The 288,358-nt window shown below is 35.3% G+C and overlaps 12 protein-coding genes and 2 long non-coding RNA genes across 15 annotated transcripts; 9 read left to right on the top strand and 5 right to left on the bottom strand.

The window, feature by feature from the left end:
- Positions 1 to 31,922: 31,922 nt before the first annotated feature.
- On the top strand, positions 31,923 to 46,658 carry LOC136823031 (uncharacterized). Its single transcript, XR_010848989.1, has 4 exons — positions 31,923 to 32,101; positions 38,767 to 38,828; positions 45,013 to 45,071; positions 45,271 to 46,658. It is a non-coding gene; the product is annotated as an uncharacterized lncRNA (long non-coding RNA).
- A 1,627-nt stretch (positions 46,659 to 48,285) lies between these two features.
- On the bottom strand, positions 48,286 to 49,121 carry LOC136822998 (uncharacterized). Its single transcript, XM_067079307.1, has 2 exons — positions 49,057 to 49,121; positions 48,286 to 48,756 (listed from the first exon to the last, which is right to left on the bottom strand). The coding sequence occupies exons 1-2, from the start codon at positions 49,079 to 49,081 to the stop codon at positions 48,434 to 48,436; spliced, it is 348 nt and encodes a 115-aa protein (XP_066935408.1). The 5' UTR covers positions 49,082 to 49,121; the 3' UTR covers positions 48,286 to 48,433.
- A 2,302-nt stretch (positions 49,122 to 51,423) lies between these two features.
- On the top strand, positions 51,424 to 55,451 carry LOC136823040 (uncharacterized). Its single transcript, XM_067079337.1, has 2 exons — positions 51,424 to 51,576; positions 53,601 to 55,451. The coding sequence occupies exon 2, from the start codon at positions 53,606 to 53,608 to the stop codon at positions 55,364 to 55,366; it is 1,761 nt and encodes a 586-aa protein (XP_066935438.1). The 5' UTR covers positions 51,424 to 51,576; positions 53,601 to 53,605; the 3' UTR covers positions 55,367 to 55,451.
- A 19,305-nt stretch (positions 55,452 to 74,756) lies between these two features.
- LOC136823019 (uncharacterized) lies at positions 74,757 to 82,825 on the bottom strand. Its single transcript, XM_067079320.1, has 4 exons — positions 82,653 to 82,825; positions 79,045 to 79,388; positions 76,586 to 76,793; positions 74,757 to 75,756 (listed from the first exon to the last, which is right to left on the bottom strand). The coding sequence occupies exons 2-4, from the start codon at positions 79,351 to 79,353 to the stop codon at positions 74,810 to 74,812; spliced, it is 1,464 nt and encodes a 487-aa protein (XP_066935421.1). The 5' UTR covers positions 79,354 to 79,388; positions 82,653 to 82,825; the 3' UTR covers positions 74,757 to 74,809.
- Positions 82,826 to 88,112: 5,287 nt separating this feature from the next.
- On the bottom strand, positions 88,113 to 99,187 carry LOC136823013 (uncharacterized). Its single transcript, XM_067079318.1, has 7 exons — positions 99,124 to 99,187; positions 93,774 to 93,875; positions 92,698 to 92,813; positions 91,135 to 91,166; positions 90,209 to 90,254; positions 89,070 to 89,193; positions 88,113 to 88,306 (listed from the first exon to the last, which is right to left on the bottom strand). The coding sequence occupies exons 1-7, from the start codon at positions 99,170 to 99,172 to the stop codon at positions 88,113 to 88,115; spliced, it is 663 nt and encodes a 220-aa protein (XP_066935419.1). The 5' UTR covers positions 99,173 to 99,187.
- A 3,848-nt stretch (positions 99,188 to 103,035) lies between these two features.
- Positions 103,036 to 273,416, bottom strand: LOC136823022 (leukotriene A-4 hydrolase-like). 2 transcript variants are annotated; one of them, XM_067079322.1, is made up of 20 exons: positions 273,231 to 273,416; positions 272,855 to 272,976; positions 269,406 to 269,544; positions 268,559 to 268,627; positions 266,676 to 266,771; positions 265,817 to 265,869; positions 264,298 to 264,397; positions 114,015 to 114,155; positions 113,410 to 113,433; positions 111,741 to 111,811; positions 110,376 to 110,491; positions 108,889 to 108,914; positions 107,576 to 107,726; positions 106,845 to 106,951; positions 106,576 to 106,655; positions 106,289 to 106,343; positions 106,038 to 106,136; positions 104,902 to 104,993; positions 104,424 to 104,531; positions 103,036 to 103,911 (listed from the first exon to the last, which is right to left on the bottom strand). In XM_067079322.1, exons 1-20 carry the CDS (start codon positions 273,384 to 273,386, stop codon positions 103,779 to 103,781), a joined length of 1,938 nt encoding a protein of 645 aa, XP_066935423.1. In that variant the 5' UTR covers positions 273,387 to 273,416; the 3' UTR covers positions 103,036 to 103,778. The 2 variants fall into 2 exon arrangements, with proteins under 2 accessions (XP_066935423.1, XP_066935424.1); XM_067079323.1 differs by lacking the exon at positions 108,889 to 108,914 and adding an exon at positions 108,800 to 108,825.
- On the top strand, positions 121,481 to 127,428 carry LOC136823024 (potassium channel subfamily K member 16-like). Its single transcript, XM_067079325.1, has 4 exons — positions 121,481 to 121,594; positions 123,113 to 123,203; positions 124,957 to 125,442; positions 126,509 to 127,428. Exons 1-4 carry the CDS (start codon positions 121,583 to 121,585, stop codon positions 127,153 to 127,155), a joined length of 1,236 nt encoding a protein of 411 aa, XP_066935426.1. The 5' UTR covers positions 121,481 to 121,582; the 3' UTR covers positions 127,156 to 127,428.
- LOC136823050 (potassium channel subfamily K member 2-like) lies at positions 130,854 to 136,861 on the top strand. Its single transcript, XM_067079345.1, has 5 exons — positions 130,854 to 131,308; positions 133,523 to 133,638; positions 134,158 to 134,260; positions 135,693 to 135,820; positions 136,427 to 136,861. Exons 1-5 carry the CDS (start codon positions 131,143 to 131,145, stop codon positions 136,859 to 136,861), a joined length of 948 nt encoding a protein of 315 aa, XP_066935446.1. The 5' UTR covers positions 130,854 to 131,142.
- Positions 171,180 to 173,301, bottom strand: LOC136823026 (uncharacterized). Its single transcript, XM_067079326.1, has 2 exons — positions 172,014 to 173,301; positions 171,180 to 171,475 (listed from the first exon to the last, which is right to left on the bottom strand). The coding sequence occupies exon 1, from the start codon at positions 173,271 to 173,273 to the stop codon at positions 172,110 to 172,112; it is 1,164 nt and encodes a 387-aa protein (XP_066935427.1). The 5' UTR covers positions 173,274 to 173,301; the 3' UTR covers positions 171,180 to 171,475; positions 172,014 to 172,109.
- LOC136823023 (open rectifier potassium channel protein 1-like) lies at positions 190,277 to 192,715 on the top strand. The gene is made up of 2 exons (XM_067079324.1): positions 190,277 to 190,831; positions 191,469 to 192,715. Exons 1-2 carry the CDS (start codon positions 190,348 to 190,350, stop codon positions 192,320 to 192,322), a joined length of 1,338 nt encoding a protein of 445 aa, XP_066935425.1. The 5' UTR covers positions 190,277 to 190,347; the 3' UTR covers positions 192,323 to 192,715.
- On the top strand, positions 203,717 to 208,016 carry LOC136823028 (potassium channel subfamily K member 3-like). Its single transcript, XM_067079328.1, has 4 exons — positions 203,717 to 204,142; positions 204,322 to 204,476; positions 204,823 to 204,958; positions 206,990 to 208,016. Exons 1-4 carry the CDS (start codon positions 203,785 to 203,787, stop codon positions 207,376 to 207,378), a joined length of 1,038 nt encoding a protein of 345 aa, XP_066935429.1. The 5' UTR covers positions 203,717 to 203,784; the 3' UTR covers positions 207,379 to 208,016.
- LOC136823029 (potassium channel subfamily K member 15-like) lies at positions 222,952 to 225,472 on the top strand. Its single transcript, XM_067079329.1, has 2 exons — positions 222,952 to 223,574; positions 224,709 to 225,472. The coding sequence occupies exons 1-2, from the start codon at positions 223,178 to 223,180 to the stop codon at positions 225,338 to 225,340; spliced, it is 1,029 nt and encodes a 342-aa protein (XP_066935430.1). The 5' UTR covers positions 222,952 to 223,177; the 3' UTR covers positions 225,341 to 225,472.
- On the top strand, positions 241,764 to 250,882 carry LOC136823035 (uncharacterized). The gene is made up of 4 exons (XM_067079331.1): positions 241,764 to 242,198; positions 247,399 to 247,455; positions 247,636 to 248,044; positions 249,330 to 250,882. The coding sequence occupies exons 1-4, from the start codon at positions 242,124 to 242,126 to the stop codon at positions 250,880 to 250,882; spliced, it is 2,094 nt and encodes a 697-aa protein (XP_066935432.1). The 5' UTR covers positions 241,764 to 242,123.
- Positions 273,417 to 274,808: 1,392 nt separating the features above from the next.
- LOC136823016 (uncharacterized) lies at positions 274,809 to 275,641 on the top strand. Its single transcript, XR_010848984.1, has 3 exons — positions 274,809 to 274,871; positions 275,201 to 275,315; positions 275,546 to 275,641. It is a non-coding gene; the product is annotated as an uncharacterized lncRNA (long non-coding RNA).
- The last annotated feature ends 12,717 nt before the right edge of the window (positions 275,642 to 288,358 follow it).

Genomic DNA, 288,358 nt, shown 5'->3' with positions numbered 1-288,358 from the left:
TTTTATTTCTCATTATTTCTCATAGCTCTTCGAGCCCGATCTATTGGGCCCTACTTTTGAGTGATTGTCTACTGTAAAAAAAAACTTGTGAATATCGATTCTGATAATAACTTAATATATAGGTTCTTTATAGCAGGCTTAGCGAGCTGAGGTTCTCAAAGGTGCATTTTTCCTGAGCTTTAATGCTTTATATCAAAGCTTTAAATTTCTTTTCAGCTGGTCGACGAGGGTCAGTGGGGTTGAGACACATCCTAAAATTTGTCTGTGGATGCGAAACCGAACCAATCTTAGGATTCAGCCTTAATGGTAATAAACGATCAATTTTGTTGAACCTGAGTCGAAAGACTCGTTTACTCCAACGTGCAGTATGTGCAACAATCAAATGATTCTGCCACGGCCCACACCTTTGATAAAGATGCCGAAGGATGAAGTATTATTCAAATTGTATGATTATGCATTTTGCAACGAATATTTTGGGATTAAGTAGATTTTTCTTGGTCGTTTCTTTCTTTTTCATTTAGATTATTTCGAATATGTTTATATTTTTGTAGACATACTATCTACCTTAAAAGGATATCAATTTTCGCAGAATAATTCGCACTTAAAATTCCTTAAAGGAACTGAATATCGTGGGAACTAATTTTTGCCTTTTCGTAGTTTTTCGGCAAAACCGCGAAAATTAGAACCAGCGAAATACAATTTTTGCCGATTTTTCCAAAATATTTATCCATTTAATGATTTAATGGGCCTATTTGTTTCACTTACTATAAATGACGTAAATGCTATCTGCTAAAAGTGCTATCAAAGCCCATGATAACTTTGAAAATGCTAGCAAATATTGCAAGTTTTGTTGTCTGCCATCTTGAAAATCCCTGGTTGTTCTTTGAATTTTAAAAAGTAACTTTGGATAGATTGTTTATTCTCAGCTGTGTGGCCACTATCCCGCCATTATAAAAGCATGGAGGTAATAAAAATATAGATGGAGATACCACTCCTACTATTCTATTGTATTGTATCGTTGATAGCAAACTGTTGCTTTGTTGCTTTGGGAAAAAGCCATTAATTTTGCTTTGGCTCATGGGAATACTTGAGTCGGAGAGAATTTAAATAAAATCACGCTACATTTTAATTTGTTCATTGTGTGATGACCGTTTTGTTTATAAAACATAAGAAAACCTTGCAAGAATAAGCACAGAACATCGAATTTAAAATGTTCGCTGCTCAGGGAATCCTCGGCAATTTTTGTCAATTTTTACATATTTACTAATCAGTCTAGGATTATACTAAATTAAGGGACGTCCCTAAATTAAGGGTGTCCCTTAATTAAAAGACATTAATTAAAATCATGTCCCTAAATTTAAGGACAGTCTCTAAATAAAGGGACATAAATTTTCAAACCTCAATCTTTTGGCAACCATCCATCAGCGGCGCTCATTTTTAACAATGTAGATGCTTCTTCACTAGCCCTACAAGCTTGCAAAATATGAAATCCCAACAAAGTCGGGAGCTTAGGCTAGAGTTATTTTTGTCGCAGCTACTTTTTCCCGCGCTTTTCAAAAAAAAATTGGGTCACGAGAGAAGAAAAAAGTCGTCGGAACTTGGCCATAGACGTGTAAAATGAAGACCAACTTTTTATATTAAGTTTCGTGTTTTAATCATTTTTCTGATTTTATCGTTCAAATTTACAACATAATTTTGTTTTAAAAAAGCAAATAATAAAGTTTTGAGTAATATTTTGGTCTTTTTTTGGAATATTTTATTATTTTAATGGGTCTTTGCTTTACACGCTTTATAGTTCAAACGCGTTTAATTTAGAAAGATAAACGCGTTTCACACGCGCTTCGATAAACAAAAGAAATGTCCTAATTTGCTGATTCAGCGTTCGTCCGACGTAATTTTTGAATTTTATCTCAGCCAAGATGGTCGTAATAACACACTTTCGATGGAGCGTAAAGTTCAGGAACCGCTGACGCACCAATCTAAAGATATTTACACTTTAATTTTTTTGTCCCTTAATTTAGGGACAGTGTCCTTTAGTTTAGGGACTGTCCCTTAATTTAAGTACTGTCCCTTAATTTAGTATAATCCTAGACTGCTAATGCCAATCTTTCAACTATATTCTATCAAAATTTTGAGGCAGCTGCTATTTTAGATCTAAAGATATTTATAGCAAAGAACCTTCTACAAACAACAAAGAATTCGCAACATTTGAATAAGTTTACCTCTCGAAAGTTTCCCGATAAAATAAAAACTTTTTTTAAAATTATAAAGAAATTATTACTAAAAGAATCGCATTTTACCTAAAAATACGAGGTTTCGTTGGACAGAATAACTTTAATTAGTTCTTATAATCTATATCTTGACTGATTTTTGCTATCAAGGTTGGTAATCAAAGGAGGCCGATTTGAAAGAAATTTCTAAAGAGTTTTATGACTTCTCTGGCTATTACAGAAAAGTGGTTACTCCATCTATTTTTTATTACCTCTATGATAAAAGTAACTGCTATTTTGATTCAGATATAGACCTGGGCGTGGAGCAAGCTACAGTTTCAGCTCTTCACTTCTTTAATTTAATTGGTTCAAAATCGGCAATCAGGCTAATAAAATATCATCCAGTCTGATTTTTAGATGCAATTTTTACTGTGAAGAAATTGCGATTTTGCTTTGTTTGCAGAAGGTTGAAGTTTCACTATATTTGCTGATAGGGAGTTTACAAGAAGTGCAACAGACTTGGACAAAACAAATTGAAATGAAAGCACTTACAGTAAATGTAGCAAAAATAGTGATGAAACAAATAGGTCAAATATTGAGTAATTTCCTGCGAAATCTGATTTTTCTATTTTTCATGACTGCAAAAAGCAGTTCGAGGGAAAATTAGTTCCTTTAAGGAATTTAAAAACCGATTTTTAACTATATGACCAGAGACACAAAATAGATTATTTGTTCTTTCGGTCTTTCATTCTGAACCTTTCTCGGGAACCCATATTACAATTAGTTATTTCTATTTTGTTTTTGGCCATACCGTTTGTTCATACGATACACAATTTTTTTATAAGCAGCTTCAGGCTCCAACTTAAGCTGGCTTAGTATTTCTGATATTATACCATAAAATGTCCATAACTCATGTCACATTAAATGACAATAAAGATACAATTATTTTTCCTTGTCTAATCAATTCGCTTTTGCAGTTTGTTATCTATTGATAGACCAGGTCAATTGAAGGGGGGTCAGGGTCCCCCAAGTGGGGCGAAATTTTCCAGCTGGTTATAGGTTACTAAAGACCTATATTTTTAGGATTGGAATGGTAAACAGGCTTTTCTGGCAATAAGCGACCAGAGACCAGTGTTTTGAAGGGATCTTGCTTGCATCTAAAATCACCTAATATTTTCAAAACATGATTGAGAAGTAAATATTTGTCAAAATTACATGAAATTTTCAAGATGTCTTCCCAATAGGTGCAAAATTATCAAGAAAAAAAGTTTTCAAAATATTTATTCAGGGGGGGTATAGAAGAAAACAGAGGGTAAAATGTACGAAACCCCCAAAAACGCTATTTTCTAATATGCTACTCTTTGTTTTGTGGGGCTCTTTAAAATGAAAAAGACAGGGGTAAAATTCAGAAAATTGCCAATTTTCCGTGTATGTTGATTTTCAGGGGGTTATTTTGAATATTTCGGTTGGAAGAAAAGTAATAAAAAACTATTCTGCTTCAAGTGAAAAACAAAAATAACTTTAATTATAACATCACATATTGTCATTGAAAGTTTAATAAAACTGTTGTCATTCACATTCAAGTGGATTCATCATCAGAACTGTCTAAATTATCATCAGCTTCTGAGTCACTATCAGATTCTTCCAAGTCAGATATCTCGTCTTCTCCACCTTCAGTTTCGTCAACTATATATATTGCGTCACACAAGATCTCTTCGACAGAAACATATTCTCTACCCAAACTGTTCAACCGTCAGGAGACCAACCGTTGTCAGCAATGTCAGCCAGCCAGCTTGTTAAAGACCACTTCCATAATTTGGAAACATAATTTGCTCTTTTTGTGTGAAATATCAAAACTGACTGACAAGGGGAAAGAAGTGCCATATCAATAATCTTCCCAATTTTGGTGTACTTCTTGAAGGATCATAGAAAGACATTAATATATTCTTTTGATTTATATTTCTAGATCATTAACATTCAATAGAAATTTTACTAAAACATATACATTGTTGGTATCAATTAATTGGAGGATCTTTATTCACTTATTTTCAAAGAGTTTGGCCCGGTCGACATTGATCGATGTTTCGCGTGGATAGCCATACAGTGCACAAACGGAATGCTCCAAGGTTGTGATCATAGCATCATCGACATCACATCCTGTTACCAACACCTTGAAAGCTTCAACAAAATTTCGATTCTTCTTCATTTTTTCCTGCAGGTTGATTTCCCTTTCTTAAGAAATGAAGATACATAGTCGTTTTTAGTAAAACCAATGAGGGAAGAACATCTTTACCAAGCTTATTCAACCAAAATCCCTTACCAAAAGCGTACATCTATTGTTTAAATGACATCATTTCTATTGTTCTTTGCGTACAAGGGGGGGAGGGGGTATCAAACTTTTGGAAAATCTTTGCGTACGTACGGTCCCTTACCATAATCAAGGTAAATTTGGAAGGATTAAAAGACATGCGCCGAGGATGAAGATATCAGTATCTGAAGAAGGTGATCGGAGAACAGCAATGGATTTGGAATTTTCTTTGAGGGCATGGTTACAATGAAGAATGTCCTTTGTGTCACCCTCTTCTTGATTGGACGATAGCTCTTCTCAAATAGTTACTCCTGATTCACTAAGACAGTCAGGGATGTCTTCTTGGGAAAAAAAGAGCTTTGAACATCGCAGGGTTGATAAAAATCGTTCAATGTTGCCTCTTAAAACTTCCGACATCGATGCTACGATATTGGTCTTGTTTTCTCCATTTTTCATGAAATCCGAGAAGTTATGATAGTCTGGCAGAATTAAGAATTGACCTGGAAAAAAATTCCGCGTAAGGTTTCTTGGTACCGTTAAAAGAGCAATTTTATGTAGATTAACATACTCAAAGCCTCACGATGAGGCCCTTGGAGAATTTCTTTTATAGAGCAAAGCCTAAAGGGTACTTTTTCTCCAAAATCACCGTCACATTGAAATGTTACAAGTATTTTTGTTCATAATTTACAAACGTTGAAGCCTAAAACATCCAATAATATTCATTTTAGTCAGTAACTTAAGTACTAGATTGATACTAGATTAGAAATGGGTAGTAGAAATCGGGTTTTCGGGTTTGAAAAATCGGGTAATCGGGGAAATTTCAGGCAAATTTTTGAATCATTTTTCCAAAAACACTACGAATTACATTAGCGATCGTATAATGCTGTACAAAGTTACATATCTATCTAAGTCACAAATAAATTATATCATAAGGTGTTAAAATATCGGGTACAAGTGCTTTTAAGATCGGGAAAATCGGGGAAACCTCTAAAAACTTAAAACTTGCACAATCGCGAAATTTGAGGAGGAATATTCTTAAAATAAGTCAAAACATTGCAAAAATTTATAGATATTAAGAGGTTTTACGATTTATAGTCTTTTCAAAAATTGGGTCATTATCCATTTGAAATCGGGAAACCAGAAGCTAACAGTTCATTAATAGATCAGTTAATTAAATGATTTAACAACTATGTCAAACTTTCAAATATATCAAAAATATTTCTCTGGTTGGTATCAAGCTCATTTTCGTGGTCACTTTCTGGAGGTGGTTCGGGAGAATTACAACATCCATGACAATGCCCACATGCAGGGACAAAATGAAGCCCGTTTCGGCGGCACGAACATATTCTTGTACTGCACTGCTTTTGCGATGTTGTTTTGCAGTTGCATCTTACCACTTTCAAGAGCCATTCAGGTGCAGCTTCCAAATCTGTTTTGATTGGTTCCAATGTAGAACCTTCGGGTTTTTTCCAGCCCCATTGTAATGGATTTAAGCATTGAAGACTTAAGTGCTTCCACTGTGCGACCTGAAGAAAATGATTACAAGAGTTAAAATTTATCATGCTTGAACGTAAGCCAAGTTAAAAGTATTGCGAAACATGGACTTAAAAAAAAATACTTCAATGTAAGTAGTAATCACCTGAAGATGTACTCTAAATGCGTGGAAAATGGTTGCTCTTTCCGTCGGCGGTAAATTTTCAGGGTGTATCATGTTCGCAGTTGACACCATTTCGACGTACTTCCTGTGGCGTAGACCAGCTAAAGAATCTGAAGGTTTACTACCAAAGCTAGAAAAGATATATAAAATCTCAATAATTTCAAGCGCTGTAACATGTATCAACAGTAGCACATGAGATTGAATTACAGTAAACCAGAGTGTTCAAATAGCTGAAATCTATATACCTTCTCAGTATAATTTCAATACCAGCTTCCTCGATTGTCTCCTTATCAACGTCAAGATTTCCAAAACATTTTGCAAGCTTACGAATATTTTCAGCTTTGAGGGTAGATAATATCTTTGTTTTACCTAAGAATTTTGGGTGTTCAAAGGATAATTTTAATCAAAATGACGAACCCGTTTGAAACAGTCAGGTCAGTATAAGGATAGGAAAATACTCTGCAATATAAAAAAAAACACTGAGCAGTTTGCCTCTTCGAATGTCTGCGATTAAAATATTTACTTCAATGTTATCTGCCTGCAAATAAATGTACCAGTATCACATAAGATTGTAAAGAAAATGGTGTACCTTTTTTATTTATTGCAGAAGTTGTATCACATCCACTCCATGCATGGGCAAATAGCAAGAGATCACGATTATCAACGGTTGACGATATTTGACTGATTCCCCAATACAGATGCTTTGATTTAAGCTGCTTTTTCTTCTGATCGCCAAACCTATCGGTACTGAAATAAATCTCTGCCATCTTGTTGTTCCAATGGTACATAATTAGAATGAGAACATCTGTGTCATCTGTTGATACCACGACTTCATTACCCTCCTTGGCATAGCGAATGGCCATCTCCACGATGAGAACATCTGCGTCGCCCTTACTTTGACAAGTTTGGAAACCTCTTTTTGGAACGTAGATAATAAAATTTTGATGAGCTGGACTTTATTGGATGGATTCGAAAGAAGCAATTCTCTGTTACCAGTGACCTTTGCCTCCTTTGAAATTGTAATGGTTGCTGACGTTTTTCCAGAACGACGATCGTGCTCTTGTGTTTTGATTGACATATCATCTTCGTAACCATCGAATACAATGACCACTGACGAATAGCTTCGGTACGTCTTTTTCACGTAATTGATATATTCATCGATCACAGCTTCATAGGTTGTTGTTGGCCAAATGACTTTGTGTAGTAGGGCACCACCATCGATAACACAGACATCGTGAGACTTAACGGGACATGTATTTTCCTTCTTGTTGAAGTAATTCCGTAAGGTTGACTTCGATGGTTTGCGCATCATTCCCTATTTGAAAAGTGATGTGGGCTCTGGTGTCAGCTCATATTGAAAATTATCTCTCACATCTTTCTCGAAATTGGCCAAAGCAGTAAGACGGCTGAACAGAATCGTCGGGTCGATGACAACTTTAGTGTCCCGAATTTGGATCGCTGGTAGCATGTCTTCGAATGTCTTCGCTTTCTCTTTCCTTTTGATTGACACATCCTCTAAATTAAGATCATCCAACTTCTTTTGAATGGCTCTACCGATTTCTTCAGCATTGTCGCAGTTGATGTGTTCACGAGTAGTGAGGCCGGTAGATAGACTCTTTAGTTGTGGCTCGTTTCTGTGTTTCTATGATGTTCGCTCGTCTTACGACATGCACCAGTCAGCTTGGCAATTGCGTTGTGTATGTCAGCGGAGCGGTGGATGCTGCCAAGCTATAGTTGACGGGTCGATTCAGCAATTCCCCGTCCATGTGTAAGCCCACCACTACTTTTGATCGACCTCATCATGACTTGCTCTATAATGAGGTCCGACCATAAACCAGCCCAAAATTTGTCACTCCGTCTGATTATATGGAAGCCTTTTGTGAATTGGTCGTGGACCCATGGGTGACTTTCATTCAAGTTAAGCATATTTTGGAGATGAAGCCTGGCACTTTTAGCATAATGAATATGGGTGGTGGCAGCGAACAGGTTGATCATTCGTGATATTGAATAGAGGTAAAAGTTGAAATCTCCTGTTCGCTCTGACCGGATAAAATCCTTGACGACCTGTATATACTCTAGATATTGTAGCCAAAGCTTGGCAGTGCGGGAACAGCTATTCAGATCATTTTTGTACTCCTCCAGGCGTGGCAGAAGCTTTGATAGCGCCGGATATATATTCATGTCGATGAAAAAGTTTGAATCATCCTTGCTACCATCTACGATTAGGTCAAGATCAGTTTTCAGCTCTTCAATTTCGATTCCTTCATTTCCAGAGCCATTCAAAGGGGACATCAGCTTGCAGACAAGAACGGACTCGACGATGAAGTTTGCTCTCAACGCTCTAGAAATTACTTTTCCACTGATGATGTGCGGAACAATATTCTTGGCATAAATTTGTTCCATTGATTCCTCTAAGCCACTCTTTTTCATTAGCGATCCAATGCTCCCAATGAAACTCATTAACATATGAAAACCACCCAACAAACAAACCATATCCAATGATTTCGCTTTAATTATCTCAAATGCTTTGATCCACAATGGTTGGTCAAAGGTAATGATAGGTGTGGTGATGCCTAGGGTTCGAGCTTGTGATTCGACGAACTTAAGAGTTGAATAGGCGCACGACATGTCGTTAGGGTTGAGGTCAATGATTGGAAGCAGAGTGACAGATTGTTGTTATATGAGGGTCGAAATGATGATTGAGACTACCCAAGGGCGGTTGAGGGGGTCAATGATTCAGACGACAGGTATTTGTAACATTGATTGACGTATGTTCAAACTGAAAATGAAATATGATAAACTAATAATGACCTAACCTAAGCATGCTGAAAATCCAAGATGGCCGCCAAATCATGCTATGAAAACAAAATGGCCACAACTGACAGGCAAAAAGCAAAAGGTAGAAAGAAAAGCAAAACAAGAAAGCAAAACCTACCAGCCTGCCAGCATGAAAGCATTGTGAATATTTGTCTGAATTTCAAAGTCTGAACTTGACTATTGAGTGTTGACCATATTGAAAAGATTTAAGTTAGATTTGAGCTCCTTACTCTTTGTGAGCTTGATTGTGTATGGCATGAAAACATGCAGGCCCTAGCCTAGCCTCATGTGGACTGGACACCAAAAAGTGCTGACTCATCAAAATGGTAGAAATGTAAACAATGTATAAAATACAGACCTAAATTGAAAATAAACATTACCAAAATGACCTACATTGAGTATAAAATGTAAACATTACCAAAATGACCTGCATTGAACAAATATGATAAATTTAATGAAAATGAAATAACCTGAATAAATTTTTTGTGTTTATTATATAATATGAAAATTGACTGATTTTTTACACAGATGATTGACCAGGATAGGAACCAGAGGAAACACTACTCATGTAACCAGACCAGCTTGAACGCAGCATTGGATGGAAGTGACGGGTGTGCCAGATTTTGTCGTAGATGAGACTTTCGGGAAGGACGTTGACCATATTAAGCTCCATGATAGGCTTTAGCTTCACTGATGATAATCCAGTTTCTTCCGGTGGCTGATATGGCAAGATTTGTATCCCATTTGCTGAATCTGCCGCCTCTGCTGCACTGATTTGGTTTCTCGGTATGGGTTTAAGTCTGGTCGAAATGGTTGCTGGTGTAACGGAAAGAACTACTCCCATTCCATGGAGAGTACCCTTTCCATCGAGTGTACAATAGTCGTGATCGGCGTTGTCACTTGACCATTGACCAAACCTGCCAATGAGATTTTGCTTGAGAAAGTCAGTGATGCTCTCGTTCTTTACCACGTTGCGTTTAAACCTGGACACTTCGTCATAGCTCACGGAAAATCCAAGACGACTTATTTCGGTCAAAAGCTATCTCGAGCCAAACACTTTTTCTGCATCTACACCCAAACCAAACATGATTGGTGAGATGCAGGATCGCGGTCTCGCTGCACTCACAATAGCTTGTCCGATGCTTGCCTGCTTTAACTCGTTTTTAGTTAGCATCTCCATTAACAGTCTAAGGTAACTAGGGACCCATGACTTTCCAAACTTCACGTCCTTGATCATTTCATGTCGTATAAAAAAAGAGTTGACTTCATTTCACCCAAGATCAATTTCGCGGCTTGTTTTATTATTCGCTTCGCTTCCTCATCACTGTCACGCATCCTGTTGTTCGAAGGATGATTTATTGCGAGACAGGGATGTATTAGGAATAAAGATTTCTTTTGGATTATCATTTCAATGATTCTTTTAGTCAACGCCTCGTTAAAATCAACCTTCAAGATCGACACACACCTAACTACCCAACAAATGAAATAAAATATTCTACTTACAATTGAAAAGTTAAAATTAAAAACCCACTTGAGAAGCTGTTTAGGACCATTTGTGAGAGAATTTACACTAGAATGTTTTCAATGACACTAATTTTAAGGACCATTTTTTATCTAAATTAGCTTATCAAGAATGTATATCCTAATTTACAGGAAAAATAAGAGTAGAATATAAAAAGTCGAAAATGAAAATTCATACCTCTTCAGTTTCAAAAATTACTGCATCACGAGTTCTGGCTGCTGAGGCTTCGTATTTTTTACGCTCACGTGGCATGTCGAATGTTTTGAATTAAAGTGCAACACTGCAATGTTTTGATCTTCGAAGAATAGCAATGCAATGTCTTCGCGTTCGATATAAAAGCTTCATCAAAGTATTAGTATTTGAGCAAATATTCTCAGAATAATGAAATCCAAAATAAGAAGCATGAAATGTTGTGAATATATACTACCGTAATTTATAAATCTAAGTAAAAAGTTTCCCCGATTTTCTATAGTTTCCATGTCAGATAACCCGATTTTTAACCTGTTGATCTTTACATGGTTAGTTTAAGAACTTTGATAAGTAAAACGGTGCAATTCACAGCGGGAGAGTTAAAATGTGGTAAATTTTCAAAACATTTTCTACCATTTCCTGAAATTATCCCCGATTTCCCGATTTTTCAAACCCGAAAACCCGATTTCTAATACCCAACTCTAATCTAGTATCAATCTAGTACTTCAGTTTGCTGACTTCAATGAATATTATTGGATATTTTAGGCTTCAACGTTTGTAAATTATGAACGAAAACACTTGTAAAAATTCAATGTGACGGTAATTTTGGAGAAAAAGTACCCTTCAGGCTTTGCTCCCCAAGGGCCTCATCGTGAGGCTTTGAGTATGTTAATCTATATAAAATTGCGCTTCTAACGGTACCAAGAAACCTTACGCGGAATCATTTTCCAAGTTCGCCTCTTTTATATCACATTTCTGCCAGACTATGATGAGGGAATCTCGAATCCGCCGATGCAATGATCACTTTTTGACCTCTTCCTCTCCCAGTTCTTTCAGCGCATTTTATGGAATTCTGTCGGTAGGTATCAGCAACAATGTCAACGCGATTATAAATAACCCTTTCGAAGATCGTTAATGAATTTCCAAATAAATTGTTGATAGGTGTCTGGGTGCTTGGTCATCGTTCGGATGGTTGCAATGAGATCAATGACGAGGGTTTTCTTGACCTTGATGGATTTTAAGGGGGTATCTGTATTCGGATATTTTTTTGGTTGCATCGGTGATGAGAAGCTTCATCAGTTTACTTTTAGGAGTTTTCCTTTTTGTACCACTTTCATGAGCAACGCTGAGAGGGATTGAAGAGAGTGGGAATGCTAAAGCTGCAGGTGCATCAATCGCTCTTTCGTTTTTAATGGAAAAAGCCAGTAAGCTAACAGTAAATAATAAGTAAATCTGAGCTGAGGCTGGAGTTGTTCTTATATTAGACTTCTAATGTATTAAACAAAATTGAACTACTGTTCTCAATGTCTAATCCTCAGTCTCCGGCTTTTATAAAACTATTCTAACAAATAAAAACGCGTGTGCAGTCTCAGGTGTTTATGTATTTATTTTTGAATAATCACTATTTTAAGCAACTTTTCGCTGCCCTGAGTATCAAAGGTCTCAAAACATGAGACAACAACCCATATCATATTTTTGCAATTACTTGCTTTTCAAGTTTCCTTTGGGCGCATTTTCCAGCAGCAGCTAATCGCTAGTTTATTTATACATGGTAAACTCCTTATAATGACATATAATTTTAATTATGAAATTTTTAGTTTTTACCATCGGGAAAACACTGACACTTTCATTGGAAATCCTAAGGATTGCTAAACAAAATTTATTGTTTAACCATGTAGGAATTTTCTTTGAATTCCTTTGCTAAAGGCTTGTTGAACCATTTTCAAGACTTTATTAAACCCGGGTATTGAGTGTGTTAAACTAAACATTAAGGAGTAATGAGTGGAGCTTTTCCATGAATAATTACATTACATTTCCTCAATCTGTCGTTGGTTTGCTTCTGCTCTAAGTGACTCTCCATTTGCTAACTTTCGAACTCAAAACAAGTAGCTTTTCAGTGGGGAATTTATCTATATCAACAACAATGATGTTATCAGCATCTAGTCGTTCAATTGAAAATTCATGAAATGTGTCAGAGACAGCAAGAACGACTTGATTGTTTTTGATTTGTGCTTCTTCTCTTCAAAGTACTTAATGATGTACTACTCATCTTTCCCCAGCTTTAAATCGAGTAAATAGCGATAACTGAGCGGTTCACCATTTGAACACAGATTAGGCATTGTCCTTATTTGAGGATTCTCGTTATAAGCTTTTTTGAATTTTATTTCTTTCACTAAAGATGCTTAGTAGATCTATTTTGAACTTTTCTAAGTACAATTCAAAGTCTTTGACGTCTGTTGCTTGAATGTTATTTGTTTTTGAAGGAATTGATGGTGATACTTTTGATTGCATTGGTTTGTTTTATTTAGGATTTGCTGGCGTTGATTCAATTTTTACTGACATTGCGATGATTTCCTGAACAATGGCAAATTTCGATAATGCTTTGACTGGAATGACTGGCTCAGCACTTTCTTCGTTAAATAAGCTCTATATTCATCGTCCTCCTCTATCCAGTGCGGCGATTTCTTTAGATGAATGGTCGTGAATGCGATCAACTGGCATGTCGCAAATTGGGCAAATATGCTGTATTACTCTCCGAGTTGTTGTTTGAAATTGGTATTTCCAGACTTTTCACATGTTGTTCTCCTTTTTATACCGGCAACGTAAAAGGGGTGATGTGTGCAGATATGTAATTTCTACGCAGATAAATAATTATTTTCTGCGCAGTTATGTAATTAGTGAACAGTTTTATGATTAAATGTTTGTGAGTTTCAGTCATAATATGTGAAAAAAATTGTGGGTTTTGTGGTGGTTTTATGTAAAATTTATTTCAGGAGATACGTTATATACCACTGATAATTAATGATTGGGATTGGATTTTTAAATGAAACTTAGCATAGTAGGGCTCTGGTACATACATACCACATACCATGTCCATTTAGCATCCATTTAACGTCTGTTTTCAAATTCACACCCTTTGGGATTGGATAAAATGTTCAACGTCCATATAGCATGTATTTTCAAATAAAGTTTCACACAGGAGATTTAGATATACATGTACTTTTTTTGGAATGTGAAAACACTATGAAAAAGTGAATCGTAAAGAATTGATTGTAACTTCTTGTAACCAGCAGATAAACAGATTTATTTACTTTATTCACATTTAGTACTCCTCCTCTTTCGTATAGAAGCAATCCATTTTCGTCAACTGACAAATCCTTTCGCAATCTCCAATACTTTACATATGCTGTTTTCTGTTCTCTTGTCCGGTCGCAAGGTGGTTTGTTAAAAGTTCCATCGTTCAATACTAATTGCTTCATTACATCTCGTACTCTTTTATACGCATGGGTCAAATAAATCTCACTAAGCAGCAGTTAATCAAAATGACAATTACTTTTAGCATCATTACTCCGTTGTTTACGACTTACTTCACTCAATCAAAAGTAAACATGAACTAACTGTGTTCCTAAGAAAGTGAAGCACGCAAAAAAGTAAACGAACGGCGTATAAACACGTTTTTCATTGGATGTGAAAAAGAAATCTTTCAATCCTCAATATTTACGCTTCAAAATGAATATAATGAATACCAATACAAATTACGTTTGTTCAAAACTGAATCAAAAAATGCCAAAATGAATAAATTCTTCTTCTGACTTACCAAGGGAAATTTTTTATCTTTACTTGTAAAAATATTACTTTCACCAAATTATGATACCAAAATTGGTTCGTTTATCATTGTCAAAACTGTTAAAAATTAAAAGGAATGATACAATTTATAACAAGTTTTTTTTGTTCAGTGGTGAAGAGCTAATTTCCGAAAGGGACATTTTTCGTTGACGTCAACACGTGCAAATGAGGCTATTCATGGTTTTTCCAAATTTGAAAAAGAATGAAAAGGTATTTCATTTTGGTTTTTGGGTCATCGGAATCACGGAACGTGATCTTTCACGTGATCTTATTTTCATATTGCACAAATAGTCTGCTCTGAAGAAAATTGGTGGATCGTACAGAATTCTCATCCTAGTTAAGGTAATGTTCTCTTAAATAAGAGACTGAAAATCTTCTAAATAAGGTAATCCCCTAACTTGGGCATTCTCTTATTTAGGGTATAATCCCTGACTGACAATGGGGTTCTCCGGGGGAAAAATGTAGAATGTAAGAGGGGCTGCAGTGTTACTGAATTTGTCAAACTTAGAAGTAAACGAAAACTTGAAGCAAATCGCAATATAGAAAGAGGCTTAGCTATCGAAAAGATTTCCTGATATTATTGGGACTGGGCTGACTTGGCAGGCTCAGGATTTATGTTTTGAAGGTGAGTCAGTCGTGCAACGTGAACAGAACATATTATTGATGGTCGCCCTTATAGATATCGTCATTTATTTTTGAACTCAAAATTGAGATGGATGCTTAATAGAGGGTGACGCTTAAATATGGCGTATATCAATAATATATTCTGTTTACGTCATAAAACATCCTCAAATCGACTCGATGGAGCAAAACGAACAGAACATATTATTGATGTTCTACTAGAGGCTGTCACTTATGTTGAAACTCAAAATTTAGATGCAGTGCTTACAATAAGGGATATCCCTGCAACTGCGGTATACTACAATTGCGGTAGTTTTCATTTATGGTTAGCCTACTAAGGCTTATAACGGGTACATAAGGGGTCACCAACAAATCAATTTTAGGTTAGAAAAACGTCAATTGACATTAGTGGGTGGGTGGGTTAAGATTGTTGACGTTTTCTTCCAAATTTGGATTTACTCAGAAACATTAATTTTTCATTCCTTGCCAAACGTTTCTTCCGGCTGCCATGTTTCTTTTTTATCGCTCTGTCTATTTTGAAAGCCAAAACAAACGGGTCAATGTTGATTGATGTGACGTTTTTCTAACCTAAAATCGATTTGTGAGTGACCCCTAAAGCACTGGTCGACAAAAATAACCAAATATCGACTGTAAAAAATCATACGAGAAGAAGACGTTTTTTGTCTTTTCAAAAATAACTTGATCTAAAGAAATATGTGGCCTGTACAAAAATTGTACAGTTTCTCCTTAAATTTCGAATTCTGTTCCTTGAATAGGCCGTTTATAAACAATTGCTTGGTTCCCATCATCTCGGTCGGTCGGTTGGTAAAAAAAATGTGTTCAAAAGATATGAAGAGGGAATTAAAAAATGTGCGTCGGGCGTTTATGAAACAGTTACCGTCCGCCATCTTGTTTTTGAATAAGGTGATCCCGTTCGGATCAAAAATTACAAACCGAGAGCTAAAAATAAAATTAAAAAGCAGAAAAAATCAGGAAACAGCTAGGTTTCAGATAATACTCAGATCATTTCCAATCGCCAAACTCTCGCAGGCCGCTCGCTGTAATCATCTGACAGCTAAGTTGAAAAGCTGCCACTCAAGAAGTAAATTAGCTTTCCGACCATCCGACTCCTGATTCTGCTCAAAAATAAGGGTCGGTCGAGCGACAGGAACCAAACAATATTTTAACGAACGGCCTAATCTGCAATTGCAGTATATGAAAAATGTAAAAGTACTGCAATTAGTCTATAAACCATATAAATAAAAATCAACGCATGTGTTTTGATTTTGTTCTGAACAAAAAATGAAAGAATGCAAGTTGACTCTTTCTCTATGTGGCAGTCAAACAACAATTGAACCAATCAAAATTGAATTTCAATCCACTGGGTGGCTCCTTTACAAGGGGTAACTTTTAGCCTTACAAAAAGGGGTGAAGATTTTTACATTACTTTTTACAAAGTTACGGGATCCAGTTGTGAGTAAAATAAAATTTTAATGTTTACCTTTTTTATGTCAAATGTAGTTGTGAAAATGTTAGGTTTCTGGTTTCCGTAGCTTCTTCTTGTTTCAGGTTTCAATTAATTTCCAAATTCAACCACGATATTTTATAGGGACTAAACCACACAGAACTTCGCATGAATATATCATAGTAGAGAGATTTTTAACAACATTTGGTCCTTTCAATAGATCAAAAGTAAATTTCTCTCAAACAAATTTTAGAAGAAATGAAAAAGAATGGCAACAATCGATGAAAAGTCCACTGAAAATGCTGAAAAATATGGATCCTGTACAGGTGTTTGCCCCTCAGAATGTACGTGAAATTTACTTTTGCTCTAATCTTTTTTTTCTGTACTTTTTTAAACTTTTTTTGGTGTTTTTACAAGGTCTTCTATTATAAAATTTCTTCCCAGTAACTTAAATCTCAAAGTTCTAGGTTTTTGGTATTTTTTTCTCAAATTTAACTTTTATACTTTATCTTAGGGGGACCGCAGTATATCAGTCTGGAAAATCGCATTATCTGGAGAACAAAAAGTCATCCATTGATGAAATTTTGTGTGAAAGCATTTATTTGAATCCTTTTTAATATGTAAAATTTATGTTGACTTATTTTCAAGGGAACCCCACTTTGCTCCACAAAGTGCCAGTGATAAGGACCTCAAAATGCCACCTTTTGCAGATGATTTTTCAAAAAATCCAAACTATGTAGACCAGTTTGATTAAAAGCCACACTTTTCTATTGCTGGATGTACATGTAAGGAGAAAAAGTGTAGAGCCGCTAGCCTTATTAAAGATTGCCCTGTATGTCATGACATCTTAAAATCTGTTTGTTCAAAATCTGGATGTATTCAAAATGGAAAGAAACCAGTTATGATCTCACTGCTTTTTCTGCATCCACCAAGGCTAAAGTTAAGTTATCAAGACATTAAGACTTCTTTTCTGACATTGATGATGATGATAGTGAGAGCTACTCAACTACTGATGATGAAGCTGATGCTAGGTCTACTGCTGATGAAGAGCTGGAGGAAGAAGACGAAATTGCCACAATGAAATCAACTTGGAAAAGACTAAGCCCTCCAAATACAGAGGCTAGTCTCACTGGAAAGTGGTTTGGTGTCTGCTAAAAAGGCAAAAAAATCTGAAACACTCTACATCTCAAAGTTTGTCTCTCGCTTTCTTTATGATAAGGATGGCGATGTAACTAATGTTGTGATGAGATCACTCAAACCGAAATTTGGTTATGGCACTGTTTTGGAAGACACACCTTCCCATCTACCACCTGACGAGTCAACCTTTGAATTGACTGGTGTAATATATGGGCCTCTAGAAGACAATCCTTTAAGATGAGCATCTAAATTTAATGTTCCTGCATATGAAAAAACAGATCTTCGATATTGTGAAAAACAAAGACAGAGGTTAAATGTAAACTTCCAATCATTTCCTTTTTAATATATTTTTCCATTAAAAATGGTTCCTACAATTTTCTAGATAATTTTATTGTAAATTGTGTTTCATAGTAGTTTATTTATAGTTTATTCTAGATTTGCATTGAAATCCTTGTTCCTAAATATTCAATATGTTGAAGAATGAAATGAAACTCTGTTTTCAACTCTGTTTTCAATTAAGGGGACCGCAAAATGCCAGTCTTGTGATGTAAAAGTTTCTGCCATCATAGATTTGTCTATGGTATTGGGAACAGCTAATTTATACTTAAAATGTTTCTACTATGTTGGGGCTTATTGAAACTTTGCACACTTATATTCAGATCACAGGATTCAAGGCCCAAAACCAAAAAAAAGTGAAATTTTTTATGTGAATTCTTTTTACTGAACTGGTCTTATTTTTTTTTCACCCATTTCTAAACACATTTTTTCAATTGAAATTGAGGCCTTATACTTTCATACACATGGAAACCACAAAAAAGTTTGGTTGAAATGATTCTCAAAGCCTGTAGCTGCCATTTTCCAAACACTGACATTCTGAGGGGCAGTGGCATTCTGAGGGGCAAACACCTGTACTGCCAATAAATGCTTCAAGAATGAAACAATAAAGGATAATGACATGTTACAATGCAGGAAATGCTAGAGATTCGTTCATTATGCTTGTTCGGAGCTTCCGGCATACAAAATTCAGCTTTGTCTGCAATACAAAAGCCGACGCTTCGAATGTAAAAAATGTGTTACAGTCATGCCAATACTTCTGGAAAAAATCAAAACAAGTAATCAAAGAGTCAGAAGTAACCAAATAACGCAAACAATAACGAAAACAGAGTGTCAAGATGGAGGTCAGCAAATATTTGAATCTGTTTTCAACACTAGATTGCATAATCTAGAGAAGAAAATGGAGGCACTTATGGCTATAAACAAAGCAAACGTCGTTAAAGTACCAAAACGGGCAACATATGCAGATATCACGAAGGAAGAGGTGAAGAAACAAGAGGTTATCATTAAGAAATTTATCAAAAATGAAAGAGAAGAAGATCGCTGGAAGAACTTAACTAGATGTAACATCATTGTCCATCATTTAGGTGAAAATAAAGATGAGATTAAAGAGGAACAGCGGGCTGGTGACAAAGATTGCGTGGAGGAAGTTGTAGGGAATCGTATGGGATTAAAGATAAACGTTGTCACCGCAGAACGAATTGGTGCTCGAAAGGATGATATGTTGAAGACGAAAAGATGGCAGCCATTGAAAGTAATGTTGAGCAATGAAGAAGACAAGAAAAGAATTATAGCCCCAGTCCATAAACTAAACGAACAAAATTTCAGTGTAACAGGCGACTTCTCCAAGAAAGAACGTGAAACCATTAAAGAATGACATGAAAAAGCTAAAGAGAAAACGAAGAATAAGAAGGATGAATGCTGTGTATGGAAAGTGAGAGGTAGCCCTCGGGCTAAGCTCTACTTTAAGAAAATATGTAAAAAGACCGTTACTTTTTAAAACTGTAATTTTAAATTAGATTGTTCCATAGAGGTCAATAGATCTGCGAAATATAGTTCTATAATAATAATAACAATAATAATAGTAATAGAAGCAAAAAGAATAAAAAGATGCAAAGTTGCACAGAAAAATACTAGTTCTTATCCGCTAAGTGAAGAGTATTTACTGGCTAGCCTGTAAAGTATGCTTCATTGGAGTGTTTTAAAGAAGCGAATCCCGTCTAGTACAAATCGTTACAAACAAAGACGCGATGCTCTTGAAAGGCCCACTTCGCTTGCAGCGCTGGGCCAAAAATAGCAAAGCTGACTTCGAGCAAATTTCCAATCGAATGTTTTGATTAGAAAACGTTCCATTTATTAAAAACATAAAACATTCGAAAGAGTATCAGTAAAAATCTTTGTTTGACGAATGTTTTTTTATGTATTTTCATTTTTTTAAACCCTTTTTCTCATTTTTTCGCACTTGCTTTTACTACATCAGCATCATCAGACCTTTTAATCAAACAAAACCTTTAAGGAATGCTACTGTAAATGAAAAAGAATACTGAAGACTTAAAAACTAATGACAATTTATTGTTAACAGTGCCAAAAAGTGTTAAAGTCGTGCAAAAAGATGCTAAAAGATATACTAAGCTCTACTAACAAAATCAATGAAAAAAAAGGTGTGGAAACCTTTATAGCCTTTAAGTACAGTTTTTTTGTTATTATTAAACATGATTCATTTTTTCAGACCTTGACCGAATCCCTTCATCATTCACGATCATATGATACGGCAGAATGTACTGAAATGCCTTGACAGCAAGCAGGTCTTACGGCAATCTTACCTGCCATCTTTGTTTGCTGGGATTTTTAACGAGGCTACGACAAAATATGGTGTCTAGTGAGTAGTAACATTTTATCCGCCTTTTATTTTTTTACCGGTTTACTCGTTTCTTACCGTTGGAAAGGTTTTTTTACACAGATTCTAAAAAACATCACAACATATATCTGAAAATGGAATGGGACTGAGTTATGGGCCACAGAAGGAATTTATAGACCAGAATCGACCTAGTCCATTGTAAGATAAATATTGTGTTGTTTTTCAGAATCAGTATGAAAAAATCCTTTCCAACAGTATATAATATCACATGTTTTGAAACCAAAAAATATTTTTTCTTGCCTTGGAGTCGTTCTGGTCTGTAAAATACACAAACAGGTGTTCCGGAAGTGGATCTGAGGCTGAAAATGTTTCTTGCCCCTAAGGTACCACTGTACCAAATTTCATGCTTTTTACTCAAAAACGTACAATTGATGCACACTTTCCCTGGACTACATATATTGTGTCGAATGCATATAACACCCCTGCCTCACGAATCCACCAACCAAATTACTATGAAATCCTCTCCAATAGAAAGGGGATTATAATATCCTTGTACCAAAAACGACAAACAGTAAGTAATAAAGTAGAAAAGAACAAAATTTAGATTTACCGATCAATCTGAAAATCGACCGACCCCTTAGGACCTGTGACAAAAATTTGTTGAGAGGAATACATTTAGAAGAATTTTTTTGAGAGGGCCAAGTTATTTTCGTTTCTATTCAGGAGATATCTTTTTTTAAAGTAGAATGGAATATGGAGGCTTGATGTATACGTTTTAAACACATAGTATTACTACCTATTATATATCATTTTCTTTCCCAGCTTTCCAACAAACACACTATATGAAAAGATGGCTGAAGCTGTATCTTATACAATGCCATATTAACAGAGACAATACAGAGTCATTTTTCCACAAGGGGCTCAGGACCCACTATGAAAAATTAAGGGCAAGCATCACCAATGTCAGTAAAGTTTTAGAAAAGCGACGTATTTATGGGAAAAAACGGAAAAATTCATCAGAAGATAACACTTCTACAAAGCGTGCGAGAGTTTTAAGTTGGGGCGTGCCATACCCCCCACCCCGCGTAGAAGAGGAGAATGATGAGTCACAAAGTACTCTTAAAGGCTTCATGGTAAAGGAAGGAAGGAAAATGATTCAGCAACGAGATAGTTTGAAATGTAAACATGCAATGGAGAAGACTTTCTTGGATAGACGAGCCTTAATAGTGAACGAGTTAGACGTGAAGTTGGTCTCGGCTATAATCAAAGAGTATCCTCTACTTGCAAACAAGGATGAGTTAAGAAATTAAAATTTGATTTTGAATATCTGCCATCTGTAGAAGCGTCCGCTTGTCTGTATTTCTTTTTTGAAGGAAATCAACCTGAACCAATACAAGCTTGTCAAACTTTGCACTATAAATGGGATCCTTTCACAATGTTGGGTGCAATGGAATGTCTTCAGCTCTATTGGAAAAATTGCAAAAAGCGTAGTTTTGGACCAAAAATGCACCTTTGACAACTTTTTTCCCCTAATCTCATGGTTTTTTTATGAATTATTTGTCTCAGCCCTAATTTTACATCAAATTCATGGACCTAGACCCCTTCAAGGTTTTCTAATGAACCAAAATATCCCATTTCATTTCAAATCGAGATTAAAAATTAATGGATAAAGGTCACATCTCGGGTAACTTAATGCATGTCCCAGAATTGCATTAATTTTTCCGCCCCAGTTCCAGTCCCTAAACCATAACAAACTATACATTTTTAAAAGCGTATTTGGATGTAGAATACCGTATTCGGTGTAACTTAAATTCTTTCTCAGTATAATTAGAGATATCTTAAGAAAACCTGATTATGACGTCATGATTGATGACGTCATAAATACAAAAAGTTTAATATCTCGAGAAATATAAATCAAAACTTTATGAAATTTGGACCAGTGGTAGAGTACATTGAGATGTTTCAAAAAATTTTGAAAAAATTTCCCAAAATTAATGACATCAGCAGAAATTGCAAGAATTCGACTTTTGCGATAAAATGCTGACATCAGCAAATTTTCAAATTTTTTAAAAAAGATTCTCCTCCTCTTGATGAGTTGGTCCAAATTTTATAAAGTTTTGAATATTAGTTCTCGAGATATTTAACTTTTTAAAATTATGACGTCATAAATGATGACGTCATAATCAAGTTTTCTTAAAAAAACTCAAATTCTGCTGAGAAAGAATTTAAGTTACACCAAATACGGTATTCTACATCCAAATACGCTTCCAAAAATGTATACTTTGTTATGGTTTAGGGACTGGAACTGGGGCGGAAAAATTAATGCATTTTTGGGACATGCATTAAGTTACCCGAGATAGGTTTCTCTTTTGTTCCTGAGAGACTAGGAGGTTGTCTTTGAGAAACAAAAGAGTTGTTGGGATCTCTAAGAAATGGGAGCTAAAGTTGGTACTTTTTTCAGACATATCAGGTTTTTCGGGCCTCTAGGGGTCAGTGGGGCCGGAATTTTTTGTTGCAATCACCTCAAATGGATAGTCCAAAGACTGAACTATCAGATCTTCTTCTCTTAGAATTAAATCAAAGTCATAATAGAGAGAGCAGTAAAAGGAAGAAAAACTAAGATAATGACCTTTTGCTTTGTACTTATATGAGGCGAAGGAAATTTTTACTTATTATTTAAATATTCTTTTAGATAACACATTCAAATTCCACAAAACCAATTTTTTTTAAATAGAGATTTCGAACAGGCGAAGGATAGCCAGGGCCTTGAAGTTCTGGTCTGTAAAGTATCTAAACGGATTAGGTAGTCAGTATTAAGTATTAGGTATTAGGCGTTTTAGACCTGCCCCTTAAGTATCTATGTTCTTCATTTTGTATTGGTTGTATTCAATATTTTTTCGTTTTTAGATTCTTTCCGAGTTTTGCCGACTTGTTGATGGCAGGTCCATAACCAACCGCTTACAGAACACGCCAAAGGATACGCCACTTAGCATTGTAACGAAGGCTGACAAGACGCAGTTGGATGGTGTTTGCGCAGTTGTGGCAAGCTGTCGGATCGATGATTCAAAATTGTGTAAGTACTTTTTGCTTGTTCGCACCGGAAATATTAAATCATCATCATCATCCTTCGACCGTTAGGTCGGAAATTCCGAGTATCTCTCTCTCCACAGCTCACGGTCTGACATAACTGTTTTCAGTTCTTCTAACTCGAGCCCTGTTTCCCGCCTCAAATTGTCGAGAAAAGTTCGCTTCCTTGAGTGTCTAGGACCAGTAGGGCACCACAATAAGATATCTGAAATGATTTCAGATTTTGCTCTGAAACAATGCCCGGAGAAAGTTAGCCTCCTGGAAAAAAGAACAGAAGAGATTCTAGGGAGACCTTGGTAGATTTGGGCGAGGTTGAGATGATCTCTCCAATCAAGATTTTGAACCCTTTTTAGGAGATTGGTATAACACCCATCAAGACTTTTCTCCATAGATTTTGTCATGGTCCAGGTTTCAGAACCATAAAGAAGAATGGGCTCCACAAGACACTTGAAAATTTTCAGCTGGGGTTATTGTCAAGATCACATTGCCAGATTTTGTTGAGCTTATTACAAGCTTTCCACGCAAGTGCTTTCCTGGTTTTAAAGTCGCTATCAGAACTGTTGATAAGAGAGCCTAAGTAGTTGAAATCGATTACTTTTTTAATGTCAACACCTTTCAAAGAAAATAAAGGGAGAAAGTTTTTAGAGGAGCAAAGATATACTGTTTTTTTCTCGTTACAGTAAAGACCGACCTGACTTGCTGCAGTTTCTAAAGAATGGAGTAAAATTTCGAGATTTTGAATACTTTCTAAAACAAGTGCGAGGTCATCAGCAAAATCCAGATCAGTCACAAACAAGCCAGGGTCACGTGTGCCCTGGGGCGTTTTAATTTGAATTCCCTTTTTGTTAAAAGTATCAACAGAAATTCTTAAAACATAATCCAAAACAACTATAAAAAGAAAAGGAGCAAGAGTGTCTCCTTGAAGAACTCCTGCTTGAATATTAAAAATATCTGTATCCCCATCAGGTGATACAACCTTTGCTTTGGAAGAAGTATACATTGCTTGAATAGCATTTATAATTTTCTTAGGGATACCATAGAGACCTAGAATTTGAAACATTTTTTTCTCGACTGATCGAGTCGAAGGCCTTTTTGAAATCAACAAAACATATAAAAGCATCTTTATTGAGTTTCCTCATTTCTTCCAGAATTCGTCTGATAGATAAAATTTGAGAGAGTGTGCTCCTGCCCTTCCGGAAACCGTTTTGGTTTCTCCTAAGGAGGGGTCAAGAATAGGAACAATACGGTTAAATAAAAGTTTGTTATAAAGTTTTGCGGCAATTGGCATCAAGGTGATACCTCTGTAGTTTGAGGCTAAGGTCAGATCACCTTTTTTGGGAACTGGAATGATACCCCCAGTTAACCATGCAGAAGGTGGCACAAAATCGTTAAATGTATGGTTACAAAACTCTAGTAGGAGGTCAAGAAAAATAGGGTCTTTCCATAAAACTGTGGGTATATTGTCTAGACCGGAAGATTTATTGATAGAAAATGATTTAAAGCTATTTTAAGTTCATCTTTAGTAAAAGACTCTGTTGAAATGTGTAAGAGATCAAAAACTTGGTTCAGAGGAAGTTGGTCAGGTCCGAGAAGTGGGGGATTTCCAAGCATTGACTTGAAATGAGCAAGCCAATTCTCTTTTCTTTTCTCTGGAGATCCTCCTTTGAGCTGTATCGATGGATGATCCTTGCGCCCTGACAGTTCATTGATTGTCTTCCAAGCAGCTGAGTGTTGATTGGAAAAATGAAGATGTGAAATAGAGTCAATTTTACCTTGAATAAAAGATGCTTCAGCTGTTATATTATAATATTAAATAGTGAACTCACTGCAAATATTAAGAAAAGTCCAACTACACTTATTTTAAAGACACAGATTATTATTTATTTGAAATTTGAGATGAAATTGTTTTTTATTAGATGCCACGAATTGCTTCAAGATCCTTCTCACCCCGTATTTGTCGAGGGAAAATCCTATCGAATATTTTTCTGCTGGTGACGGTGCTCCAAGAAAAATTTGGACCTCTGCCAACTACGACCCTGCTAATTTTGCCTCGCTTCTTGGGGAGGACTCGGCCTTCGATGTTATGGTGGAGCAAGAGATTGTGGCGAGCTCCTCAAACTTTTTTTAATCGTTTTGTTATCTATATCCTTCAAGGGTGTTCAATAAAGAAACTAATTTATATGTTCATATAATTTACTTTCCGGTACTAAAATATTTAAGATAGCTGTAATATATATTTACTTTTAAATATAAAAAAAGAAAATTTATTTAGGTATAAAACTATTATGTCATATACACCATTTTTTATTACTATATGTTCTATTATGTAAATGATATACATTCCGCTGCTAAAATATTTAAGATCACTATAATAAATACTTTTGAATATAAAAAAGAAAATTTTGTTAGGTATAAAACTATAGATTGTGTAACTTATGGCATTTTGGACATGTTATCTTACTATACTAAATTTCATATTTTGAATGGTAAAAAAGGGCAAGATTTTTTACAGTGCTTTTCAATTTTTACTAAAACTACTAAAGAATCCATTTGAGACAGACTTCGAAGACAATAGATCTTATCGCCTTTATTGATTTTTCTAAAAAAGCGATGTATTGTGGGATCGTTATGGGAGTATTACAATAGAAACCTCGAATGAATTCTATTATAATAATCCCGTAACAATCCCACAATTCATCGCTTTTTTAGAAAAATCAATAAATGCAATAAGGTCTATTAACCATACCATTTTTATGATCCTAAGGGCTTTTAAACCGACGTTTGCGATGATGGGAACGGTCTACTTTATTGCATGACAATTTTGCGGCATGAATCTTTTGGAACCGCGAAATACACTTTTTCTCCTGGGCCGCGAAATTAAAATGCTGCCAAATTCGCATTTTTCCTTGAACCGCGAAATTAAAATGCCGTGGAATGTAATTTTCGGCAAAAAAGAAAAACCGTGAAATTTTCATGCCGCGAAATTTTCATGCAATAAAGTAGTTTTCTACGATTTTCATTTTATTCTTTACCTTTTTCTACATTTTTGGTGTCAAAATGTTGTTATTACCTTATGGGAACTAATTTTCGTAAATATAGAGTCGAAAGGTCATTTCAAAGAGCAATCTTTCAAGCTACTATTTTAAAAATCGAGCTGGTTTGATGATAGCTTTTCAGACTTCTTGTCCACGGTTTTTCATATTTAACTGCTCAAAATAAAATTCCTGCCCTCGTAAATAATAAAACTGAATTCACGGCTGTGGGGGGGTTATCTATATCCTTCAAGGGTGTTCAATAAAGAAACTAATTTATATGTTCATATAATTTACTTTCCGGCACTAAAATATTTAAGATAGCTGTAATATATATTTACTTTTAAATATAAAAAAAGAAAATTTATTTAGGTATAAAACTATTATGTAATATACACCATTTACTTTTGAATATAAAAAAGAAAATTTTGTTAGGTATAAAACTATTATTACTATATGTTTCCAATTATGTAAATGATTATTTACATTTAATTTATCAAAATTTATCTACCGGTATTATTTCTAGTTCATAATTCTTAATTTCAAATAGAAAGCATTTGATAAAAAAATATATTTTCAAATTGGTTACGTACATTACCTGAAGTATGAGAGAAGGAAATTTTCATTTTGTTAGATGTAATAAGACCATTAGCGTCTGATTTTAAAACAGACCTTTTAAAAGAGACCTTTAGGGGCTGCGATAACGGACTTTTTGAAGGGTCTTATTTCAAATGGGACCATTGGGTCTGGAATAGAAGCAGACCTTAATTGGTCTTAAATATCAAAGGAGACCTTTAGGAGCTGCGATAACAGACTTTTTGAAGGGTCTTAATTCAAATGAGACCATTGGGTCAGGAATGGAAGCAGACCTTAACTGGTCTTAAATATCAAATGAGACCTTTAGGTGTTGTGAATACGGAGGTCTCGTTTCAAACAAGACCAACAGGTGTCTAAAACCAGACCCTTAAAAGTCTTCTTCGGAACACAAACGAGGTCTTGATGGGCACCACTTAAGGGTCTTATTTGAATCAAGACCCTAGAGTCTGATTTGCAACGAAACCCTTTAGGGGCTGCGATAACTGATCGCTAATTGAGACACCGTAAAGGTCTCAGGAAAAAGCTTTAAAACTGAGAGTGTTTGTTCAAAAGATGATCAAAAAATGCAAAAATGAATAAATTCTTCTTCTGACTTACCAAGGGAAATTTTTTATCTTTACTTGTAAAAATATTACTTTCACCTAATTGTGATACCAAAATCGGTTCGTTTATTATTGCCTAAACTGTTAAAAATTGATAGGAATGATACAATTTATAACAGGTTTTTTATTTGTTCAGTGGTGAAGAGCTAATTTCCGAAAGGGATATTTTTCTCAACTTCAGTTGAGTTAGAATCTGACAATGTCTGTGTGTCTGTCTGTGTGTCTGTGTGTATGTCCCAAAACTTTGAGGCAGCCTGGAGACTTAAGAAATTGTTCGATTTGGCTGAAATTTGGCGCACTTGTTCCTTGGCAACTTCGTCCCAATGACGATTTGCTTTTTATATAGGATGTAGCAACTCGCCCTAGCAAACAACATTAGTATTCCCTTTGATCTGTTGTTATTCGCCGACACGGGAAATTATGACAGAGTCGGCATTTTTTTCGTGCGGGCGTCTATATGTAAATCTATGTGAATTGCAAACTATTGCCTGCTAGAAACAAAACAATTTTCGAAGTCGAATTTTCAGTCAGATTTTTGCCATTTTTATAATGTTATCTTGTTATCTTTGTATAGCCTGGATATCCAGGCTGTAAACTATTTCACAGTCTAGTTTTTGATATCTTATGTTCTGGTTTACAGCCTAGTCTCTCTAGAGCGATTTGCATTTTCCATATGAGAATGCAGTCCGCTTACTTGCGCTCACGTCGCTAAAGCCGTAAGGACCAATCTACATGGCGCGGAGCAATTTTGAAGCAAAATAGGATAGACCTCCACTTGCTTGTGAAGATAAAGCTTTCTGTTACATGAAAACATGAAAAAGAAGACAACAGAGGCAAGTTCATTTTCCAAGAAAACATAGTCATGATAATGCATGCAACCTTGTTCATTCATTCAATCTTTAGATGTTTTAAATGGCTTTAGATCTTGTAAGGCTGCTTTTTATTAATTTATGTTTTGCTGCTCAGGGTTGGCTAGGAAAGTTTTGGAAACATGGGTTTGCACTTTCATTCTCTAGGGAGACCAAGCTCTATAACTTTGTATGTTGAGGTAAATTGTTTTTTCTAAAATTTTGAGCTTGGATATCCAGGCTAATCTTTGTACTGAAGACTGGGTAGGTCTTTTTCTTTATAATGTTTAATGTGGAAAAGCTTCATAAGTAAGTAGAAGTAATTTTACGAGATATATAAAATATATAAGTAGGCAGAAAGGTTTGAAGGAGACTAGCCTACCACTTTTACCACTGCCACTATACAAGTTTATTGTGTAACCCCTGCCCAGTATTTTCATTACAATTTTCAACTGAATTTTTGATTGTTGTGTTGGTGTGGGACTGTACTTTTGTAAGGACACAATCTAACATGTTCGGAAAGCAAGAAAAAGTTTGATGTGGGGGGGGGGGTATATATTATTATATTTCAATGATAAATCTCAATTAACATTTTACCTGAAATATTTACATTTTAAAAACTTTATACGATATGATGTAATTACAAAATACTAGCTTAAGTTGTCCTTTACTATGAAAATCAAAAAAATTTAAGCTTAATGTACTGGTATTATTAATGGTCGAATGGAAAAACGGAAGGGAAACAACAAAGATAGTTCCTACAAACTTGTGTCCTCAAGGTAACCTAAAAAGGGGATGCCAACTTTTCTGGGGCCTTTCTAGGGGTACAGTAAAGGGATAATCAGATGGTTTGTAATATTTGACATGTGGCCAAATTTGGTATCCTTCTACTACTGTCCTGAGAAAAATTTCAATATATTTTGCCTAATTATTTTCCGAAGTCGAGATATTTAAGTCACAAGTTTTTGGATTTTAGGATGAAAAAAATATAATTTGAAAGTAAGAACCGAGTAATCACCTATTTTCAAAAATTTTGATTTCTCGATTTTGGAAAATTTTTACACAAAAATAATTTCAGGTTTTACTTTGCACATTTTGTGGAAATAATTTTCAACGGTTGTCACCCACTTTTTTATATTCCTTTTGATATTCCTAGAGGCTTTTGATGATTTTTAATATAAAGATTGCATTCCGTGGAACTAATTTTCGCAATACTCCTTTGTGCTTAATTGTAAAGGGGGTAACTTTGCAATTTTTCGCGAAAATCACCCCAAAATCACTTAATATTGACATCCCCTTTTATGGATTTTCTCCCAAAGTACCAGTGGTGCGTGGAATAAGCAGAGTATTCCACCCACTGCTACAATTAAGGACAAAAGAGTAGACACCCAAAAATGCAAAAATTAGTTCCCTCGAAAATTAGTTCTGCAAAAATCAGTTCCTGCAAAAAAAATTGCTATTAAACTTGTTCTTGATCAGAGTAATTTATTCATCCATAATATATAGGCTCTTTTAGTTTATATTGTGTTATAATTTCCTGGAATTTTGAGAAGTGGAGATTTTAGAGAGATTTTTCTGAATGCAAACGGTGAAAATCTTTAGATATTTCAAAGATCAGAAAAGAGCTTGTTGACATATGCATGACTTACAAAGTTCTCTCCTACTGCAGAATAATTTGACTCAAAAATATTCCAAAATAACCTGCCTGATCTTTTCCAAAAGGCCCTTTATAGTGTACTAAAAAGAATATATATACCCAATTACCAACATCATATCATTTTGTAATATAATGTAGGATGAAAAGTGAGAAAAGATTAAACCTTGTATATATATAACAATATTTTGAAAATCGTTTCTTTCTGTCACTAGAATTAGCAACACAGTTAAGTGTCAAGACACAAAATTTGTAAGCTTCTTTTGTAAATTACACTTACACGTTGATGCGTCTTTTGAATCAAAATAGATTTTCAATAAACAGACTGTACCTTTATGATAGGCGTTTAGGCTAACGCTATGCTCTATTGAATAGGGAAATTCCTTCAGCATACAGTTGTCATAAGTTGTCCTCAGTCAAAACAGGATAAATTGTTTCATCTTAAGGCAACAGTTGTAATTAGTTATTCAATGGACCATCCTGGTCACCAAACGTCTATCATAAAGGTTGATGAGTCTAGTCTAAACACAGATTTGATCTGCAGGATCACGCTTCAACTTGTCTAGATAATTTTCAGATAAAATGAAACAAACAATTGCCAAACAAACTCTAGTACTTTTTATTGATTTTAAAAGAAGTACACGTAGATTTGGTCAAGCAACATAGTTGCAAGAAAAAAAAAAGAATGGATTACTCAACTGTATTATCGGATATCAAACTATCAGTTTTTGGCAATAAAAATCTTCCGTATAACAAGTCAAAACAATTTGAATTGAGATAAAAGTGAAACATTTAAAGACGTATATAAAAAATCATGAATCAGCTCATAAAATCTTTACGAGTAACATCTCTTGTTCATTTTTCTTCTCCGATTAAATCGAAACTTCTGTGAGCGAAAGCAGCCACCGAGGGCAAATGATGGAAAAGCCGTTCCGGAGACCCCCCTCAGCTGGAAATGGCCTAGGCGTTCCGGGAAAATTCCAAAAAGTTTGCTCCTGGAAATGCATAGCCGTTCCCTGGAAAAATTTTGAAACTTCTGTAACAATCCTCCAGCTGGAAATTCACACGCGTTCCAGGCTGATTTTATGGAACTTTTTCACAACTGCTGGTAGATTTTGGAATTTTGGAGCTGTTCCTTTAACCAACTAGCTGGAAATCTGGAGCCATTCCTGGGACGATTTCGAGCTTCTTTTTCTTTTTTTTTGAGCCGTTCCTTGAGTCAGCCAGCTGGAAATCTGAAGCCATTCCTGGGACGATTTGTAGCTTCTTTTTCTTTTTTTCTGAGCCGTTCCTTGAGTTAGCCAGCTGGAAATTTGGAGGCGTTCCGGGTAGATTTTTTTCAGAGCTTTTTAAAACCAGCTCGGATCAAGATGTTTCCTGGAAAAACACCCTACTGTAGGGGAACGGCTCATTTTGATGTTTTGATTCAGCAGATTTATTAAAAATTGACCCGTTCCACTCCAGTAGGGTACTTTCCAGGAATGATTTGTATGTTCCGAGCTGTCTTTAATTCACCAGCCACAGCTGGCCACAGAAAAGAAAAACGATTTGTATATTCGAAGAAATACTTGTCAAGGACGGGGGTAGTATAAAAAGTAAACTTGTCTGATGGAAACTTTTGAATTAATAAAATATTGCTCTGGTAACCTTGAAAGTTCCAGGAAACAAATATGATTAAAATAGAATCTTCTTTTTGAAATTATGAAAAATAAAATAATAAATTAATAGCGCAAATTAAACTAACAACTAACCCCCGTCTTGATACAATAATGATTACGTCATTTACTCGAACACTTTCCCGCAGATTATTATAATGTTTGCGAGTACAGTTATGAGCTAGTTTGAAAAATAAACACGTTGATGGAGAGCAAGTATTGGTTTTTTGAAGCATGAAACTAAAAATGAGCGTGGCAGCTACAAACTAGGTGAAGCTCCACAGTCCAGCAACCTTTAACTCTCAGAGAAAATCTGATCTTTTTATGCTTACATGTAGCATTCAGAATGGATTGCCAATGCAATGTAAAGAGTGAGAACAGGTACGTTTTTGCACACTTTTTTTTCTACCTCTAATGCAAGAAAAAACTGTTATTTTATAGTTTTATCCTTTAGACCTACCAACCTCCTCTGGCAGTTTTTTTTATTATTGTTGCAGTAATCTTTGAAAGTCAAGAACTTTTTTAACTGCAATTATGTATGAGACCAGAAGATTTTATGAACTAAACATGAACCTCTGTCAGCAGAGGTGCTAAAAACTTGGAGCATGTGGCGGCAGGTCTATCTTTTTTCTGGACCTGGTTAGCTCGGTTGAGCTGTGCCAATGATTATAAGATGGTTATCTTTCAATTAGCAAAATGATTTCCTTTCTGATTTGATTTGATACACATGTTATGGATATATCACGTGGCTCCCTAGATTTTGTAGAGGAGGAGATATCTCCTATAAACAACTTGACTTAAATTATTATGCTTTAACAACTAAAAAAAAGACATGGGCACAAGCTTTTTGCTCATAGCTATATAGGTAAATACTTTTGAAACAGAAGCAGCCATGTGTACTACAGGTGACAAGGGAGAGATTCCCTGAAAATTTAGCTTTGCTTCAAAATTTTACTAGCCATAGGAATATTCTCGCTAAACATAAGATGTTTATATATACGCTTCCAAAGTAGTGTTCACCCAAATAGTCTTTCAGGGGATATGTGTTTATTCTCAACTTCAGTTGAGCGAGAATCTAATCTGACATTGTCTGCAATTTCTGTCTCATTTTAATGATTTAACTCTTTAAATAATACACAAAGAAATAGGAAAATAACATCAGAAATTGGTTGAAGTAAATTAAAATGTTTGACTTCATTTTTTGTTTCAATTTATCATCAACACTTTTCTTTAATTCATGGACAGATACCTACACTTCCACTTGCATTTTCATTTGTCAGATATTTTTATGATCAGGCAGACATAGATAAGAAAATTGAGATACAAAAACTAATATTTTGTAGTATGAGTGCATAGTGCTTTGTGACTTGGTTTATTGTACACTCAATGATCATTATATTTCATATCTAAAAAAATTGGGTTGGGAGACAAGATACATTGGTGACGACGCGCCCCTCGAACTAGCTTATTGTTTCCTTTTATTTTTTCAAATTTTCTTAACAATTTATATATTTTTAAATTATTAGTCAGGAATATTTTTCCCATTTTTATAAGAAATTAGGGATTCCAGAGTTGTTTGCGACTTGCCTGTATCTTGTGATTTTTTCAAAAACAAAATTGTCTCTCGGGATTGATATGGAGCGACGCGCTCCTTCTTCCAAGGCGTTTGCGAACTACAATACTTTCCCTTTGAGATGATTTATGCTAAATGGCATTAATAAGCAAAATGATCATAACAAAACCATGACAAAGCATCACAGTGTTCATAACCAATACAGTTAGTCAGCATAATGAAACATTATTTTGTTAGATCTGGTCAGCTTAGTGGAGTCAGTCTTGGTTTACCTGTGATTTGAAAAATCTTTTTCATATCCTAAAATATTTGGGCTGGGAGACAAGATATGTGGTGACGACGCGCCCCTCGAACTAGCTTATTTTTTCCTTTTATTTTTTCAAATTTTCTTAACAATTTATATATTTTTAAATTATTAGTCAGGAATATTTTTCCCATTTTTTATTTTATAAGAAATTAGGGATTCCAGAGTTGTTTGCGACTTGCCTGTATCTTGTGATTTTTTCAAAAACAAAATTGTCTCTCGGGATTGATATGGAGCGACGCGCTCCTTCTTCCAAGGCGTTTGCGAACTACAATACTTTCCCTTTGAGATGATTCATGCTAAATGGCATTAATAAGCAAAACGATCATAACAAAACCATGACAAAGCATCACAGTGTGTTCATAACCAATACAGTTAGTCAACATTTAATGAAACATTATTTTGTTAGATCTGGTCAGCTTAGTGGAGTCAGTCTTGGTTTACCTGTGATTTGAAAAATCTTATTTCATATCCTAAAAATTTGGGTTGGGAGACAAGATATGTGGTGACGACGCGCCCCTCGAACTAGCTTATTTTTTCCTTTTATTTTTTTCAAATTTTCTTAACAATTTATATATTTTTAAATTATTAGTCAGGAATTTTTTCCCCATTTTTATAAGAAATTAGGGATTCCAGAGTTGTTTGCGACTTGCCTGTATCTTGTGATTTTTTCAAAAACAAAATTGTCTCTCGGGATTGATATGAAGCGACGCGCTCCTTCTTCCAAGGCGTTTGCGAACTACAATACTTTCCCTTTGAGATGATTTATGCTAAATGACATAAGTAAGCAAAAAAGATTGTAACCAAATCAATACCAAGCGACAGTGTATATCAAAGACATGAAGTTAGATAACTTTAGATGAGAAATAATTTGAGAATGTTTGTCTTTGTTTTTCTCTTTATCTGTCTGTCTGTCTGTAACTTCAAACAAAGATGTTTCGATTTTTTGGGTGAATAACTGAGGTAGTTTTTGTTTTAGCCAAGAGGTTTATAGTTTCTCAGGCTTTGTCATTTCAAAATTCCAGGTGTGTGATCAATTTCACTCCTAAAAAGTAATTTAGGCCTGTGATGAGGAGTGCTATGAATAACTTTAGTAGTAAAATCTAAATTTATGGCCTGTGTTTGATCGCACTCCTCAAGAATATTAGGTGTGTGTGGAGGTGTACGGGTTTCCCGCTACAGTGGCTCTTATGATGGCCGGTTTGTCATTTTTGACAAGTTGTTATGATTGATATCAGTGTTTCAAACGAGTTCTTTTGTTCAAGAGGGAAAAAAAGATAGAGACTGATTTAAAAAAAAAAAATTCTGCTTTACCTCTCCACCTTGTGTTTCCTTTTTCAGTAAAAGAAAATTCAATAGTGTACAGTTTCCAATGTATAAACAAGTATTTTGAGTTCTAAACATGAGATGGCTTCAATTTTACAACACAGGAAGTCAGGACAGATCAAAACAAAGACCCTTGCTACAAACCAAAAAAAGAAAGCTTTATTGTTAAAAACAAACTAAATGAAAAGGTCTTTCTTTTTAAAAGGATTATCATGATTTTTTCCTCTCCTGAAAACAAGAAACCATAACAGCAAGAGAAAGTTCTTTGAAAGATTAGAGCTTGAATTTTTTGCGAAGCGAATGTACATGAGCGAAGCAGTTTTGCTATCGTGTATATGTACCTTTAAATCTCACCTACGCTGGGGAGCGCAAATGAAAAATTACTATATATATCCAATCTTTCAAACGCAGAAATGATTGAGAAAGCCGTCCGCCCTTCCTTAGATCAAACCTAGAATCGCGGCGGAGAGACCTGGAATTACGGATGGTTAAATTCGTTTTTTTCAAAAAGTGTCGCCTCGTGTGTTTAGATATACCAATTCTTAAAAGCTACGGAGATAATACACGCGGTCACCGGTACTAGATAAGCCTTGTTTTTATCTCCTTAAGGTTTAAATTAGGAAATCTAAAGAAGAGATCGGAAAATCAGCGCGGGCTGGAAGCGTTCAAGAAGCGTTCAAATGGCGCTCATTTTTCAAGAAGTCATTGCATTGACTCGAACAAAGACTTTTGAAGGGCTTTCGAACTTTTCCAAATTCGAATGTTGACAAAAACAACAAACAAACATTTTATTGTTGTTTTGAAAACAGATGGTGCTTGATGAAAATAAACGAAGAAAGCAGCTGAACTTGCGGAATGAGAAGAAAGAAGATGGAACTTTTATTGTTTCATCGACAGGCAAGGCTCAACAGAGTTTTTGCTTCATTGCAAGAAGAGGATCTAAGCTGAAGAATTGAACTGTATACATATGGTGGGAAAGCCATTCCTTTTGGCTTTTGGTTTAGATTGAATTGAACCTTGGTAGTATGTTGAAGTGCTGGACTTTTTGTATATTTTAAATTGACGGGGACAAAAATATTTTCGCTTTTGGATATGGCTAACCTGGAAGAATTTATTCCTCCCCTTATTCAGTGGAAGGAGAAATGTTTGTTTGTATTTGTTTATGAAATTTTGGCTTGACCGACCCTCGATAATGTGGGATCTTTGGTTGTTGTTTGTTGTTTATGAATACTGGGAATACGCATGTACATGTGGTCAGAGAAATAGAACATTGACATGTGATTGTATTTTAAAAGATTTTATTGTTGGTAATGGTAATTAATGGTAATGACTTGTAAAATGTCGAAATACAACGACAAAACATGACATTATGTTTATGGATGCATTTTAACTGTTTTAAATTCCTGTGCTACAGCCGAGAAAAAAGTCACAGATTTTTTATGTGAAGAGTTTGCTCCTGTTTGTCAACAACTCGAGTAAGAGGGTAAAAGACTGTCAAGTACTTGCCTCCACAGCAAACTTAAGCTAAGAGTTTCCCAACTTTGAAAAAAATCACAGCCAGTAAAATTTAGAGGTTTTACTTAGTAGAATCGTTGAAGAATACTTTCTATATCTCAGTTTTTTTTATCTGGTTTTTCTTTATTTTTATCTCAGGATTTTACAGAGCTAATAGTTTAGATATAATTTTAGAACTTTGTTAAATTTTTCAGAATTTACGATGCAATGTAATGATACAATATTCCTAATTAATATGGTTATCTGGTTATTGAACTTTGAAACTACATAAGTCAACTTTATTTCTATTAAATTCTAGTCTTGAAATCCTCTGTATTTCACATCTCTGTCTCAATAAACCGAGTGATGTTTAAAGTTTGTTTAACTTTTTTTGAATCTCTGGCTGGGCTCTTTGCAAGGAAGACCTTTTGAAAAGGCTAGAGAGGTATTTTTCCTCCCGGGACGTAATTTTTGCCAAGTTTTCCAGCGGGTCTATGACACAGGGGTGTTTATGTTAAAAAAAAAAAGTTTTCGAATGTTATTTTTATTCGAACGTTCGAAATTTAAAATCAGAAAGATCCGAAAGTTCGATTTTGAACGCAAGGAGTTAGAAACCGGAAGTAAAACGAGTCTAAAACAAAAACTAAGAAATAAAACTACTCAAGGCTCAGGGAGGACAAATGATTATTGAGCTTTTCACAACGATTCATGAAAGAAATCATATAATTTTCCTCAAATCCGTAGAAGAAAACGTCGTAAGTTTGTACACCTGAAGTGTTTGAGGCTCGGTCTTCCTGAACCTGAGCAGTTGTCGGGGTTTCGCGGGGTTTACATTTACGAATTGATTATGAATCTATTTTAACTTGCAATTTCTATTGTGTGACCCTATAAATATTTTGCTTGCAACTTGCGAATCGAGTGACTTGCCTGGATCGCTTCGCAATTCTTATACATATACACTAGTTTTTGAAAAACCCTAGAAAAATCATAGAATATTCTTGATAAACCAGTATCCCTAGTATGGTAAAGCAATAATGTGACATACTTGATGCTTTATTGTATACTCCAAAGTTGAAAATCCTTGTTGTAACTTGAAAAAAAATTCAACTTCTTGTGACCAAAACATCTTCAAAATCAAAACAAACAAGAAATCTAATTTTGAATCGTTAATTCAAACAACTGCGACCCAAGTTTTTCTTAATACATACCATAGATACAACAGAACAAATTTATCTTTGAAAAGCTTTAAACACTAAATAAAATCCTCCAAAAGCTAAAGCAAACTTGGAAACACAAAAATCCTTCCTCTCGCTAAGGCCTTCCTTCATCTTGGTTTGAAAATATCTAAATCAAAATTTCTAATTCTTAACATGTAGAATACTCTTGAAAAAGCAAAAATACTCCTTCATTGGATTTTAGTGAAAGGCAACATTTCTTGGTAAAGAGGATCTGTTAAGCAGCCTCTAAGAAACTTTTTCGTTAAAGGATGAGCAGAAGCCTAGAGACTTTCAACAGGGGGGATTCCCACAAATATCTGTTCTCATGATAATACTTAAATAAAAGTATTTCTCAACCAGTACTATTGAATTATTTTCCCTTGATAATGATAGTGTCAAACCTTTTTAACAATAACCTTGTCATTCAAGGCTTCAGGGGACTGAACAAAAAAATTTAATAAAGTTTTTATGGGTGTTTTTGAGGAGATGTAAATCTGAACCTTTTCAGTCTTGAACCAAAAAATTATAATTCAAACCTTCAGACAGACAGGAAATCTACTGCTATTATTCAAATTCAAGTTATTGTTGTTTTTATTTTGATTTTTTTGTTTACTCATGAGGTCCTGGAAACCCTCTCAATCTACACGTTCTATAGTTTTAACAAATTACCACATAAGATAACTGCTTTTACAGCATTCTTTGAAATGCCAAATTTAAGATGGACTGAAATTAATAATTGAGTTTTAAAAAGAAATCATTTGCTAATAGAAAACTATTCAAATAATTGATAACCAAATATGAGGCACTATTCCTATTACTGTTATCTGACTTGTCAGATTGTCATACTTTGAAATTGAATTTCCTCTATTTAGCTTATTTAATTTCTTACTCAGACAACATTTCAGAGGATGAAGAAAGTGAAAAATATGACTTATTTTAACTGCTTCTGCATACTAGTTTGTTTTGAATTTGTCTTGCCTACTTTTAATTGTGATTTGTTACATTCTAGTAAATTTATGTTCCTTTGAATAAACTACTATAGCATTTTTAAACTACGTTTCGTTGATACAATTTTTTCAAATTGAAGAAAAAGTTTAAATCAAATATTTGTATTAATTTTTTTTCACTCTAGTGATCAAGTGATTTATTTTCATGGATAATCAACATTCAAAAGACGTCCAACTTGGAGAAATGGTAAAATTATTGTTTCTTGGGTTTTAATGGAATATTACTGCTGGGGTACCCAAAGGGGGTGGCAAATGTTTCATTTCAGGTAGATTCTGAAAAGGAGAAAGAAGGAGAGCATGGCAAAAAAGTTCTGACAAAGCTCATACGTACCATTTGCAGCAAATTTATTACTTAGCAGTTGAAAAATCGTGCATTATTGGTTAACTTACAATGGGCTGAATCACTTTCTAAAAAGTATGCATATTTTTGGCAAAATTTAAGAATAATGGGCTAAGTGTCTCAGGGACAAAAGATGTTTCCATTTTCTGGTTTGGAAGGTATTTTTTTGGTTTACAGACATTGAAGAGGAACCTTTAGACCGGATGATGGAGAAAAAAAAATAACATAAAATGTTTGTTTTTAAACTTGAATTAATGGTTGAGAAAATAAAAAATGTGTTTGGAGATACCAGAAAATCAACAAAAGTTTTGTAGTTGGAAACTTGTGTTAAGGGTGCCATTAAGGAAAGCATACAATATTGGAGGTCTTGTTATTTCCTTTCTGTTGCATCAGCGAAAGTAAACCTCTTCAAAATCTCAACATTTTAGTGGATGGGAAAAACTTCAAGAACCATGAAATTTGATACGGCCTTGAAAGGTGAACATTAAAGTATCCTCCAGACCCGGGGGAGGGGGGGGCAGCCAAGCAAAATGACTGACAGGTATGTGCGGGCACAAGGCATCTGAAATGCACAAATGAAATACACCCCTTCGGAAATTCCACAAAAAAATCGCGATAAAATGGATCCGTTGAAATTGGGAGGTAAACATAAATGGTAGCGCAAGTAGCGGCGGTAAAAACAAGAACTCATTTGCTTATATCTGGCTTGTTTGTATGTTCCTAAAAATACACCTCATTTCAGTGAATTTGAAAAAAACAAACAAGACAAAGCCTTCAAGATGCTAGCAGAAGCTATAAGAAAGAGAAAAACAACAACTTTGGTGGTTCTTCAGTTGATTTGGGGGCTCTTTTGGCATCAATATTTTGGGTGGTTTGTAAAGCTTTTTGCCAGAAAACCGCAATATCGCGCTTTGTTTACCTCCCAAAAAGTGTTGCGTAGCAACAACGACAGGAGATGGTATTTCTGATGAGGTGTAAAGGGATTCAATCCCCTTTTCTTTACCTAATTCTTTTCAAATACTCCCAGTAAACATTTAAAAAGTAGTTTCTCAATGTTTTGTGAGTTTTTCCAAAAAATGCTTTTCAGAATAAGGTCTTTCCCAATTTTCATTGGGATTTAATTTGGCAGATAACACTGGGTACCTTAAGGGGATTAATTTTCGCGGGGATTATATTTCGCGAATTTCGCGAGTTTTTCCGAAATTCGCGAAATATAATCCCCGCGAAAATTTTAAAAACCTTTGGATTCGCGAAATTCGCAAAATATAATCCTCGCGAAAATTAAGTTTTTTTAAGACCTAATTTCCCTTTGTTTTCAGAAAAATTATACCTATTAAGAGCCATTTTTTTTAAAAATCTTCAGAATAAAGAAAGTCTGATACCTCACCCTCTTAGATTTTGATGAAATTTTGACCAAATGATCTATCACACAAGAAAATAAGACTCTGAAAATTTCACCTTGATATCTCAAGTAGTTTCGAAGACACAGCGTCTCAAAGATAGGCTACTAAGCGAAAATTGACCCCTAAAAATCATGAACTCTGGTGGGGAGCAGATTTTGAAAGCCAATGAATTTTTATTCAAGTACATTAGAAAGCTGATTTACAGTGGATTTCAAGAACTTTTTGTAGGGAATCAGAAAAAATCAAATTGAGTCTCCAAAATTTTCCCCGAAAATCTCTAGCACCTCCTGTAGAGGGCTTCAAACTTTGCGTAATCTGGGTTTGGAAGCACTTTTAGCTGGCTGCTGATGGTCCTTGGGACTTTTTTGAAGTAAACTTTTGACCTGGAGTGGTTTACTGGTGGGTTTTGGCCACAAAAATAACATTTTCAGGATTTCCATCTTTGCGTAACCGTCAAAAATGGCCGAAAAAATTGCTATTTTGGCAGACCTGGAGCAAAATTCAAGATGGCGTATCTTTTTAAGGCAACACCAAATTTTTTTGAAATTTTTAGCAAGGCTTCCTTAGTAGGTCTAGTTTATAGCCTCAAAAAAATCTCAATGGGCTTTTGAAGTCTCTTAAAGATATGATCGATTGAAAATTTGCTTAACTTCGTTGTTTTCTCCCTCTTAAAATGCTAAATCAGGCCCACTTAAGGGCTCTAACAGGATAATTTTTGTCAAAATATTGGTTGATCTTCTCTAGCCAACTAATCATTGGCATTAGGGGAACAACTGAAAAAGATTTCAGGTCATTTCCTTCAACAGATGACATTTTATGACAAGTTTCTTTATTTTTAAGTACAGAATATGTAAAAAAATGAGACTGCCATCTGGCGCTTCCTACCATTCCAGGGCCTATATTTCCAGAAAAAAACTCAACCTTTCACAGTTTGGTGAATATTAATCTTAAATATAAGCAGGTTACTTCAACTTAATGGGTTTAACAGTACTCAATTCATATTCAAAAACTTTTTAGACTCATTCAGAAATCCTACTTTGACAATAATTTGCGCTTTACCGCAAAATTTCTAAGTCCAAGTGTCGTGATTAGCTTTTAGACTGTCCAATATCTCTATAATAGTGTACACTAACAGTCTTACTTGTTGATTCTTAAATAACTAAGCAACATTACTAGGGTGATAATTTATGAGATACTGCAAACAATGCTGTTTAAATCTTCTGGACAAGAAATATTGGACAGTCTAAAGCTAATCACAACACTTGGACTTAGAAATTTTGCGGTACAGCGCAAATTATTGTCAAAGTAGGATTTCTGAATGAGTCTAAAAAGTTTTTGAATAGGAATTAAGTACTGTTAAACCCATTTAGTTAAAGTAGCCTGCTTATATTTAAGATTATTATTCACCAAACTGTGAAAGGTTGAGGCGTTTCCTGGAAATATGGGCTCTGGAATGGTAGGAAAGGCCAGATGCCAGTCTCATTTTTTTACATATTCTGTACTTAAAAATAAAGAAACTGTCATAAAATGTCATCTGTTGAAGGAAATGACCTGAAATCTTTTTCAGTTGTTCCCCTAATGCCAATGATTAGTTGGCTAGAGAAGATCAACCAATATTTTGACAAAAATTATCCTGTTAGAGCCCTTAAGTGGGCCTGATTTAGCATTTTAAGAGGGAGAAAACAACGAAGTTAAGCAAATTTTCAATCGATCATATCTTTAAGAGACTTCAAAAGCCCATTGAGATTTTTTTGAGGCTATAAACTAGACCTACTAAGGAAGCCTTGCTAAAAATTTCAAAAAAATTTGGTGTTGCCTTAAAAAGATACGCCATCTTGAATTTTGCTCCAGGTCTGCCAAAATAGCAATTTTTCGGCCATTTTTGACGGTTACGCAAAGATGGAAATCCTGAAAATGTTATTTTTGTGGCCAAAACCCACCAGTAAACCACTCCAGGTCAAAAGTTTACTTCAAAAAAGTCCCAAGGACCATCAGCAGCCAGCTAAAAGTGCTTCCAAACCCAGATTACGCAAAGTTTGAAGCCCTCTACAGGAGGTGCTATAGATTTTCGGGGAAAATTTTGGAGACTCAATTTGATTTTTTCTGATTCCCTACAAAAAGTTCTTGAAATCCACTGTAAATCAGCTTTCTAATGTACTTGAATAAAAATTCATTGGCTTTCAAAATCTGCTCCCCACCAGAGTTCATGATTTTTAGGGGTCAATTTTCGCTTAGTAGCCTATCTTTGAGACGCTGTATCTTCAAAACTACTTGAGATATCAAGGTGAAATTTTCAGGGTCTTATTTTCTTGTGTGATAGATCATTTGGTCTAAATTTCAGCAAAATCCAAGAGGGTGAGGTATCACACCCTGAAGACTCTTAAAAAAAATGGCTCTTAAAGACATATCAATCGGTACGACAGAGAGTTTTCTCATCAACAATGCTTGTTATATCTTTAGACAAAAGCAAGTTTTTTATTGGTCTACTGTTCGATTTTTTAGTTTTGAACTTTCGAAAAAGCCCACTTCTCGCGAAACTCGCGAAATTTAATCCTCGCGAAAATTTAGAATTCCCGTCTTCGCGAAAATAAGTCCCGCGAAAATTAAATTATTTCGCGAAAAAATTGTCTCGCGAAAATAAGTTACCGCGAAAATTAATCCCCTTAAGGTAACACCCAAATCCGGGAAATGCACAAAATTCTATCCTTGCAAAATTTTATCCCCATAAAATATATTGGCGAATGAGCCAGTGTGAACCCCTCTTTATATAGGGAGTACAGCCTGTCCCAAAAATAAGCAAAGGGTGGGGGTAGGAAAAAATACTTAATAAAGGGTGGGGTAGATTTTCAAAGAGGTGTATAGATTCTTAGAAAACTTTATAACAAAGTGCAACAGCCCTTGTAATCTTTATACCTTATCAGCCCTTTTTACGCCGACCCCCTTTACGCTGGCCAAAGCTGAATGTTTTTCAATTTTATCCCGGCTGTTAATTCAGACCCCTTACGTCGACCCTTATTACGTCAGCGGCGAAAAGATAACACCAATAAGAGCCAGTGTAAAAAGGGCCAGTAAGGTAAACATCTTTGACTTTTTATAAGTAAACCTTTCAAAAATTGATGAAATTATTTGAACTAGGGGATAACATGGACTGTTATGGGCAAGACATATCTTGGCAAAGGTTCTGAAAAAGGGCAGTTTTCTTGGGGGTAGCTACATTTTGCAAAAAGGGAGGATAGGTATAAAGGGCCATAGTGGGAATCCCTCCATTCTTTTTTTTTAAGGGGGAGGTTGAAGGTTCGAAGGTTTTTAGAGATTTTGAAACGGGTAGCATTTAGGATGTCGACAAATTTTAGGTGTGGGTGACCCTATAAAGGCAGATAAGTTTATTTGTATGGAGTGAAATTTCAATCTGTCATTAGTTATCACCATTTAGATAACAAGTATCCAAGAAATCAGAGTTTAAGGGTATCCCAACGTAAGAATTTGCCTGCAATAGATGGGGGGAATTTACTTCAATTCATATTATGTATAAAGATAATTTCTCCTTCAAAACATATTTCAACTTTTTTTGAATTAGGTGGGTTGATATTTTTTTAAATTCAGGTGGGGTCGGCTAAGAAGGTCGTGGTTGAGTATTGCTCAATTTTCACGTGGGTGTAAAGCTATCGAGGTGGAGGACATTTTTATAGTGGGGGCTGAAGACCCACTATGCACAGTGTACCCAGACTCGAAAAATCCTCAAGCTGAAAGTTGCTGAGAAGCCTTGTCTTGAGTTTTTTCTGAAAGTTTAACTCAAAACCATAAAAAATGGCCATTTAACATAGAGTTTTGAAGTGATTTTAAGGTCCTGGGGCTCCTCTTAAGACACCATTCTGAGCAAAAATTATTTTTTTGAGCAATTTTCAGCCATATTCTTAAAATGGCCAGATTTTTACACCAGAAAAAGTTTTTTTAAATTCCGCAAAAATTTCTTCTTGCAAAAATTTCTTCCCTTAAGGTAGTCAAAAAGTGGCTCAAGATTTGATTCTTCTGCAAAATTTAGTCAAAATACAGCCATTTTCACAGTGGTTATTGTCGTAAAAATCTGAATAAAAAGCTAAAATAGAAGTTTTGCTCAAGGTGGCCGCAGGTGTTTGACTACCCTAGATGCCTGCTAAGATTGAAGAATGATTCCTCTGAAAATAGATTATAACACATTTCCACAAGAAGTTGACTGTTTTCTTCTTCATTTTTCATTTTCATTTTTCATTTTCCAAATTTTTTGCTTGATAATATTCCACTCACAAATATCTTTTCAACGTTTCGAATTCTATCAAAAGTTGCAGCGATTTTTGTCTCGGCTGCAAATTATTTTGAGATACATTTTGGGTGTTGGAGGGGTCTGAACAACCCCCTATTTTTATTTTATTCCCGCTTTGAATCAAATTCCGACGAGGGGTCGTTTTAAAGCATAGCACGTATAATTATTGAGATATGAGGTTTTTTCCAATTTTTCATGTTTTGGGCACACTGTGTCATGTGAGGGAGTGGTAGAAACTGCCCTGGACACTGCTCTGGACACTTATGTCTGAGCAAAATTATTACATTCTTACAATCCCTAATCTGATATTTATTTATTTTTACCCTAGTAATCAAGCATTGATGGACATTTAATCGAAATTCAAAGATCTCACAATTGATGAAGTTGGTATGATTTTATATTCGATTTATTTTACATAGTACCTCCCCCCCCCCTTTCTGCTGGAGAATTTTTTTTTTCAGAAAAATTTTGGGGTATTCCGAAAAGGTACGAAGTAATTTTCCTATGGGGAAATGGGATTTTAGAATAAGAATGCAGAAAATAATGTGAGTCATTAATTTCACGGTTTTTCCTTTTTTCATTACAGCTATAACCGAAGCTCAAAGAAACTTTTATTATCACTACGTGATACCATCGAACAAACTGATACCAGAGGAACTGAATTGCTCGATTTTCGTAAGATCACTTGGAAAGAAAGCAAAAAAACACAACCTGTGTTTTCGAGACGGCAATCTCAATCCAACAGAGACTTTTTCAATGACTTTAATTTATCTTTAATTTATTGTCTAGCTTGCGATCACCGTATTTCTTCGAATAAACTGGGCGTATATTGTTTTTTTTTCAGTGTCCAAAATTTTCATTAAAACCACAAAACTCGTCAAGTCGGAAGGGGGCGTTTATTCGAAGCAACATGGTAATTGGATTTTGGTTGAATTTTTTATCAAGAAATTTAGTTCGCCTCAGCCCACTTTTCACTTTTGCTAAAAAGAAGTAGGCTACATTTTAAACCGGGGATATCACAGGTTATATTTCAGAAGCAGCCAACGAGCCCATTTCCCTGAAATATCTGTTTCCCTTTTCCAGGAGAGCTTTTTTTGAAAATTGGGGAAACAGATCCGATTTTCTAGGAGAGACCTTTTCCTTAAAACTATCTGTTTCCCCGCTCCAGCTGATGACGTCATCAGAGAGAAACAGATCAATATTTCTAGGAGATGACATAATAAATTGGGAAACAGATATATGTTTACAAAAAATCCAAAAAGTTGCATTGGAAACAGATTGAACTTTATGGGGGAAACAGATATCAATAACAGAAAGAAAGGGAAACAGATGAAAATTTCCAGAAGAGGGGAACAGATATCCTATTTGGGAAAGCAGATCAAAATTTTAATTCTGAAAATTGTGGAAACAGATCAAATTTTTCTAGGAAAGATACTTTGAGATTAAAAATTTAGGTTTTGCGGAGAAACACAGATCTTCATTTCTAGGAATAAGATTTTTGAAATATTCGGCCAACAGATCAAATTTTCCAGGAAGGCTATGTCTGGGAAACAGATATTTAAAAAAAGATCCTCGTTGGATGCTTTCGATATTTCTAAAATCTAACCTGTTGTACACCCAGTTTAAAATGTAGCCTACTTCTTTTTGTCAAAAGTGGACAGGTCTTGATCTTTGATATTTTTATCGAAATATCTAATGGATAAAATATAATTCGACTTTTTGCTCATGTATGTACCCTTTTTATTGATTTTACTCCGCATTTCTAAATTTTAAGCGACAATTTGAGATGAATTTTAAACCTTGTCAAAATGAAAGTGAAAGTGACTAAATGCAACCCTGGCTTTATGAGATTTTTGGAAACTTTCGATACATTTAAATTTTTAAATTTGAGCTTCAGTATGTTAAAGAGTGTATTTAGACTAGTTCTGGTTCTGGTAACTTAACATTTTAATAATAATAAGGGACAAAATTGAATTCGGTGTAAAAAATTTGATTTCAATTTTGGTTGAGGTATGAAAATTTTTTTCTTTGGTGATTAAAAAAGCGCGGAAAAGTCACTTTCCGGTCCCTATTAAACGAAATTTCTGTACCTATTTATAAATAAAAAAAATTTTTTGACTTTGTGAAATTAAATCAACATGACGAAAAAATAGTATAAATATTCGGTATCAGAATTGAGAAAAAAATCATGGCAAAATTTTCGGTATTTCGGAAATCAGAAACGACGTATACCCTCCCCCCCCCAAGATCGAGGGATAAATCACTTCCAAAAAAGTGTTCAAAATCGAAAAACATTTGGGATTTTGGGATGTTTAGGGTTTTTAGGGATTTTCAAAGATGATAATAAAATTCGTCTTTTAACCTTTACAATTATACCTTAGGCGAGACCAATTTAATTTGTTATTCCCGACCGACCCTATTTTTGATAAAATCAAAATAATAACAATATTGAATTTCCACTACAATATATTTTACACACTAGTTATTTGTAAGTATCAAATTTGAATAAAGCTGAAAATTAATTCAAGAAATTGAAGAATTTATAAAATCAAGCATTCCATACACTAAGATTTTATTATGGTCTTAATCGAAGATAAAAAAAAAGTGAATTTTTGATCCAGATATTTTTTGTAAAACATTTTCGGTACTTTACCAACCCTGATAAATGAAAAATTTACTCTTATTTTACCAACCGACCGACCCATATTTTTCTAATGATCTGCCCGTAGAACAACAAATTAAATTGGTCTCGCTTTATCGGGGAAAAGTAACGATAATTATTTGAGGGGGTGACGAAATTTTTCCCCGACTAAATAAAACTCCAACCTTTTTTTTGCGATATAAGGTATCATCTTTCCACAATCTCCCTCGAAATATATTAAGATTTTAGTGTACTTTAACGTTTTTCAGAATTTGAAGTTCGGGCGAGAATTGCTATTTTAGCACTTCCACTTTCTTCCATTGAATATTTCGATTTTAGAGGGGTTTGGTGGCTTCTAGGCTATTATATTCCAAGCCTCATTCGAACAAATTTGAGCTTTTAAATCCTGAGATCCTAAGTCCTGTAAGTCGTAAGTCTCATGTTAAATCGTTAAAACTCTACTTTCCAGCTGTAGTTTAAGGTGCTTAAAATCAATTGTGGTGTTCAAAATTACACCGGGAACTCCCCCTTTGTCTCAAATATTTAGTGGACGATTGCAGCATCTTTTAAAGTCGATTTTTTTAGAAACCCACCCTGGGCGTTTAAGAGGGTGGATGTTTTAATTTCAAGAAAAAATATCACGAAAAAAAAAAAAGAAAAAAAAAATCTCGCACACCTATTTTGGGAGTAGTTTACCCCACATGAGTGGGAAAATAATCGAAACCGTGTAGTCAGGTGTAGTATAGTATACATAAATTAAGCAAAAAATATGCGATGATAAATAAGTTTACAAAAGTGATAAACTACGGATTACTTTACATCTTTAACATGAAAATGAACAACATCTACGATTGTAAATTAGCCTCCGTGTCTTAAAATTCAATTTAATAAGGTGAATCAAACATTAAATTTTCTGAGGGTCAACAAAAACTTTCAAATTGTAAAATACTGAATGGTACACCCTCCTCCGCTGATGCATCGATTTTGAGTTGATAAAACAATGGCAAAACTCTCAATGATTAAGAAGAAAACGATGCCGATTGGCAAAAAAAGAAATCGTTGAGCAAAATTACGATAAAGTAAAAGTAAAGCATCATTAAATATCAGATCAGTGTCTTTTGGTCAATGTCAACTTTATCAAATCGTCAGTTTCCATGTCAAGGATCAACTTGTCGTTCCGATTGACCTTGATTCTTTCCTCCTTCCTTCTATCGTGTGCCCATACATGCACTTCTTTAGGGTTTAAAGATGACCTCACACGGATTCTCGTAGTTATTGTCGTGTTCGGAGCGATTCGTTTTTTCTTTACCAGATATTTCTTTTCGGAATCCAAGAGAGACGGGCTTTTCAGTGTGACATCCACGTCTTCCTCGGTTTCATTTCGAATTTGCAGCTGCGCTACAACAGGGTGGACTTCAACAGTGGCCGTTTCTAAAAAAAAATCAATTATTATTAAAATCGATTAAACAAATGAAATACCCTTATCGATAAAATATTTATTTGAAAAAGGGTCAAACAAAAGGCAAGGGACGTGAAAAGAACGATTATTTTCCTCATTTATTCCTACCTAGTTTTTATTCCCCTAATTTTCCTAATCTAATGTCATTTAGATTCTTGTCGAACTCGCCGCCCGAATGCCCATCCAGGGTCTGAATCTGATGAAAATCAGATTAATGGGAAAAAGCAGAAGAAGCATCGTGTAGAAAGAATTGTAATAATTTGGTAACTTACCTGGTAAACTTTGATCAGAGCCCATTCTGTGTTTCTGTTTTCTAATTATTTAAAGTTGTCAGTTCTCCTCTTCTCGTGCGTACTTTTGATCCTCTTGACTTCAGACCGTGGAGTGACTATATGCTAATGTCTCACACAAATTTATACCAAAACACATTTCGAATGAAGTAATAGACGATAATAGTCCAATAAAGTAACCGGCATTCAAGACACAATAGGTGTCGGGGACGGTTACTTCAAAGAGGAGAAAGAAAAACGGAAAAAAAAGAAGAACCGATGAAAAAATCTACTACGCACGATAATTTTTGCACAGTCACGAAATCGCACCATACACAGACAGTAGACTATGCTATAGTCTAAGACGAATCACTATCTAAGAAAAAAGCCCAAAGCCGAAGAAGAAAATTCGCAAACGGTTTTTTTTGCCAAAAGCGTCTACACAGACAGGTGCATGTCACTAGTCCGACACTTTCTAGTCCGGCAGTAAAATAGTCCGAATCTATAAAATAATGTGGAGAATACCTTAAAGGAAGAAATTTTGGCGGGAATTTAATTTGGCGGATGGCCAAAAAAGTTTTTTCAGAGGGAATTTAATTTGGCGGATGGACGAAAAAACTAAATTTGGCGGTAATTTAATTTGGCGGTCCCTTAAAAATTTAGCCTTAAGATGGCGTCAAAACAGCGAAAAAATAGCAAAAACACCTTAAAAGAGATCATATTTTAAAAATGTTTGATTTGGCGGGAATTTAATTTGGCGGATGGCGGAAAAAAGAAATTTTTGCGGGAACTTAATTTGGCGGATTTCAGTCAAATTAATTTTGACAGCATTTTTACATAATTAGAAATAAAGGACCAATCAAATTTGCGCAAAGATAATTTATAGCAAAAAGGAAGCACCGCCTTTAAGGGTGCCTTTTTGCATGTTCAAAATTATACTATAATTGTTGTAAAAACCAAAAACTTTAATTCAAGCCCTCCCCCCCCAAAAAAAAAAAAGAAGGGTCGTAAAAACAGCTAAATCCAATTTCTTGACTCTTGAAAGCCTAATCCTAATAGGCTTCCCAAAATCTAAGAAAAATTGGCTTTAGGGGCCCAACCTTAAAGTCGGAACTTTGGATTTTTATAGTGTCGGACGGGGCGCAATCACAGATATCTGTAAAGCCTGAAGGGCCTAGATAGGCACTCGTATTACATTATTGATTGAATTCGTTTTCTAGCATTTCTTTGCACTGAAACCCTTCCTATTGATAAAAATGTATCAAGGCAATATAATCAGAAATTTCGCGAGGGATAAATTTCAGCGATCTGGCGATTCGGCGTGTTTTAGCGAGATTTATTTTAGCGAAAATAGGGAAAACTCGCTAAAACGCTAAAATTAGTCTCGCTAAAATTTCTACGATTAAAGTAGGATCTAGCATTTTAATTGTTTTCGGAGCGCGAGAACAAAAAAAGTAGGCGGCAAACGCTATTTCACATCTCTCAAACCGGTGAAATTGCATATTTTAGTCACGTGACTTTGTTGGTAGGAAATCCTTCCAAACCTAAAGGCTTCACTTTTCGATAGGCCGCAAATCCCAGCCTCTTTGTTAAAAATTCTAGCTATGATGGTGCTGGTCACACTCTGTTCAATATGATCAAATATCTTTTATTAGGTTTTCGTCTTTACAAAAATGATATAGTTAGTAGATTTGATTTTATTTAAGAAAAAAAAGAAGAAAAGTTGTAACATTTTATTTTTACTTGTATATATTTTTAGTAGATATACCGAGATTTTTGGTGATTAAAGAGACATAAATAAAATTTTAAAAAATCGGCAAATCTAGCCCTTACAGATCTGTGGTTATCTGAACGCAATACATAAATAAAGAAGGCAAACAACGAGACAAAATACTTTGATATCCTTGGATATCGGTGGTTGAAATACTTTATTCGAATTGAATGAAAGCCACAACTATTCGAATGAAGTGTCTGGCTTTTGAGACAATGGGGTCGTTCGGGGGACTTCAAAGGGAGGAAGAAAAAAATAGAGAAGAACACCATCAACTACGACACGACAACAATTAACTCCAGTCACGAAGTCACACCCTTTTTTGAGACGGGGGCAAAATAAAAACAACATTTTTTATTGAATATAAAACGCTGAACAATGAATAATATTTGAAATTCTAAGAATTACTAAATTAAAATGAATTGAAATTCATACTTTGTATTTTGATTCTTTTGCGATTTACAGTATATTTTCTATCTTTTCTTTGACATCAGTTTGAATTGTAATATTAACCCCCGGCTTTAATTTGATTATCACGCATGCGTATTAGTGTCAAAAAAGAGCAATGCGTAGGAGGGCGCAGCAAAAAGGTTTTCCAGGAAAGTACAAGAAGTTGTGATGTGATCGTCTTGTCTATAAACTCAGCACGTGTGGATAAAGTTTCAGAAAGCACATCATATTACTTATCCGGATGAATATCGAAGAAATGACAAGATTCAAGCCTTATTGTGTTTACAATTAGCTGATATGTGGTATGAAACCTTTTTTATTTTGTCAGATCTGTCAACATTTCTCTTCTCTGTTGACACTACTGTGAGAGAACCTTAATTTTTGGTTTGCTCAAATTTTGTTACCAGTTACTTATACCAACTGCTTACTGTCTGGAACTGTGGAAAATAATTCAGTTCTCAGATTAAGATTCTTGGCGCCTTTCATTCCCCTTATGTTTAGAAAATTGAAAATTTTTATAATTTGAAAAAATTTGTTGTTGGAAAGTTGTTTTTCATGCAAACAATGAATTCTCAAATTTGTTTGCCAATATAAACAAGACGTTGATTCTAAGGGAAATTTTTGCATTGAATGAAATTTGACCATGTTAAATCGCAATTTAATTCAGATTTAATTGCAATTTAATTCAGATTTAATTGCAATTTAATTCAGATTTAATTGCAATTTAATCCAGATTTAAGCCTAATCTTTTTCGAACAACTAGGGCCCATGCCCAGGGTATCATTTTTAAAAAATCAGCATAAGAAATAGAAATTCAAAAATTGAAAATTTTCCAATATCTGCTGGCGAGCGCATTGTGCTCCTTTGGTGCAGTTTGATGCTAAAATATATAAATTATATATAACATGATTTGATATATAAATTTATTAATAATTTATGTTGGTTTTTAAAGGATTTTCCCTCAAAAATGGCTTCAGATCTTTCCAATATGAGATAAAAGAGATAAAAGCAAGCTAAGCCATGCATACATCATGAATCGAAGTAACGAAAGTGCCAAATGAATTTCAAATTTTGAAATTTGAAAAGAAGTAAAAATTTTCAAATTTCAAAATTTGAAAAATGAAAAATACAAAAAAATTTTGATTTTCAAATTTTGAAATTAAAAAAAATTGTTTATACCCCAATCGACGTAATAAAAGTGCCAAAAGAGGTTTTTAAATTTTAAGTATGAATAAATTGGGCTATTCCATTTTTAAACTGTACAGGGGTATTGACGAAATTTTCAAGGGGGGCCTAAGCCTTGATTTTCCAAGGGGTTTTTGTTCCTTTTTCAGCTTTTCCAAGGGGGTTATTCAAGGTTTATAGGGGGTTCTCCCCTCATAAACTGACATCAGTTGTTTTCCAGCCGTTTTTCACAAAATTTAGTTTTCCAGAGGGTTTGTATCCCAATTTCCAGGGGATAATTTGCTATTCAATATTTCCAGGGGGGCTAGTGAAAAAAGTTCGTCAATACCCCTGTATAATTTTTTTTAGAATAGCCCATTAGAAGGTTAGCAATCTGTGTTGACGTCAACAGGAGGTACACTAAAAGTGCAATAATTACCTAAAGCCCTGCAATTCGAGTGATTCTATCTTTGAGAGAATTGATTGGTTGATTAATGTCACGTGACCCGTCAATAGACTTTTTGTTCCTAGTATACAGAAGTGTGATTTGCACACACTGTAACATCATAATTTGACCTTAAGAACGTTTAGGTAATCAACTTTACCATATAAGGCAAAGAAACCACGTTATGGGGGTTTAGAACGATGTTTACTTTCGACTAATATAGCCTAATATCTGAGACAATAGGCAAAAAACAGGTGGATATTTTGTCCCTTCAATTTCACGAATATGTTTTTTCAAAGATAATTCTATTAGTTTGCTTCTTAAATTTCAGATAAATGAAAAAAGTGTGACAAATATAATTTTTAAAATTTAAACCTTTAATTGGCACTTTTATTACAACGAGCTTTGTCCAATTTTAAGCAATACTAAAAATTTTCCATTTTTCATTTTTCAAATTTTGAAATTTGAAAATTTTTACTTCATTTTAAATTTCAAAATTTGAAAATCATTTGGCACTTTCGTTACTTCGATTCACACACGGTATTGAAAGTGGCAAGTATTTTTCTAAATTTTGAAAATTAGAAAAATGAGAAATTTCATGAATTTGAAAATTTGAAAAATGAAAAATCTCCTAAATTTTCAATTTTGTCAAATTTGACAACAAGTCCTTGTATCAAAAGTGCCAAAGCAATTATTGATGATTTTTCTTATTTCTAGGTAACATGGATTCAGAACAAAGCTTGGAAAACTGGTTCAACCAATCTGTCCAAGTCCAGAAAGGGAAGTACTGTTTCGTACAATCATTATTAGAGAGTTATGAAATTTTTTGTCAAATTACCACTAGCACAGATGTTTTTCTTGACAAATTGAATGTGTTTTTATCAAAAAATGGTATTCGGGTATCACATGAGAAAAAAAGATTCAGGCGTCTTAAAAAAGGAAAGGAAATGGTTATACATGGTATATGCCTTTCTAATAATATCTCTGCTTCAGTAATCTCTTCTGCTCCTAGTTTTTCACCTCCAGTCAATTTGACTTCAAACATTTCAATGTCTCAATTGAGCATCCATAAACATTCATCCAAACCAATCCCAGAAATACCACATTCTGTTGAACGCTATTGTACCAAAGCTGATTCTGCTAATGTTCCTGATGTTTGTGGTGAGGGGTCAAGGGAAGATGTCTTGAAAAAAATCAAATTTATTGATGTTGGGGGTAGCTGTGAGTCGGACATTATGACTAAGAGTAGTGCTTCATTTAAAAGTGCCCCAAGTAACACCATGTCTTTGCTTACTTCTGTCTCTACAGAAAGTGTTACTTCACCAGATTCACCAAATCCAGAAATACCACATTTTGAGGTCTGCTGTGGGAAAACTGATTCTTGTCTGGAAGATATTTATGAGAAGACAATGGAAGATGACCAGATAACAACTCAACTTGGTTTTAGATTTTGCAGTGACTCTGAAATCATAACCAAGAACAGTGCGTCACCAAAAAATGTCCCAGATGATTTTGGTGCTATGGCCTTTGATTCTGCCTCTAGTGACTTCGATCCTTTGCCTCAAAGTTCTTTCAAAGTTGCCCTGTCCAACTGTTCTTCACCTGAACTTAAGGAAAGCTTTCCTGCATACCAAAGCTTTGATGATTATGAGGATGATTCAATTGAAACAGTCTGTTCTCCACCCCTCAGCCTGGAAAGCAGCCACTCTTCCAGTGTTATTGATGAATCTGATTCTGTAGTGGACAATATCTTAAAACTTAATCCAAACACATTGGATGCGTATTTCCATAAAACAAATGAAATAGTGACTCCAGCCTTTGACAAACCTGTTTTTCAAGAGAGAAATTTCCATTTTAGACAACCAATAAAGGAGAAATATTTTTGCAATTTGATATTTTCAAGACACTACAGCAACGTGAAAAACCTCACTCCTGCTAATATGCCCGTTCAATTTCAAAGCTTTGAGGATTTTTTGGATTCCCAATTACCAGATTATGATAATGTACCTCAGAAGCTTCAAGAGCTTGTCCAATCAGCTAAGGCAAATAAAGATCCTGCTGAGTTAAAAATGAAAGCATTTTTATGTGGTTCATTTCCTCCTATCCTAACTGGGAACACAGCGCACAAAACAATCATTGACCTGGCTCCTAATATTCAATTCCCTCAGTTTTCTGTGCTTAGCTATGCCAATAATCTGAGATTTGCTTGTAATGTTTGTAAAGTTTTTGCCCCTTATGCTCAATTGCTCAATTGCATGGTCGTAGCTGTATGGTTGGTACTGGTGAGTTTGTTGGCTTTAGGCAAGTATACGAGCATGCATTGTCAGCCCATCATAACTATGTTATTGATTATCTCATGGAAAAAAATGATCTGGATGACTTCCTACCCAAAAAGAGTGAAAAAGTTGTTACTGATTTTTTTCCAGTTGAGAGAAAAGGTTCACGAGTTGCTTGTCATTATCTGTGGCAGCATGACATTGTAAACTGTTTTAGAGATGATCGTAGAATTAGAACAAAACAAGCAGAAACATTGTTTAAAGAGAGAAAACCTTGGAAGAGATGTCTTAAAGAGAAAGGGCATAAAAACACGGCGATCTCGCGCTTTACAAGATTAGCTTAATTAATGGAAGTTTAATTACACTGATAATTTTTAATTTCTCAATCATGAAGTCTCTTTTCAATATTTTGATGGATAAATTAAATATTTTGATTAAATCTCAGCATTTTCGTTTTACAAATAGATTTGCCTACAATATCAACCTAAAATCGAAGAAATTGATGGAAAACTCGACCTTTAAATGAGGATTTCCTGTGATGTATACACTCGGGGGGTTTGATGTATACTCTCGGGGGGCTTTTTTTTAATCTTCAAAATCACAATCAATTTTCAGTTTTTTTAGAATCAAATTTCACTATAACGAAGTTCAACCTTCTTTCTTTCAAAATCTTTTTTTTTCTTATTAAACTTTCTTCTGAATAAGGTCTAAATTTCGAGTTTTCTTCTTATAGGGTCAAATTTAAAAAGATAGAAACAAGTTTTATAAAAAATTGTTTCGTGATTTATTCACTCTTATTTTGTGTCTTTCTGTTATTTGATCAATCAGGTTACCATGGAAGCGCAATTAAAAATAAGTGTTACTTAATAAATAGGGAACATGTTCTACAATTAAATGTAATTAGAAAGGAATACTGACTCATTTGAAAAAATTTCTAAAATTTACAGAACGTTTTCACAGCTATTAGAAAAGAGAAAATAATATGTAATAAGAGCACTTTGAACTTCCGAAGCGAGATCGCAGTGAAATTGTGTTAATTTCAAATTTTGGCAGCAACTGCATTCTAGAGAGGCTCGGAATTATTGGGAAAATGATTCTTCAAGATCAGTATTTGTTCCGGGAGAAACAAAAATTTTGATTGGTGGAAAGTGTGTTGAATTGAATGGAGGTATCAAAAGTTTAGATCCAGTGTGCACAGGCCTAGCTGTTAGTAATGGTGACCATCCTTACACATGTAAAAATTGCTATTCGCAACGAGGTGACTTGAAAGGTCTGATGAAAAAACGTAAAAAAAGTAAGTTGACCACACTTGAAAATAGAGTCGGAAAGTCGGGCTTCAATAAACGCTTTGCCACAAAAACAGAGGAAGCAGAGAGAGTAAAGCAGATGGAAGTTCGGCTCAAAATATTGAATAAAGAAATGAAATTTAACAGAGTACAAAATGAAAAGAAAACATGGGAACAGATGATTCTGAGGTCATGTTCGGATGGAAATGTGAAAAAACTTATCGTAGATCTAGCTTCTCTTATGCAACCGGAAAACAAAAGGGACAGTATTCAAATGGAAATATTACAGAATATAGTGGGAAAACTTAAATCAGGTGTCAATCACAAATATACAAACCTGATTAAAGATGTTGCTGTCCTGTACAAGAATAAACTAGGCGTTACTAGCTACAGTGATCTCAAAGACTTATTTTGCTTACCCAGCAAAACTTGTGTTCAGCAGCATTCCAAAGAGAACAAATTGCATGTTGGCTTAAATGAAGATGTTTTTGATAAAGCTGTTGATTTGTATTGTGGTGGGCCTGTTATTGAAGCGTCTGATGAGGCTAGGACTTTGCGTTTCTTATCTCCTGTGGTTGGAAAAGGTAACCAAATTGAACTGATTGGAAAATGTTGGGATCCTGATATTAGCAAATGGGAGGACTCTCGTGATTTTTTGAAGAATGTAATATCAGACAAAACATCAGTAGATGAATTCTCTGCGTTGAAAGATCATATCAAAGAAATGAAATCTTCTAATTCTTTTGCCAAGGACACTGCCATTCACAATTTTGTGGCAGCTTCGGGTGTCATGTCAAAGCCATTAGTCTTTTTGTTCTGGCCAACTCCAAATTCAGACTACTGTGCCCCTAACCTTCTGAAAATTTGGGATGTAGTACGAAAATTTTGTTTTCTTGACGGTGAGGTTTTGAGAGAGAATCCAGTGAATCTGTTGGGACACTCAACAGATTCCGCTGGGTTTCAGTTAGCAGCTGCTGTTGCACTGATGACGCCTCAGTCCAGAATCATAAATGCTGGTGTGAAGTATTTGACACTTGGTTGTGGGGAAAGCAAATTTGCAGCACCTTATTTTGGACCTCTTCCTTCCATTGCCTACTTAGACTACGATCATAATCTTCGTTTATTTCTCAAATGCCTGAAATACACAACACTTGACTTAAACATTTTTCCATCAAAGACAGACTCTTACATTGTCACCATTAATCATTTGAAAGAGTTGAAGCAGATAGCCGATGATAGTGGTGTTTCCTGTGACTTTAGCAATAGTGATCTTTTGTTTGCTCGTTATTTAGACCAGAATAGTGATGCTGCCCTGAAGGTGTTCACATTGTCTGTCGCTGAATTACTCGAAGATCATGTACCCGAATCCGCAGGTACTGTATTGTACATCAGAGGTGTTGTTGCACTTTTTGACCCTTTTATAAATCCAGACTCAAACCCAATCGTGATGCAGGAAAAGATTTCTGAGGGGATAACAGTTTTTCGAATTTGGCGAAAGATTTTAGAATTGAAGAAGAAGAGGTTAAATGCCACAAGTGGTGCAGCAAAAAATCCATCTAAAAGAGGAAGGTTTCTTACATATGGGTGCTATAAGACAGCTGAAATCTTGTTTACTGCTGCTACCTGTCACATGCTAGCAATTTTTGCCCATTTCCGTGATCTAGGTCCCTCTGCCCTTTCTCCTTTCAAATGTGGTACCAAAACCACAGAGCGGATTATTAGTGAACTTCAGGGGAAAACAAATCATCTTCAGTCTCTTGATGCACAGCCCACGTTGTCTGATATTTCTAGTAGATTATCAAAAGTTCAGGCAAACCAATTATCTGAGGAGAATATCATGGCCAGAGGTGGTAAAAAGCATGCTTCCACAAACAGAAGGAGATTGTCACACAAATGGAAAAAAGTTCAAAGCTCATCAGACTACAAATTTCCTGATACCTATGAAGAATTCAGAAATGGTCAACGAAAAGCTTATAGAGCTGGGGTGCTAAAAGGGATCGAATTGTTCAAAAAACATTGCCCTGAAGGTGCAAAATTTGTGAAAGACAATGGAGATTTTGATTTTCTTAGAAGTTTCAATCATGATGTGCCCTATGAGAGCCAATTTGATGGGACCTTAAATGACGGTTATGCCTTAGACAAATTGAGGAATTTAAATCCAAGTGAACTACTAACTTCAAAGGCTGAAAAAAAGGAGAAGAAAATTATTGATTTTTTGAACCCTGAGGATAAAGAGGAACAAAAAAGAGCTGATCAGGAGTATACACCTGAAGGGGACGACAGTGAATCTACTGTAGAAAACAAGAATGTAGAGGGAGTGTCTTCAAAGAATTGTGAATCAAGTTCTGTTGTAGATGATGAATTGATAGAGGAAAAATTGAAACCGGTTTCTGTTGGAATCGAGGAGGTCTCGGCAAAGAAATGTGAACCAACTTCTGATGAAGATGATGAATTGTCAAGAGAGAAAGTAAAGGTAGTTTCTAGTGGAATTGAAGAAACCTCGTCAATGAAAGGTGCTACTAGTAAAAGTGAAGTTAAAGCTGAGCAGAGAACTCCAGATAAAGAACTTGAACTTTCAGACGGAGAGCTTGAGATCGCAGAAGAAGAACGTTTGGATGAAAGGTGGTACATAACAAGATTGATCAAAGGAAAGCTGAATAGAGTTCACCTGAAACAAGCATTAAAAATTCTTATTCCAAGGGAATATGTTTCCAGAGAGCGGTCACGCAGACATATAGCTTCCAAATTTTTGCCAGACAGCAAAGAAATAGATGAAAATCATAATGTCCTGCTTTTTCGTTTTGTTATTGCCAAAATAGCTAATGAAGTTGTTGTCTGCAAGGTTTCCTCTTTGAATAGTCAAGGTAAATCTATAATGAGTGCATCCAGTGATGATAAACATGCAACCTGCCGTCTAATCCCATTAGAGAAGGTTCCACAGAAGGACCATGTTTATCGTATGTCTGATAAAATTGTTGTAAGTGATTGGTTGAAAATCTCAAACATCCTTGGTGAAATCAGTATGGAAGAAAGTGAAAACGGTCACATGGTTGTTATGGAAAAGTCCAGAGCTTTTATCTGGCATGCAAGGGCTACTTTTATGCTTGATGAAGATCGAAAAATTGCTCAAAAGATTTCCAAAGGATTGCTTCCCTCAGAATTTAAGGAGGTTGATGACATATTAGATAAGAAACTTGATCCAAACACACATCTATACGTCTATCTCGTTAAATTCAAAGGTCAAGTAGGAAAAGAAGTTTGGTTAGACTCGTCGTGTTTTGATAAACCATTTCAGTACGGCAAGAGAAGTGGACTGAAGGTTTCAGATTCTTTATTTGCTGACGAAGGACTCAAAGATTCAAAAAAGGTGAATGATATATCGAATTATTTTCAAAAGAATTCTAATCAGCTGAGGAAAGCCAACACTTCATCAAAGAATGAATCTGAACACAAAGGCACTGCACATTCAACCACTCAAAAAGAACAGTCTGGTAAATCCAAAACACCACAAAGGAAACGAAAATCCGACAACAAACCAACGAAAAAACTTCCCATCAAAAGCAGAAAAATTGAATCCACAAAAAAGACTACATGTAAAAGATCTGCAGAGACTTCCTCTAATTCTAAGGGTAAAAAACTGAAAATTTTAAAATCAAGTGTTGATTTCCTGCAACGATTTTCTTGTGAACCAAAATCGACCGCCAGTTGGTGTTCTTCTAGTAACAAGGAGAAATCTTCAAAGGAGGAATTGATTGCCTTATCCGATGATGATATTGAGAATGTAGTTGTCCCAGGTTGTGATAAAATACGAACTGATGTTTTTGATTGGAATGTAGGTGATGACAGAAGGATCTGTAATGGTAGTTGGATGTCTGATAACATTATGAATAGAGCCAGAATAATGCTAAAAAGGCAGTTCCCCAATTTGAAAGGTCTTCAAGAGACACTTTATAGCATCAAAGGCCCTGCAAATGCGTCTAGATTCCTTTCATTCAAGGAAGATCGGATCCAGATGCATCATGACGGTGAGCAGCACTGGGCCCTTTCAGTCTCAAAAGGGAGTAAGGTTATGATGCTTGATAGTTCGAAAGAGGAACCAACAGAAAACCTCAAAAATCAACTTCTGGAGTGTTATAGAAAATATTTAAAAGATGGAGAACTGGATGTTGAATATCAAAGTGTATGTCGTCAAACAGGGTGTAATGATTGTGGGCTTTTCGTGATTGCATTCGCCACTGATCTTGCTTTTGATAACGATCCAGTTGACATTTGGTATGATCAAACTCGATTCCGTCTTCATCTGAAAGAATGCTTTTCATCAGGGAAACTATCACCTTTTCCTCGTCTGTCAAATAATACTACTATCAAAAGAATGAGTCTGCATATTGTAAAAATTCAAGATTCCAATGTTGAAATTGATTGATCTTACCAAAAGTTCACATCTGTATATCTGATCTTTATTTCTGCTTCGTTCTGAAATTTTACATTCTTTTCATTTCGGAATTTCGGTTTTTACTACCATTATTTGTTTAGAAACTCAAGATTGTACCAGAGCCAATTTTCTGCTTGTCTTGATTTTGAAATTTGCTGTTTTTCTTTACGAGTCATGGAACCTGCAATATTGGCAATTGAATGTATTACTGTTGTATACAGATACTGGTTCGTTGTTACATTGAAGTATCAGTTCTGTATTTTAGCACACTTATTACAGATACTTTTGTAATTCAACCAATATTATCATGGCCTTGAATGTATTTATGCTGATTGTTCCAGATTTACTTCAAAGTTTATGCATTATGGATCAAGCTCCTGAGATGTTGTTTCCTGAATACGTTCTTTGTCATGAAATATTGGTTCTTTGTTACATTGGAGTATCGGTTCTTCATGTAAATGTGTTTTAACCGATGCTTTTGTAATTTAACCAATATCATCTTGGCCTTGAATGTATTGCTGCTGATTGTTCCAGAATGACTTCAAAGTTTATGCATTATGGATCAAGCTGCTGAGATGTTGTTTCCTGAATACGTTCTGTGTCATGAAATATTGGTTCTTTGTTACATTGGAGTATCTGTTCAGTATGTTAAAGTATATTAACCGATGCTTTTGTGACCAATCGTCTCTTGAAAGTGCTGTTCCTGATGGTTCAAGATTGACATTTAGTTCCTGAATTGTTGTGATGAAACATATGTTCCGGCACGTTTATCTAGACGTGGCATTTGTTTTTTGATGCATAAACCTTTGGTCTTGGTCTATCGGTAGTTTTGCTTGGCTTCAGTTTCCAGTTTTTTCAGTTATTTTCTTTGGTTGTTATCAGTGTATCAGATCGTTTCCTGTATATAGATTTCAGTTTTCAAGATTGTGTAGTTCTCTTATTGGCAGCTTCTTGATATTGGTTTTTAAAATTTGCTAGATTGAAAAAGGCTCCACGGTTTTTTCTCTCCTAATTAGCCATAGCATTTGATTTAAAGAGAAGAGCAGACCCGTTTCTTTGGGTTAGAGAAGAGAGTTTTTTATCCGAAGAGCCTGGATCACCACCAAAAAGGTAGTGATCCCTATTTAGTAAATGGTACACAATCTTGCAAAAGGGACCATCAGTAGGACAGAATGTTACCTTTAAAGCTTCTCACTGTCACATTATTAGCAGTTTGTTCTCTTGCTGAATTGTTATTGGAAAGCCGTTGGTATTTTGTTTAAAATTATTCCTGTATAGTTTCTTTTGCTTCAAGACAGATATGAAATCTTTTTGGATTGGAGAACCGTTGGTATTTTGTCTTTTGCTTCATGCCAGATATGAAATCTTTTTGGATTGGAGAACCGTTGATATTTTGTTTAAATTTATTCTTGTATAGTTTCCTTTGCTTCAAGCCAGATATGAAATCTTTTTTGGATTGGAGAACCGTTGATATTTTGTTTAAAATTATTCCTGTATAGTTTCCCTTGCTTCAAGCCAGATATGAAATCTTCTTTGGATTGGAGAACCGTTGGTATTTTGTCTTTTGCTTCAAGCCAGATATGAAATGTCTTTTTGAATTGGAGAACCGTTGTTTGTATTTTGTTTATACTCTTCGATATCTGAACATTTCTCACTTTATTATTCCATTTTTGTAACTCACGTCTACTGCTACAATGCTTTTCAAAGGTAACATTCTGTCGGTGTGATGGACCGGGTGCGACCCAGCGTATTGGGTCAAACCCAAGGCGCGAGTGTGGGGCGCCTTATCCATAATTATAGCTCTTTAACGAGAATGAAAGTCCGTTGTAAATATCAATGCATCAGGCATACAATTTTTGCTCGTGAAAAAAAAAACATTTTAATTTCACATCTAATGGATGAAGGTTTATTAGGACGAATATGACAAGGCTCAGAGTCAGTGGTCCATCTTTTCATTCACATAGTGTACTTGTTTCGTTTCCTTTCTTGTAGGTGAGAATTTATCTTGCATGGCTTATGTTGGACCGAGAATTTATCTTGCATGGCTCATGTTGGACCATTCCAGGTAAGAGTTTCCTATCGTCTGAAATAAATTCCAAAGTAGATCTTCAGTGAAAATATATGGTTTCCCCGATATTATCGAAAATATTTTTTACCTGGACTATTATAAGGGACTTAAGTAAACGTTTCAGTAAATGCCACAGTTCCTTATGGCTATCTCTTTGCATTAATTTAATTTTAGGGGGTGTAATTTAACATTTTCTTTAATTCATCTTTAGGATGCTGTGACATGCCTTTAAATAGACTATCCCAAAATATCCTTTTGGCGATCTTAGCTCACACCTTTTCTTAAAACGCCTATTATGGAAATAGACGATATCGGATTTAGATAAATGAAATGCATTCTGCTCTGGTTTCTAGGGACTCTCAAAGGAATTATAATAGATTATTTTTTTATTTTATTTTTCAATTTATTGTACTCTTATTAGATCAATATAATTCTATCATTATTTTTAAAAAATACATGGAAAAGATATACCTTAATTAGTCTATCTTGTCACCTTGGTTTGGGAGGTGACGAATATATCTGAGCCAAAACCGAAAATAGACCCTTAGAGAGGTAAAATTTACTTTTTTTGGGAACCCTTGGAAAGACTTTTCCCTAAATTTTGGTCGATTTTCACCAAGTTTGTTCGAAATTTCTAGGAATTTTGACCCTTTCTGAGGGAAAATCTCGATTTTCGTGATTTTGGAACCTTTTCTTCAGAGACTAACTTATAAATCTACATTCCATTCGAGAGACTTTTTAGGTGTGAAAAAAGATATCTTTATGGCTCGCACATACCCGTCTCCTGTTTTGACCAAGTGCACCGGGTGGGCTTCTTTGCTATGCTATCAAAATGTTCGAATAGTGCCTTCAAAATTCCCAATAGCCAGAACATTCGGATTTGGAGAATTTAAATAGACTTCTAAAGTAGTGTTTTCTCCGCAGAAGGGCCATTTGCGAACTTTCTACTTGATTTTCGACCTTGGAATAAGTATACTTCTGTGATAGATTCTCATGGCGTTATACTCTTCAACTATCGTCACTTGAAGGACTACCAAATGCCTGAGCCAAGAGTGCTATATTTTCACCTCTTTTCAGTTGGAAATACAGTGTCGTTCCCATTATATACTGTAATCATTCTAGGCAATTTTGGGACAGTTATTTTTGCATTTTTATTTCCAGCTGGAAATAGAGAGCCGTTCCGATAAAATATCTATATTGCTCTGACATTTTTCCTATTTTATTTCCAGCTGGAAATAGAGAGCCGTTCCCATAAAATATCTATATTGCTCTGACATTTTTCCTATTTTATTTCCAGCTGGAAATAGAGAGCCGTTCCCATAAAATATCTATATTGCTCTGACACTTTTCCTTTTTTATCTCCAGCTGGAAATAGAGAGCCGTTCCCATGAAATATCTATATTGCTCTGACGTTTGCTACATTTATTTTCCTTTTTTATCTCCAGCTGGAAATAAAGAGCCGTTCCTATAAATTTGTATATCTCCTCCTGGCAAATGTGAACGGCTATTTTAAGGAAAAGGTCGACACTTTTTTTTTGAGAGCTGTTCCCGTGCAATTTGTTCAACTTTCCTGGCATATTTTTCTTTTCCAGCTGGAAATTTGGAGCCGTTCCGGACAACCTGATTATGTTCATTTTATAGAAATTTTCTCCTGGCTGGCAAAAAGGAACGGCTTTTTCGTGTTTTGCCTCGGTGGCTGCTTCTGTATAAACTCTTAAGTTATTTGAATTCATTTTTAACCCTTATATTTAGCAATAATTGTATAAAGAGAATTATTAAACCTGTACCCTCGAGTTATATACAACTATAAAAGATTGCGTAAAGACAGAACTCTTAAACAAAAGAACTGAACTGGTTTCTAAATGTCGTCATCAAAATAAATTTTTATCAGCAAAATATAAGTCTATAAGGATTGATCTCCACGCATATATAACGTCTTTAGAGAATTATCATTTGTATTTATGATCCTAGGGATTCATTCCAATTATACATTTTTGCTCCGGCCTAGGAGCCTTTAATTCTCTCTTCCGACAATGGTTAAGACATTTTTTGTCTGTTTATCTAATCCGATGATCTATTCCGATTTAACAAAAATGGATCACTGATTCCGATAATACTGTGATTTGATTGGCCGAAAAGTATTTAGAAAAAGATGGCTATCGAAAGTGGACTAGCTGACTGTGTAGCAAATACTGGCAAATCTCAGTGAAAAATTGATCATTTTCATCCCTATTCATGATGTTTTGGACATGATTTATGAGAAGTTTGATTGTGCGTTGTACGTTGTACTGTATACTGAATTCAAATACGTGTGTTTCTCATGATTTTATGCTGTAAAAATGATCTATTTTGGACTTTTGGTCATTTTTCATGATGATATTGGTTGTCCCTTTTGGATTTTCAAACTTGACAATGAAACTTTCAAACACAGCCATTGATACACAGTATTTCTTGTGGTGTTATGTATGACTGAAAATGATCCTGTTTTGGACTTTGTTATTGTCGTATTCATCATCGGCTGGCGACCGTTCCTTTTGATTTTTCAAACCCGACACAGATTTTTTACAAACATATCACTATGAGAATTCAATAAAGGATACTGAAACACAGTTCCTGTGTAAATTTTAACAAGATTGGAGAAATTTTCACAGTCAGACAGTGTTATGGCTAAAAATTATCATTTTTGGACTTTGTTGTAATTTCATCGCGGCTGGCGACCGTTCCTTTTGATTTTTCAAACCCGACACAGATTTTTTACAGACATATCACTATGAGAATTCAGTAAAGGATACTAAAACACAATTCCTGTGTAAATTTGAACAAGATTGGAGAAATTTTCTCAGTATTATGGCTGAAAATGATCGTTTTTGGACTTTGTCGTAATTTCGTCGCGGCTGGATGGCGACCGTTCCTTTTGATTTTTCAAACCCGACACAGATTTTTTACAAACATATCACTATGAGAATTCAGTAAAGGATACTAAAACACAATTCCTGTGTAAATTTGAACAAGATTGGAGAAATTTTCACAGTATTATGGCTGAAAATGATCATTTTTGGACTTTGTCGTAATTTTGTCGCGGCTGGCGACCGTTCCTTTTGATTTTTCAAACCCGACAGAGATTTTTTACAAACATATCACTAGGAGAATTCAGTAAAGGATACTAAAACACAATTCCTGTGTAAATTTGAACAAGATCGGAGAAATTTTCACAGTGTTATAACTGAAAATGATATTTTTTGGACTTTGTCGTAATTTCTTTGGCTGGGGCGACCGTTCCTTTTGAACGTTTTTCAAACCCGAAACAGGTTTTTTCCAAATATAACACTATTTATTACATACACACTATTGTACCATTTTATTTGGTTTATCCTACTCTTCTCCAAGTATTATCCCAGCAGAAAAAATAATGCTTAGCTAAAAACCCATGGCTTTAATAGGATAAACTTTCGCGGGGATTAAATTTCGCTGATTTCGTGGATTTGGGTGTCATCCGCGAAATTAAGTCTCAATGGAAATTTGGAAAGGCCTCATCCGCGAAATATTTCTAAACAAAACTCAAAATTTGTCAAACAAATACTTTTTGAATGTTTACTAGCATCAAAGAAGTGCTAATAATGTGTATTTCAACAACCAAAATGCACGAATTGACAGTTAAGTCACAAAATCGTGAAAATATTGCCACCCAATAATGCCACCCGCGAAATTAAGTCCCCGCAAAATTTTTAAATTTCGCGAGTAGGCCCAATTGCGAAATTAAATCCTCGCGAAAGTTTATCCCATTAACGAAATTTTATCCGGACAATCAAATCAACGGCGCATCATGGCTTCGCTATTGGCAAGTTTAGGAAAAAATAAATTTATAAGAACTTGGAAATATTGACTTCTAAATGCTTATCTCCTTTAGCTCCAATTTTGAACTTTTTAGTTGAGGATGAGTGGGCGGGGGATGGGCTTGGTTATTTAAGCAAGAAAGTGCATGTGTACTGTAATCACTTAGAAGAGCTAAACTTCCAGCTGGTTTATTTATTCGTTAAGATTATTTCTCATACTCGCTTAGCCTGGGAATCCATGCTATGATTTCTTCTTTGATAAATTGATGGCGAAATGTATAGCATGGTACGGGCTGAGAGTTTGAATTTCTCAGATCCTAATAACGGTTGAAAACATAGCCAATCAAATTTTGTTATTCTTTTACTGGTCACACTTTCTTAGAGAAAGCGCAACTTTCGAAATTTGGTTTTTATTTTAGTAAGTGAGGACAGCGCTAAATTCGAATTTCCCACTGTAAAAAATGTGAGTCCAATATTGGACTCACAGCTCGAACCCGTCTTGTGTACATAAAATTATAAAAAAACACACGACGGGTCTCCTGTCTAATACTCGCTCTGCAATAGATTTATTGCTTTGCTTTCTGATCTGTTCTGATTAGTAGTTTGTGGGCAACGTTCGAACACAACTAACTCAACAAGCTCATCTTTCACATCTTTTAATCTCTAAAGCCGAAGCTTCCAGCGCAGCTGGTTTATTTTACAATCAATCCAAATTTTTCAATATAAAATCATAGCATTTGTCATTTTTCATTTGATAGCTGACCATTTGATAAAGATGAAACTTGAAGTACTATAATTCAAATTTTGTTTTTTCTTGTACACTGTAAAGACAGTTATAAAATTTTAACGCTTCGAAATTTGAAATTAGACATCTGTCCAGCCCCGAGATAAAAGACGCTGTGTCATCATAATCTAGTCTCTATAAAAATGGTGTGAATATTTTACAAAGGGTTTAAATATATATTTCAAATAAGTTCTGTATTGTAAAGTTTGATGTTCTTTTTAAATTTTAACACTTTGGTCTTAGAATTTTACACCAAGAAGATTTAATATATAAATATTACTTTTAAAGCTAGATGACTTTCCTGCATGTAACCCCTTCTCACAGACCCACCGGGACCCCTTTCCACTGGTAAAATGAGCCAAAATATCGTCTCCGGTGAAAAATCATACTCTAGTTTTTAGTCCCCGCTGAAAAACCCATCCCTCCTGATTATTCTGGCTCGAAAATATTGGAATTCAATCCCTAGCCATAAAAAAACATAGGAAAATCAATCCCCTTCAAGTTTTTGTCCGTTATTTTTACCCCCATTGGTTGAAAAAAACATATCAGGTCTGTGAGAAGGGGGTGTTCTAATAGATCCCTTTTGCATATGACTGTCTACCCTGTTCTCCTCCTTAAATCTCAGACGTTATGGTTTACAGCTATGCCTGAACATTTTCCCCGTTTAGTAGCGTAAACAAGATGGGCGCAAAATTTGTGGAGGATTAAGCAGATTTTATGACACAGTCATTATCTATTCATAATATGAATACATATAATATAATAATTACAGTGTCATAAAAATCTGCTCTCCTACACAGATTTTGCGCCCCTCCTGTCTACGCTAGTGCTCGTTCAATTTTCAAGTTTGGGCAAATTAGAGCCCCGTGTCCGTTTTTTGTGTAGGACAATTAGAAAATAACGACATTACAGTACATTACAATGCCAATGGAAAGAGGATCCTAAATACACCCTTCCCACAGACCCGGTGGGATTTTATCAGTCAGTGGGGATAAAAATAACGAAAAAAAACTCGATGAGGATTGATATTCCCATGTTATTTATGGCTGGGGATTTGAATTCCAATGTTTTCAGCCAAATAATTCAGTGGGGATGGAAAAAGTATTTTGCTGTGAGAATTTCTTATCTAAGTATTTTCAGTGGGGACAAAAATTAAAGTTTAATTTTCCACTTGGGATGATTTTTTTGACTAATTTTTCCAGTGGGTCTGTGAGAAAGGAGTGTCTAAATTATAAAGGAAAAAATTTTGTTCCAAAAATACCACAACCTTTTGTTCCGAAAAAGTCAGACAGACCCGTCACCGCGCAAACCCAATGGACATAACAGATCATCCATAACAGTATTCAGCCGAGTCTGAATAGAAAAGCGGTGCGCCAACCTTGGGCAGATTCTCTTAAGGATCCTTTCATACTGAGTACGCACCCAGAGCCACTTTCACCACTTCTTAATTTTACTTATTGATCCACTGACCTTTATATATCTCTGGCCCAAGCTTTATCCAAGCTTTTTTTGAATTGGTACATTGGTAATGAAGTTATTGCAGTGTTAAAGATTAACGTCTAACGGCGCTACATCATCAAAAGTTTTCGAGGGAAAGTAGATCCAGCGCTCTCGATGCATTTACACCGTTATTGAGTAGTGCTGACATTAGCGTACCACTTTTCAAAAAACTCCGGTCAAAGTTTTTGCTTGGCCGAGATTGAGAAACTACCTCCAGGGTATATAAAGGTCAGTGGATTGATTATATCAGAATCAAATAAAGCGAACTAAGAGACTGGGTTCGAGTTTGTCTCAAACAATAACAAATACACCCCTGTGTCACAGACCCACTGGGACCCCAGCCCCACTGGAAAATTTAGCAAAAATTTCGTCCCCAGTGGAAAAGTACCCTTGACTTTCCAGGTCCCACTGGAAAAACGACTTTGATTTCATCCTCATTCGAAAATCAATGTTTAAAAATTGCACTCCAAAACCATCTCCACTGGTTTTTTTAACCTTGATACAAAAGAATGTCTATCCCAATTGGGATTTCAATAGGAAATTTTATCCCCACTGAGGAAAAAAGTTCCACCGGGGTTGTGAGACAGGGGTGTATCAAATAAAACTGGGTTTGAGTTTGCCAATAAATTTTTAGTAATCATCTCAAGCAATGACAAATAAACCCTTGTGTAAATACACCCCTGTGTCACAGACCCGGGTTTTAAATTTAATGGTAAAACTATATCCCTTAGTGAAGAAAATCTATGATATGATCTTGCTCGTTTTCCTCAAACATCAAATTGTGTATATTTTTTTAAAAATCCTGAAAAAATCGAAAATTTATTTGAAATGAATATCCTGCCTGAATACCATATTTTCGTATGAAATTAGTGAAGTTGATTTAATTTCCCAAATTGTAATACAAAGAACTAGCAGATTATTTGCCTTTTAAATTATTGAAGCGAAAACCTCTATCTTTAATATTTGGAGTAAACTGTGAAAAAATTGGGTTGGGAAAGTATATAAACTTCACATGCATTCACAGATATTGTTATTTTAAGAATCTTTAAAAATTTTATTGAAATTTTGCCATGTCTAAATCTAGATTTAGTACACCACCGATGTTGCTCTTTTTACAAATGAGTTGTTTTTTTTACCTTATATAAATAGCTAATTTCTACAATACTGACAATTTGGTGACAAAAATGTTTAAGAATACAGGCCCTATTCCTTTATCAACTTTATTAAATTTTGACTTAAAAATGGTTCTAATAAATGATTATGTCGAATAATTTTTTAGGATGTCTAATTTTTAACAACGGAGAAATGTACGTCATGCTTTATTCAAGCACATCCTTGTCTGTCTAGTCCTTACCTAACTTTTCGTTACACGTTATAAGAACAAACTAGAACATAAGGCTTCGATGGCAGAAATGTTAAGAACAAACTAAGAACATTTTAACCCTAAAACACCGTTTTTCTTAGGAAAATAGTTCCATTTATAGTGAGACGGAAAAATCGTCTAAGACGAGAAGTTTGTAAAATGTGATCTGTGGAGGAGATCCTTTTTATTGAAACATGTATGGAAAGTACACTACTCCATAATGCTCATTTTCTGAATTGCTCGTCTCAGACAAATTAATCGTCTCAGTATAAATAGAACTAATGGGCAAATATACTTACAAAATGGTGACAATAAGAACATGTTAAGAACATTCTTAGGCTTAAAACTCAGAAAGTTAAAACATCCGAAGCCTTCGAACATTTTGGATGTTCTTATAAAAAAGCATGTAGTTACGTATATACCTGTTTCTTTTGTATATCACTGGGCAAAATTACAAGTTTTGAAATGGGAAATAATACCAAAATAGCAATGACTTAAATGTTTTATTTTTACATAAGTGTTCCCGTTTCATATCAGACACATATTTCATATCAGGACAGTGTCTGCCTATTGTTATATTATGCTGATATAAGCGAAAAAATGTTGTTCTTTTCCTCTTTTTGACCAATCTTGCTCCACACCCGTGTCAATTCAATCTGAAAAAGCTTGCGAATTAAAAATGATGCGAGTAAGCAAACGATACACGTTTTTTTTTTTAAAGAACAAACTATATAAGAACATAAGGCTTCGAGGCCCAAAAATTTAAGAACATTCTAAGAACATACTAAGGCTTTGGAGACTTAAAAACATGCAATTTCTTAAGAAATTACATCAAAATGCTCAAAAAATACTGAAAATAAGAACATTTTAAGAACATTTTTAGGCTTCAAATCTAAAAAACTAAGAACATCCGAAGGGTTCGAAAATTTTTGACGTTCTTATAAAAAAACAACGTGTATCACTCTTATTTAAAAACAAAACCTTCAATATAATATTTGATATAAACTATAAGATTTGACATCATCATCCATTTTAAGCCAGCGGTTTTTTTAATTTCCAATGGTACACTTTTTTTCTTTTTTAAGAACAATTTTATAAGAACAATGAGGCACAAAATTGCCAAAAGATAAGAACAATGTAAGAACAATACTGAGCCTGAAATATTACTCAATTTTAAGCAATTTAGAGGGGTCAAAGTAGTAACAATTGGGTATAACGCCTAAAACACCTATTTACATCCTATAAGAACTGGATAAGAATAATTTGAGGCTTAAAGTGCCAAAAGAATTAGAACAACCAAGCCTCAGAAAAAATTTATTGGTTCTTATAAAAAAAACTGTATTCAGCTCCCATTAGAAGTAGATAAAAACCCAGCCAAAACCAATCTGAGAGACAGGGGTGTTCTAATTTTTGGCATATTTTTGAAATCTAGGAATATTAGTTTTCCTTTCATAATTACTGGGCTCCTTTTATTATAATTACTATATTTACAACTTTTTAGTAAATATTATTTTTACCATTCTTTTGAAATGGAATAGACAACGTTATTTTTGTACTTGGTTGCTAACTCAATGTTTAAAAATGCTTCATAAATGCTTGCTGTCATGAGTTATTTTGGTTATTTACGCAGTTAATATTAAGATTTACGTTATTTCAAACTTTGAATAGTTTTTGTGGTCTTGCCATGAGCAAGAAATTAGGGAGGTAGGGTATGGAATAATCTCTCAAAAACATAACTAGGCCTTGTGGGTTGGAGAGATTGTTCCATCCCGGCCAAGCCCACGACGTAGGCGGTCGTAAATTTTATTATTATCAACCAATAGAATGGCTTCATTTTCAACCGTAGTATGTGAACGTGGTCTAAAGGATAATAAAATGTAGTTTCTTAACTACCTTATCGGTGAAAAAATGTCAGGGGAAAGTGACGAAAATTTTGAGGGGGTGACGAAAACTTTCCCCAACATTTTATCACCCGACCAAGACCAATTTTTTTATTCCCGACCAAAACTTTTACTCGATTTTTCCCCCAACCCACCCCCAATTTCTTACGCCTTTATTAGCCGAAATTAGTGCTTTAAACGTCCAATTACAAGATCTATTTTCAAGCTAGTGAAGGAAACCATTTCATTTGAACAATAGTGAGGTTAAGTAAATCGGCAAAATCACGACGACGAACGAAAATTTAACAGGCTAGTGAGTTTCAACCAATCAAATTTCGTATTTTCACTAGCCTATTACATTTTTCGTCCGTCGTCGTGATTATCCTGGTATGCTTAACCTCAGTACTATCGTCGGGTGGAAGTTACTAAATTGGAAATTTGGTCGGGGAAAAGTGACGAAGTTAAAATTTTGGTCGTGGGAAAGTGACGAAAATGCCTCTAGGTGACGAAATTTTACCCCGACGAAAAAAACCCGACTAAATAAAACTCCGAAATTTTTTCCCCGATAAGCTACTTTGTTGGCACATGGTTGGTGATACTAAGTCTGAAAACTAAAACTAAACCATCATAGAATTTTACAGGACCTACAAATTTTTTAATACTTTCACGAAAAAATGCCATTTTTTGCTTACGGTGTGTATTTCATGTTAAATTTAGAATATCGGTCCTAGTCTAAGAATAGAAATTAAGTCACGAACATCACTTGCCTCGTATTCAAACAATTTCCATGGTGATCATACCCCTTGAGACATTAAATGATTTTTTATGAATAGAAAGTAGTTGTAATAAAATCCGCTGGGAGTTAATCAGTTAATGGCAATAATTTCAAAACGAGGCAAGTGATGTTCGTGACGTAATTTAAGGAAAAGGTCTCTACATCGAGAGAATGTTTTAAGATATTCACGATGAAATGGAAAGCTCCATTCTTATAAAAAAGTGCGCAGACGGTAAGATATAAAATAAGCAAGCAAATAACAATTAACAGATTTTTCCCCTAATTATCTGATAACAAAAGATCAATATTAATTAGCAACAATCCAGTCAAAATGATAACATTTTAAAAATACAACCTAACCTAAGTCTAAATAAAATATGAAAACACCATTGAAAAGGCGAATCTTTGGACCTTCTCAAAATATTTCTTTCTCTAACACTTTAGAATTCAACCCACCATTCTCAAGGTTGAAAATTGTAAGGTCGTTAGCCAAAATACAGGGTGTGCGGAAAAAAGTATCGAGTCGTACCACTTCTATAGCAAGAAAGTTCTTGTGTGTGTTTCACTAAATTTGCAATGTTTATCAAAGTTTCTCTCTGTGTCATATTAATTGTCACAAGACATCTGAATAACTTTGGTCGTGTTCAGACCTGAAAGTTTAAGTTTAAGGTTTAAGTAATACTTTGTTGATATGGGAATTCAATTATAATTATTTTTCTTTTGTCATCATCGATTGGCGATCTCGAGGAATCTCCTTTCCTAACTTGAAATTAGTCATCTTCTCTCTTGAGATACTTTGAAACAAAAAAGATTTCAGGGAATCCCTCTGCAAAACACTAATTCGTGTTCGTTGTAGTCATTACTGCTAGAGATGCTCCGAGCGTCTCTAAGTCATAAATTTCACGTTCTTTTTTCTTCATTTACAAAAGGAGCATGCTTTTCACTTGCGAATTCTGATTTCGTCTATTCAGAAAACTGTAACGAAATCGTAAAAACTTTTTTTTCTAAACCAGAGGGTGATTCCTTTTTAAACTTTGGTTTAACTAATGAGAAGCGTGCCGTTAAATACTAAAGGAATATAAAAGAAACATGTAGACCTAATTGCTTTAAACCTTGGTCTGAACACGACTTTTAACGTCATGAAAATTGCAAAGAAAGTTAATTCTTTTTAATCATAATGACTGTTGTAAAAACTATTAATGTGTTGGTATATATTTTCCTACGTTTTGTTAACCCTTTAACTGCCGATGTCGGCATATGCCGACATGAGCATTTTCGATTTCTTTGCCGATGTCGGGATTTGGCGACATGGGCACTTTCCATTCCCGCAAAATTTAACACTTCTACAAAGATTTTGTATTAGATGGTTTAAAATGAAAAAAGATAATAGTTAAAAGCTTTTCTATGTTGGAAAATAACTATTAAACAATGTTCAACTCAAAATTATAGTCCTTGGCTGATACTTCATATATTATTCAGAAAATGAAGTCAAAATCGCTACCTTTTGCCCATGTCGGCACACTTTCTCTGGTCTTTCTCAGGCGTTGATTGGTTGAAACTAAACTCTACGGTAATTATGTTTGGTTAGTTGCTCTACTAGTAGAATCGGCGATCGATCGAATTTAAGTTCATCTAATGTGTTCTATTTGACTCGATTGATTTGATTTTTGATATCTTGACAATGTGTGTTTTTTTTTCAATACAAGATTTACCATAATTATAAACCCCACTACTTCGATCTCTTCGTTAAAACAACTTTGATGACCACGAAGTTCACGAACAGGACACAAACAATCACAATCAAAACTGGTAAAAAGTAAAATAAAATTGCCGGGTAAAGCACAGGGATTGTAATACCAGCAAAAGCGAAAGCCAATTTTGACATAAATTTGCGAACATTATGTGTTTTCTCACGTTGATGATAAGGAACAAACATTTGGACGAAGTTGATGAAGAGAACGTCGTCAACACTCCATAACAAAGTCAACGCGACTACGATGATCCCGATGCCGATGATATCAGCGACGATTGTGTATTGTGTTAACCAAGTGAAATATAATACTGATGATAATCCTGCGATCTCGACAATGATCGATATTCCGATAAAGATCTCAGGCTGGTAATCAAAACTCACAGTCATAGTCATCAACAAAAACATTGCATACACAGTGCCGATGATTGCATATAAAAGCATCACTCCGATTGTTGATGCTTTCAGACGTTCATACATTAAGAATGGGATGATGAGCTCGAATAAGGCTACAATATAGGTATAAACAAACGAAAAACCATTAACAAACCAAGCAGTGTATTCAAGATCTTTAATGTATTCACTATCAATGAATTTATTTGGCGTGGCGCCCGATGAGGATTTTTGGCGATTGGTTTCTTCTTCATCACTGTGATCCTTAATAAAGATAGCGATAATAAACTGCATGATCAGGAATAAAACAGCTGCTGTTAATCCTGGGAAATTACTGGCATCAAAGGTTAATGATCCTAAAGAGAAATGCATGAACGTGGTCACAATATTGATGCCAGGGGAAAGAATGACACCAAGCACAAAAGCAGCTAAACATTCGATTGTTAGACGTTCGTTTGATAATTCAGTGTATTGATGCATCTCTTTCATGAGGACAACGTAGAAGGCGTCACCAAGACCAGCCAAGAATCGACCTAAAGTTATAAGAAACAATGAGGTTTAAGGTTAAAGGGACATAAAAGTATTAAAATGTAAACACTGCGCGAACCACGTGTCATTAAAGAGAACAATTAAAATCGCGTGTCCAAAAGAAACTTGTAAAGAATTGAAACAATCAAAATCAGCCATATTTGTTTTGATTTTGTATTCCGCTGCATACGGTTTGTTTACAAATTTCGTCAGTACTTTAATGTCCCTTTAATCTCTTATCAGATCATCCATTCTTTTCACACTACACTCTGAGTTAAAAGGATGTGGCGAATGTAATTGAAACAGAATTGTGTGTAAGCTTTGAGACTATTTACCCATTTACCCATTCAGTTATAAGCCCAAAGGGCTAGAGTGGTAAAGCTTTTAAATTTGAGCCTTAAGATTTGTCCCACATTCAGAATGATAGATTGAATCAAGCGATTTCTTAAATTTCACTTTGCACATTTTAGGATTTAAGAGGGAATGAAAAACCGTGAAATAAGAGCTTCATCTTTAGACCTTTCAGGACTTTTTAATAAGCAAGTAAGTAAGTTTGCGACCGCAGTCGAGGACGACCTGAAGGCTCCCTTTTTGTATAGCTGTCTACCCAAAGGTAGGGGAGGGCGCCACTCCTTTCCTTGGATTTCTCCACTTACCCTTGATCCGTCTCTTTAGTTGCTGAGCATCAAGCAGAGAGGCATCAAGTCAAGTACCATTTTCGGGATTTTTGGTATGACCCGGCTGGGGATCGAACCCACAACCTTGCGCACTGTAGCTGGATGCTCTACCTTCATGCTACGGTCGCCATTCAGGACTTTAACTCAATGAACTTACCTACAGCAGGCGCACAAGGTATCATTGACAGCGTAAACAATAGATTTCCACAAATCTCAAACATGTTTAAAAACAGCACCATTTTTTTCGTATTAAAGTTTAGTTTCTCCACAAGTTTTGCAGACACCATTGAACCTAGAGGATAGGCAACGTACGTGATTCCATACAAAATACGACTGACAACTTGCGATTGATCTGACTTGTAAATCTAAAAACGAAAGTAAATGAAACTTTTAGAAAATAAAACTTTTATATACGCTATTAATTTTGATGGCACGGTCGGCTTGAGGGGTCTGGTATTGAATTTACAAAAAAATGAGAGTACTCAAACTAGTATAAAGCTCTGTTATCATTAACATTGAGCATTGTTATTGGTTTTGGCTAACACAAAGTATACAAAAAAAATGAGGATGAAATTCATTGTTTTTTTAGAATGTCTAAGAAACGACTGCATATATTTCAACGTCATTCTTCCTAGCAAACTCGAACCCAGTCTCATTACCATCATCCTTAAATGTCTTGCATACACCTTTTCGACCGTAGCCGCTAATTGCTGCGCGGGCATTTTTTTGTCCGCTTATCCCACTAAAACTGTCCCAGGCCTTTTTTGACACATTTTTCTATTGTCTATAGGTGCGAAAAAAGGACTGTGAACATATAAAAAAAATTAATCCCATTTGAAAGTTTAATCTGCAGCGAAATACAACGACGTGGTTTACTAGTCTACAGTCGAAAAGGTACATTAAACTGATGTCAGTTCTTCTATCTGCTGTGAATGTCATGGGCCCCTGGAGAGCTGTTTGAAATGAGGATCAAAACTTTTGGGAAAAGATTGTCACCCACAACGGCAGAGCAACATAAAAAAAAAACATGAAAAATGTTTTTGACTTTTGAAAAAAATAGTTTTCAAAAAAAGTGAGGGCCGAGCCCCCTCCCAGCGCGGCTCATGATATCCTGCTAGAACTTTACAAAAGTTAAAAGTGACGTCATGTCGATATCCCTCAAGAACATTCTTACGGAAAGTTCTATAAACCGTGATCGGCGAGTTTCGGCTTGATGCATTTATCTATCAGTCTCGAAAAAGGAACATTATTAATACATCTTTTTTGTTACAAAAGACGCACGCACATTTTCTTTATACAAAGTGGACAACCCGCTTTAAAAGCTTCCTACCTCTGAAAGAAATTGATGTTGAAACAAATAACTACTGTACCACCCCGCCCAAGGGACGTTTTCATATATTTTGAAAAAACTTGCCGGTCTGTTTTGGCAAGCGAGATTCTGTGTCAGTTTTCTGGGATAAAATCCGAGAAAACAAAAGCGTAGGAGTGCTCTTTTTAGAAATGAAAGATACCATTGCATTGATGCGTTAAAAATAAGGTCACTGTAGTTGAGCTAAATTGAATGCTAAAAATAGCTATCCTCCACCACGAAAAACCCACAGCTCTGACCTGCAAAATCGATAATGTCTGAGACATGGAATGTTACGTAACCGTGACAAACCAAACTTCGCGTTATCTTTTCAGTCAGCGAAGAAGAGTTTGGTACAGGCTAAATAAATACCTACTGTAGTTGCCATTAACGATAAAAAATTTGCTCAATAATCAAATGCAAATATTTATGAATAATGTGAGAGACGAATCAAGCCGACCGTCTAAAAAAACACTGCAAATGTCTTTTGTGAACTATGCACCAGTTTGTTTTTGTTTTTTTTTCATAGTGACTGTACAGCGTTACTATCACTACTTTTTGCATTTGAGCTTTTCCCAGCTGGCACACAACGTTGTTTCAACGTCTATCTAAAGTTCATAACGTCCATATATAACGTCAGATAAACGTTGAAACAACGTTGAAACAACGTTGTGTACCAGCTGGGTTGGATTGTTAACGATTACTACTGTATATCCAACCTCGTTCCCGTGTATTCCAGGTTTTATTTGCGTTACTTATGGACGCCAGAGAATACCCTGGTGTTGGCTGATGCTAGTTCCCCCTCTCACAGGGGGAACTTCTCAAAACAATACGTCATGAAAAAATCTGACGTTTTAAAGTTGCACTGTAATGCTATGGTTTCAAATCCAGGGACAAATGAAATCTGACGTTTTGTTTTTGAATTACGTCATCTTACGCGTTCGAAAAACAGACAATGCCAGGATATTAGCGAGTTTATGTATTCCAGATAAATCGAGGGGGACGGTATAAAGCAAAGTTGACATGTCTCCAAAATCACCGTCCACTTTGCTCGACGACGGTAAAAACACCAAGATACCGTCGTCTGTTTAGGTGAGCAAAGGTGATATAGAGCTGTACATCAACTATCGACTTTGTTTTGTATGGATTTCACTTCGCCCTCAATATCCTCCGATACATAAACTCGGTATTATTTAGTGCTATCAGTAAGCATCAGAAAGCTGATAATACACAGGGAACGAGGTTGTTGTATATCATAATACACTGACCTGAGCTGAATCTTCAAGAATATACGGTAATAAAGTGGGCCAAATGATAGAGTATGAAATCCCAAGGAGCATTGATTGTAACAAAAACACATATTTATTCCTTTTATAAACCAACATGCGGGCCGCGCGGGCCGATTGTTCGTCCAAGTTTCTTAAATCATCTGAAAGTTGTCTGCGTTCGTCTTCGCTTTTGGGTGCGCGTTCATGTTTAACATCCGCTTTGCGTGGCATTTCTGGAGTAGATTCTTGTGACGAAGGTAACGATTCCATGTTTACACTGTTGCTAGGGGAACGTCGTCTTACTTCCATTCAGTTGAAACCAATATGGTGTCTCAAGGTGTAACCTAGTTGGTGAAAGCAAAAATAAGGAAAAACTTTAGGTAGTTCTCTAACATATAGTAGTCTCTGCCCCTCAAATAGCTAACATTAGTTATTGCAGGAGGAGAGCACAAAACCGCCATTCAATTCGAATTGAAATTAAACGCTAATCGGAGGGTCCGTTAATTGAGGGTCCGCCAATCTTTTATGAGGATTTGATTTAAATAGGAAATGGCCGGGGAAAATAGAATTGTCGGCTAATCAGAGGTGTCCGCCTTTTAGAGTGTCTGTTAATTAGTTAGAGGTTTTATTGTATTCAATAGCATACCGTCGCGAATCTAAAAATAGACATTGATTTTTCTGTTTGACTGAAATTCAATCCCATCACACTTTGCATTTATTACACTTGCACGCAAATTACACTCAATCACAAAGAACAAGTAATAACTTTCACGACTTTTGAAATAAGACGAAAAGGATTGTGGGATTGAATTTCGGTCAAATGAGAGAAGTAATAATCATGACGTTTGAACGACGAAGCGCTATTCGAATACTATCCAAGTCTACAGCCTTTTTATCTTCCCTGCAGACAAAATATGCGAAAAGTATCTTTTTTGGAAATACTGTAATGTTATAAAAGGTATAATCATATTTTGGCCACCATTTTAGGTTGTAAGCTAAATGTGTTTAAAATTTTATTTCATCATATTAACTTTCAGCTTGGTCCTTGAGCCCGGGGGGGGGGGGCACTCATATGATCTGGCCTACGTCATGTGCCGCGCTTAAGGGTGGGGTTTTTCAGCATCCCAAAATGCACCGTAAGGGTGTGTTTCTGTGAGATTGCAAGGCAAGGGTCGAATTTTAAAACAAATTCAAAATAATTGATAAAAAGAAAGGTTTTTACTTCTCCTTTGTTTGAAAAAGTTTGTATTGTCTGATAATTACATCTGACAAAAATAATTTTCTCAGTTTTTCTTTGAGACAGAAAATTTCCCAAGTCTTTTTTCCACGCAGATTTACAGCTGAAAAATATAGTGCACTATAAGGGTTGGGTAAATCATAAAAAAATACACTGAAAGGGTACCTTTTCAGCCATATTGAACTGCACTGCAAGGTAAGATTTTGAAAGGCAGATTTTGCGCGGCACATACCGTCGTTTCGAAATCGTCAGCTTTTTTGTATTACAAAGTGCGTCCGTTTTTATTACAAAGTGCTTCAGGTATTACAAAGTGTGGCGTTATTACAAAGTGCGTTAGTACAACTCTCGTTGCGCCTCGTTTTATCGCATCCGATCTGATAACTTGTATTTTCTCTCGCAATCGAAACAACAATTTATCGTTTCTCATTGTTTTGATAGAATAACGCGTTCCAAACAAAGAGAAAAAGTTTGTCATCTTAATTGATCTTGGAACCCTCTTGGGAATAAGGTAGATGTTATTATTTTTTGCTTTTGATAACAAAACATTTTCGTTGTCTTGAGAAAATAAAAAATCTTCGGCAAAGGGAAACATGTTTTTACCGAGTTTGTTTGCAACTAAGCTAATAGTATACATCTTTTTAAAGTCAAAATTATATTATTAGCTCAGAATTTTGGCTAACAAACGCCTGATTGTAAACAACTCTCGTTGCGGCTCGTTTTCTTGCATACAATCAGGTTCTACTCTAGTACTTTCCCTGTCAAAAAGCAATTTGTCGCTTCTGATTATTTGTTAAAATAACTCGTTCTAAACAAAGAGAAAAAGTTAACGCAAGAAAATAAAGTGCGAGTCCTATGGTTTCTTTTTTTGTTTCTTGGGAAATTTAATTTGATTTTCTGATTTTTCCTACCCTTAGCGGGACTTTGAAAATCCAAAAATGGTACCCTTAAGGATGACACATATCGTACCCTCCATATTTGCCTAAGTACTCCCCCCTCCCGGGTTACCGAGTTTGTTTGCAACTAAGCTTATCAGAGAAGTGTAAATAGTTGGAAAACAGCTTAACTAAATACCACAAAGTGTCGTTAGAAAACGTACAAGAAAAAACGGTTTTTCTAAAAATTAAACGGGTCGGTTTCCATGCTATGATCATAAAAGTGGATTTACGTTTTTCGTTTAGAACAGGTTGTTCTCTAAACTTTCAGTGTGAAGTAACAAATTTTACACCATTTTGTTGCCTGAAAAATTCTAATCACAATGATATTGAATTGTTTCGATAAAACTTGGTTGAGCTTCGGGAAAAGCAGATTAAGTATTTTAATGACAAGACAGGTCATTCATTTGAGCACGGACTTGATTTGAGGGCTATGCGTGTTTGTCTCCACTGATGCAAGTTACCCGCCTTTACGGTAGCTATCTTGTGGTCTGAGTGATGTATTCCCAAAATATAAGCCTCTAAAGTTTACGGATAATTAGACTCAAAACAAAAGAATTTCGTCACATCGCGCTAATTATGCAGATTTTTTTGATCAACAACAAAAGAAATCCATCAACCAAAACTAACTCCCTTAAGGGAAAAGGACCTGATAGCCGTATTTCCATTGTTTTCAAGAAGCTTTTTTTACACTTCTCTGAGCTAATAGTATACATCTTTTTAAAGTCGAAGTTTTATTACTACGTAGAGGGGGTTTATTTAAAGAATACTGCATTACTAAAAGTAGACAAAACGAACGACAAATTTCAACGTCCACAACCCCGACCGAAAGTGGCTGTACCACCCCTTACGTATTCATTCCTCTTTGTTTATATATGGTTTTAAAGAACGACAAATCACGCATACCGTGAGATCGGGTAACTTGCATCAGTGGAGGCTAACATGCATAGCCCTCAAATGAATGGTCACCTGGTCATTAAAATACAAAGTTAAATCAAAACAAAAATGGTAGAGTAGAGCTGCGAGCGGAGCTGCGTAGTTCATTTGTTTTGAAATTTTTCTACTTTGATTGGTCAGTCATTTGATGTTGATGGCTATGCAAGTTTCCCTCCACTAATGCAAGTTACCTGATCTCACGCATATGTGTGACAATGCAGGATTCTTTAGAGGAACAGACTGGTAGCTTACTGTCTGAGACACCAAATCCAGGCTGTAAACTATTTCACAGTCCAGTTTTTTATACTTTATGTTCTGGTTTAGACCGGTTTACACTTTCATTCTCTAGGAAGACCAAGTTTTATAATTTTAGAACTTTGTATGTTGAGGTACATTTTGCTTTTTCTAAAATTTTGAGCCTGGATATCCAGGCTAAATCAAAGACACACTTTCAGCAGCCCGTCAGCAGCCTTTTATCTTACGCGAAAAAGCTAAAAACTTACCATCGAGAAATCTTTAAAGCTACATCAATCTGAAACCATAATTATTCTTTCCAAAAAAATCTTCTTGAAAGCGTTTTCTATATCAACACCACATGAGAAACAGAGAGTTAGAAAAAAAATGTGGACATAAAAAAATCGTCGTTACAGCTTGTGTTTTTGTGCTCTGGCATGGCAATAAAAAGTCTTATCAAAAGAGAGCTATAATTGGATAATCATTGAACTACACTAAGACAACAATGAATAGATCAAAATCCCGATAGAAAATAGCACTGTAGTGTAAAAAGAGCTTTAAGAAAAGCAATTAAACGAGTTTGCTACGCTTCAATAGCAATGCGGTTTATTTTTTTATTATCAATAATGTCATAACAATTAAAATGTTTTTATAAGAAAATAATCTTTTGATTTTTGCTTAATGATTCTAATTTCCTATTAAATAGTTGTCAGTTCTGGTCAAAATAGATTGCTGGGATCATAGTCATTATAAAAAACTCCGGTCTGGCAATGTATTGTTTTAGCTTTTTGTTCGATTTTCTTTTATTAAAAACAAAAGACAAGTTGCGATTTGCATACTTTTTGATCACGTTACCAAAATCTCCTTTTGGAATTGATCTATTTTCTAATCACATGATCAAAAAGTTTGCAAAATAAATCGATTTTGGTACGTAAGGCAAGTTTAAGACAAAAGCCTTCCAGACCAGTTTTTATAATGACTATGCTGGGATTTCGGAGTATTTCGTTGTTTTTCAAAATTTCAAGTTCGGGCGAGAATCGCGATTATTTCAGCCCCTTTATTTCAGCCACGTTATTTCATTAGGTTTTTCGTTTCGGTTTTATCAGCTTCCAGGCTATATTGTGAGCCTTATTCGACCATCTTTTTAAACTGTAAGTTAAAGCACTTAAAACCATATGCAGTTTTAACATTTTGTGTTAATTACATACCCAAATAAATGGCCAGCATTCTAGCTGATTTACAATCACGATTCATAATCCGAAAGGACTACTGTCATGGCGGCTCGAAGGACTCTTTATTTCTAAAAAGTTCTCTATCTTTTTCTATTTGTACTTTTTCTGGCCAAAAGTTTGAAAATAAATGCTAGAATACCTAGCCTGGATATCCAGACCATAAACTATTTCACCGTTTAGTTTTTTTACATTTTGTCTCTGCTTTACGGTCTGGTCCAACTAACTCTTCTGCAGGGATATTCATCCCTGCATATGCGAGTGCATCTAAAGTCTCTTCACGCGATAAGTGTGCACTCTTTTTTCTTTTACCTATAACTTTTGAAGGAATTCTTCAATCTTTATAAATTTGGTATCATTAGAAAGATATTAGTGAGTGGAACAATTTGAAATAAGAAAATCTTTAAAGAAATTCTAAAAATGAAGATGAAAATGAAGAAGAAAAAAATGAAGATCTTGTAGAAAAGTGCTATAACTATCATTTTCACTGAGGTGGATCCTTTTCTACAAGATCTTTCTTTTTTTCTTCTTCATTTTCATCTTCACTTTTAGAGTTTTTTAAAGATTTTTTTATTTCAAATTGTTCCACTCACTAATATCTTTCCAATGATACCAAATTTATAAAGATTGAAGAATTCCTTCAAAAGTTATAGGTAAAAGAAAAAAGAGTGCACACTTATCGTGAATAGACTTTAATTGACCAATACGCGCCCAGTCACTGAGCAGAATTTTCGCGGCGTTTTCGATATTTTTCTATGCGCGCGCATAATTTATGAAAAAAGCTGACATTGCAAAAAAAGATAAACAAATGAAAATGAAGGTTCATTTCTAAACAAAATGGTTAATGGAAAGGAGCCTTTATGAATGTGGCTAATGTGGCTGATCTCCTACAAGAGATGTAGTTTAAAGTAGTTTGGAAAGGCTTTTGAGTTTGTAAAAGAGGTTTTATGGTAAGTAATTATGTGTGTCTGCCTGGGTTTCCAAAGTTTTGATAGTCTGTCAACAAGGGTTCCCTCACAGGCAGTATCAAACAAACTGTACCAGACTTTTTTGTCGCACCAACTTTGTATGTTGCGCAGGTAAGAGTTTTTTTCTAAAATTTTGAGTCTGGATACCCCGGCTATAGAATACCTAGCCTGGGAATCCAATCTCATAATCTTAGAAAAAACAAAAAATAACTTACCTCACAAAGTTCTAAGATTATAGAGCTTGGTACATGTTAGCCTGGGAATCTATGCTATGATTTCTTCTTTGATAAACTGATGGCGAAATGTATAGCATGGTATGGGCTTAGACTTTGAATTTCTCAGATCCTAATAACGGTTGAAAACATAGCCAATCAAATTTTGTTATTCTTTTACTGGTCACACTTTCTTAGAGAAAGTGCAAAGTTTTATCTTAGTAAGTGAGGACAGCGCTAAATTCCAATTTCCCACTGTAAAAAATGTGAGTCCAATATTGAACCCGTCTTGTGTACATCAAATTATAAAAAAACACACGATGGGTCTCCTGTCTAGGTTCATGTAGATTAGTCTGACACAGAATGTTATAAACAGTCTGTGTGTGAACCCTTGTCGACAGACTTTCTGAACTTTGGAAACCCAGGCAAACACACATAATCAACTTACCATAAAAACTCTTTCACAAGCTCTAAAGACTTTCAAAACTACTACCACATCAAAACATCAGCCACATGTATTTAGACTTCCAGCCAACAGCCATTTTGTTACGAAATGAATCTATGTTTTCATTTTCTTTTGTTTTCCTTTTTTCTGCAGAGTCAGCTTTTTCCATAAATTATGCGCGCGCATTGAAATTATCAAAATGCGCGCGAAAGTACTGCTAAGTAATACGCCGAAAGGTGGCCAATCAGGCCGAACCTGCATTGCAGGGAAAAATCTCCCCGCAGGCGAGTTACCTGCGTCAAGCGTTAAACAAGCAGCAAAAATATCATAAACTAGACTGTGAACAAAGTTTAACGCTTGGATACCCAGGCTATAGAATACCTAGTGGATACATTTATGAAATCTGGTGTGAGAAAAACATCATCAGATAAGTAAAATCAAACAAATTGCTTATAACGACACGACATTTTGCATTTTAGGGTATCTTTCCAAAGTTTCTCCGAGGTGAGCTGACATTGAAGTATATTAAACGTGAGTCTTGTAGCTTCACTGTGATATGAAAATCTTTTGGTGGCACGTTGTTGCACGATGGATTTTTTGAGCTTGAAGTTTGAAAATTTTGGGTGTCAATGTTTAATTTCTTATACCATGAATTGTTTTTGCATCTTTCTCACAACTTAAAACGTCATAAAAACATATCATTAGCAATTAAACAGATGAGTGTGACTCTCGGAGGAATAGCTAAAGTCTCGTTTGGGAATAGATAAGTGCATGTATGAGAAATGCAATTAAAATGCTACGAAAAATAATTTAATGGTTGAAGGAGAGTGAACAATAAGGTTATTGGCCCAGCGCTAGCGAGTGGGCCTTTAAAGAGAGTGTCACTATTTTTTTTTCCGTGTTTCCTTCTGTGTGTCCGTTTTGGTAGAAACGGCGCTTAATACCAGTAACACACTTTTTGCCGTCTGGAGAGGAAAAAGCTTGCGAAAGTCAGGTACTGGCTAAAAAAGATATATTTTCTGATTCCGCGCTCCTTAAACAACAAACGTTTTCAAAACAAAACAGATACAAGATGGCGGTTGAAGCGAGGAGATTGATTTCATGTGTTGATTCATACTTTCTTGAACATTTTCTTTGCTTTAGTGATCAAGAGACTTTCAAACCAAAGAAACTTTGTAGTGATTTTTCTTTGTAAACTTTTTCAACATTCTGTCATATGTTATAGTTTTCATAAAGCTTTCTGAGTGAAAATTCTGTATATACCTTAAATCGCTTTCACTTTTAGTTTCTTGTTTTCAAAAAGACTTGATTCTGAAATTTGCTGATGAACACTAAAATGGAGTTCATGTGTAAATTATAACAAGATTGGAACTTTTTCAATGATACTACCGTACGTGTGAAAATGGTTATTTCTAGATCTGTCTCGTTTAACGAATTGGTGGCTTGATTTTCAAACTCAACACAGAATTATTTCAAATACCGATTAAAATGGAATATGGCAATGGAGACTAAAATGCAGCTCATGTGTAAATTTGAACAAGATTGGAACTTTTTCCATGATGCTACGTGTGAAAATGGTTATATATTTCTAGATCTGTCTCGTTCAACGAATTGGTGGCTTGATTTTTCAAACTCGACATGGAATTATTTCAAATACCGATTAAATGGAATATGGCGATGGAGACTAAAATGCAGCTCATGTGTAAATTTGAACAAGATTGGAACTTTTTCCATGATGCTACGTGTGAAAATGGTTATATATTTCTAGATCTGTCTCGTTCAACAAATTGGTGGCTTGATTTTTCAAACTCGACACAGAATTATTTCAAATACCGATTAAATGGAATATGGCAATGGAGACTAAACTGCAGCTCATGTGTAAATTTGAACAAGATTGGAACTTTTTCCATGATGCTACGTGTGAATATGGTTGTTTCTGGATCTGTTGTGTTTTACGAATTGGCGGCTTGATTTTTCAAACTCGACATAGAATTATTATATATAAATACTAATTTTAAATGGAATATGGACATGGTAAATGTAGACTAAAATGCAGCTCATGTGTAAATTTGAACAAGATTAGAACTTTTTTCATGCAATGATGTTGTTTCTTATGGAAGTTGAATTTAATGATATTTTGAATTTGATTGTTTACCTTTGGGTAGAAAGTTTCGAGCTTTCAACATTCAATTTGTTTTTGATTGACTACATTATGTTTCGTTTATTTTTTCACTTCCCTGTTCTAAGAAATGAAGAAAGGGAGAATTATCCTTGTCGACTTACTTTTCATTTTGTTTTGCTCGACGCAGTAAAATTTTAAATCCTTTGGAGTGGACATCCCTTTCCTGAAATCTTGTTAAACATTTTTTGGAATTTTTGAAAATCTCGAAATTCGCGAAAATCGCGTAAATTTCGCTTTTGCTGGGCCTTCACGCCTAACGGGCTTCTTGTTACTGTAGACAAGGCTTGAACATAAGAAATTGGCAAAAATCAGTCCTCTGACCAATGTTGAAAATTCAAATTCAGTTTTTTGGTAATTTAAACCAGAAATAATGTTTATATTAATTTCATAACAATAATTTGTCAATTTACATTTAAAATCAAAAGTTTTAGTTTCAGAATTTCAAAAGATTTTGAAAGTATAACACCCGTAAACTTAGGGAAAACGCGTTTAGGGGCAACTACAGGGGATAAAATATTTTACAATTAATATAAACGACATTTTCGAAAGATTCTCGGGGGTTCTCACAGTTATTTCATTTGAAGAGAAAGGATTCCATCGTGCCTATTAGACAGGAGTGTGGTATCTACTAATTATTAATGCATATTCTTAAACCATTTAACAGCTTATTACAATCATTCAGCGTTTAATAAATTACTTCCATAAAAACAAACAAACTACAGATACCAAGGCTAAAACGAAACTGTATTTAGCCTGGTTGACGATACTGCTCGAGCCTTGATCTAGATTGGGCGGTGTGGTACCTCTGGGTGGTAAAGTTCGGGGCGTCGGTTGTAAGTTTGAGGGCCAATCATACTGTGGGAGGTTTGTACACCATAAATCGTCAGCTATAATAATTCAATAGTAAGATATGATAACACCATATGACACCTTATGACTTTTGGGTTTTTAAGAGACATAAATCAGATGCTGCTAGAGCTTTTAGATAAGAGTGATATTCTTTGCTTATACTCATCATTTTTAATTCACAAGCTTATTCACATTAGATTGACACGGATGTGGAGAAAGATTTGTCAGAAAGAAGAAAAGATAAGACTTTTTTTTTGCTTATAGCAGCACAATATAACAATAGGCAGACACTGTCCCGATATGAGATATGTATCTGATATGAAACGGGAACACCTATGTGAAAATAAAACCATTAGTAGTAGGGATCCAAGCCTGGGGTTCCGTGACATCTTTTTTACGACCTAACCTTTTTAGTTTATTCCAAAGAACAGTATATTACAATATATTTTTGAGAGGGAGGACGCGGATTAGGTCCGGGGAAACTTTTTATGACCAAAATAGTGACGCCATAGGCAAAACTGCAAGAGAAAATAAGGGTTATTAAATAAGCTTATTTTCAAAAGTCAAAATAAACGAAAGTGGTTGGTACCAACTGATAGAGCATGAAATTCTGAGCAAAAAAAACGTATTACAACAACTCTCTTACACAAAGAAATACAGCCGCTTTAAGACCAACTAACTGTCAGCTCTACTGTGATTTGACGTCAAATCTTGTCTCGATCGTTTTGACGTTGGTATGTTTTTGAACTTGACTTGGCCCCCTACTATAACATTAAAAACTTTCAAAAATTTTATTTTCACCTCCAACTGGACTTTTGACAATTCGATAATAAAATCCAACATCATCCGAGTCACAACTTTCAGTGCAATAAAATTCGAATTTCATTCCATCTCGTGCTGGCGTATAACAGACATCAATTTGACCCTGAAATTTGAAAACCATTTGAAATTGTTTCCTTATGATGTAAAAAGGGTTCTACATGCCCCAGTATACTGGGTATATTTTTTTGTATTGCCCTGGCTAAACCACAATTATATATATACGATACTCACGGAAGGCCCCTAGTAATCAACTATACTTACTATAGGAAAGTTTTATACCCGGGGGATTCTTATTCCAACACCCCTTCCCATCTGATTGTAATCGACGTTTTTGAATATGTCAACACTGATACTCTCTATTCCGACGGCTATTGAATGTTGAAAAAAGATTCCACCCAATACACAGGTTGCAAAATTTAAGTCTGAAGCTAAATCACGCTTTTACTCGAAATTTTTGTGTGCTTGTTACATGACATTTATTTCTGATTGGTTCGAATTTATTGACACTAATAAAGTTATCAGTTGTAAATTGTAAAGCAAGTAACATGGGAATAAAATCACGTGAACTTTTTCGAGTAATCACACGCGTTTTGACTATAATTTCGTAACGCGTGTATTCGCTTATTCCAGATCCCCGTACCAAAGAATACACCATATGTTTGTATTGTTGTGCTATCTGTGTTCATACTAAGGCCGTGCTACAATCATGGTCGATACATATTGAGATTTTAGTGTATTTTAACGTTTTTTTAGAATTTAAAGTTCGGGCGTGAATTGCTATTTTAGCAGTTCCGCTTTCTTTCGTTGAATATTTAGATTTTTGAGGGGTTGGGTGGCTTCTAGGCTATATTCCGAGCCTAATCGGAACAATATTGAGCTTTTGAATCCTGAGATCTTAAGGTCCTAAGTCTAAGTCTCATGTTAAGATTCAAAGTTAAAACTCTACTTTCCAACTGTAGTTTAAACGCGCTTTAAAATCATTTGTGGTGTTTAAAATTTCGCAGGGAAATCCCCTTTGTCTCAAATGTTTTGTCCATGATTGCAGTAAGATGAAGGAAAAAAGTATCAAAATACAGTGACACGAATATGACTGAAATGTGTTATCACATCCTACTCACCTTTCCACAGTTTTCGCTACCATCTTGTGGAACATCATCCATAACACTGAAAAGCAAAGTTGAATATCTTTTGAAATAATCCTTCAATACTTTTTAAACTTTTGCAAAAGTTTTCTCATATAACTCCTGAACACATAGTTTTTCAATGATTTTTGTTAAGTGAAAGACATTTTACAGACCAGAATATCAGATTTTTGGGGAATTTTGATAAATTTTTTCGATTTTACCAAAAAAATGATCAAAAAGTTTTTTCTGGAGGCAAAATCTTCTTTTGATCCTTTGCTTTTCCATCTTCTTTAGCCTGCATACAAAAATTTGGAAATCTCAAACCGAAGATTAAGTCCTTTACTGGCTGATTTCGTAGGTGTTTATAAGGCACTTATGTGCGGCCCTTAAGGGTTCCAAATATCGAAGTGAGAAAAACAAACCATTTCAAAAAAGCCCAGGAGGCTTGGTTATGGTTAGGGTTGGTCTAACGGTTAAAAAAAGTGAGAAAAACTTTTTTTGGGCAACGTTTGGAAAATCTGAACATTTTGTGCCTTGAAATGGGCAAATACCTTCAAATTTAAGTAAATTTGGGTGAAAAATCGAGCCTTGCCTTGAACCAAGTAAACCAATGGGGGCGTCCCTTTTTAAATGTTTTGTTTTAAATAAGAGTGATATCGTTTGCTTACTCATCAATTTTAATTCATAAGCTTTTTCACGTTGGATTGGCACGGATGCAGAGCAAGATTGATCAGAAAAAGGGAAAGAAAAACATTTTTTTGCTTATATCAGCATAATAAATCAATAGGCAGACACTGTCCTGATATAAAATATGTGTCAGATAGTGATATGAAACTGGGACACTTATGTAAAAATAAAACCTTTAAATAACCCTTTTTGTTGGGTTTAAAAGTACTTTTAAGAGCATTATGAAAACTTACCATATACTAGCTCCGTTTACTTTGGTTTCTACCTAGAAAATAAAATATAGATAGTATCATGTTTAAAAGAAAGATTATAATACAGCGAAGTCTCTATACACTTGGATGGTGATTCAAGATTATTGACAGTAGTTGTACTACGTTACATATATCTTTGGCGACAAATCGACCCTTGTGGTGCATTTTCTTGAAAGTTCTTGTTCATTTTAAGGGCTAAGGCAAAAAAATGGTCAGATTTTTCAAAATTTTGGACCTTTCGTCTTTCTCGCTTTTTAAAACGTTAGAACCCTTGCCTTGAGTGCCTCTTGGGCTTTTTTGAAATGGTTTGTTGCATTTGTAAAGGCTTGGGGACACGAAAAGTTATCGTCCGTATAACATATTATTATGATATAACATAGTTTGTATATTATAAAACGCAATATGTTGCGCGGCGGATAGAGTCTGTGTTTACGACAACAGCTACCTATCTTAGATGAAACTCGTCTTAGACTAGCTCCATCCCACCAACAGAAGAAAAAAGTGCGTGTCCCATGGTTTTTTGTTTCATGGGACAAAAAGTGAGGGAAATACCAAAAGACACGCTGATTTTGTCCCTGGGACAAAAGTGAAGTTTCACTTTTATTGATGGAAAGAAAAATGGGGTGGAGACACGAGAAAGCGTTTCAGGTTGGTGGGATGGAGTATGTTGCATTGCGAAAAAAAATTAATGTCATTTAGCTATTAGAATCCTAAAGAGAGTATTGTACTTCACCTAAGACGATCCTATCGTCCATACATGATCAATAAAAAGGGAATAATTTAGGAGGCGGATTAATTTGAAAAGGGAGAAAGCAGTGGTGTTTACAATGTTCCAAACGCTACCGCCGCTGTTTTTTCCGTAAGCTGCAGCTGTAAACTTTTCGCATTATATTTCCCTGCGTTTACTATCCCTATATGACGGATGATAGCATCGTCTACGTCCACCTAAGAAGCTCAAACAAATGTTTCTCATAAGGAATAGAGTGAAATTTAGCTTTGTTTATTTAGTAGCAGCAAAAAAGAAATGCCATGCGCTGGAAAAAAGTGTCCTTGTAAATTCATTACCAGACTCCCTCAGAAGGCGATCACGTTGTCCCTAGTCTGAATCGCAGACCTCTACAAAACCGTAGCACGAATTCGTTAGAGGATACAAGCAGCCTACTTTGTCCCTGGGGGGGGGGGTTCTTCGGCAAATTTAGGAAAATGGAGGGTACGGTATGTGCCGCCCTTAAGGGTACTTTTTTGGATTTCAAAAGTCCCGCTAAGGGTCGAGATAATCAGAAAATCTAATTTCAATCCCACTAAGGGTCTGAGAAATGGGAAAATTTCAACTTTTTACCCCCGGAAAGATCGAAATTTGGTCAAATTTGTCACAATAAGGGTCGTAAAATTCGCAAAAATGTCCTTTGTTTTCTCCTTTTTTGTCCCGGTGAGGGTCCAAGGGTCGAATGTTGGATGGCACCCCCCCCCCCCCGTCAGCTCGCAACCCTAGTACCCCCGGGAACGTTGTTAAAAGTTGATAAGGGGAATATGAATTCAACTTACTCTAATTTGAATCTGTGTTCCAGTCATTCCATTCTTGATCTCAATAACTGGGTTATTCACACTTTCTTGGATATTTCCATGATACAAAATCGTTGCACTGCTGAAACCATACGGACCTGAATTGAAAATACAGTACATTCTCGCTTATTCGAACTTCTATTTTGAATCTTTCTATAATTCGAACTTGTTTGTAGTCTCCGTCAAGAAGAAAACCTCTGAATCCTTTCTATAATTCGAATCTCTCTATAACTCGACCAGATAAGGATTCTCCGTTCGAGTTCGAATTAGCGAGAGTCAACTGTAGGAAGATAAAAACCATAAAAATTGAAACTGTCAAATGGTGGTTCCAAGGTGTCAGATACCTAGAAAATAAGGATACTAGTTTTGTGGCCCAACTCCGTTCCCATGTATTCCTCTATCGACGTTACTGAATAAGGCCATTGGTAGACAATAATATGCTGATAATATGCATGGAACGAGATTGTAGTTGTGTGTAGCCTTTAGGACCAAGATCGAAGTATATCAGCTGGTACACGACGTTGTTTCAACGCTCATCTTACATTATTATATGGACGTTATGAACATTAGACAAACGATAAAACAATGTCGTGTGCCAGCTGGGATGATGATAATGTGTGCAACCTTGAGAGAAGCAAACGTTTGATTTGCGTAAGGGATCACCTATACAGATTCGAACCTTTCCTTCTTCCATTATGGCGGAAAAATTACTGATAATTTAACAAAACATCAAATTTTTGTTGTTTTGAGAAAATCAATTTTAAATTATTTTTCCTTAAATCCTGAAAAACCACTAACAATTGATTTTTGTGTTAAAAAAGCCTTAAGTCCAAAATTGTTTCCACTCTGGGCAAGGCTTTTTTGTCCTAAACTTTTTTACCCTGAAAATAAAGTAAAAAATTCTTATTTTTCTAAAAGCGGTATGGTCGTAACTCAATTTTCCAATAAATGGACTTAAAGCTTTTTTATTTTGCTGCGACGATATTTAGCGAGTCTGTGGGTTTGAGGTGTGAGGGAGAAACGATTATTTTATCAGTGCTGCATCTTTCACTTGGTACCTGGATTGGTGGCATTGAGCATCGTTGGAAGTTGATCAAGTTTGGTGGAATCAATTGGAGTGTATGGTTGTGCATTCTTGAATTGTGGTTGGATACAGTATGCTAAAATGAAAAGGGAGGAGCATAGATATGCATAAAATTCAGAAAAATTCGTTATGTTTTTTTTTTGGGGGCGGGTGGAAGAGGGTCACAAATTTTGTAAATTCTCAGGGCAATTTTTTATACTTTTAGTCATTTTGGTTACTTTTCAGAGTGAAAGTCGATTTTTCTTTCTAACATGGTCCCAAATTTACTATATCTGACAGGGTCCATTTTTCAAACTCCAGCAGCACGTCCCCGGCGGTCGTCAAGGTCAATGCCCCCCGGAATTTTTGTAATTAAACGTTAAATGATAGTAAGAGGTGTAGTAGTGTGTACCAGGCATAACTAACGCTTTTTTCATGAGAGCAAACTATATAAGAACACAAAGTTTCGATGGGCTAAATTTTAAGAAACACAGAACACCCAATTGTTTAGGAATTGCACAAAAATACTCACAAAATGGTGAAATAAACAGAACAATTTCAGAACATTTTTAAAGGTTTCAAAAAATGTTGGACGCTCTTATATAAAAAAGCGTGTATCGTCAGCAATGAAACGTAAACATTAACTTTAGGTGAATTTTGATGAGTAGATCAGCCCAAAAAGTAGCCTGGATATCCAGATCGTAAACTATTTCACCGTCTATTTTTTTAATATTTTGTCTCTGGTTTACGGTCTGGTCCAACTAGCTCGTCTGCAGGGATTCTTGTCCCTGCATATGCGAGTGCATCTAATTGGCTAAAACGCGCCCAGGCATTGAGCAGAATTTTCGCGGGGTTTTCGATATTTTTCTATGCGCGCGCATAATTTATGGAAAAAGCTGATATTGTAAAAAAAGATAAACAAATGAAAATGCATTTCTAAACAAAATGGCTGTTGGAAAATGAATTTATTATTGTTCTTTTGGCGCTTCATAGTCACGTGATGTCAGACTTTAAAAAGGGCGGCTGTCCGAAGCTATTCACAGGTTGTTAGATTGTTACGAAGTGCAAGATGAACAGGAAAGAGCTCAAAGAGTACTTTGACGTGAAATTTAGGTCCTTACATAAGGATCTTAAGGCTGGCAAGAACGTGAATCAGAATTCAAATTCAATTCGAACCAAAAACAAGTTGAGTTTAATAACAACATTAAAGAGGACGTCGAGGATTTATTGGGGCTGATTGAGGCAGGTTCAAAGAAGAGATCTTCCACTTTGGCCAAGCAGATCATCGAAATTAGCTGATAAAGATTGCTGATAAGTCTCCAGCTGGCTAGGCCACTGTTAGGGAGTACGAATCAGATAGCGTGACAGACGACAGCTCAGATGATACAAAAGATAAGTGTTTTTCTTTTGATTTTGAACAAAAATTTTTAAGAAATGCATTTGATAGCACTGAATTAGATTCAGGGGCTGTTAAAGGAAGGCTTAAGAAACATTATCTGTTCTGGGAACAGATAGAAGCTAATAAATTTATTCTGAGCGTATCATAAAAGAAGGTTACAAAATTGTCGTTTCTATCCCCTCCGACCGAAAGTTTTCGTTCAAATAATCATTCTGCTTTCGACAACACTGCTTTTGTGACGTCATCGATAAATGACTTCATCAATCTGGATCAGTTACTGAGATACTTGTCCTTCTGGCAAGCATTATTCTCGACCTTCGACATGTCAATAGATCTTTGATCAAGGAGCATATTAAGTTTGACGATTGGCGCGAATTCCAACATTTTGTACGTCCTGACGGTTTTCTTTCAAGTTTGATATATTTCCTGAACACCAAATTTTCTTGGGATTTTCTTGGGAACTGGAAAAGAAGCAAAGATTTTTTGTACTTACAGTGTTACCATTTGGGTTATCTACCGTCCCAGCCCTTTTAACGAAACTTTTAAGAACACTCGTTTCTACATGGCATTCACAAGGCGTAAAATTATCTGTTTACCTGGATGACGTTAGATAATACTAGTCTACTAGCAAATGAAGAAAAATCGGAATGGGAGCCCACACAAAGAATGACCTGGCTAGGAATAGAGCTAGATACTTTTGAAAATACTTACAAAGTTACAGAGGAGCGTGTCTCCTCTCTCCTCTCTTCGATTGCTAAGTTATTAAATAATCCTCTTACAACTGCTCGAATTCTTTCTCGTGTTGCTGGAAAAGTAGTTTCAATGAAATTTGTTTTGTCAAACCTAATTAGATTGCAAACTAGAAGCATTTACAGATGTATTGCGATACAGCCCTCTTGGGATGATAAACTGAACATTTTGAATTTCCCAGAGGCACACAAAGAGATTATATTTTGGAGAGATAATATTTCTATGTTAAACAAAAGGAGCACAATTAGCATTTGTCAAAACAAAACTGTTATAAAGTCTGATGCAAGCGATCATGGTATGGGTGCTATTTTTATTTGAAGCAAGTGGAAGAAAAGAATGTTTTCGTATGTTTGACGAAGGAGAAGTACTCGACTTGGCGCGAACTTGAAGCTATTCGATTTAGTCTTCAATCCTTTGCACCTAAAATATCAGGAAAGTTTATTTCTTGGCAAACCGAAAATATGGCAGCAAAAAAATTTATTTGCTCGAGTGGTAGTAGCAAATCCGACTTACAGTCTCTAGCTATAAATATTAACGATCTATCAAGGCTTTTCAGTATAGACTTAGAAGTACGCTGGATATCTAGACGTTTCAATGCCTCTGCTGACTACATTTCTAAGTTAGTAGACACCGATGATTGGGAGATCACAGACGAATTCTTTGAACTTATAGATGGTCTATGGGGTCCCCTGAATATTGATAGATTTGCTAGTTATAATAACACTAAATGTGAGCGATTCAACTCGAAATTCTACGTTCCTGGGACGGAAGCGGTGGATGCATTTACGCAGGATTGGCGTTTTGAAAACAACCGTTGGATTCCCCCGGCTAATTTAATCACCCGGGTGCTGAGAACTATCATATCTACGCATGGTATTAGAGGAGTTTTGATAATTCCGTATTGGCGTTCCGCTCCATTTTGGTCACTGCTTCAAAACGGACCGATATGTTCAAGTTTAGTAGTCGATCATATGGTTTTCATAGATACTGCTGGTATCCTGAAGTTGGGCAACTACAAGTATTCCCTTCTCGGTTCTCCACATTATCGTGGGGGTATTGTGGCAATTTTAATAAAGAGTTGAGTTTTGGGTTCTGGGCCTTATCGGATAAGCTGCCCCACCTTCCCAAGTACTTTCGCCCAGTTGGGCAGGGTTAGCCTTAGAGGTAACCCATTATTCATTAGATTTTAGGACCTAGATGGGGTCCTCCTATGCTCAACCGGGTTGAGAGAAATAAAAAGTGTAACTGGGTTACACCGTGTAACTGGGTTACACCGTGGCTGGGCCACTTGATCAGAAGGTTTTGTAAGAAAAATTGGCCTTATCAGGTTATTTAACCCAAGCTGATTAATTCTGCATTTTTAGGATCCAGTTCGCTTCAAATCGTTAACCAGGTACAGGATGACCACCTGAAGGAACTAGCACACGGTTTACAAGACGTGCTGTCGAAATCAAGAGCGAATAACACGATTAGAAAATATGCTACCTACTTCAAGCGTTGGTCAAACTGGAGAGCAAAGTTCGATGAAGTTGTTGAATTCGCTGCCAAAGAAACGTACACGTGGTGCTGTTTTTCGTCAGCCTCATACAGTCAGGAATATCATTCTCAGTGATCGAAAGCTGCTTTTACGCAATCAAACACACTCATAATGTCAATAACCAACCTGACCCAACAGATTCAGTAATGGCCAGTTATGCCTTAGAGACAGCAAGACGTACTTGTTCTAAGCCTGCGACCAAGAAGCTTCCAATCACGCCTGAACACATCAAACGAGTGTACGAATCCATTATTGAGGAGGATCAGCAGTCATGAGTCTTATGAAACGAATTGGGGTCAATGAAAAGCTATTTGGGACCCACAGCATTCGTCGTGGAGGAGCCACATGTGCCGCCAACAACGGGGTAAAGGATCGTCTTTTCCAGAAACACGGTTAGATGGAAATCTGTCAGATGATAATCTGGAACAACTGTCTGCTTCTTTGGGGCTAGGCCTCTAAAGTTTTTACAGTATATGATGATTATTTAGAGCATTTGATGTCTAATTCTGTGAGGCTAGGCCTCTGATTTTATAAAGATGGCTATGTGGATGATAATCTGGAACAACTGATGTCTGTTTCTTTGGGGCTAGGCCTCTAAAAGTTTTAAAGTATATGATGATTATTTAGAGCATTTGATGTCTAATTCTGTGAGGCTAGGCCTCTGATTTTATAAAGATGGCTATGTGGATGATAATCTGGAACAACTGATGTCTGCTTCTTTGGGGCTAGGCCTCTAAAATTTTTACAGTATATGATGATTATTTAGAGCATTTGATGTCTCATTCTGCGAGGCTAGGCCTCTGGTGTTATTTCTTATATTTTTCAATCGCGTTCTTCTGTTACAACTATTTACAGGGCTTTCTAGACGACCCACTAACGTGATAAGAAGAGATGAAAGTAAAATGATAAATAAAGTTATTTTCGTTTGAGTTTACGAATTAGAAAATAAATGAATTTATTATTGTTCTTTTGGCGCTTCATAGTCACGTGATGTCAGACTTTAAAAAGGGCGGCTGTCCGAAGCTATTCACAGGTTGTTAGATTGTTACGAACCCGCCCGCCCGCCCACTTGTTAAGCTATTACGTCGTTACAGTCTCTCTAATTTCAAAGAGTCTAGTCTTTGACCACTTTAGTGCCATAGTGCCATAGTATTAATATATTACTTCATATATTGGATTATATGATATTGATTTATAAAGAAGTGTTATTGTCAATAGCATTTATAAATATACATTTATATTTACTTTATTATCTTGCACATTGTACGCTTTCTAGACGACCCACTAACGTGATAAGAAGAGATGAAAGTAAAATGATAAATAAAGTTATTTTCGTTTGAGTTTACGAATTAGAAAATAAGGAGCCTTTATAAATGTGGCTGATGTTTCGATGCAGTTTAAGTAGTTTTGAAAGTTTTTAGAGTTTGTAAAAGAGGTTTTATGGTAAGTAATTATGTCTGTATGCCTGGGTTTCCAAAGTTTTGATAGTCTGTCAACAAGGGTTCACTCACAGACGGTATCAAACAAACTTTACCATAACTGTTTTAGTTGCACCAGACTCTAAAATTTTAGAAACTTTGTATGTTGAGGTAAGAGTTTTTTTTCTGAAATTTTGAGTATGGATACCCAGGCTACCCAAAAAGTTATGAAGGGTCTTACCAAGGTTTAGTACCAAAGGCATAATCGTGAAAAGTTTCATTTTGATCATTTGTTTATGATTCTGAGCTAAAAGAAAAACAAGAAAATATAGAATATAACTATTACAGGCTCGATTTGAAAACTGCAGTTTTTCAAGAGGAATTGAATTTTCATCCAATAAGACACCCCCTTCTCACAAACCCGGTAGGATTTTTTCAGCCAGTGGCGATAAAGATAATGGACTGAAACTCGATGGAGATTGATATTCCCATATTTATTTATGGCTGGGGATTTCATTTCTTTTGATGGGAAACATAGTGAATATTTTGAAATGAGGATGTGTTTCTTTGATTATTTTCAGTGGGGATGAAAATTTGAGAATAATTTTCCACCGGGGACGATATTTTGGCCAATTTTCCCAGTGGGTCTGTGAGAAGGGGGTGTAATAAGGGAGCGCTTCGAGTGGTAGAGCGTGTCGTTTATGAGTGTTTCTTGTTGATGGTGGCTTTCATTATTATTGAATAATGGAATGTATCAATTAGAAAAATGTCGAATCAGAGAGCGTCAACTGTAAGTACATTCACGGTCAAATGTTCTCCATAGCTCGACATTCTTTTCCCATTTTCACCCTGAAAAGTGGACAAAATGACTAAAAGCAAACAACAAATTGAAAAATTTTCTAAAAATTTCCACCCTGAAAAAAATTACCGAAAGTCGACCCTGTCAGGTAAACATTTTGAAAATTAGTAAATTTAACACCCTGTCAGATATCTTCAGAGCCTAAAAAAGGGACCCTGACCAGCGGCACGCCCCCCCCCCGCGAGGCAGTACTTGTATCTTATCTTAGCTTCGAGGCTCGTGAATTCGTGTCTTTAATGTACAACAATGCAACTACAATTATTGCTACCAGTGGATCTAAACATTTTCAAAAGGAATACCCCTGTATCAAAAGGAACTTAGTAAAAGTGTTCGTTCGGTAAACTCTAACGCACGCTTCCAAAAGGTCACAACCATTTGAAAACTGTTACCGACAAACCAATAAGTTGACAAGAAAATTTTACAAAACTCTTGCATTGAAAATAATACCACGTAAATAAATCAAAGTTGAAAAAATTTTCAAAATATCAATTCAGAAACTAGAATATCCATGGAGCAAAATAAAATTGTGACAGTCACATTATGAACAAGATGTTTTTATATCAATGACTGTATATGGTATATGAAAGTCAATCATCAAAATATACGAAATAACATGATTTTATGTCATGTATGCATTGAGAAAATTTGTTCAAGGCATCATCTATTATAAGAAAACTTAATACTGTAAACTAAAAATTCTTATCAAAGTATCAATACTTTACCAGCTCAGGGGGGGGGGGGGTAATAGGTTTGGCGAATGATGGGTATGTGCGGACGGGACCTCCGAAAACCGACCCTTAGAGAGACTGATTTTTGCTGAAAAGGTGACCCTTAGGGAGACTTTATAACATTTTTTTTTTTCGATTTTTGAAAAAATTCAAACCCTTAGAGAGACTTTATTACTATTCTTTTCGATTTTTGAAATAATTCATACCCTTAGAGAGACTTTATTACAATTTTTTCTCTGGAAATCAAAAGATTTCCTAAAGATCCTGATTTTTCCGACCCTTAGAGAGACTTTGAAAGGTGAAAAAACCGACCCTTACCGTCCGCACATACCCATCATCAATTTTTGCCAAGTACCCCCCCCCCCCGGGTTTACCAGTCGAAATAATAATTCATTAACTTACCATAATGTGAATACAAGAAATACAAGAGCCTGCCTTCATCAAAAAATTCTGATTGTGTCCATTAAATTTCTTCCTTAAATTAAAAGGATGTCAGAAAAGTTTAGACGATGTTTCATTAACTGTAGGCTATTTCAGAATATGTTGATGAGGTCGTTTTCCTGATACATTTTCCTTTTCACTAAACTCTTGGATTTCCGATGTAGCCCCCCCCCCGCACACTAAAAAAGCCTGGAAATTCCAGGGGGTTAGTGAATCTTTTGAAAATCCAGGGTGTACCTAAAAACGGCTAAACGTCCAGGGGAGCCTCTGGTATTTCGGAAAAATGAAGGTGGGGAAGAAGGGTGAAGCTGACCTCCTCAAAATATAAAAATGATCAATTAAATATTTACTTCCTGGAGAAGCCCATTATTAAATGAATCTGAAGTCAATTCTTAAAGTGCCTTTCAATTTTGTTTATGTGCAGGCTAAATGTCCTTCTTACAGAAAAAATGGAATTGAGAAAACTAAAGATGACAAAAAACCTACATATGGAATGTTTGTTTGTACTGAACATACAAACAGTTATTGCAATTTATCAGATCCAATTTTCATCTATAAGAAAAAAGGATATCGTCTAATCATTAAAGACCCCGAAATATCCATCAAATAAAAATAAAAATTTCCCCAAAGGCCAAAACAAATGACTCGCGGGCCCAGGAACTTGGAAAAGCAGTCGAATCTTATGATCGAAAAACACCAGAGCTTATAAAGCTCATTACACCGAAACAATTTGTGCTTGTCCTTATAAACCTTGATAACACTGGCAACACGAGACAATGGAGTCTTATGCAATAATGGCAGCAATATATCATATCACTTGGTCGAAAATCCTGACAGTATATTTTTTTTCATTTTTTGTATATGACGCATAAAAATAACAGTGAAGCCAAGGGAAAGATACCATAATATCGTAAGATACCGCAAAGGCTTGGCTACTCGAGAATTTTTTTTATCGCGTTGGTGCAATGCAACATGCTCTATTCCACCAACCTGAAACGTTTCCTCGTGTCTCCACCCCATTTTTCTTTCTACCAATAAAAGTGAAATCTGACTTTTGTCCCTGGGAAGATGGGAACAAAATTGATTCGAATCAAAATCAGCCTGTCTTTTGGGTATTTCCCTCACTTTTTGTCCCATGAAACATAAAAAGAAACCATGGGAGCACACACTTTTTTCTTGTGTTGGTGGGATAGAGCAAGTTGCATTGCACCAACGTGAAAAAAACTTCTCGTGTCCCCAAGCCTTAAGTGAGCCACCCCATTGGTTTGCGTGATTGGGCCTTTTTTGACGTGATGGCGTGATCAGGGACTCCGTTGGGGGCCTCTTGTAAATAAGTTCCATTTGACTTAACTCGTAGCACTTTTGAAATTTTCAAATAAAGAAAAAATAGCGGGTAGATAAATGATTTCCAATTCGGATTATAAATTGTTTAAATTTTTCAATATTTGGACTTTCCTGATAAAAATTCTTAAAAAGTTCAAAAATTTTACTATTTTTAAAGAAATATATGGGATAAAATAGTTGTAAATACTAGTAGATGAAAGTATAAATAAAAAGCGTCAAACATAGATAATCAAGAAACCAAAGAAACTCAATCTAAAAATGTGTGTATAATGCTAGCACGATCAAAAGTGGGGATACCACTCAAGCAACTATCAAGGTCAAAAAAAGTAATCAAGAAAAAGTCGACATAAGCTAAAAATCAATCAAAATTTCAAAACCACGCAGGTACGTTAAGATACAAAGTTTAGATAATAAATGACATGACAGGGGTAAAAGATTTTCTGTACCCAACAAAATTCGCATCACCAATAGACCTTTTCATAAATTACGTCACGAACATCACTTTGCCTAGTATTCAAACAATTACCTTGTCGATTATGTCTCTTGAGATTAAATGATTTTTTTATGAGTAGGAAGTAGTTTTAATAAAATCCCTTCCAGCGGTCACCGCAATGATTTCAAAACGAGGCAAGTGATGTTTGTAACGTAATTTATGAAAAGGTCCATTATTCCTGATTATTCTAAAGTCATTATTCCCCAAATGAACAAATTCGCATCAAAAAAGCGCGTCACCAATTATTCTAAAGTCATTATTCCCCAAAATACAAATCAAATACCAATCAATCAAAATACATTTGCTTTTAAGTGTGCACTCTTTTTTTTATCATGTGGAATCAATGTTAAACGAAATAAGACTAATTCCATTAAGGGTGGTTTCTACATGGAAAAAATATATGTTCACACTTAAAGAGAATGGACTTTGAAATAAGTCATTATTCCCCAAAATACACAAATCAAATACCAATCAATCCCACAATCAATCAAAATACATTCGTTTTGAGTATCCATTTGTTGAAGCTACCATGTAGAAACCATGTCAGCGAAACAAGACTTATTCTATTAAGAGTGGTTTCTACATGATAGCTACACAAATTTATAAACCCGAAGGGCTAGATGTCGTGCTTTAAGCCAACGCAGACAAAGAAAAGTAAATATCGCAAGAAATACAGTTTCTATTGTTTCCGAAAATCCTCGAAGCTTCTGATTGGTTAAGCGCTAAAATACTATTGTAATGTCACGTGACCTAGGACAGATTTCCTACCTAACCAAGGCACACTTTTCAGCAGAAGCACGACATCTAGCCCTTCAAGCTTTATAAATCTATGGATAGCCAGAACATGGTGCACACGTAAAGCCAATGAATGGATTTTGAAATAAGACATTTTGATGTATTGTCACACTTAAGTTAAGCCATTTCTATTGACATTTCTAATAATCGCACGCAAAATCGAGTGACAGCACGCTGGAAATCGTATGGTTCTTCGTTTATATGGATCATAAGCTGACTGATGCATTATGGAGAATTTATTTGGCAGGTGGTAATCCAAGGTCTTGACGAATCATCTGTGCAGCGATGGGATGGTAAAAACTTTCGTTTGCCAAGAAAGTATCGATTGCAAATTGACGATACCCACTTTCTTGGTTCTTGTTCAAAAGGCTATAAAAAAAAGTATAGAACAGTGATGGTAAAACTGATGGTTTTTCGTCGGAGCCGAAATGTAATTAAAACAAACAAATTAGGCAAGATTTTTTTAAATTTTTCAAATTTTGTTGAATTCGAAGACAGAAACATGGTCTAAGATCAGAGAGGAAACAGCTCATGAGGATGCACGTTGGTCAACAAACTAACCCACTACTGTATGCTTAATAAATAACCCGAGGGGTATGTGCGATCCAAATGGGTCCCATTTTTACACCCTCAAAAGTCTCTCTAAGGGTTACAAAAACCAATTCATTCTCTGAAAAGGTCCAAAATTCACGAAAATCGAAATTCCCTCTTCTCAAAGGGGCGTGATTTTCAAAAATCGAGTGAAAATGTTCAAAAATTTTTGGGAAAAGTCTTTCAAAGGGTCCCAAAAACGTAAATTTTCCCTCTCTCTAAGGGTCGATTTTAGATTTTTCGTGCTCGGACATACCCGTCACCTCTTAAACCTAGTGAATAACACTTACACATATAGTGGTCTGCAGAATTTCATTCTTCCAACACTGGTCATGAAATTTTTGACGTCGTTGAAAACAATGTCATCCCATTTGGAGCGGATCGCTAAACGTTGGAATCTGAAACGATGAAAGGATAGGTCTTTTCATAAATTATTTTGAGTGTAACGACTGCCTCGTTTTGAAACAATTACAATGGCGATTTTTACACCCCTTGAGGCACAACACTCAGCCCCCCTAGCAAGCTAGCCCCCAGTATTTCTTGAAAATACAGCCCCCAATCAAGCAAAAATGGTTTAGCTCCCCCCCTAAGCTCAGGGGGGGGGGTGCATTCCACCTTGTATCACACGACAACAAAACGACTTAAAAGAACGAATCAAATTGGCAAAAAAGGCGAAACAGAAAGGAAGAAGAAGATACTCAAGAAAAATTAACTGCAAAATTGAAAAATTGAAAAATTATCTTTTTCGAAGAAAATTTTTTGTCTCACTGGAAAACGATTTCAGCATTTGTCTCAGTGAGAAGGTCGTAAGTATTCGCCAACTTTTTCGTCATTTCCAACGCTAAATATTGAGATGGATCCTACGAAAGAAAGAAAGTTATACAATAACAAAATTGTATGGAAATTCAGTATGAAGTTTTTTCACCGTCCGTGTCACACAGGCACGCTGAGAGACCATCGACCATCTAACAACTGGAAGAACCGGTCAATAACTGGCCTCCATGTGGAAAATACCATGAAAATTGGTCTAATGGGAAACTAGTTCTTGTATGTCTTCATCAAAAATGGCACTAGGATATTATTATCCATATAGCGGTCATGAAATAAGCCATTAAAGATTCAAACGGCGGGCGGTATTGAAAGGTTCTATGACTCAAATAGTCATACGCGCGTTGAGAAAACTAAGGCCTCGCGCTTCAGAGGGCTGATATATCATTAACCGCCCTGGTTAAAGGGCGATAACGTCATTTGCGGCCCGCTCGGGACTTTATTGAAGTCGTTGCATTGAAGCGGTGAGACTAAATCGACGTCAAAAAAAACACTTTTTGGTCATTTGTGGCCCGCTCATAAGGTGTTAAAAACTTGTTGAAGACATTGCATTGTGAAGAGAAAAGACTTGTTTGACGCTAGAAAAAAACGTTGTATAATGTCCGATATAGATAATAATAGTAACAGCGTTAAGCTTTCGTTCGTTGTTGTCATTAATTTTGCCTTGCAAATTGATTATAATCAAGCTGCGCGGGCAGAAAATAAAAACAACGACCTCAAACTGAACGCTATTGTTATATTATGAATAAAAATTTGCTATAAATAATGGGTTCGGAATTTGATTTATTCCATTCACATGCCGGTAAGTAAGGGTATTGGAGGATCAGAGGGGAGGAGGGGGTTACAATTTATGACGAAGCATCTTCATTTCCTTATTAGGAGCATTGAACGAAACACTCCTTGAAATGATATGCACCATTTCAATGTCTTCCATGGACCCAACAGCTGATTGGTTCAAAGTGACGTATTGACTAATTTTACGTCACTTACAACCAATCAGCTGTTGGGTCTGTGTTGTAATGTCAGAAGATTCCGCTAGAATCATTCATTGAAGCCTCACACTGAATGGCACTTACCTCTCCAGGTAGAAGAAACAATTTAGTCAGGAAATCAATTTTCTGGAGTGTGATGAAGGCGTTGTATTCAGCCGGGTCGAATTCTGTTGATAAGTCAGCCTATGTTATGAAAAGGAAAGGTGTGTATTTCTAGATACCTTTTTCAAAATCAAAGTTAAGTATTATACTCTCGGGTACCTTATAAGCGTCCCCCTCTAGGACCAGGACTAACAATTATGAAAATCTATATCATGGATGTTAATCGAACATACCTCAAGCCATCTCTGAGCTAAACTTTTGGTTTCCTTTGCATAAGTATCGTCATAACTAAAAAGATAAAATATAATTTAATAAAGTTTCGACCTTCCTTGGTACAATTAACTAGTTATAGTTCGATCTTCAAGATATCAAGAATTTTCTTTAGTTAAGGGAATAAATACGAAAATTCGGTCGGTTCTATTTTTGATGTAGGGACATCGCCTGGTAGGGATTGAAAAAAAATTGGAAAGAAATTGTCAGTTCTTATTGATAGAAATACATTGAAAATTGTATTTCATACTTGTTGTCCACAATTGGCATCCCTTCTTCATAAAGCCATCGGTCCCATGCAATGTTTTTGATGGCTTCCAAATCTTTTGGCTGAAATGTAAGTATAAGAGAACTAATACTTTAAAGGGATAAGCTTTCGCGGGGATTAAATTTCACGGATTTCGCGGATAAACTAATTTTTGAATTTCGCGGATAGGCTCAACCACGAAAATTTGATCCCCGCGAAAGTTTATCCCATTAAAGAAGACTGGAGTCATTTACATGATAAAAATGACAAACCTTATCAGCGAAATACTTTTCCAGTTCGTTTTTGAAATCAGCAGTAGTGACAACACGTCGTTGGAAAGTATCGATGTAATGTCTCAAAAAACCATTGAACACTTTCTCTGCAAGGGGAAAGAATGGTAAACAATAATCGCATTCAGTAAGTAGAATTGATAAGGCAGTGTCCTAGCATATTTTTCGAGAAAAATGGTTTCTCCACAAATTTTCTGATAGGCTTCTTAGATTTTTCATTCTATTCCTCCAAATAGATTTCATTTTGAGTGCATTTTGCCAACTTGAGCTTGTTTTAAATGTTCAAAAGTTTGAGCAGTCAACTAAACTTTGCACGTGTGTTGTCAATTTAGTAAATTCAGTAAATTCAGTATATGCTAACTAAATTTTTTGCTGGCAAAAAAGTTTCAAATGTAAATCTACAATCTCGGTCAAAATGTATTGGGAATTTTGGTTAATTCCTCGTTTTCAACAATTTAAAGTTCGGGCGATAAGTTGATAAATTTATTCGAATATTTCAATTCGGGAGGGGTTTATAGAGTTCCAGGCTATATTCTTAAACTTTTAGTTCCTCAGATCCTAACTCAGAGTTAAAACTCTACCCGTCCAGCCTAATTTAGAGTGCTTCCAAATCGTTTGTGGTTGTAAGATTTCGTGGGAATTTCCCTTTTTTCTCAAATATGATGACTTTGCTTGTAGTTTTATTTATATGTGAAGCACGCAGAGCGACTCACCTCCGCCTTCAATCAGGTTTTCGATGTAATAAAGAAACGTGTACCCTTTTTCGTAAGGAACCGTTGAAAATGCATCGTCCGGACTTTCTCCCTTCAAAGATGGAACCAATTTGGTGAATCGCAGTTTTCCGTCAGCCTCATAAGTTTTGACCTGAAAGTAGGTTGTTGGTATTTTGTTACAAAAATTATAATTATATAGGGGAATGTAGATGGGCTCCTTCCACATACAGGAATAATCAAATCAGATTATTTGAGATCTTTCGCCCGTACATTCGTTCCAGTCCTGATCGAACCCTCCCAATTATTTTGTCTCACTCTTTTCGAGGGAGTCGTCTTTTGAGAAAGAGCTAGACATAAAGAGGTTCTACTATTTAAAGCTATCTACTAGCAAAATATCGTAAACCATCTCTGATTACCCATATAGCTGGCAATATAATAGAAAAAGGGAACAACATGATAAAGAACGAACAACGAACAAAAAATACTACCGCATGAACGAACGAACGAACGAACGAACGAACGAACGAACGAACGAACGACGAACGAACGAACGAACGAACGAACGAACGAACGAACTACGAACGAACGACGAACGAACGAACGAACGAACGAACGAACGAACGAACGAACGAACGAACGAACGAACGAACGAACGAACGAACGAACGAACGAACGAACGAACGAACGAACGAGCACACAATACATGTAATTTAGTAGCTCAAAGCTAGATTAACGTTAGTTCGAAATCACAGTTGACTCTCTCTCTCTAATTCGATATTCAAGGTACCAATATTTTTCTTCGAATTACAGAATGATTCGGTTTAAAGAAAAAATTTTCCAATTGGGGGACCAACATTTTAGTTTGAATTACAAATAGTTTCCAATAATTAACGATTGCAATGTCTTATTTGGACCCAACAACTGATTGGTTGTAAGTGACGTAAAATCAGTCAATACGTCACTTTCAACCAATCAGCTGTTGGGTCCGTGATGTAATGTCAGAAGACATTTTTTCATCCGTTACTTCAATTTTGACCAATGGATTAGCTTCATTTTTCAACCAACCAATGACCTTACAAGAACATCAAAAAGTTTTCGCTCATGTCGCGCGAAAATGGAGACCGGGCTTAACAATGTTAAAGAAAAAAAGGTTATTTGTGTTACAAGTGTGGAATCAAAGTAAAGGTTATAAAAATTAGTAGGAGTTAATGAATGCAATCTTACTGAATCCGTCAGTCTTTGAATACCACCTATAATGAGAAAATTGGAGAGAAATGAAGGATGTATTGTACTACTATGTACTGCTTTCTTACCGCATCTCTCAAGTCATCCAAGCCGACTGAAATAGAAGAAAACGGAGATGGTTAGCGGTGGAGAGGAATAGAGGTTCAGACCATTCAGACGTTACGGTTTTGTATCGCCCCGCTATGGTATTTGTTACGGATAGGAAGTGTTCATACTGATTTTTCGGAGCAACGAAATGGAGCAGTTCCGTTCTGATACACAGTAAAACAAGATCATGTTCACACGTGATAGTAAAACAAGATCATGTTCACACGTGACAGTAAAACAAGATCATCTTCACACGTGACAGTAAAACAAGATCATGTTCACACGTGACAGTAAAACAAGATCATGTTCACACGTGACGGTTCTGCTTCACTCGGAAACGAAATGAAGCCATTCTATTGGTTACATTCAAGTTTTACGTCAACTCTAACCAATAGAATAGCTTCATTTTCTTTTGGAGCGAAACGGAACCGTAAGTGCAACTAACGCGTTTCGATCTGTTTTGCTTTGTAACGTCTTCTTTTTTGACGTTTCAATTTTTTTTCCGTTCATAGTCTAGAGTTATTACTTTGGGAAAAAAGAAGTTATCAAAGAATATTTGTTTCACCAGTGACATTTTTCGGGATTTTTTCCTGTAGGCACCAGTATCATCCCTATATGAGGACTGGAAAGAATTTAATCTTTATAATTATTTTCCTACAAACAGCGAGTATTTGACGACCATCTCATAATTAGTCGACCAGATTGGCATGATACAACTATAACCCTTTAAAGCATTAGGGAGACTGGTTTCGAGTTTACCAGGAAGAAATGACGACAAAATGACTGAATTCGTTGCGTTGACATTCTCATTGACAAATAATTTTAACGTCATTGTATTATAAGTTCGTTACCGATCCCCTCAGAAGCCGACCGCGCTGTAAAGGATTGATGTATAAAGCGACACTTCAGATTGTGCTAGAGCCACTGACCTTTATATACCCTAGACCAAGTTTCTCAATTCCGGCCAAGCAAAATCTTTGATCAGAGATTTTTGAAAAGTGGTACCCTAATGTCGGCACTACTCAAAAGCGGTGTAAATGCATCGAGAGCGCTAGATCTACTTTCCCTCGAAAACTTTTGATGATGTAGCGCTGTTAGACGTTAATTTTTAATACTGCAATGGCTTCTTTACGGGTACCAATTCAAAAAAAAACTTCGATCAAAGATGGCGGATACAGATTGGTCCAGGGATATATAAAGGTCAGTGGCTAGAGCACTAAAATTTGGCAGTCATTCTTCATAGAAAGGAAAATACAGTTGACGTTCTCAAATTCAACGTACACGTTCTACTATTCCATACTCTCCATTATTCGATAATATTGAAATGAAAGCCATCAACTAAAACACCTATAAACGGCACTCTACTTTTCGATAACCTCTCTCTCGTGCGATGAAAATTCAATTCCCAATGAAAATCGAATTATAGAGAGCATCAACTGTAAACTCAATTAAAAAAAAAAGTACTCACTAATAGCCATGAACTCTTTGTATTCGATTCCTTTTTGTAAATCTCCTCCATGGCTGTCCTTCTCGATCTCTTGCATAATCTTTCCTTCCACGAAACGTGTGAAACCTTCGTTCAACCTGTAAGAGAAAATTTTATGATATAGTAAGTAAGTTTGCGACCGCAATCGGAGGTAACCCGAAGGCTCCTCTTTCGATAGCTATCTACCCGAAAGTAGGGGAGGGCGCCACTCTTTCTACCTGGATATTTCCACTTACCCATGATATGTCTCTTAATTGCTGAGAATCAAGTAGAGAGGCATCAAGTACCATTTTGGTAATCTTTGGTATGACCCGGCTGGGGGTTGAACCCATAACCTTGCGAACTGTAGCCGGATGCTGTACCATTGCACCACGGTTCGCTACAATAAATCTATTTGCAAAGGCTCGGTATTCTTCGTAAAACATTGGTCCCCTCAATTATGATGTCATAAAGCACTTTTTCCCTAATTTCTCAAAAATGACAAAAATTTAATTTAATTAGCAGCCAGTTCTAAAATCTACATCCTAATACGCTTCTTTTGACGTATAAATGACCATTCCAAAGTTCCCCATTTTTCTGCGCCAAACGTATGTCTTTTTTGGACATGCCATAAGTTACACGAGAATTTAAAATGCTCCCTTTAATTCAAATCTCTCTTTAATTCGAAGAAAAGTCTTAGTCCCTTGAAGATCGAGTTAACGAGAGGCAACCGTGTCAGCTAACTTGAATGTTTTAGTTTACAAGGCAGACACGTTTAAACTGTCAAAGAAAGTCGAGTATAGTGGTTCGCGGTGGTGGTACAGTCTTTTTTCATCAAAACAGGTCAAAAAAATACAAGCTCATTTAGTTCGAAACTCATGTAATTCAAACAAAATTCTCGGTCCCTTGAGAATTACACGAGTTCAACTGTATCACCACACACAAAGGAGTTAGAAGAGCTTGTGGGCGAGCATAATAACCAACATACTCCCTAAAACAGCACGCAAATTTAATGAATATCCCAGGAGAAGATGTTACATTAGCCAGTATCTTCCCACTAAACCAAATTTCTTACTTGCTAAAATGCTGTAAAAAACGGTTTTAGTCTAACAAGCTAAAGGCCGGTCTCCACTTGAGCGCGCTGCGATCGCACTTTTCGGGGTCAATTTATTGCTTGGAAAAAAGATTACGTAATAAAAATGTAGCGCACGCTCAAAAAAAAATATTGAACACATTTCAACTTTTTTCAACCGTTACGTCAGATCACGCCAATGGAGCTTTGCTCGAAAAAGTACGATTGGAGCGCGCAGGTGGAGACCAGCCTTAACGCTGCATTGATTGCATCGACGTCAGTTAGGGAAATCTTACCAGAAATGTTCCCAATTGATGTTAGTGACGAGGTTGCCAGTCCAACTGTGAGTGATCTCGTGAGCCACAACCTAAACAAAGAACAATTTGAATCGTTTCTGTAAAGAACTTGATGTAAAGTAAGTAAGTCTGCAACCACAGTCGGAGGCGACCCGAAGGCTTCTCTTTCGATAGCTGTCTACCCGGAGGTAGGGGAGGGAGCCACTCTTTCTCCCTGGATTTCTCCACTTACCCTCGATCGTCGGCCAGAGTTCGAGCTCAAGACCTTGCGCACCGTAGCTGGATGTAAAGGTAATGCACAAACAATCGAGGCCCTCTAATTCAACATTCTACTATCCGATTCGCTCCCTTATTCGATAAAAATCTAATTCCCTGCAATAAAAAATAAAAACTAAAAATAAAAAAATATGAAAAACGACCAAATTTCGTCAATAAATGCCTTCTCTTGCTGCAACATCTAACAAGGAAGAAAATGGAAATGACGCCGACCAATGCACGGAAAAGAACTGTATTAAAGACAACGAGAATGAGAATCGAATGCCAAAAATGCCAGAGGACAGTACATTATGCATGCACTGGACTTCCAACGTATCAATCAAAGCTGTTCCTGAATAAAGGATATCGAAAGTACCAGTGTATAAATTGCTGCTCAATCGATGAAGAACTGAATAAAAAGATAATCGATCAATCAGTAAGAATCAAAAGCTGCACCGATAGCCACAAAAACAATAGTGAGAACGAGAGGAGATTGAGCTGTGTTGTTAAGGAGCTGCAAGCAAGATGTCAAGGATATCTAAAGGAGAAGAATCAAGTAACTGAAATAATCAAAACAGAATTTTCCGTCTTGGAAACAAAAGTCGTAAACAAAATCGAAGAAACCATAAATGCGAAGACTACAACGGACCAAGAGAAAATTCCTGATAAAAGTTACGCTGAGATGACGAAAACCAGCAACGAATTAAACATATCAAATATCAAACGGCTTCTCTGTAGCGAGAAAGTCGAAGAACAAATTGAAGAACAAAGAAATCAGTCTAGGGATGCCAACATTATCATCCATGGCGTTAAAGAGCCAAAGATAAAGACGACAATGACTTCGTAGCCGAGATACTGAACGACGTCAACATCAAAACAGTGCCAACGTACATTTCCCGTATAGGAAAGGAGTCTCACATGCGTCCAATCAAAGTTGTGTTTAAAGACACTCATTTTAAATACAGATTTATGAAGCAGTTGAAAGAACTAAAGAGATATCAAAAGTACGACAAAGTTAACATAACTGACGATTTAACCAAACCCGAACGCGAACAAGTTAAAGAGTGGCGAAAGAAAGCGGACGAAATGAATCAAGCGATGTCAGAAAAGGATCATGTAATAAGAGCCCGAGGAAGTCCTCGTGACAAGCTTTATTTTAAGAAAATATTTTGTAAAAGATCGGTTTAAGAGGCCCATGCGCGCCTGAAACCGTATTTCTGTATAAAAAAAAAACTAAAAAAAACTAAAAAATATCGAATTGGAGAGCGGCAATTGTATCTGATATAATGAAATATCTACGGAGCCATTATGTGGCTTTATAGGGATTTTCTAGGGGAGTTTATGGAAGATTACAAGGATGGTTGACACCTTGGCGTTGGAATGACACCTTGGAATAATAAATTCAAAAACTTACAGATACCAATGACTTGTCTCGCGCCTGAAACAGAAACAAAAATATGTTTGGAAGATGATGAGAAAGGGATTTGAACAGAGATTTTCAAGGAGGTAAAACGTAGATGAAGGAAGAAGGGATAAACAGTATAGTTCCTTGAACCTTTATTCGAATGTCCCCTTAACTTGAACAATTTTTCTTATCCCTTCAGTCAACAATACCTTATAGGCCAAGGAATTTCCTTAACTAGGATAAACTTGTGTTCCCGTGCGTGTTCAAGACTTTGGTTCAACTTATGGAGACTCAACTGTATTGCAATATTTCCTGAAAAACTTAGTAAGTTTGTTGTTGTAACAAGGATTTTTATTCCCATTGGGAAACAAAGAGGGGAAAATGATTCGCTGATTAAAACGGCCTAAGGGTATAGTGTACTCTGAATAACATAAATGCTACACACCAGTGGGAAATTATCACATGGGACAAATTCAACTTACAACAATAGTGGGTGTTGCGAATGTCAAGCAAGGATTTTCCATTCCCCCATAAGGAAACGAAGGTGGGGGTAATGATTCGCATATAAAAACCGATGATTAAGTAAACTTTTCCCTCGTGACAAATCAACTTACAACAATGGTGGGTGTTGCGAATGTCAAGCAAGGGTTTTCCATTCCCCCATAAGGAAAGGAGGGTGGTAAAACGAGGATGTCGTATCTTCCCCATTGGTAAGGACCAAGCAAATCAACACCAGCTTGGATCATCTGATCAACCTACACATAGAAAACATAGAGAGCCTTGCAAAAATTTGTATATGTAATCACATGATAACGAGTGCAATTCGAGAATAATTGCACGAGTGATTTTTTTGTTGTTAATTTTCCGAGTCCGAAAGGACGAGGAAAATTCGAAACAAAATAATCACGAGTGTAATTTTCGAATTGTACGAGTTATTATGTGATTACAAGCTAATCGCACAATGGGTTTCACTACTTTTCCTCGTTCGGAAAGTAAATTACAGTGAAAGTTTAATATTTTTCTCTTTCCTTAATATTTTTCTTTTATTGTTGTTTATAGATTTTCTTTCTCATAAAACTAATTTCGAATGTGATTAAAACGTTCGATGAAAAAAAAATGTAAGAAAAAACATTAAAATCAATTTTGTAAACATTGGCGCCGCATTGAAGAGTGTGATTAACGATTAATTGCTCTCTAAAGGATACAATTAACGATTAATTGCTCTCTTTGAAGGCGCGCCAAATGAGAAAAAATAGCTCATCGTGCGATTAGATATGATATCGAATATAAAGAAAACAACAAAACACAACAGATCAAACTGGCTATATGCAGACGATGAAGCGTTACCGACATTCTCAAACATTAGTACCTCCCGGGATTTTATTTTCTTTGTATGAGAAAAAAGTCTGGGCAAAGCTTGGTTAGTTGGATGGAATTTAATAAATTTGGTATCCAAGCTAACGAATGACGTCATTTCCACTTCAATATATTTCGCGTAGTATTGCAAAACGAAGTAAACATCGAGTACATGTTAAAAATAAATTCTTTGAATTTCTATGCTTACACCTGAACGTTGGGTCTACACTTTATAAGAAAAGGAAGTACTGTTCTAGTCTAAATACTTTAGGCGTACAAACTTTCGCGAGCAGAAACTTTTCTACCTCACGAAATTCACGACATTTACTTTCGCGAATTTAAGGAAAAAATATTTTTCGCGAACATAAATTTTCTTGCGAGTTGGATGACCAAAATGAAAATTTTTCGCAAGCATAAACTTTCGCGAATCGCTTCTTTAAGAATATTCAAAGAGATTTATTTTCGCGAAAAAGGCCAAAATTCGCGGAAATCGCAAAAGTTTCTACTCGCGAAAGTTTGTACACCTAAAGTAGACCTAATGTTATGTGCCTAATAAACAGGGGAGGGCGTGCTTGAGTATTAAAGCACCCACTATGCTCTTTTGCTGGTACATCGAATTGACAAAAGAATTTCTCAAAATTTGTGTTCGTGCGGCGTGGCAAGGGGAGGAAGTTGATAAAATGCTGTGAAAGCAAATGATAGGAGATACGTGTCCACTGGCGGTCTTTTTTTCACTGGCACTGAGTATCGATTTACAGGTCAAACACTGCAACAATGTCGATAAATATTACCTACTATAAAGCCTTGACTTTTACTTCGAAAAAATAGAGAAGCACCAATATTCGATATTTATTTTTCACTTTTAAGACAGAGAAATTCTTCAGGAAGCGTAATTTCTGACCAGATTCTGATTTCTCCGCGCATAGCACGTAATCCGTTGTAAGATTCAAGCCTTTAGAACGTTACAAAAGGAACACTAGTTCGGACAAAGTGCCTGAATCGGACAAAATGGTATTTAATGGTAGCCCTACAATCTCGGTCAAAATATATTGAGAATTTTTCCTCGTTTTTAGCTTTGTTTGGGCGAAAAAGTCGCTTTTGGGCTAATTGATAAATTTATTTGAATATTTCAATTCGGGGGGGGGGGTGTTATTATAGACTTCCAGGCTATATTCTGAGCCCTATTGGACCATTTTGAACTTTTGGATCCTCAGATCCTAAGGTTAAGAGCCTAGCGTTAAAAATCAGACTTCCAACCTAATTTAGAGCACTTCCAAATCGTTTGTGGTTGTAAGATTTGGTGGGAATTTGATTGTATGTTTTTTGGAAAGTGTGACAGTTTCTTATAGGACAAAATGTAGCAGAATAGGGAAAATTATATCACCTAATAAAAAAAGCTGGATATTAAGACAAAAAAAAGAAGATATTCTTATTCAAAAAAGGGAAATATTTTTTTAACATGAAATCAACATTTATTAAATCTTTGTTCATTACACAAAGAAAAAGGAAAATAGAAGTATATACCAAAACTTCATCTTGAAAAAATGATGAAAATTATTGGAATAAGTGGAAATGAAATTGAAACGTTTCTGGCAAGTAAATTATATGAAACTTGAACTTGGCGTAATTATATTTCCTCTTTTTTTCGTGATTAAGGGATTTGAAAATTGTTACTTCTTTTCTGTTACGATTTAAGTAATCGTATTACTTACTTAAATCTATGTCTTTTCAATCACTTATTTTTGTTACGATTAGTAATTGTATTACTTACTTACATCTATGTCTTTCCAATCACTTATTTCTAGTTATGAGAGGGAAATATTTAGTTTTTCACATGCCATATGAGAACCATCAGTATACATTTGATTCTCTGTAATTCGAACTTGAACAGGGAATCTCTTTGTTCGAATTACAGAGAAAGTTCAAATCAAAATTTATTTTTCTTTAAAAAATTAAAACATTACAGACAGTTTCACGCCAGAGACTAGCCTGGGAAGAGAGATTCGAATCATAGAAAGTATTCTACTAGGAATCAGTTTGAATTGAAGAAGTTTGAAAAAGCAAGAGTCTATTATATTTGTTTAGTTTGACGTCCGAGTTATTCGAAAATTTCTGCAGAACTTTGTTTTTCTTATTCAGGTCGTGTTTTAGGCCAAGCTTTCATTTTTCTTACTTTTTAACTACAGTATGTACTTATTTTCCCTGACTTTACCAATATCGGGGATTGTGGGATATTTTTAGGATTTTTTGAAATGATTTTTATTGATATATTTGGGGTTCTTTGAGTTTTAAGAGTGTTTTCGGATTTTAATGATTTTTTTGGACATTTTTTGACAGTTTTTCTTGGATTTTGGAGATTCTAAGGTTCTTGGGGATTTACGGGTTTTGAGGGATTTTTGAAATGTTTATTGAATGTTTTGGAAAATTGTACAAGATTTATTCGAGTGATTTGCTCCTCGGACAATTATTTGATGGCGTAGAAAAAAATCATAAGAAACTTTCAATGTCAAGCTGCTTGGAATTTATTTAAAGGAAGGACGTGAAGAATGTGATTAGTCCAAAATTACCAAGGAAACGCTGAAAGGGATTTGAAGATAAAAAATGAAATTCAACCAAAAGTTGATTCCATAGTCCTTAGCAGAGCCTCCAAATTGTACTAGCTGCTTTTTTTCTAGGTCAAAATCTTGGATTTGAAATTGGCATATTTTCTTCAGAATGTGCTATTTCTTAAAAATATTTGGTGACGTCTTACTAAGGACCATGGAAGGAATCTTTGAGCTAAGTTTTACTTTTTATCTGGTCAATCCCTTTGATGAATTCGTCATATTCTAACTTTATTTTAACCGGTTGTTACTTGAGAAGTCCAAAAATTTCAAAGCCTTAGGATCTTTTCAACCTTTTTGTGTCGTAAGCCTGAAAATGTTCTTTTTTTCACCATTTTGTAAGTACTTTTGTCCATTTTCCTAAGAAACATCGGATGTTTTAGAGTCCGCAAACCAAAATGCTTAGCTTGTTCAAGATATTTTGACAATCGACTCAGAGGAAGTCTTCTAGATGACACTAACATATATTCAACTTTTCGACCGTAGCCGCCAATTGCCACACGGGCATTTTTCGTCCGTTTTACCACCCTAAAACCGTCCCAGTCAAAAGAAAAAAGTGTAAAAAAAAGGATTGGGTCGAGTTTAGGGTGGTAAATTAAATGATAAAGTGGCACGCGCCTGACACGCGCAACTACGGTCGAAAAAGTGTCACGTTTGTTAGCTTTGTTAACAAACAATTTTATTTTTAGGACCAAAGTTTTTTAGAACTTGTTTCAACAATGTGTTTGTGTTACGACCACGTTTTGAACATTTATCTTCTTGGCCCATATTTTTCATCGACCGCAATCGATACATATGCCATGTTTCGATTTATTGAAGATAGAATATACAAAATAGTCTCGTCAATTATAATTGTAACGCTAATTAAAGATCTTTGAATGAAAGAGACTGTAGCACATTAACGTTACAACTTATTACATTTTGGAAACAGAAGCCTGAAGACGAAATCATGTATTTTTTAATAAGTTGAATTTGAATGCTAACTTAAGAACATCGTAAGAATATTTTAGGATAAGTTCATGATGAAATGAAAAAACACAAATTCAAGATTACAGTGAACCTCCAATTACGGACAACATCGGGGAATAGGGTTAGTGTCTGCTACCTGCCTGCCGGCGTTGAATTAGGGCCGGCGTAAATAGGGCCAATAAGGTAATTAGAAGTCTCCGCCTTTTAGAAACTTTTCAAATATGTGCTCTAATTTTGGTATAAGATTAAAAGGGGTTAAGTATATAAAATTTTGATCCGAAGTGCTACACTAGGACATTGAATAACAAGAGAATGATTATTCAAAAGCAATAATTTAGTTTTCAGTCTATGACCAGTTTGACCGCCTTTTGGAAACTTTCTTATGAGGATTTGACTAGGAAATTGCCGGAGAAAATAGAATTGTCCACAAATTAGAGGTTTCCACAGTGTCCATTAATTAGAGGTTTAACTGAACTCGTAAATGGCAAACTCCTCCTGTAACCTTCATATATAATTCTAAAATTGCATTTTTTGTGTAAATGTATACAGTAAAATCTCGCTAATTCGAACTTCTATTATTCGAATTTTTCTATAAGTCAAACTTGTTTCCAGTCCCAAGCAAGGAGAAACCCATTTAGAATATTTTCTATAATTCAAATCTCCCTGTAATTCGAACAAATAAGATTCCTCTTTCGAGTTCGAATTGGCGAGAATCTACTGTAGTTTCATGGTTAACATAACAAAATAAGAACTGAAAATTGGTCTTTTTCAAAACCTTATGGACTGCTCGTATTTCCTCTGTTGATCGAATGCGAATTATATCTTAAAGTCGAAAATTCAAAAAATTATTTTTCACACTGATTTCAAATAAAACTTGAAAATCAACTTTCAGCGCTAAAATTGATTAAATATTCCATTTTTCGCAGTCACAACTACTTATATTTCACCCTTTGCGAAATGGCTTACCGATCTTTACAGAAAACATCAACCCTTTAAGTGCCATGGTCCTTTTTTCCAAGTTTTTTAAAGAAAGTCGTTAGTTCAAACTTTAAATAAAGGCTTTATCTCCGGATATAGAAGTTAGAGGAGTTAGAAGTCCGCTGTGCGAACCTGACTGAACGACGGAAAAGTACCCAGTGGTAAAACTTCAAATCAATCAATCAAATATGGTCAAAAACGGTCAAAATCTCAAAAAAGTGGATTTTGTCAAATTTTTGCATTATTTTGACTTTTTGGCTTAAAATCTCGCTTGAAAGACTAAGTTTTTAATTTTTTTTTTTTGCTTGACCAATCAAATTTGTAAGAGTTAGACCGAAAATGATGATTTCTAACTCAAACTGGGCATTACTCATATATAGCCCATGTCCAATATACCCGACATTGGCACTTAAAGGGTTTAAGAAGCAAGAAAATGATGAAGTTCGGTAAAGGTGGAATATCTTTCATTATGCATAAAATTTGTTAAGTTTATAGGGCAGTGTTTTAAAGGGGTTGCGTGATGGTGTGATCCCTAATATTCTAGGGCGTGATTGCGTTATTTTGGCTATTTTTGAATGATGGAATTTTTCTTTTGCAATAACAAAATTTGCAGTGATGGCGTGAATTGATTCAGCGCATACCACACTCTGCTCTAAAGTGGTATCGCGAACGTGAAGATCTATTGTTCTTTCGCTTCGCAATTCTTATACATAATTTTGAAAAGGGAATTTCTAAACGTCGACCAGAAATGACGACCACGACCGGCGACCACGATCAGCGACCAGATAAATTTGGGTTATCGAGTTTTTTCCCTTTCTCAAACGTAGATTGTCTCTCCTAATCATTTGAATATATATCATATAGAAGAGTAAGCTCACCCCTGTCTCATCTATTTAAAGCCACGTGTCAAATAAGTAAAACAACCATTTCGACGCTCTTGGAGTTTGATTATGGTGTCAATTTTTATCCTTTTGTATTATCAGCATCAAAATAATTAGTGGTACAAAATCTTTTGAAAATGGTTTGAGAAGCTTTGTATTTCATCATCAGATTATTATTTCTGTTGAAATTAGTCATTTTGTCAGCATAAAGACAATAGAATAATTGATTGGATTCATATCTCTAAAACTGGCCTTCCCAATTCTTTCCCACTGACAAGTTCTATCTATTCATACTAAATGAGATCATTTAGCATAATTAAAATATTTGGTGCTTACAAACAAAGCTTACAAACATCATACTTAATGACCCTGTCAATATTTTTTGCCAAATAGTGTCACTTTGTCAAGAAAATGACTGGTTACTTCAAAGGTCACTTTTTAGTATTCTGAGGACTTGATTTAAACATTCTGTACGGTGGAGAGAGCAGATAAACTACAAATCCAAATTTATCTGGTCGCCGGTCGTGGTCGCTGGTCGTGGTCGCCATTTCTGGTCGATGTTTAGAAACTCCGTTTTGAAAAGAATACACATGCCACTTGGGTTTGAAGGGTTAAATAAACTCTTGAAAATATTTGCAGTGCCGTAGGAAGCATTTTCATATTGGGGTTGGGGGGGCTGAAGTTTAGTGACACCACGAGGGCCAACCATGGTTTTGCCCGAGGGGGGAAATTTTGCAAATTTGAGCTCTAGATTGCTTAAAAATACACTCAAAACATGCACATAAAGACAATTATGATAAATTAAAAAAGAAAAACTTTGCATTTTGCAAAATAACCATTTTTGAAAAAATTATTGGGGGGCATAGCCCCCCCCCCCTCGCCCCCCCAGTTGCTACGGCACTGTATTTGTAATATTTACTTTAAATAAATTTTTAAATAACCGTCAAGTATCATACTGTATTTAGTCATTTTGAGCAGTTTCAACTGATTTGAAAGAAATTCAAAATTTTTACTCAACAAAAAAGAAGTCAAGCCACTTCAAAATTTAAAGCGTTAATTGTCTTTCTCAGGCTTGAAAGTAAACATTGACGTCAATTATAATGCTTTTGCCAAACATTGCGTCAGATTAATAAAAAATAAATTATCAACACCAATCCAGGAAATATCTTTTTGATCGTGACTGGAAATATGATATGAAAAAAGAGTAAAACCTTGAGATGTCCAGTTTAAATTAAAAAAAACTTTTAGGTTTTTGTTAGTTATAGCCAGTTAACTTAAAAAACTTTTAGGATTTTGTAGCGTCAAAGATATTTATTTAAACTCAACAAATATTTACACGTAGCTTCTAACTTTTTCAATATTTTGCTTGCGTAGTTTTCAAAGAAGGACAATAATATGATTGGAATGGTGAGTATTCCACTCATACTTATCTTTACAACGATGCAATTAATTATTGCTACAGTGGTAAAGACATTTACGGGTGGTAAACTTAAAATGGGACGGTTAATCTTCAAACATCGCGTAGAGGTTTATCTGGTGCAAATTATCTTTGGACACGCTATTTACATCTCTCCCAGATCGGGAAAGTTTTGAACATTCATACAAATATGGAACAGTTGTTTGAAAGGGTCAGATTAAGAGTTGAAGCTATCATGTCCTGAAAATCTATGTGAAATAATAATTTTAAAAAATGAAGTGTCCGAAGCTTCGTCAAATTTAATGAGACGCTCTTGAACAGGTTATCTGATAATCCAATGGCGGATTGGCGGCCGCCCACGCTAAAGCTCTAAAGGAAGCGGGCCAATTTCCCATCGGAGAGGAATGATAGTCGGCCTTTGATGTGCCGCATCCTAAGTCGGGCTCAACAGCCCTTGCCCGTAAACCTAAAAATATTTCGGTTGGACCCGCCAATCCTTGAAAACGAGGGCTGGGTTACCAGACCTCCTGCTGCAAAATTCTGGACGCGGTCTCGCAAAATTCCGTAATGTAAACCTTCCAGATGTTGAAAATTTTCCCGACCTTCAGAGCTTTAGCGTGTCGGATGAAAATTTCACCATCGGGTGCCAGATAATAGACGATATCGGATTTAGATAAATGCAATGCATTCTGGTTTCTAGGGACTCTCAAAGGAATTATAATAGATCAATTATAATAGATTATAATTCCTTTGAGAGTCCCTAGAAACCAGAATGCATTGCATTTATCTAAATCCGATATCGTCTATTGAACAGGAAGCTTACTTTAATAATTAACGTCTAAATCACGTGACGTTATCCTTTTAGAGCAATCGAGTTTATAACCCTTGGAGGGACTTTGGGTTGTGTGTTATCTTAGCCGAATGGAGTTTGATACAGTTTCAAAAAGTGTTAACGAGAAAATATCTCAAGACAGAGAGGATAGAGTCAACTCGAAAGAGTTATCATAAAGAGCTACAATCTTGTTTTATTAGAGCCAGCTAACTTTTGATGAGATACGGCTGTTCTCATTATTTTCACACTTCGAGTCATAAGGTGTTCTTATCACGTTCTTATTTTCTGAAAACTGATGTTTATAGGTCTAATACCTTATTTTTATTCCCATAGCTGACGACACGCAACGTTCATCTAACGTTATATGGACGTTGTGAACATTAGATAAATGTTGAAATGACGTTGTGTGTCAGCAAGGTCGATTAACGAATAATTTTGTTTAAAATTCAGCTGTTCTCGAATTCTTCTTACTTCTGACATTTTTGAGCCGCACTGTTCTTATGATAACATTGTTCTTATATAAAAGAAAGAGTGTATTTTTCATGAAGAGGAATTAACATTAGCAAACCAAACAAGTAACTTAGAAATAGATTTTTTTTAGTGAAGTCTCAACCTGGTCTTAATGAGCTCTCAAACAAAAGAATGTTAACGAATTCTTTTGTTTTTGTCACCATAGCAACACCAATATCGAGCACGAAAAAGTATTATAGAACAGCAACACGAAGACAAGATGATTAAAATCACGATTGGGCGAAAGAAGAAGAAAGGTGAGTGAAAAACAACTAAAAAGTCAAAATTTGTTATTTTTTCTCAAAATTTTTTGAAACAATTTTTCGTAAATTTTTTGAAATTTCCACAAACTTTTCTTTAAATCCTCAATCAAGCACGTTTATAAACTTCTCAACAGAAACACGACGTGACGTCTTTTTTCATTGCTCATTTAACGTCGAGTTGCGGTTAAGCAGGTATAAAGCTGGCAAATCGTTTGTACTTTATAGCATTGGTTTGTGACGTACTTTATTACTAGATACATTATATGACATCCGATCACACGTTTTTTTATAAGAACATCCAAAATTTTTGAAGCCTTCGGATGTTCTTAACTTTTTAAGTTTTAAGCCTAAAAATGTTCTTAACATGTTCTTATTTTCACCATTTTGTGAATATTTTTTGCCATTTTCCTAAGAAATAGGGTGTTTTTGAGTTCACAAAGCCTTAAAAATGTTATTAATTAACTTGTTCTTAACATTTTGGCCAGCGAGCCATATGTTCTTATATAGTTTATTCTTATAAAAAAAACGTGTATGTTGGAAAGTCTGATCCAGTCAAGTAGTTAGAGATCAACGGTGTGGTAGGGTCCTAGAAAATCTCTGAGCTCGAGAAATGAAAGACTGGTTGAAATTAGCCCTAAAACATGATATGTATCCCTCAAAATGAAATGTTTTTGACAATTTTTATTCTGGTTATAAATTGCTTCTAATTGTGCGATGAGAAATTCACATGGGGCTATGGAACATTTATTTTATCTCCTTATCAAAAAAGTTTCATAATTCTTAACAAATTAACCAAAATTCTTTTTCCAAGCCGAAAAAGGGGTCTAGTTTGTCTAATTTTCTAGAAAACAGTCCTATTTTCGAGTTTATTGAGGAAAAAGGGTGTGAAAAGAGTAGGCTACAAATGTTACACTTTCAATCAAAATATTTTCCGTAATTTATTCTTATTGGAGTGTCTAAGGCTCTAATATTTTTGAATAATTTATCCTATCACGTCCTGTTGTTGTCAAATTCAGTTCAAATTGTTGAGAAAAGGGACCTTCCTTTACGTAGGATTTTTACGTAAGAAAAACGCTTAATGAAAAACTTGGAAAGAAAACTTACACCATAAGGCTTTCAATGGGACAGCTATTTAACCAACACGAAATATGATGAATTATTTCTTTGGATTTTTGAATACTGTATCACAAAAGTTTGGACTGAATTTTTTTTTTCATTTTTAGCGAGATTGTTTTAGGGAAGGATTCTATCCTTTTTGTATAAAAGGGTTCGAGATTCTAAGAGAAATTCGACATACTGCTCAGACGAAACTCTCTCGACCATCGAACTCTTGTTTTGTGGAAACAAGATCAGTACTACAGTGTGTCTCAAAAAAAAAGCTGACATATTTTTTATATAAAGTAAAATCCCCATGATTTATGCAAAATTTTATGACTTGTATACTTAATCATTTCAATCTCCAAAACCTATTCGATCATCTTGGGAAATTGAATATCTATCATTGATTGAACAGAGAATTTTAATCTTAAATTTATCAATTATTCTAAGCGAGGTTTAGATAAAAATTTTCCCGTTTTTTTTGGAACACACTGTAATTATGTAGGCGATGCTATTGTTTTCACATTTTGTGCCTGAACCGAAAATCACTATGTCCGCTAATTAGTCGAGCTACTCTATCCAAGTTTTTGTCGGCGATGGCAATTTATTTTTCTCAATCTTTTTCTATCCATTCTTTTTCTTCTTATAGAACGTGAAGAAGAGACGAACGGTCACGTCAACGGGACGACGGCGAAACGTAAAAGTATAGCAAGCATAGAAGTCATCTCATCAGAACCAAGCAACGAATTCGCCGACATGGCCTTAGATCGAGATACGCTTAAAAAAGAATTACGGAAATTTACTCGTTCATTTCTCATATACATGATTTTGACCGTTTGCGATATGGTTTTGGGAAGTTTGTTGTTTTTATACATAGAACATTGTTATGAGATCGTTCCTCCAAAGTATTTACCGATGGAAGCAAATTATATCAAAATATGTAGTTTGTTGGAGAAAAGTAAACTACTAGAGATGCAGAATGGTTCCTTGGTGACCAATCAGAGTGCAGAGATTAAGGATATAAAAGCGATTTGTGATGAAATGGAGAGTTTCAAGCAGCATGTAGAGTGTTCGTTGAACAAAGAAACATTCTCGAAATGGTTCGAATATACAGCCTCCATTGGCTTTACAGTTGGTGAGTTAGTTAATCTTAATGAGAAATTATGTTCCTGGACCTCTGTGCAAAATTTCATCTCTACACCATTTTTGTCAGGGTAGTTATGCAATTCCACCTGACTATATCTACACGTTTTTTTTTTTTAAATATCAAAAAACTTTTGAAGCCTAAAATTTCCTTAGAATGTTCTTATTTTCACCATTTTGTTAGTATTTTTGTCCATTTTTCTAAGAAATTGGGTGTTTTAGAGTCCGCAAAGCCTTAAAATGTTCATAACTTTGTTCTCATAAAAAACGTATAATTGAAAAAGACTTTCCTTGGCGACTTGAAGATGAAATTGTCATGGTAAAAAGTGATAATTCTTGGGGTAATAGTCGTTTTCCCGATGTATGATAAAAAATAGAATTATGGAAACCGCTATTTGCAAAAAAGAAAAGAGCCATCCATCGGTCAAAACAAAAATTAAAACCGTTTGGTTGTAACTCGAATCCGCACAGGGAACACAAATTTAGGATTAAGTGAATTTCAAATTATGAGGTAAGGAAAGGTATTGTTAACTGAAGGGACGAGAAAACTTGCTCGAGTTAAAGAGACATTTCAGTTATAGAGGTTCGAGTTAAAGAGGTTCGAGTTATAGAGGTTCGAGTTAAAGAGGTTCGAGTTATAGAGGTTCGAGTTAAAGAGACTCTGCTGTATAAGCCGTAAGGTCGGAAAAATGAAAGTTGAACCGTTCTTCAATGTGCCATTCCATTTTATATCCGTACAGGTGTAAGAACATTTCCAGAGGGTAATCCGAGAAAAATTTCCAAGGGGTCTTTTTTCATTTTTCCTAGAGAGTAAAAAGTTATTTTAAGATTTCCAGGGTGAAAAATGATTTTAGTTCGTCCACCCTCATTTTAAAGGTACGAAAAGAATTTTTCCAAGGGTATTTTTGCAAACTTTGTCATTTTCCTGGGGGTATCCACACATTTACAATAATTTTTCTGACTTGAAATGGTTCGTCCATCCCCTGTATGGTTTTTAACGGAAAAGCCCAATATCTGTTAACAGTATTCTTTTAATTTTTCTGTGTTCATTTTTTCAGGATACGGACACGTGGTGACGCGGTCAACAACGGGCCGTATCGTGACCATGTTCTACATCATCCCCACCATAGCATGTACGATGGTCATGTATATACATGCCGCTAATGTCATTATCACTATCGCTAAAATCGCCATTCTAGACATTGAAACCCGATGGTTGAAACATTCCAAAGTACATTACGCGACTGCTAAAGTGTTCGGGCTACAGTTGACGGTGACGACTTTACTCGTCATCGGTTCTGCGTTGTTTTATACGTATAATAACATACGGGAGATGACATTCATTGACGCGTTATATTTTACCATTACGTCATTAACGACTATAGGGTTTGGTGATTTCACGTTAGATTTCACGAAATATTTAGACCAAGTTCATTTGTTTATTGTTCTATGTTTTCTATGGTTTTTCGGTATGGGCATGGTTGCGTCGCTAATCGCTGGCTTAAGTGAACTCGTCTCGAAATACAAATTCGGTAGCTTGGCTAAGATTATTAAATTGAAATGTTGCTGTGAGTTTAAAGTGGAGAGAGATCCAGAAAGAGATTTAGAGGAGCAGGAAGGATGCGACGAATGTCGTCAAAATGATGAAGATACTCTTGAAGAACGTTATCGAAAAACGACATTGACCAATCAATTTGCTGAATGAATGTCACGTGGTTTAGTAATGGCCAATGAGATTAAAGGATTGGCGACACGTGATTAGCCAGTAGAAACGAAGGATGGAAGTTTAACTGAAGATACAGTAAGTAGTTCTAATATCGACATCTCTCATCTAATTCCGACACTCTTCTTAAACGAATGAGATGTCGACATTAGACAAACTTACGGTATAACGCTCGAGGCTGTTTTATTTTAAAATGTACATAAAATGTAAATTATTTTTCCAAGTTTATTGAAAGAGAAAATTGATATAATAACTGAAATTTCAATTCCCTATCGTAAAATACGGGAGGCTGCTTAAGGTCAAGGTCATAATATTTGAGAAAAAGGGAAATCCACCAGGAAGTTTTGAAACTACAATCGATTTGTAAGTGCTCTAAATTAGGTTCGAAGGGTAGAGTTTTAGCTCTGAGTTTTAACGCTAGACTTAAGGTTTAGGAGCTTGGGATGTGAGGATCCAAAAGTTCAAAACAAGTCCAATAAGGCTCAGAATATAGTCTGTAAGTCTGCCAATCCCTTCCAAATTGAAATATTCGATTAAAATAAAGAAATAGCCCAAAATCGATTTTCTCGTCCTTACTTCAAAGCTTGAAAAACGTTAAAATAACCGAAATTCTCAATATATTTCAACCGTGATTGTAGGAAAAATCAAGCTGTCAGTAATGCTGAAAATGACAAATTTCCCGAGATTTTTCGAGTTTTGCTACACAAACCTCTGTCTTGAAAATGTCAATGGGTTGGTTGGTGATTCTCAAAATTTTGTTTATTTTGCCCCAGTGAGAAAAAAGAAAACATCAGTTTAGTTCTCCAGTTTTTACCAACAGAGTTGAAATTTCAAGGTTAATTTTCTCACTGAGCAGGGGTCTCACTCACTATAGTTAAACAATGGTATTTTGTTGAGTTCTGATAGGGTTTGAGAGGCGGGTATCATAACTTTTAAGAAGAAATAAAACACAGCATAAGTGAATTTTGATATCTCAAGCGTCAAACTAATTAATTGATGGGAAAGACATGAAAAAAACTATTATACCTACGTACTACCTATTTTCTTGAAAAAATCAGTGAAAAATATTCACATGTTAATGGATAGACTAAATATTTTCCCCTGTTTAAAATTCGAATAGGATATTTTTGACAAAACTAAGCGATCTTCATTAGAAAGGAAATAGAGAGAAATAAATTGGAATAAAAAAAAGATGTTTAATTGACAAAACAAACGAGTAGGGAAGCACTTGAAAATAAAGTTTGAAAGTAATTAGAGGTGTAAGTTTAACTGATTTTTCTTAGACTGTCTGATTATCGACCGCCGGAGGCGGTTTCTTTCATAGTGGTACGCTAATCTCGTTTTGCCTTGGCTCATTACTTTGTCTGCCATTTACTTTCGGTTTTTTTAACTAGATTACCCAGGTGTTTCTCTTTTTTTCCCTGAATGTCTTTTATTCGGAATTGAATAATCGAGACATGAAAAATGACTATATTGTAATCTGTTTTCAATGAATAATCTAAAATGTACTGGAGATGACATGTAGGCGTTAATAATGTGCGCGCGCTCTTTCGCGAGCGTGATGGAAGGCGGTCGTTTCAGTGTGGTTTACATCCACACTGTGACCTAGTTTTTTTTATATATTTGAGAAACTACATTACCCTTACGAACATATACTACTTACAAAAAACAAACACAGAAAACATAAATAGCTCCTCCCCCTGCAAGGCACTAAGTGATATCGCCAAGGGTACTAAGCTATTGAATAAAAGAAAAAACTTAAAGGGAAAACCATCACTGAAAGGGTAAAAACAAATATTAAAAAATATTAGAGCTGTGTAAGAAAGATCATTAAACTAAAATAAGGCACCACTAAACCTCTCAGAGTCAAGAATAAATTCAAAGGCAAGATTAATTATTGAGTTGCTTAGGTTGAAAGGTAATTCTCTGGATCACCGTACAACAAAAGGTTGAAGAGCTTAGAAGGGCTTAGTGGATAAATATTTATGTCTAGGTACTAAAGTTTGTTGTCTGATTACCAATTCTTTAAAAGGGGACACATCTTTAGAAGTGAATTTAGCAAATAATATCTTGGGACCGTTTTTCGAATTCGTTAAAAATTTTAATTAATACTTCAGGAAATTAAGACATCAGGAAAAACTTGTGAAAATCTGGAACTATTTGTTGATAAAGAATAGTGTAGAGAAAACTATGAGAAACTCCGTTTCGATTGATATTTAACAGAATACACATTTTTTTAATAAGAACACACAAAAAATCTTTGAAGCCTTCTTGAAATTTTTAGTTTTAAGCCAAAAATGTTTCTTAACATGTTCTTAATTTCGCCATTTTTTGAGTATTTTTGTCCATTTTCATAAGAAATTGGGCGTTTTAAGGTCTGCAAAGTCTTAGAATGTTCTTAACATGTTCTTGACATTTTGGCCATCGAGGCTTTATGTTTTTATATAGTTTGTTCTTATAAACGTGTAGTAGTCATTGATTATTTACTATCTTTAACCGTATGTTCCCAAAGGGAGAAAGTCCAGCCTCACTTTCACAAAATATAAAAGATAATTTTCTCTTATACGAAAACATCAAGTTGAATCGTGAAATGTCAAAGTAAAATCTATCTCAATAAAATTTGCAGCGTCTGACAGAATTTGAATTAGATAGCGGTTTTGTGCTCGTTAAAAAGATATTTTGGAGTGGAATATTATCAAAAATAAAAAGTCTGGAAAAGAAGAAGAAGAAAATCAACTTCTTGTAGAGGTGCTATGTGCCCACCATTGAATAACTGGAATTTTGGATAACACCAAGGGTTAATACACAGGTTGCAAAATTAAAGTCTGAAGACAAATCACGCTTTTACTCGAAATTTTTATGTGCTTGTTACATGACATTTATTTTTGATTGGTTCGAATTTATTGACACTAATAAAGTTATCAGCTGTAAATTGTAAAGCAAGTAACATGAGAATAAAATCACATGAACTTTTTCAAGTAATCACATGTTTTGACTGCATTGATGTAATTTTGCAACCCGTGTATTTATTACACCGTATTTTAAAGCGAGAGTAGGGGAGAGGACAATTATAATTAATCTCCTCCTTGGCTTTTCCCTTTGACCACATTTGAGCATCTTCCATCTTCCTTTAGTAAAGGAAGCATCTCAAACTACCAGGGCTACGACCTTGTAACTTGTAATGGCAAAATTTGGTTCCATGAGCATTAACAACCCCCTGTCGGAAATAAAGGAGCTTTTGACTTGAAATTTTCACCAGTGATAGATGTTGATAACATCTAGGACAATGTGCAAACTTTCAGGTTGATCACATATCTAGTTGATATTCTACAGAGCAGTCCGTATTTTACAGAACAGTCTGCATTTTACCCGAAATGGACACTTTCTGCGCAGCCGTTTGTCCCATTTTTACGGAAATTTGACTGTATCATATATACCTTTAAGTCAATAACATTTTCAAACCCTTAGATACGGTAACCTAAATCTGATTCACAATCTTGAGACACCTTGCAAATTTAAGATTCCCCGTCCCCAGAAACAATGTTGAGTGCAGTAACAGCTTGATTCCATAAACAACATTGTTTTGGGGGAGGGAGGATTGCTGTGTCTCGCATATTTTGAAACAGATTGTAGGCAAAAAGGGCCATTTTAGAACCGTCTGTAAAATATACGTTGTCAACAGGTGGCCAAAAATCGTGAGAGTTTTTGGGTTTAAAGTATATTTTAGACGTGTAGCTAAATGATCAGAACACCCCGCGACTTATAATCTTTTTCAAAACTGTAGACTTGAACCCGGCTCGAACCACCAGCCACTGCAAAGCCGAAATTTGAAAATATTTATTAAGGACACTAAACTGTTTATACGGGTGAACAGACCTAGGCAAACTGTGCCTAGGCATCTAGCCACTTGTTATTTTAGTAAAAACAGTAAAAACAGGACGTCCGGAGGGCCGTGGAAGAAACATCGACATGAAGAAGATAACAATCAAACAAAAAGAATTCAAAGAACTCAAAAAGAATCTGAAGAAATTATTGTTCAATTATATGAAATGTCTGTTAGGGTTGACCATATTCGAATGCGCATGCGCCTACTTGTTCTACTACGTGGAACATTGTAGCCACGTGACTCCAAGGGGTAAGTAAATTCACTGAGCTCTAAAATTGAAACTGGAACGAACAAAACGTTAAAGGTTTTGTTTTTAAATAAGAGTGCTATCGTTTGCTTACTCATCAATGTTAATTCACAAGCTTTTTCACATTGGATTGACACGGATGTGGAGCAAGATTGGTCAGAAAGATGAAAATATTTTTTGCTTATATCAGCATAATATAACAATAGACCACATTGTCCTGATATGAAATATGTGTCTGGTATGAAACGGGAACACTTATGTAAAAATAAAACCTTTAAAGTAAGACAACATCCTGAAAAGGATATTTACAAAGTACCTTCCATTTGGTGTTTTTTTTAAATATATCTGTGACTATTTTGCCTGAAAGCTTTAACTTGACAACTGCTGAAACTAAATAAAGTTACACTTTGAATTCTAAGTTAGACTATCTTTCGATGAAGCTCTGAGCTATCAAATACCAAGACTTTGGTATTTGCTTACGTTGAATCAAAAATAAAAATCTATACACAGTGTGTCCCGAAAAAAAACGGACAAATTTTTTAAATAAAGTAAAATCATCATTTATGCCAAAACAAGTGATACTTTTATGGACCTACCTGGTTATGCATTTAACACATATATAATTGATATCTACGTGAGCATGAACGTTTAAACAATCATTCAGAACACAAATAGTGACGATTTATTAAAATTAGTCGTTTGTTTCTTATAAAATAAACGTTTCGAAACCAAAATTTGATGCTCTTGAAATATTCTTTCATATTCAAGACTTTGTGAGCAAAAAAAACATATATCTCATCAAAATATTGAGTAATTTGGCTAAGAACATTGATGTATGCTTATTAATAGTGATTCTTATAGATAAACATGCGTTTTTTGAGCTGAAAAGTTTTTTGACCCATCTTTTACCTACTTTCATGCAAAAAATCAGAAAAAAACAACGATCCAATATTTCACAAAGTCCAAAAACCCTTTTTTTATCCGTGTTTTGGCCCAAATTTGCCCAAAAACATTTTTTTTCGAAAATCGGGCTCCGTCACATTCGAGGGTTTATAGTTATGCATCTTTGTGCAAAAAGTCTTAAAGAATGTTGAAAGAGCCAATCTCGAGAAAAGCTAATACCTAAGTAATTGATAATGTGCTTATAAAAAAATATCGAATTCAGCTAGTTTTTCTATAAAAATACGCCAAGCAACCAGAATTAATGTCTAAACACACATATTCTTCAAAAGTAAGACCTCATGAGCAAAAGAAACATCTATCTCATAAAAAAATTAAGTAATTTGACTAAGAACATTGATGTATGCTTATTAATAGTGATTCTTATAGATAAACATGCGTTTTTTAAGCCAAATATTTTTTTTTGCGAGAATCTGCTTGAGCCATCTTTTACCTATGGTGGTACCCTACTTTCATGCAAAAAATCAGAAAAGATTAATGATCCAATTTTTCACAAAGTCCAAAGAACCCCTTTTTTAGCCGTTTTTTGGCCCAAATTTGCCACAAATTTTTTTTTTCGAAAATCGGGCTCCGTCACATTTCGGCCACCACCATTTTGCACCTTTGTACCAAAAATCAAATGATTCCTATGATTCAATCTCGAGAAAAGCTGGTAACGAACGGACGGACGGACGGACGGACAGAGGTGAATTTATAGGACCTCCAAAAACCTATTTCATCGTCTTGGGAATTGAATATCTATTGATTGAACATTGATTCTATTGATTGTAATCTTATAATCTTATATCTTATCAATTGCTCTAAGTTCAGTTTTTGATAATGAGTTTTGAAGATTTTACCAATTTCTCGTAGAGGGTTTTTATCTTCTCTTCATAGAGTGCTCGATAAGTTAAAAGAGCGCTCACTATAATAAAGATTTGACTCAATATTTATGTTTCAAACTCAGAGTTTCATTGCGCTCTGGCACCAATAGAACTTTTCATAAATTACGTCACGAACATCACTTGCCTCGTATTCAAACAGTTACAATGGTGATTATGTCTCTTGAGACATTAATTGATTTTTTTATGAATAGGAAGTAATTTTAATAAAATCCGCAGGTAGTTAATCACCACGGCATTAATTTTAAAACCAGTCAAGTAATGTTCGTAATTTATGAAAAGGTCTATCTCAAGTGAAAAGTATTATACAAATATGTATCCCCGTTTTTTTGGTACACACTGTATTATACATTCGATCTTTTTTTCTTTGAAAAGGTTACACGGGCAGTGAAGGTGTTGTGTTGAGAGCATGCGCGATGACAAACCATCCGAAATACAATCGAACAGAATCCAATATGCTGAGAAATGATTTGATGACTTTCTGTGAAGAGGTATTCGCGCTTCTACATTTTTCTCATAAGAACAAACTATATAAGAATAAGGCTTCGATGGCCAACATGTTAAGAACAAGAGGCTTTTTCAGAAAAAAAAATTGAATATAGGGGTGGAGGATATCAAATTTTTTTAGAAATTTTCCCCCATGGTTTCATCCATGTTTTCCAGTAAACAGCAAATTACCCCTTACCCATTTCTCCTCAATTTGGAATTCGATTTGTACTGTGCTCTTATTTCTTAACCCCCCCCCTTAAATCTTCTTTTTCTAAACACCGAATTTCTTGGGAAAATGGACACAAAAATTAGTCACAACTTGATGAGAATAAGAACATTTCAAGAACATTTTGAGGCTTAAAAACTGTTCTAGTGCGAAAAAGAATCGTTAAAATGCTTGATAAATCCTACACAAAACCTTACATAAAATCTCTTCACCAAAATTTCTGAATATAGTATCCCTTTAGTATCCCCAAGCTTTTGACATACCACGTGACCACTTTATTCTCACACCAATACAGGAGTTAGGGAAGATAGAAGCAAAGCGAACGAGAAAATGCAACCTAACAGCAAGTGCATTTTCCGAATGGTTTGACTTTGTTTACATCACAGCCCTGACCATCGGTATGTTGTTATTAAAAGTTCTAATAATCCCAAAATTTCCCAGAATACTCTATGATAATTCATTCATGCAAACGCTTTAAATATATGAGAAATACTGTTGAATACCTTTAAAGTTTTGTTTTTAAATAAAAGTGGTATCGTTTGCTTACTCGCATCAATTTTGATATAAAAGCTTCTGATGTTATAGACCTTTTCATAAATTACGTCACGAACATCATTTGCCTCGTTTTGAAATTGCCATGGTGATTAACTCCCAGCGGATTTTATTGCAACTACTATTCATAAAAAAATCATTTAATGTCTCAAGGGGTTGGATCACCATGGAAATTATTTGAATACGAGGCAAGTGATGTTCGTGACATAATTTATGAAAAGGTCTATTCAAACATTTTATACTCTAAAAGCTCTCATTTGAAATAGACCATATCATGGTCGAAATGAATCATGGGTAACCAGAACTGGTTGCGCTCCAATAACGACTTCTCATTGGTCGAACGCAAAAAACAATTGAAGCTTTAGACAAACAAAACATTGTTATCAGAGCGCAGTGGTCTTATTACCCTTCCAAACGCGAAATGGTCTATGATAACTAAAATCAGTGAGAAAATACTTGGCACAAAAGGGAAACCCCTCACGAAATTTTATAACCACAAACAACTTGGAAGCGCTCTAAATTAGGTTGGAAGGGTTAGATCTTAATACTTAGGACCTTAGGATCTGAGGATCCAAAAGTTCAAAAATGGTCCGGTAGGGCTTGAAATATAGCCTAGAAACCAATAAATCCCTCCCAGATTGAAATATTCGAAGAAATCAAGTCGAAGGCCCGAAATTGACATTCTCGCTTGAACTTCAATTTTCGAAAAATGGTAAAATAGCCAAAATTGCCAATATGTTATGGCACTGATTGTAACTCATGCACAATTCAAAAGCGCGGGTGAAAATTTTGATCGAGTATCTCATATTTGACAGGAGGAGACTGCACGAGAATATCAATAAAGCCTTTTATAATCCATGTGATACAGTAATATGGATATACTTTAAGTATTAGGAAAAACAAATTCTCCGTTCATTTCTGAACAATGATAACGCTCTACCAGGGTATAAAGCACTCTTTTGAATCTAAAGTCAGTCATACAGTAATATGGATGTATTTGCAAATCTGACTTGCGATTCAAGAAAGTGTTCTATACCAGAGCGGTATATCAGCCAAGAATAGAGACAAATTTATTTTCCGATACTCGGAGTTTCGTGCCGTTTCAGGCAGTCTTCAGTCAGATTTTAAAAAGTTATATAAATTTGTCTCTATTCTTGACTGGTAATATATGGGTATATATAATTGTCTAGCATGCAGACTAGAATGTGACGGGTAAATAAATTTGACGAAGCTACAGATAACAAACAAATAACAACATTTTTTTCGATAATATTTCAGGTTACGGCAATACGGTGCCGTATTCGGCTGTCGGCAAAATATTGACTATCGTTTTATCCATCCCGTTAATCGGTATGACCGGTATCAATTTGACGTATGCCGGTGACCTCATCGTTACATTGACCAAAGTAAGTGTTTTCAGCAGAAACCTTTCACAAATTCATCAGTGATTTTTTTTTAATTTTGAATTTGTATGCTGGTTCCTTTGTGACTTGAACAAATGTTGAATGTTTTTTATAAGAGCATCGAAATTTTGGAAGCCTTCGAATGTTTTTAACTTTTTGAGTTTTAAGCCTAAAAATGTTCTTAACATGTTCTTATTTTCGCCATTTTGTGAGTATTTTTTGTGCGATTTCCTAAAACTTTTGGCCAAAAAACGTTTGCACTAAAAAACGTGTAAGCAAAATGCAGTTTAACTTTAAAAGTAATTTTCTAATTTTTGACAAAAACTAATTTTGGCTAATGGTAGATTAAAATCCTTTCTTGAGAAGGATTTCGGTTTTGGAAAGTATTTTCCAAACTTCTCAAGCTGGTTCACAGAAAAATCCGAATTCTAAACGCTACTACTTACCCAGTTGATACACAACGTTGTTTCAACGTTTATCTAACGTTCACAACGTCCATATAACGTTAAATGAACGTTGAAACAATGTTGTGTGCCAGCTGGGTATATTTTCCTTTTCAATTCAACTAATCAAATACTATCAGATATTATCAAATACTTTTTTGTTTAGGTTGTGATGGTCAAATTCGAACGCAGTTTTTATCACCGAAAATCCGTCAAAATATGCGCAAAGAAAGTGTGCGTTGTTCAATTCATGCTGCTTCTGTTGGTTTGGATCTTGTTCGCGTGGTGCGCTTATTACGTTCAACGCCCCCGATTGGCGCCCATTGACGCCATTTATTTTGTTTACGTTACCTTGACAACTATTGGATACGGAGATTATTACTTCCCAGTTGACATGCGCGTTAAACATGTTGCGCTGTCAATCATCGTCACCCTTTTGTTGACGGTTGCTATGGCAACTTTGGCGTCAGTCATTACGAGTATCGCCGAGATTGTTAGGAGCATGAAGATCGGAGAAGAGTTGAGAGCTAGTCTAAGACGGAGTATTAAGTCTGGGCGTAAAGTGGCTGGAGAGACTTTTTCAATGAATCAACCTGAATAGAGTTTTACCGTCAACCGATAAAAAACGGACATTGTTTTGAGATCAGTCATTCTATTTTAAGCTGTTGGTTGTTTTTGTACGAGCCTATGGATTTTTAACAAAATGAAGATTCTGGCCATAAAATGGAAGTGGAAAATGATCAAATTGAAATTAGCTTTTCAACAAAACACTAGTTTTGTCAATGCGAACTTAATTAAAATTTTGGAGATGCTGATAGCAAAATGAAGGTAGACTGCTTTGGAATAGAGAGCATTATTATTTAACATTTCTCAAACAGCCGATATATCATTAAATTTAACGTTATGTCAATATAAATAATGTATACACGTTTTTTTTTTTATTAGAACACCTAAAATTTGGCTGAGCCTGGATGTGCTTATTCTTTTTAGCAATTTTCAGCCTAAAATGTTCTTAAATGCGTTCTTAATTTTTCAGACTACTCTAAATCGACAATATGATACAAAATAAAGAGGACTTAAATTTAGCAAAATTTGGACAATATTTGACTCTCGACTTTTGAAGATCCACCCCTAAATTCGGTTAAAACTGCTTAAAAAGAGGAAAAAATTGTAGTTTCTTGTCATTTTTTTCCAAACTGAGGCTGGGCATGTTCTTAAGATGTTCTTAATTTTTCGACGAATTTCAGCCTATATGTTCTTATAAACTAGGTTCTAATAAAAAAAAAAACGTGTATTAAGTCCTTTTTTTTCAGGAAGGCACCTTTATTTTGCTGATTTTTACTATTATTTCAAGCTATGCGCTAACCTTTCCCCGCGTTTGTTATCCCTTAAAGGTTTTGTTTTTAAATAAGAGTGATATCGTTTGCTTACTCATCAATTTTATTTTACAAGCTTTTTCACATTGAATTGACACGGATGTGGAGCAAAATCGGCCAGAAAAGGGAAAAGAAAAACATTTTTTTTGGTTATATCAGTATAATGGAACAATAGAGAGACACTGTTCTGATATTAAATATGTGCTTGATATGAAACGGGAACACTCATGTAAAAGTAAGGCCTTTAAGGCATGATAACATCATCTTTCGAAACAAAGCCGAAACTTATTTTTTCTATATTTCTATCTGGTTGAGTTGCAGATGTCTTTGAAATCCATTTTAAGAACTATAGATGCTTTCAATGAGCGCCCCGTCAGAGCCTTGGACTGACTACACAATTCCTCTCACATGACATAGGTTGACACGGATGAGGGTTCAATCACTTGCAAGGTGAACCGGTGCGAACCTCAGTCGCCTGTGCAACAACCAAAGTCAATGACCACTATAACACTACGTGCCAGCTAAGCCTTAGTGTCCGCTGTTGCGCTAAGGTTACTTTTCTTCGTAAATATTTCATAGGAAAGTTTATTGTAAAAGTTCCCTAAAAAGCATATCCGAATATCGGGATGGATTCAAATATTTGAATCAGTCAGCTGTTGAAAAGGACCCTCTACTGTCATGAATAAATTATTTTATGAATTGAATACATGGAAGTTCAAATAAAAAGTCCTGATATCATTTGACCTTGGAAAGCAATTGGAAATATTGTGAACATTTTCTTAAATTGTTTAAATCATTTTCTTTAGCTATTTATTCTTAGCTGAATAATTTCTCTTCAGTGGTGATAGGCTAGAAAGTCTTTTTAGTTTAGAGTTGTTTTGAGAAATTCGGTGCCCCTTTGATCTCTGTAGTTGAACTTTATTATGAAGAATAGTTTTAATTATAGTTTTCTAATCAAGGTCAAGATTTATTACAAGGATGATTGATCTTCAAGAATGATGAAATTCACAGTCTAATATGTTGGAGGGTATGTATGTAGCACCGACTGTAAGTTAACCTATTAAGTGCCACGGTCATTTTTTTTTAAGTTTCTAAAAAGAAAATCGTTAGTTCAAACTTTAAAGGTTTATATCGCGGACCTGCCTGAATGATAGAAAAAGGTGCCCAGTAGTAAAACTTCAAACTAATTCGCTGGAAGACAGAATCAAGTAAAGCAGGTCCAAATTTGGAGGTTCTTGGATCACTTGTTGACCAAAAATGGTCAAAAAACGATCAAAATCTTAAAAAGTGGACTTTTGTCAAATTTTTGTATTTTTTTTACTTTTTAGCTTAAAATTTCGCTGAAAAGACTCACTTTTGACCATGAAGCCCAATCCAATTCGTACGAGTTGGAACAAAATTGACGATTTCTAACTCAACCTAGGCATTACAGGACGGCTTCGCCCTCCTACATAGCCCATGCCCAATATACTCGTCATTGGCACTTAAAGAGTTCATTTTGTGGCTCCTTATAAAGACACTAAATAGGCTCGTGATTTAGAGTCGTGATTTTCATAAGATCTACGCAGAAGCCTACCAGTTTAAACGAGATAAATGCGTCGGTTTCGTGAATGTAGTTGTAATTCTGCTACAGAGACAGACGGTTAGATTTCAATTTGTCTAGTTCTTGATTGGCTGAGGACGATGGTAAACCAGTACTTTTACTGTCCTAAATATTTTGGGTACATAGTTGGGTACATACATAGTTTTCTAAAAGTTTGACGAAACCACGAAACTGTAAATGGGCTTTTCCAGAAAAAAAGCGTATACCCCCTGTTGAGGAGGTCCATTACCGTTTCAAGCTGGAAAGGTTTGATATGTGGCGGAATTCCATAGGGAGATACAAAAATCTGTCAAAAATAACTGGAATTCCATGGGGGTAGCTTTTTAAATCCTACTAAAATTCAGAATTCCAGAGGGGTTTAAACCTGAAATTGCCTGAAACTCCAGGGGTTACAGCATTTCCAGCCACAAAATGAAACAGGGGGTTTACGGTTTTTTTTCTGGAAAAGCCCAATGGATAGGGTGTGATTTAGTTTTGGGTACTTATTTCATCATACGAATGAAAAAGTTTATTCATCAATGGTTGATATTAAAAATGGGTGAGAAAAATTTAAAATAAAGAACATGAAAATTAAGAAACAAAGAGCATGATAAATTAAATTTTCGTGTTCACGAAGAGTCGCTAAAAAGTGTGAATTAAACATAAATCAACTAAAATATCATATTCGTTCCGAAAAACAAAAAGCAAACAAAAAACTTGGGAGTTACGTAAAATCTCGTTCTTGCAATTTTGATAAAATTTTTGATATTCAAGAAAGAAAGATAAGATGAAAATGAAGTTTGGTTTGCTCTCGAGAGAGAGTTTCTCTGTAGTACTTTAATCGTATAAATTTTAGCGAGACTAATTTTAGCGTTTTAGCGAGTTTTCCCTATTTTCGCTAAAATAAATCTCGCTAAAACACGCCGAATCGACAGATCGCTAAAATTTATCCACACGAAATTTCTGGTTATATTGCCTTGATACATTTTTATCAATAGGAAGGGTTTCAGTGCAAAGAAATGCTAGAAAACGAATTCAGGCAATAATGTAATACGAGTATTCGCTAAAATTAATCCACGCGAAATATTTTGAAATCGTGATTCGCTAAAATAAATCCATAAAAAATCACGATTTTCCTGACTCGCTAATATACGCTAAAATTAGTCTCGCTAAAATTTCTACGATTAAAGTAAGTTTGCAAAAGTACCACTCACTCTTGGTCTTTCGCATAAACTGCTGAACATTAGACCGAGAAGCATCAAGCTAACATTGTTCAAGGTTTTGCTGTAGACCGATTTGGTTTCACTTTTTTTATAAGAACCCAGTTAAGTATGGATGAACTGTAGTTTTTTGGCACGTTGAGCCTAAAATTGTTCTTATTCTGTTCTTATCTCTAGGTAAAACAAAACTGAGGTATTTTTTTAGGTTTAGTGTTCTATGCAAATTTTACCCTTAATTAGCTGAAGATTCAACCAGTCTAGAGCATTGTTCTTAAATTATTCTCATTTTTTGGTATTTTTGAGCCTTGTTGTTCTTTGTCCATAAGATCCAACATAGAATCTTCGTTGATTTTAGTTCACTAGTATATTTCGATTTCAATCGCATAAACGTTGAATAAGGGATATCCGAGGAAATTTATCTACATTAAAATTCACAAAGACAAGTTATTGATATCAATATAAGGGACGTATTAATTTAAATTGGTTCCAACAATTTCAATATAATCATACAATTCACAAAAATATAAATTGTTTCGTTTGATGATCGCAATACACGCTTTTTCTTTTAAAAGAATATTCATGATGAAACTGGCCAAAAAAATTAAGAATACGCTAAGAATACCACCATCATGGAATTTGGTAACTGAAGCTAAGAATGTTGAGCCTTTCATCTGTACATTCTTGTTTGAGGTTAATAGCATGCTAGATTAAGTGGGGACGTACGCTATTGTGGAAATAGACCCTCCTTTCTTCGGAATTTCGGAAATCGAGCAAAATTCCTTCGATATTTCGGAATTCTGAAATTGTTTCGGTATCGGAAAGAATTGCAAGTATTTTTTAACGGAATTTCGGAAATTTTGGCAGAATAATTCGGTATTTCGGAAATCGCAAACCCTGTACGCTGCCCCCCCCCCCGATTAAGGCTGGGTTTGCAACATAATCTAAGAATACTATAAGAATACTTTAGGATGATTTTCCCCAAAAAGTTAAGAATATCCATGACAAAATGGAAAAACACCATTCTTATCAAAAAAGAAGCGTGTACTTCTTCTTTATAATTTTAAAATCTGCAAGGGAAAAATATAATTTAGTTTTTGAGGTTATTTATTGTAAAATTTATTATTCGAATTAATTCCCTCTAATTACATGTTTTTTTTATATAAGCATACCTAGGCTCACATATGGCAAACATTTAAGCATATACTAAACATTACTTTGAGCCTTCATTTTCAGAATTTGTTTGTTTTGGCTGGATTTTTGAAATTTCTCTAAAATTTTGCTTAGGATATAAGCATCCCTCAAAGCATTTTTCGATCTAAGCATTTACTAGCCAGCTTTTGGATTTTAGTATATGCTTATAAAAAGAACATGTAGGAGGGGAGTAGAGATTTTAAAATAAGTTCAGTTCAGATCAGTTGAGAGAGATTGCTTTTTAATAATAACAGTTTGATCTCACAGGTGGAAAGCGCTATGCTACAGCATGAACAATTTCAAGATTTAATGATATATCGAATTAATCCGAGTTGCGAGTTATTTCTGAGATTATGAAACGAGTGAGTATCGAGTTTTATAGAGAGATGTGAATGTGAGTATGTTAATTCATTTTCCTAAAAGATTGTGGTATTTTAGAGTCTGTTGTTAACTTCTTCTTAATATGGTGGCCATCAAAGTTCTCACAAAGTTTGTTCTTATAAAAAAATGTAAAAGTTTCACGTACAAAGATTTCACGTAATTCCTTTTAAAAGATTCCTAGGCTCCATAATTTTTTTTTTTGAAAAACCCATCGGAGGTAAATTTTGATTCAAAATAAAGCAACCAAAATTATTGAACTTTTTGATGTTTATTAGATAAGCTTTAATCGTTTACAAAAACAACACAAAAAATCTATATATTCCGTCCGCGATTTTTAATGAAAAGCTCGAATCAAAAATTTAGATTATGCATAAAATGAAGCGTTGTGAATACGGCTACAAAATGTTTGAATCTTCTATGGTTTATTTTGATAAATATGTTTTCGGGGCCATGAAATCAAAAAAATACGGCTCTAACTTTCTTGCAAGTTTGAGAAGAAATATATCTGCAATCTCTTCAATCCACTTTTTGATGTTATTGATGGATGTGATTCATTTATGCATGTTAACCGAATTGTAGAAAAGTGAGCATAGGGGACCTGGTTCGAGTTTGTTTAGTCCAGTAAGCCACTGACGTTTTTATGGTCAGGTGGAGAGAATACCTTATCGGGGAAAAAAATGTCGGAGTTTTATTTAGTCGGTTTTTTTTTTCGTCGGGGAAAAATTTCGTCACCTAGAGGCATTTTCGTCACTTTCCCCAGACCAAAATATCAAATTCGTCACTTTTCCCCGACAAAAATTTCAAATTCGTCACTTTCCCCCGACTAAACTGTCCAAAAGAGATGGTTTCCTTCACTAGCTCGAAAATGATTCTTGTAATTCGACGTTTAAAGCACTAATTTCGGTAAATAAAGGTGTAAAATAAATTAGATTTGAATTTTGGTTGCGGTGTAAAATTTCGGGGAAATGTTTTGGTCAGGAATAAAAAAATCGGGTACAAGTTTTGGTCGGGTCAGGGAAATATTTCGTCGGGGAAATATTTCGTCGGGGAAAGATTTCGTCACCCCCTCAAAATTTTTGTCACTTTCCCCAACATTTTCTTCCCCGATAATGATAATAAACCTAATAAAATAATTTTTTTTAAAGAAATTATGATAGTTTTCCCATTTTAATTTTAAATTCATCCATTTCAACGTGTCTTGAAGTTTTCTATTTCAAAAAAGAGTTTCGGAAACCGCGGTTTTCAGATGAAGCGATGGCCAGGTTGTCAAAGGCGTCATCGTCTCAAAAAATTTTCGAAATCATTTTACTTTATTTTACTTTCAATCCAGTGCTTGTGTGAAAACCACACTGGTCACGTGTTTTAGATGGGATGGGACTTCATTTCCCATCCCTCCCTTCTGGGCATTAATCACAATTTACACAAACCATCTTTTCATCAGGACAATTTTCATCAAAAGGATAATTTAGAAAGATTCAACATCCAACATTCACCAAAAAGAGACCGTTGTCGAATCAAATACCCGGGGGGGGGGGCACTGGGTTTGCGGACTGACGGTATGTGGGGGCCAAATATTGGCTTTTAAAATTGCACCCTTGCAGTGCAGCAAAAATCAGTGAAAATCATACCCTTAGAGTGCATTTTCCCCCAAATTTTTGATCCCTTTCGTGCAAAAATTGGTCAAAATTCTAGCATTTTTGGTCAAAATATCTAGATTTTTCAAGAATTTTCTGAAATTTCTACTTACAGTGCATGTCTAGTTTTTCCCACCCTTACAGTGCATTTTAAACATATTGGAAAAGGTACCCTTAGGACCCGCACATACCCGTCGGTCCTTTTGCCCAGCTGCCCCCCCCGGGATCAAATAAGTCGGAACATTGAACCACGGACTTAGTAGGGGGCCAAGCGTCTGGAAGAGATTCTTCGTTGATCAAGATAACCATCACAAACTACACGAATTATATTTTCTTTCAGTTTTTCATTCACCAAATAGATCCATTCACATCATTGTCGAGCCAAATATGGGAGATTCTGACACAGTCAACGATCAATTAATCATCAAAGAATCTTTAAAGAAGATGAAGAAGAAATTAAAAAATACATCGATCACTTTCTTGAAAATCTTCATAGCTTGGTTACTCAATCTCATTCTTGGCTCTTTACTTTTTATCTACATTGAACAATGTGTGAGGGAACAACCACGACCGCTCAGTGACGTAGAAACGGCCTGGAAGAGAACCTGTGATATGGTTGCTAAGGGAAACAACAGCTTCGTTCTGAAAGGTAACTCATGCTCTTTTGTCGAGAAATCTTCCATGCGAAAAATCCTCAAAATTTGCTCTGTCCGGGGGGCCAAAAGTCACTTTGTCCGGGGGGTTAATCACTGAAAATTGTTATATCCTCCACCCCCCCCCCATATTCGAATTCTTTCTGGAAAAGCCCATTCTGTACATACAACGCTCAGCTCGAAAGGGGTATGACAAATGTGACGATCACATCTGGTTATTCAGCCGAAAAATTGAGAAGCCTATATTCATCCCAAATTGATGGATGAAAAAGATCATACATGTATTTTTTTTTATAAGCATAACGCTTATTATTATCCATATAGCGGTCATTAAGTAAGCCATTAAAGATTCGAACGGCGGGCGGTATTGAAAGCTTCTATGACTCAAATAGTCATACCTGCGCTGAGAAAACTAAGGCGTCGTGCTTCAGAGGGCTGAAATTTCATTAACCGCCCTGGTTATAGGGCGATAACGTCATTTGCGGCCCGCTCGGAACTTTATTGAAGTCGTTACATTGAAGCGGTGAGACTAAACCGACGTCAGAAGAAAACACTTTTCGGTCATTTGCGGCCCGCTCGCAAGGGTACTCAAAACTTGTTGAAGCCATTGCATTGAAGCGAAAAGACTTGGCTGACGCTAGAAAAAAACATTGTTTGAATTTCCGATATGGATAATAATAGTAATAGCATTAAGCTTTCGTTCGTTGTTGTCATTAATTCTGCCCTTACAGTTTTGATTATTAGCCCTCTTGTGCCATTGCGCCCCCCGCTTCGCGTCGGGCCCAAATGACATTCTCGGGCTAATAATCAAACTGCGCGGGCAGAAAATAACAACAACGACCTCAAACTGAACGCTATTGTTATATAAGCATATGAAGGGTCAGGTTTGTAGAATTCCTAAGCATAATATAAGCATATTGTGTCAGCCTGAAATATTTTCAAAGTTGTCATCTTTTATCAGTTTAAAATGGTTTGGTCGAGGTCAAGTAAAAAAAAAAGACATTCCGCGTCTACCACTGCTCCCAAATCTGAACAAATTTTTACAAAATTTCTAAAATTTCACTAAAACTTCGCTCTGGGTGAATTATAAGCATAATTCATAAGCATATAATAAGCATAATCTATGCCTGGATGCTTTGAGAACTTAAGCATACACGAGCCTGACCAAGGGGCATACACTTGCTTATAAAAAAACATGTAAGCGGTCTTTCCATCTGAGCAGGTTCTCTTACGGAAGAATGACCGTAAGTGCTATGCGCAGGGTAATCAGAATCTGTTCGGAGATTACCAATGTGGGGACCATGTTGAAAACTCTAACAAATCCTCTTGCAGCAGGATAATCATTTTTCCAAGTCCATGACATTCTACTGGGCTATTCTATTTGGAGAATTAACATATTTGATAAGACCTTAAAGGTGTGGTAACCCTCAATTAAAGGTTTTATTTTTACATAACTGTTCCCGTTTCATATCAAACACATATTTCATATCAGGACAGTGTCTTGCTATTGTTATATTATGCTGATATAAGGAACAAATATTATTTTTCCTCTTTCTGACCAATCTTGCTCCACATCCGTGTCAATCCAATGTGAAAAAGCTTGTGAATTGTAATCGATGAATAAGCCAACGATATCACTCTTCTTTAAAAACAAAACCTATAATTAACTGTTATTTAACAATTTAATAATGGTTAATCTATTTAACAGAACAATGGAATGATTCCAACATTTTCGAATTGACGAAGATGTGTGAAGAAGTTGTCGTTATCACGGATGATCGACGATGCGCTTACGATGCCAATAATTTTGCGCATTATCTGGATTACACATACTCTATTGCTTTTACCATTGGTAAGCTCATGTTTTCGACTAGTACACATTTTTTTATAAGAACATCCAAACTTTTGGAAGCCTTTGGTTGTTCTTAACTTTTCGAGTTTAAACCTAAAAATGCTCTTAACATGTTCTTTGTTAACATGTTTTACGTACAAGAAAAACCGTTACGAGAAGATAAGGTTCGACTTTTGGTTAAAGGAAGAGAGAGAGCGCAAGGAATTATTATATACACTAGATATACAGTACAAGCTACTGATTTTTGCTGGTTTCCCATATTCTAGCTGTGTCTGCAGTAGTGATATTATTGTTTTAAGCTCATGTTTTGACTTCTTTTTTTATAAGATAACAAACAATATAGGAATATTAGGTTTCGATGGTCACAATATTAAGAACAAATTAAGAACATTTCAAGCTTTATGAACTTTAAAACGCCCGGGAAAATAAAATCTACAAATTTTTAGATAGGATTGAAACTAAAAAAGCTCATGTTTTTTTTAATAGTTCCGCTTTTTTATTTTAATAGGATTTGGACACGTGGTACCCTATTCGGATCTCGGTAAAATTGTCACCATGTTGTACGCATTACCTGCCGTCGGGCTTACTCTTGTTCTCTACTCGTACGCGGCGGACATACTTATCATGGTCACTTATCTGGTAACTGCCAAAATAGAGAAACGGTTCTTAAACAAAATACGTATTTGTAAATATAAAACAACAATGGTTCAAGTCTTTTTATCAATTTTCGGATTTTTTGGCATGTCCATCATTTTGATGCTGGAGGGCGAACGAAAGACTCTGGACAATTTTTACTTGTGTTTTATCTCCCTGACAACGATCGGGTTCGGCGATATCATATACAGTTCAAAAGACAGTTTGAAAAACCCATGGATTTACGTTCCCCAATTGATAGTGTTTCTTTTCACCATGGCAACTGTAGCAAGCACGTTGAGTGCTGTCAGCGAGTTATTGAAGAAAAATAAGCTTGGAAAATGGTTTTCAAAGAAAAGACATGTCAATAAAAGCAAAATCAACGATAAGAAGTCCACAAAAAGACATAGTGACGGATATACAACTGCTTGAAGAGTTCTAGACCGATGATGGCCAAGTGGTCGGTCAAAGGCGTCAGCGTTGAAAACCAGGGGTTCGCGGTTCGAGCCCCCGCTCCTTCCAATGTTTCCGTTCAGTTCAAAGATAGCCGAGACGGCTGACCGTGGACCTTGAAGGAACAATCGAAACACTATAATATGAATATAATATGAATCGCCGTGGATCTCGTAGGAATAATCGAAACAATGTCACAAGTCCTAGATTATTTAGCTATCCACGTAAAATATCGACTCTGTCTCATCAAATCTGTCGAGTTGAGGCTCAGTACTAAGTAAGTTAAGTTCGACCATTGGACAACATAACCATTTTCGTGATATTCATGACGTAATGTTTTAAACGGAAGCACCAAAGAAAGACCAGATGTTTGCCACTAATCTTGAATCTATGCAATAAAACGCTCAGGCTATTCTGGGTGTTACCGTATGATACACTAAGTCAAGAATATGACGAATTACTGATAAACCATGGAAAACTTTCAAAATTTTACTCATCAAAAGATTTCAACTCGTAAGAAAGCATGAAAGACAGTGACAAAACATGGTCATACAGAAATGTTATATAGAGAAAGATTCAGGATAACAGAAGAGATAGATAGCCAAGGAACAAGTTTTAACACAAAATAAGCTAAAAAATGTGAATGGAAACTCTTTCTGGACAATTTATATATCACAACAATTGTATTTTTTGTTAGAGTGCTAACCGGGGGGGGGGGGGGGGTACTAGGGCAAGATGGGTTACGGGGATGCTCCGCTGGTCAGGGTACCTTTTTTACCTCCACGAGCCCCAGGTAGGGTCGCAAAAACACCAAAATAGAAAAATCAGTCCCTCGTAGAGTGCCTATTTTTGGAAAATTTGAGGAAAAAGTAGAAAATTTGAGAACATTTTGAAATTTTAGTCCCATTCAGGGTCAATTTTTTCGCAAATTTCGAGTCCCACGTAGGGTCCATTTTTCAAACCTCAGCGGAGCACCCCCGTCGGTCGACAAGGGTAGTACCCTCCCAGGAGTGCTAAGAACTGACCTTTATAAAACCTGAACCAACCTGAAGCTATACGACATTTTTTATCTCGGAGTTTTTACAAGAGTGGTACCCTAGAGGTAGTACTATTCGATGTGGGTCAATGTTAATGTTAATCATTTTCCGTTTAAAGATGTTCTCGCCGACATTCAATAAATGTGAGCACGATCAAAAATTTTGTTTGGTCGGAATCCTGTGTCCAGAAAATAGGCCTTTACAACCGTAACCGCGTGGTCAGGCTCGTGCCACTTACTTAATTAACTATCCCCCTAAACTCGATCCAATCCTTTTTTGACACATTTTTCTTTTGTCTATAGGTGCGAAAAAAGAACTGGGGCGGTTTTCGTGGGATAAAGCAGACAAAAAAATGCCCGCACGGCAATTGGCGGCTACGGTCGAAAAGGTGTATATATGAAGGCCAGTGGTTATGAGTAGTTCGGTAAAAATCCTTCACATATTCGTCACTCCCTCCAATATTTCTTTCCCCGATAGCGAAGATTCTACTTCTTAAAGAATTGAAAACAATCAACCATAGAAATCTCATTTAAGGTTGACTCTTTCTAATTCGATCTTCAAGGGACCAAACATTTTTTTCTCGAATTAGAGAGGGGTTTTAAAGAGAGTAATTTGAACCACTTTCCACTTGAAGGACCAATATTTAAGTTCAAATTACAGAAAGATTCAAATAATAGAGTTTCGTATTAGAAAAAGTCGACTGAATTATTTAAAAAAAACTTACATACATAGGCTTGGTTGCTTACCTGAAAATGATAAAAAAAGAAAGAACTTTTATTAACATAAAGATCGTTTGCCTCATATTCTGTCCCTTAGGAGACCCGAAATTCCAGAGTTAAAAACCGAGTTACCCAAATTATGACGTCATTTTTTACATTTCATAACTTAGTTTATTATACTCCCTTTTGCTTTCCGAGTTATTTTGTGCTTTTTTAACTCGGAAATTTTAGCTTCCTTTAGTTTTTCGAGTTATTTTGTGTTTTTTAAACTCGGAAATTTTAGCTTTTTTTGTTTTCAGAGTTGTTTTTATTTCTTAACTCGGAAGTTTCGGGTCTCGTCCCTGATCGGTTTGAGTGAATTCGTGAATTGGCTTTTTTTCTATAACGTGAATGCGTGGAAGAAAAACAACAAGGTTTTGCGTGAATGTGAATCTTCCCAAAAACATTAACCGGGGAATTATTACAATTTAAGTGTATCTAAGCGCGTCTCACTCCAGTTCTTAGGTTTGTGCACTTCAAACCATTGTCTGTACACAGATCCAGTATCTACGGCTAATTATAAAATTCATTGCCGTAGAGGGCATAGATTCATAGGCAGAGGGCGTGCTTTAAGCCCTTCCAAGCAAGGTAGGGGTGGTACAGTCACATACGGTCGGGGTTGTGGACGGCAAAATATGTCGTTTCGTTATTTGATAGTCAGGGTTAGGGTTTGAAATATGTCGTTCTTTAATAGTTAGAGTTAAGGTTTGTCGTTCTTTTTGTCGCCTTTTAATAGTTATTTGTCATTCTTTTTAGATTGTCTGGATAGTATTTATACCGTAACTACTAATATGGTAGATTTATGGATTTTTACATATCTACACATATGGTAGATTTCATCATCATCATCATCATCTTTCGATTACGTCGGAAAATTTGCGTAGCCTTCCTTCCACAATACCCGATCTTGCATGACTGTCTATAGTAGATTTACGGATTCTAATATCTACACATATGGTAGATTTACGGATGTTTACATATCTACACATATGGTAGAAATAAGTGCGAGATTAGCCTGGGTTCATTTATATGGTTCATCATAAAGAAAATCAAATTGACCGTTCAAGCTATCAAACGTCGTTTGGTTAGATTTGTAAATCAAGTTTTGCTCATTAGTAGTTGATGCATTAGTATTCAGGGCTTACTTCATATTGTTCGTAAATAAAAGTTATCTTTCAAGTTCTATTTCAATGATCTTAAGTTATGAAAAATAGCAAAAAAAAATTTTCCCGGCCGGCCGGATGAGAGCTTTTTTTCTTCACCCGCATTCCGGAAACACTACATTTCTTTATTTTCTGCCTATCGCCAATTTACTGAATTAGTAATATCATGGCAGAGGTTGCTAGAAATAATATTATACGTGTGATTGTTGATAATGTTACGAATTGAAAATTAAGGCGGTCTTTTTGGAAAAGGTGACCCTCCTGGATTTTTATTTTCAATTTTTAAGGACCCCCTTGGATTTTCTTTCTCATTCTTTAGACCACCCTGGATTTTTGACCTCGTTTTACAGACCACCCTGGATCTCTCAGCTCGTTTTACTGACCATCCTTGATTTTTGCACTCGAAAAACCAGACCCCCCTGAATTTCTACCAGACCAATCTAGACGTCATCGAAGTGCTTTTTACTTTTGACGGCATTCGATCCTAGTATATTCGAACACATTCCTCTTGTAGATTATTTGGGATGTGGACTAGATAGAAACCTTCAAATAATTAATCTCATAACAGATCATCAAGAGCTTTGCAGTTTATGAAAAAATTGAGAAATTTCGCACCGACGTCTTGCGTCAGACATCGGTTAAGAAACCAACCTGTTTTCTTCAAAATTTCACGCTCTTTCCGATGGTAGCTACGACAGTTCTGGAAATCCTTTAGTTCGCGAGATATAGCCCGGTGAAGTTAGGTCCCGGAGGGATCCGCTCTGAAAGGGTCAAGGCTTTACGGACTCTAAACACATTTCTTTGAAAATCACCAAAAAATACTTAGATAATGGTGAAAATAACAACATTTTAAGTTTAAAACCAAAAAAGTTAAGAATATCCGCAAGCTTCAAAAATTTTGGATGTTCTTATAAAAAAAACGTGTACGTGCCAGCGCGTGTACGTGCCAGAAATCAGAATCTGCTCGGAGAATACCAAATAAAGCGAAGGTATCATTGAAAATAATTTTCAATGATCTAGCGATCTGATAAACTGTTATGTTTATAAACTTCATTTTAAATTTAGAATTGTTCTATAAACCTTTAACTATATTTATTGATAATGAAGAACCACAGAGCTTTAAAACATTTCTTCACCGTAATACAAGTTCTTATACAAGTTTTCTTGTAAGAGCAATTTTATAAGAACACATGGCACCGCCAAATTTAGGTCCCTACTGAGAACAAGGTCCCCCCCACTCTGATAAAATTTTAGGTCCCAGTTTAGGGGAAAAATTTTATGGCATTCACAAAGCTCTATTTACATGTGTGTGCACTTTTAGAGAATGCAATATAATGTCTTCATTTTTGCATTTTAAGGATCAGATCACACTTTGCATTAAAACATAAAGGTTTAGAGAAATTAAAAACCAACAGTAAAGAAAAATATATAGGAAGTGTTATTTAGCCCCCAGAGTTACATAAACTAACACAGCCCCCCCCCCAAGATAGAGCTCTCCCCACCTGTCGGGAAAAACAAGCAGCTCCCACCTCTTATATGGCAAATTTTAGGCGTAGCTCCCCCCACTCAGGCGGGGTGGGGGGGGGTGCGAGCCATGGAACACGATGATGAATTTGGAAAAACCTTAGAATAAATTAAGCACAATCTGGGCCTTTGGTGTCATCGATCAAAAGAAAAATACTTAGTTTATCTAGTCTTCAGCAAATTTAAAGTCATAGCTAAACATCTAATGAAATTCACAAAACCCTGTCTTTTTCAGTTGGGGAATGGGGACACCCAGCTGGCACAGAACGTTATTTTAACGTTCTTCTAACGTTATATGGACGTTATTAACGTTGTATGAACGTTGAAAAAACGTTGTGTGCCAGCTGGGCAACATAACCTTTTGTAAAAAATAATGTTTAAATAATATTTTAAATCTAAATTGCAGTAAAAATAAAATCTTTTAAATTGTTAGAACTTCAAAAGCTACCAAACAAGAACAAGAACACAACACACAGTTTTTATAAAGAACAATTTTTTATAAGAAGACTTGGCTGAAATATTGTCAAAAATAAAATAATCAAATTTGTAATAATAACCCGGGGGGAGTAAGGCAAATTGACCGACGGGTATGTGCGGTGGTTAAGGGTATGTTTTTCAAAATATCAGAAATGCACTGTAAGGGTGGACTTTTGATAAATGCACTGTACGGGTGAAAATGTTCTAAAAGAGTTTAATATTTGAAAAAATGCACTGTAAGGGTATGATTTTCAGCAATTTCTTTCTGCACTGTAAGGGTGCGATTCTAAAAGCCATTTTTTTGCCGCACATACCGTCAGTTGGTAAACCCATTGCCCCCCCCCCCCCCGTGGAATGATAATCTCAGAGAACTTAAGATTTTAAAATTTCACTAATGAACAGTCCTTAGAATAAATAAAGAAACGAAACATATTAAGAACATTTTGAGAACATTTAAGTCAGAAATTTCACAAAAAGGGGGAAAAAGCTTTAAATTCAAATTTACTCGTTCTTATAGAAAAGCAACATAGAAAGTAGAAGAAACATCTCTATCCTTTAATTAGAGAAGTCGGCTTTTCCGATTAGCACAGTAAAGGAAATGATAAAAACCCATAGTGAAAAGTATTTTCACTTGTTGTTAAGCGTTATAATAATGAGTGTGTTGTCTTTTGAAGAAGGGAAAGAAAAACGAGAAAATAATTATATTTTAAAAACTTAAGATTTGGGATTTGTAATGATGTAGGGTAGTATCCTATAAGTTTTGATCCACTTGATTAAGAAGTTATTCTCTAGAAATTTACCTAGCAGAATGAGAAGTATTTGTTTGGTCTGTTCAACACTTTTTGGAAGATGTATTTTTATAGAGGAATATCTCACTATTAGGTTTCATCTGATGCCATAGTTTATGTCTTAAGAAAATATTTTAAAGAACTTAAGATTTGGGATTTGTAATGATGTAGGGTAGTATCCTAAAAGTTTTCAACCACTTGATTAACAAGTTATTCTCTGGAAATTTATCCAGCAGAAAGTATTTGTTTGGTCTGTTCAACACTTTTTGGAAGATGTATTTTTATAGAGGAATATCTCACTATTAGGTTTCATCTGATGCCATGGTTTATATTTTAAGAAAATATTTCAAAAACTTAGATTTGGGACATATAATGATGTACGAGAGTAGACCCTAAGTTTTTAACTACTTGATTAAGAAGATACTCTCTGAAAATTTATCTAACAGAATGAGAAGTATTTGTTCGGTCTGTTCAAAACTTTTTGGAAGATGTATTTTTATGTAATAGTTATCGGACATTTGCGAGTACAATATGAGAAATATTTTACGAGTTCAGGGATTTTTCCGTACAATATTTTCCGAGCCTTTAGGCGAGGAAAATATACGGAAAATCCGGAACGAGTGAAATATTTCCATATTGTACGAGCAAATGTCTGATAACTGGTTTATCGGTGACCCAAAAAATGCACTTTTTGTGTTGAAAAGAAACGCAGGGCACTTTTGTAGCAAAGTGACGTTAGATTGCTGCTACCGCTACAATGCAACAACATCTTTTCGTCAATTAATATTTTTACATGTAAAATACAAGATATATTGTACTCTTTTTAACCAATCAGATTGCAGATATTTTTTGGATCGCCGATAAAGAGGAATATCTCACTGATAGGTTTCATCTGATGCGACGGTTTATATTTTGAGAAAATATTTCAAAAACTTAAATATGGGAGATATAATGATGTAAGGTTTGGTTCCTAAAAGATCCTAATCTAAAAGTTTAGATTAAATTTGATCCAAATACTTTCTATAATTCGATTCCCCTTTCGAGTTCGAATTAGAGAGAGTTAGATGCTCATTGTCCGTGATTTACCCCCGTCTTTGTGAGTGGAGGACGAAGATGTTTGAATAATTTGATTAGTCGAAATATCTCAGCTTTAATGGACAAAAAGGAAGCTAGCTTAAGGCTTGGGGACAGGAGAAGTTTTTTTCGTGTTGCTGCAGTGCAACATGCTCCATCCCACCAACACAAGAAAAAAAGTGCGTGTCTCATGGTTTCTTTTTTTGTTTCATGGGACAAAAAGTGAGCTGGATACCCAAAAGACACGCTGATTTTGTCCCTGGGACAATGGAGCAAAATTGATTCGAATGAATTTTGCTCCATTGTTCCAGAAGTTTTAGCGGTTCATTTTAGTACCTTTAGAGGTTCTAATAATCGCGTTTACCTTTAGATAACAAATTTGTCCCTTTTCGGGAATAAATATAGTCCTTTGAGGATTAAAATGATACCTTCTGTGGTACGATTTTTTTAAAAACCGTTAAGGTAATTTTAAAACACCCTGCAGGAATTATTTCATACCTTTTGAGTGATTTTCGGGATTTCCAAAAATTCAAAAGTTGACAAGGTATAATATAGTAACCGTAGGGGCAGGAAAAAAGCCTTCGAAGGAATTCTGAAGATCCCCTTAACTCTAAAGGGATCTTTATGTACCTCATAAACAATTTTCAGTTTTTCCGAAATTTCAAAGTATAATAAAATACCATTCGACGGTATAAAGTAGAGTGTCAAGATTCTCATTCGCTCAGTAGAAAGACCTTGGGATGTCATTTGAAAAAACTTAAGATTGAACGGCAAGACCTTAAGTCTAGTTTGGCATGAACGAGCACGCAAGACAGATCATAAAGGTCTCTAATTGAACATTTTATGCTCTGTGTTAGGGAGTCGTTATAATCCAAGACTCTGAAAGTTATTTTTCTAACCGTATTTCCGCTTGAAACCCTTTAAAGCTAAGTTAATTTCACTTTTAAAAGCTATCCTTTAGCCTAAGGTTGTTTCATAGATGTTATCATGGGTTGGAGTTATGCTGCCTTTGAAGCCTCGGGGATAAGGCGACAAAATAATACCTTTAGAAGTATCTTTAATCGTGTCTATGATTCTTGCCTAATCGTGTCTATGGAGTTTCGCTACTTTCGATACCTTAGAGATACAAATTCGTACCCTTTGAGGTATTTTTGAATGTTTTCTTGCGGGAAAACAGGCGGCAAAAAAATACCTTTAGAGGTATTTTTAATCGCGTCTATGATTCTTCCCTAATCGTGTCTATAGAGCTTCGCTACATTTGATACCTTAGAGATAAAAATTCGTACCCTTTCTGATAAAATCGATGCTCTTTGAGATAACATTCCAAAGAGTCCAGGGACGGAGAGAAGGACGGGACGTTGTGAGAAAATGAAAACAATCACATTTCCGCGGTATAATTCCAGCACTAGAAAGAGTAAATTCTCCTTAAAGTCCGAGAGAAACCCAAACTCCCGCCTCTTTCAAAAATACACTTTTTGATTGTGCCGCTCATTTGCTCTTTGTCTGTCAATCTGACAGGTCGAAGCTCTCATTCGCAAATTATTTAAAGTCCGAATTTTAGCCGCTCGCTATTATTATGTGATGCTGAAGAAATCCAAAAAATTTTGGGGATTGATCAACTCTCCCAAATATCCCTGCTGGAGAAGATCAACATTCGGTTCAAAAGCATATTGAAACTCTGAAATCACAAACCTATTGCTCTAAGCAAAAAGAACGACTCATTTGGAGCTTATCCTGCCCGATCGACGAGCAAAATTGATCAAGGATCGCATATCCGTCAAAATTCTGATTGAAATATACCCAAACCTTGCGAATGGCGAACAGGTAAGCAAAATTCGGCTAATTAAATCAGGAGGGCTATTAGGCAAAATTGGGTATGGGGACGTGCCACTGGTCAGAGTCCTCTTTTTAGGCTCTGAAGATATCTGACAGGGTCCAAATTAACTGGAAATAGGGAAATAGTTCTGATAGGGTCCCGATTTTACCAAAAATTCATATCTGACAGTGTCAACTTTTCAAACAACAGCGGCACGTCCCCGTCGGCCGTCAAGGTCAGTGCCCCCAGGCATCACTTTGCAACAAGCGTATATAGGATCATTGAAATATCATTGAAAGTAAGAATATAATGAACAAAAGTTTTACATAATGTAACTTTCTTTTTCAACAGATCGATATGCTGTTGTGGGAGTATTAACGTTACCGGTACTATTTCGAGAAGATACCAAAAATTACTATGGAATCGAGAACGCGCTTTCTCCTCGAATCGGCCATGCTAACCCCGACACTTTTGAGGATCAAGATTTCTTCATTCACCTAGATGGCATCACCATAGGAAAGTCAAGAGATCCTCTGACGGCATTGCCCTATAAAATTGCTCAGTCTTATACAGAAAAAATCACGGTAGTGAATAAATGAGAAAGATTGAATAATCTTACTGAATAGTAAATAGTGTATAATTATTAGCTGATATAGAATCGGTTTACTAGTTTTGTTAATTGTAACTTTTATTGGTCAGCCTAAGCTGAGCATTCAAATAGGTAAAATTTTCTTCTACTTCTTCCATAAGACGACAAAAAAAAATCCGATTTCCCGATCTCACTTTGATTTCTAAACTTTCTTCCGATCGGGTTAACTTTTTAGGTACTTTTAGCGTGCGTTGTTTTTACAGATCATAATGTGGTGTTTCAAGATGGCGGCTCAGATGTGATAAGTCAGTGTTGTACCAAAGTATTTCCAGTGTAAATCTGTTGCAAGCTTTAATTTCTGTCATTCATTTTTTTAACTCGGCAAATCAAACACATGATTTTCATCAAGGGGATTCTTTTTCTACATCTTTTGAAGGTTTAAAGCCGTTTGCTTAAGTTTTTGTTTGTGTTGAATTTTCTGATACTTTTTATTGCTGCTTTTTATATTTTTCTTGTTTGCCTCTAGGTGGGATTGATGGTGTTATAATGTTATTGGAATTTGATAAAGTTTACAATAGTACAGCTACTGTCTAAATTTGATAAAGACTGGATGCAATCGTGCTTTTTTGGACTTGGTTTGGACGTGTCTGATAAGGCGAATCGCAAAAAATTGTTTGGTTCCTGTCATTTCTACTTTAAAAAGTGGGGGTCATTCGGTCAGTCGGTCGAATATATTTTTCTTTTAAGAAGCAGCTACATCTTGTTGAAAGGGAATCCGTGTAGACTGATCCGAATTAAGAAATTGAGAAACCGTGGATAAACTGGTTTTCGGTTTACTCTCCATTAGCATGCAGCTTGCTACTTCGATTTGAAAACTTGTAAACACAGAGCGTGCGGAGGTCGACAGTGGAAACCAGCAAAGCAGCGGAAAAGCTTTCCGACTCTCCAACTCTACCTGCTGACCGTAAATCAGGGTCGGTCAGATGACGGGAACCAAATGATGACATCACATCTCCTATAATTGGACATGCAAAATTATGACAAATGGTCTTTGGAATTTGATCAATTATATTAATATTAATATATACAGTTCTTGTTGAAATTGATCAAACTATTTTTCATGCAGTTTCGGACGCAGATTGTGTTTTTCTAACCTTTTCTAACCTTGGCGCACGTTTTGACTGAATGATGGAATGGAATGAATGGCGATAACAGTTTATAATATACATATCTCTTATCAGACTTGCAGAAAGCGGACTGCAGAAAGTTATGAAAAATGGTTTCTAGAATTTAATGAATTATACCGTCAAGTAACACAACATGCTTACTCTCGTCACAACTTCCACAGTCATAACAAACAGATCCATCTGGTCTTCATTTAACATTGCTTTAAAGTTTAGAAAACACTGCCAGTGCTTGGCACAGAAGAGAGGACTCCCAGTTGAAATTAATTGCTACTCCGCTGCCCTGTTGAATTTATTTATTATGGTCGTGTGTTTATTCCGCCAAGGCAGTAAAGCGATCACCCAAATTCATGGACCAATCAAAAGGGAGTTTAAAGCAAAATGGGGGGAAAATGAGCTTCCCTGCATAATTATGAATTTTAAGTTTCATTTTCGATTATCATTTGCGACCAAGTCTTCAAGATGGTTGTGTGCATGCTGTGTAACTTGACGGTACTAAACTACAAAATTTATTTACGAAGGCTGGATGTAAATTATGTTTTTCTGACCTTGCCAAATTTTGGCTTTGACTGAATAGCAGTCAGTTTTTACGTACCTCATTGGCCTTGCAGACAACTGACAAATGGTTTCTGTAATTTGACCAAGTCTACCAAAATACAGTTCCTGTTGAAATGTTATAAATATGAACTACGTTTTGCAAAGATTTTGATGCAAATTTGGAGTTTGCGTTTTGTGACTTAAAGTTTGTAGCTTGTTAGTTTAAAGTATTATTGGAGTTTTATCAAGTAAAACAAAAAGTACAGTTTCTATGTATATATTTGATGGATATCTTTGTTTTGGTTCTGACGTTTTGGCAATTTTCTAATTTATTTCTAGATAACACTTTGGTCAGATATGGATATTGTCTACATCCAACAGAAAAAATGTATCATAACTGACTGGAATGAAATTAACAAAAAGTTTAATTACACTATGTTTCTCTTTTATTTTATAGTAATGAACTATAGCTTAATTGTTTGATGTCATAGAAACAGTGCTACTATGCTTAAAGAGAAGTATACTTTGATCTTCTCGTGGGGGGGGGGGGGTAGAGCAGCACTCAGGCTTGTTTTAAATAATTTCAAATCAAGTTATCAAATGTTTCACATTTTGTACATTATTCAACATTTTTAGTCTACTCTGTTTCAGTACATCTCTTACATCTGTTAACCCACTTATTAAAGCTATCTAGCTAAGCTCTATTGGCTGACCATCCAGCCTCGGCTGGTTTATTTAATTTATGATACATCCATTTATTGAATTGTTTATTGAATGGCTTTCTTTTATATTTATCAATATTGTAAATTTCATTTAATGCAATGTACAAAAATAAAGATAGGAGCTTTGATCTCCCGTATTAACTTTATGAGTTATTCGTTCAATTAGTATTCGCTTATTCTAGTGAAGAAATGATAGGAAATTCAAAATACCTAGGAGGTTAAGGAAAATACCTTTTTCGCACCATCACATGTAAGTGATGAAAAACAACCCCGTGGGTAAAAACTAAAACCGCTTTATCGGCACTTTTGAATCATTAATGAATCATTAATGGTATATCAGACAAATTTTACCCTAAAAGGGTCGTTTAGCGGTATCGTTTGAAAACTACCTTTTTGGTGACTTAGGAGTACCTTTTCGGGGACAAAAAATTTCTTTTGGAAGTATTATCTTCATACCTCAAAAGGTATCTAAAAGTACCTGTAAGGTACGAATAAAAAAATACCTTATAGGTATTTCTTTAATTTGTACCCTTAAAGGGTCGTTTTGCGGTATCGCTAAAATAAACCTTTAAAGGTACTAAAATGAACAGCTAAAACTTTCAGTGAGGGACAAAAGTGAGAGAAGCACAAATGTTATTAAAAGAAAAATCGGGTGGAGACACGAGAAATCGTTTCAGGTTGATGGGATGGAGCATGTTGCATTGCACCAACGCGAAAAAAACTTCTCGTGTCCCCAAGCCTTTAAGGAAGCCAAACAGAAAACAGACACCAGAAAATGTAAAAGACAAACAACAATTTTTGAACTGAAACAAACCTAAAATGCTTCAAAACCATTAAGAACTAAAATAAGACAAAAAAAGACGACAACTCACAGTAAATTAAACTTTAGTAAAACGCACCTCTCACACACAAGACACTCACTCGCGTCTCTCAGTGTTGAACTGATTTCTATGTACAAAATTACAATTAATAAACATATCCTAATTTTCCTAGAGGAATTACAAATGACATATAAAACAAAATTCGGGAATACAAAAGACACTCAAAACAAAAGGGACACTAAACAGTGAGTGGACTCAAGAGGACACATGAAAACTGAAAGACTCTACAGGGTGTCCCTAATTAAAGTATCGAGTTTGAACATGCGATTGAGTAGAACAGTTTGTGTGTGTTATCGCTAAAATATAAGAACGTTCTCCATCACACAGGCTTATTACAAAAGGTAGTTACAACGTATAAATTAATCGTAATGCCAAAGAAAAAAGAGGGAGAGCTTAAAATACAATTTTGTGAACACGCACATTAAAGTTTCTACTCATAGTTGTGTTTCGACTCGATACTTTAATTAGGGACACCCTGTACAGTGAATACTAACAAAAACATAAACATCATCACGGCCAATTAAATGTTCATTAATGTTTTTGTATTTTTGAGTTTAAGCAACTTTATTGGTTTGGGTAGTAAGTTTTGTATAGACCTTTTGTATAGACCTTTTCATAAATTACGTTACGAACATCACTTGCCTCGTTTTGAAATTATTGCCATCATGATGATTAAGTCCCAGTGGATTTTATCAAAACTACTTTTTATTCATAAAAAAATAATTTTATGTTTCAAGGGACATAATCACCATGGTAATTGTTTGAATACGTGGCAAGTGATGTCCGTGACGTAATTTATGAAAAGGTCTATTGTGTAAAAAATTAGAAAAAAAAATAATGAGCCAGGTAAATTTAAAAATAATTTTCACAAAACAAAAAAGTTAATAAGTTCTACAACATAATTAACAAATCGGGGGAGGTGACATAAAGCTGTTTTAATACCATTTTCACTTTTCAAAAAAATCTTCGTTCATCATGGCTATAAGATCATAAAAAATTTCGAACGTTTTTATTTTCACAACATTGATACAACATTCCTGGAATATTTTAATTTAATTTTTGTCTTCTACAAAAATCTTCGTTCATCATGGCTATAAGATCATCTATTGATTCAAACGTTTTCATTTTCACAGCATTGAGACAATGTGGTAAGGACCCCAAAGATGCCCATCGGTAACCGTTGATGTTTGGTCGCGAGAGAGCTTTACATACTTTATTGGGTAGTTTAAGGTTCTGATCATGGATATAAAAAGTAATGGCATCACGTTCTTTCGGTTCCAAATCAGCGATTATCAAATCAGGACCAAACTTTTCATTAAAGATTTTTTCATCAGTAATTGCATAATCATCATCCCAGAAATAACTCCACGGGTATATCTTTATCCTCAACGGTTGTGTTTTTTTTATTTCACGCAAAGCATTGACTTTTTTCAATAAAGCAACGAGATACGGAATATAAACATCAGGAAGAAGGAGTTGTGTGTAGATATGGATCATAGTTATTCCAGTCATGCAAGGTTCACTAAACAGGTCATCTCTAGAGAGAAGGTATTGGTACATGTATTCATATCGGTTAAAGTCTGGCTCTTTTATCACATCAAGTAGATCTGCAGGTATAAGTTCATATATATGAAGAAAAAAGAACCCCCGATAGATTGGCAACCAATTTGGAAGTGGAGAAAAATTTTGACAGTATAGAATGATATTCCATAGTCGATCATCTTGAAGCCCTTGCAATATTTGAAAAAATTTTTTTTTTGTGTTACCAAAATCAAAAAATAAATAGACCAATGTTTGTTTGACAGTGTCGTCCCCCCTCACTTCTTCGTTATAAAGACGCTTCAAGAAACTTTCAATATCGCTTTCACGAATTACATTCGAGAAGTATCTACTGCGAAAAAAATTCCTTTCAAAATGATTGACATTGAAGTTCGGTCGCCATTGAATAACAAAACCATCACTTGGAAGGTATACATTGATCATGAAGCAACCTTCGTTCCATGTCAAAGGTTCCAAGCGTTGCAAGAGGTCATCCAGAAAATCGAACCCAATACCATCAGCAATAATGGTTATATTATTTGTTTTAGTGCAAGCTAACATTCCGAATTCTTGAAACTGGAACCCATTGCAATGAAATGATGATATCAATAGGAAGAGAAAACAAGTCACCAAAAAGGAGATACGGACCATTTTGTAAATACTCGAGAAGAATTTCTGTTGTTGTGAAAAGAGTGAGTAAATGTATTCAATGCTTTTCTCGCAAGATTTATACCATTATTTAGGAAAGTCCCTTCAGAAAGTGTTTTGAAAGAATTATTTTCTAATTCGTAAAGTCAAACGAAAATAACTTTATTTATCATTTTACTTTCATCTCTTCTTATCACGTCAGTGGGTCGTCTAGAAAGCGTACATTGTGCAAGATAGTAAAGTAAATATAAATGTATATTTACAAATGCTATTGACAATAACACTTCTTTATAAATCAATAAACCAGCTGCGCTGGAAGCTCCGGCTTAAGAGATTAAAAGATGTGAAAGATGAGCTTGTTGAGTTAGTTGTGTTAGAACGTTGCCCACAAACTACTAATCATAACAGATCAGAAAGCAAAGTAATAATTATTGCAGAGCGAGTATGAGAAATAATCTTAACAAATAAATAAACTAGCTGGAAGTTTAGCTCTTCTAAGTGATTACACATGCACTTTCTTGCCTAAAGAACCAACCCCAGCCCCCGCCCACTCAGAAGTGAATATTTCCAAGTTCTTATAAATTCATTTTTTTCTAAACTTGCCAATAGCGAAGCCATGATGCGCCGTTGATTTGATTGTCCGGATAAAATTTTGGGGAGAAAAATAGCCTAAATTAGAGGCCATGGCTTTTAGCTAAGCATTATTTTTTCTGTTGGGATAATACTTGGAGGAGAGTAGGATAAACCAAATAAAATGGTAAACAAGAAGCCCAGAGGGCATGAAGGCCCAGCGAATAAAAATATGAACTGAACAAGAGATTTGAACCTGGAGTCACTAATATTAGCCATAGACGCCTTAGACCATTCGGCTATCTCTTATCTACAACAATATGAAATATTTAATCTTATATACAGAGATGTTTTTTTCCTAACACGTGAACAACTGAACTGTTCACATGATAGAGAAATGTAAAAACAACTTTTTTTTAAAAGAACATCTTCCTAAAGAGAAGAAGGTTTGTTACGGTTATTTCTGTGTAAATCACATTGTTTTTCTTAAAACGTACTACATCTGTTATATTCTTATAGTTTTAACTAGACGGTTCCCGTCGTCGTAAACGCCGGTTAACGGTTTTGCTTGCGCATCAAAAGCCTTTAAAATACTATAATGTGGGTTAATTCCTGACATCGTTTTGGCTTAAAATGCCAAATACATAATAAAAAATATACTTCTAAACTTTCTACATTAGTCAAAATTTTGTGTCTGTAAGCCTCGATTATATGTTTTTTAAGATAACGGAAGTTTGTGTTCAATGAAATGCCATAGTGACCCTGTCAAAATTATCGAGGGTACCCGTCGTTGCAGACGCCCAAAGGTGTCTGAGGTGGTGAGAGGGTTGCTTCTAGGAAAGAAAAAGCCTTAGTTGTGAAGGAGAGGCTCGCGCTTTGCGATTGAGCACTGAAGGTTTCCCGTTTGTTGGCTTCGCATGCGGACAGCTTAAGACCGGCGCATATGCAATGCAACCAACATTGAAACCTTTTTAAATAATGTTAGACGAAGTTTATTCATCAAACAACAATGTTGGATTTTGTTGCGTGTGTTGATATAAAATAATTCGAAATCGTGCAACAAAAATGCCACACCTTTTTATTTGAAACTTTGTGACGTCGCAGTACTTTTTCATGAAATTGACGTCAGAACTTTTTTCGTTTACAAATAGCAGTGTAGAGTCTTCTCTAATCCGAGTTTTCTACGCTTGTCAAACTTAGCGCGAGACTTTTTGTATCGAAGGTCGATAGATTTTCCAGCCGCGGCGTTCAAATTTTAGAAACCTGAACATATGTTACTGGGCTAGCGTTACAGACATTTTTCATAAACTCATTTAGTATAGTAAGATAGTTAATTGTATTTTCTCCTTTTATGTTTTTAACCAATAAAGACGATTTCAATTGTTTTTTATTCTGTCAATCATGTTCTAACAGCCAATCAAATCCTTCACAATATGTACTAGCCTGTGCTGTGCTTGAAAACGCGTATCGCCTAGTAAATTGTTACACACTGACACCGGGCAGAATGCTAATGAAAGGCCCAGTACGCTAAAGCTAGCTGGGCCAAATAGTGTGTATGAAATAAATAGTGGTATATTTGGAAAAAACCAAAGTCCAAAAAATATAATTTTCAGTTATAACACTGTGAAAATTTCTCCGATCTTGTTCAAATTTACACAGGAATTGTGTTTTAGTATCCTTTACTGAATTCTCATAGTGATATGTTTGTAAAAAATCTGTGTCGGGTTTGAAAAATCAAAAGAAACGGTCGCCAGTCGCGATGAAATTACGACAAAGTCCAAAAACAATCATTTTCAGCCATAACACTGTGAAAATTTCTCCAATATTGTTCAAATTTTCACAGGAATTGTGTTTTAGTATCCTTTACTGAATTCTCATAGTGATATGTTTGTAAAAAATCTGTGTCGGGTTTGAAAAATCAAAAGAAACGGTCGCCAGCCGCGATGAAATTACGACTAAGTCCAAAAACAATCATTTTCAGCCATAACACTGTGAAAATTTCTCCAATATTGTTCAAATTTTCACAGGAATTGTGTTTTAGTATCCTTTACTGAATTCTCATAGTGATATGTTTGTAAAAAATCTGTGTCGGGTTTGAAAAATCAAAAGGAACGGTCGCAAGCCGCAATGAAATTACGACGAAGTCCAAAAACAATCATTTTCAGCCATAACACTGAAAATTTCTCCAATATTGTTCAAATTTTCACAGGAATTGTGTTTTAGTATCCTTTACTGAATTCTCATAGTGATATGTTTGTAAAATATCTGTGTCGGGTTTGAAGAATCAAAAGGAACGATCGCTAGTCAACAATGATGAATACCAGGCGTCCTAGTCTGAATCGCAGACCTCTACAAAACCACAGGTAGTTCAGCAGCGGCCTGGCTTAAATTTCTTGGTGGTGCAAACTATGAAATTGGCGCCCCTGAAATTTTTGTCCTCGTTTGCGCCCTCTACCATTAAGTGAAAATATTAAACTGTAAGAGCAGTGACTGGTTGAAAGTAACGCTCGGAATCTCTGAGTTAACAAACTTTTATTTATACGAAGGTGGTGGTAATGATAACTTGATGTATCTATTTCCTTGTTATCTCCTGGTCTTACTTTACTCTCGATTAAAGATCAATGGCTGAAAGAGGCCCTAAAAATTCGAAAGTTGGCAGGAATAAGGGTTCTTTGTAATTTTGGCGCCGCAGGCAAAAAATTTGGTGTAAGAAATAGGTCAAACAGCTTAAAAGATATTCTAAAAAGGAGAAAGTTAGTCTGCATAAGACCACAAAAACCACAGCGAGCAGTTTCGATCAATCTCTCATTTTGGGGATGAGCATCCTCTTTAACCCCTGGTGTATACACAACACTTCTCTTGCTTTGAACTTTCGCAATTCAATGTTGATAGTAGTTTTGAAAAAATTCTTAAAATAAAACGAAGCGCCGCAGGCGAAAAAAAAATTTACATTGCACTGATATAGAAGGCGCTAAAAACGTGTCAAAGGGCGCCAAATTGCCCAACCAAACATCAAAAAAAAATTTGGCGCCCCTTGGAAAGCTTTTTTGGCGCCCCTCTCAAGTCTTTCTGGGTGGTGCACTGCACACCCTGCACCCCCTGCCAGGCCGCCACTGGGTAGTATAGGTCTGCTTAATGATCTACCAACCGCTTTCCGGTTCGCAAAGGAAATCTTGGCGAGTAATTTGATTGACATTGATGTGCGCGCAAAAACGATCGTTTCGAACATTTTCAATGGAATGTTTACATTTGAAATTCGAATCCCAGACCAGAAAAACAAAACAGAAAAAAGATAAAAAACAATCTGATGCGCGCATTATGTACAGTCTGTAGATTTATTTTTGACTTTTGCCTTTATGAGATATCTGGTCTGTAAATTTATCAAAACTTTTCCATCAGCTCTTCGGTCGAAGCTCAAAAAATACAAATATGAACACAAAAGTGAGAAACACTCCAATCTCTTCAAAGAATTGAAGCTAAGTGCCTGAAAAGATACAAAGGCCACACAGTATTAAAAAGTGAAATGCTAAAGCTGAAGAAAAGTTCTTTGTTCGTTTTAACATTTAAAGGCCCTTTGAAGGAACAACAACCATGGCAGTACCTTTAAGGCCAATCACAATTTTAGCTTCTCAAATCTAAAATCAGCCTCTCAGATTTGGAATTCGGCTTCTCAGATTATAATTTCAACTTCTCAGTTTTATGATATCTTTTTACTATTAAAGTTTTTCTTCTTCAAAAATTAAGAATTGATTATTTTGCTTCTCAAATCATCTTTCCAGCTTTTCAGATCATCTTTTCAGCTCCTCAGATCATCTTTTCAGCTTCTCAGATTAACTTTATAACTTCTCAAATTGAATAACTGCGTGTTCTAATTCAAGTTGATGCCTGAGTTAATGCTATTGGGAATAAATATAAGCTGAACAGCTGATTTGAGAAGCTGAAAGACTGAGAGTAAAAATTTGAAAAGTAGAATCGATGATTGGCCGAAAAATACCTCTCATGAACAACACTCCCTTTTGTAGAATCATAAAGAAGTAATGTCAGAAATATTCAATATGACCCCAAAATGTACTGTATATACATAACTAGAATACCTTGAAATAATCTGCAACATATCTGTAGAACTGACAAAACAATTATCTGGAGCCAAAGTGATCAACGAATCCAGTGTGGTAAAAATTATACACTCATGCAAGTCCAAATTAAAGCATCAAAATGTAGTTTTGTGAAGCAAAATTTTGTTGGTGCACACAGAAGATACATCAGGGCACTTTAATTCAATAAATCTAATTTCTCATCTTTTACAAAATCTCCACATTAAACAAGAAAGGAGGAAGAAAAACAAGCAAACTTCCTTCCGCCTACTTTTTTTTCAAAATCCAAATATATTTTCCAATCTATGATTTGGTGCCTCACAGAAAATTTAAACATTACGTAATGTTATATAATTGTAGACACTCGCCAGCTAAAAATGTCTTTAGCCGTATATCGGCTAAAGGCGGCAAATCTCTGGACAAAGGAAATATAGCTTATTAAGCATCCTCTATAAGGAGCACGAATCCGTTAGTGGATGCCAGCAGCCTTGGTGAATACAAAACAGGATCATTTTCAGCCATAAACATAACACCACAAAAACTACTCAAATCGTTTTCAAATTTGCACTGTAATGTTGTAATTTTAGTATTCTCTTTTAAATTCCAATGGATGTGTGTTTGAAAGTGAGATTTGCCAGTATTTGCTACACAGTCAGCTAGTCCACTTTCGGTAGCCATCTTTTTCTTAAATACTTTCGGCCGATCAAATCACAGTATTATTGGAATCAGATAATCCGTTTTTATTAAATCGGAATAGATCATCGGATTAGATAAACAAACAAAAAATGTCTTGACCGTTGTCGGACGAGAGAGAATTTAAGGCTCCTAGGCCGGAGCAATTATCATATAATCCAATATATGTAATAATATATCTATACTATGGCTAGACTCTTTAAAATTAGAGAGACTGTAACAACGTAATAGCTTAACAAGTGGGCGGATGGGCGGTTTCGTAACAATCTAGCAACCTGTGAATAGCTTCGGACAGCCGCTCTTTTTTAAAGTCTAACATCGCGTGACTATGAAGCGCCAAAAGAACAATAATAAATTCATATGATGAATAATATTCATAATATGAATATAATATGAATAATTACTTACTCATTACCAAAACGATAATGAGTCGCCAATAATATCATTCTATCTTACACAATCCAAAAATTAATTACCAAAAAAGTACCGGGTACGCCACAAAAAAAAGTTTCTCTCTTTGAAACTAATTTTCTCAAAATCTAATAAAAATTTTAAAAGAGCCATTCCTATTTCATTGAAAGGAAGAAAGATAGACTTAAATTTTGATGGGTCATTTATAAAATTCGATTCATTAAATCAGAAGTTATGCTTAATTCGATAAAAAATTACTTTCAGAAAGTTTTCGAAAACTTTAAAAATCGACCCCTCAAAATTTTCTTTTTTCTTTCCAATATATTCCAATTTAACCCCCAGCACATTCGAGGGTTTATAGTTTTGCACCGTTGTGCAAATAATCATAAAGAATGAATCTCGAGAATATGACACGCCTTATGTTGCAAAACTATATCATCTTGGCTTTCAATAAATTAGCTTTCGCTTCGATCGAAATGAAATTCTCGCTCAGTAATGGAATACTTTTTCGCTTAGAAAAACTTTTATTTTTCACTTAGATAAAAGTCAATTTTCTCGCTTTGATAAACTCACTTTATCCGCTTTGATAAACTCACTTTTTTCCGCTTAGATAAAAGTCAATTGTCCCGCTTAGATAAACTCACTTTTTTCCGCTTAAATAAACTCATTTTTTCCGCTTTGATAAACTCGCTTTTTCCGCTTAGATAAACTCACTTTTTTTCACTTAGATAAACTCATTTTTTTCGCTTAGATAAACTCATTTTTTTCGCTTTGATAAACTCACTTAGTCATTTATGCTTCATATTTGGACCACACCTTCTTTGGGTGTGGTCCGACCTTATTCAGGTGTTCCAGACTTTTCGGACCCCACCGGAACTCCCCGGCAAACCTCCGGAACTCGTGACTTTCTGAAACCCTTGGGGACTTCTGCAAGGCCCCCAAGGCTTGTTATAATGAACTCGAAAAGTGGAAAAGATTTCCGGGCAAAAAGACCGGCGATTTGGGTCGTTTGGGGGTATTATACCAGCTTTCCCCGGCTCAGGAAAGTCTGGAAATGCTCTTTTTAAGAGTACCGTAACCATAGCTCGGTCTTGAAGCCCCCAAAAGTCCTCTAAGCCTTCCTTAACGTTGAAAACGCTCTGAGAGCAAAGCAGAAGGGTGCCTTCGACCATTCCAGCCCGGCTGGGCCTTCTGAAGGCCCGGGGAAAGTCCGGAACTAATCCGGAAAACTGGTAATACAAACTTTCTAAATCTCCGGTTTTAAGGGCACGCTTGAAGCCGGTCGGCCTTCCTTAATGTTCTGATCGGCTGTGGCCCAGTGGCCCGGTCCTGACCCAGACAGGGCAATTCAGCGGGTCAAAATGGCGATTTTTGGTCATGCGTTCAAATCCTTTTAAAGCGAGACCCCCAGGATACGCCAGACATCCAAACTGGTCAATATACAAAGCATGTGTGCCACCCTTTTTGGCCCAGGTTCGGGAGACCGTTTGGGAACTTTGCTGGCTTTTGACGATACTTTGAGCAACTTTGAAGGACCCACACCGGTGCAGGCGTGTACCCTCACATCCCTCCTAACCAGTGGGCACCAGTCGGACCCCCCAGAACCCCGGCCAGGACTCCCAGCGGCCGTCCGCGATGGTACCCAAAGAAAGTCATTTTTTCCAATTTTGACAAATTTTCGCAAATTTTCAAGCCTTTTCGCGCCTTTGGATGACTGATGGAGGGTGCTTGCTATGAGGGAGAGCAAGGCAGAGCGTATCCGAAGGGGTCCAAAGGGCTGTGGTAGGCTGTGGGTGCTTGTAGAGGCCTCAATTGGTCTGACCGGGGAGGTCATTTTTGGCAATTTCTCCCGGCCTTTGACGACACTTTGAGGAACTTTGAAGGACCGAAGGACCCACACCGGTGCAGGCGTGTACCCTCACATCACCCTGACCAGTGGGAACCGATCGAACGCCCTGGAACCCCGGCCAGGACCCCCAGGGGCCGTCCACGGCGATACCCAAAGAAGGAAATTTTTTCCAATTTTGACCAATTTTCAAGCCTTTCCAAGTCTTTTAAAGGCTTTGGAGAACTGATGAAGGGGGTTGGCTTTGAGGAAAGGCAAGGCAGAGGGTATCCGAAGAGGTCTGAAGGGGTCCGAAGGGCTGTGGTAGGCTGTGGGGGGGGGGCTGTAGAGGCTTCAATTGGTCTTACCGGGGCTGGTACCCAAAAGGAGTCATTGTCAGCAATTTTTGCCGACTTTAAGGAGCTTTGAAGGACCCTCACCGGCGCAGGCATTGTGAAAGTGCAATTTCGGCAATGGTTTATATTTTAAGAAAATATTTTAAAGAGCTTAGGTTTGGGATTTGTGATGATGTAGGGTCAGTGCCGTAGTAACTGGGGGGGCAAGGGGGGGCTATGCCCCCCCCCAATAATTTTTTCAAAAATGGTTATTTTGCAAAATGCAAAGTTTTTCTTTTTTGATTTGTCATAATTGTCTTTTATGTGCATGTTTTGAGTGTATTTTAAGCAGTCTAGAGCTCAAATTTTCAAAATTTCCCCCCTCGGGCCAAACCATGGTTGGCCCTCGCGGTGTCACTGAACTTCAGCCCCCCCCAATATGAAAATGCTTCCTACGGCATTGAGGGTAGTATCCTAAAAGTTCTCAACCACTTGATTAAGAAGATATTCTCTGAAAATTTATCAAGCAGAATGAGAAGTATTTGTTCGGTCTGTTCAAACCTTTTTGGAGGATTTTCATAAAGGAATATCTCACTATTAGGTTCCATCTGATGCCACGGTTTACATTTTGAGAAAATATTTTAAAAACTTAAATATGGACATATAATGATGTAAGGTTTAGATCCTAAAAGATCCTAAATTTAAAAGTTTAGATTCAATTTGATCCAAATACTTTCTATAATTCGATTCCCCTTTCGAGTTCGAATTAGAGAGAGTAAGATACTCATTGTGTATAATATTCCCGTCTGTGAGTTACCTCCGTCTTTGTGAGTGGAGGACAAAGATGTTTTGAATAGTTTGATTAGTCGAAATATCTCAGCTTTAAAAAGGAACCTAACTTGAGGCTTGGGGACACGAGAAGTTTTTTTCGTGTTGGTGCAGTGCAACATGCTCCATCCCACCAACACAAGAAAAAAAGTGCGTGTCTCATGGTTTCTTTTTTTGTTTCATGGGACAAAAAGTGAGCTGGATACCCAAAAGACACGCTGATTTTGTCCCTGAGACAATGGAGCAAAATTGATTCGAATGAATTTTGCTCCATTGTTCCAGGGACAAAAGTGAGAGAAGCACAAATGTATTAAAAGAAAAATAGGGTGGTGACACGATAAATCGTTTCCGGTTGGTGGGATGGAGCATGTTGCATTGCACCAACGCGAAAAAACTTCTCGTGTCCCCAAGCCTTTAAGGAAACCAAACAGAAAACAGACACCAGAAAATGTAAAAGACAAACACCAATTTTTGAGCTGAAACAAACCTAAAATGCTTCAAAACCATTAAGAACTAAAATAAGACAAAAAAAGACGACAACGCACAGTAAATTAAACTTTAGTAAAACGCACCTCTCACTCACAAGACACTCACTCGCGTCTCTCAGTGTTGAACTGATTTCTATGTACAAAATTACAATTAATAAACATATCCTAATTTTCCTAGAGGAATTACAAATGACATATAAAACAAAATTCGGGAATACAAAAGACACTCCAAACAAAAGGGACACTAAACAAAAGTAGACTCAAGAGGACACGTGAAAACTGAAAAACTCTACAGTGAATACTACTAACAAAAACATAAACATCATCACGGCCAATTAAATGTTCATTAATGTTTTCGTATTTTTGAGTTTAAGAAACTTTATTTGTTTGATTAGTAAGTTTGGGTACTGCCATTTTGTATAGACCTTTTCATAAATTACGTTACGAACATCACTTGTCTCGTTTTTCGCCATCATGATGATATTAAGTCCTAGTGAATTTTATCAAAACTACTTTTTATTCATAAAAAAATAATTTTATGTTTCAAGGGACATAATCACCATGGTAATTGTTTGAATACGAGGCAAGTGATATTGGTGACGTAATTTATGAAAAGGTCTATTGAGTAAAAAATTCAGAAAAAAATAATGAGCCAATTTCGAGAAAGGCTGGTAGATTCAGAGGACCACAGAGGTAGATTTAAAAATAATTTTTACAAAACAAAAAAGTTAATGAGTGCTACAACATAATTAACAAATCGGGAAGGTGACATAAAGATGTTTTTATGCCATTTTCACCTTTCAAAAAAATCTTCGTTCATCATGGCTATAAGATCATAAAAAGTTTCGAACGTTTTTATTTTCACAACATTGATACAACATTCCTGAAATATTTCAATTTAATTTTTGTCTTCTACAAAAATCTTCGTTCATCATGGCTATAAGATCATCTATTGATTCAAATGTTTTCATTTTCACAGCATTGCGACAATCTAAGGAATCCAAAGATGCCCATCGGTAACCGTTGGTGTTTGGTTGCGAAAGAGCTTTACATACTTTATCTGGTAGTTTAAAGTTCTGATCTTGGATATAAAAAGAAATGACATCACGTTCTTTCGGTTCCAAGTCAGTGATTATCAAATCAGGCCCAAACCTTTCAAACATTTTTTTACCATTTATATAATTCCTAAATAGTAAAGAAGTATTAGTAAAGAGGTATAAAAAGCTTGGGTATATCTTTATCCTCAGCGTTTGTGTCTTTTTTATTTCACGCAAAGCGTTGACTTTTTTCAATAAGGCAACGAAATACGGAATATAAACATCATTAGGGAAGATCAATGTGTAGATATTGATCATAGTAATTCCAGTCATGCAAGTTTCATTAAACAGGTCATCTCTAGAGAGAAGGTATTGGTACATGTATTCATATCGGTTGAAGTCTGGCTCTTTTATCACATCAAGTAGATCTTTGAGGATAACATTCATCATCTCTGCAGGTAAAGATTCATATAGATATAAAAAGAAACCGCGATAGATTGGCAGCCAATTTGGAAGTGGACAAAGAGTTTGACAGTGTAGAATGATATTCCATAGTCGATCATCTTGAAGCCTTTGCAATATTTTTTCTCCCATACTCAAACCTACAAATAAATAAACCAATGTCTGTTTGACTGTGTCGCCTCCCCTCACTTCTTCGTTATAAAGACGCTTCAAGAAACTTTCAATATCGCTTTCACGAATTACATTCGAGAAGTATCTGCTGCGAAAAAGATTCCTTTCAAAATGATTGACATTGAAGTTCGGTCGCCATTGAACAACAAAACCATCCTTAGGAAGGTATACATTGATGGTGAAGCAATCTTCGTTCCGTGTCAAAGGTTCCAGGCGTTGCAAGAGGTCATCCAGAAAATCCAACCCAATACCATCAGCAATAATGGTTATATTATTTCTTTGTGTGCAAGCTAACATTCCAAATTCTTCAAACTGGAACCCATCAGCTTTGCAATGGGATATCAATATGAAGAGAAAACAAGTCACCAAAAAGGAGATACGGACCATTTTGTAAATACTCGAGAAGAATTTCTGTTGTTGTGAAAAGAGTGAGTAAATGTATTAAATGCTTTTCTTGCAAGATTTATACCATTATTTAGGAAAGTCCCTTCAGAAAGTGTTTTGAAAGAAATAATGGACTAATTACTTACTCATTACCAAAACGATAATGAGACGCCAATAATGTCATTTTATTGTTTATAAATTAATTACAATACACGTTTTCCTTTTTTAAAGAAACTTGTTTTACCAAGCACTTTCAATGTTTCTTAAGAAATCGGCCTTTTGAGCCTTAAATGTTTCTTACATGTTTCCAAACTTTTTGACATAATCAGCCTATTTTTCATGTAAAGGAAAAAAAACATTCGTTTTGATTGGAAGGTTCTTAAAAAAACCGAAATAAAAAATATTATTTTCTCATTCTCAGCCTCTGCTAGCCTGGGAATCCAAGCTCATAATCTTAGAAAAAACAAAAAATACCTCACCTCACAAAGTTCTAAGATTATAGAGCTTGGTGCAGGTAGATTAGTCTGACACAGAATGTTACAAACAGTCTGTGTGTGGACCCTTGTTAACAGACTTCCTGAACTTTGGAAACCCAGGCAAGCTCTAAAGACTATTAAGAACCACATCAAAACATCAGCCAACAGCCATTTTGTTTTAAAATGAATCTATGTTTTCATTTTTATTTGTTTTCCTTTTTTCTGCAGAGTCAGCTTTTTCTATAAATTATACGCGCGCATCGAAATCATCAAAACGCGCACGAAAGTACTGCTAAGTAATACGCCGAAAGCTGGCCAATCAGGCCGAACATGCATTGTATGGAAAAATCTCTCTGCAGACGAGTTACCTGCGCCAAGTGTTAAACAAGCAGCAAAAAAAATCATAAACTAGACTGTGAATAAAGTTAAACGCTTGGATTTCGAGGCTAAGCCTCAGCATGTATCTTAGATGTTTCTTAGTTTTTAGGCATTCTGAGCCTCATGTTTCTTAAAAGTGTGTAAGGGTAGTACAACAAGAATTCCATTTCCCTGTGAAGCGGGTACTTGAACCAATAATTTCAAAGCCCCACAAGGGCTAGAGTAGAATCTCTAATCTTTCCCAGGCAAGAAAAAGTGAATCCACTTTTTTTTCAAATCCAGAACGCGTCTAGAACGCGCCGCAATCATGACGACGGATTGTATCTAGAGGTTCCTTTGTTTTTTTTGAGGACTTCATTTTTTGAAATCATGCGGGACACTTGGTAACTTTATTTAATACTTATAGCCTTAAAAAGGTATCCGCTGAAAATTGTAGAAGACTTTTTACATTTGACGCTTTCTGATGGATGAGAATGAAAATGATAATACTGTCGAAATAATGTTTATTTCAAATCGTATAAGAATGGCAATGAAAATGTATAACAGTTGAATGCATCATTCTCATCCTGAGTATGAAACCTAAGAAAACAATTAAAGATTTCCAATAAACAATACGCAACTCCAAACGATCTGTGGAACCTCTGATGTTAGTTACACTTAAGCGTAGCTGCAGGGCCGGCGAATCAATTTTGAAAGTGGAGGGGCCAAATAGTAAGTGTCTAAGGAGGCGCCACTATGGTTGGCGCCGACGGGCCTTTCTTAGCAAAAAAGTGGGGGGGCCATGGCCCCCCCCCGGCCCCCCCCCCCCCCCCCCCCCAGTTTCGCCGGCCCTGAGCTGAGGAGGCAAAATGCAGGGAAAAAAACAGAGCAGTGACCGAAGCAAGGTTTTTCGTTTGACAAGGAAAAATGAATTTTACACAACAAATCTTAATTTTTTAATAATGGTGGATCAATGGTTAAGAATGGTGTAAATCCATTTCATCATGGATATTCTTAACCTTTTTGAGAAAATCATCCTAAAACATTCTTTCAACATTCTTAGGTTAGGATCCTTATTCAGACTAGATTTAACATTCAGTACATACGTCTCAAGCATAAAAATGGCATTTTTGTGAAAGGATCGAGCCTTACTTGGGGTAATTTCCATGATGGTGATATTCTTAGCATTATTCTTAATTTTTTGGCTATTTTCATCATGGACATTCTTATAAAGTGTATACTTATAAAAAAAGCGTGTTCTTATAGTATTTTGGTCAATCTTTATGTTATTATAATGTTAGTTCGCATTATTTCCACTCCTCCAAAAAAGCTGGTTAATCAGAACTGTCTCGCCTACGAAATAATATCCTAGTCATAACATGACAGATAAGAATTAAAATTGCTTAAAATTTGAAAAGATAAGAATTAAAATTGTTGTACTTCAGTGAAAGAGAGTATTATGACTTTAAGATTATTTTTGAAAATTTCATTAAAGCTTTATTGTGGATATTTGTATACACTCTTTCATTTTTATAAGAACAATAAGGCTCAAAATCTTCTAAAAAAATAAGAGTTTATTTATATTTTACCTCTCCCCCACCCACTTTTTTGCAAAGTAGAAATATTTGGTTGCCCCTCTTTAGACTCTATATTCATTGGCCCCCACTTTCCAATTGAAGGTGTGGGTCCTTCGAAAATTTTGTTCTTATAAAAAAAGTATATCTATTGCAAATTCTACTCTCTTTAGAAAACGCCTTCAAAATTTTTAAGCCGCTTTACCAAGAATAGTAAAATAGAGCTGAAAACATACGTAAGTTTCAATCATATTCAAAAAAATAACAAAGCCATTTAAAGATGTTTTGATTTGTTTTCATCTAATAGACACTTCTTTGCAAAGCATACACATAATTTTATCATAAGAACAAACTATATAAGAAGAGAAGGTTTCGATGGCCAAAATATTAAGAAACAATTTATGAACATTTTAAGGGTTTTGCAGACTCCAAACACCAATTTTTTAAGGATTAAAAGTCCAAAAGTGTTAAGAACATCTGAAGGCTTCCAATGGATGTTTTAGAGCGTGTAGTGAAAGACAAAGAGATCAAATCTAGACTTTTAGTCTTATACACCTTTTCCCGAGTTTATTTCGACCCCCGGGGGGGGCACTGGGTTTGCGGACTGACGGTATGTGCGGGCCAAAAATTGGCTTTTAAAATTGCACCCTTACAGTGCAGCAAAAATCAGTGAAAATCATACCCTTAGAGTGCATTTCCCCCCAAATTTTCGATCCCTTTCGTGCAAAAATTGGTCAAAATTCTAGCATTTTTGGTCAAAATATCTAGATTTTTCAAGAATTTTCTAAAATTTCTACCCTTACAGTGCATCTCTAGTTTTTCCGACCCTTACAGTGCATTTTAAACATATTGGAAAAGGTACCCTTAGTACCCGCACATACCCGTCGGTCCTTTTGCCCAGCTGCCCCCCCCCCCGGGTTTCGACCTTTTCACAGTGAAAGATAACTGAAGGGTGTATTATGGTGACAAAGTAGGGAGTACAGTATTACGAAAAGCGAACAGACATCATAAGTTTATATTGACAATTCAAACAAATTGGAAAAAAAAGAAATTATTAAGAGACAAGTTTTCTTTTGTAAGAATGAACGACTCAAATGTTCTTTATAGTAAAATCATATCATCAAAATTTAAAAAATACAAAGCCTTTTATATCAAAGATTCTGAAATTCCGGGAGGGAGGCTATCTACTCAAAAACTATATCGAACCTAAATCTTCATTTTAAAATCTTTATTAGTTTTCATGATTTGATCAGCATAGGCGTAGCGAGATACCCTGCAAAGTTTATGGATGAGAGCGGTTTTTGCGACACTGTAATTATTGTCTTTGTTTTATCAAAAGATAATGAATATGTCATAAACGTCTGCACTCCCTCATAAATTTTGCAAGGTATATCCCTTCACCTATGTGATTCTTATAATTGATTTTCTTAAAGAAAAAAAGATTTCAAGGCGAAGTTTTGATCTTTAGAGGAGATTTGGTAAAAGATTGGAAAGGGATAAAATATAGAGAGACGACTAAAAAAGACTAAAAAAGATAAAGTTTGTTATAATACGTTAGCGAGAATGTAAAAAGACAAAACGATGAAAATGAAGATGAAAATGAAGATATAAAGAGAAGAAAAATGAAAAAGTGAAGAGGAGGACTAAAAAAAAGTCTGAGAAAAAAAAAGACAGAAAATAAATTAGATGATGACATTTTCATTTTCAATCTGTTGTCTGTTGGTCCTGGCAAATATGATGTCTACACAGTTGACTCTTGCTTATTCGAACTTGAAACCCAGCTGGCACACAACGTTGTTTCAACGTTTATCTAACGTTATATGGACGTTGTGAACGTTAAATAAACGTTAAAACAACGTTGTGTGCCAGCTGGGAATGGGGATCTTAATTGCTCGAATCATATAATCACGGACAAAAGGTTGTAGACTTTCCAACAATGCATGAAAATTTTCAAAATAAGCTCATTTTATATATATAATCATTTTTACCAGAGCCAATGTTGTTTTTATTGAATTTGGAGAGTCTGCAGAAGCCAAATTCACTCGACATTGAAGGAAATGAATTTTTGAAAAGTCTTCAGGCCTTTTTTTGTTGTCTGAGATTGAAGATTGAAGGTTCAATGAGTTTCGCTCTTCAACTTTTTCGAGAAGACATCTAATTAGACCATAATTATTTGAGATGGTTTAGTCAATTATAAACAACTTTTCCCACAGAGATTTGAATATTAAATAGAAAGTATTTTAATAGGGTTTTTCTTTGATGGGGACTGGAAACAAATTCGAATTATAGAAAGATTCGAATTATAGAAAGATTCGAATAATGGACGCTCGAAAAAACTAGAGTTTACTGATCATTGACTAAGAAGGGATTTGAAATTGAACATCAGAAACAAAAAACCAGTCTATTTTCAAGTGGTGTCAGCTATAAATGGTTGGTTATTATATATCCAATTTATATGCTGAACGAGTAATTAGTACTAGTAATCTCATGGTTATGAGGGAAATTCGGGATAAATTCCCCGAGGTAAATTTTGAAATTCTTTGAAATTTCCCGAGTGCAACGAGGGAAATTTAAAACATTTCGAAATTTGACCGAGGGTAATTTATCCAGAATTTTACGAAAACAAGCATGAGATTCCTGGTTAATCTCATGGTTTGGATTGAAATTCTAACAATTCTCGAGGACGTCAATTTGACACTGGAAATCAATCTGAATCTTTAAAAAGAGGTCTCAAAAAAGTCATAGAAATGCGAATCGAGTCTTAATTGGATAGTATTCCATTTACTTAAGCCTTGAAAGTTAGTAAGAAATTCGAAAAAGGTGATGAATTTCCAAACGATGAAAATTTCACTTTTGCGGGAAATTACAAAATCTAGGAGGGAAATTACAAAAGCTAGGAGGGAAATTACAAAAGCTAGGAGGGAAATTACAAGTTCGCGGGAAATTACAAATTAACGTAAGCAAAAACGTCAATCGAATTTCAATCAACCATGAGATTAAAGCGATAACCAGATGGTTTGAGATTTTTAGATTACAGAAACCTTCTGTGCTCCTTAGTAAAACTTCAAAGTATTTTTGTGTAACAATTTTTCCAAAATCGAGATATCAAAATTTAGAATTTTTTTAAATGGGCTCTTACATGGTTCTTACGTTGAAATTCCATTGTTTTCATCCTAAAAGCCAAAAACTTGTAACTTAAATATCTCGAGTTTGGATAATAATTAGGCAAAATAATTAATTTTATAAAAACATCGAAATTCTTAGAAGGCTTTGGATGTTCTTAGCTTTTTGAGTTTTAAGCCTAAAAATGTTCTTAACATGTTCTTATTTTCTCCATTTTGTAAGTATTTTTTGTCCATTCTCCCCAGAATTCGGGTGTTTTTGAGACCGCAAAGCCTTAAAATGTTCTTAACTTGTTCTTAACATTTTGGCAATCAAAGCCTTTTGTTCTTGTATAAAAAACTTCTTCTTCTATATAAAAAAACGTGATATTAAACGTGTATTAACTATTACCATTGGGAAGGTACTTTTGAGTTTGAAATTTTGAATTTGAAAGATTGAGAAATGAAGAAATAAGAAATGATTTTTTTTTCAAATGTCGTGTTACGTCGTGATTTCCAAAAAGGTAGTAAACATTTTTGTTGACTAACGAAAAAATCGGGAAAACAGAAAAAATAAAATCAAGGGCGAGATAGGCTTCGAAATGAGGAATAAACCAATTATTTAACTTTCTATTTGACCCCGAGGGTATTAGGCAAAAATGGATGATGGGTATGTGCGGACGGTAAGGGTCGGTTTTTTCACCTTTCAAAGTCTCTCTAAGGGTCGGAAAAATCAGAAAGTTTTAAATAAGTCTCTCTAAGGGTCGGAAAATTCAGGATTTTTAGGAAATCTTTTGATTTCCAGAGAAAAAATTGTAATAAAGTCTGTCTAAGGGTATTACTTTTTTCAAAAATCGAAAAAAAAACTCAAAAAGTCTCTCTAGGGGTCACCTTTTCAGCAAAAATCAGTCTCTCTAAGGGTCGGTTTTCGGAGGTCCCGTACGTACCATACCCCTCATTCGCCAACCCTAGTACCCCTCCCCGGGTATTTGAACTATGACCTAGATTAGAAGTAGAAACCAATCAAGTAGTTAGACGGCTGAGAAGTAAGTGTGAGTCGATAGATATAAGTTTGGCATGAAATTATGGCTAATCCTCGAAAAGTAAGTTTTGGGGAAAATTTGTCCCAGCCAAAGGTGTTTGCTTCCATAATGGCGGCAATGACGTAACTTAACCATAAATGAAAAACCTCTTTTTTTCACAGAGAAAATCAGCAAACAAATCAACCCAAGACAAACCAACCGTCAACATCTATGGCGACGTTAAGAGAACATATCCACGTGTTCAAAATAGAAATCAAGAATTACAGTAAAGCATTACTTTTGATTTTGTTGGTGGATTTCACATTGCTTTGTACTGCAGCATTATGCTTATTTGAGATCGAAGAATGTGGTGATAATGAGAATCCAATACCTCAACCAATTGACCGATACAGAGATTCGCAAAGCACTACTTTCAAGGTATTGAAAAAAATCATAGTATTTTACGTCCGTCGAGCTAGAGCTACTTTTCAGATATTGAAGAAGTCTACGACCGCGATTGAAGAAGTCTACGACCGCGATTGGAGATGACCCGAGGGTTCTCTTTTGATAGCCATTTACCGGAAGGTAGGGGAGGGAGTAACCCTTTCTTCTTGGGTTGATCCTCTTATCTTTGATTGTTTTCTACATGGCTGAGTATCAAGCAGAGGGATAAAAAGTGGTATTTTTGCAGAAAGTACCTTTGTAGGAAAGTGGTTTTTTTGCAGAAAGTATTAAATAAACCGTAGGGCAGTGGTAGAGCATCCGCCTACGGTGCGCAAGGTTGTGGGTTCAACCCCCAGCCGGATCATACCAAAGATTCCCAAAATGGTATTTGGTGCATCTCTGCTTGATGCTCAGCAATTAAGAGAAGGATCAAGGGTAAGTGAAGTAATCCAGGGAGAAAGAGTGGCACCCTCCCCTACCTTCGGGTAGACAGCTATTGAAAGAGGAGCCTTCGAGTCTCCCTCGACTGCGGTCGCAAACTTACTTACTATTAGAGAAAAAAATGAATAACAAGCAGCATGCTGAATGGACCTACCTAATGATTAACATCAGATGAAAATAAGAAAAAAGTGACAATAATTGTACAAAAATTCAGAATGGAAAAATAAAGCTTATGTGTTGAATAATGTAAAATGGTAAAAAGGAATTTCCCCAAATACTAAAATCACTTAAACCATTCAGACCCAAAACCTTTTAAGCTGTTTTTATCCCAAATTTGCCCAAAAACAATTTCCTTAAAAATCTGGCTCCGTCACATTTTGGGCAATGCCATTTTGGATCATTGTTCAAAAAATCAGAAAAAAATTATGTCAACATTGAGAAAAGCTATATTGTCTTATTTGGTTAAAGGGAATTTCCCCAAAAAAACGAAAATCCGTCTTTTAAGGCGAATAAGAATTTTCCAGGAAAAACCACTTCAGCCATTCTTTAGAGAATCTTGCCCACCATCTTTGTACAAAAAATCAGAAAAAAGTAATGACAGGATTTTACACAAAGTCTAAAAAACCCTATTTTTAGGCAGTTTTTGGCCTAAATTTGCCAAAATATAATTTTTTTTCAAAAATCGGGCTCCGACACATTTTAGGCATTGCCATTTTGCATCATTGTGCAAAAAATCAGAAAAAAATAATGAGTCAACATTGAGAAAAGCTATATTTTCTTATTTGGTTAAAGGGAATTTCCCCAAAATACGAAAATCCGTTTTTTAAGGCGAATAAGAATTTTCTGGGAAAAACCAATTCAGCCATTCTTTAGAGAATCTTGCCCTCCATCTTTGTACAAAAAATCAGAAAAAAGTAATAACAGGATTTTGCACAAAGTCCAAAAAACCCTATTTTTAGGTAGTTTTTGGCCCAAATTTGCCCAAATAAATTTTTTCTCAAAAATCAGGCTCCGTCACGTTCTGGGCATTGCCATTTTGCATCATTGTGCAAAAAATCAGAAAAAACTAATGAGCCAATCCTGAGAAAAGCTGGTAACAGACGGACGGACGAACGAACGAACGAACGAACGAACGAACGAACGAACGGACATGGGTTAATTTATAGAACCTCCACCGGGGTACCCGGAGGTAGGTCCAAAAATGATTAAGACTATAAATAAAGATATTCTCAGTGTACATTATCTACATAAACACTTATATTTCAGGTTTGTGACAAACTTGCCAGACTTAATGCCACAACAGACAGCGCACACTTAAAGACTGATCTGCATCAAATCTGCCAAAACTTTTTGGAGAAGACACCGATTGTCAACATAGACATTGATAGGATTCAATGTTCATTATCTTGGCTCAAATTCACTAAATGGTTTTATTACACAAACAGCATCAGTAAGGCATTAGGTAAGTTGCCTTGGATTCCTTGCAGATTGCCATTGGACTTTCAAAAATTCGAGTTTCTACTTTTCAAATCTTTCTATAATTCCAACTAATTCTCAGTTCCCGTCATAGGTAACCCTCTTAAAATACTCTCTATAATCCGAATCTGAAGCATCTGTATTTTGAGTTCCCGTTTGAGTTTGATACATTTTGAGCTTGAATTAGCGAGTTTTTTTGTCCCTGGTCATAGGGGTTTGTTCCTAATATCCATCGAAGAGTGAATTGAAACCTCTTCATAGGGTTATCGAGTCAAGGAAAAAAGTGCAAAAAAAACAAATCGAAGTTTCAGTGGGCAATAGCTAAACAATCATTTTATCCTAGCATAGTTAAGGTATCGTTAGACCGTTGGCCTGTGTAACTTAAGTGAAAGATTATAATGTCACTTTCGGGCGCCCTGTAACATCCACCTTTTGACCACCACCTTCACGGACCCACTCTCAAAACTGTCTCAAAATTCTATCTACTTTCTTACTAACCATGTGCGGTTGCGTCCCGCGAAAAAATGTCACGGTTTCTATAATACAACACTTCGTTATTTTTCAATTTCTAGGTCAAACACCGCAAATCACTTTATCAGGGAAAGGTAAAGTTTTCGTGATGTTCTATAACGTCATTGCAATCACGTTAAACGTAACCACGTATATCGTAGGATCAATGTTCACGTCAACGGGAATCAAAATCTGTATCTACGCATTTGAAACGCACGTACTTAAACGAAACGCCGTACTAAACAAACAGACTAAATTCTGTTTCTCTATTCTCGTCCTCTTTGTAATTTTCTGGTTGATTCTAGCTGCTTTTTTCGAAACTATTTTCATAGACGATATATCATCATTTTCTGAAGCTTGTTTTCAAACAATGTCTGAAATTATGCTCATCGGGCACCAATTGGATATTTTCGGACACAAAGAACCCTGGGAAATGGTCAACCAGAAACCAGTGGCTTATGGGATTTACATATTGTTACATTACGTTGAAATGTCATTGTTACTTTTGCTTCTACAAGAGGTTTCAGTGAGATTGATTAGTAAGCGGAGTGGTCTTTGCTGTATAGCAAAGATTTATAATGCCCGCAAAAAGTATAGTGTGACCTGTCCGAAATGTTTAATGGTGGAAAAAGAACTTGAACAAATCGAGAAAATGAAACAATTACAAGAATCAGCAGCATAATAAGATACTGGTGGTGGATGTGATAAGAACCAACAGTCTGTTCCTCTAAAGAATCCTGCATTGTAACACGCATGCGTAATTTTTAAATGTTAAACCATACGTAGTTAATTCCCGTGAAACTGCGTGAAATGGTATCAGCCCCCCCCCCCCAGAAATCTGAAGGGCACCTAGGCCAGGTTAGTAGAGGGGGGCTAATGCCTTGCAATTCTTTGGGGTTACCTATTCATTAAGGGTACCTAGCTGTCTTGATGGAGTCTCTGGGGGCTGGTTATATTTTCCAAATCTAATATTTCAAAATATTTCAAATTATTGAATTTTTTTACCCCAGCACCTAGTTTCCCATCCAATTTTTCTTTCGTTTCCCATCACGCCATCTTTTGCTATATTTTTCTAATGTGATTGTTTTGATTTACAGCATAACAACAAAGCTTATTAGCAGGCGTTCATGCGTGAGCATGATTTTAGGAATGACAAAAGAACAAAAAGTGTCAATTCAAAGAAATTATCTGCTGAATAGGGGTACCTAACTCAAAGCAATTTTTCAAGGGGACCTAAATTACTGGGGGCACCCATGCTCAATGGGGGCACCTGAAAAGTGGGCTGAAACCATGCGGTGATAACCAAAGAGGAATGAATACGTAGCTGCGGTACAGTCACTTGTTTTTTTTATGAAATTTGTCGTTCTTTTTGTCTATTTTTAGTAAATGCAGGATTCTTTAGATTAACTCCCTTCCAGGAGATAGACAACTTGACTTTGAAACGTGTGGAGAATTAGAACCCAGTAATAAACCTTTTCGATCGTAGCCGCCAATTGCCACGCAGGCATTTTTTTGTCCGCTTTATCCCACTAAAACCGTCTCAGTTCTTTTTTCGCACCTATAGACAATAGAAAAATATGTCAAAAAAGAATTGGATAGAGTTTAATGGGATAAAAGTGGCACGCGCCTGGTCGCACGACTACGGTCGAAAAGGTGTATTTTCCAGGAAGGAGCGACGTCAAACAACTAAAGTCGTTGCCTTGACATTCTCAAAGACGAAGAATCTTGGCTTGTCATTTCCTTGTAAATTAATTACCAGTTTAACCAGATAAAATGGTTAAGACAAGATTTTCTGATTTAAAAACTTTTATATATTAGAACATTGATTTTCTATTGTAGAATTTGTAAATTATTTGAAAAATTGACAATTTTTTTTTTGCTGACAAATTTTTTTAGTAACTAAAGTTGAATCGAATGATTATTTCATATGTTGTTTTTTTGAATAAAATGAACTTCAAAATTCATAGCCCGGTAACCACTTATAGCTTTTTAATAGACTGAATGGTGCTGATGAGTGGCCCGGTGTAATTTGGCTGACTTTCCCAGACCACTAGATCGAGTCCCCTTTTTGGCGAAAAAAAACAAACAGAAAACCATGACAAAGAAAATTCTTTTCAAACTATGGAGGTATTTTCAAAGTTTTGTTATAATTTCATAAACTTTGATGGGGTTTTGGAATACATTTCATGTCAGAAGTAAAGTGGGTATCCGTAAGGAAGAAAGATTAATATAATGCAAAATAATCAGTATTGTTCGCTTTTCAACCGATTGGTTATTTTTTAAATGTTTTACAGGGGATTTGTTTTGCTTTTGAAAGGTTGGCGAATGAAAAATTAACCCCGGCGAATTCTAGATTCTAGCCCTGCGAATCATTAGCAAGGGTAGTGTATTGATTAGCGTGAATGTGTACTTAAGGCAGCGAACGGAACTTTTCAGGCCGGTGAAGCGTAATTTTTCTCGTGTCTTGCACCGGCAAAATTCGCCGTTTGGGCGTCTAAATAAGACCCCTGGTTTTTTTTTCTTATGTCACTAACTTGTATTCAAACCCTCCACAAAATTCGAAAAGAAGATAATCTGATGAGGCGATTCTATTATCGCCTTTTTAGAAGGCACTTTCGTGGGTTCGAAATGCCAGGTATTATTTCAGTGGTCAAACCAAGGTTTTTTTTCGACGGAGACTGGAAATGGATTTTAAATAGCGATTTAGTACATAATATTGAATTATACAGAATTTTGAGACAGAAAATACCTCTTTATTTACACAGAAATCCGATTGAGACGGAAAAAGTTTGAACGATGTATTTATTCATGAAATTGTCCTCCAACGCATTAAGACCATACTCGCACGTGACAGTTCCGTTTCGCTCCGAAATGAAATGAAGCCATTCTGGCCATTGTTAACCGGTTACTTTTTTAAAGCGGGCTACACGGCTTTTTGAGCGTTTTCATTGGTTTAGAGCTCTTGACGACGGGCCTACACTTCTAACCAATAGAATGGCTTCATTCCGTTTCAGAGCGAAACGGAACCGTCACGTGCGAACATGTTCTGAGAAATATATTGCTAGTAGAGTCTTCACCCTTAAGCTACTAGGTATTTATATTACATGGTCACCATTATCAGGAATCGAATGTTTAAAAAAATCCATTGGAACAAAAATGAGCCATGGAAATGTCAATCGATTCAATCGAAAAGATTGATGGATAAATTTTAAATAGGATTTAGATAAAATTCAATGATATAAGAAAACATTAAAAACTGGGGATAATTTTTTTAGAGTCGTTAATAATTTACACCATTCACAACTTGATTGAAATCGAAAATATTCAAAGCTGCACGCAAGTAAAGTGTATAGAATTCATTTTTATGACAGTTGAGTTTGAAATGATGAAAACAGATGAGAGGAAATCATTTCAAGTTTGTTGTGGTTAAAGAGAGAACAGTAGTGACAGGCTCGCCTTTCCGGACGCACGGGCCACTGGGTGGCCCATGAATCGTGTTCCTATATGACGTACGGGCCACCGGGTGGCCCATAGCTTTGTAAAAGATTTTAACAGTTTTCGCGCCAAAATACAATAACATGGTTTTGAATAATGATTTTGAGATAAATTTCCCGTAACCTGCAAAAAACCGCTTTTCGATATCTTGTTTACAACTAGAATTATAAATTTTCAATATTTGTTATAAATTTACTCAGGCTAAATCTGTAAGGGAAAAATTGCTCAAAAATTTGGACAAAAAATCACTTTACTCAGATTCTTGGAAAGCTTTTGACATGAAATTTTTTTTACCCGGCCAGTAATTCAATTCTCTAAATTATATTCAAAGTTCAAGGCGTAAAGCAAAGGCCTTTTACTCTATTTCTTTATTCAAAGTCAAAAATTTTGCCTTTCCGAAAAAAAATCTGCCGATTTTTGGGTCACGTGACCAGGTGTCAGCCATATTTAAATTTTTTTTTTGGTTTTTCAAAACCCCTATTACATATGAAAAAAACGAGGTATTACTTATCGTGATATCTTTTATTAATCACTTTCTATTGCAATTTTAGTGAAGCCAGTCAAAAATCAAATTTTTGTTTGCGTCATATAGCTGTGAAATCATGCGTCCGGAAAGGGTTAAAATTTTAATTGAAATGGTCATTACCAGGAAGAAAATTGTTCAAATGCATGTTGCGGTCGGAGGATATTCCCGGGGAATACTCCGGGAGGGGGGGGGGTACTTAGGCAAAAATGGGTGCTGGGTATGTGCGGACGGTAAGGGTCACCTTTTCAGTGAAAATCATTCTCCCTAAGGGTCGGCTTTTGGAGGTCGCATCCGCACACACCCCTCATCAGCCAACCCTAGTACCCTCCGGGAGGGAGTTGCCATGATCTACATCTCAATATTTCGATTTTTTACCCCCCCCCCGCATGTATATGTTGTGTTTACCCCCCCCCCCTGGACAAGGGTGAAAGAGTCTCCCTGGACAAGGGTGAAAGAGTCTCCCTGGACAAGAGTGAAAGAGTCTCCCTGGACAAGAGTGAAAGAGTCTCCCTGGACATTGTAAACTTAGCACATGGACACAGCATTTTTCTTTTTTGCTTTCTCCTTGCTTTCCTTGAGACCTATTTACTTTCTCAAATGTTTGTACTCTACACGTCTTTTTTATGAGAACTATCAAAATTTTTTAAACCTTCGGATGTTCTTAACTTTTTAAGCCTTAAAATATTTCCACTTTTGGAGTATTTTCGTCCAATTTCCTAAGAAATTGGGTGTTTTAGAGTCAACAAAGCCTTAATATTTCAGCCATCGAAGCCTCATGTTCTTACAAAATATGTACACCAAACCAGCCAAAAAATTCAGGAACTCTACTCCCTTAAACACCTCTTTTGGGAGGGGAGAGGAGAGGTTACGGTGTCAGCTATCCCATGAAGAGAACCAGCAGCATACAACAGTGAAAATAAAATGGGCAAAAAGCTAAGCAACTGGGCCTAAACAGCCTAGCACTGAAACTGAACATGAACCGGGAAAGCAAGCAAAAATACCCAAAGAAGAAGCATTTTCGGCATATGTTGGCATCAAAATGTATTTTGGTCGATAAAATGATGAGATAAAAAGCCAGCATTTTTTGGCTCAAAGTCTAAAAGCAACTTTTTAGCTAAGAAATCCGGAAACTCTTAGCAACTCCAGAGCTGAGCCGAAAATTGGTGTTGCTTATATAAAGAAAAATGTGTATCGGGCAAATCTTAATGAAAATCAACCAAAAAGAAAATGTTTATTTTTGGCAAGATTATCTAGTTCTTGTTTGAGTTTGCTAATTTTCGAGGCAAATATACAATTTGTTTCACCAAAGAGGTTTTCTTCTATAAGAAATCCAAACAGTGTGAGAGATCGACCTCCAGATCCAACTTGACCAAAGTGAACGAAACTTTTACAGTTGATAAACCGTATGCACGTCCAAAGTTTTTGAAGCCTTCGGATATTCTTAACTTTTTGAGTTTTAAGCCTAAAAGTGTTCTTAACATGTTCTTGTTTTCATTTTTTTGAGTATTTTTTGTCCATTTTCTTAATAAATTTGGTGTTTTAGAGTTCGTGAAGCCTTAAAATGTTCTTAACTTGTTCTTGGCATTTTTGCCATCGAACTTTTGTATTCTTATATAGTTTGTTCTTATAAAAAACGTGTATTTTTTTACAGCAAAGTGTGAAATGAAGCTTTGAGAGTTTGAGATTTTAATTAATCACACTTACCTTAAATGAGAAAACTCGTCTCAAATGGGACGTGAATGAAGCCAGTGGAAAGATTAGTGGAAGTAGAGAAAAGAAGCTAAAGGCTTCATTAAATGTTGTTAGTTTCAGTAAGTTTTTACCTCCATTACTTTGAGATTTCGAACTTACGGTTTTGAATCCAACTACATTATCGGCCCTTTTTACGCCGGCCCTAATTTAACGCCGGCCCTTATTACGCCACGAGCCAAAGAATAACGCCAATAAGGGCCGGTGTATAAAGAGCCGACCTCGGGGCCGATGAGGTATTATCTGACACTCAATGTAGAAATTTCTGACACGTTAAAGCTTTGAAAGTCTGGAAAATTATGGAAGGATTAGGGGATTGTGGGGTCTAACCAAAAGATTTCCATGCTTACACACAAGGACCGTTTAGTCCGACTGGATATGCGGCACATCAAAGGCAGACTATCATTCCTCTCCGATGGGAAATTGGTCCGCTTTCTTTAGAGGTTTAGCGTGGGTGGCTGCCAATCCGCCATCGGAATACACGTTGTTTTCTTAATAAAAGAACAAACTGTATAAGAACATAAGGCTTCCATGGCCAAAATGTTAAGAACAAGTTTAAAACATTTTAAGGCTTCCGGGACTCTAAAACACCCGATTTCTTAGGAAAACGGACAAAAATGCCCACAAAATGTTGAAAATAAGAACATGTTAAGAACATTTTTAGGCTTAAATCAAAAAGTTAAGAACATTCGAAGGCTTCAAAAAATTTGGATGTTCTTATAAAAAACGTGTACAGAAGGTAGATTGAGACTTGTCGTGACTACAATTACCAACACAAATAACAACAAATCTTTTTTAATTATTTTAATGAATAATCACAAACAAACACGAGATTTCAAATTTCGAAATAAACTTTCATATAAATTAAAAAAGTGCGACAACATACGATATTTTAAGGCGTGAATTATTATGGTCAGAAACTATCAAAGTTTTTTCTCGTTATAACCTTAAGATGCAAGATAAACTGTTTTTGGTAAAAAAATGCAACATGCAAAATGCAACTTTGAGGTAAATGTAACTTTCCGAACAAGCGTCAGACACAGCAAATTAAACGGAAAGCTAGAATGGAATCTCATAAGTCGGATTTGTAAAAGCCACTTATTTACCGCGTGGTTTTTATACAAACGCTGCATGAAAAGTAACATTTACGACGAGAATTTAAAAAAAATAAAAATGCGAAAACAAAGAATGTACCAGATTAAATCCGTCATCCGAGTCTTTCTTTACCGAGTTTATGAATGTGTGATTTTCTGCGACGGAGACGGTAAGGTTCTATTTTTCCTAAACCCTGACCAACTGAGGACGACGGTAAATCAGCACTTTTACCATCCTCGATTTTGCGGGGCAGAACTGCGGGTTTTTTCAAATCGTTACAGTCAATTTACCGTCCTCAAAAGCGCAAATACGTAAACTCTTTTTTGTCTTGCGTGTGGAAGGTTGAAGATTCGCTTCTTGCCTTCGGTTTGATAGTCAATAGTCAGGTGGCATTCAGTTGAATGTATATCTCGATGAAGTAAACGGAACTAAAGTTTGTTCGAGTCATGAAAAATACACGGGTTGCAAAATTATATCAATACTGTCAAAACATGTGATTACTCGAGTAATCGAGTTCGAGTGATTTTATTCCCATGTTAACTTTATTAGTGTCAATAAATTCTAACCAATCAGAAATAAACGTCATGTAACAAGCGCATAAAAAATTTCGAGTAAAAGCGTGATTTGTCGCAACCTGTCTATTCGACTTATTGTGATTTTTCAGTTTAACTGAAAGGCTAAGGACATACGAGTTATGGAGGTTCGAGTTATGGAGACTTTCATGTATCATTTTTTATTTTAGTATAGATAAAGATCTATCTTCAACATGTCTGGCTGAGCTCCAAAGTTAATTAAAAAAAACAAAAACAAAATGAAGCACCAATCACGGTTTCCCTCTGACGAATTTTACACTAACGCCTGTACGTACTACAACAAAGAGATTCAAAAGTTCAAGAGTGAGATCTGGACCAACCTCAGGAAGCTTGGTATTAGATTTATCGTATTGGCAACTTATCTAGTCCTTGGCAGTTTATTATTCTTCTACATCGAGCACTGCTACCATGTGGTACCGGCCCCAGCCCACCGGCTTCTAGAAAAGGGATTCTATCAGCTCTGCAACAAAGTAAACACCTCAAGAACAACACAGAATTCAGAACAAAATGAGAACATTTCATCATCTGGAATATCACTAGAACAACTTATGAACACCACTTCTTCTTCTTCATTATTTGAACAAGAAATACGAACAATATGTGGAGATGTATTGAAACAGGTTCCACAGTATAGGTGTGATTTGTCTTTCGATAATTTTATGAGATGGATGGAGTATGTCATCACAGTTGCTTTTACAATAGGTAGGGTGACTTCTGTTGATCTGTTAGAGGACATAGCAGTTGTTCTCCATGATGGATAAAAAATATGGATACAGTAAATGTACAATATTTTGATAAATCTTCTTTCAGCTAACTACGTTTGATGTTGGAGTATAGAGTTCATAACTAGCGCCCCATTATGGATAGAGTGAAAAAGACTAGGACCGAGACATGTGAGATTAAATGTCCGGTAACCGATTAATGTAAACAAAAGCAAAACGAAAGTGATCTCTTCTTGATCTCTTATTGAATACACTTGTCAAATAGTAGAATCTCTACTTTACGCGTACAAACATTCGCGAATAGAAACTTTTACGAATCTGAATAAAACATCTTTTTCGCAATCATAAACTTTCCCGATTAGCCTTTGAAGAATTTCCTTTCGCGAGAAGGACTAAATTTAGTAGTTTCTGCTAACCAAAGTTTGTACGCCTAAAGTATATCACGGCTACCCTCTATGTAGAACTAATTCTTTGATCCCTCGAATCGTGATCTCTATAAGCTAAGTTCTTTTCCGTATCTTATACATCTCTTCGAATATTTTGTAAATAATTATCTGCCTTGAACAATTCTTTTAGTCCCCACAAAATCGAAATACTATTTCCTCTTTTCATTACAGGCTACGGATACGTGGTATGTCATTCGTCGACCGGCAAAATAGCAACAATATTTTACACCCTACCCGCCATCGCTGTCACCATTCGATTCTACGCATGCGCGGGCGAAATATTGGCCGCCCTCACCAACATACTGATACTCAAGTTTGAGCTGAAATGTCTGAAACGTACCTATATCCAATATTTGCGAGGCAAAACCGTCTCACTGTTGGTCATTCTATCGATAATGTTTTGGGCTCTGATTGTAGTTGCTAATATACCATTGATGGGTCCAGCTGAAGGGACATTGTTGGATTACATTTACATGAGTTTCATGACCCTGACTACGATTGGGTTTGGCGATTTTTCATATTCTTTCCATCACTCAATAGAAAAGCCTCACGTTTTCATCTCAACGTTTATTCTTTACATTCTAGCTGTTGGAGCACTTGCTTCGGTGTTTACGGAACTCAGTCAGGTAGGAAATAAACCTGAATTAGAAAACGACGTCAAAGGGATGCACGAAATTAAAAACATGCTAAAACAACGACATCATTCGAATAAAAAATCAACAACAAAATCACGTGATTCGAAAAAGACAATAGAACGGTTGTCACCGATTGGACGAGAGCAGAATAAACAAAATGTGATTGGTCGAGAGTTCGATAAACAGTATGCTATTGGTCAAGGAAAGAACAATGAAGATTACGTCATTCCTTTTAGTTTTCTGAACACAAACAATGATGTTAGACCGGCAGATAGTGATCGAAGGCAATGTTTAGAAGAAATAAGGCGTGACATGGATATGAGATGTCAGAGAGTGACGGAAACTGAATTATATATAGGTTGTAATAAAGGGAGTGGTGTTTGCTATTGAGTGCAAAACCTGGGGATGGGGGCACAAGGTAATCGACCTACCGTAGGTGCGACCTTGAAGCCTTTAAAAGAATGCGTTTTTCCAAAGCGCATTGTAATCTTCTCGAATTTGAATATATTTTCTCTATAAGGTCTAATCTTGAGCTGCACTTACGGTTGTTTGTAAATTGAGTGAGCCCCCTCCCCCGTTGCGAAATTCATATTATATTTTAGTCTAGTCTGGTGTCTACTTGAGAAGGCTTTCCATAGAATATGGACGACATGAACAATGTCGATCACATTTTGAAAATATAACCAATTGTGTAGTAGCTATTCAGAATACAGTAATGTTACATACATCGTGTATGAAACGCCGAGTAGCAATTGTAAGTTAGTTCTTTACTTCTAGATATGGTAAAAATAAAGCTTCTACAGATTCTATACTCTCTATACTCGAAAACCTTACAAATTTTGGAAAAACTTTGAAACCATTTAAAAATGTAAAATAGTCAAAGTAATCAAACTTATAATTTCAAGTTCTCTTTAAAGCCTGGTAAAATATTGAGAGGGGGTTTATCAAGAATCCTACATTTACTAGAAATAGACAAAAAGAACAACAAATTTCATAAAAAACGACAAATTTTGCCGTCTACCACCCCCACCCATACAAATCTATTCCTCTTTGTATTTCACGGGAATTAACTACATATGGTTTAAAAGAACGACAAATTTTGCATGCGTGTTACAATGCAGGATTCTTTAGATGAACAGACTGTGAGGTCTAAATCGCTATGAAAAGATGCTGAGATTGCGAAAAGATTTGCAGTTTTTAAAACGAGTCATCAAAACAAAACAGCGCGCATTACGTTATAGTTGATTTGTTTTTTCATTTAACAACGAAACGTCTTTTTTCTAAAGCTACATTATGTAGACCATCAATGTAGAACACTTCGACGTCAAAAATGCTGGAAAAGAATTAAAACGAATGGTCCGTATTTTAAATAGAGCAAGTAGATAATTTGCCTTACTTCTGAGAGATCAGCGGCCAGCTTCATACAAATATAAATTGACTTTAAGGAACAACTTCTAGACCATTGAGGCTAATTTAGTCCGAGACTATAAGCGAGTGCTGACAAAGATAAATGACTTCACTAACTCGTTGTAAGGCATGTTTAGGGCAAACTAGGGATAAGGTGGCTATAGGAATCAACATAGTCATTAGCTTCGCCAAGAGTGTGTTTGATTAAGTATAGAATATATTGGAATTTCGCTACTTCGAACTTCTGTTATCCGAAACTTTCTAATTCGAATTCATTCTCAGTTCCCATCAAAAGGAAATCATCGTAAAATGCAAATCTCTCTGTATTTCGAACAAATAAGATTTCCCGCTAAGGATAAGGTGGATAAAATACCTACAAAAGCTTATTATAATGTATAAAGTGCATTGCTGTTCGTTATTGTTGTTAGTGTAAAATAAATAAACAGTTTACAAAAGAGTACCCATAGTTTAAAATGAAAAAAACTGAACAAATTTATGGCATCGTGTGCTGAATTATAATACTGTTCTCATGAAATTGTGAATGTTTAATCACTTCTTTTCGGCACCGCTCTCTTCGTTGGATACAGATGAGCTTTCTGAGAAGTCTCCTCCAAAACTCATGTTTCCAAATAGTGGGTCCTCTTCCAAACCACCTACGCCATTACCTACATTAATTTGGATTGGTGGTGTTGTATCCTCCAGTAATCCCGCATCGATAAAAGCTTCATGAATAGGATCATCTGTGCGCCGTATTGTTTCCACTGAATGACAGTAAGCAAGTATAACCACTGTTGGAGAAAACGCTTTTAATTTGGCTGCCAATTTTTCACTTCTCTGACCATACTCTCCCAGATTAGCCAAATCTATAACTTCAAAAATCATTTTGTTGGTCCGTGGATCCGTTTCCAGTTCCTCCTTATCAAGCATGTCGTTGTAATAGAACTGAGGCTCCTTGTATCGCTCAACATCATTTAAAGCAGTTTTGAACTTGTCGCCTTCTTCTATTTTTCCGTGTGTGCCAGACAGTATCACAACTTTTGTTTCCGGCTGGTTTTGTATTTTCAATTTTTGTAGATTTCCAAGGAATTTTTTTTTCCACCATTTTCCTTTGTTCTCTCTTGTTGCAGAAAACAAAATGCTTGGATCCAATTCTTGAACAGTCATACAACCTGATGAATAGCTGGTATTTGTGTCCATAGTTGTTTTATTTATTAAATTTATTTTTCTAAAAGTGATAAAAAGAACTCAATCATACAATTTGGGATATATGAATAGAAAATTGCAGATCGAGATTTCATCATATTTGGTGTCACGAATAAGAAACATTTTAGTTTCGTTAATTTTTTTTTATTATTTATTAAACTATTGACCTGAGAAAATAGTTTAAACCTTTTTAAAAAATGACAGAAAATCAAAATGTTGACCAATTACCATAAGGGATATTTTGGCGAGAACTAATTTTGGCGAAATTGGCGAGCGGACTCGAAATTCTCTAAAGTTAGTTCCCAACAAAGTTAATTTTTTAGGCCATTCACCAAATTAAGTACTCGCCAAAATTAAAAAATCGTTGATTCGCCAAAATAAGTTCTCGCCAAAATTAAAAATTTTTGTATTTTGCCTAAATAACTTCTCGAGTTCACAAAAAAGCTTCAAATAAGGCAAAATAGAACAGATTTACGCTGTCATTCGCCAACCGATTCGGGCAACCCGCTCCGGTAAGGTAAGGTATTCGCCAAAATTAGTTCTCGCCAAAATTAAAAAAAGTCCTGATTCGCCAAAATTAGTTCTCGCCAAAATAAAAAAAATCGTTGATTCGCCAAATTAAGTTTTCGCCAGATTTAAAAAAATTCCTCGTTCGCCAAAATTAGTTCTTGCCAAAATTAAAAAAAAAAATTGAATCGAACGTTCGTCAAAATTAGTTCTCCAAAAAAAATAAAATTCTCAAGGCTTTTTAACATTTTGGATAAGGTTTTTAGTGTACTTCGTGAATTTGGAATAAAAAATAAATTTACAAGGTTTATCCAACACATTTATATAACACATCGCCCAAATTTGGCAATTTTTTTCGATGATGGTAATGACGCCAAAACGTTTCTTTACTGGATCATTAATTAACTAAAAATATGAAGCTTCTGCCATTTAGGACCCAAATAAACTTAGACATCACTACGATCTCGTTTCGGAAATTCAAAAAGCCTTTCTCACAAAAAATTTTTTCTCTTTTCATGAAAAGGTTCTGTAAGATTTAGAAATTTGTTCCAATAAATCAGAATTCCTTTCTAATTACATCTAATTACAAAACCCTTTTCCTAAAGAAAGTGAGACTTATTTTTTAATTGCACTGCCTTGGTAACCTAATTGATCAATCAACAAAAAGACACAAAATCAGAGTGAACAAATCACAGAACAATTTTTTTACGAAACTTCTGGCTGTTTTTTTTTTTAAGTTTGACCCTATAAGAAGTTATTCTGCGTTAATTATATGGTCAAAAAAAGAATTGAAGAACACTCAATCGCTATTCTTTTCGAAACTTATAAAAACATTCGAAACTATAAAAAAACATTCGACTGAAACTCTTATTTTGATTGGCTTAAAAATTTCGTACGATACTTTTCTTTCAACCGATAGAAATTATTGTTTACATCAGGGCGATTACAAAAAAGCGGGGCTACTACGGATTTATCGCCCCGCTCGTCCTTTACAAATCTAAGCTAAATGTAATCAACCATATAATTAAGGAAGAAAGAACCAGCTGCGCTGGAAGGTCAGTCTGAAATGCTAAGAAAGATAAGAAGAAGATAAATTAAAACTCAAAGCGGTATTAAATTCGCTAAATCGTCTGATACGTGTTTTCTCAAGATAATTTCGATAAAGAAATGACGTGGGTTTCTTTTGCTATAAAACGATCTTTAAAGGCCGGTCTCCACGTTCGCGCGAAATGGGAGACAGTTTTTTCTCAACTTTTTTGCCTGCAGAAAAGATTACGTTATAAAAAAGTTTCGCGCGAACAAAAGAAAGTTGTAGGAAGTTCAACTTTTTTCAACCGTTACACGTTTTTTTTTTTTTATAAGAACGTCAAAAATTTTTGAAGCCTTCGGATGTTCTTAGTTTTTTGGATTTGAAGCCTAAAAATGTTCTTAAAATGTTCTTATTTTCAGCATTTTTTGAGCATTTTGATGTAATTTCTTAAGAAAATGCATGTTTTTAAGTCTCCGAAGCCTTAGAATGTTCTTAGAATGTTCTTAAATTTTTGGGCCTCGAAGCCTTATGTTCTTATATAGTTTAATTAATAGTTCACAGAATATAGTTATATGTCCTTGTTTTTACTTTGGGCTGCACATACGGTCGTTTTTTAATTTGAGTGCGAAAAATTCTACTCTTGGGTCCATTTAAGAAGGTTTTTCATACAACGAAGGGCGCGAATAAGTGAGCCGGATCACAACCAGGCATGCTTTTGCTTTGCTTATGAGGAACTCAAAATGTTAAGTTATATTTTACTTACTTTTTTTAGGCATTTTGGAAATAAAAGCAATTGTGTAAGTAGTAGCAATTCAGAATATAATAACGATGGTCGAACGTGCGCAACGCACTGGGTTCGACTTCAGTGGCTTGAAATTATTTATAGGTCCAATTGTACCAAAAAAAACAACAAAAAACTAGAGCCCAGATCCAAAAAAAATCAAAAAATTCAAAAAATGAAGAAAAAGAGACCCCCAGATATTTACCCAAGGAACAAGTGTGCCAAATTTCAGCCAAATCCGACCATTTTTTGAACTCTTCGGGCTGCCCTAAAGTCTTTGTGACATACAGATAGACCTACACACAGGGCAACTAGCTCAACAACTGAGTTGAAAGAGTGTAACAAGTAATTCTTGTTCTAAAATCCAATTTCTAATTCTTCATCTAATTCCAATTTTGACTCTTGCGATGTGTCCCTCTTGTTGCTCCTCTAATTCAGATCTGATCTCTTCTTGATTTTTCTCGCTATTTATACATTTTTGATGGTTGATTATTCATCAGATTTTCGGATTATTTTGGTCACTTTTTTGTGGGAAATACTTTTCTTTGTAAGTACATCTATCTATCTACATCTATCCAGCCTCTACATCTACCCGCCTTACTCAGACATACATTATATGGCGTCGAAATCACTGATCTTTATCTAAAGTCTATTTCAAATTAGCTGACAGTGTTTATTCAAACCTCAATATCTTTTGATAGAATTTGAATTAAGATAGCAATTTTGTACCCGTTGCAAAGACAAACAGGAGTGGCATATTGTCAAAAAAGATCGGAAAATGAAGATTGAAAATGAAGAAGAAAATTAACTTCTTCATCAATAATTGTGCTATAGTTACAATTTTCACAAGAGCGATTTTTCGATCTTAGGGATTGGTCAGAAAGTATCTACTAGGGAGGAGTGGAGGATATTTCAAAATATCAAAAATAAATTCCGCACCCCCCACCCTTTACCAGGAAATTCTTTTCGAACCCCACTCAAAAGGGTTAAAAAGATTTCGCACCCCCCCCCGCTAAAATTTTTCCCCTGCACTCGAATTGACTGATTAATAAGGTGAGGGTTATATTTATCGTATTTACTTATACCTACTTTTGGACTTGTCACATAAATCGGGTTTTACTGCAGTAAATTTCCAGATTGTGAGTGATCTTATAAGCCTCAATATGAAAATGTTGTGCACTCACGTGGGGAGGACATTATCATATAGAAGGCAGCAAGAGGCTTGATTTCAAACGTGCAGGGGCAAAGAATTTAGTGACAAGGAGGCCGCAACCATGGTTTGTGCCGACAGGAAAAGAAAATCCGCTAAAAGGACTGTATTTTCAACTCTTCTTAAAAAGACTAGACTATGCTGACATATGAAATTGTAAGAGGAGGGATCCTTTAACAAGTAATACTTTAATGGACCTACCTATTTATAAAACGAATAATTAGAATTTAATGGAAGTAATTTATAATTTTAAATTTCGATTTATATATCTATTGGAACGGAGAAAGCAATTAAGAAACGCATCGATGTTTAACGGTGAAAAAAAAATATCGCACTTTAATCATCATTCATCTCGAGAAAATCTCAAAAAACCGCTTTTTTTTTCGGGACATTTCCGGGCTAGCGGCCGAAAAATGCGTTTCGAAATTGGGCTCTGTCACAGTTGGGCATTGCCATTTTACATCATTGTGCAAAAATCATGAAAATCTGCGAGTATAAGTTGAAAAAAAAAAGGAAAAAACCGTTTTAACGCCGGTTTTTCGGCTGTTCCGAGCGATTTTAGGAGTTTCCGGATTCAAGGATATTTTTTGGAAATCAAACAGGCTAAGTTTTGGGCAGCATCATAAAGAACTTTTCTGTAAAGAAACAATTAAATAAGTTTGAAAAAATGTGACGGAAATGTGAAAAAACGACGATTTTTCCGGCACATTTCGGTTCTACAGACCGGGAAAAAATTTTTTTTCGGCAAACGGTTTTCGAAGAAAAAACCTTTCGGCAGTACTAATTGCATCTATGTGCAAAACGCAAAAAACTAATGATAAAATCTCGAGAAAATCTCAAAAAACCGCTTTTTTCGGGACATTTCCGGTTCTACCGGCCGGAAAAAAATTTTTTTCGAAAATCGGGCTCCGTCACATTCGAGGGTTTATAGTAATGCACCTTTGTGCAAAAAATCAGAAAAATTGAATGAGCCAATCTCGAGAAAAGTTGGTAACTAACGAACGAACGAACGAACGAACGAACTAACGAACACGGGTTAATTTATAGGACCTTCACCCCACCGGGGTAGGTCCAACAAACATTCTCTGTTAGTCCCACTGAATCAATTTTTACACAATGTTAAGACCTATAGGAACCGAAATAGTGAGGATATCACAATGATATTTGATGAATACAGAACTAACAATAATACGAAATACGAATAATGTCAAATCTTCAAATGTGAAACCATGAAATTTGAGCTACTGAGTTACCTCTTGAGTTGCCCAAAAATATTCCGCACCCCCCTTTTCCATTGAAAATATTTTGTAACCCCCCTAAACCCTCAAAAAATTTCGAACTCGCCCTGAAATCCTCCACCCCCCCCTAGTAGATACTTTCCGACCACTCCCTTAGAGCATCATTAATGGGAAAAAAAATTCAAAAATATTTATTCCATCGAAAGATAAAGTTTATCAATGGGTGACTTCGAAAACAATCAAAAAAACACAAAAAAAAAGCCCCTTTTTAAGAGCCCTTGTTTAAGTAAAAGAGATACAAAAAAGCAGTAAACCCATTCAATAAAGTCCATCTCACAGTTTGCCAAATTTATATTTGAAATAATATGGAATTATGGGGACATTTTTGTTCGGTCTGAGAATTCGGTTCTCTTTTAGATTGTGACCGTCGGTTAAAGTAACTAGACAGCTAACCAAAACGTGCGACGTCTCCATCTTCACGATCTGGAGAAATGCAAGTAAATTGGAACAATAACAGACTTCTTTGATACTTATAATCCAAAACTCGACGAAATTGCTTCCATTGTGGACTGGATAGCTCAGTCGGTAGAGCAGTTGCACTAGTAATACGAAAGTCGTGAGTTCGAATCTCACTTCAGTCCTCAGCTTAGTAGTTCTTTATCAAACTATCAAAAATATCAATGCGCACATAGATACGTGTTGGCACTTAATGGTAAGTCCTTGATAACGATATCGCTGATACTTATAGTAGTGGTAAGTGATCGATATTTTTTTACACGTTTTTTTTTTTTTTAAGAAACTAGTTTTACCAAGCAGCCTCAATGTTTCTTAAGAAATCGGCCTTTTGAGCCTTAAATGTTTCTTACATGTTTCTAAACTTTTTGACATAATCAGCCTATTTTTCATGCAAAGATTGGAAGGTTCTAAAAAAAACGAGTTAAAAAATGTTATTTTCTCATTCTCAGCCCCAGCATGTTTCTTAGATGTTTCTTAGTTTTTAGGCATTCTGAGCCTCATGTTTCTTAAAAGTGTGTTTCTTAAAAAAAAACGTGTATACCAAACACCCCAATAACATTTTTGATACTATGTAGTAACGTCTATCTATCCATCTATCCAATCATGAAACGTGATTACAAAAGAGCACTAAACCCATTCAATAAAGTCCATTTCACAGTTTACCAAATTAATATATTCAAAATAATGTCGGTATATTGATCAACAGCAAGAGACTATATTCAGATATTTCTATCAAATATTTAGAAATGATTTGAATGGGAAAATCAGATTTGGAAATCAAATAGGACTAAAATTGAAAACGTGAAATGAAATCGTGGTTTTTCATTAGCGATGGTTCTAAAATATATATGGAAACTTTCATGATTTTCGTTTTGAAACATTTTTTATCAATACTTTTTTGTGTATAGATTACGGTATCAAGTATTTATATATATTTAAATAGGCAGTATATTTTACTGGGAGTTTTTTCGTATTCAACACCCCTGTCTCACAGCCCCGGTGGATCTTTTTTCCTCAGTGGGGATAAAAACTCCTATTGAAATCCCAATGGGAATATAAATTATATTGTTCCAAGGTTAAAAAATCCAGTGGGGATGGGTTTGGAGTGCAATATTTAAAGATTGAATTTCGAATGGGGATGAAATCAAAGTCAATGTCTCAATGGGGCTGAAATTTCAGGGTGTTTTCCGAAGAACGAAGTTTTTGTCAAATTTTCCAGTAGGACTGGGGTCCCAGCGGGTCTGCGACACAGGGGTGTTATTCAGATAGTTCCAATGAAGTGCCCAAAGTCGAAATTCACATCAACAGGGTACTGCAATGTAGCCCTTTGTACCAGAGCGTATCCCACGTGAAACATAGCATGAAAATCTCCGTAGATATCGGATCTGTTTACAGACAATAGATTATTTAAGTTTTCCATTTTTTGTACTTTTCAAGTCCGAGTGACGAGTGACGAGTGACGCATGTAGCCTCTTCCGCGTGTTTTGATTTTTTCTGAAGTGAAATTTGACTTTTAGCTTTTGAACCAGTTCCCGGGGGGGGGGGTACTAGGGTTGCGAGCTGACGGGTACCTATGTGCCGCCCGACTTTCGACCCTCGGACCCTTAGTGGGACTATAAAGGAAAAAAATTAGGAAAATTTTGCGATTTTTACGACCCTTATTGGGACTAATTTGACTAAATTTTGATCTTTCAAGGAGCAAAAGGCAGAAATTTTCGTATTTTTCCGGCCCTTAGTGGGACTGAAATTTAATTTTCTGGTTTTTCCAACCCTCACAGTGACTTTAAGGTCCCAAAAAAGGCACCATCGTTAATTTTCGTGAGTAACCCGGTACATCATACTAAACAAACACGGTAGGCTGTAAATAAATAGTTTTCATTGGCTTTAAAAGCCTACCGAAACGTTTTTATTTTTTCATAGCTATGGTTCAATCTTAAACCCCCCAGACTGGGTCTTGTAAAAAAAAAGTCAATTATCAGCTTTTACGTTTCCAAATAAAATGAAGGCTTTAGAATAGCGATTTTGCGATTTTCCTTTTTATTTTCTCAGATTTGATTAAAATATTATCTATGGGAGCCACACTGGGGAAAAAATGTTAATTGATTAAAATGGACTTTCAAAAGAATTTATTTTAATGCATAATCACGAAGTTAAAGGGGGATTCTTTTTCATTTTGGGCTGCAAGCAAATTAGATTTTTCTATCGGAAGAATGCTTTACTTTCTGCATCAACATGGACAGATAAAGCCGCAAATCAATTTTTGGTACAAATGCAGATGTTTGATAGATTTTTTTAAAACCTACTGAAGTCAATTGATATTTAGCCCGGGGTCCACTTAAAGCTTTTTTATAGACTGGATGGCGCGATTAAGTGGCCCGGTAGTATATGAGTATATATATGGTAATATGCTTTTGCTTAGGCGGACTGTAAAACAGCCCGCCAGATTTTCGTTGTTTTTGCCATGTAAAAAAAGAGTGAAGCAATGTTTTTATTTGAAAATAAGGGATTCAAATCTGTTATTGATGTTTATTTCTCATTCTTATTAATTATATTCAAAATGAACGGAACGAAACCGTAACATGAACAAAAACATGAACATGGTCTTAGGCTTTCCAAAGTTAACGTGAGAGGAGATGCCCGGGCGAAGTTAGTGAGAAAGAAAGGAAATGTCTGGTCAATATTTTATAAAATGTTATATCTTTATCCAAAAAGTGTAAAATAAGAATCGGATTTTATTTTCAAAACTGGCAGGACTTTGTCAGCACCGTAAAAGTTTTTCAGGCGGTAGATACGATTGCAATGAATCTACCTTCCGGGGGGGGCTCAAGAACACTGTAACAAGGTCCGATATGAGAGAAGTAGTACTCTTAGGTTCCAAATAAACGCCCCCTGTTTAATTAATTGCCGGCGGATGGTAATTGTACTTGACTAAAAACCCGAAAAATAAGGTTATATATACAATTAGGCTATTTAGAGCAAAATAAGAGACCTTCTCTTTGAAAGATGAAAGTATTCTTAAAAATTAATAAATGGAGGGGTCTCCTAATAAGGAAAATTTTCGAAAATTTAACAAGAGAGGGGGGGGGGGGGGGCGTTTATTTGGAACCTAAAAGTAATGTAAGACTGTTTTCGGACAACAATTTTGGAAAAACGACTATTTTAGTCTTTTAGAAAAAAGTCGCTGGAAAAACGAATATAAAATTGAATTGTGCGAACAAGGTGTTGATACAAGCGAATAAGAAAAGAAAAATGTCGAACCTTTGCGGTAACTCATTTTAGTGACTAGTCGAAAATTGAGTTTGTTTTCCTGATACAAAGGTTCGTTAATAAGTGAAGATGGAGAGCAAATTTTCCGAACTTTTTTAATACAGTATTGGTATATTTCATTTTTGTTAAAATGTTTCAGTTATTAAGGTCTCAAAGCAAAATTTTAAAGATACTCTCTTATTTTATAAGAACCAGTAGATCATTGATGAGCCTCAGCTGTTACTATTTGTTTGGCACTTTGAGCCTCAGATTGTTCTTATCGTGTTCTTATTTATAGGGTAAAATCAAGAAACTAAGAGACTTTACACCTAATTTTTACTACTTTGGCCCCTAAATTGCTTGAAATTGGAAAATTCCAATAAACATTGTTCTTAAATTGTTCTTACTTTTTGGCGATTTTGAACCTCGTTGTTCTAATAAGATTGTTCTTACAAAAGAAAAAGTGTTTGCCAGCTTTTTTTTTAATTAATTCCAAAGATTTTGTTTGAAATGAAACAAAGGAGAAGAGTAAGAGAGAGGACAACCCTGGGTTTGTGGTTGCTTACTGGTTGGAGAGAGAATATTTTCCAAATCATTTTGAAATAGACCAAAGTTAACTATCTAGAACTACCTCAGTCAATTAGTTAATAAATTATGAAGGGCTTTTTGACGTATTGTAGAAGATCGTAAAAAAACAACAACAACAACATAAAAATGAATAGTGTGGACCAATGTTTTGAAAAGCACCGAAAGAACTTTTGTCGTAAAAAACTCAAACGAAATGTTATCAGCTTCATCATCTCTGTGGTGGTGGGAATGACTTTCATGGTTCTGGCTGCTCTCCTGTATTTCTATATTGAGCATTGTTCACATCCTTACACGCCAAAGGTTGATAGCTCTTGGCAACTTTGCCAGTACCTCAAAGAAAACACTACCATCGAGCTAAACAACCATTCAATGCTGGAAACGTTATGTCAAAACATGCAAGCTCCTGAGAATGTCACATGTGAAATGACGCAGACAATTTTCTTTAGATATTTTGATCTAACCTCAACGATGGCTTATACTGTTGGTATGTGAAACAAACATTTTTATTTAGTTTACTTAAATCATGTTCTTCATTTTATCTAGAAGTAATGTGCTTGTTATGCGCCCATAAGCCCAGGTTTTAGAGCAAGGTTTTTCGTCTGAGAAAACTTTAAACACTAATAGTTCCGTTGTTATCTGATTCATTCAAAATCTTCTACACAGGTTACGGACATGTATACCCAATGACAGACGCAACCAAACTATTGACCATCTTCGTTGTACTTCCACTGATAGCTCTGGCGATGACCAGTTACATATTTGCTGGCAAAGTCATCACTACTTTGACAAGTATTGTTCTTCTCATCATTAGACAACAAGTAGGTGGCTTTTACAATGTCCATTACATCATTACCGAAGATCAGTTGAAACTTCAAAAATTTCATTTAGCTCCCAAATCAATACTTGCGTTTGTAGTTGATTCACAGGAAATTTCGAGATTTAGCAAAATGATCGTACCCCTGTCTAGAAAAGCACCAGTGCCAAATTCAGCGTGAGTTTGAGGTCTGCTCGATTTCGCATATAGCAACCATTCAAATTCACGAAAACTAGTTGTTTGTGTGAAATAAACACGAAAATATCCGGAGAATTGAGTAACTTGAACTCAAGTTAAGTCAGTCCTACATAGTTTCACTTTACGAATATCACTTTCATATTTCATTGCAGCTCTTCGGCATCCGCCATGCAAGATATTTTTCAATATGTTTGTTGGGCGTTCAATTTTGCATGATGATCGCCTTGTCAATGGGGTTCGCAGCAATCGATTACAAAGTCCACGAATCATCTAAGAGATCTTTCCTTGGTAGGTTTGAAGTGTTAAACAGTTCACCCAAACCAGACATGACGCAACGAGTACCAGATTTTCTCAAAAAAAAAACCAAAATTTTTCTCTTCGTCGGTAAAATCGCTTAAATTTCCTTATTCGACGTACCAGATATAAAAAGCCTGCCGTGCCTGCAGATATTTTCAAGACATAAAATTCCACCTGTGTCAGATGAATTTATGACGTTATTTTTAGTAAAGTTGACCTCTCTTAACCCTTCAATGTTCAATTATTCAACAAAGCAATGTTTTTTTTGTGTCAAACAGAACTTGAAATTTACATAAACAATTAGCCCTGCTTCTCCAAATTTTGCACAATTTAACTGAATTTTGAAGACAGAAAAATATCTTTGTATACTTCACTGAGACGGAAAAACTTTGAACACAGTCTTAGCGTGACTCAGAAATCCAAAATTATGCAGTCAAAACTTATGATTACTCGAAAAAGTTTACGTGATTTTATTCCTATGTTACTTGCTTTATAACTTACAGGTGTATGGTGGCCCATAAGTGCCAAGTAATTTTTTATTGAAAAAACATTTTTTTTATAAATGAAAATAACTTTCATTTTACAATTTAAATTAACTTTCATTTCAAAATCAATTTAAAAGTAATTTCGTTTTCAAAATGACTTTAAAAATAACTTAAAATACGACCCAGCAAGGCCACACAAATGATTTAAATTTTGTTTTAATTCTCATTTACTTTTCGATATCTTTTTAAAAAGCATTTTGTTTTTTTATTTTTAAAATCACTTTTCTCACGTAGCCCATCAGTGCCAAAGACAGCTTTGTCTTCAGACCCCTACAGGCTTAAAAGATTGAAGTTACTATGGTTACTTATTGGTTTGTTTACAGTTCACGGCCCATCAAGGCCAAAACAACTTAGTGCTTAAACCCCAAACATTTTTACAAATGTGTAGGAGAGTATAAAATGATATCCTTTACTCCAGTGTTCTATGGTACCATAAATGAGAGATTTTTTGTCCGTCACAGTGCTTTTCATTTCTATTATTCATTGTTTGGCTGGTGGGTTGTATTGTCTTGAAAATTTACTTCTTTTTGCAGACAAAATTATTCATCAAACAATGGGCAACATGAAAGAGCCTTTGTTTTGATGTGTAAATAAAGAGTCGAATTTTTTCTTAATATGCAGCATGCGAGCATGAAAGTAAAAAAATGGTGAGAAGAGAGGAAATACACTTTTTTTTATATAAGAACAATTTTATAAGAACAATGAGGCTCAAAAATGCCCAAAAATAAGAACAATTTAAGAACAGTGGAGGGGCTGAAGTTAGAGAGTTATAGCAAAAAGAATCACTGGTTTCTAAATCCTCTAAATAGTAAAGTAAATAGCCAAAATAAGAACAATTGAAACAAAAAATTAAGAACAGCTGAGCCTCAGCAAAAATTTACTGGTTCTTATAAAAAAAGAGTGTAATAGGAGGGAAGTTTTATTTACTTCCAACCCCTTTGCCGCCATATTGACCCCCCCCCCTAAAACAAACAACTGGTTCGTTCTATTATCAAAAGAAACTTTATCTGTTGAAATTTACTCATTTATATGAATGGCCTCAATGGGCTGTCAGATCAATTCATTTAAAAATAATTAAAATTGATTTTAAAATGACATGGCCTCGATGGGCTGAGCTGGAAATCATTTTTGAAAACAAACCCGTTTTAAATTTGAAACGAAAATAGAAACTAAATCAATTTTGAAATCAAAATTTAGTTCAAAATTTAAATTAAAAGCTATTGCAAAAGTGAATGTGGAAAGTAAAGTATTTTGAATTTTTTATATAAAAATGTCAAAACAATTTAACTTGGCTCTCATGGGCCACCATACAGGTGATAACTTTATTAATGTCAACAAATTTGAACCAATCAGAAATAAATGTCATGTAACAAGCACATAAGAATTTTGAGTAAAAGCGTGATTTGTCTTCAAAATTTATTTTTGCAACCTGTTTATTCGTCTAATCAACATTTGAATGAATTTTTTTCATTTCTAGATTCAATGTACTGGTCGATGGTAACGATATCAACAGTTGGCTTTGGTGATTTCTATTGGAGCAGTGAAGAGTATTTCAACGCGGGAATACATTATTTAGTCTTAGTCGTGTTTTGTTTCCTATTCGCAATGGGAACTTTCGCTTCAACGATCACACAAGTTTGTGAGTTAATTGGTGATTACTCAAAGCGAACGTATCAAAAACAAATGTCAAAGCGAAAAACAAAGAAGCTAGAACGTTCTTTGAGAGAGAACAAAAGTTTTGCAAATTTCAATGCTACTGAAGAAGTTGAGATTTATTCACAAAAGGAGATTGAAATTATTCAAGATGTGACTTGGTATAAAATACATCAACGCAAAAGAAGACATTCTCTGCCAGAACGCATGTAGCCTGAGTTCGTAAGGTGAATGCTGGAAAAAGAAACCTTTAAAACTTAAGTAGTTGCTCCTGATAACAACTCTTTGTGCAATTTCAACGTTAAAACTTCTAACGATACTTTAACGCAGAAATGCGCTATTCTTATAGTGGAGTTTTTTGTTTCTTAATCGCGAATGGAACTTTTTCATCAACGATCACACAAGTTTGCGAGTTAATTGGTGATTACTCAAAGCGAACGTATCAAAAACAAATGTCAAATCGAAAAACAAAGAAATTAGAACGTTCTTTGAGAGAGAACAAAAGTTTTGCGAATTTCAATGCTACTGAAGAAGTTGAGATTTATTCACAAAAGGAGATTGAAATTATTCAAGATGTGACTTGGTATAAAATACATCAACGCAAAAGAAGACATTCTCTACCAGAACGCATGTAGCCTGAGTTCGTAAGGTAAATGCTGGAAAAAGAAACCTTTAAAACTTGAGGAGTGCTCTTGAAAACAACTCTTTGTGCAATTTTGACGTTAAAGCTTTTATCAATATTTTAACACAGGAATACACTATTCTTATAGTGGGGTTTATTGTATTTTATTCGCGATGGGAACTTTCGCTTCAACAATCACACAAGTTTGTGAGTTAAAGGCTTTAGCGCTATACTTATAGTAGGGGTCGGATTTGGTGGCACTTCCATGGTATACTCTGAAATACATGCTGATGTCAGCCTGAAAGCTGATTGGCTTAACCGACAGTTATACGCGGTTTAAGAGTATAGCTAGTACTTTGTTATGTTTTCAACAGTAAACGAAAGTGAATGAAGACAAAATGTAAACAAAAAGAATGCAAAGAAGTTTTCGAATAAATTCACAATAGAATGTCTTCATTTAAAAATAGAAACACTCGATTTCATTCAAAAGAAAAAGACATTCTTTTTTTTCTTTCAGTTTTATGTAAGTCTTTTTGTGTTGTTGTTGAACATTATAGTAAATTATATTCACTTTTTTGAATATATTTTTTGGATAAAGTCACTTTTGGTTTTTGTTATGATCCAGCACTCCTAACATACTCCTCCGTCGTATGTTTGTGCCAATGCTAGATCAGCATTTCATAAATATACCATGCGTCGTTCCCTTTAATTGGTGAGTACTCAAAACGAACAATTCAAAAACAAATAGTAAAACAACAAGTGATACTTTTATGGACCTACCTGGTTATGCATTTAACACGTTTGTAATTGATATCTACGTGGCGTGACCATTAAACAATCATTCAGAACACAAATAGTGACGATCTATTAAAATTAGTCGTTTGTTTCTTATAAAAAAACGTTTAGAAACCAAAATTTCATGCTCTTGAAATGTTCTTTCATATTCAAGACTTCGTGAGCAAAAAAACATCTCCAAAAAATTGAGTAATTTGGCTAAGAACATTGATGTATGTTTATTAATAGTGATTCTTATAGATAAAGATGCTTTTTTTGAGCTGAAAACTTTTTACAAAAGTCTGCTTGAGCCATCTTTTATCTACTTTCATACAAAAAATCAGAAAAAAAACAACCCTTTTATGGCCTTTTTTTAGCTGAAATTTACCCCAAAATTCTTTTCTCCAAAAATCGGGCTCCGTCACATTCGAGGATTTATAGTTATGCATCTTTGTTCAAAAAATCATAAAAAATAAAAGAGCCAATCAATCTAATACCTAAGTAATTGATAATGTGCTTATAAAAAAATATCGAATTTGGCCAGTTTTTCTATAAAAACACGCCAAACAACCAAAATTTCCTGTCTAAACACTCGTGAGCAAAAAAAAAAATCCATCTCATAAAAAAATTGAGTAATTTGACTAAGAACATTGATGTATGCTTATTAATAGTGATTCTTATAGATAAACATGCGTTTTTTGAGCCAACAAATTTTTTTTGCAAAAATCTGCTTAAGCCATATTTTACCTATGATGCTACCCTACTTCCATGCAAAAAATTAGAAAAAATCAAAAATCCAATTTTTCATAATGTCCAAAAAACCCGTTTTATAGCCGTTTTTTGACCCAAATTTGCCCAAAAACATTTTTTTTCGAAAATCGAATACTGTCATATTCTAGGGTTTATAGTTATGCATCTTTGTGTAAAAAATCATAAAGAATGAAAGAGCCAATCTCGAGAAAAGCCAATACCTAAGTAATTGATAATGCGCTTATAAAAAAATATCGAATTTGGCCAGTTTTTCAATAAAAACACGCCGAGCAACCCAAATTTCCTGTCTAAAGACACATATTCTTCAAAAGTAAGCCCTCATGAGCAGAAAAAACATCTATCTCATAAAAAAATTGAGTAATTTGACTAAGAACATTGATGTATGCTTATTAATAGTGATTCTTATAGATAAACATGCGTTTTATGAGCCAATAAAATTTTTTTGCAAAAATCTGCTTGAGCCATCTTATACCAATGATGGTACCCTACTTTAGTGCAAAAAATCAGAAAAAAACTAATGATCCAATTTTTCACTAAGTCCTAAAAACCCAATTTTTTAGCCGTTTTTTGGTCCAAATTTGCCCCCCAAAATTTTTTTTCGAAAATCGGGCTCCGTCACATTTTGGGCATTGCCATTTTGCATCATTGTGCAAAAATTAAGAAAAAATTAATGAGCCAATCTCGAGAAAAGCTGGTAACTAACGGACGGACGGACGGACGGACAAAGGTTAATTTAAAGGACCTCTAGGTAGGTCCAAAAAACAAAGAAATTAGAACACTCCTTGAAAGAGAACGCATGTTGCCCGAGTTCCTTTTTTAAATTGATCGAAAAATTTCCCCTTCCCGAAAAATTGACCCCATTTTTTTTTGAGATCGGGTTCCGCCATATTTTGGACATTACAACGTTAGGTCATTGTGCAAAAAATCTCATAACGAACGAAAGGACACAACTGGACACAATTATCTTGATCATTCTTAACTGGTTGGGAGGGACAGATTAGAAACTACAATATCGTTAGTATGTATTGGAAATTGTAAATATCGAGTATGGTCACAGAATACACACATTCGTGATATTCATCATGACGTAATATTACATAATGGAAGCATCCCAAAATGTTCCGGGCGTTTACCACAAGTTTTATTTTTCAAATTCAAAACTAGTGGCAAACACCCGGTCTTCCTGCATGCGTTTTTACAAAACATTACGTCATTTATATCATGAATTCGCATTATAAATCCATTCACGTATTCACTCGTACCGTAGAAGAATTGATAAATGAAAATACAGAAGGTAAGACAACATTATAAAAAGGAAATACATTTGAATAAAAACTTACCAAATTTATTTGCGGAGAACCGAAGAGTCGGGGAACAAGTATGTAAAGCTTACCTATAAAAAATGAAGAAAGAAATATTCTATATTCTTGAAGTCGAGCAACTGCTCAGAGTAAGAAAATTTAGAAAGTGTAAAAAGTTCACAACCGAGAAGGAACTAATTTTTGTCAAGTTCAATAATACCTTTAGAAACAAACGTTGAACAAATGCTGAAAAGCACAATTTTATATGGCCCATGTAGTAGAGTAAAGTAAAACCCCGGGGAAGGCATTCGATTCAAAAAAGACCTGTCCTGTCTCAAGGGACATCACCATGGTAATTGTTTGAATACTAGGTAAGTGATGTTCGTGACGTAATTCATGAAAAGGTATATTGTGTAAAAAGATTCAGAAAAGAATAATGAGCCAAATCCAAGAGGACCACCGAGGTAGATTTAAAAATATTTTTCACAAAACAAAAAAGTTAATGTGTTCTACAACATAATTGACAAATCGGGGAGGTGACATAAAGATGTTTTAATACCATTTTCACCTTTCACAAAAATCTTCGTTCATCATGGCTATAAGATCATAAAAAATTTCGAACGTTTTTATTTTCACAACATTGATACAACATTCCTGAAATATTTTAAATTAATTTTTGTCTTCTACAAAAATCTTCGTTCATCATGGCTATAAGATCATCTATTGATTCAAACGTTTTCACAGCATTGAGACAATCTAAGGAATGCAAAGATGCCCATCGGTAACCGTTGATGTTTGGTCGTGAAAGAGCTTTACATACTTTATCTGGTAGTTTAATGTTCTGATCTTGGATATAGAAAGTAATGGCATCACCTTCTTTCGGTTTCAAATCAGCGATTATCAAATCAGGACCAAACTTTTCATTAAAGATTTTTCGACCAATAATTGCATAATCATCCCGGAAATAACTTTGTGTAAATAAAAAACTCTGCGGGTATATCTTTATCCTCAACGGTTGTGTCTTTTTTATTTCACGCAAAGCGTTGACTTGTTTCAATAAAGCAACGAAATACGGAATATAAACATCATGAGGGATGAGCTGTGTGTAGATATGGATCATAGTTATTCCAGTCATGCAAGTTTCATTAAACAGGTCATCTCTTGAAAGAAGATATTGGTACATGTATTCATATCGGTTGAAGTCTGGCTCTTTTATCACATCAAGTAGATCTTTGAGGATAACATTCCTCATCTCTGCAGGTGCAGGTTCATATAGAAAGAAAAAGGAGCCCCGATAGATTGGCAACCAATTTGGAAGTGAACAAAAATTTTGACAGTGTAGAATGATATTCCATAGTCGATCCTCTTGAAGCCCTTGCAATATTTGAAAAATGTTTCTTCTTTTTATATCACGAAAATCTATAATCAAATAGACCAATGTTTGTTTGACAGCGTCGTTCACCCTCACTTCTTCGTTATAAAGACGCTTCAAGAGATTTTCCGAATCGCGTTCACAAATTTCATTCAAAAAGTATCTACTGCGAAAAAAATTCCTTTCAAAATGATTGACATTGAAGTTCGGTCGTCATTGAACAACAAAATCTTCACTCGGAAGGTATATATTGATGGTGAAGCAATCTTCGTTCCGTGTCAAAGGTTCCAAGCGTTGCAAGAGGTCATCCAGAAAATCCAATTCAATCAAATCAGCAATAATGGTTATATTATTTACTTGTGTGCAAGCCAACATTCCGAATTCTTCAAACTGGAAGCCATCAGCTTTGCAATGGGACATCAATATGAAGAGAAAACAAGTCACCAAAAAGGAGATACGGACCATTTTGTAAATACTCGAAAATAATTTCTGTTATTGTGAAAAAGAGTGAGTAAATGTATTTTTTTTCTTGCAAGAATTTATACCAGTATTTAGGAAAGTCCCTTCAGAAATTGTTTTGAAAGAAATAATGGACTAATTACTTACTCATTACTAAAACGATAATGAGACACCAATAATGTCATTTTATTGTTTATAAATTAATTACAATACACGTTTTCCTTTTTTAAAGCAACTGTTTTATCAAGCAGTTTCAATGTTTCTTAAGAAATCGGCCTTTTGAGCCTTAAAGGGACATTAAAGTAGTAAAATGTAAACATTGCGCGAACCACGTGTCATTAAAGAGAACAATTGAAATCACGTGTCCAAAACAAACTTGTAAAACAATTGAACAATCAAAATTAGCCATATTTGGTTTGATTTTTTATTTTGACATGTGACATTTGTTTTGATTTTGTATCCGCTGCATACAGTTGTTTACAAATTTCGCAAGTACTGTTATGTCCCTTTTAAATGTTTCTTACATGTTTTTAAACTTTTTGACATAATCAGCCTATTTTTCATGCAAAGAAAAAAAAACATTTGTTTTGATTGGAAGGTTCTTAAAAAAACCGAATTAAAAAATATTATTTTCTCATTCTCAGCCTCAGCTAGCCTGGGAATCCAAGCTCATAATCTTAGAAAAAACAAAAACAAAGTTGACTCTCTCTAATTCGATATTCAAGGAAAAATTTCATTCGAATTAGAGAATTTAAAGCCACTTTCCTGCTGAGGGGATCTTACTTCGAATTTTAGTTCGAATTAAAGAAAGATTCGTTTTAGTTCGAATTACAGAAAGATTCGAATATTAGAGGTTCGAATTGGATGAATTTGACCGTATTTGAAAACGAGGCCCGCGGTGATTTTGATATAAACGCTATTTTTTCACCTTAACTTGGCTCCGAGCCTGGTTTCAGCCGAGATGGTTTCAGCGTCAAAGTTCTTTATCGAGCTCCTTTTTTACTTAGCTGTTAAGTTAGGATTTACTAAGTATGTAACTTCAGTACAAATATAAATTCTGTAAATTGGGCTTTTCCAGAAAAGAATTGAATTTTTTTAGAAATTTACCCCCCAGAACAAGCATTAGTTGACCCCATGGACAATCAAAAACAGAGCAAAATTACCCCAAACAGAGCAAGTTTACCCCCAGGACAGGGCAGATTTTGTAGATTTTTCACTACCCCCCCCCCCCGGACACTATATCCTCCACCCCCAAGTACGGACAGAAATGTACTGGAAGAGCCCCTTTTTGGCCCAGCGCTAGCAAATGGGCCTTTCAAGAGGAACTTTCCGTCTGTCCTGTCTGTCCGCAGTCCGTGCCGTGTTCTGTTTTTCTGTCCTCTCTCACTCCTGTCCGTGCCATGGTTGCTTTTCTTGTGCGATTCAATCGGGGGCATTCGCATAAAATTTAATCGATTTGCTCGGGTCGTCTTAGGCTGCGTGATGTAAAGAATATCGATTCTACTGCGGCCGTGGGTTTAATTGCTCCGAATCGAATCCAAGATGGCGCCTGAGATCCACGTTTTGGTTGTCGGTCAAATGTTTTGATTTCTTTATGGATCTTGAGACTTATAAAGGAAAGTTTACTGTTTCAAATGTTTTTCAATTACTTAAGTGTAGCTCTGACTTGCACCCACAGAAGTGGATGCTCATACTTATTGACCTAAAAGCTTTTAAAAGACTATTTTGAAAGTTGTATTTTTTACACTGATTTTGCTTGATTTTTTCATCGATGTTTTCTCATTATTGTTCAAAATGAAGGTTCAAACACCAACCAGATTATTACAGGTATGTTCTCTTATGTAATGTTTACTACTCTCTTGCTATCTCCTTGATGATTAAGAGGAATCAGGCATTTTATCAGAATAATTATAACGTGTGCGAAATGTTTTCAGGCTTTTATATTCGTCAAAAAAATTTATTCAAACAGCAAGAGGTTGATTAGATTAGCCTTTATTTGTATTGTTGGGTATTTTGATACTTTTTCTGGATAAAATTATGGTCAAATTTTATATTTGTTGAGCTTTTTTAAAGGAGTCTCGATCATGCTCAGTTTTTTTTAGTTTATACCAGACATAATTAATAATCAAACTTTTCAAAGGTTACTGCACTAAAATTGTGAGTATTCGATTAAGTTCGACAAACTTTGAAAACAGGAAATGTTCAACAAATTCGACCAAAACTCTGTTCAACAAAGTTTGACAACAAGAAATGTTTGACAAATTCGACAATAATTCCGTTTAACAAAGTTCGACAGTTGAAAACAAAACCAATTCTTTCAACGGTCACGAGAGAAAACGCAAGTTCAGATTTAATGTTTTAGTAAGTGAGGACAGCGATAAATTTGATTTTTTCACTGTAAATTTTTTGTTCAATATACCGTGAAGTCTGGTAACTTGCATCAGTGGAGGCTAACATGCATAGCCCTCCAATGAATGACCTGTCTGGTCCTTAAAATACAAAGTTAAATCAAAACTAAAATGGTAGAGTAGAGCTGCGAGCAAAGCTGCGTAGTTCATTTGTTTTTAAATTTTGCTGCTTTAATTGGTCAGTCATTTGAGGGCTATGCATGTTAGCCTCCACTGATGCAAGTTACCCGATCTCACGGTAAGGGTAGGCGTTTGTAATTTCAAATTTTTGCAGCGGCTTGGTAGCACATGCCGGGCTCAGAATCACTGACAAATAACTTTGGTGGTTCAAACCGGGCTCAAATCTACTGTTTTGAAAAAGTTGTCGCAAAGCATTTTGAGCATTCTCCATGTTGCAGCTTGTATCTGGGTTTTGTCTGATTTTGCAATTTTCTTTTGCCTGTTTCTCCTGGTAAAATTTAGCTTTTGTACACAATTTCAGAATATCATAATGATTAAAAAAATATACAATATAAAAACACTTACTGAATTATGATCTGCATCTGAAAGTGAGTTACTGTACAAAATTTCAGCCAATAACTCTAAATTGTTCAGTTTTTATGGACATTTTTATATACAAATTTTGCATTTTTTGGGTGCTGCTGAGGCTGCAGCCGCTCTGGTTGCAGGGAAATTTTTTCGAGGCTGGTTTCTTTTTAATTTTACTTTTTATCATTTGTTTTTGCTCCCTTTAGAGCTTTAACACATGTTTGTTAAAGATTTTTCAAAAGTTTTATTTTTACATAATCAGACACATGTTTCATATCAGTTGTGCTAATATCATGTGCTAATATAAACAAAAAATGTTTTTCTCTTCCTCTTTCTGACCAATCTTGCTCCACATTCGTGCCAATTCAATATAAAAAAGCTTGTAAATTAAAATTGATGAGTAAGCAAACGATTTCACTCTTATTTAGAAACAAAACTTTTAATGCTGGGCCTTCATGCCCTTGGGCTTCTTGTCTCTTTTTGACACGTACTCTTAGGTTCCAAATAAACGGGGGGGTTCGAATAAACGGGGGGGTTGGAAAATTTTCTAGATTTTAATAAACGGGGGGGACCTAATTGCCGGGGGGGTTGGAAATTGTACTTCTGAAACCCAAAAATAAGGTACAAATAGGCTAAAATCAGGCTATTTAGAGCAAGTTAAGGGGCCTTCTCTTTGACAGCTGAAAATATTCTTAGAGATTAATAAACGGGGGGGGTCCTAATAAGGTCCGGGGGGGTTGGAAAATTTTCGAAAAATTAACAAGCGGGGGGGCCCGTTTATTTGGAACCTAAGAGTATTGAATGTCGTTTCAGCAATTTTTTATCACTTTTTTTGTTTAGGCTATTGTAAACGTGTACAAGTTCAAGTTTAATTCCTTAACTTGATTTCCTATTCTCAGCCTGAACAGTTCGTTATCAATTTCTTATTTTTCGGACCATTTTCAGCTTCAAGTACCTAATAAACGTGTATGTGGAGAAGAATGCATTGCTTGATTCACGTGTTTTAATGAATTTATGATTTAAGATAAGTTCTTTATTGGCGGGCTTGTGGAGGATATTTATGAATGGAGTGTTTAATGAATTTATGATAAGTTCCATATTGGGATTGTGGTGGATTTTCATGAAAGAAGTTACAAAAAAATGTATTCAGACTGATTCACATGAATCAAGTGTTTGGCGGACAAACTTTTGAAATAAGCAATAGAATTGATATTGATTGATCTGAGTGATGTACTTTTTGGTCAGCCTAAGCTGAGCATTCAAATAGGTAAAATTCAGTTCTTCCATCATAAGACGGCAAAAGAAAAATCCGATTTCCCGTTCTCACTTTGATTTCTAAACTTTCTTCCGATCGGGTTAACTTTTTGGGTACTTTTAGCGTGCGTTGTTTTTACAGATCATAGTGGTGTTTCAAGATGGCGGCTCAAGCGATAAGTCAGATGTGATAAGTCAGTGTTGTACCAAAGTATTTCCAGTGTAAATCTGTTGCAAGCTTCAATTTCTGTCATTTATTTTTTTAACTCGGCAAATTAAACACATGATTTTCATCTTAAAGGTTTAAAGCCGTTTGCTCAAGTTTTTGTTTATGTTGAATTTTCTGATACTTTTTATTGCTGCTTTTTATTAGTTTTTGCAATAAAAACATATTTTTCTTGTTTGTCTCTAGGGGGGAATGATGGTGTTATAATGTTATTGGAATTTGATAAAGACTGGATGCAATCGTGCTTTTTTGGACTTGGTTTGGACGTGTTTGATAAGGCGAATCGCAAAAAATTGTTTGGTCTTTCGGTCGGTCTGTCGAAAATATTTTTCTCTTATTAAGAAGCAGCTACATCTTGTTGAAAGGGAATCCGTGTGGACTGATCCGAATTAAGAAATTGAGAAACCGTGGATAAACTGGTTTTCGGTTTACTCTCCATTAGCATGCGGCTCGCTACTTCGATTTGAAAACTTGTAAACACAGAGCGTGCAGAGGTCGACAGTGGAAATCCAGCAAAGCAGCGGAAAAGCTTTCCGACTCTCCAACTCTACCTGCTGACCGTAAATCAGGGTCGGTCAGATGACGGGAACCAAATGATGACATCACATCTCCTATTATTGGACTTATGACAAATGGTCTTTGGAATTTGATCAATTATATTAATATTAATATATACAGTTCTTGTTGAAATTGATCAAACTATTTTTCACGCAGTTCCGGACGCAGATTGGGCTCTTCCAGAAAAAATCCGTTCATGGGGGTGGAGGATATATTATTTTTTTCATGGATTACCCCTGGACATTTTGATTTTCAACCCCCTGGACACGGGTTATACCCCTGGACAAACATCAAATCAACCCCGTGGACACAAAAAATTACCCCTGGACATTGGAATTTACCCCCTGGACATTGCAATTTTTTGGTATTTTTTCAATACCCCTGGATAATTCATCCTCCACCCCCATGGACGGATTTTTTTCTGGAAGAGCCCATTGTGTTTTTCTAACCTTTTCTAACCTTGGCGCACATTTTGACTGACTGATGGAATGGAATGAATGGCGATAACAGTTTATACATATCTCTTATCAGACTTGCAGAAAGCGGTTATAGCCGTTAAATATCCACTACCGGTTGAAAATTACGCATGCGCAGTATTATGAAGTATGTGGGCTCTAATTGGCATATACACTGTATGCTGCAGAAAGTTATGAAAAATGGTTTCTAGAATTTAATGAATTATACGGTCAAGTTACACAACATGCACACTCTCGTCACAACTTGCGCAGTCATAACAAACAGATCCATCTGGTCTTCATTTAACATTGTTTTAAAGTTTAAAAAACACTGCCAGTGCTTGGCACAGAAGAGAGGACTCCCAGTTGAAATTAATTGCTACTCCGCTGCCCTGTTGAATTTATTTATTATGGTCGTGTGTTTATTCCGCCAAGGCGGTAAGGCGATCGCCCAAATTCATAGACCAATCAAAAGGTAGTTTAAAGAAAAGTGGGGGAAAAATGAGCTTCCCCGCATAGTGTATGAATTTTAAGTTTTGCTTTCGATTATCATTTGCGACCAGCAAAGTCTTCAAGATGGTTGTGAACTTGACGGTACTACAAAATTTATTTACGCAGACTGGATGCAAATTATGTTTTTCTGACCTTGCCAAATTTTGGCTTTGACTGAATAGCAGTCAGTTTTTAGGTACCTCATTGGCCTTGCACACAACTGACTAATGGTTTCTGTAATTTGACCAAGTCTAAATACAGTTCCTGTTGAAATGTTATAAATATGAACTACGTTTTGCAAAGTTTTTGATGCAAATTATTGTGTTTTTCTGGAGTTTGCACTTTGTGACTTAAAGCTTGTAGCTTGTTAGTTTAAAGTGTATTGGAGTTTTATTGTCTACATCCAACAGAAAAAATGTGTCATAACTGACTGGAATGAAATTAACAAAAAGTTTAATTACACTATGTTTCTCTTTTATTTTATAGTAATGAACTATAGCTTAATTGTTTGTTGCCTGGGAATCCATGCTATGATTTTTTCTTTGATAAACTGATGGCAAAATGTATAGCATGGTATGGGCTGAGAGTTTGAATTTCTCAGATCCTAAAAACGGTTGAAAACATAGCCAATCAAATTTTGTTATTCTTTTACTGGTCACACTTTCTTAGAGAAAGAGCAACTTTCTTATTCAACATTTTTAGTCTACTCTGTGTTTCAGTACATCTCTTACATCTGTTAACCCACTTATTAAAGCTATCTAGCTAAGCTCTATTGGCTGACCTTCCAGCCTCGGCTGGTTTATTTAGTTTTAATTGAAGATAACTTTTAAAATATTGAAATATTGATATGGCTCTGGTTCTTTACTAGTCGAGCACTTTTATAGCATTGATTTTACCACACTTGTTTTAATCTATTGATTGATATCATTCAACTAAAAAAGTTTGTTAGGTGATTTTAAAGTTGAATTCAACAGGAAAAACATCTAATAATCTTACACCAAATTGTCCCAAAAGTATTTTTACTAAGTAGATTAGAGTATGGTCAGAGTTGTAGGATAATGTTTATGCTCAAATAGAGATATCATTTTTAATGACTCTGATGTCTGTACGAAGCAGAAATAACAAAAGAGAAGAGAGAAAGATGTGTTTTCTTTTGTCTAAAATGCTGTGCAAGCAAATGGTGGGAGTTAAATCATGTCCTTCAATAGAACTAATCAGCCATAAGAGTGCTAATCAGCTATAAGGTCTTTCATTCAAGTATAAAGGTTTTGTTTTTAAATAAGATTGATATCGTTTGCTTACTCATCAATTTTAATTCACAAGCTTTTTCACATTGGATTGACATGGATGTGGAGCAAGATTGGCCAGAAGGAGGAAAAGAAGAAATTTTTTTTGCTTATATCAGCATAATATAACAATAGGCAGACATGAAATATTAGTCTAATATGAAACGGGAACGCTTATGTGAAAATAAAACCTTTAAGTTTATTTGCTTATAAATAATATAGCGATTGAATAAAAATTGAAATTAGATTTTGGGTTGTCTTGGGAATAACATAGTTTAGGTATAAAATTATTTCTTTTTTTATGATTTTTGTTGGCGCCAACAAAAATCATAAAAAAAGAAATAACTTTATACCTAAACTAGGAATAACAGGGATAGCACAGTATTTTACATATAGTGTATTTGGAATAACCATGCAGAGAGAGAGGGGGAAAAGGGGAAGCAAACAGGGAACTGCGAATTGATAATTAAAAGTTTTCATAAAGAAAGAGTTATAATCTAAAATATTTTTGGAAAGACTTTCTTTCTTTTTGACTGATATTTTTAATTTAGAAAATAATAAAAGATAAGGGAGCAAGCAAGTAAAGAGAAAATAAATAAAACATTTTCAATCATTTAGTGTACTTTTGTCGTTGGGAAATTTTAAGCTTTTGCAGCAGTTATCATACATAGAGAGATTTTATCAAACACTGTGACTAAAAAGCACTTTTTTCATGAAAGAACAGGAAAGAATGTAGTATTTTCAGTTTTTTTCAACTTCAGTTTGGATCTTTTTTGGTGTTTTTAATAAAGATATTTTTTTATGAGACAAGGGTCAAAACCTTGCGTTTTTCGTCTGAGACGAAGTAAATTAGCACAATTTCTTAAAAATTGTGGTGTCCTTGAAAAAGCAAATAAAATTCGTGTTAATTTTTTGCGTGTTAATTTTAAGGCCGTTAATTATGTGTCTACTTATTTTCGCTGAACCGTAGTTGTCCTTTTAAAGGTTTTGTTTTTAAATAAGAGTGATATCGTTTGCCTACTCATCATGCTTTTTCACATTGGACTAACAAGGATGTGGAGCAAGATTGGTTAGAAAGAGAAGAAAAACATTTTTTTGCTTAAATCAGCATAATATAACAATAGCAAGACACTGTCCTAATATGAAACATGTGTCTGATATGAAAGAGGAAAACTTATGTAAAAATAAAACTTTTAAAAGGGAGATAATCTGGGATGATAAAAGGTGTGAAAATGTTTTGGCGTAAAAAAAAGAGATAAGAGACCGATAAAGTATACCGCACAGTACCGTAACAGCTCAAATCATACATGTCTTTTATAAGAAAATAATGTATGTTTGTAGTTGTGTTTGTATAATATGTAAATTACTGTACATATGATTAAAACTCTGAGTGGCGTACTTTTTAGTTTTTTAATGAAAGATAATATTGAGGTTAAGTATCGATAGATAAATCACGACGACGGACGAATTTTTTCCAGCCTTCATTCGCGCCACGACACTTTTTTACAGGCTGATCGGAAAGCAAGCTAGACTTATCCCGTGTATTATATCTGCTTTGCTTCTAGAACGGAAAATCAAGCGGAAATTCGTACTGGAAGCAAAGTTGATTTCATTGCGGGGTAAGTCTAGCTTGTTTTCCGATCAGCCTGTAGAAAAGTGCCGTGGCGTGAATGAAGGCTAGAGAAAATTCGTCCGTCGTCGTGATTTATCGAAACTTAACCTCACTAATAACTTTTAAAATATTGATACATGGCTCTAGTTCTTAACTAATCGAGCACTCTTATGGCATTGATTTACCACATTTGTTAAGAACAAACTATACACGCTTTTTTTTATAAGAATGGTGTAAAACCATTTCATCATGGATATTCTTAACTTTTTTGGGAAAATCATCCTAAAATATTCTTATATCACATTCTTAGGTTAGAATCCTAATTCATACTAGCTTTAACATTTAGTTCATACGTCTCAAGCATAAAATGGCACTTTTGTAAAAGGAGTGAGCCTAACTTGGGGATAAAATTCTCTTAAAATGGCATTCTTAGCTTCAGTAGCAAAATTCCATGATGGTGATATTCTTAGCATATTCTTAGTTTTTTGGCCATTTTCATCATGGACATTCTTATAAAGTGGATTCTTATTTTAAAAAAAGAGTGTATAAGAGCATATGGCTTCGATGTTTAAAATATCAAGAACAAGTTGAGGACATTCTAAGGCTTCACAGAGTCTAAAAAAACCCGATTACTTAGGGAAAATCGACACTCGCAAAATGGTCAAAATAAAAACATGTTAAGAACATTTTTAGGCTTCAAACTCAAAAAGTTAAGAACATCTGACGGCTTCAAAAATTTTGGATGTTCTAATGAAAAAAGAGTAACAAGTGATGGTTGATAATATCGTGCAAAACATAGAATGATATTTTGAAAATAATCGAGTTAGAAGGTGTTGAAATCCCAAATTCCTTATCTTAATTAGAGAGAAGATGTTTTTGCAAACCTTTGGAATAATATTATTTATATTGGGTAATCTTCCAAATTTTTGGATTTTCACAAAAATAAGAAGAAAATTATCGCGGATTAGAGATAAAAACTATACAAAATAAGATAACAAATATCCTCTTTTGCTATCTTTCTTCTGACGTAATATAACAAGAGCTAGAAATCTATTATTTCATTCTGGAACCACATTATTTCAGAAGCTTTATTTAAAATTGGACTCATCCAGGATAGCTTATCAGAACATTTCAGGACTTTCGTGGATTTTAGGTTTGGAATAAAGTCTCTTGTGGCTTGTGGTAAACTTTTTAATTGTCAACTTTTCTGTTTTACCGTCTAATCTTCCTAAAGCGATTTGTATTCCAGAATCAGAAGGCAATATAAGCGTACGATTCTAATAATGCGCAAAACTAAAAAATTGCTGCCCTGGGTTTACAAGAATCTAGTTAGACCAGCCGTAAAAACCGGTCTCCACTTTCGCGCGACATGAGCGAAAAATTTTTGACTTTTTTGTAATGTCATTGGTCGGTTGAAAAATGAAGCAATTCTATTGGTCGAAATTGATGAAAAAAGTAGAACTTTCTTCAACTTTTTTTTGTTCGCGTGAAACATTTTTATGACGTAATTTTTTCTTCAGGCAAAAAAGGTTAAGAAAAAAACTGCCGCCCATTTCGCACGAAAGTGGAGACCGGCCTTAAATAGCAGAAAGATCAAAATGATCTACAGCTTGGATATCTGGCACAGGATTGCCTCTCTCTGCCTTCCTTCCTCATTATATGCTCAAATATTTAAATGTCTTTATTCTGTTACAGAACGCATCGTAATAACTGACAAAAAAGATCAACAATGCATAAATAATCAGCCTTGGAAAAAGATATCACCGAATAAATGCAACAGAATTAGTTAAAACCCAATGGAACTAATAAAAGCAAGAAAGTAATGGTAATAGCCACGAAAAAGTCAAATTGAAAAAAGAGTACTTTTTACCTGGGACAAAAGAATACAAGAAAAATGAGAACAACAAGTCATAAACAATACAAACCAAAGAGTCAAGAAGATGACGAAACACGCCACGAAATCAAAATCCAAATCAAAAACTTAAAAAAAAGTTTCAAGATGTTCGTCATATATTTCATAGTGGTTCTATCAATCTACATTGTTCTAGTGTTCTTATTTTTCTACATAGAACATTGTTATGATCCAGTCATACCAACCAAAACACCAAAACACAAACTCTGGCAACTTTGCCAACATCTTGAGAAGAATCTGACAATGGATATTCACAATGATACAGTGTTATCACCATTGTGTAAGAATCACAGAGAACCTTATCGTATAAGTTGCCAGCTGACGACAACGAATTTCTTCAAATATTTTGATTACGTTGCAAGTATATCGTTCACCTTAGGTAAGGCTTATTCATTTATCTGATATTCCGATAGCGGATTGGCGGTCGCCCACGCTAAAGCTCTAAAGGAGCAAGCCAGTTTCCCATCGGAGAGGAATGATAGTCGGCCTTTGATGTGCCGCACACAGATATCTGTAAAGCCCGAAGGGCTAGATTTGGTGCCGCACCCCAGTGGGGTTCAAAAACCCTTGTGCGTAAACCTATTAATATTTCGGTTGGACCGGCCAATCCCCGAAAACGAGGGCTGGGTTACCAGACCTCCCGCTGCAAAATCCTTGACGCGGACTCGCAAAATTCTGTAATGTAAACCTTCCAGATGTTGAAAATTTTCCCGACCTTCAGAGCTTTAGCGTGTCGGATGAAAATTTCATCATCTGGGTGCCAGATAACTTATACATAAGACAACACGTTACGGTACGGTATTGCTTATAGACCCGGGAGGAAGTTTCTTAATTCCGGTCAACCAAAATCTTTAATCGTAGTTTTTTTGTGGCACTCTATGGTAACACTACTCCATAAAGGTATAAATTTGTCGAGAGCGAATTTATTAGAAATTAGAAGAGCGAAATTAGAAGAGGAATGTCTACTGTGTAGTCCAGAATTTATAAAGGTCAAGAAGCTTTTTCAATGTTTAGAAATGGTAGATCACAGAAAAGTCTAAAAAACAACATTTTATATTGAAATGTCACATCAACGAGGACATTATTTTATAAAACCTAGAGGATCGCAGGATTCTTTCAGGTTAAAATTCCACAGGGTCAACAGCCAAGGTGGGTTTTCTAGTAGAAGGTTCTGAATATGTCTGCATAGTCTAACATGTTACTTCAAACGGGTTCCGTGTCAGTGAAAGAGAGTGCAACAAACTTTAGATAGAGCTCCAAGGGGGTTAGATTCCATAAAAATAACCTCCTCTGTTTTCTGATAGCTGAAAGACAATCCATTATCCGTTAGTGTCCATTATTCATTAATCTGCACAATGCATACATTAGTGTAAACGGCTTATATAGCTGCAATGAGGAAAAAAATTGTTAAAAGCTTCGAATGTCGTTTCTCGGCTCTTTTCAATAGGATGACGTAGACTTAACTTGAGGCATATCAAGTGTGAAATTTTCTTCAAACATAATTTTTCTTTAGGTTGGGGAGAAGTGGTACCATACTCAGATACCGGCAAAATAGTAACCATGATAATCACGCTACCCTTTATCGCAATATCCATGCCTGTTTACATTTACACGGGAGAGATGATCACGTCCGTAACACGTATCGCCGTAGTCATCATACGCCGTAAATTTCAACGTAATTTTTCACAGAAATATTTAACACTGGAAACTCTCGTATCGCAAATGTTTATGACGATTGTCGTATGGTTATCTTTAGCCGCCATCGATTATTCAATATACGTAGATGAAAATAAACGATTTTTCGATTCAATGTATTATTCAATGATGACTATATCGACAGTGGGATTCGGTGATTTTTATTGGAGTAGCGAAGATTGTTTTAATAAAGGATTTCACTATCTGTTGTTATCCAGTTTTTGTTTCTTATTTTCAATGGGAACTTTTGCGTCCACTTTAACACAAGTAAATAAACTGATATGTGACTTGACAACTAAGAAACCGAATTTCTTACGGAAAGTACGAAAAATGACTGAAGGAAGAACACGCAATGAAGGAACGATAAATTCGCCAGATAATGAAGGAACGAAAAATTCGCCGAAAATCTTGCGAGAAATGAATAATGCATACATAAACCATATTTATTGATACACGCCTTTTTTTATAAGAACCACTAAAGTTTGGCTGATGTCTTATTTATCTTTTAATTTTCATTTTCTTAATACTCTAATTCTCCTTATTAAAATGGGTTCTTTAAAAATCCGTACTTTATTGGTAATTGCTGAATTTTGAGGCTCAGGATTGTTCTTAATTTGTTCTTTGACCAATTTTCAGCCTCGTGTTCTTAAAAGATTGTTCTTGTTATAAAAAAACGTGCAGTAAAGGTTAATTGTATTTGTACCCTGTGCAAGGATTGAACAATATAACTATTTATTTTTTTAACGCATTTTTTAATTATCATAAAAAATGAGAAATCGCTTGATATGAATGAATACACCTTTTCGACCGTAGCCGCCAATTGCCGCGCGGGCATTTTTATCCCACTAAAACCGTCCCAGTCCTTTTTTCGCATCCTTTAGACCATTGAGTTAAAAGCCCGAAGGGCTAGAGTAGAATCTCTAACCTTTCTCAGGCAAGAAAAAGTGAAGCCTTAAAAAATACGCCGTATTTTTGACGACAGATTGAATCTAGCAATTCCTTTGTTTACGATTGATATTTTTTTCGAAATTTAGCTGTAAATTTTAGTTTCAATCTGCCATTTGTGTAAAAACCAGGCGAGCCACTCAAGGCCGCGCAACTTTGGTAGGATTTTTTGGCTTCAAATCCTACCAAGGAGATTCGATTCTAGCCCTTCGGGCTTATACCTCATTACTTTAGACAATAGAAAAATGTGTCAAAAAAGGACTGGGACGGTTTTAGTGGGATAAAGCGGACAAAAAAATGCCCGCACGGCAATTGGCGGCTACGGTGGGAAAGGTGTATTAGGCTGTACACATCCCACGCATGTTTGATATAAAGGGGATGAGCATCGTGCATAAAATTCCCTCCCGTCTTTGAGTTTTTGAGTTTTATAAACTTAGTTAGCTTGATTAGTAAGTTTGATATGGGAGATCTTTAAATTTCATTAAATTTGAAGTAAAAATCTGAATGAATAGAGGTTAATACAATCATTGGACTTCTAAACCTTTTTAAAGAAAATTGAAACAAGCTACCACAAATTTTGGGTAAAAACACATGATCATGTTTAAAAATAGTGTGACATTTAGGGAACTCAAAAATTGAGTATTTCTTGAATAACTTGGGAAATATTTCAAATAAAACGTTGAAATTTTATATGATGATCGGTATTTACACAAAGAACATATTTTGATGAAAAAAATGGTAAAATGAGTAAAATGTGTGGCTCCAGGTCCAAATATGTCCAAATATGTGTTTTGTCAGCCACCTCAAAGGAGGAAATGGTTTGTTTGAAAATGACACTTGAATCGGTAACTAGAGGTATCATATTATCTCAAAACAGATAAAGGAGCAACATTTTGAAACTGGTTGGTTTCAAAAAGCCACCAGTGTTGTCAGCCACATAAACGACTCATAGCTTATCTTGAAATATCTTGTAACCTAGTGAGCCACTTAATTTCGCTCCAAAACAATTGGAAAGGTTAATCGTTCTACTTATGCTTGGTGAAAAAATAAACTGTTAGCCACCAAAAATACTCATTTTATTATTTTTCTTCCAAAGTTCCGCCTCCCTCGCTTATTCTACCCCCACCCTACTATAAAGCACAGAAGAGTAGTGTTTCTTGCGACTTTAATATTGCACATTTGAATCGGGGGATTCCATTTTATCTCCATACGGGGGGAGAGGACATTTCCAGAGGGTAACATTAGAAGGATTTCCAGGGGTCTAATAGAGTGTTTTTTTGTTTTTGTTTTTCATTTTCCAGGGGGTAAATAGTTATTCTAAAATTTCCAGGAGGAAAGAAGTTTTAGTTCGTCCACAGTCACTTTAAAGTATAATAATAAATTTTTCCGAGGGTTTTTTATAAATTTTGCCTCAAATTTCCAAGAATTTCGTTTAGACTTAGAAAACGTTCGTCCAACCCCCTGTATGGATATTTAATGGAACAACCAATTAGTTTAGAGATGGAAATAAGACGAGGTCATGGAAACAAAAGGGAAAGCTGATTTTGAAATTCTAATTCACTATTTATTTGTTCAATCAAACATTCAGATTCGAAACCCCACAAAGTTGAATTCATTGTAATGATTAATTCAGATCACAATCTAAATAAAAACAGCTTGAGGGGAACCTATTAACCTTTAGACACCGCTGTTTTTAAAAACAGCGCGCGCTGATGCCGCTGTTTTTTTCATGAAAATGGAGGTTTCGCGGAAAATGTCATAAAATCTGAACCGCTAAAGCTTAAGTAAAAAGCAAACCCATTTTGAAAAGCTAAGGATCTATTTTTTCAGATAATACCAAAAAGACGCCTCATCACCCTTTTAAACCTGACTACACAGCCTCAAATTAAAACAGTAAAAATTCCATGTTTACGATTTTTTCACTTTTTTTCTTTTTTTTTGACAAATTGAATGAAAAAAGTGGGTACAAGGTAAAGATTGGTCCCAGAAAAATTATTTTGTTTTAGTTTATGTTATAAGCCACCATTGTGTGAAATTTCAGGGCTGAAGAAGCTCATTTCATCTCAGAATCTAAGTTTCGGTGAAGCACACTTTTCCACCAAAATCGACACTCTGGCCACAACAGGTAAATTAAGTGGTCCCATTGCTCTAAAATTGGCCCTGCACTTACCCTTAGCCTGTAAAATTACTACAATAATCATAACAGACTCTCTATCATGTAAATTCAAGCAATAAAACACCAGAATAGTGGAAAAACTGAGGCAAAACAGCCCTGAGTTGTTGGAGCTAGAGATAGGCATGTATGTCAGGAAATACCCCCTAAAACCCTTTCAAACCACATAGAAACTGCCAATAAAGGTTCTCTATCTCATATGATGATATTTATATGCTGAAACCAAGAAAAAACCAGACATAAACATGACTTTTCAGTCCAAAAATCCATCAAACACCCTCTGTCCACCACTAAAACGATGTTTTGTTGACATTTGAAAAATACACCGACATTGAGTTCCGATCTCTCGAGATGTATAAAAGCAGGACCCGTAAACTTTTGAATGAATGAACCTTCACCCCTATCCTGTCTGCTAAATTTTACAGAATAGAAAAATTCAAACTGGTCTTTATTTTATTAAACTTTGAAAGGACCCCAGTATCAAAACGTACGTGGTACGTCTCTCGGCCTGTATATATGACGTACGTGGTAGGTCTCTCGGCGTCTAAAGGTTAAGTTTAAAATTGATGAAGGAGGTTTTCAGTTGAAGAAGGAAGAACTATATGCATGGTATGTTGACAAGAGCCATGATAACATTAAGTATAACCGACCACCGGAAGCAGTTTTTTTTCACATTGGTCTTCTAATCTCGTTTTGGTTGGGCTCACTACTTTGACGGCCATTATTCTTTGATTTCGCTTGACTCGATCAATTTAGTACTCACCATATACATTTTTTCGTTTCAAAATGAATAATCGAGTCTTATCTATTTAAAATGGTAGCATTGCTACGATCAATTTGTTATCAAAATGGTAGCGTTGTTACGATCAATTTTTTGAATGCGGTCGTTTCAGTGTGATTTCCACACTGTGACCTTGTTTATATTATAAAGTCGAGTTATAGAGGCTCGAGTTAAAGAGACTTCGCCATGTTTGAAGTGCTTTCCTTATCATTATACTTCTGAGCATACATTCACGAAATAGTATTGACGTCAAATACAAAACTGAACGGTGGCGGAAAAAATTCAAGAAAATAATCAAAAATCACCACCAATAAACGACTTTTGCAGCCCGTCAAAGTGCATCATAAATGAAGAAAACGCACTAAAAGATACCCTACAATGCAGGAAGTGCCACCGTTTAGTCCATTATCTTTGTACAGAACTGCCACTTTACCAGATCCAGATATGCTTGTCATACAAATCAAGAAGTTTCCAGTGTCAAAGCTGTACCAAAATCGCACCGCAGGTAATGGAAAGGTATAATTCAAATGAAACATCAAAAATTGAAGGATTCAAAAACAAAATCAAAGCCTGTGAGAATATAATGAAAAGGCAGGACGAAGAAATAAACCATTTGAAAGCACAAGACGTCAATGTTATGGTCAACGAAATGAAAGAAACTATCGACACCAGAATAACCACGCTTGAAAAGAAGATTGAAAACATCATCGAAAAGAAAGAAGAGAAAAGACCACCAATGAGCTACGCTCAAATCGCATCCAAACACATCGAGAAAAACATTGGAGATGCGATTCGAAAAGAAAAGCAGGAGGAGCAGCTGATTCGATCTACAGCACGCAACCTAATTTTTCATGGGATTGATGAATCGACAGATGAAACTGAGAAGAAGAAAAACAAAATCGAGGACGAAGAATTTATCCATGACAAAATTATTGGTAAGCGGCTCCATCTGAGGAATATAAAGATTACCGAGACGCAGCGGATCGGGAAATTTACGAAAGAAAGAGAAGATAAAGCGAGATACCGACCAATCAAAGTCACATTTACGAACGAAGAGGACAAGAACACAGTGTTGCAAGCAATAACAAAAGAAAAAGGCTTTCCTTACCGAGTGACAGAGGATTTGACCAAAAATGAAAGACAGATAATTAAAGAATGGTGTAAGGAAGCCGAAAAAATGAATGCTAAAATCAAGGAAGACAACACAAAATGGAAAGTCCGGGGGAGCCCGCGAAAAAAACTCTATTTCAAAAAGATAATTGTAAAAAGTACGAGCGGTTTATAGAGGCCCATGTGTCTTCACGGTGGCCTGCAAACCTGTAAAGCTTTATTATTATTATTATTATTATTCTGCTTTTCTAGATACCTAACCCATTAATTTTCACGCACCTTTTATTGTCGCGCACATTTTTGCGGGGTTTTTTTTTAGAAAAATATAGGTAAAGAGGATAAAAACGCATGAAATCAGATGTTTCAGTCACCTTTAGTATGCATTTTACCCAGGTCTTCCATCTAAGAGGTATATTTAACATAATTAGAGGTTCCGTCTCAAAAAAAAAGTTAAGATGATATTCCTACACATTTACATGTTTTTTTTTATAAGCATACAAAAATCCAAAAGCTGGCTCGGAAATACTTAAATCGAGAGATTTACAAAGCTGAAAAATGCTTTGAAGGATGCTTATATCCTAAGCAAAATTTTAAGGAAATTTCGAAAATCCGTAAAATTCCAGTCAAAAAGAAACAAATTCTGAAAATGAAACTTCAAGGTAATGTTTAGCATATGCTTAAATTTTTGTCATATATGAGCCTAGTTATGCTTATAAGCGCAATGCTTATAAAGAAAAAACATTTATAGTGATTGCAAAATCAAAGTCTGAAGACAAATCATGCTTTTGCTCAAAATTTTTATGTGCTTGTTACTGATTGGTTCGAATTTATTTTACACCAAAAAAGTTATCAGCTGTAAGTTGAAAAGCAAGTAATATGGGAATAAAATCAGGTGAACGTTTTCGAGTAATCACATGTTTTGACTGCATTGATATAATTATAAAATAGTTTTGCCCTTAAAGAAGACCCACTCATTCACGTCATTTTAGGGACCCTGCGTAGAATTTTTTAGTATCGAAAATTGAATTAAAAATGAAATTATGACTTTTATTATCAAGAAATTTACGTATCAAGTAAATATCAAAACAAAAAACTGTTCTCTGATTTTCCAATAAAATAAAGAAACATATCGTGAAAAGACCCTTTTGCAATTTTTCGAAAAAGTCGTGATTTTCGATAGATCTACCGGGTGCACCAAAAAAAAGTATACAGGTTTGTCGAGATATTGTGAGCTTCAGGATTTACATTTTTTGCTCATTCTTTTTTCATCGTTTAGAGGATGCTTTTACTTGAATTTTGAGCTATCATACATTAAATTTTTAAAAGTAGATAGTTATTTTAAAAAAATCATGAAAAAATCAAAAATCACGACATGGAAAAATAGTCAGTTTTTTTGAAATAATTTTCGAACTACTTTTTCAAACCACAAACGGGTTAGACAGGAACCCGTCTGCGTATTTTTTTTTTAATCTGATGAATACTTGACGGGTCAGAGCTGTGAGTCCGATTTTGGCCTCAAAAAAATTACAGTGGGAAATTCGAATTTAGCGCTGTCCTCACTTACTAAAAATAAAACAAAATTTCGGAGCTTGCGCTTTCTTTAAGAAAGTGTGACCAGTGAAACAATAACAGGATTTGATTGGCTGTGTTTTCAACCGTTATTAGGATATGGGAAATTCAAACTGTCAGCCCATACCATGCTATATATTTCGCCATCAGTATATAGAATAAGAAATCATAGCATGGATCTCCAGGCTACAAACGGGTATACTTTTTTTTTGTGCACTCGGTAGATGGGAAAAATAGAAGGGAGAAATCTAATTCTGTTCCAATATGGTTTGGAAATTGTTTATTTTAAACTATCCAAACCTTGAATGGATGAGATAGGTTGAGATATTTGAAATCCGTCTCTTGTAATAACTTTTTTTCCAAAGTCGAGATATTCATGTTATAAGTTTTCGAGTTTTAGTATGAAAACAATAGAAATTTAACGTGAGAGCCGTGTAAGTACCCATTCTTAGACATCTTGGAAAATAATTAGGCAACAATGATTGGAGGTTTTACGTAGAACCAGAGAAGGATCAGCAGGCCGAATATTTCGAACCATCTGATTACTATCTGATTACTGTATCGCTTAACTTATTGGAACTAATTTTCGCGGGAATTAATTTTCGCGGTTTTCGCGGTTTTTTGGCAAAACCGCGAAAATTGGAGCCCGCGAAATACAATTCTTTCCAATTTTATCGAAAAAATTGAAAAATCCCTAGTAAATAAGCGTTCGTCCGACCTCATCTTGAGTGCGCTCAAGCTGTTTGGTCTCCACGACTCATTAAACACATCGATGTCATCGAGAGTGTTCAGCGAAGGGTCACGAAACTGGTTAGCGGGTACAAGAACAAATCTTACGAATACCGTCTCCGTAAGATTAACCTTCCAACACTGAAGATCAGACGTAACATTGGCGATTTGGTTGACGTATATAAACATTCTCACATTCTCATGATAAATCGTCGGCCCCCTGTCAAAAGTTTGTCCTTCGCGAACACCCGAAACGTCAGCACGATTACGAACTACAAAGAAACTTTGCAAATGATGGTGTCAGAGGGTATCAAACAAATTCGTTGTTCTACAGAAGTATTGGAGTTGATGTTGTAGCTGCAACATCTGTCGCCAACTTCAAAGAAAGATTGCTCACAGAATGATGGGAAAAAGATCTCCATAATCTGTAAAATGTCAAGCATGATTATTTCAAAGGGCAAAACCGCGAAAATTAAAACCCGCGAAATGCAATTTTTCCGATTTTTTGTTTCTACCGTGAATATTAGTTCCCGCAAAAATTTGTTAAACTTAAAAAAGCTTAAACACGTTAAGTAGCCCATGTATAATAAACGCATGTGTGAATCAAACTTACCACTTTATTTTTCATCTTTTTAGAAACACAAAAACAACAAATAATGGGAAATATTGGAATGTTGAGAAAACGAATGAGTAAGATCCAAGAAGTGGAACAGTCACAAAATGAAGAGACAAAAAACGAAATCAAAACCCAATACAAAAACTTGAAGAAAAGTTCAAAATGTTTATCATCTTTCTGACCATCTCCTTCTGTCTTAATTAATTGTTTATATTATTATTCTACTATATCGAACACTGCTATGACCAAAAAACACCCACAGGTGCTTCACAAGAACTCTGGCAACTTTGCCAGCACCTACAACAAAACCTAACAGCAATTGACAGCCAGAACGACACAACTTTGGTGACTTTATGTGAGGATCGATGCGAAGGAACCAGAAAAGATTGAATGTGAACTGACAACTTCGGTGTTCTTCAAGTATTTCGATTATGTGGTCAGCATTGGTTTCACGACAGGTCAGTCCAACTCTCTTCTATTACGGACAAATTCGTTTCAATCCCATGTGAAAATTGATGAGTAAGAAAGCGAATATCACTCTTATTTAAAAACATAACCTTTAAACATTAAGTAACATATAGTTTTCACTCCTTGGTAAGTTCTGGTGAAAAATTAAAGGCTTGGGAACACAAGAAATTTTTTCGCGTTTGTGCAATGCAACATGCTCCATCCCGCCAACACAAAAAAAAAGTGCATATCCCATGGTTTCTTTTTTTTTGTTTCCAATCATTTTTTTGCTTCATTGTCCCAGGAACAAAAGTGACAGATACACAAATGTTATTAAAAGTGTTGTCAATTTCACTTTTATTGTTAGACAAGGTGAGGGAAATACCCAACAGACACACTGATTTTGTCCAAGGGATAAAAGTGAGAGAAACACATATGTTATTAAAAGTGTTGTCAATTTCACTTATATTGGTAAGAAAGAAAAATGGGGTGAAGACATGAGAAAGTGTTTCAGGTTGGTGGGATGGAGCATGAGAAAACTTCTCGTGTCCCCAAGCCTTAAACATTCTTTTTATTTATTTTCATTTTAAGGATACGGTCGAGTTGTTCCCTTTTCCGACGCCGGTAAAAGTGTTACGATGGCCGTCACGCTGCCCCTCATCGCGTTATATATGGCCATGTACGTCTATACGGGAGAAATTCTTACGTCATTTACGCGGAGCATCATCTAGTTTCTACGCCGTCGTTTTTTACGTGATTTTACTGCAAAGCATCTCGCGTTAAATTTGTTTCTGGCTTTTACTGGCAGCTTTGGATTGGGACGTTAACAAAGATCATGATCAACGATATTTTGATTCGATGTACTTTACAATGATGACCATTAGTACAGTTGGTTTTGGAGATTTTAGCTATAGTTCTGAACTCTATTTCAATGCTGGTGTACATTATTTGGTATTGAATGGGTTTTGTTTCTTGTTTTCTATGGGGACTTTTGCGTCTAGTATATCACAGTTAAACCAAGTAGATACGTGACTGCTCGATACAAAAACCGAAAGTTTTTATGAAAAAAATGGCTACCAAAAAGAGAACGGTTGACAACAACAAGGAGATGGAGAAAACGGATTTCGCTTACAATAATCAACACAATGAGGAATTGAAATTATCATATATCAACCATTTATTTTAGATCTTAGCGAAGTCCTGAATCGGCTGTTCCAATAAAAAACCATACAGGGGGAGAGGTAGACGAACCTTTTCAAGTCAAAAAAGAATTATTGAAAATGTGTCGATACCCCCTGGAAAATGGCGAGATTTACCCTTGGAAAGATTATTTTCATACCTTAGAGGGTGGACGAACTGAAATCAGTCTTTTACCCCATGGAAAAATGAAAAAAGTAAAATCCATATTGTAAAATAAGTCCATGGGAAAAATAAGAACATCAAAGCCTCAACAAAAGTTGATTATTGTTCTTAAAACAAAACGCCAATAATCTCCTCTCTCACCATGAAATCAAAGTATATAGAGCAAATCTGATATTAATGAATCCATCATCGCGCTGTGGGATTGTCACTTAAACGTGCATGATACCACTATAGAGTCATTTTGTAGGAATTAAATTGATGATGGGATTTGATTGATCTCCTTACTTTAGCAATACGAAAAAAAAAGATTTGTTTACTTTATAAGAATATCATATCGTCGCCTACATGGCTAAAGGTTCAATCTCAAAATAAGTGTCTTGGAAAATTCAAAATCTTGCAATTCTGTTCTGCCTTTGAGATATGCCTTTTTGTCATATGAAAACATTGATTATTCCTCTCATTTACGATAAATGGAAAAAGGGCAATCCATAGTTTCCTCCCCCCCCCTGGATTCAGGGGGGGTGGGTTTTGAGGTCAAAAGGACGTATAGGGGGGATGGAAAATTTTCATTCTAGGCATGGGGGGAACTCACCAAAATCAATTCAAAATTGAAAAACATCTGGTTTTATGAGATGATGTTGTGATCAAGAATATGAAGATCATTTATTTCAACCAGCAATATTACGATTTAAAAACAACCATCCTTTCCATTTATTCTTGAATTAGAACTACCTTAGGGAAAACAATAAGCGTTAAATTCATCAAATTATAGCTTTTTATGCTTGAGGGGGGGGGGACAGAGAAATTTTTGGAGGCAGGGTGGGGAAAAATGAGGGGGGGAATGGGGAAATTTTCATTCTAGGCATGGGGGGAAGAGACCCTGAAGGACACTATGGCAATCTCAATCTCAAAGATAACCACCAAAGTAAAACTTTAAATTTTGTAAGATACTAATTTTGAGATTGAATCTTTAGTCATGTGGACGACGATATGATGGTTGTTTATTAGTCTCAATTTTGTACTTGTTTTGCGTTTTATTGGAGATGGGTAATAATCACTGACCTTTATATATCCCTGGACCAAGCTATGTCTGCCATCTTCGATCGAAATTTTTTTCAATCAGTACCCGTAAAGAAGCCTTTGCAGTGTTAAAAATTAACGTCTAACGGCGCTACACCATCAAAAGTTTTCGAGGGAAAATAGATCTAGCGGGATTGAAAAACTTGGTCCAGGGTATATAAAGGTCAGTGGTAATAATCCTAAAATGTAAAATGCAATTCTGAAATTTTGACATCTCAAGGGGTTTTTGTCTGAGGAAAAGAAAGTTACCATAATGGAAGAAATTTTCGCGTGAAGACATTTTTGCAGAATTTAATTTCGCGGTTTGGAGCATTTTTTGTTTACTGTACAATATGGCTTATTTTTCCCTAAAAAGACCAAATTTGGAGGTGATTTTTTAAATCCTGAAAACATTCCTGTTTCGCTGAATTTAATTTAACGTATTGTCAAAAAACCGCCGAATTAAATCCCGTGAAAATATCATCCATTAGGGTACCCAAAAAAGGGTATTTCATGTTTCAGTGGTATTCATAAGGAGGTGATTTCTTCCTGAAGCATAAGCGAAGTGTTGAGAAGTATCAGCTTATTTTTTCCGGTAGATTATACTCCACGTCGACATATAATTTTAGAAGAAATTGATACATAGGAAAAGTGTATTTAAATGAAATAGAAAATATCGTCAAAAAAACGGGGGGAGATTATAAGAATCACGCTGTGACCAGTCAAAACAAAAAGATTGTTTCAAAGTTTAAAACAAAAAATTGAATCGATGGAAACATAAACGAAAAAAATGTATAGAATCACAATTACAGTAAGATTTTTATACAAGACGTATGGAATTATTGTCTCATGATGTAAAAGTTGTTTTGGAAATTATTATGAAACTGGTTTTGTCAAATTTGTCAAATTTGTTTAACTGAAAAATTGATAATTGTGTTAAGGCCGCTACCCACTCAGCATTTTATGGTCGGCGAACAAGGCGCACGGCTCGGGCGCTTTGGTCGCTGAACGTTTTTCCCATTCCACTGATCCAAAATAAAGGGGAGTTATGCTGCACTTTTTTTTTTCTATTCTTGATATTTTTTTGCACAAGGTACAAGAGAGTTAAATGTCTCTTCTGATTGGCTATTTAAAAAAGAACAATGGGGAAGCCGCACAGCCTAGCGAGAAAAGTTGAAAGTTTCAACTTTTGTTGCGCTCAAAGCGACAGCCCTTGAAGACTTGATTTATGTGCGCCTTGTTCGACGACCATAAACAGATTCAAACAAGTAGAAAATAATATGATGTTGTGTTAAAGCAATTAAAATAGATTCAAAACTAGGAGGAAAATGGTCTACAACAGTGCCATGAAATTTTTTGTATAACATAAATGGATTTTTCGGGACAGGAAAGAAAATTGTTAATAAGTTTATAAGGCAGGGGACTTGAATCTCTTAAAACACTGTGTGAAAGATTGATTCTCGGTTAGGACACTTTTTAATGAGCGCCATAGGGGTTCATTTATTTCCTAGTTAGGTGAAATTATTTTTCGTACAAGAAAAAGTTGCTCAATCCCTATCACACGAACATGAAACATTGACTCTCCCTAATTCGAACTCGAACGGGGAATCTTATTTGTTCGAATTACAGAGAAATTCGACTTATAGAAAGTATTTTAAGAGGGTCTCTCCTTGACGAGAACTGAGAGTGATCAAAGCCGAATTTTTAAATGTAGATCAATCTTTTTCCCAGCGTCTCTCTACATTTGACGCCCTCTGATTCAACGTTCTACTATTCGATACGCTCCACTATTCGATACGCTCCACTATTCGATACGCTCCACTATTCGATACGCTCCACTATTCGATACGCTCCACTATTTCATACGCTCCACTATCGATACGCTCACTACTCCGCTTATTCGATATGCTCCACTATTCGATACGCTCCACTATTCGATACGCTCTAATATTCGATGAAAATTTGATTCCCCTTAAAAATCATATAAGAGTGTCAACTGCATAGTAGCACAAAAGAAGAAATGCGTACTACACTTCGGTGACCTCTCCTCCTTCCTTTCCGGTTTTACTGCATCTTTCGAACAAATCAGAATTTTAAATTCGAGTTCAAATTCGGAAAAGTCAATTAATATATAATCTTAACCACCAAAATGATAGAAACACAGAAAAAGGAAGAAAAGAGTAGAAGACTTGCACTGGTGAGCTAGTGAAACATTACTGGATTACAACGGAGCAGATCATCACAGAAAGAGGGAAAGTTTCTCTTCTTCTTCTTCCACAAAAATGAGATGGTTAAATTCAAGAAATTTCGTCAAACTCTTCGCTTACGCAGACCACGGGTGAACAATGATTTTTTTTGTTAACGTTTCTCTTAAATTATATAAAACATTACGTAGGTAGAAATTTGTAAAACAGTTGATTTTACTTTTTTTCTTGTTCGTTATTTTGCAACTGGTTTCTTTTGGTTTATCTAGGTAGAAGTTTATAAACATGGATCTGCTGTGTAATAAGTTTCTTATAAGAAAAAATTGACAGAGATTTTCAGTTCTCGGAGTAACTTGATTTTCAGTTCTTCGGTAAAGATTTCATACCGAGAGCATTGTTTCCGAACCAGGTTTGAAAACCCATCATTTCTGACTTTATCGATGTACCACCCAAAGATATCCGGGCCGGCCGATAGTTTGTTTGTAAATATACCCAACATCTATGGAAATTTCGAAATTTATTGCCATACTACGCTAGGTTATACGTGAGATTTTCAGTTCTCGGAGTTGCTTGATTTTCAGCTCTTCGGACAAAAAAATTCCCTACCGAGAATTTTTTTCGAACCCTTAAAAAAGAGAACCCTTACTTTCTAGGTTATTTAAAAGTCAGCAATTTTCAATTAGGAATGGGTGATCATTGTTAAAACTACTATGAATATCTTTTTAAAGCAAGAATTTTTAGTGTGTTCTGCGGAAACATTTTTTGAACGGCAGTAGTGTATACAAATCTTTATTCTATTCTTAATGTAAAATTACAGATGATTTCCTCAGCCCCAAGGATCTAATGAGAGTCAAAATGCCACACCCCAACCCCCACCCTCAGGCGACTTTTAAACTATAGAAAACTCCAAACCCTCAGCTATTTCAATTTTAGCTGTAGATCTGTCAGCGGTCAAAATACGTCGATAGGGCTTCCTTCTGGGATAAAAGTCTGTTCTTTAACATGCAAACTCAACAAAATATTTGCTTATAAAAAAGACATGCACCGTTAAACACTACTGGGGCTAGAAAAAATTATATGCTTTTTCTCAAGAAAAACTTCGTGTTATTTGCAATGGTTTTCAGAAAACTGAAGATAGATCTTCATGTAGTTGAAAAAATAACCTAGATCAAAATAAAATCTTTTTTTTGGCAAAGCAAACAAAGGATTGAGCGCAGGCTATTGGAAACTTGCAATTTTATGACTCTCGCTTATTCGAACTTCTGTTATTCGAATCTTTCTATAGTTCGAACTTATTCCAAGTCCCCGTTTAGGAGAAACCCACTTAATAAACTTTCTATAATTTAAATCTCTCTGTAATTCGAACGAATAAATTCGAGTTCGAATTAGCAAGAGTCAACTGTAGTTCTTTGGGAATTTTGAGAATGATCAGCGCAGCATTGACGGGCCTCTTGAGGACAAGCACAAGATTTAAGCTGCTTCGAAGGGTAAGACAATTCTTAATTCTGAAATCAAATTACTTGCTTTGTTCTAATGATTTCATCCTGTATTCACCATTATGTTTCTTTAAAACCAGGCAGCTCATTTACTGAAATTTGAAAAATAGTTTTGACTCCGCCCCACCCGTTTATTAGGCACGTGAAAGTATAGGCTAAATCTAAAGTCACAATTGAGTTTTAAAGCACAAAGGGCTAGAGGGAAAAGTTCGACCTTTTCCAAGCAAGAGGAAAGAAACTCTAATATTGCCACGGCATTCATGAGGATGGATCAGTCCGACCAAGTCCGATATATACTTTAATCTCGACTTCATTCCCGTGCGGGACTCGTTTGTTTTTAAATTTTGATATTATTTGTCAAAAAAACTGTCTAAGCAAGAGCCTTTTTCAAGGGCAAGTCGCAACACCCACGCTAACGCAATGTTAACTAGAGTAGAAAAAACTACACGTTTTTTTATATAAGAAAAAACTATATAAGAACATAAAGTTTCGATGGAAAAATTATTAATAGCAAGTTAAGAACATTTTAAGGCTTTGTGGACTCCAAAGTATCTGTTTTCTTAAGAAGATGTACAAAAACACTCGGAAAATGGTGAAAATAAGAACATGTTAAGAACATTTTTAGGCTTAAAGCTCAAATAGTTAAGAAAATCTAAAGGCTTCAAAAATTGTGGATGTTCTTATAAAATAACGTGTTTATGAAATTGTTCCGCAAATTCAACCAACGCCATCGCCATCAGTTTTATAGGAAATTCCCGATTAAAGTTCAAGGACCTAAATACCCCACCCGTTAAGCTACGACAGCCTAGCACAGCAAGAGCATGGACGGAATTTTTTTGTATTTTCAAGTTGAAAAATGAACTATTGATAAATAAATATGACAAAATAAAATGCTGAAATGAGCAGTTCAAATTTAAGAAAAGTGGATTTTCCTTCTTTGATTTGCCGACTTATTGATTCTTGATTCATCGAATACAAAATAAAGTACATTGATGAATGAATCAATATAACATTCAAGAACATTCATATCAAGTGGTCATTTTAGGCAATAATTTATTTTAGAAAGAGTGAAAAAAAGTTAAAAATACTGAATAGGAAAAAAATAGGATAAAGCAAAAAATAATCTAAAATTCTATTAACATTCATGCCGTGCTTTTCATATAGATGGTAAAGTACTATCGATTTTGTGAGAGAAACAGTTTCCATAATGTTTGTTAATATACTGTTAAAAATCTTATATTTTTTACATAATTTTGAACACTATAAAAACACTTTAAATGAAATTTGCTAAAATTTAATCTGGCAAGTGGGAGGTGGGAAAAATAATTAAAAAAATAAAAGATAAGAGATATCGAGAGAATAACATTGTTTTTTGAAAAGTTAAGAGCTTTAAACTTTTTCGATACATTTCGTTGATGTAGTTATGGCAAGTGCATCGAGAGATTGGACGAATGGACGGAAAAAGCAAGTGAATTTGAGGAAATAACAACGGAAGGAGAGGAATGCGCAGTTGACAAGTTTTTATGATAGAGACAGATATGGAAGTTAAAAAAGAGTGAGTACGAAAAATAATGAACGAAAATAAATATGATAGTAGAATGAGGTATCAAAGGCAACAGTGAACGAAGGAAGGAGTGAACAAAGGGAAGAGTTGATGACGGAAATGGGCGAAGGAAAGAATGAACGATCGAAGGAAAGAATGAACGATCGAAGGAAAGAGTGAACGAAGGAAAGAGTGAACGAAGGAAAGAGTGAACGAAGGAAAGAGTGAACGAAGGAAAGAGTGAACGAAAGGAAGAGCGAACGAAGGAAAGAGTGAACGAAGGAAAGAGTGAACGAAAGGAAGAGTGAACGAAGGAAAGAGTGAACGAAGGAAAGAGTGAACGAAGGAAAGAGTGAACGAACGGAAGGAGTGAACGAATGAAAGAGTAACGAAAGGAAGAGTGAATGAAGGGAAGAGTGAACGAAGGGAAGAGTGAACGAAGGAAAGAGTGACGAATGAAAGAGTAACGAAAGGAAGAGCGAACGAAGGAAAGAGTGAACGAAGGAAAGAGTGAACGAAAGGAAGAGTGAACGAAGGAAAGAGTGAACGAAGGAAAGAGTGAACGAAGGAAAGAGTGAACGAACGGAAGGAGTGAACGAATGAAAGAGTAACGAAAGGAAGAGTGAATGAAGGGAAGAGTGAACGAAGGGAAGAGTGAACGAAGGAAAGAGTGAACGAACGGAAGGAGTGAACGAATGAAAGAGTAACGAAGGGAGGAGTGAACGAAGGGAATGAGTGAACGAAGGAATGAGTGAACGAAGGAAAGAGTGAACGAAGGGAAGAGCGAACGCAGGAATTAGTGAGCGAAGGAATGAACGATCGAAGGAAAGAGTGAACAAAGGAAAGAATGAAAGAAAGGAAGAGCAAAAAATGGAATGGTTGATTGAGGAAGAGTCAACGAATGAGGATAACGAAAGAAAAAGTAGATGAACAGTGGATATAGAAAGTTAAAGCAAGTAAAGAAAGACTAAACTAAGAAAGGGAAGGATGAGTAAAATAATGACAGAAAGAAATAGTGAGAAACGGAAGAGTCAATAAATGACAAGAGACTGAAAAGAAAAACCAAAGAAAATGATTGAAAAATATGTTTTTAGAGCAAGAAAAACAATCTTTTCAAAAAATCATTATACAGAAATTTCTCTCTGGGATTATTTTGAAATGCGAAATTTGCGGCCAGTCATTAAGAGAATTGCTATAAGATGCAATATATAGAGGTCGTTTTGGATGATGATCGTAAAGAAGAAATACGAAAGAAAAATGATCTTATCAGCGAGGTATTATTTCATTTATCGCTTGTTGACATTACACATTTTATGAAAACCAGCAAATATTGCGAAGAGGTCCGACTGTTCTTATTGTTTGTTTGCGTTTTTTCGGAAGGGGATGACACCAGAGGAATGTAAAGAGATGGAAAAACAGCTCTTTCTGATTACTCAAAGTTCAACGATCACTTCTATTGAAAATTCTATTGTAAAAACGTTGATTAGGTCATTAAATGAAAGTCCAGAAAATAAGGCTCATCCAGGCTCACCATATAAATCGGACGGTTTCTACATGATTTGACGATAAAAATGAAAATTTGTTTTTCCTTTTTTGCCGATTACTAGTTCAATTTTTAAGAATAAGGAGCAATATTTTTACCAATGTATAGCAAAAGAAATTCTTAACGCAATGATATTAAATTGATTCTTGTAAAACTGTCAGAAGTCGAGTAAAATCAAGATGTAGTTATAATTTTCTCGAGCTCTAGCACCATATTATGTTGCGGTCATGATGCGGTTATATCAGTAGAATCGCTAGGAAATTCTGAGCAAGAAGATATAGGTACATTTTCGTATAGGAGAGGTGTACCCAAAATATAAGCCCTAAAAGTTAGCGCATAATCAGGCTTGAAACAAAAGAATTTTGTCACAACATGCTAACTATGCAGATTTTTTATAGCGACAACAAAAGAAACCTATTTTACTCGACATAAACTCCCTTAAGGGCAAGAGACCTGGCATATGACGAGCCGTTTTTCCATTGTTTTCAAGAAGCTGTTCTTCCATCTCTTTACATTCCTCTGATGACACCTTAAGAAAAGGGATGGGGTCCAAATAATACTTGTTATATCATCCGAATCATGGTAGTGACAAACTATCGCCATAATCAATGTAAAAATTTTCTTCCCATACACGCCAAAGCTCTGAAGGTCGGGAAAAACTTCCAAAATGTGGAAAGTTTGGATTACAGAGTTTGTTGAAACTAAGCCCCAGCTAAAACCCGTTTTGGGAGCTTCTTTAAATCTTAAAGATTATATCATTTTAGAAGAGAGAGAACGGGGTTGCTTAGCAAATACAAGGAGGCATTTTTTCACATGCTTTAGCTTCAAGCCCCTCCTTTTAAAAGGCGTCATAAAAATATGGAGGTTTGAAGATAGTTAAAGTTTGAAAACATATCTCTCTTGGAAAATTATTAAAGTTATCGGTGAATGAATGTTTTAAAAAGTTCATGTATGATGAAGCATTATTTGAGAAAACTTTTTGATTGTTGTTGCTGCACTAGACATTACGTAAGCCATTACTTTACAAATTCAAAATCAAAATACTCCTATAGGAGTTGGTAGATTGAAATATACATAATGTGTGACTGTATATACCTGTAAAGGAGTAGGATTGAAAATTGGAAATTTTCCCCTTAAAAGAGACCAATTTCATTGTTGAGGGGGGAGGGGGTTGTGAACATGAAGCCTTCTTTTTCTAGTCAAAATGTTCTGACTTTTTTTATATCCAAAAAGGGAAATCGCCCAAATTTCAAGATGATATCAGTTAAGTATCCGGCTACTGTTTGTAAGGCTATGGGGTTTGATCATCTGTCGAATCAAACCAATGTTTAAAAATTGTACTTGGTGCTAAGGAACTAAAATAGATGAGTTAATGGCCTATCCAGAAACAAATTATACCCCTTATGTTGAGAAGTTCTTTTAACCTGGATTTTCTTTTTGATTTTTCAGAATTTTTTTTTCTCATATTTTAGACCACCCTGGATTTTTGACTTCGTTTTTTAAAGACCACCCTGGATTTTCCACCTCATTTTACTAATCATTTTTACGCTAATCATTTTTTACGCTAACCATTTACTAAACATTTTCTTTACTAATGATTTCTCCTCTAAAAAAATAGACTCCCTGGATTTTTTTTATTTTCCAGACCACCCTGGACGTCATACCTTATCGACATAGGGGATACAGACTACTTCTGGAATAACCCAATGGTATATAAGTGGAGATATCCAAGGGTATGACCCTACCTTTGGGTAGACAGAGAAAAGGGAGCTTTCAGGTCACCCTGGAATATGCACTACTGGGTCAGAAACCGTTCGATTCGGACACACGAACGCTTTTCCATGCGTGACGAACGGGTCACCCGTTCGTGACGAATGCTTATGATTTTTTTTAATAAAAGCGTTCGTCACGAACGGGAAACCGTTTGTGACGAACGGTTTTTATAGAAAACCGTTCGTGAAGAACGCTTTAAAAACTTCAAGATATAAAACCATACGCGAAGAATGCTTTTCCGTTTACCGCGAATGCTTTTGAACAATCGTTTAAAATCGTTCGTCACAAACGGTTGTAAGTTTTTAAAAATGTGTGCTGGATGGCTCTTTTTAACAATTGTCAAAATTGTCGTCCTTAAAGGTATTCTATAGGAATAAAAGGAGCTTATTTTATGCAGTCTTTATGCTGAGTCAGATAAATCAAAGCTACTTTTTTACGCAACGATATCCTGTAAACAAGTGAAAGATCAAAACTTGTTTCGAGATGTGACCTCGCATTCTTTTGCTTTTGTAAACAAAAAAAAACTAAGTTGATTTCGAGCAAATTTACAATCGAATGTTTTGATTATACATAAGATAGAAAACGTTCTATTTATTTATTATAAACAAACTTACTTACTATTACTTTTGACAGCTTTATACCCCTTAGTTTTTTTTAGAGTTGGAAAGAGCAAAATCTTAACTCGCAAAGGGAGTTGTCTGAGTGTACTTAAGGGCTCATTCAATGCTAACTTCTACTGACAACAATGACTTAATGATTGCTTTAAAAAAATATATAAATTTTTCATGGTTTCTTTTCATCAAATTGATAATTTTTTTGATCAAAAAAATCTTCATAGTTTATCACGTAGGGAATAAATTCATTAACCTAAAGGCTTTTTAGTATCCATTAAAAACTGAGCCAGGGGGTCAAACGTGGGTGAAGAAAAGGAAAATTAACAACTTTTAGAACCCATTATAGAATATCACTTTAGATTTTTTTTGATTTCTTTGTTCTGGATAATAAAGTCCGAAAAGGATAAACTTTGGAAAAAACTCAAGAAAGTTTATCAAAGCTTAAGTTTAAGACGAGAAATAATTTTCTCGAAAGAGTATCCTCGACCCTACGTGCTCTTGCTGCGGGATTTTGGTTAAACTTTAAAACTCAATTACAGTTGCGACACTCTCTAATATCATTTCCAAGGGATATTGGATTTTCATCGAGAAAGGAGCATATCGAATGGTAGAGCGTCGTTTATGAGAGTTTCTTGTTGCTTTCAATAAAACCAGTTGACTCTCTCTTTAATTCGATTTTCAAGCAAACAAGAATTTTATTCGAATTAGAGAAAGATTCGGAAAAAAAAAACACTTTCCAGCTAAGGGGACCAATATTTTAGTTCAAGTTACAGAAAAATTTAAAATAGAGATTCGAATTACAGAGAGTTGACTGGATCGAATAATGAAGGACGTCGAATAAGAGAGCATCAAAATACAACTAGACATTAAGAACCCACGTGAGAAAAAAATATTTTGATCATTTTACAAGATGGTACTTGTGAGAAGCACTGGCCCTTATACCGTCTTCAAATTATACTCCAATATAAAACATAGTGTAAGTGTATAATTGTAAGGTTGTCTATTTGTTGGTTTTGGTTTTTCGGTTTTATAATTGTCATTTTTGGTTGTGTTGATTTGTCGGTTTGCCGCTTTTGTCCTTGGCACGTTGTTTTGGTGATATGATTTCTTTTTTGGTTTGAATGTTTTTCACTTTTAGTCTAAAGGTTTTGTTTTTAAATAAGAGTGATATCGTTTACTTACTCATCAATTTTAATTCACAATCTTATTCGATGTTGTGAAATCAGGCGTTAGAATGGCGGTGCTCCTCTCGTCTTGAAAAGCTTTGACTTTGCCAATATCTTACTTTATATTCACTCCTTACGCCAATACGCCAAAAGTAATTACTGCCTCACGCCGAATATATTCGACGTGCTGTTCACTAATTCCAGCCTGGAGAGCAAGATTGGTGAGGAAGATGAAAAGAAAAACATTTTTTTGCTTATATCAGCATAATATAACAATAAGGTAGACACTGTCTACCTTATAAATGTGTCTGATATGAAAATAAAACTTTTAACATCATGCGTTGTTTCTGAATTTTAATTAGCTTTTTCAGATATATTATACGAGGGCACTTTCTTAGACCTTCAAGATTTTAGAAACGTGGTACCCTGATGGTACTACTCGATGTCGGCCAATCAAACCTTGTCACCATCCTGTCTGGAATCAGTGGGGATGCTATAAACGGGTACCGTTATCAATATTGAGGCTCGGCAAATTTTACTGCTTTGACCCCCCATATTTGCATAAATTCATTTCGCCGTTGACAAATCAAAAGGTTTAATCTCAAAATTATTGCCTGAGTAAACTAAGAATTTTTCTGTTTGTCTGAGCATAAATTTTGAGGAGACTGACCCGGTTTCATCTAGTTAGGACTCTTCTCACTTTGCAAAAAGTATCAATCTCAAATCTAAGGCTATAGCTAGACAGAAAAAACTCTTAGCTTTCTCGTATACTAATTTTGTGATTGGCCCTTTTGATTTGTCAATGGCGATTTAGCCTTTCCAAGCTCAGCGTTGTTTTTAAATTGTTCTGGATTGATTCAAATCGTTCATCCTCAACATATATTTTACTTGAAGCTCGACTTTTCTTATATTTTTGGCACCTTTTGACAACTTTTAGTTCTTTGTATTCCCAGGGGGGGGGGGGTACTCAGGCAAATGGAGAGTACGGTATGTGCCGCCCTTAAGGGTACCTTTTTTGGATTTCCAAAGTCCCACTAAGGGTTGGAAAAATCAGAAAATCTAATTTCAGTCCCACCAAGGATAGGAGAAAGAGGAAAATTTTGGTCCCGGTAAGGGTCGTAAAATTCACAAAATTTTCCTTTGTTTTCTTCTTTTTAGGGTAAGGGGTAAGGGTCCGAGGGTCGAAAGTCGGGCGACACCCCCCCCCATCAGCTCGCAACCCTAGTAACCCCCGGGTTTGTATTCTTCTATTTGATTAAATTCATTCAGCCTTACCGCAAGCTCAGCCTTCAAGGAGCTTTCAAGATCTTGAAATTATTCTGGACTAGTTCAAATATTATTCATCCTCATAAAAGTTTTGTATTTTATATTTTTACAGAGGCGCAATGAGATGCGATTGACATGGAAACATTATGCTAAAGTATTGAAAGAAAAAGTAAGTAATGATACTTTTAGGATGGAGCTGGAGATTTTTTAAGATGGGTCCACAAAGCCTTCCAATGTTCTTAACTTGTTCTTAATATTTTGACCATCGAAGTCTTATGTTCTTATATAGTTTGTTCGTATAAAAAAACGTGTACTGCAAATATTTTCTTATTCCAATATATCATTATAGGTCAAGCATTCACTCATTAGTTTCCTGATCGTGTTAACCGTCTTGGGACTCGGTTCTCTTTTATTCTTCTACATCGAACACTGTCATTCACCGACCGAAAAAATAGTCGAGTCACACGAAAAAGCTTACGAGAATCTCTGCAAAGAAGCCGAGTACATCAAACGAAAACTCGAACAAAACAACTCGTCGGTGATCAACTCGTCAATGAGTAACTCGACGTCAACGAATCTTAACAAAACGACTTATTTGATGGGACATAATAAGTCTGATCATAGACATTTATTGGCGCAGTACGCTATAGAATTGTGTGAAGATTTCAAACCGAAAGATTACCTGCGAAGGTGTGAAATAAGTATGCCAACGTTGGCCGAGTGGTTTGATTTCACGGCGAGTGTCGCTTTTACCACAGGTAAGATTTGAGCTGAGTTTTCTATTTCTATTTGGTTGAGTTGAAGGAGGCTTTGAGGCCTATTTTCGCAACTACAGACGCTTTCAATGAGCGCCCGTCAGCACCTTGGACTGACTACCCAATTCCCCTCACATACACGTCTTTTTTTTTTAAGAAACACACTTTTAAGAAACATGAGGCTCAGAATGCCTAAAAACTAAGAAACATCTAAGAAACATGCTGAGGCTGAGAATGAGAAAATAACATTTTTTAATTCGTTTTTTTATAAGAACCTTCCAATCAAGGCTAATTATGTCAAAAAGTTTAGAAACATGTAAGAAACATTTAAGGCTCAAAAGGCCGATTTCTTAAGAAACATTGAGGCTGCTTGGTAAAACCAGTTTCTTAAAAAAAAAAGACGTGTAGCATGGGTTGAGCCGGGCGAAGGTTTATTAACTTAACAAGTGAAACGCTGCGAGTGGGAATCGAACCTCAGTCGCCTGTGCAGCAACCAAGGTCAATGACCACTATACTACTGCGCTTTGACAATTTGAAAAATTTGAAAAAAAATCACTCAAAAGTTATCCTTTATCTTTTTACAATTCTGTTTCACTTGTTTAAAGTTAAATCTCTCTAATTCGAATTTTTCTGTTATTCGAACTTAAATATTGATCTCCTCAGCTGGAAAGTGGTTTTACTTACTTTCCGTAATTCGAAAGTTTTTGGTCCCTTGAAGATCGAATTAGAGAGAGTGAACTGAAGTTTTGATCAGATTAAATTTTCACGGTATTTAATTTTGCGAGGTAAAAAAGTCTTTAGGTTTCATCGGACTTAAAGATCTAGCGTGGATTTCAGGCCCATTTAGAGTTACTTTTTTTCGCAAATTTTGAAAAAAAAACTTTCAAAAAATGAACCCCAGATAGGGTCTATTTTTCCGAACCTAAGCAGAATACACCGTCCCTCGGCAAGGGTAGTATCCCCCTCGGTTCGCCCTGGACTACGACTGCAATTACTTACTTAAGCTTTTATTTTGTATATTTGTAAAGCTCTATTCTATTTGGTTGAGTCGCAGGAGGCTTTGAGGCCCATTTTCACAACTATTGACGCTTTCAATTAGCGCCCTATCAGCACCTTGAACTGACTACTCAATTCCTCTCACATGGCATGGGTTGACACGGGCGAAGGTTTGTTCACTTGTCAAGTGAACCGCCGCAAGTGGGAATCGAACCTCGGTCGTCTGTGCAGCAACTAAGGTCATTTCCACTATACCACAGCGCCTTACTATAACCCGACCCTTATTTTACAGGTTTTGGGCGTGTAGTTCCGTACTCTGATCTCGGTAAAATCGTAACCATCATATACTCTATACCATCCATCGCACTTGGAATGTCATTATACCTAAGCGCCGGACATATCGTAACGGCATTCACACAGACATCCGTGTTACTTTTCTACAATGAATACTTAGGACGAAAACTAGAGAAAAAGACGTTCAGCGTGCACGTCATGGTGGTACAAACGATGTTAACTTTAATCGTATGGATAGTGTTTTCCTTTGTCAGTATGTATTCTTCATTCACACCTATCAATAGATTCATCGACGGATTATATTTCGCTTTTTTAACAATCTCCACTGTTGGATTTGGAGATTTCTCATACTCAAGTGAACAAGCTTTCAATACGAACTTCTTCGTCTGGGTTATTCACGCCGTGTTATTTTGTATCGGGACCGGCGCCATAGCGTCAATTATAGGATCCATCAACGAGTTAATCGCTAACGGGAATATCAAGTTACCGTCGTGTTGCCGGCAAAACAAACAAGACATTTTAGGTCTGACGGAAATGTTGAAGCAAACGAAACCATCCTTCTTGGCAATAAATAAGGACCTTGTTCTGGGCGAACCAGGAGGCGGTCTTATTACATCAGCTTCCAATGGGACTATATCAACGATAGTAGAGACTGAACTACATGATAACTCACTACAGTCCGATTCGACCCCGTCGAGTACGTCAACTGCGAGTGAGGCCGTTGAAGGCCAGTCCAGTGACACAAACAACAATATGAAAAGTAACGATGAAACCGTATTTATGGGAAATTGTATAAGGAATAATTTCGCGAATGATGATTTCAAGATCGTTGATAACCAACCGAATGTTATTATGAAAAGTAACCATATAAACGATAGGAATAGTCTATCAGATGATAATAATATTGGTTCTCGTGGAAGAACAGACATAAGGAATGATAATTTGCAGAATGAAATTAGCACGAATTCACCGAATGGTAGTAGTATAAACAAGCAAATCACGGATAGACATGGAGTCGATAACAATGGTTTTGTACTTGAAAACAATGAAGCTTTCAAACAATCCGCTAAAGACAATAAAGTTTTCGACCAATCAGATAAAGACAATAAAATTTTTAGCCAATCAGAATTGTCGGTTGGCTCTCAAAATAAAAGAACGTCAGATTCGAATAATAAAGGTGGCGAAACATTTCATCATCGTATGGAAGAAAGTGAAACTAATACAAGAAAACTATCTGCTGATCACGAAACCAAACATAACACGAGGACAAATAGTATAGAGGAGAAATTCAATAAAATTAAAGATAAAAATAGATTACACCTTCGAAGGACTAATAATACCATAGACCAAAAAATTGATCAGAGTAATATTCATAATGATAAATTATATCATACATCGGAGAGAACTAAACCATCAAAAAACAGACATAAAAGTCTGGAGGTAACTGTAGAAGGGACGAACAATGGAACTAACAATGGTGGTATATCAAGATCAAGAAGCATGAGTGATTCGTTAAGAAGGACAGGATATCTACAAAATGATTTATGCTAGATAGGGGGGTTATAGACCTTAAGGGAAGAAATTTTCGCAGAATTTAATTTCGCGGTTGAGAGAATTTTTTGTTTCAAATATGGCTTATTTTCCCCTAGAAAGACCAATTTATATTATTGCCCCGCAGGGGCTTTTGTTGCTTCACGTAGCGGACCTGCTCGCCAGAAAAATATTCATATTCATATTCATATTCATGTTTCGTCCGATTCTGAGCGGGCCGCGCGCGGTTAAAAAATGTTCGCGCGCGATATCTCTTTTGCTGCTACTTGTATTTATTTCCTAGCTATGCACGGACAGAGAAGGTACTAGCTTCCCGTCTGCACTGCCAGTCCACACCATTGAGTTTCAAGCCCGAAGGGCTAGAGGTCAATCTCTTTGGTAGGATTTGAAGCCAACAAATCCTACCAAAGTTGCGCGGCCTTGAGCGACCCGCCTGGTTTTTACAAAAATGACAGATTGAAACTAAAATTTACCGCTTAATTTCGAAAAATATATTACTCGAAAACAAAGGAATTGCTAGATTCAATCCGTCATCAAAAATACGGCGCATATTTTAAGGCTTCAATTTTTCTTGCCTGAGAAAGGTTAGAGATTGACCTCTAGCCCTTCGGGCTTGAAACTCAATGGTCCACACAGCTAAAAGCTTTCACAACCAACAAACAGCGCACAAGATTTTATTTTTGCTTGGTTAATATCTTTTTAACGTATTTGCTCAACTGGATTTACTTGAGGGACATTGTTTGCTACTGAATGAATAACTATCAAACTACTGATATTAGATCAAACCTTATACAATTGTCAGAATGGACGATGGACATCTTCAATGACAGTTTGTTACACACACACACACAGACAGAGTGTTATGCGCTGCTCTAACGAAACCCTGCTGATATTATAAAGGCATAGACAAAAGGGAAATTGACCGTTAATTCATATTGTTTACCTATATAGTGATTTCATTTTGAAGGAAATTAAATTGAAATTTTTGGTGGAAAGACAAAACCCAGAGTACCCTATAATTATATGGATATTGCATGCGCCGAAAGTAATTTTTCAAAGAGTAAGCCTTGCGCCAAAACGTGCCAAAAACTGGTACCAACATCGAGTTTCTTACAAAAGGTTTAGTGAGTGAGACATGCCAATGAAAATATACTATGATTAACATGAACTGATTCATTCTCGTGGACATTTGAAGCACAGTGTTACAGCAAAAAAAAATGGTTGTGCATGGGAAGCAGCGAGCAGAAAAATGTAAACAGAAGCGGAAAAAAAGCCGAAAACGATGGATTATGAAGTATTTGATGCTATTTTGTGAATAATTCTTTACGCCAATATTGAAGCTTAGAAAGCAAACTTTGAAAATGCTGTTTATGTCACTGTGTCAGAACGGTACTTCGATATGTAATGTACGCCGAAGATTTTCAGCCTCATATTATGAACAGATTCGAACACTCTCTCTACTAATACCACCACGGCACATTGTACCGTATTGATGTTGAACGCAGGAGTATACTTTGCTCAAATCAAAACTGAACAAACTTTTTGACTTTTTAGAACCAGACGTCCAATAAAATAGACCTTTTCGCCTTTGCGTCCGCCATATTGAATTGTATGCAAAAATTATGGTTGCCGAATTGCCGTGGTGAAATTCCCTTAGAAAGTATGCAAAACATATGCAAAAAGAAAGTATTAAATAAAAACTTACATGCATAATTGGCATTATATTAAAGTGTAATCTTGTAGAAGAAAGATTAAATTTGCTTCTTTTGAAAACTAAAAACAATTATATTCACTCATCTCTTAGAACAAGCACTTCAAAAAACCATAACATTAGACATAAACTCAAACTGAAAAATCACCCGCGAAGGTAAAAAACAATCCTTATTCGGCTGACGGCAAATTATTCTCCTGGGAATAGAGCCGCCAAATGATCAAATCAAAACATTGATGAAGTGTGACGTCATAATTACTGCTTTCAGTTTGCGTGTTTTGAAAGTTTGATGTGTGTACTCCGTCTTCGTGGAATTTTTTAATGGCATGAAAACAGAATATGCAATGTCTTTAAGAACAAATTCCTAAAAGGCTTTTGTTGTTCTGTAAATATTTCCTTTTGGATTAAGAAATTCCATCTTTTATTGTTCTAATGATTATAATATTTATTTATAAGATGCTTTGTTGTCTTTTTAATCTTTGTGTAAACTTGCATATGTTTTGCATACTTTCTAAGGGAATTTCACCACGGCAATTCGGCAACCATAATTTTTGCATACAATTCAATATGGCGGACGCAAAGGCGAAAAGGTCTATACAAACACAATGTTGTACCTACCTGTGAAGTGAAAAGTTTTTAACCATGTTGACGGTGGTTACAACAGGACACGGTATCTGAAAATTCCCCTGGCAATTTTGAGAGCAACTATCAAATTCATATCTTTAGAAACCATGAAGAAATTTTATTCTAACTGAAAACTTTTTGCAGAAACACATATAAAGATTGTTAAAGTTTTTCAGATAATTTTCAGTAACCTTTGATACAAATAAATTATATCTACAGTATGCCACCAGTCCAAAGTTACTTACTTTTTAAATTTCAAATCAAATGACTGAAATTATATTCAATTTCATTTTCAAATTCACCTTTTAATCTGCATTATGTATATTCTTTATGAAAGGGAAGCACTTTCAGTTTCACAGTACACATTCTTATGTTTGGGTTTTCAAAAGGGATTTTTATTAGATTTTTATCTGGTGATTGAAGAAAATCAACTTTGATATCATTCTAGTTCTTGAAAGCGCCTCAAGGCTACACCCTCACTTGATCTTGAAATTCCTTCTAATTTTCCACTCTTCTATTACACTCAGTCTTAAAACAACAAAAAAGAAATGTTTATTTTCCAGAAAAATTTGTCCTACAAATCCTACCTAAGTTTACCCTGATTGCGTATATTGTGAAACGTTCTTCTCAAACCTAATTATTCCAAAGTAATCTTGAGGTTGAGTCAGAATATACTCCTCAGTTGTCACGTCCTACTGCCGGACTTTAAGGATGACAGCCAAGAAAAGGACTTTACATCTAATTTCAACTTTAGAACATAATGTTGTTTTAAAAGGCTTTTATCGTCGTAACTAAATGTTACTTATCAAATTATAATGGCTGGCAATAAATGTTTAACTCCGGCGGTTTCGGGGCATTTATAGCTTCAGCTAACTGCTAGTAAATATTCGTGTTTCGAGGAATTTAATTTCGCGGATTTGTCGAAAATTTTTTCCCATAAGGTAAATTTTATATGCCTCCAAAAATGATGTGATCACATTGCGCTATACCAGAAATAGTATGTACCCCCTATCTTGAGGAGATGTGACTTACGTCTATCAGTGGTGTGGAAAATAAGAAACCCAGAGGGGTTTTCGAGTGTAAAAATTCACGATGGTCAGTAAAATGAGGTCGAAAATCCAGGGTGGTTAGTAAAACGAGGTCGAAAATCCAGGGTGGATTCAAAAAAGAGAAAAAGAAAACCAAGGAGTCCTGAAAAATCAAACAATCCAGGGGGGTCAATTTTCCCAAAAAAGGACCTCCTCAACAAGCGTGGTGCAAATTTTTTCTGGAATAGCCTAATGAATCGAGAAAACTCTTTTAAATCCATCTGATGAGATACTTTGAGACAGGGTTTGTATATTCTCTTTTACATAATAATCAATTTACGTCTGTTTATCTTACCTCGTTTTCAAACCATTACTATCGTAATTGATTCCCAGTGGGGTTCATAAGAAGGTTTATTAGTACAAATAGTCGAAAATATCCTCCACATTGCCCGATGATGGGAGAAGAATCTCTCGAAACGTAGCCAAACGTAAATCTCGTGATCCAAGCCACGATAAACTTCCAATATGAATATCACATAATATAATATATGGGCCGATAAACGCAAACTTATTTAGAGTTCGTAAGAAGTTTAATCTATTTATAATCTAACACTTGAAGACTAGAGGGATTCATTCGACTTGGTAATGGTTTCAAAACGAGGCAGTCGCTGCACTCAAAACAATTTATCAAAAGGCCTATTGTTCCAACCTTATTCCTAATTTTAAGGCAAAGATTAAGGTATTTCAGACTTGGTAACCTATTTTTACTACTTCGACCCCGAATTTGACTTAAATATGCATAAAATCCAGATATTTAAAGATCTGGGGTGTACTTCTTAAATTATTCCTATTTTTGGCGTTTTTTGAGGCTTGTTATACTTATAAAATCGTTCTTATGGAAAAAAGTTTGGCAGAGATTAATGCAAGGACGCAGACACAAGATTCATGCTATTCATGACGTAATGTTTTCTACGGAAAGACCCCGGTTTAAGCCAGTTGTGGCAAATTTTATACAACTTTTGTCTAGTTTAAAAGTGCCACTACTGGCTAAAACCGGGGTATTTCCGTAGAAAACATTACGTCATGAATATCATGAATGGGCCAGAATTGGTTAGCAATATTTATTTTTAAATTGTATATTATAGTTTTCTATCATAAAATCTTTAAATACATTTAAACAACTCACAAATACATAGATAAGTTAACTCAAACTCCCGGAATGAAACATAATATACTTCTTTATCTTTATACAGTATGTTCAGAATAAGTAGTCTAAACAATAGACAGCTCCGGGCTTTTAGGCCTTACTCTCTTGGTCTATAGGCACTGCTATGGGTGGCCACTAGTGACCCCCACCGGGAATTCACTTTTTAATAGGATTAAACATAATAGAAATTTTAATTGGATTTGGAGAGTTGGGTGACACGTCTAGAAGCCAAATCCACTCGACATTGAAAGAAATGAATTTTTGCAAAGTCTTCAGGCCTTATTTTTTTTGCCTGAGATTGATGATTGAAAGTTCAATGAGTTTTGCACTTCAACTTTTTCGAGAATAGACCATATTTAATTAGACCATATTTGAGGTGGCCTAATCAATTATAAACAACTTTTCAAAGCTCTCTGGTGCACCCACCACCCACCACCTGTGTGTGGCTGAAGTTCAACCGTTTTTCAATCATTTTCAGTCATTGGAAGTCTAAAATTCACAAGGACTGCTAGCAAGCCTTTAGGTGTCTTTTGCCAAATGATCACTTGTGGTTCATTTGGGGAATTTCCCAAGTGTCAAAAGGATATTTTTTGGCACTATTGACTAATTTTTGAAAAGTCTACAAACCTTTTGTCCGAGATTGTATGTCATAAGGATTCAGTATGTTAAATTGTAGTCTCATAAATCGAATCCTTTTCACATTTTCGTTTACCATGGAAGAATCACTTTAAGGTTTTGAATATGCTGACTTAACAACCAGGTCATATCAGATTCACTGTAGCCTTTTAGAGTAGTAGCGTAGACAAGAGGTGCGTAAAATTTGTGTAGGAGAGCAGAGTTCTATGACACAGTAATAGTATTTTCATATAATGAATATTCGTTTAAAAATACAGTGTCATAAAAACTAGAACAAACTATATGAAATTTGCGCCCCTCTTATCTACGCTACTGCAAGAGAAAAACCTGGTGCTATCAGAATGGTTGTCTGTACACAAACCCTGTATCTACAGATTAATTCGAAATTCATTGCCGTAGAGGGTCTGTTGTCATGGTCTTTTTTCATTTAAGATTTTTCAAACCAACCGCTGCGATGGAGTGTTGGTGAGAGAGGGAAAGACGATGAGAGAAGTGGTGCCATTCATAAATCATACTTCATTGCAGAGGTCTCCGGCAGCGTAGCATAATGGATGATTTGTTATGAGATAAGGTTTACGTCTGTGTTTTAAGAAGAGTTCATTAGGTTTAATTAATCCACTTAAAACATTCTAAACAACAATACGGATTAAAATCTATACTGCTTTAATGGAATATAAAAAGAATAAAAAAAAAAGCTATAGTGTGTATACTCCATGTTATGTTGACTGATGACTTATTTGCTTTGATGGGAATGTGTTTAAAATGTCTTCTCTGATGCATTTTTGTATTTTATATAAAAATTTTCCTAATGTCCTTCAGATAAAGCATTGAAAAGTGTACTATGAAAAATATATGCTTAGTTTATAGTTTGTCAACACAGGTCAGGTTCTATACTATATACAATTTCATATATTATATTGGCAGTAAAAACTGATGTGTGATTTGATTGATTATAGACGGTGTTTTCATTTTGAATGATTTTCCTATTAGCAGATTCATAAGCGTTGAGTAAAGCACTGATTGGCTGAGATATGCAAAGATTACCTCATGCTTTGGATATTTTGATAAAAATATGTTAACGAAAGCATTTTTTTAGCCAATCACTCGTCGTTTTTTCGTGACTTTCTAAATGAATGTACTAAATAGAAGATTTGTGTATTTCGATAGGTCATTAGTGAAGTTAAGTAAATCGGTAAAATCACGACGACGAACGAAAATTGAACAGGCTAGAAAGTTGCAACCAATCAAATTTCGTATTTTCACTAGCCTATTACATTTTTCGTCCGCCGTCGTGATTATCCTGATATGCTTATCCTCGGTATTATTTAAACTGGTTCATTAGATATTGGTTCATTTGAAAAGTGAATCACAAACTCCTTGAGACTGGGATTGTTTTTAATTTAATTTAAGTTCTTAGAAACCACTAAAAGATAATACGTCAAAGACATCAAAGATTGTAGCCTTATGGAATATGATCTCATTTATCGTTAAGATGTTATTATTGTTGCCACCATGCTTTTCTTACCAGATCGCCAATGCAGGGCAAGACTTTTCAATGTTATCGTTAGCCTGCTCTCGACGAAGAAACGTCACTATAGCGATGGACTTTAGACTTGAGAAAGTGAAAGATTCGGTGAAAGATCTAATCCTTGCAGCGTTATCGACAGAGTTGATAGCCAATGCGGATTGTTATATCGTTAACTTATATTTGAATGAAGAAGATCGTGTGGTGCGCCTGCGCAGAACAGATGATCTATTCAATATGGTAGAGCGAACTGGAAATGCCTTTAGAGAAGATAGATTTCTGAAGCTTGTGGACAGACTCCAGAGAGAGAGAACAATAGCAAAAGAGAGCAAGGAAAAACAGACATTTGTATTGATTTTTGCTCATATCTCCTCGATGAGTGCAAACCAATTCCTAGACTTCATAAAACCTTTGGAAGAACATAAAGATTGGGATGTCATTGTTTATAGACCAGTGGAGTATGCTACCCCCATAGAATGGTTACCATTCCACCGATACTTCGAGTTTGCTTACTACTCTAAACCGGTATCTAAAAACATCCCATCTCTAATAGACGTCATTAAGAACCCTCTATTTGACCGCTTCGAGTATGAATATCGACATTTAATGTCAAGCACCGATTATGCTTTAGAAGGGTGTTTGGATGAGGTCAATACCATTCACTTCTTAATCAAGAAAGGCGTACGGTTTTATTTACCGACAGTGCGAGCTATATTGCATAAGGAAAATCTGCGACGTCAGAAAACCAACCAAGCACCGTTGAAAGTGACGTTAAATTTCTTCCATAACTGGTACATCGGCCATGAAATCGTATATAAAGAGCAATCCCGATCCGAAAAGAATATAAAAATCATACGTGACTGGGATGAGCATCATTATTATACGACAGAAACCAGGACCAACCAAGACAAAGAAAACATCTACATTCATATACTTGACGGAACATTACACAGATGGGATTGTGATAAATTTTTGGAAAGTCAAAATTACCGGTACCGAGATTCGCATGCTGAAGGGAAAGAACCGTGTTATAATGACATAAAAACATTTGAAACAGGAAAAGACCTTATACGATTTATGGGTCAAGATATGTGTAGTAAGAAATAACTTGTTTAAATTAATCTTACTTGTCATTGGTTAAGATGTGTTTTTTATTTTGTTTGTTTGAAATATTGTTACTCTAATTATATATAAACCCCGCAGAAAACAAATAAGGTACCCATGCCATATACGTTTTTTTATAAGAAGAAACTTTATAAGAACATAAGTCTTCGATGGCCAAAATCTTAAGAACAAGTTGACAACATCTTAAGGCTTCGCAGTCTCTAAAACACACAATTTCTTAGGAAAATGGAAAAAAATACTCAAAAAATGGTGAAAATAAGAACATGTTAAGAACATTTTTAGGCTGAAAACTCAAAAAGTTAAGAACATCCAAAGGCTTCCAAAATTTTGGATGTTCTTATAAAAAACGGGTATGATAGGACGGAAACGTCTATTGGATGGCCAGTATACCCTCCCCTAATTTATATAACCTTAGTAAATATGTAAACTTTTAATTTTTAAAAATAACCGTAGAATTTTGTTTTGATAGTTATTTCTAATCAACTGATGAATGCGTAAGCAAGAAACTTTAAGTATCGAGAAGAAATACACCGTTTCTTAATCAGTCAGGAACTATTGCAAATTAGGCTATGTTCGCCGATTCTGGCCTAACTTGGATACGATGGCTTAATTAAGCCAGAAATTGTAGCCTAATTAGGCTGGAAGGAACAAAATTCCAATTTTTGACTTGGATTTCAAAATCCGCGTCAATATTTAGCTTAAAATGTCAAATTCTTATTTATTTGAATGAGTTCCAAAAGTTTTTTGGGTAAAATTTGAGCGGACTGAGAAAATATTCAGTTTTTAAATATTATGCTGTTTCAGCAAAATTATGTTTACATATATACAGCAGTACAGTCGAAATTATTTCAAGATTAATGTAAACAAACGTAATCCGAACTTTGCTTTAGAAACATGTTTTATCTATCTATTGTTATCTTCATAATAAACTTGTATTGTACACTTTTAGATTTTATGAACAACCTTGTCAGCTATAATATAATAAAAAGACGTAAAAAAGACTTTCCTCAATTTAAATATTTTAAATATTTAATCAATCTATCAAGTGTGAATTTAATATCTTAATAACATATCTTTAAGATCAGCAAAACCAAAAAACTATACTTTTAAAGCCCACGATAACAACAATATATACATTATGATACTAAGTTGTTTTCATTTTTCAGACAAAAAATGGCGCGCTGTATGTAGAACTTAAGTTAAATCGGCTTAATTTGGCTATCATGGCCAAATTAAGCTAAATTTTAATAAGATAATCACATCTTTTCACTCCGCTCTAAAAAGAGAAAAGTTTTTCGCTTTAAATACTCTTCTTAGTACAAGTAACAAGTCCATGTAGTAAGATTGACGCGGATTTTACTTGTTCTCAAGATATTTAGGTTTGAATATTTCATATATCCAAATTAAGCCATTAATATCCTAACTAGGATATAAATCCTAGCCTAATTAGGCGAACATCCTAGTTTGGCCATCATAGCCTAATTTGCAATAGTTCCTGACTGTTAATATTTGTGTAAACTTTTAATGATATGCTAGACTATGTTATAGTCTAAGACGAATCACTATCTAAGAAAAAAGCCCAAAGCCGAAGAACATTTGCAAACGGATTTTTTTACCGAAAAGAGTTTACAGTCGGTAGAGTTGCCAGTCTTAGAATATACGATTTTGGCGCAAAATACAAAAACAGCCAAAATCGTATGAATTTGAGTTTCTGTATGCGAGGCCAGCCGTGTTCGGTATTCGAAAAAATCAAAACAAAAAGAAATGTGACGGGAGAGAGAAACTGAGATTCCAAGAAATAATATCTTTCTTTTTGGATACCCTCTCCCTTTTATTCCCTTTATATTTTCTTGGAACTACACCTTCTTTTCTAAGAATAACAAATTTTTATCAATTCATTTTTAAAAATAAGTTTGTAACTTCTTTGCAACAAGAATATCTAGCTAAACTTTATAAAATTCCTTAAAAAACATGAAATCATGCAAGTTTGTTGGTTTGTATTTTTTTTGCCTGAGGATTATAATCATTATTCTTTTTCCTTTTATATAAAAAGTCCATTTTAAGAAAATAAAAAGTTCTCGTATCTTCTCCCCACCACCATTGCTCAAAGACAAAAGCAGATGAAAATTATTGAAAGTATATAAAATGCTTGCAATTTGTGACTTTCCTGTTGATAAAAAACATCGTGGATGAAAATTCTCATGATAATTTTTGCACGGAAAGTAAAAAAGTTCCAGCTTGTAAATTGTAAAAAGCTTTTGCAGTATGTCGATCTTGCTATGATCTGAGCTTGAATTTCTTTTCTACCCAAAAAGTTTTTGAGACGTTGAAAAGAGCATGAAAAGAGAATCATCCATGTTAAGAAATCCCCAGAAATTATAAAGCTTAATGGAAAAATACCAATCAGTAAAAACCCTAAGGCAGATTTAAAATGACACTAGATTTCTGATATAAAATAACTGATAAATAGGTAATTCAATCATGATAAACAAATGATTCTAAACTGTTCTCCGACAGTACCATGATATTATAGTCTCGACTTATTTCAGAAGGCTGGTGTAATTTTTCCAAGTCATAATCTCAAATTGTACCAGGACATCAAGTGAAATATCCCACGTCATCATCTCAAATTGTACGAGGACGTCAAGTGAAATATTACGAGCCATATTCTCAAATTGTACGAGGACGTCAAGTGAAATATTACGAGCCATATTCTCAAATTGTACGAGGACGTCAACCGTTAGCCTATTACATTTTTCGTCCGTCGTCGTGATTATCCTGATATGCTTAACCTCAGTATTATTTAAACTGGTTCATTAGATCTTGGTTCATTTGAAAAGTGAATCACAAACTCCTTGATACTGGGATTATTTTTAATTTAGGTTCTTAGAAATCACTAAAAGATAATATTTCAAAGACATATCGAAGGTTGTAGTCTTATGGAATATGATCTCATTTATCGTTATTGTGTTATTATTGTTGCCACCATGCTTTTCTTACCAGATCGCCAATGCAGGGCAAGACTTTTCAATGTTATCGTTAGCCTGCTCTCGACGAAGAAACGTCACTATAGCAATGGACATTAGACTTAGAGAGAAAATGAAAGATTCGGTGAAAGATCTAATCCTTGCAGCGTTATCGACAGAGTTGATAGCCAATGCGGATTGTTATATCGTTAACTTATATTTGAATGAAGAAGATCGTGTGGTGCGCCTGCGCAGAACAGATGATCTATTCAATATGGTAGAGCGAACTGGAAATGCCTTTAGAGAAGATAGATTTCTGAAGCTTGTGGACAGACTCCAGAGAGAGAGAACAATAGCAAAAGAGAGCAAGGAAAAACAGACATTTGTATTGATTTTTGCTCATATCTCCTCGATGGGTGCAAACCAATTCCTAGACTTCATAAAACCTTTGGAAGAACATAAAGATTGGGATGTCATTGTTTATAGACCAGTGGAGTATGCTACCCCCATAGAATGGTTACCATTCCACCGATACTTCGAGTTTGCTTACTACTCTAAACCGGTATCTAAAAACATCCCATCTCTAATAGACGTCATTAAGAACCCACTCTTTGACCGCTTCGAGTATGAATATCGATATTTAATGTCAAGCACCGATTATGCTTTAGAAGGGTGTTTGGATGAGGTCAATACCATTCACTTCTTAATCAAGAAAGGCGTACGGTTTTATTTACCGACCGTGCGAGCTATATTGCATAAGGAAAACATGCGACGTCAGAACACTAACCAAGCACCGTTGAAGGTGACGTTAAATTTCTTCCATAACTGGTACATCGGCCATGAAATCGTATATAAAGAGCAATCCCGATCCGAAAAGAATATAAAAATCATACGTGACTGGGATGAGCATCATTATTATACGAAAGAAACCAGGACCAACCAAGACAAAGAAAACATCTACATTCATATACTTGACGGAACATTACACAGATGGGATTGTGATGAATTTTTGGAAAGTCAAAATTACCGGTACCGAGATTCGCATGCTGAAGGGAAAGAACCGTGTTATAATGACATAAAAACATTTGAAACAGGAAAAGACCTTATACGATATATGGGTCAAGATATGTGTGGTAAGAAATAACTTTTTTATTTTTGTTTTTTTGTCAATGGTTAAGATGTGTTTTTTATTTTGTTATTTGAAATATTGTTACTCTAATTATATATAAACCCCACAGAAAACAAATGAGGTGCCCATGCCATACACGTTTTTTTATAAGAGTAAACTTTATAAGAACACAAGGCTTCGATGGCCAAAATCTTAAGAACAAGTTGAGAACGTTTTAAGGCTCCACGGTCTCTAAAACACACAACTTCTTAGGAAAATGGACAAAAAATACTCAAAAAATGGTGAAAATAAGAACATGCTAAGAACATTTTTAGGCTGAAAACTCAAAAAGTTAAGAACCATCCAAAGGCTTCCAAAATTTTGGATGTTCTTATAAAAAACGGGTATGATAGGACGGAAACGTCTATTGGATGGCCTGTATAACCTCCCCTAATTTATACAAACTTAGTAAATATGTAAACTTTTAATTTTTAAAAATAAACGTAGAATTTTGTTTTGATAGTTATTTCTAATCAACTGATGAATGCGTAAGCAAGAAACTTAAAGTATTAATAAGAAATACACTGTTTCTTAATCTTTATGTAAACTTTTAATGATATGCAGGCAAATAAATAAGTTTTGAATTTTGAATTTGAATTTAAATTTCACGGATTTCAAGGATCGATGGTTGAATGGTCAAGGCGTCAGCGTTTGAAACCAGGGGTTCGCAGTTCGAATCCCCGCTCCTTCCAATGTTCCGTTAATTAAATGGATAGCCGAGCCGGTTGGCTGTGTACCCGGTGAAAACAATCAAAAGATTGCGTGAAAGTTCTAGATTACTTGGTTATCCACATAAAATATTGATTCTACCTATTCATGACATGATATCATTAATACTAGAGTCTTAGAGTTTGAATGCCACTCCAGTCTTAGTCGCCTGTAGAGCTATTTCTAGTTGGCTCACATTCTTTTGTAAATCTTGGATGATGACATATGTCGTAAATTCTTTACTGTAATTTTCGTTCATGTACGATAAATAAATAAAACAATAGAATAGGAGTACCTCCCACCCCCCCTTATATGAAAAATATGCATAGAATTATATAAAGAGTCCTCTATAATGTGTCCAATATGAAACGGAGACAGGAAACAGTAGCGTGGTGGAAGGGGGTCAGAGGGGGCAATTTTCTTTTTGGAGGGGGCGCCGAGTGGACAAGGGGTGAAAAAAGGAACCTCTGAATACTAATTTACCCCCCCCCCCCTCATTGCTTTTTTACACCTTAAAATGAACAGTTTCTAGCCAATATGAGAAAAAAATATCCAAAAATTTTCGTGCTCCCTTCGCTCGCGTAATTTTCACAAAGATAATTTAATAGGAAATATCGAAATCCACAAACTTTTTGAAATTTCTCCCCAGTTTCGGCCGAGCCACCACGCTATCGAACAGAAATACTTAAAGATGTAAAGTTGAAAACTGTTAAATACCTGTGAAAATTCTTCTTGACAAATTTCCACCCACAATTTCTCAGGCTGTAAGGAATCCGCGACTTTCTCACACCAAACTGCTGAGCTCTCTCCAATTGGTCTAAAGATAGAGCAAAATAAATATACATCCAGTACTTTTTTCATAAAAGAACAATTTTATAAGAACAATGCTGAATTTAAAGCAATTCAGGGGTTAAAGAAGTAAAAATTGGGTATATAACGCCTATAATTATATGACTGATTTTATTTAGGTTGCATGCCCTTATCCTTCGGCGGGGTATTATTTCGTAATACCCCGCTTGATTTGTAATACCCCGCTCCCGCCTAAATATTTTTGATCAAAACCATTTTCTCCTAACGTAATTTCACGCGCCACGTACGTTCGAATTTTCAAAACATTCGATTATTTTTGGCAACATTCGATCACAAAAAAGTAAACATTATTCGATACAAATATTTTGAGTAGCTGTCTGGTCAAAGGAGGAAAAGTACAAGAAAAATTTACAAAGAAGACGACAAATTCAAGCTATTGGATGATGTTGTTCTTTTATTATGGCAAAATTCTAAAAACAAAAACGCGAACATTTGGATAAATGCTTTTCAGAAATAGGCGGAGTTTCGTGGGCTTGAGGAGAATGGGAGAACATTGGACATATCCGAAAGAATATACGAACCATCATATAGGATAGCTAATTTGAACACTTCATTTGTGACCATTTTGTGTGGAGATACGAAAGAAAGAATAATGGCACTGATTATGAACCTGACTCGCTGATAAAAATGCAGGTGTCTTTGCAAAGGAGCCGAAAAATCAATTTGGAAGAATCTTCTTCCCAATAATATTGTTGTATTATGGATTATTTTGGATTATTGGTTTTGTTGTTTGATATTATATTTATGAAATATCTGCAACAATTTGAAAGTGATATGGATTAATTTGTGTTTTGAAGCAATACATCATATTTCTATAGCAAAACATCATAAATTTTCTGTCTCACTTCTGGAATCCCCATTTCGGATAGCTCTTTAAAAAATAATAAAATCAGTCATATAATTAACCAGGAATGATATGACATTTCGTGAAATTAGGATTAATACCCCTCATATCATTTTGAAATAGTTTGAAATAGCCCTCACTTCGTTCGTGCTATTTCAACTCGGGGTATTAATCCCTAATTTCCCTCAATGTCATATCATTACTATTACAAATACTTCAATTAAAAAAGTGTATGTAGCTCGAGTATTCCGCGAAAGACAATGAAATTTGAAAAGTATGGTACGAAATTGGAGTACGACCAACGGTATGACCCCAACTTTTTCGTGCCACTTGGCGACTTTGAACTTCAAAAAGTCCCGAAAATAACCCGAACAGTATCATCGATGTCCAGTAAGTAGGCTTTTTGATTTTTAATTGATTGATAATTCACTTTGATTGTGAATCAAACCCAGACCTCCTGGAAGGCAGTAAAGAAGTGTTACCCACTACACTAAATAGGGGCAATACATAATTTCCATTTACCTGCTTTCCAAATAACCAATGGCCAATGCAACTAGGTAGGAAGGGATTGGGACCTAAAAAAATGTTAAAATGGTAATAATCATGTTGGAAAGATGTTAACTCTTTCCGTGTCGGCATATGCTAACATGAGCATTTTTTATTTCCTTGCCATTGTCGGGATTTGCGATTTGCCTATTTGCCGGAAATTTATCATTTTTTACAAGATTTTTCCATCTGATGGTTTGAAATGAAAAAAATGAATAGTTTAAAAAACTTTTTTATGTTGAAAAATAACTATTCTACAATGTTCAACTCAAAATTATGCCGACATTGGCAAATAGGTCGAGGATGTAAAAGAATGCCACGGCAGTTAAAGGGTTAAATTATTATGAGCATAATCATTTATTTGTTGCTCCCACGTGAGATTCAGAAGCATACAGGTATCAGTAGAACATGGGTCAGAGGAATGGTCCACAGTAAGCGACCGTAGTGGTAGAGCATCCGGCTACGGTGTGCAAGGTTGTGGGTTCAACCCCCAGCCGGGTCATACTAAAGATTTCCAAAATGTTACTTGATGCCTCTCTGCTTGATGCTCGGTGATTTAGAGAATGATCAAGGGTAAGTGGAGAAATCCAGGGAGAAATAGTGGCGCCCTCCCCTACCTTCGGGTAAGATAGCTATCGAAAGAGGAGCCTTCGGGTTGCCTCCGACTGCGGTTGCAAACTTTCTTACTTAGGTTTTGTCAGTTCAAACAGGTTCAATCGAAGACACCCATGATGAGTTCCAGTACGAAAGAAAGGAGCCTAAAAAAATTAGTACACTTTTTATTAAAGGTACTTTAGAACTATGAATGTCTGATGAAGAAAGCATAAAAACTCACAGTTTGTTCAAACCCAAACAGCATGCCATCAGGAGTGTCCACAGGTGGCTTTTGTATAGCACTCATGACTGCAGTTAATTCTTTTGGAACAGTCACCTAGATAATCAATAAAAAATTATAATCACATAATGCATATGTTATATGTCACCAATACATATACATATTTTTAAAATCTTTTTTCAGCGTAACCAGACTAACTCCCTTGAGAGTAGATAGATAGATAGATAGAGTCGATATTTTACGTGGATAGCCCAGTAATCTAGACTTTTAGGCAGTCTTTCGCATTGTTTTCACGGGGTCCACGGCCAGCCGGCTCGGCTATCCATTTAATTAACGGAACATTGGAAGGAGCGGGGATTCGAACTGCGAACCCCTGGTTTAAGACGCTGACGCCTTTGACTACTTGGCCATCGCTCCCTAATTGTGATTTCCACACATGGTAGCCAAATAGGGAGTAAAAACGAACAGAACAGCCCAATTTTGAGGGTCATTTGGAAAAGTGGAGTAAACAGAAAAAACGATTCCTTATGTTTTGACATGAAAGGGATAGCCACAATAATTTCTTCAAGGTTGATGGAGAAGCATTAATAAAGGTTTATAATCACATAAGGCGAGACCAATTTAATTTATTGTTCTACGGGCGCGACCGCCCAGCATTTGCTGCGAACGAAAAAATAATGATATTGAATTTCCTATGCCACAAATTTCTAATACTAGTCATTTAAAAAATTTACACTTAAAAAAAGTTGAAACGAATCTAGAATCATGAAATGGGCTCTTCCAGAAAAAAATTGTACATGGGGGGTGGAGGATATAACAATTTTTAGTGATTTACCCCCCGGACAGGGTGACTTTTGGCCCCCCGGACAATAGGTTTTACTCCCCGGACAAGCATCTGCTGACCCCCCAGACACACCAAATTACCCCCAGACAGAGCAAATTTACACCCCGGACAAGGCAAATTTTGATGATTTTTTGCTACCCCCCCGGACAATATATCCTCCACCCCCCATGTAAATTTTTTTTCTGGAAGAGCCCAATCTATGCACGTAAGATTTTATTACAAACTCCATCAAAGACGAATGATGAATTCCTAACAAAGATTATTTGAAAATATTACTTAAAGCCTAATTTCCTTCCTTGATTAATGAAAATCTTATTTTTATTTTACCGACCGACCGACTCATATTTTGTCAACGATCTGCCCGTAGAACAACAAATTAAATTGGTCTCACCTAATACATGTTATATAAAGTCTTTTTGCTTTAAATGTTCAATCTTTTTTGCTACCATGTGGAAATTTTTGTCATTTTAATCAAACTAATTCCCTTGAGAGTGGTTTCCACACATGGTAGCCAAATAGGGAGTAATTACATCAGTGCGTTATTAGAACAGTTTGCGTTTAGAAAGAAGGTTTGATTCAACTTTGTTGGCAATTGAAACAAAAGTGGTATAATGAACCACTTTATTATATATTCATACATAGGGGTAGACGAACATTTTCAGGCGGTAATCCAAGAAGAATTTCCATGCAGTTTAAAGGAGTGTATTTTTCGTTTTTCCAGCGAGGGAGTCTGATTTTAATTTGTCTGCCTTTAATAAGGCATGAAAAGAATTTTTCCAAGGTTTTTTTTGCAAATTTTGTCATTTTCCAGGGGGTGTCCACACATTTCTAAGAAATTAGTTTTGATTCGAAAAGATTCGTCCAACAGACCCCCCCCCCCTTATGGATTTTCAACAGGACAGCCCAATTTTGAAGGTCATTTGGGAAGGTGAGTAAACAGAAAAACGATTTAATTATGTTTTGACATACATAGCCAGAAGAATTTTTTCAAGGTTGATGGAAAAGCAATTATTTTGTGAACTAAAATTTACAAACAAACCTTTGCATCATAAGTGAATTTCAAGCCAGGTGAATCTTGACAAGGCAACATACTTCGACAATGCACTGACTAAATGGAAAAGAAGAAATACTTTCAATAATAATTTGAAAAGGATTCAGAATATAATATTTTACGACAATTTCTTATTAAAAAGTCTCCTTGTAAAAGGGGGCCAATAATTTTGGCGGCTGAAAAGACTAAATTACTTCCCTGTCATTCCTTAAAATAAAAGGGTGCCACCCTTTAAAAAGGTAATCTATCAAGAGCTGTCCATCTACTGTTAACCGACTGTTAAAGCCACGAAAAGAATCAGTTAGTATCATAACACTGAAACGTTGACTTGTTTTTCGGAGAGAATAAAAACAATAAAATAATTAAATTACTTAGAGAGTTAAGTCTTTTCCCTTGAAGATCGAATTAGAGAGAGTTAAGTCATAGTTTCAAGTACAGTAAACTCTCTCTAATTCGATCTTCAAGGGAAAAGAATTTTCTTCAAATTAGAGTGAGAGAGTAATAAATTTATTGATCAAATTAAAAAATTTGTTGAAAGTCTTGATGAAATTTGTCCTTGGTAATCATTCAATACAATCCCCCCTCCTTGGTGGGTAAGGGTTGATTTAGTTTAACTTCAGTATAGTTAAGTTATTAAAATGTTAGTTTGCACTATACCATAGAGACTTGGGAAAATGCCTCTAGAATTTTAGCGAGAATTTGCTTGGTTTGATTTTTAGTTGCAGTCGAGAACAAATCTTCCTGGTAAATTCGTTCTCAGTCCACTAAAAAGCCGACCGCACTGATAAAAGGTTGATGGTTTTAAATTGTAATTGAATAGCGGGTTGATAATTACTTGACATTGTGTGAAAAGGAAAGGATGCTTCTTGGATTGCGTTTGTTCAGGTTCCAACCATTGGATTGCAGAAGCATTGGGTGAGGTCTGGTAATCAACTGTGACGTCAAACTCATGGATGGCTGAATCCTCAACATAACTATGATGAAAAAGAAAGACTTAATAAAGAGGCTTTCCAAGGTATGCACCTACATTTTTATAAGAGGAATTTCGAGGCTGAAATTCTCTGAAAAATAAGGAATATCCAGGCTTTGATCTAAGTTATAAGCTTCTTTTGAAAAGAAGACGTGTATATCATAATAAAAACCCATTTTTCTTCAAAAATACAGGAACTGAATTTTCTCTAAATACAAAAAAAAATTTCCTTTGAAAATACGATTGACATGGATTCATGTATAAAACACCGAATTTGGTCAACTAGTTCCATTATTACGGGATTTTTAGGTTTTGCCTGGAAAAGGTTATCACAAAACTTTTAACCTTCATAACTTTTGATAGGAAGATTTTCAAGGCATGTCTTATACCTCGATTTTCATCAGAACTTCATGCTCTTCCCACTAGAACCATCAGATTTTGAATATTTTCAAAAAACAAATCTTTGCCCAGGAACCTGATGACGTCATCTGGAAGGTGGCCAGATGGCAAAATTTGGTGTTACTGTTTAAAATTAAGTTTTAAACCCTTTAACGATCATCTGTGCCAAATTTCATGCTTTTACCACCATCTGAAAGTATTTTTGTACTAACAGACCTCGGTACCAAAAACTGTGCCTGTATATGCTTATAATTAATATTCTATTTCTATATAGAAAAAAATATGCAACCCATGATTTATTCAGGTATGAAAATTTGATTTTCAGAATATTATGTTCGAAATACAGCTTTTACTTAAACTATACTGTTCCGATTTGAAATTCAAAAATATGTTCTTCTGGCCCGGTTATAAATGTTATGATTTCTTAGGTTTCACTTTTTGGAAGAGTGTAATGCATGCAAAATTTTCAGTAGGCTCGTGCTACCAAAAGGTCACAACGAAGTTTCTCTCTTTCGAGTGAATTTTCTCAAGTTTTAGGAATTTTAAGAGTATAAATCATTTTTCATTGGAAAGAAGAAAGTTATACTTAAATTTTGATGGGTTATTCTTAAGGCTTGGGGACACGAGAAGTTTTTTTCACGTTGGGGCAATGCAACATGCTCCATCCCACCAACCTGAAACACTTTCTCATGTCTTCACCCCATTTTTCTTTCTTACCAATATAAGTGAAATTGACAACACTTTTAATAACATACCGGGTGCACCAAAAAAAAGTATACAGGTTTGTCGAGATATTGTGAGCTTCAGGATTTAAATTTTTTGTTCATTCTTTTTTTATCGTAAAGAGGATGCTCTAACTTGAATCTTGAGCTATCATACATTAAATTTGAAAAAGTAGTTCTGAAGTTATTTAAAAAAAACTGACTTTTTTTCCATATCGAAATTTCAAAAAAATATTAAAAACGCAATAGCAATCACGCTATAAATAAGAAAAAATGGCAAAAACACAATTTTATTGTTTTTTTTTTTTGTTTTTTTTCTTATTTATATTTTGCCAACAGTTTCTCCATCTTATTTGCCCGTCCTGAACATTTCCAACACGAGCAAACTCAATGCAGACCCAAGTTTTTTGAGCAAAAAGTCGAGGAATCTATATATTAATACGCTTAAACGTGTGTGTTTACAACGTTTTGTAAAAAGAAAATCTAACAAAGCTCTACAAAGCCTCCTCTTCATGGCGTTGAACCATCATCTTTTTGCACCTTAAGCAGGTTTCCTACCACTAGACTAACTTTGAGACCCCAAGAAACTATTTTCTATTCACCAAATTTGGAGCTTGATGGGTTAAAATCAACCTTTTCACAATTTTTTTTTGTCATTTTAAAGAATTCTTATTCAGATGCTTTTTAACTTTCTGTTTACAATAGCGGCTCCCTATCACTTTCAAAACTTTTCAAAGTCTTTCAAAGACTTTCAAAGACTTTCAAAGTCTTTCAAAGTCTTTCAAAGTCTTTCAAAGTCTTTCAAAGTCTTTCAAAGTCTTTCAAAGTCATCCTCGAATGTCCAACCACGATGGCCAGCCACGATGGCTAAGAAGATCTAAAATATACTTTTGCTAAGCCATTTTTTAATTGTGGTTAAAAATTGCAATGCAATGTTATCTTTTTTCTCTTTTATTTCCTAAAACCAAAATCAAATCATCAATCGGCGGCTATCTTTCTTCCTTTAGAATTTTTTAGATGTGTAGTGATTCACTGGATTGAGACACGCAGCGTGCGACGCTGCGCATACGGCTAGTGGTGATATATTTTTTAAAAAGTTTTCTCACATAGCACACACATAACATCAAAACCTCTCTTGGAGATTTCCAAAACTTTTCGTCAGCTTTTCCAAAAAAATTATCCCACATGGGAATAGCTTGCTTTACCATATTTTTAAATTCTGTAATGAGTTTTGATGAACATAGTTGCATTTTTTGGTATTTTTATGTGAACAGAAGATAAGTGTCAAGAGAAAAGTTTGCTCGCTGTTTTTGATGATTTTTTGAAATTTCGACATTAAAAAAAAGTCAGTTTTTTAAAAATAACTTTCGAACTAGTCTTTTAAACCTAATGTATGATAGCTCAAAATTCAAGTTAGAGCATCCTCTATACGATAAAAAAAGAATGAACAAAAAATTTAAATCCTGAAGCTCACAATATCTCGACAAACCTGTATACTTGTTTTGGTGCACCCGGTATATGTGTTTCTCTCATTTTTGTCCCAGGGACAAAATCAGCGTGTCTTTTGGGTATTTCTCTCACCTTCTGTCCCATGAAACAAAAAAAGAAACCATGGGACACACACTTTTTTCTTGTGTTGGTGGAATGGACCATGTTGCATTGCACCAACGCAAAAAAAAACTTCTCATGTCCCCAAGCCTTTAAAAATTGGTTTGTTAAATCAAAAAAGTTTGCTCAAATAAATGAGAAAAAAAAATTATTTTCAGAAAGTGGTAAAAAATCTATGTTGCAGCCAGTATATTAGACACTAAAACACAGATTTCATTATGACTAAACTTATAAAAGTTGATTAAATATAGACCTAAACATGACATTTTTTATATCCAAACATGCTTTGGCAACCATTTTCTATACAAAATTAAAGATTGAAACTGCTTAAAGGTTAAACTATTTTGAAAATTAGGCGGTGATTATACAAAACTTATGATTCGTATAGATAAATGGCTGTTAATGTATTCACTGGCAGATTTAAGACAATAGAGCAAGTACGTCGGAAACATGCGAAGGAGTGCAACGCTTGTTAAAAGACGATGAAATTACAATTACAAATCTTTTCCTCTGATAAGTTCCACATGGTCTAAAAACCACCTATGGAGCTGGGTGTCATTTGTAGCTAGGGCTATTGCTACTTACTTATTGGGCACATGGATATTTAAAGGTTTTCCTAGATATTGAACTTCTTCACCCAAGCTATACTGCACGTTGCGTCCATCAATCGATACATTGTTGATGATCAGGTCTCGAGTATCCAAGATCTGACAGAACATAGAAAAATCATATTGAAATTTTATAAAGACAGAATGACACAGATTAGATTAACAAAAATAACAATGACCCAAACTCCATTTTTCTAAACAAATGCTTTAAAATATTTTATTTTCCCTTGGCATTTTAGGAAACACTTGATTAAGGACCCGCTCTATGTATTTTCTTTTGGAGATGCTTGGAGACCCTATCTTTCATTTAAACTCCGTCCAAAATTATTTTAAACAATATGATATGAACTTACCAAAATAGGTGCATTTCCAAACCTTTTGAATTTTTGGACAGAAAGACAATGTAACTGCTTTGTTTCAAAGTTGACCTTTGAAATGGTCAAAGATAAATGACCAGCCACAAAATCTTGTGTGTTTGCAAGACTGCATGGATCTTCTATATGTACCATTTTGAAATCTTTACAATCAAATATTACGGATCTAAATAAAGATTTAAAGTACTTTGTGTGAGATTTGAGATACTAGAGATTAACTTTAGCAAGGGCTAAAAAAAATTGAGCTTATCTGCATTAAAAGTGACTTCCTAAGTAATTTCAGACCATTCTTAGTAGCTATAAGAGTGGTCTGGTGTAGTTCCCAAATCAAGCTGACTAATTTGAATCTTGCAATAGCTCAAGCATGCCTTCACACACATGTAAAATATCTGAGGACAGGGTGTATGGTTGATCCATACACCATAAATTCAGACTTTACCTGATCTAATCACTAAATAAGCAACAAAACATTAATCTAAGCAAAACTTAGATTTTAAGAGTGTGATTGACCACACATCTCAATTTTCCAAACCACAAAGCCTGAAAAATTCCAATTTCTTCTGTATGAGAATAATTTCAGATTGACCTTTAAGAAAATCCTGATTCTGAAATCAATTTCAAGCTGTTTGGACCACCTCTTGACTGATCATTCTTGGCAAATCTTGATTGATCTTGACTGCCCTTACGATCATTATCACTACCAGATTTGCAAGCCTCAATTTTGTTGGTGTATTTTTTGACATTTTATTGACGATCAATACTATTTCTTGAAAGCAAATAATTTTTAGTGTCAAAATTTTTTCATTGACTGTCAAGATTTTTCAATAACAGCCAATATCTGATTTTGATTTTTTCACTATGGTCAAATCACGTGATATTATTGTTTTGATAGGAAATATAGGAAATAATTAATCTAATGGGCTACCTTATCAACAGCTTATTTTGGCACCAAATTCAAACCAAAAATAAACAAATTCAAACTTATAAAACTCTTCAGTGATTGCCTTTCCATTATTAAAACTTTGAGTATTTGGATGGAAAAAAGACTGAAAGTTTTAACTTTAAATGATGATGAAAAGTTAATAAGTTTTGACATAGCTGACAGGGGCGGTGCGACACCCCTGCAAAACATGCACTCGCAGGGTATGCTCCGGAGTCTTTTTTGTCGCAGCTTGTTTTTAGCCTACCCGGAGTTGTTTTTCCGGATCATTCGTTAGTGTCATTAGATTTATTTTACTGACTTAAAGTTCGCGGTAAATATAAGAAAACTGTTTATCAAGTCGCGTTACAGGAAGCGTGAATTCGAGTCTGTATTTTAGATTTTGTGTACAAAAGCGTTTTGCAGGCCTGCACCCTGCAAAATTTTGCAGAAAGACCTGGATGAGGTCAAAATGCAGGGTTTGCCCGGGATTTGATGGCTGTTAGTGTCAAAACGTTAAAAGTCAAGACTCGTCAAATGGCTTTAGATGCTTGGAGAAGAAAAAACAGAATAGACAGTCCTGATTTTATCTATTTTGTCGCAAATTCTGAAGAATTTGAAGCCTGCACATTTTCGATTTGTTTTTCTTCTTATGGTTCTCTTCTGAAATCCATTGCAACAAGGAAAGTCAAATCTGTAAGGTATGTGGTATTTTTTTCTATTATTTTTCATGCCTGCCTGTTATCAATTATAATCTGATAAGTGCAGGAAAAACTGCTTCCCTTCCCCCTCTTTCTCTACTTATCTGCCTATGGCCTATGACTTGTCATAATTTTTGGTAATCAACAAAACCACTTGTTGTGTGGGGTGAGTGAGTGGTGATCTGTGTGGGTTTTTCACACACTATTTTGAGGTACACAAACAGATTGTATTTGACTATGTTTAGTTTGCGGGCCAGCACCTGCCAGTCAAGTACTGGTCATAAAATCTGCACGACAATCTTAAAAATGATTTCTCTATTTTGTTTTAGTTCTCTTCCAAATGGAAATTGCCTGTACAGTTCCATTTCTCTCCATCTTGTGGGCAACAATTCTTTGATGGATACACTTCGATGCCTTGCACGTGTGCAGAACTTTTCCTGAATTGTAAGTATTATTTTCAGTACCAAAAAAACCCATCCAATAAGTTTAGTAGATTGGCTCAGTCATGAAGCATTGCGGTTGGCGGTTACCCACAGTCAGCCGGTTATTATATAAGATTAATTTTATTGGTTGTCCAGTTGTCGTTTGACTTAAATTTTGTTGTTTTGTGTTTGTTAAAAATTTAGGTGTAGCTTGCAAAGATCCTAACTCCCTCTTCATTATATACTTTTCAGGTTAGTTGCCATCATACTGTCCAGTAGCCCCTAGATTAATGGATTATTTTGCACCTTCACGTGGTTGGTACAAAATCTTTGTAAACACTGACAAAGTCTGCTAAGAAGATGAGTGAAACCATATTTAACTTAAAGGAAAAAACAGTATGGAATAATTCAATCAAAATTACGATGTGTACCTAACATTTAGTTTCTTGGAAGTTTTTGGATTCAAAATTTTCCCTGTAAACTGGATATCAATATTTGTCATGTAATATCATCTCTGGAAAGTACATCTTGATTTGATTTTGACATGTAATTGCCAATGCAAATGAATTTGGATGCAAACATAAAACATGTTGCATTATGTACATAATGAATAAATGAGTTTCTGATAACATATAGTTTGTTTTCAATTCGGATTGGGGGCTTTTTACCCCTGGTACAGAATTCTCTGCTTGATTTGGCAAACAGTTCCAAACGAGACACCAGAATGGGGCTAGACTACAATTTCAAGATGAACCAACTATAGAGATTTCAGCTTCAGTACAAATTCTAGTTTTGGATACTTTAATGCATCACATTAATCAATTTTCTAATGAAATACTCTTTTCTTGAGCAGTCTGAATAAAATAGTTTTGCTCTTTTTCTAAATTTCATTTGAAATGGCAAAGGCTTTTATTATTAATCTGCTTGAAATTATTTAAGTCACCTTTTGGCAGCAATAAGATAAATAAATTTGACACAATAAGAATCAAAATTATATTAAAAATTTTTAGACAGTTTGGTAAATATTATTATTATTGTTATTGCTATCATCAAGATCAGATAAAGATTTTTGTATAATTTATAATCTTTTGTGTGCTATTGTATTATTTTGCTATCATTTTTCACTTTTTTGTGTAAAGTTCAAAAATTTCTTTAAAAAATTCATGATAGTTATTATTATTTTTTTTACACCTCCTTTCTCTTTCCTTCAAATGAAATGAATTTTAATTCTTTATCTCTGGTTCATGGTACATTGGGCATAAAAAGGTGGCTGTTTTAGCCAATCTAGAGGGTCGAAATTCAAAAAATTTCTGGTCCGTCGGGCCCAACCATGGTGGGCCCTCCTTAGACACTATATATAGCTGAATCACTATATATAGCTGAATCTTTTTTGCAGGGTATCCTAAAAATCCTAGATACGCCCCTGGCTGATATGTATCCTTCGCTACCAAAAGAAGAAGTCATCCGTGAAGTAGAGAGAAGAATCAACCAACACAGCTTCAAAACCAAGCTGAACAAAGAAGCTCTTGTCAGACTCGCCAGAATTTCAATTCAATTCATGACGTTTAAAATGGGAAACAAATATTACGACCAAGCTGATGGATTATTCATAGGATCCCCGGCGTCTCCGTCCTATGCTGAATTATTTGTCCAACGCATCGAGGAACACCATGTTTATCAAATGATTCATGCTCCAAGAATTTGGCTTCGAAAAGTTGATGATACCTTTACTATCTCTCGGCATGCCATAAATGACACATTAAGCGAATTAAATGCAATCAACACAGCTGTTACCTTTACTGCAGAGGAGGAGACTAACGGAGAAATACCATTCTTAGACTGTGTGGTCGCAAGGTCAACAGATAACAAATTGAAAACCAAAGTATTTAAGAAGAAAACACATACCGGCCAATACTCAAATTTTAATTCCAATCAACCATATCATGTGAAAGTGTCAACAATTAAAACGTTGACTAAACGTGCAAAGATAGTTTGTACAAACGAAGAGGATTTACACAAGGAATTGAAATATATCGAAAAAACAATGCAACTTAATGATTTCCCAAATAATGTCGTTAAGAGAACCATAAAAGAATCTCTTAAATCAAACGAGAAAAAGAAAGTTCGAGATGAAAATGAGGAAAATATGATAAAAATGTATTTGCCCTACGAAAAAGGTATATCAGAGAAAATTTCAGCTAAAAGTAAACATTATAACGTAAAATTGGTCAATACAAAAGGAAAAACGTTGGGCAATGCATTGAAAGTGAAAACAAATAATAATGTAGAAACAAAGATATGTCAGGAGTAGTGTACAAAGTAAACTGTAAAGACTGTGAGAAATATTACATCGGAGAAACGGGAAGAACGATTGAAACGAGAATGAAAGAACATAAACAAGGTGCAAACGGGGAGCAAGAAAAGGTATCTGGTTTGTCTCAACACTTGAAACAAACCAATCACGAGGCAGAGTTTGATGATGTAAAAGTACTTTTTAGAGAAAGGAATTTCAAAATGAGAAAATTCAAAGAGGCACTTGCAATTAAGGACACAAAACTAATTTACTAAATAAAAAAGAGAAATAAACTTTTATCCAACATATGGGAAAATCTTTATAATCATTTTATTGTCTTTATTAATGATTTTATTGTTCATAAGAATAACTTAATTAATTGTTTATCTAGGGAATAAAAATAATTTTTTAATCAAATGTCTGAAGATGCTAGATGTTATAAGATAGGTTTTTTTATGAGTTATGTTAGATCTGAAGATGCTCTACCATAGAGTAGGGAGAAAATTTATCAATAAATAAATAAATTTTTGTTGTTTCTTGCCTGTGACCCATCCAAATACTCAAAGTTTTAAATTCAAACTGAGTCATAACGTTAAAAAAATTTAAAGACTTTCTGATGGAGGGATTATACAGTTATAAGCACTCAGTAGAAGAGCACTTTCATTTTATTGCAGATTTTGATATGAACATCACATTGAGAATATTTTTATGAATGTGTAATGTCAACTACCTGTCAATCTGCATTTCTAGGATGACATGGTTCTTCATTCAAAATCATCTTTAGCCATTCAAGGCATTTTTTTATCGTTTATCATTTGTAACACCCCTGTATTTGGACCATTATATCGTGGGCGCAAAATAAGGCAGAAGCTAAGTAGCGCCCTCGGCGCAAGATTGCCGCCTCATCTTTATTTGCCCACGCAAGAACGCAAGCTTGCAAAGAATCCTTTCTGATTGGATGAAAGCGCTTTTGATTGGATACTTCTTTTGAAACAATCGTACAACAATTTTTTGATTGGACAAAATGAAACAATCGATATCGCCGTGATTGGATAATAACGATCGTTTGCGATTGAACAAAATAAAACAATCTAAATATTTTCCAGGGGATGAATTTTTAGTTTTTCTTCCATTTCTTCATGTTCCCTAATCCGAGTCTTGATATATTATACCACAGGAAAACTCATGAAACCCACCAACTTAATCTTGACTTTGGGAAATCTCTAAGATGGCAAACAATAATTTTTTCCCACTTACTGCTTTTCTCTTTGATCTTTTATTGGTTTCTTTTGTTGATTTCTTGCATCATTTATGATATGCGCGAAATTTCTTGAAATGGAAACTTACAGATTTTACCAAGCTGCAAATATCGAAGTTCCAGCCGCACTGTAGGAATTTTCAGATGAAAAAAGCACTCTGAAATCCAGTCAATTTTTCAAAGTGCTTCGAAAATTCTGCTCAATTTTTTATTTGAACCCTTGGAAATTCCACATAATTTGTCCCAATTTTTCAAAAAAGTATCAGTAACTCCAGATTTTTCAACCAAAAAATTGATTTTGTACTGGAAATCTAGTAGTTTCAATTGCTTTTGCATTGGAAATCCAGGAATTTCAGAAATCTATTTTGCCTCAGAATTCTGCCGTCGTCCACTCTCCCCCTGTAACGGAATTTAACTGGAAGAGCCCAATACAATTTCTAGCTAAAAATAGCAAAATCTGAGTAAAAATACCTTAAAACACAGCAAAATACACTTCTTTTCTTGTGTACCGCAAAATTTTTTAATGCCTCAAATTTGCATTAGACTTGTCAGTCGAAAAATAGCGGGAGACTGTAAAGCCCCAGATACACAGCAAAATTGGATTTGGGTAGGCGAGGCAGAGCAATTGGTTTCGAGAAAAATTCGAAAGTTGGCTGTGAAAAAGAGTTTGTCGCGATAACAAAAGTTTGTCGCGAAAAAAAGAAAAAGTTGCTTGAGAAAAAATTAAAAAGTTGCTTGAGAAAAAAATAAGTTTCTTGTGAAATAAATACCTTGCTGGTCAGCTGGTGAAAAAAAAAAGTTGCTTGTGAAATAAATACCGTAACTTAGTCTAATGTCGACATCCCTCGTCTAAATTCGACACCCTTTTCTAGAGCTGAAAATAATAGAAAGGTCGAAACTATCTTTCTTTGCTTAGAGGTAAGAGAGGATAAATACTTTTTCAATGACCAATTCCAACTTTCATATTATTCCTATCTCTAAAGAAGGGTGTCAAAATTAGAAGACGGATGTCGAGATTAGACCAACTTACGGTAAGTTGCTTGAAAAAAAATCAGTTGCTTGTGAAAAAGAAAGTTATTACTGTGAGATCGGGTAACTTGCATCAGTGGAGGCTAACATGCATAGCCCTCAAATGACTGACCAATCAAAGTAGGGAGGTCAGAGCAAAATTTCAAACTCATCTAATCACTTTAAAAATAGGTCCATTTGAAAAAGGGTAAAAAATGCAAGAAAATGAGGGGACATAGACCTCTCAGAAAAAAGCGGTTCCGAAGATATACCATTTTTTGTGGCTTAAAAAACAGCTCTTTCGGTAACAAATGGCTTAGGCTAAATGTGACCCCCCAAGCGATTTAAAGCACCTGAAAATGGGACCGGTCTTTAGACAGTCTTTTAAGGACCAGTAAATGACCGGTAAAAATTTACTAAAAGGCCGCTACGAGTCTAGTTAATTTAGTTGCCGCTGCGAAGCGTCCGGTCCTAGACCGGCCCCGATCGCCCAGTCGACATCCTTTTACAACAATTTTTTCATGTAATCGTTACTAAAAATCACTAACTAGCGGCCTGGACTGGTCTAACGAACAACCCGGACCGGTCTGACGAACGACCCAGACCGGTCTGACGAGCGGTCAGGACCGGTCTAACGAGTGGTCAAGACCGGTCTATTGAGTGGCCACGAGGGTCTAGAAGCGACCGGGACCGTTAGAGATCACATTTCTAGAAGGTCTGGAGGCCAATGTAAAACAAAAATTTGACCGCTACTAGACCGCTCGTAATACCTGACCAAGATCGGTCTGATTTTCAGGTACTTTAAATCGCTTGGGAAGTCACAAATGGGTAAGAGCTGACGGCACCAAAAACAGTGAAAAAATCACTTTTTCAGATTCAAAATTTAATATCTTTTCAACGGCTTATTCAATTGTTCTGAAATTTTCAGGAGAGTTGGACATGGATGTAAGCTTCCAAGTTTTGAAAAAAAAGTAAAAAATTATTCTCTGGAACATGTGTATTTTACAGACCCACCAGCTAATTCAAAGATCAAAGTAAAAATTTGATCAAAAACCAGGTGTTCCTGGAGTCCGATTGGCTTGAATTCTTGCACACATGCTTGGATTAGGGTGGGGCGTCAAATGTTAAAGTCAGAAAATTCAAGATGTAGTGTTTTTTTATAAAAATTTAACCTATTGTGAGGCATTCTGCGCAATTTTTAAGGTCAGAAGTTCAAAATTGGCCGAACCCCCCTGGGGGTACTGATTCGCACTACAGGCAAAAATTGGAAAAAATGGCATTTTCTGGCCTTTTCAGGCCTGTAAATATGTCAAAACTATTGCAAATCTTATTTTTTTCACTTACTGTACTAAATTTTATGAAGAAACAACAAAATAATCATATTGGATTGAAAATTGTGCCCATCAGAGCCCTAAACGAGCCGTTTTAAGCCAATTTTGGGTAGCAAAATGCTTTTTAAGGCCAATTTTGCAAGCTTATAAACTTTAAACTGATTGATTCACATATCTGAAATTTTCAGAGATGGAAGTCTTCAATAAAGTCTTTAAGCAAAATGAATTTCAAGTTTTTCACTTTTTTCAAAAAATCATAATGGCGTCTTCAAAAATCGCTTTTTAGCAAAAAAAAATCATATTTCTCAAAAAATAGCATTTTTTAAGGCAAGCTTCTACAAACTGAGTTTAAATGCTGACTGAAACTTTTTTTGCAGTGATAGTATACTGGAGATACTCCAGGGAAATCATAATCATTTGGGTCTGGCATGCGTCTATGGCCGCCATTTTGGAAATAAAATTCCTGCTAAGAGCCATTTTTCAGGCAAAAACCCAAATTTGGACTGAAAAAATCTCTAAAATGTCAATAGACATGCCCTTAAGGAAAAATTCAGTACGCATGTAGTAAATATGTAGTACACATCAAGTAAATTTGAAGTAAACATAGTAAACATAAAGTAAACATCTGACCAAACAGTTCGCAGTACCAGTAAGCTATGAAAAAGTGGTCCACTTTTTTCAGTACACATTGAAAAAATGAGTAAACAATAAATTAACAGTACACAATTTTTAGTACACATTGAAAAAGGCAGTAAACAATAAAAAAACAGTACACAATTTTTAGTACACATTGAAAAAGGCAGTAAATAATAAAAAAAAACAGTACACAATTTTTAGTAAACTTTAAAGAGGCCCAGTAAACAAAAAAAAATCAGTACACAAAATAAGGATGCAATGAAAAAAACAGTATGCAGAATGAAAAGTGATTCAAATTATGAGTAAACAGTAAAAAAAGGTTTAGACATGGAAAATCAGTACACAGCTACCATACTACTTCGACTAAACGCCAGCTGGGGCGTTCGTTAAATTTGGATTTTAGGAGGGGACGTTCATTCGAGGGGTTGTTTATCAAATTATCTTTAGCCAGGGGCACTTTAATAAAGTAAATTTTAGCCATATTTTGTCTTTTCGTTTTCTTTCAATTCAAATATTTCATTTTAGCTATATGCTAAAATGGGTCAAACTATAATTCAAGTCTCTTAGCCTACCCCAAAGTTATTAGCCTCGTTTTGGCGAAAAACTCGTCCCCAGGCCCCAAAAATCAACATTTTGAAAAAACACCCCCGGGGATTTGCCCAAGGATAAAGTGTGCAAAATTTCAGCCTGATCGGACCATTTTTGAAGTCCCCAGCCTGTCCCAAAAGTTCTAACCTCGTTTTGGCGAAAAACTCGTCCCAAGGCCCAAAAAATCAAAATTTTGAAAAAATGAAAAAAGCACCCCCAGATGTTTACGCAAGGATCAAGTGTGCAAAATTTCAGTCAAATACAATCATTTTTGAAGTCTCCAGCCTGCCCCAAAGTTTTAGCCTCATTTTGGCGAAAAACTTGTCCCCAGGCCCTAAAAAGGAAAATTTTGAAAAAAAAGAAAAAAACACCCCCAGGGATTTGCCCAAGGATAAAGTGTGCAAAATTTCAGCCTGATCCGATCATTTTTGAAGTCTCCAGCCTGTCCCAAAGTTCTAGCCTCGTTTTGGCGAAAAACTCGTCCCAAGGCCCAAAAAATCAAAATTTTGAAAAATTGAAATAAGCACCTCCAGATTTTTACGCAAGGATCAAGTGTGCAAAATTTCAGTCAAATACAATCATTTTTGAAGTCTCCAGCCTGCCCCAAAGTTTTAGCCTCATTTTGGCGAAAAACTTGTCCCCAGGCCCTAAAAATGAAAATTTTGAAAAAAAAGAAAAAAACGCCCCCAGGGATTTGCCAAAGGATGAAGTGTGCAAAATTTCAGCCTGATCAGATCATTTTTGAAGTCTCCAGCCTGCCCCAAAGTTTTAGCCTCGTTTTGGCGAAAAACCTGTCCCAAGGCCCCAAAAATCAAAATTTAGAAAAAATGAAAAAACTGCCCCCAGAGATTTGCCCAAGGATGAAGTGTGCAAAATTTCAGCCCAATCAGATCATTTTTGAAGTCTCCAGCCTGCCCCAAAGTCTGAGGGGACAGACAGACAGATACACACGACACAGACAACAGTGAACAGACATTGTCAGAGATTCTAACTCAACTGAAATTGAGAACTGCACTGCACACTCTGAAGTTGGGTATTATGTTTGAATATTCCCAGCAAAAACATTCAAACATAATTATGGGAGTCATCTATAAGATTAGAGGACATATAAATATAATACCTTTATATGGAACTGTAATAGGAGCACCCTGTCTCACTTGCTTGCCTTTTTGTTTACTGTTTTATTCTTATTTTCCATCGTATTTTGCCGCGCGCGCGTTCGCGGGCGTTCGAACAATGCAATGACTTCCATTCGAATGTTAAATTCGAATGTTTTGGTCAAATTCGAATGCTTTTGCTATTTAGCTGTCTTTGGTATCCAAAACAAAACATTTCTTTCAAAATTTTAATGGTGGCAGATATGGTGAAGCTGGGTGAAGATGGAAAGAAAAACAGAAAGAATAAACATTGCAAAGACTTATTTGTTTGTAAAAGTTTATGTTTTAATTACATATTATATGTTCACCAGTTTACTATCAATCAATGGAAAGCAGGAAAATTTAGCCATGTATGGAGGTTTTTGGTTAGATTGGAGTGAAAATTAGAATCAGTTTTCTATATAGTTTTGTAAACAAATTATGTGAAGTTTGTGATTATGTTTGAGTTGAGTGGAATGTGATGGAAGAATGTTTCAAGAAGTTTTGATGACAAGCAAAGGAGGTAGCACAAGACAGTTGGATCTCTGTAAGTTCTACATATTTTATTTCACATTAGTCTGTTGCGCCTGAGCTGAACTTTGGACAAGGCAAAAATTTCAATTGAGTTTTAAAATTTCATGTCTTTGTCTTGAACTTGACTGCTAATAAGAAAAGCTTACAGTGCATCTACCAGAGCCATACAGCCAAGAATTGGTTCTTCACTTTTTGCATTCAAAAATTGAAAAATGCACGTCGTCGTCCGATGGGGTAACAAAAATTTTCTGGGATGGCTCATGGTAAAGCCGCAAAAAGTGTAAAGAAAAACATGATTTGTCGTGTGTACTGATGTGTACTAATGTTTACAGCTTGTTTACTGGCTCAGCATAAGCAATGAAATGTACTGCAATGTGTACTACAAGTGTACTGTAAGTGTACTGAAATGGGTCAGTACACAGTTGACTGTCTCATTTACGTACTGTATTGTTTACTCATTTCAGTACACTGTGTACTAGATTTTTTTAAGTACACAACAAGTAAACAAGTACACAGTTTTGTCTCATTTACTTACTGAATTGTTTACTCATTTCAGTACACTGTGTACTAGATTTTTTGAAGTACACAGGAGTACGTAAGTAGTACACAATTGAGACAAAAAAATTTACTGATTGTGTACTTAGAAGTTTACTGCTGATTTTTCCTTAAGGGTGGGTCCAAATTTTTTTGCAGTGATAGTATTCTGGAAATACTTCAGGAAAATCAAAGTCATCTGGGCTTGGGATTTGGGTATATCCACCATTTTGAAATTGAAATTCCTGCTAGAACGCAATATTCAATTAAAAAATCCAATTTTTGACTCAAAAAATCTTAAAAATGGTAAGAGACATGAAGCTAAAATCTTTTTGCAGTGATAGTCTTCTGGAAGTACTCCAGGAAAATCAAAATCATTTGGGTTTAGGATTTTGGTATATCCGCCATTATGGAATTGAAATCTGTGCTAAAACTGGCTAAATTGCAACATTTCAAGCAAAAATCCCAGAAACTGCTCTAATATGGCAATAGACATGAACATAAAATCTTTTTGCAGTGATAGTGTTCTGTAAATACTCTAGGGGTAAAAGCTATTCAGGTATAAGATGCTTCTGGGAACGCAATTTTTAAACTGAAGCCAGTTTTAAAATGTATATAATATTTCAAGCTAAAATTCAATCTTTTTTTGACGGAACAAGTCTTGAAAATGGAAATGTAAGTGGGCTATAAAGAATTGTTGAGTGAAATGGGATTTTTTGAATGATTTATTTCAACTAGTATTTCTAAATTAAAGGATTGTAAATTCACATTCTTTGTTTAATATAATATACAAGATATTTAGTCAATTATGATGTATCGGATGGAAATATGTAGCATTTTAACAGAGATTTCACTTCCATAAGGGTGGATGTAAACAAATCTCAGACTGAAATGATTTTGTTTTCCCAGGAATATTCACAAAATACTATCACTTCAAAAAAATTTGGGTCCTTGTCTATACTCATTTTAGAGCAATTTTTATTCAAAAACGGGGTTTTTGCTTGAAACGTTGTATTTTAGCCAGTTTTAACACATATTTCAATTCCATAATGGCGGATATACCCAAATCCTAAACCCAAACGATTTTGATTTCCCTGGAGTATTTCCAGAAGATTATCACTGCAAAAAGATTTTAGGTACATATCTATTGCCATTTTTAAGATTTTTTCAGTCAAAAATTGGATTTTTGATTGAAATATTGCGTTTTAGAAGGCATTTCAATTCCAAAATGGTGGATATACCCAAATCCCAAGCCCAGATGACTTTGATTTTCCTATAGTATTTCCAGAATACTATCACTGCAAGAAAATTTAGACCCATGTCTATTGACATTTTAGAGATTTTTTCAGTCCAAATTTGGGTTTTTGGCCTGAAAAATGGCTCTTTGCAGGAATTTTATTTCCAAAATGGCGGACAAAGACGCATGCCAGACCCAAATGATTTTGATTTCCCTGGAGTATCTCCAGTATACTATCACTGCAAAAAAAGTTTCAGTCAACATTTAAACTCAGTTTGTAGAAGCTTGCCTTAAAAAATGCTATTTTTTGAGAAATATGATTTTTTTTTCTAAAAAGCAATTTTTGGAGACGCCATTATGATTTTTTGAAAAAAGTGAAAAACTTGAAATTCATTTTGCTTAAAGACTTTATTGAAGACTTCCATCTCTGAAAATTTCAGATATGTGAATCAATCAGTTTAAAGTTTATAAGCTTGCAAAATTGGCCTTAAAAAGCATTTTGCTACCCAAAATTGGCTTAAAACGGCTCGTTTAGGGCTCTAATGGGCACAATTTTCAATCCAATATGATTATTTTGTTGTTTCTTCATAAAATTTAGTACAGCAAGTGAAAAAAATAAGATTTGAAAGAGTTTTGACATATTTACAGGCCTGAAAAGGCCAGAAAATGCCATTTTTTCCAATTTTTGCCTGTAGTGCGAATCAGTACCCCCAGGGGGGTTCGGCCAATTTTGAACTTCTGACCTTAAAAATTGCGCAGAATGCCTCACAATAGGTTAAATTTTCATAAAAAAACACTACATCTTGAATTTTCTGACTTTGCCCAAAAAATGACTGTTGACGCCCTACCCTACTTGGATTCATGAAACTAGTCAAAATCTGAAATTTCAAAATTTTCGGAATATCTGGCGGTATTTTACAGACCAGTCTGTAAATTACACTATCTGGTCAAAAAAAGGTGATTCCATGGTCCGATTTACCTGAAATTTTGCACACAAGCTGGAATTCATGAAACTAGTCAAAATCTGAAATTAAAAGAATTTTGGAATATCTGGCGGTATTTTACAGACCGGTCTGTAAATTACACATTTTGATAAAAAAAGTGATTTACCTGAAATTTTTCACACAAGCTGGGATTCATGAAACAAGTCAAAATCTGAATTTTCAAAATTTTCGGAATATCTGGCGGTATTTTACAGACCGGTCTGTAAATTACACATTCTGGTCCAAAAAAGGGGATCCCGTGGTCCAATTTACCTGAAATTTTGCACACAAGCTGGGATTCATGAAAATAGTCTAAAAAGTTTTCAAAATTGTCTGAATATCTGGCATTATTTTACAGACCGGTCTTTCTACACAATTTGTTAATCTAGCGTGTACCTAAATGCGCAAATTTTGCACACAAGCCACAATTCATTTAAGTCAAAATTGAAAACCTGAAAACAGTCCAACCCCATGTCTGAAACTTTATGAGATTTTATGAGACTATGCCATTAGTTAACAACAAGTTTTTCCCACTTTCTTGAAAAAAAAATTTGCAAAGCAGATTCATTGAGATTTTCTTTTCTAGAAAGATTTCCTTGCAGAGAAGTCCAACAAAATTTGAAACTGGCAACTCCTGATACAAAATTTCTACAGGTTGATTAAGTTTAGAGAAGTTTTACTTCTTTGAAATGAAAGTTTTCATTTTCCTATGAAAATTTGAGGGCTTTCCTATTTTGGTTTGTCTCGAGAGGACACAAAAGTGTCAAGGCAGTAGCAAGAGATTGGGAATTTAGAGCAGATTTATCCAAAAAATAAATAAGCTGAGACAAATCATTTTATGTTACTTTGCTGGAGCTAACTTCCCAAAAATCTGTAATTTTTTTTGCATAAAAAATTTCTGAAAGCTGAGATTCAGTTGTTTGTTTATATTTTCTGCCATTTTGAGAAAAAAAAGACCAATCAAAAGGCAGTTCGAACGTCAAATGACGTCACATACAAATCAAAAAATTTGAAAAAAGTTAATGAGAAAATTTGTCTTACCATACCATAGAAAACTGACTCATACGTTTGAGCAGAACAAGTTTTGGAAAAACAAATTATATGGCTGAATAGCAGAAGCATTCACCTTTGATTTGATACCACGCACTAGTAAAAATGTTGTGAAATTCCTACCAAAAATTTTTTTCACGAGTAGATTCAAAACAAACTTGAATCACCAGGGAAGACGGTGAAGGCTTCTTCATAAAGACGAAAGACATCTATCTATTTTTTGGATCCGGTATGCAGGAATAGTGTCAGGACCTGCAGGCAACCTGGTAGGGTTGGTATGAGTGTGGTTTGGGTGTGGTTTCGTATCAGATTGGCTAGGAATTGGGTTATTATCAGTTAGGGTTAGGGTTGGAGCTCGAAACAAGCACTCTTTTGTGATTTTCTCTAAATACAGTCTGGTCTGCAGTTTGTACAATATAAATAGCCGTCAGAAGCGCTATCCTGGCATGAATCCGTGGCGCAGTGGATAAGGCAATG

The sequence above is a fragment of the Clytia hemisphaerica genome, unplaced genomic scaffold (assembly GCF_902728285.1).
Source record: "Clytia hemisphaerica strain Z4C2 unplaced genomic scaffold, Clytia hemisphaerica genome assembly, whole genome shotgun sequence".
Taxonomy (NCBI): domain Eukaryota; kingdom Metazoa; phylum Cnidaria; class Hydrozoa; order Leptothecata; family Clytiidae; genus Clytia; species Clytia hemisphaerica.
This window is presented reverse-complemented; position numbering and strand designations above follow the sequence as displayed.

What these genes read in the sequence shown, in the direction of transcription:
- LOC136823050 (XM_067079345.1), top strand. Translation starts at nt 131,143, where the DNA reads ATGAAGAAGATAACAATCAAACAAAAAGAATTCAAAGAACTCAAAAAG. An exon ending in TGATGACTTTCTGTGAAGAG is followed by an intron (nt 133,639 to 134,157) that starts GTATTCGCGCTT and finishes ACACCAATACAG; the next exon opens with GAGTTAGGGAAGATAGAAGC. An exon ending in TCATCGTTACATTGACCAAA is followed by an intron (nt 135,821 to 136,426) that starts GTAAGTGTTTTC and finishes TTTTTTGTTTAG; the next exon opens with GTTGTGATGGTCAAATTCGA.
- LOC136823024 (XM_067079325.1), top strand. An exon ending in TGGGCGAAAGAAGAAGAAAG is followed by an intron (nt 123,204 to 124,956) that starts GTGAGTGAAAAA and finishes TTCTTCTTATAG; the next exon opens with AACGTGAAGAAGAGACGAAC. An exon ending in CTCCATTGGCTTTACAGTTG is followed by an intron (nt 125,443 to 126,508) that starts GTGAGTTAGTTA and finishes TCATTTTTTCAG; the next exon opens with GATACGGACACGTGGTGACG.
- LOC136823022 (XM_067079322.1), bottom strand. Translation starts at nt 273,386, where the DNA reads ATGGTACATATAGAAGATCCATGCAGTCTTGCAAACACACAAGATTTT. An exon ending in TCCTTTTCACACAATGTCAA is followed by an intron (nt 268,628 to 269,405) that starts GTAATTATCAAC and finishes TTTTCCATTTAG; the next exon opens with TCAGTGCATTGTCGAAGTAT. An exon ending in GTCAAGAAGAATTTTCACAG is followed by an intron (nt 114,156 to 264,297) that starts GTATTTAACAGT and finishes TTCTATGTGTAG; the next exon opens with GTTGATCAGATGATCCAAGC.
- LOC136823026 (XM_067079326.1), bottom strand. Translation starts at nt 173,273, where the DNA reads ATGGTCCGTATCTCCTTTTTGGTGACTTGTTTTCTCTTCATATTGATA.
- LOC136823035 (XM_067079331.1), top strand. Translation starts at nt 242,124, where the DNA reads ATGCAATATATAGAGGTCGTTTTGGATGATGATCGTAAAGAAGAAATA. An exon ending in CTAAAGTATTGAAAGAAAAA is followed by an intron (nt 247,456 to 247,635) that starts GTAAGTAATGAT and finishes ATATCATTATAG; the next exon opens with GTCAAGCATTCACTCATTAG. An exon ending in GAGTGTCGCTTTTACCACAG is followed by an intron (nt 248,045 to 249,329) that starts GTAAGATTTGAG and finishes CTTATTTTACAG; the next exon opens with GTTTTGGGCGTGTAGTTCCG.
- LOC136823029 (XM_067079329.1), top strand. Translation starts at nt 223,178, where the DNA reads ATGAGAACAACAAGTCATAAACAATACAAACCAAAGAGTCAAGAAGAT. An exon ending in AAGTATATCGTTCACCTTAG is followed by an intron (nt 223,575 to 224,708) that starts GTAAGGCTTATT and finishes ATTTTTCTTTAG; the next exon opens with GTTGGGGAGAAGTGGTACCA.
- LOC136823019 (XM_067079320.1), bottom strand. Translation starts at nt 79,353, where the DNA reads ATGGAAGTAAGACGACGTTCCCCTAGCAACAGTGTAAACATGGAATCG. An exon ending in TTCTTGAAGATTCAGCTCAG is followed by an intron (nt 76,794 to 79,044) that starts GTCAGTGTATTA and finishes TTTCGTTTTTAG; the next exon opens with ATTTACAAGTCAGATCAATC. An exon ending in ACCTTGTGCGCCTGCTGTAG is followed by an intron (nt 75,757 to 76,585) that starts GTAAGTTCATTG and finishes TTATAACTTTAG; the next exon opens with GTCGATTCTTGGCTGGTCTT.
- LOC136823028 (XM_067079328.1), top strand. Translation starts at nt 203,785, where the DNA reads ATGAATAGTGTGGACCAATGTTTTGAAAAGCACCGAAAGAACTTTTGT. An exon ending in AACGATGGCTTATACTGTTG is followed by an intron (nt 204,143 to 204,321) that starts GTATGTGAAACA and finishes TCTTCTACACAG; the next exon opens with GTTACGGACATGTATACCCA. An exon ending in ATCTAAGAGATCTTTCCTTG is followed by an intron (nt 204,959 to 206,989) that starts GTAGGTTTGAAG and finishes TTTCATTTCTAG; the next exon opens with ATTCAATGTACTGGTCGATG.
- LOC136822998 (XM_067079307.1), bottom strand. Translation starts at nt 49,081, where the DNA reads ATGGGCTCTGATCAAAGTTTACCAG. An exon ending in CTCTGATCAAAGTTTACCAG is followed by an intron (nt 48,757 to 49,056) that starts GTAAGTTACCAA and finishes ATTTTTTTTTAG; the next exon opens with AAACGGCCACTGTTGAAGTC.
- LOC136823013 (XM_067079318.1), bottom strand. Translation starts at nt 99,172, where the DNA reads ATGATCAAAATGAAACTTTTCACGATTATGCCTTTGGTACTAAACCTT. An exon ending in GCCTTTGGTACTAAACCTTG is followed by an intron (nt 93,876 to 99,123) that starts GTAAGACCCTTC and finishes TTTTCATTTTAG; the next exon opens with CATACTGTATCCAACCACAA. An exon ending in GAACACAGATTCAAATTAGA is followed by an intron (nt 91,167 to 92,697) that starts GTAAGTTGAATT and finishes TTTATTTTCTAG; the next exon opens with GTAGAAACCAAAGTAAACGG.
- LOC136823023 (XM_067079324.1), top strand. Translation starts at nt 190,348, where the DNA reads ATGAAGCACCAATCACGGTTTCCCTCTGACGAATTTTACACTAACGCC. An exon ending in CACAGTTGCTTTTACAATAG is followed by an intron (nt 190,832 to 191,468) that starts GTAGGGTGACTT and finishes TTTTCATTACAG; the next exon opens with GCTACGGATACGTGGTATGT.
- LOC136823040 (XM_067079337.1), top strand. Translation starts at nt 53,606, where the DNA reads ATGGATTCAGAACAAAGCTTGGAAAACTGGTTCAACCAATCTGTCCAA.